This window comes from Microtus oregoni, unplaced genomic scaffold (assembly GCF_018167655.1).
Source record: "Microtus oregoni isolate MIOR12 unplaced genomic scaffold, Mior012 000019F_ref0000042, whole genome shotgun sequence".
NCBI classification, from domain to species: domain Eukaryota; kingdom Metazoa; phylum Chordata; class Mammalia; order Rodentia; family Cricetidae; genus Microtus; species Microtus oregoni.
Window position 1 is genome coordinate 34,021,059 of NW_024543078.1, and position 283,041 is coordinate 34,304,099.

Here is a 283,041-nt window from a genome sequence, read left to right on the forward strand (position 1 = left end):
GAATTTGTCATTGTTTTGAACCTTTGATAGGCAGTTCCCCTTCCTTCCTTTGGAGGCATCATATCCCTTGCCTTATTCATGCTTATTGTGTCCCTGTATTGATGTCTGTGTATCTGGTAGATAAGTTGTCTTTAACAATTCTTTTAACAGTGTTATGGGGGAGTTGTTTTCTTTTGTTTACATTTTTCTGACTGTGTAGCCCTGGCTGGCCTGGCACTCTCTATGTAAACCAGGCTGGCCTCAGACTCATAGAGATCCCCTTGCCTCTGCCTCCCAAGTGCTGGGATTAAAGATGCAACCACCACCACTCCTGGACAACCGTTACCAATTTTATAGTGTGTGTTATATAGTAGACTTTGTTCTGGAGATGTGTCCCAGCTGTTGACTGGATATGCAGTGCTGACTTTGGTTCCAAGGGGGGAATTCTCTTCATGTAAAATCTATGTGGTAGTTTGAATGAGAAATGTCCTCTATAGCCTCAGACATTTGAGTGCTTGGTCCCCAGTTGGTGGCGCTGTTTGGGGAGGCTTAGGAGGCGTGGCTTGCTAAAAAAGTATGTCACTGAAAGTAGGCTTTGAGAGTTTAAAGACTTGTGCGATTTTAAATTCTCTCTCTCTCTGTCTCTCTCTCTCTGTCTCTCTCTCTCTCTCTCTCTCTCTCTCTCTCTCTTCCTTCTCCCCTCGCTGTTCTCACCACCATATCCCTTGTCCGCTGTCTGCTGTCACAATTTCCTGCCGTGGTGGACTAACCCTCTGGAACCGTAAGTCCAAGTAAACTCTTGTATAACTTGCGTGGCCATAATGCTTATCACAGCAGCAGAAAAGTAACTAATACAACTCACACTGGTGATATCGAGGATGCCTCTGTGGCCTAGACTACTGGGATGGTGGGACTTCACCACCACCCATGACATAGCTTCTTCAGGAAGAAGAAGAATGCTGGCAACTTTGGACATGATGCATGCGTTAGTTCCTTCAAGCAGAGCTGGGCATGGGACCACCCAGGTGAGCCCCTGTGGAAATAGCTCAGCAGTCCTCATAGTTCAGTGGGGCCTGTCCGTATCTGAGGCCATGAGAGCACCGACTCTATCAGGGGGTTGAAATGAACGCCTACCGGTTTTGAGAGCTGCATGGGTGACTATGTGCACACTCTGTAACAGACCTGTGGAGAGAGACATGTCCAGCTCTTTCGCACGGCCAGCAGTGGACAACGCTGGACGCCGGCCTCTCGGGGTCTGATGCTTCTCTCAGATTTACTCAGTGAGATTCCTGGGCGGCACTGATCTGTGTCTACGCCAGTGGGTGCAGGGTGGTTCTCACAAGTGTGAGATATCCATGGGAGAGGTGCGTGCGTGTTATGAGTCTGTGATGTGTGTACAGCGCTTGAGCGTGTGTAACAAGAGAATGTGTGCTATGGCAGTGTCCATGATATGGAGTGTGTGTGTGTCACATGGAAGTGTTCAAACAGAACCCATTGGCCCTAGAGGGACAAAATCAGCAATCGCTTTTCCTTTATCTTGACCTCTTTCACTTCTCTGCGCTCTGTGACCTTTAGCTTACTGACCCTGGTCCTGCCGGGTGCCTGGTGTGAGGGGTCAGAGCCTAGGCCCTGAATGGCCCCTCCACTTATCTGATGTCAGCAAACTGAGAGTTAACTGCGATGGTAAGGATATCTTGGGGCAGAAGGTAGAGCCTGTGGTACCGTGTGAGAGGGGAGTCCCTTCCCTGCCCAGGGCTACAAGCAAAGAAAAGGATGCTTCTGGCTTGTTGTGTAGCAATTTTCTCCAAGAATAAAACCTTCCATCGTGGAGGAAAGTTAAAAGGATGTGGAGGGAAACAACAGGCTGTTTCAAGGCAGCTGGTCTCAGCCTCGGGGTTGTGACTCCTTTGGGGGTCCAATGACCCTTTCACAAGGTGCATATCAGATATCCTGCCTAACGTATATTTATATAATGGTTCATAACCGTAGCAAAAGTACAGTTAGGAAGAAGCAATGAAAATAGTTTCGTGGCGGGGAGCGGGGGGAGTCACCCAGCATGAGTCACTGTATGAAAGGGTCCCAGCATTAGGAGGGTTGAGGGCCACTGTTTTAAGGGGAGGTGACACACATTCCTCCCTGCAAGGAAACTCACGAAGCTCAGAAGGTAGACAACTCAAGAGCTTCAGGAAGTCCTAGAAGCTGAACAGATTCGCTAAGCCCCTCCCTCGCTGAGTAGACACGAACGGTGAAGAACCTGAGACACTGGCAGAGGTTCAAACCAACTGAGCCACCTGGGAAGGACAAGGTTCTGAGCCGCCCGCAGGTTGTGCACTGCGCTCCAGGTTTCCAGCTTCTTGTAAGTGGCCTCCCATGCAGGTGGTGATGCAGCCATCTCCGAGTCTTTTCTGCCCCTGTGAGGAACCCTGCGAGAACTCATGGTTCACTCACGATTCATCTTGAGATGGACGTCGGTGGTACTCCCCCTTTCGTCTGTCTGGGGTCCATAGACAGTTGTCCATGTCTCCCCAGGAACAGCCCCGAAGAGAGGACACAGGGGTGGCTCCCTTGACATCCCTCAGAAGAGGGTCATCAGGAAACAGGTATGGCTGAACAAGAAGTGTCAGCAGGGAGAACATGTATCATAGAGAATGCGGTGAGAAGAACCTGGGCTCAGGATTTGGCCTTGGCCTGGAGACAATGGAACCAAGTCCGGCTCTGCCGAAGCTGGCGCTGGAAAGAGGGACCAGAAGCTGTACTGTTAAAGCGGTGGCAGTAACTCATATGGGCCAGTAGAGGGAGCTGCTGGCCGTTTTGTAATTTCGCTCCAGCCCTCTTCTTTTTTTTTTTTAAGATTGTTTGCTTGTCTGTTTTTCTGAGGGCAATGCTCAGCAGCTTTGTCTGAAGTCCGCGTGCAAAAGAGCAACAGAAGCGTGGCTTTGAGGTCACCAGCAGGGCCTGCTGGTCTTTCTTGGCAGAGAAAATGCCTGACAGGAACTATTCGAAGTTGAATCCCACATCACTGAGCCATCCCTCCAGTCCCTCTTTTTCACTTTCTAACATCCACTCAAGATGAAATTATGCTGCCTCTGACCTGTTCTGGTGTTCTAGGGTCATGACCCAGGTCTCCTGCATGCTTTTAAAAAAAATAGATTTAGCCGGGCGGTGGTGGCGCACGCCTTTAATCCCAGCACTCGGGAGGCAGAGGCAGGCGGATCTCTGTGAGTTCGAGACCAGCCTGGTCTGCAAGAGCTAGTTCCAGGACAGGCTCCAAAACCACAGAGAAACCCTGTCTCGAAAAACCAAAAAAAAAAAAAATAGATTTAGTCAAGCGGTGGGGGCACACGCCTTTGATCCCAGCACTAGGGAGGCAGAGGCAGATGGATTTCTGTGAGTTCTAGGCTAGCCTGGTCTACAAAGTTAGTTCAAGGATAGTCAGGGCTACACACACACATGCACAAAAAGATTTGCCTACTTAGTGTGTATGAACAGCGTTTTGCCTACATGTGTGTATATGCACATGAGGGCCAGCATGCAGCACCCTCAGAGACTAGAAGAGCCCATTGCATCCCCAGGAACTGGCGTTACAGATGGATGTGAGCCAGCATGTGGGTGCTGGGAGCCAAACCAGGGTCCTCTGCAAGGGCAGCCGGTGTTCCTGACCAGGAAGCCATCTCTCCAGCCCTTCTGCTGCTTCCTAGTGCCATAATTTCCACTGTCTCCAACTTCCTTTTATTTTTCCTTCGATCTTCTCTTCTTAATGCATTGCTTCATTTTCAGTCTTCACCAAGCCAGTCCTGATCTCTTCATGGGAAGAGCATCCGTGGTCCACTGGGAATCCACAGACTTGTAGGCATGGGGGTGCAGTATGCAGGTGACTAGAGAGACCAGAAGGAGGCACGGGTTCTGGAGCCACCAGATGTGAGTGCTGAGAACCAAACTCTGTCCTCTGGAAGATTAACGAGTGCGCTTAACAACTGAGACATCTTCCCAGCCCCTGAAAATAATTTTCAATGGAATAAGGGGCACTGATAATTTTCTTAAAGATTTTATTTGTATTTTATGCATGAGTATTTTACCTGTATGTAAGTTCACAGTGTGTAGTACCCACAAACGCCAGAAGGAGGCGGCAGATCCCTTAGAACTGGACGTGGGTACCATTGTTAGCTATTGTGTGAGTGTCGATGGCAGTAATCCGGCTAACTCTGTAGAGGATGGTGGAGCCCTTGAAATATTTCAGCAGACTGGAGTGCCTAACTGAGGAAATATTCAGGGGCTTCTCCCAGGCTCCTCATCTCAGACCCCGGGTTGAGCTCCAGTGAACTTCTCCCCCTGTGCCTCAAGAGTGGTATGAGAGGGAATGTTTGGGCCCCTTTTCCAATGTAGGGATCAGATTGGTGTTCTGATCCTGTCTTTCAGTACCCACAGGCCTGAGGGTCTGTCCCAGGTCTCTAAACACAGCAGGATTGGGAGGAATATCCCTACATCCCTCCTAGGCTGTAAAGGGCTTCCTGGGACAGCTGAGAAGCCACTACTTTGTCACCTCACTTCTCCAGGGACCCTGATCTGAGTCACAAAGACCCCAGGCGCAGGTTTCTGAAGGAGGCAGTAGCAGTTAAGACTCCTCTCACCAGAGGAGACCCGACACCCCCCACCTCCCCACCCCCGCTTCTCAGCCCCACTTCTCACCAAAGGGGCTCCCCACCTCAAACCTCAGCAGCCCTACCTTCTTCCTTAAACATGATGAGCCTACCCTGTGCCCGCCAGCACACCCTCCGTGGCCCCTGCGCCCTCTGTCCACCACCTGTCCTCGGGCAGCTGACTCACTTAGTAGTTTTAATTTTTATTTGTTTTATTTTTATTCATTTATTTGTGTATGCGCGTGCACGCAGTCACAAAGGTGCCTTAGTGGGGAGAAGGGGTCAGGGGACGGCCAACCTTCCACCAAGTGGGTCCTGGGAACCAAGCGCAGGTCCTATACCTGTTCCTTCAGAGGCCTCTCCAGCTGAGGAGGAGCTGCAATGGGAGCACCCTGGAGGCTGCACCCCATCCCCTTGTGTCCCCAACACAGATGAGTGCCAGCTAATGAGCCAAGGGAACAAGCTGTTGCCATGGAGTCCAGAAGAGCGGCCTTGCAGCTGTCATCTCCTTGCCATTGCCCAGAGCAGCCAGGGCCAGCTGTGGTGTCTCACACACCCACCCTTGGTACTGCCGAGCAGGGGAGGGGTACAGAGCCTTGAAGAAGGAGAGACACCTCTCTATACGTGGATATGATGGGTGGCGAGGGAGAACCTCAGGATGGGCAGGTAAGGAGTATGCCTAGGGCGTGCACACGGGGCAGTGAACCCAACAACAAGGATGGGCCCCGACACACAGTCATGACTCCATTGACAAGGCAGAGACCCTCGCTCAGGGCCCCGTGACCAGCAATGATGGCAGGATGCACACCCAGCAACCATAACAACCACTATAAGAGAAACAAGCTCAGGGACCAGTCTGGCCTCCTCTCCCCTGACTTGTGCTCAGACTTTTTGAGAAAAGTACTGCCCGATTGACCCCATAGTGCAGAAAGAGCAGAGCAGGTACTACCAACAGCCTGGTGCTGTTTTCCCATCCTGGGTATGCAGGGCTGGCAGGCATAAAAGAGCCTACACATCTTGGAAGAACGTGGGCCCAACATGGGCAAACCAAGGGTCAGTGAACACCCCGGGCACAAGAACTCCATGTCTCTTGCCGCTGGGCCCGGGGAATTCAGAGTAATGTCTTCATTCCTAGAACGCTCTGGCTTCCCCTCCTTGCCTGCAGGCTCTGAGGTTGTTTGTGCAGCTCCTGAACTCCTTGTCCAGCCAGCACTACTCTGTCCTCCCTAACCTTCCCTGACCAGTGTCACCCTGGGTCCAAGGCCAGGTTTCCACGAGTAGTTAAAGCTGTCTTCTGCTTCCCCTCTCTCTACATCCCAACAGTAGTACCCTAAAACTGGTGTGTGTGTGTGTGTGTGTGTGTGTGTGTGTGTGTGTGATATGTATATGGCCCAGGCTGCTGGCCTGGAACCCACAGAGATCCACCTGCCTCTGCCTTCCAAGTGTTGACATTAAGGCGTGCGCCACCACGTCTGGCCAGATACTCCCTTTCTAAGCAGTCTGCTGCCGTCTGTGGAGCCTTCTCTGACTGGAGGCATGCTCACTCTTTATCATTACAGCGGTTCATCCTCACTCCTGTCCAGTGTGGACGACGCTGCTGTCCCCTCCACTTATGGGAGGGAGCGCTCTGGAAGTGCAGGGAAATGTCTTGTCTGAAGTAGAGTGGGGACAAAGGCAAACCCCGGGGCAGCTGGGCTTAGGGAGACATGGGACTGAAGAGAAAGGGGACAGTGGGACTTGTCTACTGTTAATTCCCAATAATGACACGCAGACGTCTTATTAATTATGAAAGCTTGGCGTTACCTTAGGTTCATTCCCAACTAGCTCTTAAAACTTTAATAGACTCGTTTATATTAATCTACATTCTGCAACATGGTTCGTCACCTCTGCTCAGTACAGTATGTCCTTCCTCCATGTCTAGCTTAATCTCAGCACCTCAGATTCTTCCCAAGTTCCTCTCTCTCCCCAGAAGTCCCACCTATCCTCTCCTGCCTAGCTTGGCTATTCAGCTCTTTAGTAAACCAATCAGAAGACACTTTAGGCAGAAACACATCTTTTACAGTGTACAAAAGGATCATCCCACAACAGTTGTCTGTAGGAGGGGTGAGGGGAGACGGACACACCACGACATGACTGAAGAGCTGTGATGATGCAGGGCAGTCCGAGGGAGGGGCAGCACACCTCCTGTGGAGCCATCAGGAGGAAAAGGCTGACCCCATGCCTGGGCCGTTAGCAGCAAGAGCATCGCTGAGTTAATAACACACAGGAGAATCTTATATGTAGGAAATGACCCTCGGTTTCCCAACCCCTACAAAAGTATTTAGGAATAGAATGACAAGATGCTGGAATCTAAAGAATTTTGGCAGCGTAGGCAATGGCACTGTGACTCTGGCGGGAGGTTTCCCATTGTGGATCCAGGCAGGTGTTAGGTGGGTGTTTGTTGAATAATTTCTACTCCTTTGTATATTTAAAATCATCGTAATAAAAGGTAATAGTGGGGCCTGGAGAAATGGCTCAGCCTTTAAGAGCCCTGGCTGTTCTTCCAGTTCCCACTCACACCTGTCTGTAATTCCGGCTCCCGGGTATCTGATACCCTCTTCTGGCCCCCACGGCACTGCGTACGTTTACACAGAAAACATACACAGGTGAAACGCACACATACAGATAAAATTAAAATGGGCTGGTGAGATGGCTCGGCAGGGAGAAGGGTTGTCGTGCAAGCCTGACATGGCTGAGTTTGATCTCTGGAGCCCACAGCGGATGGAGAGAAGCAGCTCCTGAAAGTTGTCCTCTGACCTCCACACAAACACACCTAGTCCACATGTTGTGCCTTCCCCTACCTCTCTCTCTCCCCTATACACACACAATACAGACATACTAATAGTAAATAACAATCAACTAATAGTGGGAACTGCATAGAAGCTGTCAGTCTATCCACATGGGCAGGATGAATTGCTTCATGGTGATGCTACGGAGATGGACCTGTGCCGTCAGCGCCAGCAGGACTCCAGAACTGGGACAGCCTTCTGGGGGAATCCTGGGCAGGAGCTGCCTCATGGGCAAAACCTGAAGCCTGTTCCCCAACAACATGCTCTGTACTTGTACCCTGCAGAGCCCTCTGCTCCTGTGCACATCTGTGGGAAGCAGAGAAGGGGACAGGGGCTGAGGAGACGGCAAAGAGCACTTGCCGCACTCACCGAGGACCAGCTCCAAGCCCTCCATGTTAGATCACAACCGTCTACCACTCCAGTTCTAGAGGATCTGATGCCCTTTCTTGCCTCCGTGGGCACCAGGCACATACGATGTGGTGCACAGAAATACAGGCAGACAGAACACTCATACATTACATGTTATATAAAATAGTTTAAGAAAAAAAAAAAGAAGTCAGGAACAACCTAAATTTCCTGGATAGGCCAGGAAATACATGGCCACACCCATGGTGCAGTGCAGACTCACCTGCCACCCAACAGTCTGAGTGTCAATAGAGGACCCAGTTTCCAAAATACCTCTAAGTGGACAGGATAAGAAAAGGAGAGAAAGCTATCTTCTTAAGAGATGACCCATGCTAGCTGAACTGCTCTGCCCCCTGGATTCTGTTCCCCAAGACCCATTCCACTGCCCGAGCCCTCCCACCTCATCCTCCTCCCCATGGGCAGTCCTTCCCTCCGACTCCAGCCGACTTCTGCTGCTCCAGGGCAGGCCACACCAGTCTGAACAGGTGAGTGACCCACCTGCCGCTGAGCTGTCCCACTCCCTAGATTCTGTTCCCAAAGACCCAGCCCACCATCACCACCCCCATTCCACCTCATCAGCCCTGAGGCCAGGCCCTGTCCAACCCCAAGGGTCTTCCACTGTCCAGCTGCAGGCCACACCAGTTAGAAGAACGAGACCACCCCCCTATGCACCAAAGATCAAGCTAACTGCCAGAAGACCAACTCCCAACTTGGATAGGACTCCCTACTAGATCAGAGGTCCTGCCGGATGCTAGAACTTCAGGCCACTAATACTAGATGATCAAACAGGAAACAGAAACCAAAGAAAAAAGCACCCATCCAACAAAAACAAACTCAGAAATCTAGATCTAGCATATCCTTATCCCAAACCCAAATGTCTAAACCCCAGTGTAAGAATACATCAACAACAGCCAGGACAATGTGGGACCACCAGAGCCCAGCTATAGTACTACAGCAACCCCTGATTATTCCAAAGCAGCTTCCAAAGGAGCACAAGAAAATGACCTCAAACACAACTTTGTGAAGATGATAGAGGTCATGAAAGAGGAAATTTAAAACTCCCTTAAAAAATTTATTAAAAGACAACCAAAACCTTGGAGGAGATTAATAAATCCCTTAAAGAATGCAAAGAAAGTCAAGAAAACAAACAAACAAATAGGTGAAGGGAACTATTCAAAACCTGAAACTCAAAATAGAAGCAACAAAGAAAACACAAACTGGGGGGCTGGAGAGATGGCTCAGAGGTTAAGAGCACTGACTGCTCTTCCTGAGGTCCTGAGTTCAATTCCCAGCAACCACATGGTGGCTCTCAACCATCTGTAATGAGATCTGGTGCCCTCTCTGGCATGGAAATACACAGACAGTATGAACGCTGTATACACAATAAATAAATCTTTAAAAAGAAAAAGAAAACACAAACTGAGGGAATTCTAGAAATGGAAAATCTGGGTAAGTGAACAGAAACTACAGATGCAAGTATCACCAACAGAATACAAGAGATAGAAGAGAGACTCTCGGGCCTTGAGGATAAGACAGAGGAAATAGATTCATCAGTCAAAGAAAATATTAAATCTAAAAACTCTTAACACATCTGAGAAATCTAAGACACTAAGGAAAGACTAAACCTAAGAATAATAAGAATAAGCCTGGCAGTGGTGGTGCATGCCTTTAATTCCAGCACCCAGGAGGCAGATACAGGTGAACCTCTGTGAGTTCACAGCCAGCCTATTCTACAAAGCAAGTTCCAGGACATCCAAGACTACACAGAGAAACAAACAAACAAAAAAAAATAATAGGACTAGAAGAAGAATCCTAGCTCAAAACCCAGAAAATATATGTAACAAAATCACAGGTGAAAATTTTCTTAGCCTAAAGAATAAGATGCCTATAAAGGTACAAGAAGCTTACAGAACACCAAATAGATTGGATCAGAAAAGAAAGCTCCACATAATAATCAAAATACTAAACATACAGAACAAAGAAAGAATATTAAAAGCTGCAAAGGGAAAAGGCCAAGTAAAATAAAAAGATAAATGTATTAGAACTACACCCTGCTTCTCAAAGCCAGAAGGGCCTAGACAGATGTCCTGCAGACTCTAAGAGATCATGCATGCCAGTCCAGACTACTCTACCCAACAAAACTTCCAATAACCATAGGTGGATAAAACAAGATATTTCATGACAAAGTCAACTTTAAAGAATATCTATCCACAAATCCAGCCCTTAAAAGGTATGGAAGGAAAACTCTAACCCAAGGAAGTTGACTACACCTATGAAAACATAAGAAATAGATAATCTCATACCAACAAAACCTAAAGAAGGGACACACATACTACGACCACCACCAACAACAACAACAACAAAATAACAAATTAAATTATTGGTCATTAACATCTCTCAATATCCCAATATTGACTCAACTGCCCAATAAAAAAGACACAAGCTAACAGAGTGGAATAAGAAAACAGGATCCATCTTTCTGATGCATATAAGAAACACACCTCAACATCAAAAATAGACATTACCTCAGAGTGAAGGGTCCAACCAAATGGACCTAAGAAGCAAGCTGGTGTACTTATCCTAACATTTAACAAAATAGTCTTCAAACCAAAATTAATCAAAAGAAATGGAGAAGGACATTTCATATTCATCAAAGGAAAAATCCACCAAGATGTTGTTTCAATTCTTAACAACTAGGCCTCAAATGTGAGGACACCCATATTTGTAAAAGAAACATTATTAAAGCTTAAACCACACATCAAACCCCACACAGTAATAGTTGGAGACTTCAAGACCCCACTCTTACCAACGGATAAGTCATCTAGACGTAAACTAGATAGAGAAATAACAGAGCTAGCAGACATTGTAAGTCAAATGGACCTAGCATATAGCTACAGAACATTCACCCAAACACAAAAGAATACACCTTCTTCTCAACCTCATAGAACACTGTCCAAAAACGACCACATACTCATTCACAAAGCAAGTCTCAACAGATGCAAGAAAACTGAAATAATACCCTGTATCCTATCAGCCCACCACAGACTAAAGCTGCATAAAACAACAGAAAGCCTGCAAATTCGTGGAAACTCTCTACTGAGAGTTACTACTGGGTCAGGGCACAAATAAATAAATTAAAGACTTCCTAGAATTCAGTGAAAATGGGTACACAACATACACAAACCTATGGGACACAATGAAAGCTGTGGTAAGAGCAAAGTTCATAGCACCGAGTGCCTTCATAAAGAAACTGGAGAGATCCCTTACTTGCAACTTACCAGCTCACCTGGAAGCTCTAGAACAAAACAATAGCCACAAATAATATAAAATATCTTGGGGTAGCTCTAGCCAAGCAAGCAGAAGTCCTGTATGATAAAAACTTCAAGTCTTTGAAGAAGATATCAGAAGATGGAAAGATCTCCCATGCTCATGGATCAGTAGGATCAACATAGTAAAAATGGCCATCTTACTGAAAGCAATCTACAGATTCAACACAATCCCCATCAAAATTCAACACAATTCTTCACAGACCTTGAAAAAACAATATTCAACTTCATGTGGAAAAGCAAAAAACTCAGAGTAGCTAAAAATAGTTCTGTACAATAAAAGAACTTCTGGAGGTATCACCATCCCATATTTCAAGCTCTACTACAGACCTGTAGTAATAATAACTGCACGGTATTGGCATAAAAACATGACATTACAGAGATGGATTGATGCAATTGAATCAAAGACCCACACATAAATCCACACACCTATGGACATCTGATTTTTTTATAAAGAAGCCAGAAATATACAATAGAAAAAAGAAACCATCTTCAACAATTGGTGCTGGCATAACTGGATGTCAGCATGGAGAAGAGTGCACATAGACCCATATCTATCACCCTGCACAAAACTCAAGTCCAATTGGATCAAAGACTTCAACATAAAACCAGATACCCTGAATCTGTCTCATAGATGAAAAAGTGGGAAATAGCCTTGAACGCATTGGCATGGGAGACAACTTCCTGGACAGAAAACCAATAGTGCCGACACTCCATTATTATCAACAATAAATGGAGTCTCATGAAACTGAACAGCTTCTGAAAGGCAACAGACATGATAAATAAGACAAAACAGCAGCCTACAGAATGGTAAAATATTTATACCAACTCCACATCTGACAGAGAGATAATATCCACAATCTATAAAGAACTTAAGAAACTAGGCATCAACAAACCAAATAATCCAATTTTAAAATGGGGTACAGATCTAAACAGAATTCTCAACAGAGGAATCTCAAATGGCCAAGAAACACTTAAAGAAATGTTCAACATCCTTATTCATCAGAGAAATGCAAATCAAAAGGACTTTGAGATTCCACCTTACACCTGCCAGAATGGCTAAGATCAAAAACACAAGTGACAGCTTATGCTGTTGAGGATATGGAACAAGGGAAACACCCCACTGCTGGTGGGAGTGCAAACATATACAGCCACTTTGGAAATCAACATGACAGCTTCTCAGAAAATAGGGAGTCACTCTACCTCAAGGTCCAGCTATACCACTCCTAGGCATACACTCAAGGGATGTTCCATCCTACCACAAGAACTCTTGCTCAACTATGTTTATAGCAGCTTTATTCATAATAGCCCATAACTGGAAACAGCCTGGAAGTCCCTCAACCGAAGAATAGATAAAGAGAACGTGGTACATTTACACAATGGAGTATTACTCCGCTGCTAAAAACAATGGCATCATTAAATTTACAAGCATATGGGTGGAACTTGAAAAGGATCATCCTCTGTGAGGTAACCCAGACCCAGAAAGACAAACATGGTTTGTAATCACTTGTAAGTGGTTATTAGCTATAAAGTAAAGATAATCATGCTACATCCACAGACCCAGAGAGGCTAAGGAACAAGGAGGGTTTAAGGGGGACACAAGGATCACCCTGTGAAGGGGAAAGATTTCATGGGTGGACTAGGGGCATGTTGGATAGGGAACAGAAGGGAGCAGATGGGAGAGTATATACTGGGAAGAATGACCATTTGGGGATGGAGGCATTTCAGAGTCAAGGCGGAAAGCTAATGCGAAGGAAACTCCATGGAATCTACAAGAGGAACCCTAGCAAAGACTCCTAGTAATAGGGGACACAGAGCCTGAACTGGCCATCTTCTGTAACCAGGCAAGGCCTTGAGTGGAGGGGTTGGAACACCAACCCAGTCACAAAACCTTTGATGTACAGTGTGTCCTGCCTGCAGAGTATTCTGGAACTGGAGGCTAGCAGAATCCTCATCTAAGAGAACAGAGAGACTTCACCCAGCAACTGATGGGAGCAGATGCAGAGTCCACAGCCACACATTAGGCGGACTTGTAAAGGAGGAGGAGGAAGGATCTGAGGAACCAGAGGGTCGGGGACACCATGAAAACACAGACCACAGAATCAATTGACCTGAACTCATAGGCTTGCAGAGATCAGGAAATCTGTAGGGGTCTGACCTAGGTTCTCTGCAGATATGTGTGTGTGTGTGTGTGTAGCTTGGTATCTTGTGGGATCCCTAATAGTGGGAGTGGAAATGGTCACTGACTTTTTTGCCTACTTATGGGACCCTTTTCCTCCTACTGGGTTGCCTCATTTAGCCTTGATTTGATTGTATGTGCCTAGTCTTATGGTAACATACTATGTTTGATTAATGTCTCTGGAAAGCCTGCTCTTTCCTGAGGGGAGCAGAGGGTAGGTGATCTGGGGGAGAGAGGAGATGTGGGTGAGAGACTGGAGAGAGGGGGGAGGAAAAACTGTGGTTGGGATGCAGTATATGAGAGGAGACTTTTTAAAAAAAAAAACTGAAGCATATATCCATGTCTGAACATGTCTTGATTATCTCCGAAAAGGATAAGGAATAATCCTCCAGGAATGAGGGCTGGAGTCCGAGGCCAGAGGCAAGGCCACTTCCCTTCTGAGTGGCCCAAATTTCCTCCTGACGTCTCTGTGGCTCTGAAGGAGGATGAGAGGAGATGGAGAGACTTGTACACCCGTACCCACACTCACACACATACCCACACACATACACTCAAATACCCACACTCACATACTCACACACATACACTCAAATACCCACACTCACATACATACACTCACACACACTCACACACTCACACACATACACTCAAATACCCACACTCACATACACACACTCACACACATTCACACACTCAAGCACACACAGGCACACTCACCTGCACACACTTGTGTATATTCACAACACATGTCAGCTGAAGCAGGATCATGGGGCTGAGGAGCCCCTGGCCTTCTGCAGGCCACAGGGTGGGCTGGATCTGGCTGCCGACTCCCTGTTCTCTCTGAAGCTGGAATCCCTTTGCTGCTATAGCTGGGTGGGAAGAGACCAGGGCTCCACCAGTGGGTGCGGATCATGGAGACCCCCTCGAGTGAAAGGGGTCATACAACAGAGACTCAGGTCACAGTCACTCATTGCACACAGGATACATATTCAGAGAGGTTCACAGGCCAGTGAGGAGTGAGAAGAAAGGGTCCACACAAGAGTTCCAAGAGGACGAGGACCCAGGCACGAACCAGGAGGGGCTGAACTACCTGGAGAAGCATGGGGTAGCAGCAAAATCTCACCATCAGATTTGAGCCTGGGAAGGAAGGCCAGAGCAGAGGAGGGGCTCTGAGGCCTATGGGAGCCATCAAGAAAGAGCTGAGAGAGAGGACCTGGGGGCCTACTGGCTTCGTACCAGCAACCCCTGCCGTCACCCGTGTCTACAATTGCAGTCACCATCTTGAGATTCTCAATGCTCTTCCCTTTGAGCCTGTGCCTGTAAGTAAGCAGGACAGTGGTGCCCAGGCAGGAATAACAGCCAGCGTGCCTAGGACAGAGTGCACCAGCCTGGCTCCACGTGTGCAGAACCCCAGGGAGATACAGAGAGAACAGAGCTCTGACTCCCAAGGCACAGGCCTTCTGGGAAACTCAAGCAGCCAAGAAACCCTGGCCAGTTCTTTCCTGGTGGCCCTCATTCTGTGCCAGCAGAGGCGGAAGTGGGAACAGGAATAGAAGCAGAGCCGTGACAGAGCCTTGACTTAGGCTTGACTAATGCAAGCGTGCCAGTGATCTGACAGTGGCCTAATTGTGAGGATGACAGTGGAGAGATGGATGACAACGTGTGTGTGTGCCCTCTGGGGAACACTGGCCCGTACACAGGCCTGAGGCCCTGGCACCTGCCACAAGGCCAACAAACCTCAAAAGCATGCTCAGTTATAAAAGTCACATTCGACAGTCTGCATCCTTTCGGGTCCCATGTACGGAACGTGGCCAGAATAGACAAACGCAGAAACAGCGGCGTGGTGGCTGCCAAGGCTCGGGGCTCAGGGCACTAGTGCAAGGCTGTTAGTAGCCACAAGCTTTCCTTTGGGGCTGGTAGAAATGGCCTGGAATGAGAGGTTGTGGTTACAGTCTTAGACAGCTTCCCCTGAGACCTTGAGTTCAAAGCTGAGAGGCCACGGGGCACCGGTGACAGACTCTAGCCCGACAAAGGAGTATGGCCCGCTCCACAGGCTGGTAGTGACAGCCAGTAAGCACACAGTCACACAGTCATTCTGAGGCATTACACTTCCCTGCAGGAGAATCAAGGAAATGTCCCCAAAGCAACAGGGGCACAGTGCCCAGCAGGACATCCCATCCTGGCCCATGACACACTTGGCACAGTATGGGCCCTTCGGGGAACTGGCCTTCCAATGTGCCCTGCACAGGCAGCTCCTTCTTGATGTCATGCTCTCCACTCTCGGCAAGGAGCAAGCATCTCCTCATTCTGACAGAAAATTTTAGAAAACTCCAGAAGAGCACCAGGAGAAGAGTAAGTCACCCAGAGATAACCCAACCCCCGAGGCATGCTCAACACCGCCTGTCTTGTTTCCTGTGTGACTCTGTATGAATCTGGAGCTCAGAATGTCCTTTGTCTGTGAAGGGTTCCAACCCAACCATTCAAAGTGGCACTTTTGTATTTGTCACAGATCCTGGGTCTTCCTCCTCTGCTCCTTGATTTTCTTCATTTTCATAATAAGCATGTAATACCTTTTAAATAAAAAAAAATGATCACCCTTACAAAGAAATTTTTAAAATCTGTGGCCTCCATTGTGACACCTGCTCCTGGCAACCTTGTCCTGCTCTGTTTGTGGGTCCAAGAAGGAAGTGTCTTAGTCCCTCTACGGCTATGGCAGCCTGCCCCTCCACCCCCACCCCTCAAGTCTTCCTCCTGTGGGTCCTTTAAATGCACCCCAGCCACTCCGGCTGCTGTCAGTCGTCTGCCTGACATTGTCACCATGCGCTGCTTCATCAGCCTCGCTCTCGGCCTGCTGGCCCTGGAAGTGGCCCTCGCTCAGAATCCCCGGGAACAAGTCTTTGACTCAGGTAGGCCCCCAGCTATTCACCTTACTGCTGGAAGCAGTTTGGAGCGTCCCCCAGACTGATCTCGGCCCTCTCTGCCCAGGGTGATGAAGAGGCGAGGAACAAGGGCTCCCCTTGGGGAGAATCCATGACTGGCAGGAAATCAGGGCCCTCAGATGGGTTGATGGGAGTTGCCCTCAGGCCCTGACCACTTCTAGTCAGGTCCTCAATGAGCCTGTGACTGTGACATGCTTCTTAATGGTCACAGCGGCCTTCACAGGCTTCTATCCCCCGGGGCCACAATTCTGGCAGTTCTTTGACCTTTCACACCTCCTTCTGAGAGGCCCTAGAAGTGAGGGTGACAGCTAGATCCTCATTTTTCGCCCTATCTTTTGTGCAGTCCAGGTCATGTGCCCTGAAGCCAGTGCCAGTGAGAACCCAGAGTGTATCAACTGTCGCACCAAAGCAGAGTGTGCCCAGAATGCCTTGTGTTGTCGCAGTTCCTGCAATGCTATCTGCAAGACTCCTGTCAACAGTAAGGCTCTGTCCAGTCCTGGTAGCGGGGAGGGGCCCGCAGGGTCAAGAGTCTGCCTGAAGAGGACACACAGGCCTTTGCACCCATGCACCAGCTCTGTGAGACCCACTCACCTGCCAGAGCCTCCCTCCAACCTCCTGGCCAGCCTGGGTCCTGAGATCTCTGGGCTACCAAGGGTGTTGCCTAACACCAGGGGAAGGACCTCAGCAAAAACCCATCCACAGAATGGGGTCTTTTTAGTCAGAGGGTCAGTAAGGTGGATTCAGCAAAGCTGGGGCGTGAAAGGGCTTTGGGTGGTAAGAGAGTGACCATCTCTCCCCAGTTGATGCTCCAAAGGCTGGCCACTGCCCCTGGAATTCAATCAACCTGATCCCCACTGGCCCATGTCTGCTGGAAGATTCATGTTCCAGGGACAGTGATTGTGCTGGCAACAAGAAATGCTGCAAATACGGCTGCGCCATGCGGTGTCAGAGCCCACAAGCAGGTATGCAGCCTTGGGACCCCGGAACCCCATTTCTCCCTAGGCCTCCTCTGCTATCACCTTACCTTCCATCAGACCCAAGAACAGATGCAACGTGAGAACAGCCCCAGGACTAGGTCCCAGAGTAGGAGGAGAATGTCTTGGCCAAACCGCATACAACATGTTCGGGCTTATAGGTACTTGATATTGCTACTCACGGTAGGAATGAGTGTCGATGAGCAGGGCCTGGGAAAACAGACGGTTCTGCCACTCAAAGCTGGTGCTGGTGAGTTTATGAGCCAGACTGGACCTTTCACACTTGACCTGAGGGTGCACTGACGTGTTCAAAGTTAAGAACATGAGCAAGACATCAGCTCAAATCCAACTGTCCATGTCTACCTGTGACCTGGGTATCCCTCTTGTAGGTGAGGGTGTCTCACTCACCTGCATATTTGGTGATATAAAGAATTGTACACGCTCGCCTGAAAAGTAATAAAGGTGCCTTTCCTTCAGGTCCCTGGAATGATGGGTATGACCAGGTTAGAAGCAGAGGTAAACCCCCTCTTCATCCCCACCCTTTTCTCCTACAGAGCAGCAGTTCCTTCAGTGAGCAGCCTGCCCTGGGATCCCTGACTGCCAGGAGTGACCAGTCCTAGCTTGTTCAGCAAGAACCTTCACTCCCGGACCCAGAGAGAATATAATGCCTTCTATCTGCTGCTAATAAAAAATCCATTTGGCTCTATGTCTCTGTCAGTCTGTCTGTCTGTCCTGAAATCCTGAGGGAATGACAAAGCAAACTCAGGGCTGCCTTAGGCTCTCCAGGGTGGTGAGGCAGCCACAGGTGTTCCCCAGTGGTGAAAAGCACGGCGTGGGAGGGTGGGATACTGAGTCAGGGTTGCTGAGCCACAGCCAAACCCCATCAAGACTGTGGTACCACGGTGGATCTCAGGACCAGGAAAGGCCTCCTCACCTGGTGCCAGGGGTGTGAGAAAGGTCCTCTGCATCTGAACCCTTCAAAGGTGTGGTAAATTCCAGTCCTGGGACAAGGCAGAAACTGAGTCTGCAAGGGACTTCAAGCTGGACGGCAGTATACAATGAACAAGGCATAGTCACTGGGTGTGCAATGAACAAGGCATAGTCACTGTGTGTGCAATGAACTAGGCATAGTCACTGAGTGTGCAATGAACAAGGCATAGTCACTGAGTGTGCAATGAACAAGGCATAGTCACGAGTGTGCAATGAACAAGGCATAGTAACTGAGTGTGCAATGAACAAGGCATAGTAACTGAGTGTGCAATGAACAAGGCATAGTAAATGAGTGTCCAAGAAAAGGTCAGCCACACACTGACACCGCTCCAAGCCAGCGTCGTGGGCCCTACTCAGACATAAGCAGCATAACTCCTAGCTCATGCCACTCCTGACACTGTCAGCCTGGGTTCACATCAGACTCCGTGAGTAAGGGGTTCAGCTCCAAGTCTAGAGCCTCCCACACTCCTAACTCAGTCACTCCCACTGTCCTTCTGGAAGTGTGTTGGCAGAAGCAGAGATGTTCTAAAGAGACAGTGGCATCCCTCCCTTTGGCTGTTGAGACAATGGATGTCCAGGACTGGAATTTCTTCAGGAGTCTTACTCTGGAAGAGGAAAAGAACCGAAGCTCTGGTCCAGTCAGAGGAGGAGCCTGCCTCTTGCACTCATTAGTTGCTTTTGCTGTGTTTTGTTGTCAACTAGACCCAAGCCGTGGTCATCTAGAAAGAGGGAAGCACATTTGAGAACCCCTCAGATTGGCCTGTAGAAATGGGGCATTTTTCTGGTTAGTAATTGATGTGGGGGACCCAGCTCTCTGTGGGTGGTGCCATCCACGGTGGCCCTAAGATGTATAAAAAACAGGCTAAACACCTAAGATGAGCGAACCAGGAAGGCCATTCCTCCATGATCTCTGCTTCAATTCCTGCCTTGGATTCCTGCCCTGACTTCCCTTCAAAATGAACTAAAACTGTAAACCGAAATAAGCCCTTTCCTCCCCACAAGCAGTTTCTGATCATGATCTGTTTGGCAGCAACACAAACTTCGCAAGAGGCGATTTCGCAGAGTGCTGACAACTTCCCAGAATGCCTTGCCTTTGGACAAACTGCAACACAGATGATGATGGGCCAGCGATGGGCAAGATCACATCTTGACCAGGGCTGCTCAGCTGTCCATACCTCTTGCCCCCTGTGAAGTCTAAACTTCACTTCAGGACCTCGAAGGTGGACCTGCAGAGTAAGAGGGTCTCTTTATTTGTCCCTTTTCCCAGTGTGGCTGCACTGAACAAATCTCCTTTCTCTGGTTCTCACTACTAATTGACTCTTCAGTTGCTGTGCAGGTGACTAAGCCCAAAAACTGTTGTGGTTAATTTTAATTGTCAATTTGACTAGATTTAGAATGAGCATAGAAACAGACCTCTGGGTGTGCTTATTATGATGTTTCTTAAAAATTTTAACAAAAAGAGAAGACCCATCTGAATTGGGGGAAGGGAGGCGCCATTCTTGGGACTGGACTACCACACTGAATAAAAAGAAGAAAGTTAAGACTGGGCATGGTGACTCACACCTTTGACCCTAGCACTCAGAAGGCAGAGGCAGGAGGATCTCTGTGAGTTTGAGGCCAACCTGGTCTACATGGTGTGCTCCAGGGCAGCCAGGACTACACAGAGAAACCCTGTCTCTAACCCCATCCTCCCCTGCTGTGGGATAATGCTCTTGCACACTATAAAGATTTGTTACTTGTGTTGGTTTAATAAAATGCTGATTGGCCAGTAGCCAGGCAGGAAGGGGCAGCCAGACTAGGAGAATTCTGGGAAGAAGAATGCAGAGAGTCAGTCACTACCCAGACACTGAGGAAGCAAGATGAGAATTCTGCACTGAGAAAAGTTATCAAGCCACATGCATAAACATAAATTAGAATTATGGATTAATTTAAGTTGTAAGAGCTAGTTAATAATAAGCCTAGGCTAATTAGGCCAAACAGTTTATAATTATTGTAAGTCTCTGTATATTTCTTTGGGACTGAATGGCTGTGGGACTAGGCAGGACAGAAACTTCTATCTAAACTCCCCTCAAAAAAGCCAGCTCACTATCAACATTCATGTTTCTCTGCTTCCTGACTGTAGAAGTAATACAGTGACAGCAGAAAGGGGCCATGGTTAGCACAAGGTGTTAGGGAGCCAGCTCAGTGGGTAAGAGCACATCCTGTGGAAGTAAAAGGACCTGAGTTCAAATCTCTGGCACTCACATAAAAGCTGTGCATGGCTACACAGTAACATGGCCTGTGACTCCAGCACCGAGGGGGAGGCACATGCATTCTGGGAACTTGCAGGCCAGTAGGCCTAGCTAAAGTGGCAAGCCTCAGTTTCAGTAATACTCTGATCAACACTCAACATTCTCCTATGGCCCCCACATTTGCATACACAGGTATGTGCATACAGAGAGAGAGAGAGAGAGAGAGAGAGAGAGAGAGAGAGAGAGGAAAAAAGCCAGTTAATAGAAAGACTGGAAACCCCTCCCCACCAGAGCAGCATATAACAAAACTGCAGGCTTGAGACAAAGCTGGGGAGATGTCTTGGAGAAGGAAGCACTTATGCAAATGACCTATAAAGGCCAAGCCACTAGGGAACTCACATTTTACATATGGGCCTGTTCCAGCTTGTTAGCCCACTTCCATTCTCAGAAGTATTTTTCTTTCTCTCTTTTTTAAACACTTATTTTACATACTTCTTTTTTAATATTTATTTACTATTTTTATGTTTGTTTACATAAATTTGCATGCACTAGGAGGCCAATTCCCTTGGAACTGGGGGTACAGGCAATTGTGAGCTGCCATGTAGGTACTGGAAGCCAAATTCCAGTCCTCTGCAAGGGCACTAAGTGTCCTTAACCCCTGAGCCATCTCTCCAGGCTGCTTTTCTTTTTCTCAATAAAACATCTCTATTTCTATCATAATCTAAGAGTCTCTGGTTCAGTTCCTTGTTCTGGGGTCCAGGAAGCTGGAAATCTCAGCAGGTGCTCCTCTAGACACAGATCCACACCTGTAACAATATGACTAGCTGTGTCTGTCTCCTGCTGCCAATCTTCTCCTCTACAATGGACGGCACCCTCAGAATCTGAGCCAAAATACCCCTCTTTTCTTTCTTTCTTTTTTTTGTTTTTGTTCTTACTTTTTATGAAGTACTATATACAAGCAAATATAAAAAGTTATAAAAAGGGGCTGGAGAGATGGCTCAGTGGTTAAAAGCATTGCCTGCCCTTCCAAAGGTCCTGAGTTCAATTCCCAGCAACCACATGGTGGCTCACAACCATCTGTAATGAGGTCTGGTGCCCTCTTCTGGCCTGCAGACATACACACAGACATAATAAATAAATATCTTTTTAAAAAGTTATAAAAAGCTTTTTTTAAAAAAAAAAACACTATCTTTTCTCATTTTATATACCAATCCCAGTTCCCACTCCCTCTCCTCCTCCCGTTCCCTTCCCCTTCCTTCCCCATCCCACACCTCATCCATTCCTCAGAGAAGGTAAGGCTTCCCATGGGGAGTCAACAAAGTCTAGCACATTGCTTTGAGGAAGGACCAAGGCCCTCCCCCCTATAACTAGGCTGATCAAGGTATCCCCCCAAAGAGAATGGGTTCCAAAAGGCCAGTATAAGCAGTAGGGATAAATCCTGGTCTCACTGCCAATGTTCCCGCAGTCTGCCCCAGCCGTACAACTGCTACCCACATTCAGAGGGCCTAGTTTGGTCCTATGCTGATTCATTCCCTGTCAGGCAGAGTTGGTGAGCTCCCATTAGCTCAGGTAAGCTGTTTCAGTTGGTATCCCCATCATGGTCTTGACCTCTTTGCTCATGTTCTCACTCCTCCCACTCTTTGATCAGTCTTTGGGAGCTCAGCCCGGTGGAAAAAATAAAGCATCTTCAACAAATGGTGCTGGCATAACTGGATGTCAACATGTAGAAGAATGCAAATAGATACATACATACCCATGCACAAAATGCAAGTCCAAATGGATTAAAGACTTCAATATAAATCCAACCACACTGAATCTTATAGAAGAGAAGGTGGGAAATAACTTTCAATGAATGGGCACAGGAGACCACTTCCTAAATATAACACCAGTATCACAGACATTGAAAACAACAATAAATAAATGGGACCTCCTGAAACTGAAAAGCTTCTGTAAAGCCAAGGACACAGACAATAAGACAAAAAAAAAAATGTATCCTACTGAATGGGAAAAGATCTTCACCAATCCCACATAAGACAGAGGAATGATTTCCAAAATATATAAAGAACTCAAGAAATTAGACGTCAAAATACCAAATAATCCAATTTAAAAATGGGGCACAGGGGCTGGAGAGATGGCTCAGAGGTTAAGAGCATTGCCTGCTCTACCAAAGGTCCTGAGTTCAATTCCCAGTAACCACATGGTGGCTCACAACCATCTGTAGAGGGGTCTGGTGCCCTCTTCTGGCCTTCAGGCATACACACAGATAGAATATTGTATACATAATAAATAAATAAATAATTTTAAAAAATAAAATAATAAAAAATGGGGTACAGATCTAAACAGAGAATTCTCAACAAAAGAATCTCAAGTGGCCAGAAGACACTTAAGGAAATGTTCAACATCCTTAGCCATCAGGGAAATGCAAATCAAAACAATTCTGAGATACCATCTCACACCTGTCAGAATGGCTAAGATCAAAAACACCAATGACAGCTGATGTTGGAGAGAATGCGGAGTAAGGGGAATGCTCCTCCATTGCTGGTAGGAATGCAAACTTGTGCAACCACTCTGGAAATCAGTATGGCGTTTTCTCAGAAAATTGGGAAGCAACCTACCTCAAGACCAACCAATACTACTCTTGGGCATATACCCAAAGGATGCTCAATCATACTACAAGGACATTTGTTCAAGTATGTAATAGCCAGAACCTGGAAACAACCTAGATACCCTCAACCGAAGAATGGATAAAGAAAATGTGGTACATTTACACAATGGAGTACTATTCAGGGGTAAAAAAAAAATGACATCTTGAAATTTGCAAGCAAATTAATGAAACTAGAAAAAAAACATCCTGAGTGAGGTAACTCAGACCCAGAAAGATGAACATGGTATGTGCTCACTCATAAGTGGACACTAGCTGTAAAGCAAAGGATAGCAAGCCTATAGTCTATGGCCCCAGAGAAGCTAAGTAACAAGGAGAACCCTCAGAGAAACATATAAATAGATACCCCTGGGAAGAGGAAATAGACAAGATCTCCTGCAAAAATTGGACCGTGGGGATGGGGGAAGAAGGGGGGCAGCTGAGGAGGAGGAAAGAAGGGAAGTAGGGAGAAGAACTTGAGGGACCAGGATAGTTGAGATGGGGGAAGGACAGAGATGGAGAGCAAGGAAAGAGATATCTTGGTGAGAGAGCCATTATGGGACTAGCAGGAAACCTGGCAGTAGAGAAATTCCCAGGAATTCACAAGGACCTAAGCTAAGGCCCTAAGCAATAGTGGAGAGGGGGCTCGAACTTGCCTTGCCCTATAATCAGATTGATGACTATCTTAAATGTCACCATAGAGCCTTCATCCAGCAACTGATGGAAGCAAAGGAAGAGACCTACATCCATGCACTGGGCTGAGCCTCTCCTTTTTCTCAAAGCTCTACTCTCCACCAGAAGGTTGCCTGTCATGGTGGCTGACCTGCATCTCCAGCTGTATGGCTCTTGCTCCTCACCACTGGGACACCTGCCACCAAGTGGCTGACCTGCTTGCTGCCCAGCTCAAACTGCACGGCTCTTGTTCCTTCTCCCCTCCTCTCTTCCAGGCAGCTTCAGGATTTATGGCTCATTTGCCCTGGGGTTTTCTTTTATGAACTCTGATAACTGTCCTCAGATTCTGTTTGTGTGTGTTCGTAAATTCTTTTATTAATAAGTAAGAACCCACAGAAGGAATCCTGATTCTCCAGGTGCCATGTGATGGCTCAGGTGGGATTCCCCAAGATTCTTGCTAACATGTCTTTCCTGTCTTTAAATTATTTAGTTGGCAGAGAAAAACGAACCCGTTCCTATACCCAAAGCTGGCATTGGTTCTGCTTGCACCTGGCCTGTCCCTGTGGCTCCAGGGAACTGTGACTTGGTAAGGGCATGAGGTGAGGGTACAGGCCCCTTGAGGAGCCTTGAGTGGAGGTGCTCCATCTACAGAGGTTCCAACCTTTCTCTGAACACACAGGACTCCACTGTCAGCCCTTTCCTAAAGCAACACTGTTCTTAGGTTCACGCTCTGACTTGAGCCTGTGCCTTCGTGGTTCAGAACCCAGTCTGGTTTACCAGATGTGGTGTCAAATGAGAGTGGCCCTTATGAGCTCATGTATTCGAATACTTGGTCTGCAGTTGGAGGAACTGTTTGAGAAAAATTAGGGTATGTGACCTTATTGGAGGAAGTATGTCATGGGGGTTGGTGGGGGCTGTGAGGTTTTAAAAGCCCCCAACACGAGGGGTGCACCCACACACTGAGACAATGGGGATGTTCTATCGGGAACTCACCAAGGCCAGCTGGCCTAGGTCTGAAAAAGCATGGGTTAAATCCGGACTAGCTGAACATAGTGGACAATGAGGACTACTGAGAACTCAAGAACAATCGCAGTTGGTTTTTGATCCTACTGCACGTACTGGCTTTGGGGGAGCCTAGGCAGTTTGGATGCTCACCTTACGAGACCTGGATAGAGGTGGGCGGTCTTTGGGCTTCCCACAGGTCAGGGAACCCTGATTGCTCTTAGAGCAGATGAGGGAGGGGGACTTGATCGGGGGAGGGGGAGGGAAATGGGAAGCGGTTGCGGGGAGGAGGCAGAAATCCTTAATAAATAAATAAATTTAAAAAAAAGAAAAAAAATAAAGCTCTAGGAATTTCCAATAAATAAATAAATAAATAAATAAATAAATAAATAAAAGCCCCCACCATTCCCAGGTAGCCTCTGGCTCTGTCTCTGGCTTGTGGAGCAGATATGAGCTCTCAGCTACGGCTCCTGCCTGCCTGCTGCCAGGCTCTCCGCCATGATGATCCTGGACTCATCCTCTGAAACTGTAAGTAAACCTTCAACTAAATGCCCCAAACTAGAAGCTTGCCTTAGTCATGGTGTTTTGACTCCCAACAGAAAAGTAACTAAACTGCCAGAGGTGACTTCCACCACTGGATGGGCTGGGATGGTTGAACTTCCTGCTCTGAGAAGACCCTTCTCAGAACTTACAAAGAAGGATAACAGTGTATGTAACTCATGGTGAGTCACACTTAAGGGACACCACAGTCACCGGGAACCTACCTTCACAGGAAGTATTCTATCTAAGAAACTACTGTCTAATCAAAGATAATAATTTTTTTCCTTAAGAGTTCTATACCTTTATATCTCCGGTCTATTTTTGTTTTCAGCATGAGACTCTGAAACAAAAACAACCAAGGTAAGCTACCATGGCCCTACAGTCCCAGCTACTGGGAAGGCGGGTAAAGGTACTTGACCTGACAGAATTCAATTTCCAGAACCCACACAATGGAAGGAACCAGTTCCCACAAGTTTCTCTCTCTCTCTCTCTCTCTCTCTCTCTCTCTCTCTCTCACACACACACACACACACACACACACACAATTATATATATTTTAAATACAGTATACAGTACAGGAAGAAAAACTCATAAAGTCAATTGGGGTAGAGTGAATATAATTGGCCTCCATAATCTCATAGGGAGTGACATTATTAAGAGGCATGACTTTGTTAGAATGGATTTGTTGGAGGAAGTGTGACACTGTAGAGGAGGGCTTTGAGGTTTTCTGTGCTCAGGGTACTGCTTAGTGTCTCAGTCAATTTCCTATTGCCTGTAAGATGTAGGACACTTGTCTATTTCTCCAGCACCACATCTGCCTGCATGCTGCCATGCTCCCCATCATGATAATGGACTGAACCTCTGAACTGTAATCAAGGCACTACAATTAAATGTTGTCATTTGTCAGAGTTGCTGTAGTCATGCTGTCTCTTCACAGCAATAGAAACCCAAACTAAGACAAAAGTTAGTACCAGGGACTGGGGGATTGCTGTGACAGGCCTGACCGACCATGCTTTTGTCTGGAATAAATGGACTTTGGGAATTTGGATTAGGAAAACAGTGGATTGCTTTAAGCACTGCTTAACGGGCCACACTAGTAGGAGGACAGAAGACAGTGGTGCTGAGTGTGATTTGATGAACTGTAGGGATCAAGAGGTTTCAGAGGAGAATTTTATTTATTTTTTTTAAATATTTATTTATTTATTATGTATACAATATTCTGTCTGTGTGTATGCCTGCAGGCCAGAAGAGGGCACCAGACCTCATTACAGATGGTTGTAAGCCACCATGTGGTTGCTGGGAATTGAACTCAGGACCTTTGGAAGAGCAGGCAATGCTCTTAACCTCTGAGCCATCTCTTCAGCCCCTCAGAGGAGAATTTTAGTATGTGGCCTAGAGATCGTTCTTGTGATGTTTGGTGAAGAAAGTGGCTGCCTTTTGCCATTGTCCGAAGAGTTTGCCTGAGACTAAAGTAAAGAGTTTTGGATTAATTCGGTTGGCAGAAGAAATCTCAAAACAACCTAGTGTAGACTCTGTCCTGTGGTTATTGGTGTTCATGCTTTTAAATATTTATAGTAAAAAGGAACGTGCTGAGCAGGATAAATTACAAAATGTAAATTTTGAGGAGAAAAAAAAGAGCATCGGGAAGTGGAATGGAGCGAAATCCTATGTTCAGGAGATAGATTAAGAAACGGAATACAGGGAATGGTGATCTTAGGGCACGACCCCACCCAGTTAAATTTCCAACTAGTAAAAAGGAATTAAAGAGAAGTTTAGAGCCAGGTGGGTGGGGCACACCTTTAATTCCAGCACTGAGAAGGCAGAGGCTGGTAGATCTCTGAGTTTGAGGCCAGAGTAAGTTTCTCAGGACAGCCAAGCTTAGGTAACGAAGGACACAAAGCTGGTAAAGACACAACTGAATGAGAGGGTCATGTACTAGCCCCAGTCAGCACCAGAACTTGCCAGCTTCGGGTATGTGGTTCTGCTTTAGTGATAAGGACAGAAAAAAAAAACAGGATATGGAATCGTCTTCTGTGGCTAAAGAAGGCCAAAGAAGCCAGGCATGTGTTGGGGTGTCCCTGAGTGGAGGCTTAGTAAAGAAGCCATTTCCTGAAGCTGTGAAGTTAAAGCCTGCAGTGCCTTGGAGACCCCAAGATGTTGGAGATGCCTGCTGAGGAGAGCTGCTAACATCCCGAGAGAAAAGAAGTGTGCTGCAGTCAACAAAGCTGAAGGGAGCTGGCGATCCAGAGTATTTCAACATCAGACATGGAGATGCATGCAGAGTTTGGAGTTTGCCCAGCTGGTGTTTTAGTCTTTTTCTGGTCCAGTATTTCCTCACTATGTTCCCTTCCCTGCGTTTTGGAATGGTAATGAATCTCCTGTGCCATTATATGTTGGAAGTGTGCAGTTTGCTTTTTGATTTTTACAGGTGATTACAGTTAAGAGATTGCCATGAGTCTCAGAAGAGACTTTGAACTTTGGACTTTAAAATACTGTTGAGATTGTGATAAACTATGAAGACTTCTGAAGTAGGACTAAATGCATTTTGCACTATGATATTGTTACAAGTTTATGGGGCCAAAGGGTGGAATGTGGGCATCCACCCAGAATTCAGTTGTGAGGACAGAGGTCAATGGCAGAAGCCATCTTTAGCCTGAACTCCAGTAGCTTAGACTGGCTACCCAGCAAGTCCCAGAAATCTTGTCTCTGCTTCGCCAGCACTGGGATTACAAGGGAAACTCACCATCTCATTAGCCTATCCAACCTTTTGTAGTTTGTTTTCTTTTGTTCTTAATGTTCTGGGGAACAATTTAGGCGCTCATGCTTGTATAGCAAGACATTTTATGGGCAGAGCTATCTCCCCAGTCCTATTGGATTTTTGGGTTTTGTTTGATTTTTTTTGGGGGGGGGGTAGGAGTTTTCCGAGACAGGGTCTCTCCGTGTGGTTCTGGCTATGCTGGAACTCGTTATGTAGACCAAACTAGCCTCAGCCTCGAACAAAGTTCCTTTTCCCTCTGCCTTCTGAGTGCTGAGATTAAAGGCGTGCTCCCCTCATGCCCCGCTGCTGCTCTGTTTCTTGAATCAGCCTCAATAGTAGCACAGGCTAGCCTCAGACCCCTGCTTCGGCCCCCAGTACTGAAATTACAGGAATTTATAGGTGTGTCATCGTACGTGGTGTGCTTTAACCTAGACAAACAGCTTACATTTCCGAAAGACCTTCAGAGCTATACAACTCGCTTCTCCGTAATTAGTGGCCGTTTGGCAGCGCTCTCCAGCCCCACACCACCTCCGCGGGCCGCACCCCCAGAGACGGACAGGCTTTGGAGTCGCTACCCAAACGCCGCACTGGAAGGATGTTCCAGCCAGACGAATCCTGCCTTCCAGAACTCCCTTCCTCCCCTTCCGTCTGAGTTTCCCATCACCCGCCTCCCACTATGCTTCCTTATACCGGAAGCCTGTACTCAGTGAAGATGGAGAGGGCCGGGAAAAGGAGGAGGGCGTGGCCTGCGGCCGACCTCACCGGCTACGTCGCTTCCGGTGGCGCGCTGGTGACGTATCCGAGCGCGCCGGGCCGCGTGGAGGCCGTTCAGCGAATGGAGGTCAGCGAGGGTGATCGCTGCCCCGGTCTCGCGTCATGGAGAGCCCGGGTTGCTGAGCGTGGGTACCCGGGACGGGAAGGGTGTCTGGGGAGGGCAGCAGTTAGTAAGGGCCAGCGGGGCTATTGTGTGTGGGGGCTAGAGGGGGTGGAAAAGCTTTTGACTCAGTGACCCAAGGGCGCTGGCCGGTTGCAAATTCGGTTCCGGCCTGCTATTGCGCACGCGCCCCTGTGCCCGCCTTGGGCACGAGGCCTCGCCGGCTAGGCAAAGCTACCCACAGTGACCCTTGCGTCTCCTCCCAGTAGGTTGTCGTGGGTCTGCATTTTAGGTTTTAGGGTTGATACTTACTTAAACGCAGATTCTATTTAAATTGCTCTTAGAAGTGTCTTGAGAATCGATTCGGTTGGCCAGCGCTTCCTTGCTGTCTGGGTTCATCAAGTGGTGGCTATTGAACTTGGGCAGATTTCCCCCTTATGAGCCATATTTTATTTCCTCGTGAGTGTAACTTAAGCCGGTCTTTTTACAGCTGCAGTAGTCTGTTCATGTGACAATAAAATAAGCTGGTCATGTACCCGATTCCCGGAAACAAAAAAAAAATTAAGGTGCTTTCTGCTTCAGTCGAATCAAGGTTTAGTAACTTATCTCACCTGGTTTCTGTCTCACTTTAGGGAACAAGACTGGGGCGGAATTGTTGAAAGAAACATGAATATGTAACATGTTCTCGAAGAAGGTCGCGTTTTCCAGGACTTGAAAAAAGGTAGTGTGTTTTGCCATGCCCTGTGGTTAGCCGGGAAGGCAGTTGCAAGTCTTGCACTGTGGGCTGAAAGTTCAGGTTTATCCTGGTTTGCGGGAATTGGCTAACACCCGGGAAGGTGACTCTGGGTGGTGCCAGTGAGTTTTGCTCTTAAAAGTTTAGGGGTGTGGGACTGGAGAGATGGCTCAGAGGTTAAGAGCACTGGCTGCTCTTCCAGAGGTCCTGAGTTCAATTCCCAGCAACCACATGGTGGCTCACAGCCATCTGTAAAGAGATCTGGTGCCCTCTTCTGCTCTGTGGGCATACATGGAGGCAGAATGTTGTATACACAATAAATAAATCTTTGGAAAAAAAAAAAGTTTAGGGGTGTGACTCTATTGCACCTGCTTGCCTGACTCACATAAGACCTCCAGGTAGGCTGCCTGTAATCCTAAGGCTTAGGAATAGAAGGTCAAGGGCCTCCTTGGTGATATAAAATGATTGAGCCAGCCTGGGCTCTATTAAGATTCAGTCATAAAGGGGCTGGAGAGATGGCTCAGCGGTTAAGAGCATTGCCTGTTCTTCCAGAGGTCCTGAGTTCAATTCCCAGCAACCACATGGTGGCTCACAACCATCTGTAATGAGGTCTCGTGCCCTCTTCTGGCCTGCAGGCATACACACAGATAGAACATTGTATACATACTAAATAAATAAATATTTAAAAAAAAGATTCAGTCATAAAAAGGGAGGAAGAAAAGAAAAAGATCCCATTAAAATTGTTTTCTCTGTTTATATGTCTCTGTGTGAGCATGGACACATGTGCAGGTGCCCACAGAAACCCAGGGAGTTAGCTCTCGGGAGATGCAGGCATTTGTGAATCACTTAATGAGGGGACTAGGGACTGGATTTTGGTTATCTGGAAATAACAAAATACTATTAACTACCAAGCCACCTCTTCAGCCCCTGCAAACGCACACACAGTGAGGGGGTGGTGGCTTTTCTCCAGACCTAACACCTTTATCAGCCCCTGCAAATGCACACACAGTGAGGGGGAGGGGCTTTTCTCCAGACCTAACACCTGTATCAGTAGTGTTCGCATGTTTTCCCAGACATTTCAGGAACATGAGTTATATATGAGGTTTCCCAGAATCACTCTGTAGACTGTCCTGTCATATTTCTTTAAGCCAGTAATTTTTGATCCTGGATACCTTTGAAATTAAAAAAAAAAATGCCCAGATTGGCTTCCTGTAAGCATTGAGCGGGACCTGAGGATCTGGGTGCGATTGGAAGTGCAGCTGGGGCTGGCGCCTCCCAGGCTGGAATGTGAGCTGTGGTGTCTGAGCGCTTGTATGCTGAAACAGAAACTCGGGACTTTGGCTTCAGAAAATGCTGTTATATATGTAATGGGTGTTCAGAACAGGGGAGGATTGGGGCCAGGTATATAGGGTGACTGTTTCTTCTAAGTTTATGTAATTCTCCACTCTCTATTCAGGACCTTGGAATCGCTTGCTAGGAGTCTTCCCTCCCTCCCTCTCCCTGCCCCCACCATCATGGCGGTCCGCCTGATGAAGCAGTGCGCATGCCTGTTGAGAGAAGCTACCCGTCTAGTCCCCACCATTGCTCCAGTTGGCCGACTGAGACTTGCCGGGGTGGCCTGTAAGCATTTGACCTCCTCAGTCAGTTCCCCCTCCTCGGGTTCCTTGACGGAGCTGCTGGGAAAAGAGCAAGTGTTTACACCCTACCCAGAGCACCAAGAGGTAGATGACCTCATTGAGAAAGCCACCAGGCCAGAGGAACTGCTACAGCTGCTAGGTGGGGGTCATCGCCTGCACCACAACCACGCGGCCCTCATACTCATCCGGCTCTCTTACCTGCTGTCCGAGAAGCCAAAGGAGAAGGCTTTGCTTTTAGAGGATGCTCGCTTTCAGCAGGTTGTCAGTCGGGTCAACAGTCAGGTGAGCGCTAACATTTCTTTAGGTCTGTGGAATCCTTGCAAGGAGCTTAGCTCCGTCCCTCACCACTAGCACCAGCAGTAGACAGGGCTCCTGGTATTTCTTCTAGATTGCAAAGAACTTGCCCGTGCTTTTTGTTCCTCCTCCTCCCAGGAGCCTGTTAGGTAAACGCTTGAGTCAAGGACAACCCAACATCTGGTATCAAACTAGAGAAGATGAGCCTGGTCCTTTTCAGTTCCTTTGGTGCTTTGTCCTTACATTTCTGCTCCCGCCCCCAGTGTCTTTTGCCCATTGATACCACCTGAAGACAGGAGGTGCCCTGTGACTAGTGGTAGGCCCTGAACCCAGGGCTATTTTCTAGTCACATTCAGATCCTCAGAGCATGAACAGGAGGAAAAGATATGGCCTATTTGCATGGTTCTGCAGCAGCACTCAACTACAGCCAGTTTAGTCCCTGATGAGGATAGGCTCCTTCACAGAGCTGCTTCCCTGGATCCCATCGGCTAATACAATCCTACCCTAGCTAAGCTGGCCTCATTCCCTCATCTCAGTGTGATAAGGAAGGGTTGGGCTAAGTGCATTATAAAACCATTTGCAGTTTGACGGCTCTGGCTGTCCTGAAACTTGCTTTGTAGACCAGGCTGGCCTTGAACTTAGGTAGTGTAGGAAGAACTCTTACGGTCTTGTAATTAAGCATGTTACCTAGCTTGTGCTGTGTGTATTCACATCAGATTCAAGTGTTTCTTCCCAAGTATATAATGTATAAATAAACTTAATAAGCCTCTTAGTCTGTGATTTAATTCTAGATGTGGTGTGTTTGTTTGGTGATTCTTAAGATACAAGACTTAATTCTGGAACAGAATAGTAAGTGGTAGTACTTGGAACAGTAACAGTAGAAACAAAAGGAGGTTGTGTGACGTGGAACTGAGTACACCTTACAGGCGTCAGTTCATCAGACTTAGCTCCAAGCACTCTACCTGCCCAATTATCTTCCCAGCCATTCCCCCTTTCTTTGGAGGCTGCAAGAGCAGACTCAGGAAACAGTTCCTACAAGGCTGGGATGAGACTAGCTGCTCAGAGTAGTTGTATTAAAAACCTTTGGAACTGGCTTCATGTTGTCCTTGTCCTTTTCTGTGTAGATAACTTCGATCTGGCATGGGACCCTTGTGAAGCTGCTGCGGAGCCTGTACACGCTCGTGCTTCCTCAGACCTCCAAGGAGCTGCAGTCGGTGGAACAGGAAGTGCGCTGGCGTCTGCGGAGGCTCAAGTACAAGCACTTGGTCTACCTGGCTGAGTCCTGTGCCTCCTTCATGCAACAGCAGCACTCGCAGGAGCTGCTGGCTGAGCTGCTGATACACCTGGAGAGGCGCTGGACAGAGATCAATGACAGCCGCACAGTAGTGACCATGATGATGAAGGCAGGACACCTTTCAGAGTCACTAATGAACCGCCTGGAAGACAAGGTATGGGGCTGAGAACAGACCCTCTGGGGCTTTGGGCCTAGTCCGTGGGTGACAGTCTCCTGCAGAAAGGGAAGTTTGGAGCCCTAGAAGCCTCTCAGGTGTTATATGGGAAGGGGTCTAGGCACGTAAATCTAACACCTGACGTTAACAACGTGAATCCTGGTTAGACCTGAGCTATCTCGTGTATGGTTCAGCTTCTAGATAAAACTAGAGGTAGCTCTGTCTGCTGCCCCTTCCATGTTGCTATCTCTGCAGTCAAGTCAAATTCAGTTCCTGTCTTCTCATGGTGGGAGCTGGCCCAGATGACTGCCACAGCAAGCTCTGCTGTTCATGGGCCCTATGTGCCCTGCCCTTGGGACCTAGGGATAAATTTGGCTGCAGACATTCTACTCTGGACCCAGGAGTCTCTGGGGCAGGCAAAAAGGCTGATTCTGTGCAGCCAGGCCTGTGTTGAGTCAGCTCAGGCCCAGTTGCTATCTCACAGGGGCTGCACTGGATGGGACCCCTGCCCCCAGCTCGTCCCAACCACCTCAGCTGATCCCTGCGCGGCTGTGGTTGACAGTGCCTGGAGCTGGTGGAGCAGTTCGGCCCTGATGAGCTACGGAAGGTGCTGGTGACGCTGGCAGCACAGAGCCGGAGGTCTGTGCCCCTGCTGCGGGCCATCTCCTACCACCTGGTACAGAAGCCCTTCCCGCTGACGAAAGGCATGCTCCTGGACCTGGCCTATGCCTACGGTGAGAAGAGGGGGTCCTGGCCATGGACACTGCAGCCGTGTCAAATTCAGTGCCTGCCCCAATGATGGCAAGCACTGGCCCAGAAGGCTGCCATAGAAACTGTGACTCCTGAGCCCTGTTCCCCATGCTTGGTTCCGGGATAAAGCTAGTCACAGACACCAAACCCCTAGAGGTCAAGTCTGAGGTGGGGAGGGCAGTGGGTGTGGGGCACTGCCCTACCCACATCTAATCTCTGGTATCTGTTCCATCCCAAAGGTAAACTCAATTTCCACCAAACCCAAGTGTCCCAGCGCCTAGCTGCTGATCTCCTGCCCTTCATTCCCAGCATGACATTTAGCGAGGTGGCCCGTTGCGCCAAGTCCTTTGCCTTCCTCAAGTGGCTCAACCTGCCCTTGTTTGAAGCCTTTACTCAGGTGAGTTAGGACCAGCTCTAGGGTTCTCTGTGTAGAGGCTCTGCAGGCCTTCGCTGGGAACTGCTGCTTTGGTTATGGAAGCAAAGCCAACAACAAATGGGTTGTAAATGCATACTTTCTTACTGAAGCACTTCAGAGCAGTTGCCTGTTGGTTTGTGGGGGGCACCTTTGTACTCCCAGCTGCTGACCATTCCGAGTGGAATTATGTGAAAACATGGTGCCAGCCTGCACTTGTCTAGAGCTGTCAAAGAGTTTCTAAAACACCTGTCTGGAGTTGGGTTCTGGGAAGCTGCTGCTGGGTAGGTCTGGGCTCTCAAGAAGGGAGGGGATAGCTGTGTTGGGATGCTTACTTTGTCACTCTGGCCTAGCACCTGCTGAGCAGAGCCCAGGATGTCTCCCTGTCCCACCTGTCCAGCATTCTTCTCGCCTTTGCCCGTCTGAACTTCCATCCTGAGCAGGAGGATCAGTTCTTCACCTTGGTATGAGCATTGAACTGCCACTAAGAGTAGCAGGGGTGGGGAGGGGCACAATATTTGGCATGGGAGGAAAGGGGGCATTTCTAGGGACCATTGGAGGGCATTGCCTGGTATGATTCTGAGCGCAGCCAGCCAGGGACAACAGCTATATTGCCACCTAAGTGACCAAAAGTTCTTCCTTCATCATAGTGCCTGTTGCAGAGCGTCACAGGGATTTGAGGCCTTGAGTCCCTGCTGGTGGGCAGATATGGGTAAACCTAGCTAAATAGCACCAGGATACTGGGCTCCTTGTACATGAGCCTTGGATTGGTGCCAGCCTTACTTACTCAGTCAGAATGTTGGTCTTGCTTTCCAGTAGCTGCCTCTGGCTCCACTATGACCAGGGCTTGGCTGCGGGCTTTTCTAGGGTATTGCAGTACTTGGGCTGAGCCTGCTTTCTCCACTATACTCTCCTTGCTCAGGTGCATGAGAAGCTGGGCTCCATGCTGGGGAGCCTAGAGCCAGCCCTGCAGGTGGACCTGGTGTGGGCACTGTGTGTGCTGCAGCAGGTTCGAGAATCAGAGCTGCAAACAGTTCTCAATCCTGGACTTCACAAACAATTTCTAGGTGAGGATTCTGCCCCACACACATCCTGTAACATGGAAACTTCCTTGTCTGCCAGCCAGGGAAGAAACTGGAGCAGAGACAGAAGGCCAGAGCACACAAAGCATACCCCCGTGGCTTTTTTCAACAACTCCCTGCAGTTGGCCTACAGATCTTAACTTTGGAGCCCCAGCCTAAGTTCCCCTAAATGGGCACCACTGCCTTCCCAGGTCATATCTCTTGTGATCCTCACTTCTGCACCTGCTGCTGAACGTCACCCCACCTTTTCTCTCATTCTCCCAGAGAGCAAGTCTCCAAAGGAGCAGAGCACCTTCCAGAAGTTGGTCCACATCAACACTACCGCCCTGCTGGAGCACCCTGAATATAAAGGCCCTTTCCTGCCAGCCTCAGCTGTAGCGCTCGGTCCCTCGTCCTCCACCAAGAAGATGACACCGCTACAGAAGGAGCTGCAGGAGACACTGAAGGCACTGCTGGGGGGCACTGACCAGGGCAGCCTGGATGTGATCACCCAGTATGGCTGGGTACTGGGTAAGGGGTCCCTTCTGCTAGGAAAGGGTCTAAACCTTGCAGGCACCTGCCCCGTATGCTTATTTGCGTGTACACTGTGGGGTCTCTAAGGCATCACCTGCAAGTTCTCATCCCATTCCTGCCTCCCCCGCCCCCCAGATGCAGAGGTGCTCCTAGATGCCGATGGCCACTTTCTGCCCCTAAGAGATTTTATTGCTCCTCACCTTGCCCAGCCAGTAGGAAACCGACCACTGCCCCCAGGAGCTAAAAGGTAGGTGGCCAGGGATCCCTGCTAAAGGACACAGCAGTACTGCTCTTGACGTTAACTCCTTGTCTTCATCGGAGAGCCTGCCTTGTAAGCACCCTTGCCTCCTGCTAGGATCGCTTTCCTGCGCTGGGAGTTCCCTAACTTCAACAGCCGAAGCAAGGATTTGTTGGGCCGTTTTGTCCTAGCTCGTCGACATATACTGGCTGCAGGCTTCCTAGTAGTAGATGTGAGTACCTGTTGGGCAAGGGACCACTGCCCATACCTGTTTAAAGAGCTAGAAGGATCCAGAGAGGAGCCCAGCTCTGGACCCTAAACCAGGGTCTTCTCTCCCACAGCCGCACAGAGGCTTAGCTAGCCTCCTGTGGGTGCCCCGAGTGCAGCACAGCCACTGGAGCTATTCCCTCTACTGTGCTGTGTGACTCTGGAGCTGCCGCACAGGAGCGCTCGGTGCTCCGCGCATGTGGAGGGCGGATTTCCTCCAGAGAGAAAGTTCAGAGCTTTCAGGGCTACATAGAATTTCTATCACATTTTCTTCAGATGCCCTGCTGGGATGGATCTCTCTGGTTTGCAATCTCTTTGCCCCTGCCAGAGCCAGGACCTCTCCATGTGCTCTTCCTGAGGACAAAGGCTGGGTGTTTAAATCTGTCAGGCACCAGCACTAACAGAACAGGAGGGGCTACTGGCCATGTGAAGACAGGAAAGGACTCCATGGCCCATGTGACCTATCTCCACCACTTTCTTCCAGGTACCATATTATGAATGGCTGGATCTCAAGTCTGAATGGCAGAAAGGCGCCTACCTCAAGGACAAGATACGAAAAGCAGTGGCTGAGGAGTTAGCCAAATGACCTTTCCCATTGCTTCAGACTGCATCCCAGAGACCTGACTGTTCAGTGTCCCAGCAGTGAGTGCTGGCAAGACAGAGTTGTCACCCTGAAGCATGAACCATCTCTATAGGACCTTGGCCAGAGCAGTGGGGTGGCCAGCAGCTCCAGAACAGGTGGACCTAATAAATCTGTGGTTTTGGTGGATGCCAGGTATCCTCCTGGGCTCTTTATGTGTCTCCTCTATCCCTGCCCCCCTGCATTTTGGACACACAGTCCCTACCTCCTTCCCCAGTGTGCGCTCCTCCCCCAGCTCCCCAATAGTGTCTGTGTGGTGCGGCACAGCAGAGGGCTGACTTGGGAGACAAAACCTGGGTCCTGGACATGTGGACTCCAGGAATGAGGAGCTTCCCTGGAAACCCACTAGACTAGAAGTGTTAGCAGAATTCTGATTATGGACCTGAGAGGTTCCCTCCATGCCCATGTGACTACAGAGTATCTAGTGGTAACTGCTGGTCTGGGAGCATTTGGAAAAGAGAAAAGTTCACTTGGCTGACATTACAAGGTTCGTGGCCAGACCGTCACTCTGATGGTAGCCTTAACCATATAGACAAGTCAGGAACCACCAGTTCAAGATGGCAGCCTAAGCACTTGTTGGATAGCAACAGAGTATCTACCTTTACAGGAGACTCCCATGGACAAGGCTTGCCCAAAGGGGAGTCTGAAGACGGAAGTTATTGTTCTACTCTGTGCATTCCTTCCAAAGCACCAGTCCTCACCCTCTGTGTGGCTTAGCACTTCTGTTGTCCTGCACAAGCCTGCTAGTCACCACAGGTGAAGGGGAAGCAGAAAGGTGGCTGCAGGAAAGGAAGAGCTGGCCACAGCTTGTCTGAGATGGGGCGGCTGGTTGGTGTTGAGAAAATAAAGATCCATGCTGCTCACCACATGGACCACTGGCTTTTCTTCAGAGCTACCTAGACAGCACCAGTTAATACTCAGGTGACTTCCTCCATGGTAGGGCTGTGCTGCAAAATCACTGCAGTCCTGACATGAGCAGAAATCAGCGTGGGGGGAGGGCACTGTTCTTGCCACGGGATCCATAAGACCTGGCCTATCAGAATTCCATTGTTACTGTCTTCAGTCTAAGAATATTACATGGAGGACTCAGGATACAGACTTTGGTATTGGATTTAGGGAAATGAGATTTTTAGATTATCTCATTTAATAACACCTAACATCTTACTGATGGTGTTTGTATTTGTTTTGGGGGTTAATTTTAGTTTTGTGTAGGTGTTGTTTTCATGTGGGTATATGCAGATGAGTGAAGGTACCTGTGGAGACAGAGGCATCCAGTCCTCTGGAGTTAGTGTGGATGCCAAAAACTAAACTTGAGTCCTGGAAATGCAGCAGGTGCTCTGCGCTGCTGAGCTCTGCCTCTGCTGTCTGAGTAGTTCCTGCGTGTCTCTTGTGAGAGAGCTTACGCTGCGTTCGCAGGGTCCCAGTTCTTGGGTTGAGGTGGTCTATCTACAGTGCTGGGGATCAGACCCAGCATCTATGTGTGCTAGGTTGGTGCTCTGCAGAGCTACACTTCCAACCTCTGTTTGTTTTATGGATTCTAGATCTTAGTCCTTTCTTTTTTTTTTTTTTTTTTGATTTTTCGAGACAGGGTTTCTCCGTAGCTTTTTGTCCTGGAACTAGCTCTTGTAGACCAGGCTGGCTTCGAACTCACAGAGATCCTCCTGCCTCCGCCTCCCGAGTGCTGGGATTAAAGGCGTGCGCCACCACTGCCCGGCTTCTTAGTCCTTTCTTGACTGCAATTTGCAAATATTTTCTCCTAATGCATATTGTGGTTTCTTTAGTCCTTTTAACTGGGAGCTTTATGGAGTATAAAATTTCCATTAGATTCAGTTACTCATTAGACTCACTTTTATAGGTTGTACCTCAGTGTCAAGTCTTGAGAATTGTAGTTCCTGCGTGTCTCTTGTGAGAGGGCTTACGCTGCGTTCGCAGGGTCCCAGTTCTTGGGTCTATCTGCAGTGCTGGGGATCAGACCCAGCATCTATGTGTGCTAGGTTGGTGCCTAGGGGGCTGGAGAGATGGCTCAGTGGTTAAGAGCTCTGGTCACTCTTCCAAAGGACCCAGGTTCAATTCCCAACACCCGCATGGCAGTTCACAACTTTCTGTAACTCCAGTTCCAGGGGATCTGGCACCCTTATACAGACATGCATGTCTGCATAACACCAGTGTACATAAAAAATAGACATTTTTTAAAAAAATTGTGCTTAGCCCCAAGAGCCCTGAAATTCTCTTCCTAAAAGTGTTAAATTTAAGGATCATCTTTACCTAGCTTTGTGCACCAGTGTTCATATGTACTTGAGCATGCGGGCCACAGACAAGCCTAGGAGGTGGTCCTTAGGCACTGTCCACTGTTGTATGTTTGTTTGGGGGTTTTGTTATTTTGAGACAGTTTTCTTATGTAGCCCTGGATGTCCTGGAACTTACCCTAGACCAGGCTGGTATCAAATTCAGAGATCCACCTGCCTCTGCTTTCCAAGTGTCAAGTGCTAGGGTTAAAGTTGTGTGCCACTCACCGCCCCAGCTTTGGTTTTGTTTTTTAAGTTTTCTCTCTGGCCTGGATCTTGCCAGGGAGGCCTGGCTAGCTAGCCAGGAAGCCCTGGGGTCCTTCTGTCTCTTCCTTGCTGTAGCTGGAACGCAAGCATGCATGCAGGCATCAGACTTGGGTCTTCAAGTACATCAGCAATCTGCTATCTCCCCAGTCTTTGAGCTTGTGTTTGGACGCATGGCCTCGTGACCAGGAAAACCCTCTGTTGAGAAGCCCTCTTCCCCTGTTGATTTTTATATTTGTACTTCTGCGAGAAGTTCGCATGTTTCCGAGTTCTGCTATTGATAAACTTTCTGTCCGTGTGACAGTGTTACATACAATTACCACGGCTGTAAAATAGCCGAAGCCCAGGCGTGATGCGCCATACCCAACACTTAACAGGGGCTGGGCTGAACAGGAGGATTGCAGTTTGTGCTAGCCTGAGCTATTGCTTTGCCTTAAGTAGCCAAGAATAGTGACTCGGAACTTTATTCGCAGGTGGATCTGTGAGTTCAAGGCTAGCCTAGTTTACAGAGTGAGTTCCAGGGGACAGCCAGAACTATATAGTCAAACTCTTGTCTTGATAACAAATTACTTAATGACTCCTATTTAAGATGGCTCTGGGTGTTGTGGTTCATGTGTCTTTACACTGAGTTTTATTAAGTTTGCATCTACAAAGACATGGGATTTTAGTAGAAATTACACTAAGTCTCTGGGACAATTTGAGGAAACTCATTATTGTGTTTAATTATGCAATCAAACATGTCTCTTACTCTTGTTGGTCTTTGATAGCTTTCATCACTATTGTGGAGTTTTTGTTTCTTTAGTGTATGGCTTAGAATGACTGGTTCCAATGGCACGGGGATTTGAACCTACGTAATGTGCTGGCTTTGTGGGAGCCTAGCCAGTTTGGAAGTTCACCTTCCTAGAAATGCACGGAGGGGGGAGGACCTAGGACTTACCACAGGGCAGGGAAATCTGACTGCTCTTTGGGCTGGAGAGGGAGGGGGAGAGGAGTGGGGGGAGGGGGAGAAGGGTGGGAGGAGGGGGAGGGAAATGGGAGGCTGGGAGGAGGAGGAAATTTGGTTTTTTTTTTTCTCTTAATAAAAAAAAAGTTAAAAAAAAAAAGGTAGGAAAAAAAAAAAAGAATGACTGGTTCCAGTGGCACTGTGCTGTTTGTTCAGTTTGGGGCAGTAGGTGTTGGGGAGAGGAATTGAGACAGGGTCAGCCCTGGATCTTGCTGTGTAAGCCAGGCTGGCCTGGAAATCACAGAGATCCACCTGTGTCCTTAGTGCTGGGATTAAAGGTGTGTGCTGCTACACCAGGCGTATTTTACTTATACAAGAGCATGTGCAGGGTCCTGATCTAGAGCTGGAGTTAGAGGCAGGAATGAGCTGCCTGCCTGATTCTGGGAACCAAGGGGAGCCTCTGAGAGAGCAGCCCTGTGTTGGTTGTTCTTGTCTGTTACTATAGAAACCCAGACTGTCACTTCTGTGTTCTCTTAGTCTCCCGCCCTTGGAAGCTGACCTTGAATTTCTGCTCCTGGTCTTCCTGCTACCTCCTGCCAACAGCACCTATCAATGGGTTTGTTAGATCTACTTACAGTCTAAGTAGTCAACAGCGGATGGATTAGATTGACTCACAGGTTAGATAGTCAGTGGGAGCTGCTTAGCACACAGGCTGGTTTAGAATTGTCTCAATCTGGCGCTCAAGATCTAGAGAATTCCTGAAGAGCCACTTGTCTTCAGTGCAGTTTGGAAGGCTGAAGATGCTGAGTTCCAGTGTTAGTGACAGGCGGCTGCAGCAGCAACAGCAAGGTACAGATGTGGACAGACTGCTGGTTCCTTTCCTGGCTGTCCAGACCCAAATAATCACACAGAAACTATATTAATTATAACACTGTTTGGCTAATACCTTAGGTGTAGTCCTAGTTAGCTTTTACATCTTAAATTAACCCATTTCTATTCTTCTCTATGTCACTATGAGGTCTACTGGTAAGGTTCCCACATCCTCTGGCAGCTGTGTGGTATCTCTCTGACTTTGCCTACTCTCTTCCGGCCTCGCTGTATTTTTCCCTACTATAGGGCCAAAGCAGCTTCTTTATTAACCAATGTAAATAAAACATTCACAGCATACAGAGGGGAATCCCACATCAGCTTTCCCTCTGGCTAGTGTGGGTACATCTGCTCCTTCTGTGGCTGCTTCTTGGTCTAGTGAGCCACCATGCACAGCACAGGTCTTCGTGAGTGGGGCTGTTAGGTATTATCTGTACATCTGGACAGGCCAGAAATGTTCGCAGCCTGTCTAGTGTCTCTTAGTTGGTCCCATGTTCGATCAAGTTGAAAACCAGGATTAACCATCAAATGTAAACACAAATGTCTTTCTATGTGTGTGTGCACAAACTAGACAAACATGTCACTCAGAGTCCTTGTTCCCGTGACTTAGCATGTGGCCTTAGCTGGTGTTCATAATCACCTCCCTCTACTCCCCATTCTGTATTCATCCTCTGCAAGCACTTCAGCGGGTCTTGGTTCTTTCCTTTCACCCCTGAATGCTCTGGGCCCTTTTCATCCTACTTGGATTGGATTGGAACCTCCCATTGGACTTAATTACAGGACACGGCAACACCAGTGCCCCTAAAAGGAAGGATCTCCTGTATTCCATAGACCCATATTTCATACATATATAGGATTGTATATTGGGTAATGATTCAAGGCATATACAAGCTTCTGGAAGATCCTGTCTGAGGCCTTGAATTTTGGTTGAATTTACTCCCTGGTGCACATAAGCTTTACCAACAAGAGTGGCCGCTACTTTCAGCTCGCTTGGTCTAATCAGTGTGGTGTCGTTGATGTAATGGACCAAAAACAGCTAAGAGCTCACATCAAGCCTCGGTCAGAGAACACGCTGGGGATGGCTGAAGGCTTTTGTAGTCTCAAAGCCTGCTCCAGTGACATACTTCCTAATCCTTTCTTAACAGTCCCACCCACTGCCGGTGGGGCCGTTTTCACTCAAACCACATTGCTTCACAAGAGGCGGTAAGTCTCTGATTATATCTGAAACTCCCGCAGAGATGTCCTGGCCTGGGAACTGTTCTAGACACTGCTCTCCTGGGGTTGAGGGAGGAGAAGAAGCGGTTCAAGGGAAAGGTGTTGAATGGAGCCATCCTTCAGTACACAGTCTGAAGATCAGGCCCCGCCACATTGTTCCATTGAACAAGGCAAGGGTTTTACTTATTTTTCCCCAAAGATTTATGTTTGGTGTATTTGTTGGGTTTGGTGCCAAATTATCTGATTTGTAAAACAAATTATGAAATAAACTTTTTTTTTCTGAGAGAAAAATTTCAAAGTTATGTTAATTTCACTTTAAAATTTTGGTAGAAATTTCCAATCTAGTTTTTTGCAGGTTTTGTTGTTTGGAGACAGGGTGTCACTAGGTAGTCCTGGCTGGCCTGGCACTCACTATGTATATTGAACTTCGTGTAATTCTGCTCTGCCTCCCAAAAACTGCAATTATGGCCCCTCAGACCCTGCTTGGTGCATGAAGTTTTCTTTTCCTATTTTCTTTTTATTTCTGTTTTGCATTCATGATGGTATGGGTATTTTGTTGTTGATGATGTTGTTCGTTTTGGATTTTTTTTTTTTATTTGTGTGTTTTGAGACTGGGTTTCTCTTTGTAGCCTTGGCTGTTCTGGAACGAACCCTGTAGACCAGACTGGTCTAGAACTCACCTGCCTCTCTCCCAAGTGCTAGGATTAGAGGTATGCATCACCACTACCTAGTTCCTTTGGGGTTTGTTAGCCAGGGTCTCACTGGTTAGCCCTGGCTGTCCTGGAACGTACTACCAAGCCCTGCTGTTAAATATGTTGGTACTGTTTTATGGACTAGAAAAGTGGTCTCTTTTGAGGAATGATCTAAGGGTGTTTTTAAAATACATATTTTCTGGAACTACCAAGATGGCTCAGCTGGTAAAGGCATTTTCTGCCAAGCCTGACAACCTCAATTCAATCCCTGGGACCAGCACAGTGGCAAGAGATAGCCAACTCATGTGAGCTGTTCTCTGACCTCCACATATTCAGTAATGTGCACGTACACACATTTGGGCCTGGCATGGTGGTACACTCCTTTAATCCCAGCGCTAGGGAGGTAGATCAGATCTCTGTGAGTTTGAGTTCAGCCTGGTCTACAAGAGTGAGTTCCGGGCTGGAGAGATGGCCCAAGCGGTTAAGAGCACTGGCTGCTCTTCCAAAGGTCCTGAGTTCAATTCCCAGCAACCATATGGTGGCTCACAACCATCTGTAATGAAATTTGGCTCCCTCTTCTGGCGTGCGGGCATACATGGAGGCAGAATGTTGTATACATAATAAATAAATCTTTAAAAAAAAAAAAAAGTGAGTTCCAGGGCAGGCTCCAAAGCTACAGAGAAACCCTGTCTCAAAAAATAAATAAAATTTTGAAAAAAAATCCAAACACTTGAAAACTTCAGTCTTTTAAAAGTGCACTCTCAGCTGGGCAGTGGTAATACATGCCATGCCTTTAAACCCAGCACTTGGGGGCAGATCTCTGTGAGTTCGAGGCCAGCCTGGTTTACAGAGTGAGTTCCAGGACAGCCAGGGTGGTTAAACCTGTCTCAAAAAAAAATAAAAACAAAACCCCCCTAAAGTCCAGTCTCTTAACTTTGCGCTCCTGTAAAAATCCAAAATAGAGTACTTCCTCTTCCAAGAGGGCACGGTTACAATGAGATAACCAAACTACAGCAGTGTAAGTAGTTCAGTGGCTAACGTCTAGACTTCCTGTGATCTGGGCTTTGACATCATGAGCTCTGCAATACTTAACAGTTTGTCTCATAGACTCAGGCCACTCCACCCACTGCTGGGTTTTCGTGTGATTTGGTTTATTTTTTGGTTGGTTGGTTGGTTTTTGGTTTTTCAAGACAGGGTTTCTCTATGAAACAGCCTTGGCTGTCCTAGAGCCAAGCATAGACCAGGGTGCCTCAAACTTACAAAACAAAGATCTGCTTACCTCTGCTTCCCAAGTACCGGGATTAAAGGCATGTGCCACCACCACATCCAGCCCCACTGCTGTTCTTCGTGTTCCCACAGACCTGGTGTGTCTCCATACAGTGGGTTCTCAGCTGCTCTCCATAAACCCTTCGTGTCTTCAGTACCAGTAGAAAACTTTCAGAGTCATGTGGGATACTCTTACATATTACTAAGTCAACTGCCAGCCTGAAATTAAGCCTTGACCTACTGGACCATGGCTTCTGTGTGCTGACCCTGAGAAAATACTTCTTGGGAGATTTGACTCAGTGAGATTGGTCTCTTAACCACGCCTTTCCCCCTCCACCCCCAGCCCCAGTTAACCATTGTCAATTGTCCCAGTAAAGCAAAAGTTTCACTTCAGTGGTGCTGATCTCTTGTTAAAATTATGGCTGATTCTTCAGTCCCAGCTGACCAGAAACCACAGATTCTTAATTCAAAACATCACACAGATGGCCCCAGGAAAGTCTTTGGAACCTCACAAGCCAGGCCTCCATCGTCTGTATCTCCCTCGACATTCCTGTCTCCCAAACTTCTGGGACAGGTCATTAAACTCCGGGCATCCAATGACCCTTTTTTTTTTATATTTATTTATTTATTATGTATACAGTAGTCTATCTGTGTGTATGCCTGCAGGCCAGAAGAGGACGCCAGACCCCATTACAGATGGTTGTGAGCCACCATGTGGTTGCTGGGAATTGAACTCAGGACCTTTGGAAGAGCAGGCAATGCTCTTAACCGCTGAGCCATCTCTCCAGCCCCCCAATGACCCTTTTTAACCCAAAGCTCCAGATACCTCCACAATCCTCCCACAAAACAGCACGCTCCGTCCATCACAGCAACAGACCCATTTTCTGGTACCAGCTGTTGGATGAGCTTGCTTCCTGTTGCTGTGATAAACACCATAACCAAAAGCAACTGGGCGGGGCACTCAGGAAGCAGGTAGATCTCTGAATCTGAGGCCAGTCTGGTCTACAGAGCAAGTTCCAGGACAGAGCTATACAGAGAAACCCTGTCTCAAAAAAAAAAAAAAAAAAGAAAAGAAAAGAAAAAAGAAAAAGAAAAGAAAAGAAAAGCAACTTGGGGAGGAACAGACTTGTTTAGCTTACATGTCCTGATCACAGCTGACCACTGAGAAAAGCCAGGCTAAGGATGAGCAGAGACAGAAATGGTGGAGCAAAGCTATGCACTGGCTTGCTTTCTTACACCACCCAGGAACCCAGGACCAGCTGCCAAGGGTGATACTGCCCACAGTGAGCTTGCCCTCCCACATCAGTCACCAACAAAGAGAACCCCTCCTCCCCCTCGCCAACAGACTTGCCCACAAGCAATCTGATAGAGGCAGTCTTTCAAGGTTCCCTCCTTCCAGATGACAAGTTGACAAAAACAAAACAGAACAAAACAAAAACCCACAACTAACCGGCCCGGCCACTATGCATGCCTGGCTTTTCCGCTTCTTGGCTTTGGTTTTTGTTTCAGAGGGGGCAGAATGAGACATGAGGTCCACGCTGGCCTCAAATTCACTATGTAGCTAAGGATAACCTTGAACTCCGATCCTTCATCCACCATTTCCTGAGCGTCTGTCTGACTTTCCTGAGTGGCATTTTCTTTTGCCAGTGTCCCATCAGGGCATCCATAGGGCTGGCAAGGGAACAAATATGGTGTCCAGAAGGTTCCCTTGTCCTACCAGCCTCTGCTGGTGTGACTGGGCCTTGATTCCATATGGAATGGAGAAGGTTTCATGGTCTTCCTGCAGGCAGACTGGGGTAAAGAAACACCAGGCCTGGCCTCCACCCATCGGATGAGGCGCTGCAGGGTGCCTTCCTGTTGACATTCACCTGGTTCCCTGCTACGTCGAGGCTGTTTTCTCATCTTTGAGAGTTCTATTTTAGTTTTCTTCACTTTACGATTGACCTTGGGGGGCGGGGGGGGGGGGGGACACAGAGACAAGACCATACCATCTTTTCTGGGCTGCAGGTATCAGGCCTCACAAAAAAAGACTGGTTTCTGGAAATTCTGTGATGTTGACAACATGGTAAGGAGCAGTCAGCACGATGGCGGTTGGCATACAACTGTCTTTTGTTTGTGTTTTTTAAGTCCACAGGAGGAAACAACTTGGGAGATGAGTTAAGGGTCTTTAAGTGGAGCGTATAAAGGCAAGGTAGGAATATCAGTATCGGGTGGAAAGATGGGTGAGTTGTCAGCAACAGAGAGGGTTGGGGCAGTTCTGCAGGAGATGCTGAGCTGTTCGGACACGGTGGGTAAGGGCAGCAGAGGTACATTCGTGCACAGGGATGCACCTTGAGTCAGGTGCAAGGGAGTGGGGAACAGCACCTGGCCAGCTTCCTAGGCTGACTGTATACCCAGAAGATCCTGTGCACGGGCGCTCCCTCCCTTTTTGACTCCACAACTGCTCATTTCCCCAACTCCAGCTCAAACACAACAATGTGTCATTCATTCATCTCCTAGTGCCTGGCACTGGGAGGGGAGGAGGGATAAACTGGGCAGTGCAACAGCCGATGTGGAAGCAATAGCATATTTCAGGAAGGGAAATGGTGAGCATCGTCTCTGGAGGTGGGCACAGGCCCTGCCGGGAATAGAGTGCGGTGCATTTCTCTTCTGGCCTAGAGATCCGAGGGGTGAAGGAAAGAAAGCCGATCGCCGAGCTAGAGCTCAAAGATCAGCCCAGGAGCTCCTCTGGCGCCGCTTTCCCTGGCGCACCCAGCTCCATCTCCCGTTGCCACAGAGACAGGTGGTTGCTATGGAGACTGACTGCCACGACCAGCCAATCCCGAGCTGCTGTTTCAGCTCATCCTGGCGCCTGGAGGTAATAACTCCTTCCTTGGACTCCCGGCGTCCTCTGCCCAGTCATTGAGCGATAGGTTGGGCCATCACTCATTAAAGTAGCCCTGCCCACTCTGCAAAATACATATCTATCTCCCCAGATTAACCCGCACCCCTGGTTCTGGCAGCACCTTTTGCCTATTCCAACTAAGAGACGATGTCACCTTGGGAGGAGCCCGGACTCCAAGTGGATGCTGGATGCTGCTGGAAAGGCGGGGCAGGGCGCAGCCTTCTGGCCCTAGACTCAGCAGTGTGAGAGAAGTGATGGGATGAACGTGGGGAATGAGCGCCCTCCCTCTGGCACTCCGCAGTGCCTGGCGCGGTGGCGCACGCTCACTCGGCTTGAGAGGCGGGCGGGGCAACGCTGACGTCATCCACGCCCCCCCCCCCCAGCAGAGGGGCGGTGGCCGAGCTGGCTACTCCGAGCACATTGACGGACAGAGGGACAGAGAGAAGGGGGACCGGCAGGCACACGTCCAGGCCATGCCCGGGGAGGCTGCGCGTGCTGAACTGCCGCTGCCTGAGGCAGGAGGGCCAGGATCCCGCACAGGTGAGACCGCAGCGGCTCCCCGTTCTGGCCAAATACCTTTCTCTGGCTTTCTCTCTCTCCATCCCTCAGCCTCCTAACAGTCCCCTCCTCTATCTTTCCAGACAGGTTCTTCCCTCTACATTGCATCCTTCCCCCACCCCCACCCCCAGGATTTCATGAAAGCCTGGAGGCCGCAGGGATCATCCTCCAAACCTGAAGCCATGAAGGGCAATGTCTTTCACTCTGGGCTGGCGCGAGGGGGGTGCTCTTTGGACCAAGTCCCATTTGCTTGTGCGCCACATCGCGTTTCTTTGTCCACAGAGAGCTATGGGGCCACAGGACCCACGGTGGGTGGCCGGTTTGGAAGCAGGAGTCCCAGAGGGTACTGCAGGCTTACCCGGTGACCACCAGAGGGTCCTTTGAAGTACCTTAGGTGTCCAGGGCAGCAAGCGGCTAGACTAAGAAAGGAGGTGTAGGGCTGATGGGAGTCCAGCCAGAGGACACTGGCAGAGCTGAGTCTGGAAGGTGAGGCCTTGGGGAGGTGTCGTGGCCGGCAGTGGTCTTAATATGTAGACGCTGGAGAAGCAGGGGCATTATGTTGGTGGGAGCCAGTCCACTTGCAGGCCTGAGGGTACTCTTAAGCTTGAATGGTCCCTGCTGGAAATGAACTGTGTGGGGCTTGGGCAAAGCCAAGGGCACCTTGCTGTGTGCAAGAAGTCATCTGGGGACAGAATGGGCAAGAATGGGGATGGCACCAGTGCTGGGCCAGAGGCCTGACTGAGAGCTAACACAGATACCACCCTACTCTTCTTGGGGGACTGACAAGTCAGGCGGGGGACTCCCCAGACCCAGTGGCAGGCTGGTTCCTTTCTGGCTTGCTTGGTGACTTTGGATGAGTCATGAAACAGACAACAACAACAAAAATCCCCCACGACTTTGGCCTTTTATTTCCATTTTAACCTTGGCCCAATTCTGCCCTTCTTCTGCCCTGAGGCCACACTAAGAAGTAGAGATGGCAAGAACCTGACTTCAGGACACCCAGTGATGGCTACTAACCACACCCACTTCCAGTGCCAGGTGTCCCTCAAGAGACCTGAAGGATCCCCTTCCCTTTCTGTCAGAACCCCTGGTTGCCCTGGTAGCCCAGCTGCAGGCCGATGAGCCCAGCCAGTGTCGAAAAGCCCAGTGCCCTGACACCGCTGAGAGCAGATATAGGGGGAAGTGGCCGTCTCTTCTTCAGCCTCCCTCTCGTCCTGAGTGAGATCTACCCAGCAGCTGAGAAAGACAAAGCCACGGTGCAGGCCATGTTGCCCTGTCACCAGTGAGCATGGTAGAGCCAGCAGCATTGGCTGTGTGCCTGCCACGGCGGCAGGCCCCTAGGCACTGCCCCTCCCCCGCTCATGCAGGACTCTGGGGACAGTAGGAAGGCTTTAAGTGGATACTTCAAAGCGATGTGTGTTTGGCCATGGTCCAGGTAAGAGAGGAGCTGGGAGCTGTTACAGAGGTCACAAAAAAGGGGGGGGGGCTTACAAAATGATGCTTTCAGCACCCGGAGTACACTGGCGGGGCTGAGCTAAAAGCCACGGGACTCAGTGACTATGCTGTGATCTCAGTGGTGATATACAGGCCAGTAAGACAGCAGCAGCCAGAAAGTTAGGAGGTGGTATGGGTGCTGCCATCTGGAGAGGTTTGTCTGCTACCTTCCTAAGTACTTTCAGATTCACGGGGCATCATGGCATGGGCATGTTTGCAATGTGGCATGTCAGCTGAGGGCATGCCAGCCCATGAGTACCTGTGCCTGAAGAGGCTTGGAGAAGGATCCAAGGCAGGCCAGGAGCTCCCAGAATGGCAGGGGAATCTGTTACCATGAGTGGCTGCCACCATGGAGAGGAAGAGGCCAACCTTCTCTCAGCTGTCCTGTTCCCATGGGCACCTGATCACCATCATTTCCCACCACTGCCCTTTGGAGCAGATGCTACCACTCAGATGCTGGTACATGTCTGTCTCTGTTCTCCAGAAACTTAGCTGCATACAGGGCTTTGTGGGGAGCTCTGGGAAACCTGAGGTTGGCCTCGAGTATAGGCAAGGGTAGGGGAGAGATGGGCTAGAGACAAACCTCCTGCTTTTCAGCAGAGCTGGAATGTTCCAGAGCCGTAGTGTGTGGGACCCTAGCCCTTGCCACAGGGAGGAGCTGGCATTGTCCCATGGATTCTCATAGCCCTGTTCCTGCCAAGCCCAGGTAAATCAAGCTGAAATAGCAAACCGGACTCTGAACAGAGACAATGGCTGATTGTACCTTTGTAGAAGTGTCCCAAGAAAAGCCTGGGTTTCTAGTACACATTCCTCATGGCTCCCCTTCCTATAAAGCCTGTCAGTAGCTGCCTGCTCTGCTGACATCCCTGGAAAGTCTTCCTCAAGTCCACTTAGCCTCCATGCCACCCTCATCTCTGCTACCATCCCTGGCCAGCCCTCCTCTGCAATTTTAGCCATGGAAACCTGCTGTCCCATGTTTCAGCTCTTCACCTGGCGTGGCCTGAGATGTGTCCAGTAGGCATCTCGTGTCCTTTCCTGTCTCCACAGATCTCACATGTGATGCAGCCAATGCCACCATCCTGAAAGGGGACCAACGGGAGCCCCATGCCCTGACCCCAGGGCCCAGCCTTCTGGCTCTCACATTCCTGTCCAGCAAACCAGGTGCCCGGCCCCAGCCTGAGGGAGCCAGCTGGGATGCAGGGCCCAGTGGGGCTGCCTCAACCTGGGTGGACCCAGCAGAGGGTAGCCCAAGTCCAGGGGTCCTCCCCGAGGGCCTACCTCTCCAGCCTTTGTCTGCTGAGGTCCCTCTCCCCACCACCCTGGAGCCCCGCATCGTGATGGGTGAGGAGACATGCCAGGTCATCCCTTCACCCAGGGCAGCCTGGCCAGTGCTCAGGGACCGGGAGGGTGGGCACATGGCCCTGCATCCACCTCCGGAGCTGTGTTCTCAGGGTGATCCTCCTGTGCCTTCCCCTCCCCCCGACCTTGAGTCCTACTTCACACCCCCCTCCACTCCCACCAAGACCATCTATGGCCTGCTCCCTGACCATGGGCCCCACAGCGATGCCTGGGACCTGGAGGCCGAGCTGCTGGATGAGTTACTGGACTCAACGCCAGCTTCACCCTCAGGCTCCTATATTACAGCAGATGGGGACAGCTGGGCCTCATCACCTTCCTGTTCCCTCAGCCTGCTGGCCCCAGCTGAAGGGCTGGACTTTCCCTCCGACTGGGGCCTCTCCCCGTCAGGGTCTGCGGCGGATGAACTAGAGCCACACCCCACAGACCCTCCAGAGCCCCCATCCTCGGAGTCTAGCCTCTCAGCCGACAGCAGCTCTTCCTGGAGCCAAGAGGGCCATTTCTTTGACCCGACCTTCTTGGCCAACGACCCGATGATCCCTGCCGCCCTACTACCCTTCCGGGGTAGCCTCATCTTCCAGGTGGAAGCCGTGGAAGTGACACCCCTGTCCCAAGAGGAGGAGGAGGAGGAGGAGGAAGAGGAGGTGGCTGCTGCTGCTGCCACCCCGGATGAAGACCTGGCCGGAGAGGGCGAGGATGACAGCACATCTGGTTCCTTCCTGCAGTCACTGTCTGATCTGTCCATCATCGAGGGCATGGACGAGGCCTTCGCCTTCCGGGATGATACCTCAGCCCCCTCCTCGGACTCGGACTCCGCTTCCTATGCCGGGGCAGATGACGACAGGCTGTACAGTGGGGAGCCCCATGCCCAGCCCAGTGCCGAGAGTACAGAGCAGGAGCACAGAAGCAGGGTCACATTTCAGGGGACAGAGCACGAAGCCCGTCTCACCAATAGCCAGGAATCGATTGCAGAACTAGCAGAAGAGGCTCCAGTTTTAGGCAGAGAGTCTGAAGCTACCGTGCCCCTCCCTGATCTGCAAGCAGCTCCAGACCCTCGGGAGGAAGCTACCACAGTCACCCCCAGGGGAGGGAACGAAGAAGTTGATGCGGTTGCTCAGCAAGCACCCAGCACACTGCCCCAGCCCTGCCAGCAGGGGCTGAGCACAACTTTAGGCTCTAAGCCTGTCCCTGCACAACCAATTCTAGATCTGCAGGAAGAAGCAAGCCCCACCTGTCCAATCCTTCCTGATAACCTGGGCCTTCCCTCCACACTGGAATATGTGGCTGTGGCTTCAGTGAGACCCCAGAAGGCCGAAGGAGCTGCTGCAATGCCCCAGGACTCCCCTATTACTTTAGCCCCATTATTGCAATGTGCAGATCCCGCCTCAGGCCCAGAGTCTGTGGCTGTAGTCACTCTGAGGCTCCGGCAAGACGAGGGGTGTGTCATAGCAGTGCAGGATGCTCTTGTGGCACCATTGCCTCCACTCCTACAGAGTACAGATGTGACTACATTTGGGTTCCAGCAGGCTGAGGAAGGCATCACAGAACCCCAGGACTCCCCTGTGGCATCATGCCCATCCCTGAAAGGCTTAGACCCAGAACCTGAGGCTCTGGCCACATTGGGGTCCCAGCAGGATGAAGGGATTGCCCCAGTACCCCAGGACTCTGCTATAGCATGTCTACCCCTGCAAGGCTCAGACCCCACCTCAGACCCAGAGCCTGAGGCTCTGGTCACATTGGGGTCCCAACAGGATGAAGGGATTGCCCCAGTATCCCAGGACTCTCCCATAGCATGTCTGTCCAGGCAAGGCTCAGAACCAGAGCCTGAGGCTCTGGTCACACTGGGGTCCCAGCAGGATGAAGTGATTGCTCCAGTACCCCTGGACTCTTTAATGGCATGTCTACCCCTGCAAGGCTCAGAACCTGAGGCTCTGGTCACACTGGGGTCCCAGCAGGATGAAGTGATTGCCCCAGTACCCCAGGACTCTTTAATGGCGTGTCTACCCCTGCAAGGCTCAAATCTCACCTCAGACAGAGAGCCTGTGCTTGCTGCCACACTGGGACCACAGCAGACTGAGGAGAGTGACACCATACCCCAGGTTACCCCAGTAGCATCATCTTCACCCCTGCAAAGCTTAGATTCAACCTCAGAACTACAACCTGTGGCTGCAGCCACACTGGTGTCCCAGCAGGCTGAAGGCAATGCCACAGCAGCCCAGGACACCCCTGAGATGGCACCTCCTTCCCCCCAAGATACAGATTCCATCTCCGACCCAGAGCTGATAGTCCAAGACACCGTTCAGACACTGCAAAGAGAAACAGGCTACACCACAGAGACAAAGCCTTCAGCCTCTGAGGTCCATCAGGAATCAGGCATGGCCTTAGGACCAAAGCCAGTGCCCAGGGAGCAGGATGCAGAACCCCCTCTAGACTCGGCACTCCCAGCTCCAAAGCCAGCCCAACAGAATGGCTCAGAGCCAGCTGTAAAAGCTGATAACTCTGGGGCTCCAGAAGAGCCATGTCCCACCTTGAGCACAAAGACCTCTGAGCCTGCATCTTGTGCGGGAAAGGAAGTAGCGGAGAGCCTATCTGCACTCAAGCAAGGAGCATGTCTTGAAACACGTGATGGGGTCAAGACCCACTCACCTCAAAGAGAAGCCCTGGGGGCCAAGAACAAGCGGGGCAGAGGTCACAAAGCACCAGGGCACGGAAATGGGTCTAAATCGGCATCCCAAGGTATAGGGGAGACTTCCAAGGCACATTCTGCTGCGGGCTCTGAGGTCAGCCAGACACAGCTGACCTCAGCTGTGGAGGGAAGGGCCCTGAGCAGCAAGGACACCTTGGGCCCCAGGCTTCCGGCGGCTCTATCCGTGCAAGCCAGGCTAGGTTCCTGCCCAGGGTCCCCAGCAAGGGCCACATGCACACTGAGCAGAATCTACTCTGAAGACACTGCCAGGTCTGCGCCACCCTTCCTGCAGCTGGAGCCCATGCTAGGCCTGGGTAGCAGAGAACGGTCTCAGAGGACCCCAGGTGCCCTTAATCCTTCCCCGGCAAATTCCGCTAGTGACCTGCCCACTGCATCCCAGAAGAGGTTCCTGGACCCTGACCCTCCTGCTCCCAGTGCCCTCGACAGGGCATCCCAAACACCCCCAGCCTCCTGCCTGTGTCCCACTCCCCAGAAAGCCTCTGTGGAAGAGGAGCCCCCAGCCTCTCGTGGTCTGATGCCTCGGGCAGAAGCCCAGGGACCTGTTGCTGTTACTGCCTCGGGATCCACAAAGCCTCTGGGGGCCCGGCAGCGTGTCAGCCTCTCACCTTACTCCACCCTCAACCCCAAGGTGAACCCCACAGATGCCAAAGACCTGGCTTGCATCATCTCAAGCCCCTGCCAAGTGCCTCCTCCCTCTGGGACCCAGAACCCAGCTGGCCCTCGAGGGTTCCCAGCCCATGAGCAACAAGAGGATGAAGACAGCCTAGAGGAAGGTAAGGGTATGTGGGGGTCAGGGCCTGGCCAGCTAGACTTCTTCTAGGGAGACACTAGAGGATGATGGGACTGGAGGACCCTCTGCAACAGCAAGAGGCCCTCATACCTCACCTCCCCCCTTCCCCCAGACTCACAGAGGGCCCCAGGCTCTGGCCAGCATTCGGACAGCCATGGGGAGTCGTCCGCCGAGCTGGATGAGCAGGACCTCCCATCTCAGAAAGCGCAGTGCCCGACACAGGTGCTGGTCCCAGAAAGGGGTGGGTGTCTGGGCATTTCCCCGGCCCCCGCAGATGCTTAGCCTTCACCTTCCTACAGGGCTCAGCAGGCAGCAATGAGGAGACCATTGCCAAAGCCAAGCAAAGCCGCAGCGAGAAGAAGGCTCGAAAGGTCAGCTGAGGGCTCCCCCAGAGAGCCCTAGGAGAGGACATGTATACAGGGAGGCACCCTTACGAACAGCCCTCATAGCCTGTGGCCAGTGAAATCCTAGCCACGAAAAGGGCTTTGAGTTAAATCTAGTAACCCTCACCCCTAACACTGGGATGTCCTGAGGCCCTTCAGAGGGAGGTCAGCCTGACACGGGGAACGGCAGCCACCTAGATACAGGTAAAATGGTCTGAGTCTCCTGCCCTCCACCTCAGGCAATGTCGAAACTGGGCTTACGGCAGATTCAGGGAGTCACCAGGATCACCATCCAGAAGTCCAAGAACATCTTGTTTGTCATTGCCAAGCCAGATGTCTTCAAGAGCCCCGCTTCTGACACCTATGTGGTCTTTGGTGAGGCCAAGGTCTGTCATGCTGTCATGTTAAGGCTAAGGCTATAGCCATGCTGTGGTTTGGGGAAAGGCCAGCAGGGTCAGTGAGCTCTGTTCACACAGCTGTCCTATACTGCAGATTGAGGACCTGTCCCAGCAAGTACACAAAGCTGCAGCAGAGAAGTTCAAGGTGCCCTCAGAGTCCTCAGCACTGATCCCAGAGTTGGCACCTGGACCCCGGCTGAGGCCAGAGTGCGAGGAGCAGGAGGAGGAAGATGAGGAGGTGAGGCCTAGAGGCTCCCAACACTTGACTGGGGGTAGAATAAGGGCAGGATGGGATTCTGCCTGGGCAGCACCCTGCTCACGGGCCTCAGGCAGCTAAGCCACCCTCCTATCCCCTCCACCAGGTAGAGGAGGCTGGACTGGAACTTCGTGACATCGAGCTGGTGATGGCCCAGGCCAATGTGTCCAGGGCAAAGGCTGTGCGGGCACTGAGGGACAACCACAGCGACATCGTCAATGCCATCATGGTGAGCACTTCCGCAGCCCAGATGCCCCTATGGCGGTCCTGCAGAAAAGGCCTCTTTTAACCTGGCTCTTCTTCTGCAGGAACTGACAATGTAGCTACTGACTGGAAGCTCAGGCCGCTCTGCCTCTCCCCAGCCTGTTGCCCAATAAATGAGTGTCACATCCTCACCCTCTGGAGTCCCCTCAGTTGTGTGGTATAGTCTCTATCATCTGTATGTCATCACCATGCCACCATCACCCTTCAGTGTCCATCAATCTCTGCTGTTACCTGACTGCCCTCTGGTGTCTCCCCAGTACCCACGACATCCCTCATCACCCCCAGGGTTCCTTCACCCCTCTCTGGCTCTCAGATCCAGCTGGAGCAGCATGGCCATGTCCTCCCTGTCCTTCCCTTCCACACACACCCTGCTGGTGTGCACATGGGAACATGAGGGCATAAGTGGGCACAGGGTGGACTACGGCTTGTCTTCAGTCTCTGTACACGTCCAGGAAAGAATTAGCTGCATGTCAATCAAGAGACCACTCCAACTGTCTTGACTGTCTTGCCTTGGCCTAGGCGCCCATGACCAGCCCCAGGATAGCAGATGACAGGAAAATTCTGTCAAATACCGTCCTGAGGCCATGACTGCTGAGACCCCAGGGATACTCTAGCTTACCCAGGAGACAACTGAGGTGTCCACAGAGCCCCTGGAGCTCTACCACAACCACCCAGGGCAGAGACAGTCCTGGTCCTCACACAGCTCTTCTGCCCAGGACACAGCACTTCCTCCCCGAGTGTGGGCAACAGAGGAAGTTGTCCCCTCAGCCCAGCTTCCTAGGGCTGCCTGAACCCAGGTCACTTCCCTCCTTTCAGTGGCTAGGAGAGCTTTAAGGGGTCTGAAGGGTAGAGGCCAAAAGGAACTCAGCAAGGCTTAAGAGAACAGCTGACTGGGGAAGGGAACAGAATGAGGCCCATTGGGCCAAGGCCAAGTCAGCCTTTCAGAAGCCCCAACTCTCAGCTCTTGTACCTTCACTTCTGATCGTCCAGGAGGCCTTCACAAAGGGCCAGAGCTGCTACTGTCCTGGAGATGATCTGTACAGAGAATGCAAAGAAAGGAAACCCTGCCGAGTAAGAGGTTCCCAAAGTGTCTGCTCCTGTCCCTTGTTCAGGGTCAAAGCAGAAGCACCAATCACCTCTTCTACTCAGGCCCTGGACACTGTTGGGCACTAGTGGTCCAGCAGACAAGGGTCAGGATGGAGTGCACCCCCACCCCCACAACAACATGGCTTTCAGCTAACTGGAACAGAAAAAAAAAATGCTTGACAACTGGAGATTAAATTATTCACATTGTAGTAAACTTCTTTTTAAGGTCTCTGAGAGTTAGAAGAGGAAAATCATGTGCAAAATATCAGCTGTCCAGGGCCAGGCCGACAGAACTGGCTCTTCCTGCCAGCTGCAACTGGCCCTCCCCGAGTGGGGATATGCTACAGGCATTGCTGGGCCCCCGAGGAAGAGACACAGAGGCTTCCGCCCTGTGCTGGGGCACATGTCCTGTGGCAGCTCTCCACTCCTTCACAGTAGAGGACCTGGCCACCGGAGCCACCTGTGTCTGCAGCACCTTCCTAGCTCCTAGCCAGGAAGGCCTGGGATGGCTGTATGAGACAAGTGGATGCTGTCACGACCCATCACGCCGAGTCCTGGTCCATGCTGCAGCCTAGCGCTTCAATATCACTACTGATGTCCAAGATCATGCGGTCCCACTCATCTCCCTCCGACGGCGCTGACCGGTCATCAGGGCTGCCTGTGGTCCTGTTCCCGTTGGTGGTGGAGGTGGAGGTGGTGCTCAGGGCCCGGCGATGCCTGCCAAAGCTGTCAGTGATGATGCCACGGCCGTCTTTCACGCCAATGGTCTCCAGGAAGTTTTCAAAGTGCTGACTGTCCTTCTCAGGGATAAAGGGCCTCAAACCTGCCAACACATGACCCAGAGTGACATCTCAGGGGAGCTCGGGACCCTCACACCTTACAAGCTATGCCCTGGGGCCAGGTGTAATTAAATCTGACTCTGACAAGAGCCCCCAGCTATGGATAGCTTGGTATCTGTCAATCTCACCCTCTTTGGCTTTGAGACATGACACAGGTCAGGGGCCTCTGACCTTCAAAGCCCCTATCTTACAGGGCAGAAAGTCAAGGCCACAAAGCCATTTGTAATGAGGTCTGTCCTCAGAGCCAGGACTCGTGCCAAAGCCAGTAACCAAACCCAGGGTAACCTTCCCAACCAGGAAGCTGTCCTACTCAGGAAGACCAGCGTCTCAGAGTCGGGGATCCAGAACCCTGATGAGGGCAGGCAGCCTGGGCCCGCCCAGACGGGGTGAAGAGTCCCCGCACACAACGGGGGAGTTTACAGACAGCAATCCTCTGAGGTGGAGCCTTACAGGAAGGAGGAGGAGGAGAGGAGTTCAAGGTCATCCTCCCCTAAACAGCCAGTCTGAGCTACTTGAGACTTTATATCATAAACCCAAACTAAAATAAACCAAACACATGAAAAAGCGCCCTAAATGGCCTGCGTAGGTGAGGGCCAGGAGGTGGTAGAAAGGCCTAGAGGCTAGCAGATTCTGCCTGCCTGACGCAGGGTTCTAAGCAGCAGATACCCACAGCTCAACTACTTTCTAGCCCACTTTTTCTGAGTCTTCCTAGCCAGCTCAAGCTATCCCCCTGCCTCAGTATCCAGAGTGCTCAGATGATGGCTGGGCCCTTCATGCCTAGCTCTATACCCACAGCTGGCAAAGATGCAGCTGAGAACAAACTGGGGAGGAGCTGGCTTCAGGCTTGTGAAGGACCATTCTGGGCTGGGTGCCAGGGACCTGGAACCTGAGCCTGCTGGCTATTTGAGCTGGGAGTGAGGAGCTCAGACTAGACCATTGTGGGTCTAGTCTCCAGTCCTTCACCTCCCAACAATGGAGAGCCCCAGGCAGGCAGCTGATGCTCACCAGGACAATAGGAGCCAGGTCAGCTGACCTTCCTTGGTTCACTGAGAGCACAGATAAGACCCTCACGGATCTCATTGAGCTATTGCCAGCTCACTGTGTTCTGAGTGCTGGCAGGACGGGAAACCACAGATACCAAGGTCCCTTCCAGGTGTGGGGCCGATGTGTCAGTGACCCTGCCAATACTGGGCTCGGAATGAGCTGGGCTCTGCAGGGGTCTTGGACAACAGCTCATCCTTCTATCTAGATGGTGTCTTTGCTTTTACACTCACCAAATTCCCACATGCTCCCCCAAACCCCCTTCAAGAGTCCCCTGACTCTTCAGCAACCACTCCTGACTTGGAGGGTTTGTTTAGACCCCGTCTCAGGACCCTGTCATGCTTCCTGGCACAGCCAATCCAGCTCAGCTCAAGGGGCTAAGCACAGTGAGAATACAGCTACGCCAATCCTGAAGCCTCAGACAAGCTTTGGCGACAGACATGTCTGATGGAGCTCCTCCCCTCTGGACTGTGCACATTCCCAGAGGGGACCAGGGACCCTCCCGTGCCGCACTCACCAAGCAGCAGGAACTTGCGGCTGTCCCCATAGAGCTGCCGCAGGCTGATGCAGAACTCATGGATGGAGGCCCCATTGCGGTATTCGTGGAGCAGTGCTGCAAACTGCTGGATCTCCTGCGACGACAGCTTAGTACGTAACTGTGAGAGAGAGTGCAGAGCAGTGAGGGCTGGCACCGTGTGTGTGTGTGTGTGTGTGTGTGTGTGTGTGTGCATGTGTGTGTGAGTGTGCGCATGTGTGAGTGTGTGCATGTGTATGTGTGCGTGTGCGCTCGTCTGTGAGGGAAGAGTGCAGAGCAGTGAGGGCTGGCACCGTGTGTGTGTGTGTGTGTGTGCATGTGTGCATGTGTGTGTGCGTGTGTGCATGTGTGTGTGTGAGTGTGTGTATGTGTGCGTGTGCGCTGGTCTGTGAGAGAGTGCAGAGCAGTGAGGGCTGGCACCGGTGTGTGTGTGTGTGTGTGTGTGTGTGTGTGTGTGTACACGCTCGTCTGTGAGGGAAGAGTGCAGAGCAGTGAGGGCTGGCACCGCTAAGTGTGTGTGTGTGTATGTGCGTGTGCGCTCGTCTGTGAGAGAGAGTGCAGAGCAGTGAGGGCTGGCACTGGTGTGTGTGTGTGTGTGTGTGTGTGTGTGTGTGTGTGTGTACACGCTCGTCTGTGAGGGAAGAGTGCAGAGCAGTGAGGGCTGGCACCGATAAGTGTGTGTGTGTGTGTGTATATGTGCGTGTGCGCTCGTCTGTGAGAGAGAGTGCAGAGCAGTGAGGGCTGGCACCGATAAGTGTGTGAGTGTGTGTGCTTGTGTAACAACTGGACCCCACCCTTGCCACACCCCCAGTGGCCAAGGTTCAATACTTGGGTATCAGGCCCTACTGCAGATCAGATACACTGGTCATGTCTGGCTTCATGTGTACCTGCTATGGGGTCAGAATGCCCACCATATGTCCCTGTCATCAGGCCCAGCATACAAACTACCCAGAGAACCAGGAGGAACACAGATCTGCTGCCCCAGCACAGAAAAGTCCTCAGTAGGGCTGAAGGGAAGGAAGCTAGCTAGCTCTGTGTGGAGCAGACCTGGGGGTAAACAGATCTAGAAGGTTGACTTTTCAAATCTAAGATGCAAGGAGGCATCAGGCCTAGGCACCTGAAGAAGCTGTTGTTCTTAATCTACACCAGCCAAACGCCCAGCACCAACTCGGGCCGATAGACCCCCACCCCCACAGAAACCCCCCCACAGATGCCCGTTCCCACAGACTCCTCCCACTCCCACAGGCCCCCTTCCTCCACAGACTGACAGCAGCAAAAGCGGGCAGATGTCAGAGCCGCTGCCTACCGTGAGCATGTAGTCGTGCAGCAGCTCCGTGGCGCTCGTGCTCAGTTCACTCTCGCTGACAGTCTTGCTATGCGGCGAGGCCTGCATGCAGAAGGGCAAGGGCGGCAGGCCTCCCACATCTCCGGAGTCAGAGAAGCAGCTGCAAAGGCAAAAGGTGAGTGGCCCCTGACCACTCAGCTCCTCACTACACAGCCTCATGTGCCCAGTTAGGGCTGAGGCCTGTCAACCTGCTTACAAACATGACCCTAGAAGCAAAGAACATAGACTAAGGAAGAACTGCCTGGGCGTAGCTGACTCCTGGGATCAACCTTACAATGGAGCTGAGATGGGTTCTGGGCAAAGAGAGGGAGTTCAGTGAAAGGGCTAGGACAGAAGGCTTGGCCTGCTTAGGTGGTGGTCCCGGGAGGGACGGCAAAGAGGGGCAGGACGGCTGGGAAGATGAAGGTTGAGCTAAGAGGCTTCAGGAAGATGCAAGTCACCACACTCTGAGCCTTTCCCAGTGGCCCTTCCAGAGGCCACAGAAGATACAGAGAAGAAAGGACTGCCAGGGCTCTAGGGGTGGACATCTGGGGCACTGGACTCAGAGGGGCTGAAGAGAACTTGTGGGGCTGCCGAGACAGAGACTGGACACAGAAGACCATGAATTGGATGAGCCAAACCCAGAGCTCAGGACATGTACTCACAAGGTGCTGGCTTCAGCATCGTAAGTGTCCTTCATGTCCACTTTCGTGGAAGAGTCATCTGTGCAAAAGATACAAGACACAGGGGACTTTTGAGTACTGGGTAGATGCTTCAGTCCCAAGTACCCAGCTGGTCCTAATGCGAGCACTTGCTGCAGGTAACCCCAATGCCACACCTATAGGCAACAGTAGCTGCCCCAGCTTTGGGAACTTCCTATCCTGGCAAGCGCTGAGTGTCCAAGGCAAGGTTCCTAGACTTGAACCCACATCCCTCCTGAGGATTTTGGTCAAACACGCATCCTGTCATAGGCTGGGATAGAGTCCACACAGGACTCACAGATGGCCAAGGAAGTAACAGTTGCTTTTGGAGATGTCAACCATGTGCTCAACTAAACCAGAGGGATAACGTCATTTGTCTCAGGGGACGCAGCAGAGGCCACAATGTTAGACAGTTGAACCTCAGCCTGGACATAGCTGAGGCCTCAGAATCCCGGTCCCCAGTATAGCAGAGGATGAGGCTGTGTAGTTAAGACTGCACTCTGCTTCTCCAAGCCCAAGGAAAGTCACTCCACCACCAGGACAGGCAGTGACGGAGGCGCTCAGAGAGGCAGAGTCTTGAGAAAGACTAACAGGGAGCAGGAGGCTGGTGATGCAAGAGGGGCCAGGCATATGCAATGGCATCTGAAGATGTCACTTTCTCTCCTGGGACCAGGACTGCAACAGTGCAAGGCAAAATAATGCAGGTCACTAATTAGCAGACCCTGGAACAGGAAGATGACCCGTGCTGTGGGGTGGACGCAGTGCACTAAAGGCCTTGTCCTAGCTGAAGCTCTAAGTTCTAGAAACCTGAAGGTATGGGGCCCAGCTATGCAGGTGGGTCACCGGGGCTATGTTCAGGACTATGCCCCCTAGACCTGTGTCACGTCCTGCCCTCCCACCACATGATCTCACCATGGTCTAAGAAACCTCTACAACAGTGGTTCTCAGCCTGTGGGTCGTGACCCTATACACTTTGCATATCAGATATATAAATTACAATTCATAACAATAGCAAAATTACAGTTATGAAGTAGCAAAAAAATAATTTTATGGTGGGGGTCATTACAACATAAAGAACTCTATTAAAGGGTCACAACATTAGGAAGTTGAGAACCACTGTTCTAAAAGCTGGAAAGATCGGGAAAATAGAACCTCTGGAGCATCTAGAAAGGCTTCAGCGTCACAAGGCTTGTGTTGAACACTGAGAGAGCTCTGATAGGGCACGCTTTCTGACAGGACACGCTTTCTGACAGGACATGCTTTCTGACAGGACACGCTTTCTGACAGGACATGCTTTCCGACAGGGGAGCTTTCCGACGGGAAGCTTTCTGTCAGGGGAGCTTTCTGACAGGACACACTTTCTGACAGGGGAGCTTCCTGACAAGACACACTTTCTGACAGGACACGCTTTCTGACAGGGGAGCTTCCTGACAAGATACGGTTTCTGACAGGACACACTTTCTGACAGGGGAGCTTCCTGACGAGACACACTTTCTGACAGGACACAGTTTCTGACAGGGGAGCTTTCTGACAGGACACACTTTCTGACAGGACACACTTTCTGACAGGGGAGCTTTCTGACAGGACACACTTTCTGACAGGGGAGCTTCCTGACAAGACACGCTTTCTGACAGGACACACTTTCTGACAGGACACACTTTCTGACAGGACACACTTTCTGACAGGGGGAGCCTTCTGACAGGGCGAGCTTATACTGTGTAAGACATTACTCACTGGGATCCGTCAGGGCAGGTAGGACCCAGCAAGCAAGCCAGAACTGCTCCTAAAAAGTATGTCTGCAAAGACAGCTACATCACTGATGTCACCAGTCCAGGAAAGAGGCTGTGCTGCAGGCAGAGGAGCTGGGGCACCCACATGAGCCCGAGACACAGGGCTGCGGGATCTGGTACTTCCACTTGGTTTTGGTCCTACAATTATCATGTCTTTCCTTGCTCTGCCTCATCCTTCCTTCTGAAATAAAAATGTTCACCCTCAGCCGGGCAGTGGTAACACATACCTTTAATCCCAGCACTCAGGAGGCAGAGGCAGGTGGATCTCTGTGAGTTTGAGGCCAGCCTGGTCTATAGAGCTAGTTCCAGGACAGGCTCCAAAGCTACAGAGAAACCTTGTCTCGAAAAAACAAAAAAAAAAAAAAAAAAGTTTCACCCTATAACACTGTGCCTTGAAGGTATATTCAAATTATGTAGCCTGGTTTTGGGGGTTTTGGGGAACTGCCTTGTATCTGGGGAGACTGGACTTCTGAACAGTTCTTGACTGTCAAGGACTGCAGGGACCTCAGGGCTTGGAATGAACTCATTTTGCAGCACCTGACTGACATGAGCATACTAGGAGGCGCCAGGGGCACAAAACTGGTTTGCATGTGAAATGTTTCCGTAGGATGTTTCAACACTTGCCATGTGTTTGGATGCTTGACCCCTAGTTAGCAGCACTGTTTGAGAAGGCTGCAGAGCCTTTAAGAGGCAGAGCCTTGCTGAGGAAAGTAGATCACTAGGCTTTGATGTTTTAGCCTGGTCCCGCTTCCTCTTCTTTCTCTCTGCTTCCCGACCGTGGATGCAAGCAGCCTCCAGACTTTTACCCCTGCCACCATGCCCTTCCCTCCAGCTATTATGCTTTCCCCACCAGGAGGGAAAGACAATGAACCATTCTGCCCTCAAACTGCATCTTGTTCAGTATTTGGTTACAGCAATGTAAAAACTAACTTATATTCAAAGTGTGCTATTTTGAAACGGTCTGGTCTCAAACTTGTAGCAATCTTGTCTTCATCTCCTGGGGTCCTGGACTACAGGTATATGTCACCACCCAACTAGAAAGTATCTACGGACTAAGAAGAGGTCCACACAACACCACAGCCAGCGTTCATGGATGATGCAGAAGTGCAGACCCTCCTGGGTGCCTTCCTACCCCTCCCTAACTTCCTGGTCTCAGTCTCTCACAAAGTCAGAGCAACCTCAGGCTGTCTGGTTGTGGTCTTGCAAGGGACTACACACTGAGAGCAGTTCAGGTATATCAAGAGGGAGGCTCCTCGGAACATGCTCAGCTTCCCCAGTTCCACAGCATCCCCTACTGGGAGCCTGTACCTCCAGATGAAGCGCCCACACCCCCACTTTCACTCAACATACCGCTGTGCAGTGACTGGTGGTGGGTGGGTGTGGAGGCCCCATCAAATATTGCTCGGTCCAGAAAGTCGATGGTAGACTCCGTGTAAACAATCTGGAAGACCTGGCTGAGCAGGGAGCACAGCTCTTCCGCGGCAACCTACAGCGAGGAGTGAAGAGCGACAGCTGTCCTCAGTGGCAAAAGGCTGCAGGCAGCACCTTCCCACAGTCTCTAGGGTTCCCATGAGGCCCCTTCCCATGGACCTGGTGCTTTTCACAGCCCTGAGAGGTATCAAAAAAACAAAACAAAAAACAAAACAAAACAAAACAACAGAACCAATGTTTGAAAACAGATTGTGGACTAGATGTGGCCTCACAGGCGTCTAGAGACCATGCTAGACACAGTGTTGGCATCAGTTTTGCCTTCTCTTCATGGCCATCAACATGTTCAAAATTCCTATTCCCAAGTAAGAGAGAAAAGACATCACTGGTCTCACTTCCGACCTTAGAGGCCTTTCCAGAAGCAGTGGAGTCACTGGGTAACAGTGTGCTGTTTAAAACAGGGCTTCTCTAGTGGGCTGATTTTGTCCAGAACCCTAGATGTGACAGAATCTGGGGACATTTTTTATCATTACAAGGAAAAACCAGGAATGTTGTTCAATACTCTACAGTGCATGAGTTAGCTGCCCATACAAAGAAATTATATTTTAAAAACTTTTTTATTGTACATGCATTGGTGTTTTGCCAGCATGTATGTCTACGTGAGGGTGCCAGATCCTCTGAAGTGGAGTTACACAGTTGTGAGCTGCCATGTGGGTGCTGGAATTGAGCTCAGGCCCTCCGGAAGAGCAGCCAATGCTCTCAACTGCTGAGCCATCTCTCCAGCCCACAAAGAAAGTATTAGATTGAAAGCGTCACTAGCACCTAGGCTAAATAAGGTGAACTAGAGGATATTTAGGAAGGCAGTCACCATTAGTCATTGAAAGAAAGAGACAGAAATTAAGAGGAAGGTGCCAAGTGATTCCTGGGGCTTCACAGCCCCCCTGTGTGCCTCCGCGGCTGCCGTGTGCTGAGGAAATGCTAACTCTGTCCACAGCACCAGGCTGGTGTGGAGGCAGGTCACCACGCCTGTAGCCATCACTGTCCATCAGTGTCAGGAAGAGAGAAGCATCCTGAGGAGGAGACGGGTGAGCAAAGGCTCTGTTGGCCACATCTCAGGGATGGTGTGGAGAGTGGCAAGGGACAGCACAGGAGCACAGCTGGCGGAGGAGGGTGAGGCGGGTCTAGACACAAGAGGCACCCTTGGGACCAGCCAGGGACTGCTGTGGCTATAGTTGGGGACGTTGACTAGGTCATAAAGAAACAGTGGGAAGGGACAATGCCTGAAGTAGTACTGGACAGAGCTGGAAGGGCTGGCCAGGGCCAGGAGTGTAGAGGGGTCATGCAGACTTGTGGGTGGCATCTGATCTTGGGAAGGGCTGGGCTAGAGACAGGATCAGGCTGTGAGCTGGGTCATGGGCAAGGCTTGGACTAAAGTCAGGAAGAGGCTGGGGATGGCTCTGGTCCACAACAAGGAGGTCTCACCTTGCTCTCCGTGGCCATGATGACCAGGCAACATGCCTCTACCGGCCCCACGGCGCTTTCTGACAAGGAACCTGCGCTGAGGCCTCTAGAGCTTTCTGCACACAGACTCTGGCTGGGAGAGATGCCTGGGTCCTGAGCTAGAAGTAAACACATCCGGTTAGTGAGGTGCATGGGGGGGCAGGCTTGAGGACAGGGCCTGTGGGATGTCTCATTGGGGCACCAGCAGGCCCCTCACTCCTGGGGCTTGAGAGATGCCTCAGTGGGGAACCAGCAGGCCCCTTACTCCTGGGGCCTGAGAGATGTCTCAGTGGGGAACCAGCAGACCCCTCACTCCCGGGGCCTGAGAGATGTCTCAGTGGGAAGCACTCGCCATGCAAGCCTGACAACCTGAGCTCCATGCTCAGGAACCCACACAATGGTAGAAGGAGAAACCAACCCCCCGTAAGATGTCCTCTGACCTCCACATGCATGCCACGGCACACACATTCACCACGGCACATGTGCGCACCTCCACAGCATCAATGTATATGTGTGTATACATATATATGTGTATGTGTGTGTATATATGCATTGTGTGTATACATATATGTGTGTGTATATACACTGTGTGCATACATATATGTGTGTGTATATACATTGTATGTATACATATATGCATAAAATTAAAATATTTAATTAAATATAAGTCAACAAATAAAATCCAGTTCACCAGGTTTTAAAAAAAAAAAAAAACCTAGCCTGTGAGAGCTCCGGGCACCAAAGCACCATCTTCAGACTCCACTGTGTGTCAAAGCATGCCAGCTGGTATCCAACTGCTTAGATTTACATAAAGACAGGAACTCACACAACTCACATTAACAGACAACAGACCACAAATAATCCAGACCTCCCGCGAGTTCCTGGCCTAAGACACCCTCTTCCTCAAGATGGATAACCTAAGGCAGGGGACTTGAAAGCACGTGAATGGTCCATCTGGGGTATGGCCAGAGGCCAAGGCCACACCCTCACTGTACACATCAGAAAGTGCACTGGGGTTCCAGAGTTGTCCAGGGAGTGGGCCCAGCCTGAGAGCAGCACACAGGGAGACCAGCCTGGGAAGGGTGAGAACTGTAAGCTAAGCTTAGAGGTGGCCTCGCTGTCACTCTCTCCAGGGGTGCTCAGAAGGCACCGCTGGGGAAACACAGGCAGACACCGTGAGAGTGCAGACAATGGCTAGGAACTACCAGTGAGATCTTGGGACAACATGTCCTTACACAGCCACAGACCACAGAGCTACTGAATGTAAGGACCATGACAAGGCTATCCTGAGCTGTGCATGGGTAAACCACACCCAGGGCTTGATTTATTTCTAACTAAATAGTAACAGCTCAGTCATTTTCACATTGTTCACATGCTCTCATAGCAACACATTAGATCCAGGAAACAAAATAAACATGCTATTTATACACTATAAAATATACTATGTCAGCACATATATATCACAGCACATGAGAAGCAGAAGGACCACTGTGAGTTCAAGGCCTGCCTGGGCTAGACAGTGTGTTTAAAATCTACCACTGGGCGGTGATGGTGCACACCTTTCACACCTTTAATCCCAGCACTTGTGAGGTAGAGACAGGCGCATCTATGTAAATTCAAGGCCGCCCTGGTCTACACAGTGAGTTCCAGGACAGCTAGAGTTACACAGAGAAACCCTGTCTCAAAACCAAACAAAACAAAACAAAAAAAACAAAGCCTAGCCGTGGCAGGGCGGTGGTGACACACGCCTTTAATCCCAACACTCAGGGAGGCAGAGGCAGGCGGATCTCTGTGAGTTCAAGGCCAGCCTGGTCTACAAGAGCTAGTTCCAGGACAGGCTCCAAAGCTACAGAGAAACCCTGTCTCAAAACAACAACAACAAAAAAAAAAACATAGCGCCGGGCAGTGGTGGCGCACGCCTTTAATCCCAGCACTTGGGAGGCAGAGGCTGGCGGATCTCTGTGAGTTCGAGACCAACCTGGTCTACAAGAGCTAGTTCCAGGACAGGCTCCAAAACCACAGAGAAACCCTGTCTCAAAAAACCAAAAAAAAAAAAAAAAAAAAAAAAAAAAAAAAAAAAAAACATAGCCAAGATAAAACATTGTCTCAAAAAATTAAATAAATTATTAACTGAATATAAAGCTATAAAAATAGCTGGGCGGTGGTGGCGTACGCCTTTAATCCCAGCACTTGGGAGGCAGAGGCAAGCGGATCTCAGTGAGTTCGAGACCAGCCTTGTCTACAAGAGCTAGTTCCAGGACAGGCTCCAAAACCACAGAGAAACCCTGTCTCGAAAAAGCAAAAAACAAAAAAAAAAAAAACCTATAAAAATATAGAGAAGGCGAGTGGATGTAGCTCAGCTGGTATATATGTGTGTGTACACAACCCCCCACACAGAGACAGACTATGAAGGGCTGGGATGTATGTGTGTGTGTGTGTATATACAACCCCCCCAACAGAGACAGACTATGAAGGGGATGTATCTCAGCTGGGATATGTGTGTGTATATACAACCCCACACACAGAGACAGACATATTATATATGTGTGTGTGTGTGTGTGTGCGCGCGCGCGTGCGCATGTAAACAACCCCAAACACAGAGACAGACATATTATATGTGTGTGTGTGCATGTATACACAACCTCAAACACAGAACAGACTATATGTGTGCATGCAAACACAACCCCACAGAGAGACAGACTATATGTGTGCCTGGATACACAACCCCCCACATAGGACAGACTAAGATAGTATTATCAAAACTAGTCTGACTTGTTTCTATTTCTGTGACACTGTAAACTGGCTTCCTGGCCCTCTGTGGGCAGCTGTGAAGTGTGGGTACCAAGCAGGTGCTGTCTGTGAGGATGCCACTTCTACCGTCTGGGCAGCAGGCCGAGACAAAGCCACACAGGCTGCTCTGTGCCACCAGCTTCAGATCTGCCACCTGTCCCTCCTGCATCATTCAAAACTCTGGCAGATACACAGACTCTCTGCTTCACCCACTTTCCACACTAGACCGCCCCAAACACTAGCACCCTCGGGACCGAAGAGGCACACGGAGGTGACACGTGCAAGGAGGTGCCAAGGGGATGCCATCTCCTGGCTCTGTGTGGGGAAACCACAAGTGTGCTCAGAAGCCTGAATCTGAGGGGCCACACACGCTCCTGCCAAAATGAGACCAGTTGCTGGGACATTCTCTGCTGGTGAGAGGAACAGGATCTCAGTACCTCTTCTCATGTTTTCAGAAAGTTCCCTATGTGGAGGGAATTCTCTATTTTCTCTTCCTTAACAATTTATTCTAACAATTCAAGCAGAGAAACATTCCTGCAGCACAAGAAACACAGGGACCACTTCTCTATCCCAGCCTAAAACAACACAGGAACCTGGTCAGGAACCAGCCTCCTCCCTTCTTGTCTCTGAGGGCTAAGAGCCAGAGGATCACTTTGGTGATGCTAGACAGAGTGTCTGGGGCCTAAGGCCAGAAGGAACTAGTTCAAGACCATCACCCACATGTAACATGAGATTCATGGAATCCTCTTAGGTTTATTATAGATATTAAATGATATTATAATTCATGTCAGATGCTTTTTAGTTTGAGTCATGCTAAACTGACATTTTTAAGATGAAAATGGTCAGTGACAATTTCACACCGTCTAGCATGAAACAGACAATGCTCCCTCAACTCTAAGAAGAAATCTTATGATTTGGATGCTAAATGTGTGGTAAAGATTTGGCCCCAGGATGGCGCGACTGGGGAGTGGGGAAGTTTTCAGGAGGTCCTGTGATCACAGGGCATGCCCTAAAAGGAAACCATGGGGCCCAAGCCTCTTCTTCCTCTTTTGGGGCTTTCTGGCCATGAGCCAAGCCGCTTGGTTCTGCCACGTAATCCCTACTGTTGTCATCTGGCAGGTGCAGCATGAGCCTAGCAGCAATGGGTATACTTGAACCTCAGAGGCCATGAGCCAAAGAAAGCTTTTCCTTTGTAGCTGGGAATGGTGGCTCGTTTGTATAATCCCGTTACTCAGAAAGCTGGGTATGACTGCTACTGAGTTTGTGGCTACCCGGACCTCAGAGTGAATTCCAGGTCAGAGGAGACAATTTATGAGATCTTAACAAAAATAAACCTTCATGCTTTGAGAGCTAAATATCTCAAGGGGACCGCGTTCAGAAGTCCTTGGTAACAGCACTAGTACTAGTGTCTGTGTGACTAACAGTGTGGTTAAATGTGTGTGGGGGTGTGACTGGGCTGGGCAGACAAGGGCATGTTTGGGTGTGTGACTGTGTGACACCAGCTGTATGCGTGTAGTATATGTGGTGTGGGAGGTGTGAGATGTATGAAGGAAAATGTGCTGTGGAAGTGTATTGGGCAAGGAATGAGCTATCTACACAGACAGGGCAGAGCAGATAGAACCTCCTCACAGCCCTCTCAGCTGCCTGGAGTTGGCCACTGCACCAGGATTAGCATCCTAAGACAGGCACGCTCCTCCTACAGCACGCAACAGGCTGGACCAGTTCTCACCCCTTGTGTATTGTTACCAGCACACTCAGGAGCATCCCAACCACTCACAGTGCCCTAGCAAGCCTAGGCCAGTGTGCCTGGGGCAACACAGCTAAGGGAGCTTCTCCCCTCATTGCTCACTGGGTTCCGTGTTAGAATGGAGGCCCAGAATCTGGGAGGAGCTTGTACACTAGCGTCCAGGAAGGCGGGTGCTGTGTGCATGGGAAGAGGAGCACAGCAAATGGAAAAGAATACCTTGCTGTCTCTGAACACGAGGGCAGCGCCATAGCCTTGGGAGAACTGACTTTGTTGTCCCAGCTTTGGGAGCACTGGGGCACAAAATGTGGGCTGGAGGCTGGATGTGGTAGTGTACACCTTTAATTCCAGTATTCAGAAGGCCAAGGCAGGCAGATCTCTTGTGAGTTCTAAGACGGCCAGGGCTATGGAAAGAGACTCTGTCTCAAAATCAGAACAAAATAAATTTGGGCAGGCTCGAGTCCCTGCTATAGCTTTCGGTCACCACCCTTCCCTCTGGGGCTCCACTGTCCCTGAGCAGTGGAGACAACATCAATTATGAGTGCAGGGACTGAGGACTCAACAGGAGAAAGACAAGGTCTCACTATGTAGTCCTGGCTGCCCCGGAACTCATTTTATAGACCAGGCTGCCCTCAAACTCAGAGTTTCATATGCCTTTGACCACACCTGGCCCAAGAAAGACCTTATTTGAACACTGACCCCCAAATACTGCACTCCTCAAGTCTCCAAAGTCCCTGAAAATGACAAGGACCCTGAGGCCACAGAAGCTCACGGCAGGAAAGCCGATCTATAGCCACAACAGGGGCAGCACTCAGTCTGGAGTTGCAGAAGCTATGTCATGAAAGCCAGGGCTCCTCCCCAGGTTTCATGACCTCCAGACCACCTCCCCAAATCCATACCCGTCTTCAGGACCACCAGGTGCGCAGCATCATCTCGGACATAGGAGACAGCAGCGATGTCGTGGATGGGCACCCTGAGGATAATGTCCTCCCCGTCCCTCCAGGCCAGCTTGACATTGTAGGCAGACAGACTGAGCACAGCATCGTGCTCCTGGGTCAGGTGTCCAGGAAGCTGGTGGGCCCGCTGTAAAGAACCACAGGCATCAGAAACGCTGGGCCACTGTATCAGGCTCTCCTCTCCTCAGGGAGCGCTGTGCTGGCTGATGTCCACACATGACTGGTTCTAGCAAAGGGGAGGTAAATGCTGCTCCCCTTGGTACAGTGAAACTCCAAGGATGTCGACATGTTCCAATCACGTGGGAGATTCTCCTGGAACTGCCTTTTAGATTCAGACTTACAGTATGCATTAATCTAGAACAGCTTTAAACTGTGAGCTTGGGAAGCAGCCCAAAACCAGGTCTAGAGATTAAAGGCTCGACTAAGAAACAATCTCTGTCGTCGAGTCAAGAACACCCAGAAACTGATAGAGCTGGGTCACCCCTCAGGCTGAGGTCAAGACTCAGGGGACCAGGGGCTGATGCTGGCTAAAGAGCAGAGCACATGCGGGAGGGGCCGTTACCTTTGCCTTGTCTATGAAATGCAGAATCTCAGTCCTACTGGAGGGGTTCAGGTAGCCAGGTATGGATGTTAACTGACCTAGATACTGCAAGAGAGGGAGAAAGAGGTCTGTGAGACACAGAGCCAGAAAACCGCTGCGATCAGAGTGCAGACCAGCGCCTGTCCCCAGGCTGCAGGCCCACACATCATCCATGCGCATGGAAAAGTGTTTTTGTTTCTTTGGTTTTTCGAGACAGGGTTTTTCTGTGTAACCCTTGCTGTCCTAGAACTAGATCATTTATTTCTTGTATGTGGATTGGTGTTTTGCCTGCATGTATGTCTGTGTAAAGGTATTGGATCCCCTGGAACCAGAGTACAGATAGCTGTGTGCTGCCACCTAGGTACTGGGAATTGAACCTGGGTCCTCTGGGAGAGCAGCCATGTCTCCGGAGAGTCCTGAGTCCTATATTCTTACTGACGTCTCAGCAGTTGTAGGAATCATCCCACATTTCCCACTGCTTTGTGTTCACAACTGTCATCAAAAATCTTTCATAGCTGCCTCAAGACTAGTTTTGATAGAACAGGATGATAGAAGCAGGTGCTTCCTGGTCACTGTTGGGGCACTATGCATAGCCCCACTAAAAATTTAAAAAAAAAAAAAAGAGAAAAGACAGCCCAGCTGACGAACATGCACAAAGAGAAAGGTGAAGCCGTGGCTTGAATGCACCCTCCCAAGACTTAACCCCTAAACAACAGTGTGGAAAGGAGGGGCTGTGGGAGGTAATTAGTTCACAAAGCCTCGGCCCTTAGAAATGAACGAACGACACTGTAGCAGAAGCAGGATCTTGTTTTACATGTATGGATGCTTTGCCTGCATATGCGTCTGTGCACCACTTGTGTGTCTGGTGCCCATGAAGTCAGAAGGCATTGGATCCCCTGAAACCACAATTAAAACAGTTGTGAGCCACCCTGTGGGTGCTGGGAAAGGAACTAAGATCCTCCAAGAGAGCAGTCACTGCTCTTAGCAAGAGCCACGTCTCCAGCCCCTCAGGTTCTCCCCCTCTCCCTTCCATTCATACACACAAGCCTAGAACCCATGAAGACCAAAAGAGAGCACTGAATTCCGTGGGACTGGAGTGATAGACGATTGTGAACCAATCAAACCCGGGTCATCTGGAAAAGCAACAAGTGTTCTTAACTACTGAGCCATCTCCTCCACCCCCTCTTCAACTCTTTCTTGATAGGATCTCACTGTGTTCTGGTTGGTTGGCCTGGGACTCACTACACAATCCAGGCTGGCCTAAACTCCCTCCTTTTTGTTTTGTTTTTTGTTTTGAGAAGGGTCTCGTATAATCCTGTAGGCCTCAAATTCCCCTATGTTGCTAAGTATGACCTTAAACTTCTGATTCTTTTGTCTTTATCTCTTGAGTGCTGGCATCAGAGGCCACCACCCCTGGTTTTCGCAGTGCTGGGGACTGAACACAGGGCTTTGCAAATGGTAGGCCACGAGCTCTATCTACTGAGCCACATCCCCAGCCCCTGGGCAACCCTCCTGCTTCAGCTTCCAGTCTTGCGATTACAGGCACGCGCAGCACCTGTGGACGGAAGTGGAATCGTAGAACAAGTCCCATTCCTTTTGCTCTGTCATCCTCCTGGCGGCAGGTCTGTCTGGAGCTGTAATCTTCAGTCTGGGCTTTTTTTTTTTTCTCATAAAAAACATACATATGCATTTTAAAAGTTCTATTTATGAGTGTTTGCCTGCATATACGTATGTGGATCCTGTACTTGCCTGGTGTCCGCGAAGGCCATAAGAAGCACTGGATCCCTAGAACTGGAGATGTGGATGGTGTGAGCCACCACGTGGGTGCCGGGAAGTGACTCCAGGTCCCATAGCCATATCTTTTACATTTTATTCTATAATTACTGTTTGTGTGTTCAGTGCGTGTGCATAGGTGTATGTAGGATGTCTGCATACACACCATGGTACCTGTGTGCTGATCACAACTTTTGGGAGATAGTTCTCACTCCTTCCACTGCTGGTTCTAGGGATCAATCTCAGACCATCAGTCTGGCAAAGCAAGGGCTTCTATCCCAGAGTTGCCTCACTGGGGGGCTGCCTCACTGGGGGGCTGCCTCACTGGCTTCATAAGCACCCAAGGGGCAGAACTGACTCCCAGAGTTCAGAGTCCACATCTGAACTAACTGGAGCTTATCTAGGTGACTCCTGCAGGGTAAGTTCTCATCTCTGGAGCTCCTTGTTCAGGTGCCCAGAAGTTGGAGGATTCTCTCCATTACGGCACAGAAGAGGCATGGCAGCAGAGCCTGGAGGTGCCTGGTCACAATGCGTGTCTGTAGCACCCAGCAGCAGTTTGAGTCATGGCAAATTTCTACAACCCAGGTAACCCTCCATGTCCAGTTCTTATGAACTGAGAGTCTACCAATACATTCCTCCATAGAAGAGAATTCCTGGACTAAACATTTCTCATTTACTAATACATATATTTAAGATTCTTTATTTAAAGGGGAGTAAAAGTGAACTTACAGTTTCTGGTCCAGCACATAAAAAGCCCGGGAAAGGCGTTCTCTTCATCACAACAAGAAAACCACCAGGGGCTGGGCACTGGTGACATATACCTTTAGTCCCAGCACTTGGGAGGCAGATGTAGGTGGATCTCTGTGAGTTCAAGACCAACCTGGTCTACAGAGTGAGTTCCAGGTCAGCCAAGGCTACACAGAAAAACTTTGTCTTGAAAAACCAAAAAACAAAATAAAAAGAAATGAGAAAAATCTGAAAGTATGAACAGAGCATTCTGTCATTCCTAATACAGGCATTTTCCTCAACGAAAACATTTTTCCCAGGCCTAACCACCTACCTACAAGAGAGCAAATGTGTAACTCCTTCTCCCTCTAGCCTCTGGTTCATCCTACTGACAACAAAAGAAAATCAAGAAGCACACTGAGTTCACAGCCCAGGGGCCTACACAGGACTATCAACACAGCTCTCATCCACCGGCAAAGGCTCCTTCCAACTAGCAAGAACTACACCAAAGGAAATTTTAGCTGCTGGCGCATACACTTACAACCATCAGGATAGCTTACTTACCATCATAGCAGACTACCATAAACCCTCACACATAATCCCTCTGCCCCATACCTAAATTCCTTACACCTAGAGCATCATGCCTAGAGTTCAATGATTTACAAGGCATACAAAAAGGCAGGACCACAGTTGGGAGTGACCACGAATGGTAGCATTTCAGACAAGGCAGAGACACAGTAATTGTCAGACTGGGAATTTCAAACAACCATCGTTAGCATGGTAAAAGATGAAATGGAAAATGGTACAACACAGGAGAAGACAGGCAGTGGAAGCAGGAAGATGACAGTCTAAGAAGGTCAAGAAAGGAATCAATGGGCGTGGACTTGAGAATATATCAAAAGGGAATTCTCAAATTGAAAACAAGGGGAGCCAGAGAAATGGGGACACACCTGTAACTCGGAACTCTAGGGGTACAAGCAGGAGAATCTGGAATTTGAGGGCACCCTCAGCTACAGGGTGACTCTGAGGCCAGACTATTTGAGAGAGTGGGAAGGGAGAACGAGAGAAGAAAGAACTGCAGGACAACTACAGGTGTACTGTGAGAGACAAGAACGCTGGGAGGGGCCGGGTGAAGAGATGGCCCAGTGGCTAGAGCACTGGCTCAGTTTCCATCACCCACCTCAGGGGCCTGCATGCTCATATCCTCACATGGACACACATAAATTAAAGGGAAACTTTTCAGAGAAAAGTAAAAGAAATATTTAAAGTACCAATGCCTAAAACTTTCTCCATTTAAGGAGAACATACCAACCCAGAGCCAAAAAGATTGTAGGACAGAAAGCAAAAAGTCTACACATAAACATATACTCAGTTTCCAGGAAGAGAAAAACAAAGGTTAGACTGTGTAGGAAGCCACAAAGAAAAAACACTCTATAAAAAAAGGCCGAAGTTAAAAATGACACTGAGCTTCTTTTCAGAATACAAGACAAGAGTACAGAATTTAAAGATTCCAGAGGAAAAGCTGCCAGCGTGTAACTGCGAATCCAGAACAATTACTCTTCAGCAGAGGAAGAGCTAAAAATGGAGCGGCAGCCAGGGGTAATCACAGCACTCAAGAGGCTGCAGCAGGAGGAGCAGCACGGGGCAGATCAGCCCAGCTATGCATTGCAGGCCAGTCTGAGCTAGGACTGAGGCTCTGTCTTAAAAACAAAAGCAGGCCAGGTCTGGTGCACAGACCATTAATCCCAGTATTTCAGAGGCAAGGTGAAGGCAGGCAGCTCTGTAGGCACCCAAGGCTACTTAGTGAAACCCCTCTTTAAAAAAAAAAAAAAAAAAAAAAATGAGAGTCTCAGGTAAGAAATGTTAGGTGGCTGGAGAAATGTCTCAGCAGTTAAGGGCACTGACTGTTCTTCTAGAGGTCCTGGGTTCAAATCCCAGCACCCACATGGAGCTCACAACTGTCTGTAACTCCAAGATCTGCCATTCTCACACAAATATACCTGTAGGCAAAACACCAATGCACATAAAATAAAAGTAAACGGGGGGGGGAGAACTTCAGAGGGGCTCAGCAGTTAAGAGCACTGACTACTCTTGCAGAGGACCTAGGTTCAGCTCCCAACACCCACATGGTAATTCACTACCATCTGCAACTCCATTTCCAGGGAATCCAACGCCTCTTCAGGCTTCTCCAGGCACTACACACACACACATATATTCAGTCACATGTACACATAAAATAAGCAAATCTCCTTCAGAGAAAAGGAAAATTACTTGACCAGAATCTGTGATCTACATAGATAAAGAATATGTAAAGAAAAAAATCTTCTATTTTCTTATTTTAATGGCCCCAGCAGCAGCTGACTGGAAATAACAGCAACAGTGCACTAGACGAGGGAGCTTACAGGTAAGAGAAGCAAGCAGCACAAAACTGTTACTGGGATGGGGCAGACTGAGTACAGGACTAGCACCCTCACTGAAAACTGAACACTGAATATCAACACAAAGCTAGAAAGTTCCAAACTATGAAGTGGCTGGGAGTTTCAGGGACGCTCAACCCATAAAACATTATACAAAGATTCCAATGCCAGAAAAACATCAAAATCTGAATCGCTTTTGGTGTTTTCCTGATGAGTGTTACTCAAGCTATCTTCAGTAATAAAATGGCCATAGTGACACACGAAACAGGACAGCACTGTCTGAAAGTGGAATGAGGTTAGTTGTAAATGCTTTCTGCAAATTCTAAGGTGCTGTGAAATAATTCTCTTGTACACTGTAAAGATTTGTCACTCGAATTGGTTTAACAAAACGCTGATTGGCCTGTAGCCAGTATAGGTGGGGCGACCAAACTAAGGATGATGGAAAGGAGAAGGGCATAGTTAGGAGACGCTGGCCAGATGGCAGAGAGAGCAAGATGGGCATGCTGTACTGAGAAAAGGTACCATAACGTAGTAGAGTGTAAATAAGGAATATGGGTTAACTTATACTGTAAGAGCTAGTTAATAATAAGCCTGAGCTATTGGTCAAGTATTTATAAGTAATATTAAGCCTCTGAGTCAATTATCTGGGAAGTGGCTGCTAGGTATTTGGGAACTGGCAGGCATTATGGCAAACTGGAAAGAAATATGTTTATACCAAGGCATTAAATTAAAATAATACATTTGAATTAAGTTAACATATAAATATATATGTGAGATAGTCAGAGAAGAAAAACACTGTACAAAATGCTCAAATAAAACCACAGAAAGCAGAAAAAGGGTGGGGAGAAGAAAACAAAAAACAAGGGAAGGAAAAGGGTTAAATACAGTAAAGTATTAATCTAGCTATATCACTATTTACTTTTGGACATTAGGGATATAGTATGTGTGAGGTCCTAGGTTTAATGCCCAGTAAAATCACACACATACACACATACACAAGCACATGCACACACACTGGGGATGGGAAGATGGCTTAGCAAGTAGAAACACTTAATTTGAAAGCACAAGGACCTGGGTTCAAATCCCCAGAACCAACATAAAAAGCTGGGCATGCCCCACAGAAAAATTGTCAGACTTGCTGACTGCCAGCCAGCCTAGTTCAGTGACAGACCTTGTTTCAAGGGAATATGGTAGAAAGTGACAAAGCAAGACACCTGATGCTCTTTTCTCTGGCCTTTGTGAGACCATAAGTGTATTCACACACACCCACATACACACATCACACAGACACACACTACAGACACACATCACACACATACCACTCACACATATCACACACACCACACCACACACATCACACAGACACACACTACAAGCACACTACAGACACACACCACTGACACACCACACACACACACACACACACACACACACACACCATACACAGCATACATATTAGAAAAAAATGACAAATATTGTCAGGCTGGATTTTATTTATCATCATTGTTGTCGTTGTCTGTTTGTTCTGAGACAGGGTCTCTGTTCCCTGGCTGACCTGAACAGCTGGCCTCTAACACAGAGATCGTTCCTCTCTCTGCCTCCCCAGTGCTGAGATGAAGGCGAGCACCAGCATGCCTGGCTCCGACTGGATTTTAAAGTAAAGTAAGATGGAGTTCTGCTCTCCACAAGAGAACCACTTTGATTATGAAGATGCACACAGATAGAGAAAACAGAAAAGTCATCTTGAGCTAGTGCTCAACGGAAGAAAACCAATGCCTACTTTCAGGAAAAACTCTGGATAAGAAAAGTAGAACTGGAGGGTGGAGCTCAGTGGTGGAGCACTCACTTGGTGCTCGTGAGGTCGCGGGCTCAAGCCCCAGCAGCACAGGAGGGAAATTAGAGATAAAAGAGGCAGACAAGCTGATCAACAAGCCAATTCTTTTTGCTTTGTTTAGGGGATAAGCTCTCACTACGTAGCCCTGAACTCACAGAGATCCGCCTGCCTCTGCCTCCCGAGTGCTGGGATTAAAGGCGTGCGCCACCACCGCCCGGCTCTGTGCCATGTTTCTAACCATGTGCCAAAATACATGAAAGTAAAAACCACTGGAACTATAAGGGAAAGCAGATGACTCTCATACGGCTGAGACTTCAACAACCTCAATCAGAAATGAACAGATGCAGCAGGCAAAAGATCAGAAGGGAGCTGGCGCTCAGTAGCTTGAGGATCTGAGTTCTGTCCCCAGCACCCCTGTGGAAGAATACTCTGGTACTCCGGCTGAGGAGGCAGACACAGGAGGATCACTGAGGCTTGCTGGCCAGTCAGGCGAGCCAGATCAGCTCCAGAACAAGTGAGAGACACTGTTTCAGAGAAGTAACATGGGCAGCAATGAAGGAAGGCATCTGATGTTGACCTCTGGCCTTTCCACAGGTGCACACACATTCACATGTCTTTTGGCCCCCCCAGAAATCAGAAGGACAGAGCTGGACTCAGCATCAGCACTCAACGGACTGTGCCTGCCAGCTACAGTCAACACCACCCAGCAACAGCAGACTGCACATCCTTCAGCTCCTACGCAAGATCCATCAGGGTCGTAAATACACCTTACCTTTAAAAGAGGCCTGTGCCGGGCGATGGTGGTGCACGCCTTTAATCCCAGCACTCGGGAGGCAGAGGCAGGCGGATCTCTGGGAGTTCGAGGCCAGCCTGGTCTACAAGAGCTAGTTCCGGGACAGGAACCAAAAGCTACGGAGAAACCCTGTCTCGAAAAATCAAAAAAAAAAAAAAAAAGAGGCCTGCATACGTCTGCTTGTAGAGACAATCTACCAAAGGAGGAGGAGCTCACAGGAAAACACACAATTTGAACATCCCAATGATCTATTAAAGAAGCAGACTCGGTAACAACTAAGAGCCAGATTCAGAAAGGTTCATCGTAAATTCTACAGAATGTTGGAGAAAGGAATGGGGGCCGAAGGGTGTTTCAGGCAGGACATGGTGGAGTAGACCAGTAATTCCAGCACTCAAGAGGCGAAAGCACGGTCAGTAGTTCAAGGGCTTTCTGGACTATGGGACTGGGAAGATGGTTCAGTAGGCAAAAACATTTGTCATGCAAACATGAGCCTGAGTTACAATCTCCAGAAGCTAAAACTAACAGGGAGTAATAAGTTCAGGGATTCTATGGCAAGATAGGAGGTGAGAACGGAGAATTTCTACAAGCTCACTGGAGTATAGAGGCAAACAATGAGAGACCAACATCTGAGGTCGCTGTCTGACTTCCATACACACGCATACACTCACATGAACACACACATATATGTGAGCACACACTCAAGATTAATTCTGCTAATATCGTATCTAGCCAGGCATGGTGGCATACGCCTTTAATCCCACTTGGGAGGCAGAAGCAGGAAGAATTTCTATGAGTTCCAAGCCAACCAAGATTACATAGTGAGTCCTTGCCTCAAAACAAAGTAAAAAATAGTATTGTATCTACATTTATTTTTTAGGGTTATAGTGGGAGGGACACAAGTAGATCTCAGAGGACAATTTGGAGGAACTCGTCCTCTCAGTCAGCAAGCTTCCGAGAATTCAACTCAAGTCACCGGGATTAATGGTAAGTGTCTTACCCACCGAGTATCTCACCTGTCCTGAGCTGGACTGTAAAGGTGCCTCAAAGGCCCTCTCTGCCTGCTCGCTATGCTCCGTGTGCTTGTGTGTGTACAGAGAGAGTGAAAATTGCTACAACATTTATCAGTGATAAAATGCTGAGAATAAGATGTGGCTGTTGAGCACTCTTGGCTAAAATAAAGACATTTACAACACTCCCTCTAAGGTTCAGGGAACATTGCTGCTGAGGGAAAAAAATGTGAGAGCCAGAAGAAGGTGAAGTGCCTCCTCTGACCTCTGTGCAATCACTGTGAGCATGGACCTACAGCACCTTCAGTATCTGCACGGGGCTGCACAAGATGGGCTCCTGTCAACTGTCAGTCACCCTGTGAGCATGGACCTACAGCACCTTCAGTATCTGCACAGGGCTGCACAAGATAGGCTCTGTCAACTGTCAGTCATGGGTGGAGCAGCGCCCCTTACCCCTGAACTACGGGCTGCCGACAGATTCTGGGAGTGGAACAGTCACTGTCTTCAGCTGTGTTCCCAATGCTGCGCTCACCAGTTTCAACAGATAGCCCCAAACCCATGGTCACGCAGGTGGCCCTGGTTAAACTAAGTGGGTCACAAAACAAAACGAACAAACAAGAATGTGGGAAAGAGATGTTTAATGGGAAGTGGTGGCTTACGCCTTTAATCCCAGCATTTAGGAGGCAGGGCAGGCGGATCTCTGTGAGTTCGAGGCCAGTCTGGTCTATAGAGCAAGTTCCAGGCAGCCAGGACTATGCAGAGAAACCCTGTCTCAAAACAAACAAACAAGAAAAGATGTTTAGTGAAGACAGAGCTGTAGACAAGATAGTCAGAGGAGGACAGGAGAAGATGGGAGTGGTCAGCACACATTACATATATGTATGTAACTGCCAAAGGGAAAATTTAATTAACAAAAATATTCCAGAATAAAGCAGCAAAAATACCTTTGGTTTTTTGTTTGTTTGTTTGAGATGGGGTTTCTCTGTGTAGCCCTGGCTTCCTGGAACTCACTCTGTAGACCATGCTGGCCACGAATTCACAGAGATCTGCCTGCCACTACCTCCCAAATGATGGAATTAAAGGCCTGTGCCACCACCGCCCAGCTGATACAACTCTCACAGATGGCCACAGAGCAAAGAACTCACAATGTGGGCATGTTGAGAAGGACCCACAAACCCCACCGGGAAATGTATCAGGCCTCAGGAGGCCTGAAGGTGCTCTAACTACCATGGCACTGGGGACATTTGGGAAGAGCATGGGTACCCCGAGGCTCTCTGGGAGGGTCAGCCTCTACACGGGAAACTAACTGTGGAGTGTGATCACAGAACTGGGCCCCCAGGACAGAGAAGCCACAGGCCAGGAACTGTACAAGCCAGGCAAGAGCAATTCATCAAGGGCAGGCCAGGCAGGTTGGGCTGGTAACATGCAGCAAAGTCAACATGACAGCGGGACACCTGAGCATCTGGCTCACTGAATGGTGCAGTCCCTCGGAGCAAGAGAGATGGAGCCAACGGTCCACTGTATAATTTATAAGCCATACAGAAACGGGCAAGCAGAGGGCTTCTAGAACAAAGTACCAACCTGACTACTCCTAGTTCTGAAGCAGCTCTTACACCCTATGGTGATCGAGAGGCAAAGCCTGAAGGGGAAGGATTCCAACTTTCTGAAGAGAGTTTTGTAGACCAGGCTGGCCTTGAACTCAGAGATCCGCCTGCCTCTGTCTCCCGAGTACTGGATTAAAGGCATGCGCCACTACTGACTGGCTCTAAAGGTTATTTTGTTGACTTGGGCACATGTAACTGAGAAAATGATAATCTTCAAAGGTTTCTGGAATAAAAGTTATAGGTGATGTTGACACTTAAGAGACAGACACTGCCAACAAGCCCTGTGTGTGGTGTGGACATACAGAAGTTGGGGAGTCACTGTGTGAATGGGTCTACCTTCTAGGGTCCCCTGGATAAAAGAGAGCTGCTGACCCACCACTTACTGAACACAGGACATAATCCTCACATTGGCCCTCTGATTTGTGAGTTACTCAAGCGGAAGAGGCCATGTGGAACTCCTAAAACCCATCTCAGCCCGAAACTGCAGAGCAAAGTGGTGACGCAAAGCCAGTCCCGCTGCCTGTGGGACACGCAGTGAATGAAAGTCCATCGCAGGCCTGGAGTCCACTCAGACACCCATGCCCCATGAGCGAGCAGCACACCAACACAAGCCAGAGGTCAGCATGGGATGGAAAACGCCTCACTTGGTGACGGTTTTGTGAGCGTTATGCAAGAACATCTGTGAAGATGGTAAACACGCTGCTGTATGGACCTAGCACTCACAAAGCTAAATAGTTCCTTAAAGAACCACACTGGTGCTGGGCGGTGGCGGCGCATACCTTTAATCCCAGCACTCAGGAGGCAGAGGCAGGCGGATCTCTGTGAGTTTGAGTCCAGCCTGGTCTACAGAGTGAGTTCCAGGACAGCTTCCAAAGCTACAGAGTGCTGGGATTAAAGGCGTGTGCCACCACCGCCCAGTTCATCTACACATCTTGCTACACTGCTCAGGAATTAGTCTTGCTCATGCACTGCCTGTTTTTTGTTTGTTTTTGTTTTCTTTTTACTTGCCTGTGTTATTTACCATTTTATTTACTGAATAATTTAGTTGGCTTTTGTTTTTTTGAGACAGGGTTTCTCTGTGTAGCCCTGGCTGTCCTGGATCTCACTGTGTAGACCACACTGGTCTCCAACTCAGGGATCCATCCACCTCTGCCTTCCAAGTGCTGGGATTAAAGGTGTGCGCCACGGCGACCAGCTGGCTATTTGCTACTTTAAATTAATATTATCACCAATAATCATTTCTTGCCCCTCTTCCCAGGATAGCCTTGAACTCTTGGGCTCAAGTGATCCTCCCCTCACTCTGTTGAGCAGCTGGAATCACCACCTTACCCGGCTATACATAAGCAAGCTTTCATTTATTTTTGTTTGTTTTGGAGATGAGGTCACTATGTACCCTGAGGTAGCCCGGAACTTCCTCCGTAGATTAGACTGGCTTTGACTCATGGAGAGCCACCTGCTTCTGACTCACACACTTGTGCACAGGCACACATACACACGTGCTTGTAAAAACTACTCTGAATATGCAGATACCATTTTCATACCAATAAAATCATGCAGCTCAGTTTGATAAAAGGCTTAGAAACGCAAGTGTTGAGTAGCTAATAGCTAATATTGAGGTTTTAAGAAAGCGGTAGACTCCCTTGTGACATCAGGATGTGAGCCCCGTGCTCTGCATCCTCAGAGGTACCGGGTGTTGCCACTGTTTTATTTTTGGCATTTTGTTAGCAGTGTGCTAATAGCCACTGTGGCTTTTGTCAGCACCTCCATGATGGTTAGACTTCATCCCTAAATACCACTTCCCGTATGCCCTTCCCTGCAGGATCCAGCTGAACTGCTTTAACACTGAATCTGGAAAGGGGATCTAGATACTAGTCTTAGTCAGATACGTGGTTCCAAATATTTCCTCTCTGTCTGTAGTATGTCTTCTCATCTTTTCTTTTGTGGTATGAGGACAGACCCCAGGGTCCTCTGCAAACTAAGGAGACATTCTACTGCTATTTTATCCTCACATACAGGCTGAAGTATTTGCATTTTGAAAGTCTGGATGACCAGTTTTTCTTTCTGGTGTCATCTAAGAACTCTGCCTAACCTGACACCATGAATTGTTTTCTGTTCCTCTGCAATGCCCTTACCAGTTTTAGAAGTGGACACTTAAGCCCACAGTCCCCTCTAAGTTTACTTTTGTGAAGGTATAAAGTGTTGAGCAAGGTCCCTTTTTGTCTCTATCGTCCCTCACCTCCACTGGCTTCCTTCTTTCCATTCATGGGTTCCCACAGCCCGTCACCCCTCCTGCTCTCTCTGAGCTTACAGCTTCATATATTTTTATTAATTTATTTCCATTCTAGGGGTCATCACACATCCTGACCGGTCTCCCTGAGACATAAGACGTCAAGCAGTCAGGCTAAGGGTCTGGGCCCTGAACACGCAATGGCTCCTGGGCCCAGAACAAGCACAAGCCATCTTCTGCAAATGGGGAAGCCATGGTTTCCCTGTTCTACAAGCCTTTTCAAGAGACAAAGTGGCACACTACCACAAAGGATCAGAAACCAGAGTTAAGGACGGGCTGGTTTGGGGGTTTCCAGTTATTATCCCGAGGCAAGAAAGCGGGTAGGGCACAGGCTAAGGCACCTGTGTGGAGCTGGCAATGGGCTGTTTGGCAGGAGTGCCCTGTGGCCCACGGTGACTTACCTTCACCTCCTTCTCAATATAGTCGCTCAGCAGTCTGTCTGGCTCGACGCGCTCAGGTAATGACAGCACCACAGTGTGCAGAGGGCGCCTCTCTGTCACCTTCTCATGGGCTTTCTTATCTCTACTCTTTTCACCTTTTAGGAATACTCGTTTAAATGGCGACACAATTCCAGGCTGCAGGCAGAAACGGCAATGATTGGAGTTCATTATTCACACATTTGTGCTGTACCTACTAACAAACAGAAGTGCCCAAAACGATTAGCACAGTCGCCATGAAAACGGGGACTGACCACAGCAGCCTGTGAGGGAGGACCAAGAGCCACGAGGCTGCGGCATGGCTCTACGCTAGCTCACACGCCTGGGAGGGTAGTGTCCAAGCAGATACAGCACGGAGGACAGAATAGCCTGTAATGGCTCCCCTAACACTCAGATGGCAACTCTCACTGGAGTGAAGACAGGCAGGGGACAGTCCCCAGAAGACAGCAGCACAGCAGAGCTCCAACACTTCCAGCTCTGTGTGGGCCAGGTCATCACGGCTCTGAGACAGCAAGTGGGCAGGGGCTGCCACCCACAAAGGTGTTTCCACAGTCAGGGGCAAATGAGCTCCAAGAAGTTCACGCGCCAGACTAGGGACTCGCGTGGCTCCTTCACTCTGCTAGAGCTCCAAGCTGGCCACCTACACTCACAGCCCTACATCCTGCTGGATGTGAGGTTAGTACCAGGGCTTTGAAGACAAAACCTACATGTAATCAAAAAGATCTTGTGAGCTAGGGAGCGGGGAAGCAAACCTAGTATTTCCTACCATGACCACAAACAGAAGCTATCCCCAGCTCTGCGGAAAGATGGCACTGCCGGCCATTTCTTCACTCGAGAAACCAAGACACTTCAATGTGTCCTCTGCAGGAGGTCACAGAAACCAAAGCCACGAGCAACGCAAGAAAGAAAAGGACGTCCTAGCTGTTTTCTCTCCAGTGCAGTAGACAGCAGCTGGGAGACCACAAGGGGCTCAGCTCTGACCTCCCCTTACTCCCCAAACAAACAAACAAACAGAAAATGTATAGACTAAATTATCAGACAGGACTCACAGGGTCCAGGGCTCCCTCCCAGGAGACCCTACATGGGGGCTGCTCCCCTGCCTCACTCTCAGGCTCGGCTCTCTGGCACTGGGCAAGAAACCAACAAGCAAACAAGATCCACCCAGCCCCAGCCTCAAAAACTCACCCTGACACCCTTCCCGCTCCTGCTGCCTCCTGCCACGGAAAGCTTCCCTGCCCCTTGGCTTCACATCCTTGACCCTCTGACATCTGGGTTTATTCCACTGGTCCACTGAAATGGACACAGATCCAGGAAGCCCACTCAGCAGTCAAAACAGCCCTGGTGCTAGAGCTGCGCGCTCACTGCCACCGTGCCCGCTCTCCCCACAAGTCCCCGCCAACTCAGGACCTCAGGCTCAACCCTTACCTGCTCTGATGTGGTCTGAGTTACCCTGCTTCCCACACAAGACAGTCAGCTGAGCTCTACTGTCTCTAAATGAGCCTCTGTCAGTCATCAAGAGCAGTTTGTGAGCAAGCTGTAGAAAGCTGAGTGATGATCTGATACATTGTAAATAAGTTTTACTTGACAACCCATCTCTTCTTCAAATGCTCTTTATAGCCTGGCGTCAAAGCTTCAGACTACAGACTGAGTAATAAAGAGGGGCCAGCATCTACCCACCTCTGCATCCGTGCACCCGAGGGAGAGTAAGACTGTGGCCCAGAGCTCTAAAGTATTTCCACTCACGTGGGCTGACTCGCTCATTGACCACACACACACACACACACACACACACACACACACACACACACACACAGTGAAATAAGATGCTAGGAACTATAACAGTTGGAACTCCGTGATGAGCACAGGAATCTCAGCTGCTTTTGAGACAGGGTCTCCTGTAGCTCGGGCTGGCTTCCAACTCACTGTATAGCTGAGAACTCTGAGCTTACATCCTGTCTCCAGCTCCCAAGCGCAAGTGCTAGGATTATAGGTTTGCACCACAACGCCCTTTTTTGTTTTTATGCAGTGCTAAAAACAGAACCCAGGGCTTTGCTCCTGCTGAGCAGGGACTATATCATGTGAGCTATATCCCATGCCCCTCCGTTGAAAAAAAATTATATTTCATAACAGTACATTCTTGAGAAGGATGAAGAACTGCTGCCTACCGCTGCCCACTCCTAAACTATGAAAAGATGTAAATACACACAATGTCATGAGAACTGAGATCCACAGAAGATGACAAACACCAGAGAGGACAGAAAGCACTTCTAGAAGAGTCTTTGAGATACGTTAAGTCAGGCTATCTTTGGGACCCTTCCATTTCATTCTCCTCAAGCTCCCACAGGCTTTCTTTCAGGCCCAGGGTGAGTTTAGACAAGAGGTGGACAGGGCAGGGGCACTTGGACAGGATGACCTCAGTGTGGGGTTCGTACGGGAGAACAGTGGGAAATGGTAATTTGAGACTCATCAGACAACCTGACAGTGAACTGTGGGCTAGAGATGACCCCCAAACGTAGTGACACATTTGAACAACATACAAGTCATGTTTCATCTCCCTGGTGGAGAGAGCTGTGATTTCTTTACCATGGCACCACCTGTGACCAGACGGTACTCCAATTATACTAAATGTGTATTCCTGACTGCTTCTTCTTCCTGAGTTCTTAAACATCCACGTGTTCATGGTCCATAAACCTGACCCTCCAGAAGCACCAAGCACAGGCACAGTACTTCACTCTGGTCAGGACAGAGTGTCCGTCCCCACCCACTCCCCCTGCAGCCTCACAGCGCCTTCTCTCCACAGCAGTTCCGGGTAGCGGACAGTGACCGAAGGCTGGCTCCCATACACAGGCGGCTCAGCTGTCAGTCAGGGCTTCCAGAAGCTGTCTGTTAGTCCAGCTCAGTACTAAATTACACAAGGAAGCAACAGGAAACCAACTGTGAAACCAGAAGTTTGCCAAGATCAATCTCTAACCAAGAAGCTCTCACCAAATCAACAGGCCACTTTCACTGTGACTCTAACAGCGATACGCAGCTCATAAAACAGAATCTGTGTTGGCAAGAACCCCGGGTGTGTCTTGTAATCCCAGCCCAAAAGACAGACTATAATGAGGCGACACTGGCTAGAACTCTTCAAGGCAAAGAAACGAGGCCAGCCCGATGCCCCTAAATATGCCCTTCACTGTCTGAGAGTCCATTCTTTCAGTTCTGCACATGCCCAGCCAAGTGCCCTACCCATGAGCTGTATGCCCATCCCTGCCTCTGGCAGCTTGCGTGACCTCCAGCATCCAGTATGTGGCCTATAAGTAGCCAGTACAGGCTTCAATAAATAATAAATCCCAATGCAGACCCTAGATCAGGAGTCCAAGGCGGCTGTGGACAGAATAGTCTCTGCCCTTGAGAGGGCTATAGTGAAGCAGAAAAATTAGGACAGGAGCAGAGCAAGAGAAACTAAACTCTAGTCAAAACAGCAGCAGCTGAGCAGACGTTGATGCTAAACCACCCTGTTTTTGTGCTACCCTAAGCGGTAAGGAACAAGGAGAGCTGAATGGAAGCAATGTCACCCTTGGTCCACTCACAGACTAGCCAAAGAAAGCGCAATCCCTAAATCCCAAGCCTGAGTCGTGTGGAGGCACCTCCAGTGCCTCTTGGACTTGGGCCTTCGGGTCTAAGGAAGCACAGACACCGCGGATTGCAACGACCGCCCCCCGCTCCCCATCCATGGCCTCACTTTCCTAGATTTCAGTTACCCACAGTCGACTGTGACTGGTAAGGATTAGATGGAGAACTCCAGAAATTAACAATTTGTAAGTTTGGAATACGTTTACTGCAGGACAATGTTACAATTATTATACAGTAATCTCTAGTGCTCATCTCTTATACATAGAACTTCAGCACAGGGAAAGGTCTAGATAGACACCGGGCTTAGTACTGCCATCAGTCTCGAGCATCCACCTTCAATGCAGCCGTGGAGACAGGGACAACACTGTGTGAAGGGAGACCCTGGAGCTGAGCCTGGGTACAAGTTCTGCACGCTCTTCTTTATCTCCAATGCCTCAAATGATTGTAATTTGTTCTTACAATGCAGAACACTGAGGCTGAGACGTTCCTCTGCAGGCATCACTGTGACATCCCGATAGAGTGACTGGCGCTCTAAGAGGGCTGACCAACATGTTAGTGCTGCCTCAGCTCCCAGCTAAGACAGCAGGACGGGAGGACAGCATTCAGACAGCCCAGAAACAAAGATGCTCCTGAACAAGGAGGGGGAGTGCGATGCTGAGGTAGGAAGATCGGGAAGAATGCAAGATCAAGGTCAGACTGGATCTCAAAATAAAACACCGTGCTGAGGGTGCACCAGGCGAGCAGAGCTCCTGCCTAGCACGAGAGAACCACTAGATTCCATCCCCAGTACTACACAGGGAAAGGAGGGGAGGGTGCATCTCAGATCTGAAGCTGTTTTTTTGTTTCACCGGCTTGTTTATTAGCCTATTTTCAGTTGGTTTCTTTTCAAGACGGTTTATGCTGTAGCTCAGGCTGGCTGAGAACAGAATTATGCCAACTTTCCTGCTTCAGACTTCTGAGTGCCGCGATTACAGCTGAGAGCCACCACACCAGCTCTTAACATGAACATGCAAAAGGAAATCCTGTCTAGAAAGTCAATGATCTGGGCCTGGTGGCACAGAGACAGGAGAATCTTTGTGAGTTCAAGGCCAGCCTGGTCTACATGGTAAATTCCAGAACAGATCGGACTACACAGAGGAATCCTGTCTCAAAAAAAAAAAAACCCAAATAAATAAACAGACAAATAATTAATATTTTGATGTATGGAGTCAAGATCCCAAAATGATCATAGAGTCATTAATTTGTTGTGATGTCCTGCAGATCAATACACAGAGATTAAAAGGCAGATTTAGCAACTGCTATTATTCATTCACTGTGTTACTGGAACCAGAAGAGCAGCAAGGTGAGTGGAATCCCAGCATAGGCCAAGACTTCCAGACCAAGTCTTTCCTGTAGAAACTGAGTCCTCGGGGCTGAAGGGGCAAGCCAGGATCCAAGACACACAGCTGGGAAAAGGAACACAGAACACAGGAATCAAGTCCTCGACACACTGTGCAAATTTTTCTAGATTCTCCCTGAAAAGGCCCCTTGGCTCCTGACAATATTTTTTCACTACTGGCCATCTTAGCCAAAAACAGTTCAAGTTGGAAAAGAGAATAGGCTTGTAGCTCAGCAGCACAGTTACTACCTCACCAGCAAACAAGAAACCGCTTTACTCTCTAGTGCCACAGAAAGAAAAAAAGTGTGTGTGTGGAAGGAGGGATGTGGTTAGAAACCTAAGAACCACCACCACAACCCAGGGAACCATGGCGGCACACCCCATGATGTTGGTCCCAGAGAACCATGGCGGCACACCCCATGATGTTGGTACAGCTTGTGACACTGGCACTTGGAAGCAAGAGGATTTTGAGTTTGATGCCTGCCTGGGGTATTTTTGAGATCCTATCTCAAAAATACACAGATCTCTGAAACTAACTCACTCTGATCTTCTCATGTAGTAACTCTGCCCTCCACATGCACCATGGCATGGACACAGACACACAGACAGATAGACAAATACACACACACACACACACACACACACACCCATGAAAAGACTCCTGGGAAGTGAGCTCTTTCTTTGAGGATGGAAGTAAATAATACAGCCACATATTTTAACTGGGTTCAGTATGAAGTCCTAAGCTCAGCACATTATCTGGACAAAGTGCTAGCAAGACCAATCTACAAGGAACAAATGAAGGTACAAAGAGGTGCAACAGTTTTGCAAGCCCTTGTGATTTAATCTTCACTATCAACTATTTGGTAGGTTTCATCTTATCCTAACACTACCTCCTCGGGTGGTGGTGGCGCCCAGCTTTAATTCCAGCACTCAGGACGTTAAGGCAGGTCGATCTCTGTGAGTTTGAGGCCAGCCTGGTCTACAGAGTGAGTTCCAGGATAGCCAGGGCTATAACACAGAGAAACTGTCAGGGGGAGAGGGGAGCAGACTACCTCAATGCCCAAAGCAAAAGGCCCTATGTATGCTTGCCACATGCCACACAACAGGACTGTACCGTGAAAGTGAAGGTACTGTCGTCTCCTCCCCTAATCTAACCAGAAGACAGTCAGAGCAGGCCTGGGAGGGATGGGGGGCCAGAAGAGACAAGAGGCTCAGAGGTCAATGTGAGCATCTGAGAAGGGGCTTCTAGGGAGGCAGGGAGAGCAGCAGGAGCTGATCCCCCTATCACTCCTCCCACATCTCATCCTGCCCAGGCTCCATCTTATACAAACTCCTGCCGGGCAGTGTTGGAGAATGCCCTTAATCCCAGCAGAAGCAGGCAGATCTCTGTGAGCTCAAGGCCAGTCTGGTCTACAGAGCGAGTTCCAGGCTCCAAAACTACACAGAGAAACCTTGTCTTGAAAAAACAAAAAACAAACAAAATTCCTAGTTGGAGCCTGGCACGGGCCTTTAATCCCAGCACTCTGGAGGTAGGAAACCTCTGTGAGTTCCAGGCCAGCCAAGACTACACAGTGAACTCTTGCCCCCAAAACCCCAAAAAACAAACAAAGAGCTCCTTCTACTGACCATGCTGCCTCACAGGTGGTAGCCCGCTTCAAGAGCTGTCTGCAACACCTGGGACAGATTCCCTCCCCTCACCCCTGCCTTGAGAAAATTAAGGCCTGAGGATGTTAACTCAGTCACCCAAAGCCCTTGGTTAAATCCCCAGGACTTCATAAAACCCAGGTGCAGTGGCACAAGTCTACCACCACAGCACTCTGGAGATCAGGGCAGGAAGACCACAAGTTCAAGGTCATCCTCAACTAATACCAGCCTGGGGAAAGGCTGTCTGTGAGACCCTGGGAAACGAAAAAGGGGGGGGGGGAATAAGTACTCCTGCCCCTACGAATGGAAAAAGAACCTTGGCATATGGACCAATGGGCACAACATGCCCGGCATGTTGTCTCAGTCCTGTCTCAGGACTCCCGAGTTCAAGACGAACGGAATCAAAAGGGATCTCTGCCTCCTATACCCTTCTGCTCTACTGATAAACCCGCAGAGGGCTATGCTGGCGTGGGCCTGGGTCCGTGCTGGCGGCCTAGTTCTGTTATGCACTCATGGATAAACTCCAGGCGTTCCAGATATGAGTTCCCGCACCTTCTCAACTTTTCCCCACCACCATTTTTCAACTGTGATCTTAGAATTCAATGGCCTAGAAGTCCACAAGGAAGTATTTTCCCTGGAAGACATAAAACCCATGACCTCTCATCCCTTTAGACGAGTGAGTGCAACAGCCTGGACCTCAGCTGAACGAGCCAGGCCCAAACCTTGCCACCACTCTCCTCCAGCACACGGTCTTCCAGCCTCAGCCTGGGAAAGTTGGTGAATGAACTCCACCCAGCGGCCCAGAGCAGGTCAGGGTCCCAGTGTGCAAGCTCATCTGGAAACGGCACGGATGTTTGCTTTTCACACTGGGTATGAACCTACCTCGTTCTCCATGGGAAATCTCCCGGGACACTCAGAGAAGTCCTTTGGAGGAATCCTGGCTCCTCCCCTTCTGCCGACAGTTGCCGTCTATTTCCTAGCCCTTCTGAGCTGGTTGAAAAATATGGTCAGAAGCTAAGCCCTCCCTCTGAAAAAACACGAGCGCACAGGAAGACCAGAAACCACAGCTTCCTTCTGCAAAGCTTACAGAAGTTGTTTACAGTTTTTAGAAAGCTTAAAGAGCCCCAGCACCCAGAAGCTGTTGGCCAGTTCCAAGAAGACTGCATGCAAAAGAGTCACACAATGTCGGACAACATCGCTCCGCTGCTCAGGGCAGTGGGAGCCCACAGGGAGCCCGCATCCCGTTTCCAGCCAACTCCGGCAATCAATTGATAGACGTTACTTCAGAAGTCTGGCCATTCTGCAGCTTCAAGTGCCAAAGCCACACAGGCAGAAGGCAGACACGCAGGACTACATCCACCAGAGAGGACCCGGGGCCCTCGGTGCTGGTGGCGGGACAAGGACAAGCCTGCTCCGCCATGCTGTTTCAGCACTTGTCCACAGCAGCCAGACCTTTACGGAGGCAGGGGCATGTCCAGGTGTGCCCAGGTGAAGGCTATATCTGTGTCTAAGTGCTCGCTCTAGAGCTGCCCAGGCCAGCAGACTCTCAAACTTAAGTCACCAACTTGCAACAAAGCAATGTGTGTTCATAAACAAGCTTGTCTTAATTGCCTCACAGTTAAACTTCCTCATCCAGGAAAGGAGAAGTTAAAACTGTTATTGATAAATGGTCCTTACAGCCAGGCAATCAAGTGGCAGAGGCAGGCAGATCTCTGAGTTCAAGGCCAGCCTGGTCTACAGAGTGAGTTCCTGGAACTATAGAGTAGTAGCCAGGGCTACACAGAGAAACCCTGTCTCAAAAAAAAACAAAACCATGCTGGGCGGTGATGGCACACGCCTTTAATCCCAACACTCGGGAGGCAGAGGCAGGCAGATCTCTGTGAGTTCGAGACCAGCCTGGTCTACAAGAGCTAGTTCCAGGACAGGCTCCAAAACCACAGAGAAACCCTGTCTCGAAAAACCAAAAAAAATAAATAAATAAAAAAAAACAAAACCAAAATAACATGAAAAAAAGGCCCTTACAACTGAGTATTACAGAATGGCTTGCAAATAGGAATAGCTGTTTAACTGGCTGATTAGTGTGACTCTCTCCTCTCTCTCTCTCTCTCTCTCTATCTATCTATCTATCTATATCAATCTATATCTAAATAGATTGATGAATGTAGATATCCTCAGACCAATAAACGAATGTAATAAAAATGCAGATGTTCCTAGCCCTATGGTGAATTAAGTCCTCAATAAATCCATAATAAATTAAGTCAAAATGCACTTGGCCCACCTAACCCCGTGTGGCTGTGTCTGCCCTGTGTCAGAACACCAATATCAGCCCCACCAGACAGCAGCACCTAACCCTAACCCAGCAGCAGCATTCTGTATAATCTACTGAACTCCACACACTGAAAGTGAAAACTTCTTGGGAACAACTGTGTGGGTATCTTCTGTGCCATCATAAAGCTGAAAATTCACTAAGTTAAACCATCCTACAGGGAGGGGCAGTCACTGTCTTATTAATTCCAGGTTGAACCAAATCAAAAGGCTAACACATGCAATCTCTCTTTGTCCATAAAAGGGGCAATTTTATAAAGTGTTGCTTCACTAGGGGGCTGGAGAGATGGCTCAGCGGTTAAGAACATTGCCTGCTCTTCCAAAGGTCCTAAGTTCAATTTCCAGCAACCACATGGTGGCTCACAACCATCTGTAATGAGGTCTGGTGCCCTCTTCTGGCCTGTAGGAATACACGCAGACAGAATATTGTATACATAATAAATAAATAAATATTAAAAAAAAAAAAGTGTTGCTTCACTGACCTACAACAAAGTTTAATCCTTCCTGGTTTCCAAACCCCTTACTGCAGACTACTTCTTTCACCTGTGTGCCAAAAACTCAGAAAGCATTCGGAGCAGGAGTGCAGTCCCACACACTCGTGACTCAGCACCTGACACCAGCTGGCCTGCCATGACCTTTTCAAGACAGGGTTTCTCTCTGTAGCAGCCCTGGCTGTCCTGGAACTCACTCTTGTAAACCAGGCTGGCCTCAAACTCAGAGATCCACCTGCCTCTGCCTCCTCAGTGCTGAGATTAAAGGCGTAAGCCACCACCACCCGACAACTATAAATAAATGATAGAATAAACAAATAAATAAAGTTTATGCCTATACCACTCTGAACCCGCCTATTCTCATCTGTCACGACCTCTGTAAAACCCAGAGCAATAGCCTTCTCAGGCTCCTCTCTAAATGTTGCCTTTACAGAAAGGAAGCAGGTAACACTGACCGTCAGAACAGATGGGGGGGGGGGGTCCAAGTGAGACACCAGGAGGCCACCTTGTTTTGTTATTCCAGGGGGCCCCTCCCAGGAAAACACCCACGACTAAGAAGGTAATTCTCACTAATTCCTCACACTAATCCGCTAATGAACACTATCCGTCCTGCACAAGCCAGTGGACCAGCATGACAGAGAAAGGCTACAGGGCAGAGAGGTGCCCAGGGCAAGCTGTTTGAGACCGACACCACTCAACAAGAACAGACTGCTACATAAAGAGAACAAGAACACTATCTTAGAAGTCACAAAAACTTCATTAGGATGATAAAAAACAGAACTAGGACCAAAAAGAGAGGCCTGGGATTGGACAGACTAGGTTTGGCTGACATCTGTCTGCTGCTTATATTCCAAAAACACAAATGTTCATTTTTATTTTGTGGTTCTGGGGATTGAAGCCTCAGGGCCCTTGCACCACTAAATATGCATTCCAGCCCTAATCCCACTATGACCGCTTTTACGAGCAAACCTTTGTGCCAGGAACTATGGCAAGACCTGCAATCTCAGCCCTCGAGAGGCAGCCGGAGGAGCAGAAGCTTAAGGCCAGCTTCGGTTACAGTGAGGGACAGCAGCGAAGGGATCCCATTCTCAGTAACAGAATCCTACTCAAAAACTGTGCCCTGGGCTGGAGAGACAGCTCGGCTGCTGAAGGTTAGTCTCATAACCGAAAGTACAAGGAAAACTGTTCTCCACCAGGCATGGTAGTACATACATAGTAGCACAGGAGACAGAGGCTGGCAGATTTCTATGAGTTCAAGACCAGACAACCAGGCTGGCTGAAGATACGCAGCAAGACCCTGTCTCAAAAAATTATAAACAACAACAAACCACTGCTCACTTGGTGATTATGGTCTTCTAGTCTTCTCAATATAAGAAGCTTATAGAAGTTTGTTTTCTCTTTTATTACCTAAGTATCTACTTAATTTTGGTCTGAAATCTAATAAAAAATATCTCTTCCTGGTCTTTACAGGAAGGTTGTTTTTGTTGATTTTTTAAAGAGTTACTTTGTTATGTGTGCAGTGTTCTGTCCGCATGTTTGCCTGTACATCAGAAGAGGGCACCAGATCTCATTGTAGATGGCTGTGAGCCACCATGTGGTTGCTGGGAACTGAACTCAGAACTCCTCAAAGAGCAGCCAGTGCTCTTAACCTTTGAACCATCTCTCCAGCCCCTTGTTGATTTTATTTTATGTGTATTCGTGTTTTGCCTGCATGTATGTCTGTGTACCCAGAACATGTCTGGTGCCTGATACCAGAAAAGGACATGGGATCCTCTGGAATTACAGACAATTGTGAGCTGCCATTGGGTCCTCTGGAAGGGCAGACAACGCTCTTAACACCAAGCTACCTTTCCAGCCTCCTATACGAAGTGTGCTGTGGTGATCAGTCTTAAACAACACTATTCAAAGCGAGTTTCTGGGAGCTTGGGCAAGGGTAAATGAGGTCAGAGTCACTCTGAGGAACAATGGGCAGAACAATGGGCTGGAGAAAAAAACAAGTTTCAGGGTGCTGAGACTTGCTTTGAATAAACAAGGCTAGCAGTCTTTTTTCTTTAAAAGACTTACTTTTATTACTTTTAAGAGTGTGCCCTGGTGGGGCTGGAGAGATGGCTCAGAGGTTAAGAGCACTGACTGCTCTTCCAGAGGTCCTGAGTTCAATTCCCAGCAACCACATGGTGGCTTACAGCCATCTGTAATGAGACCTGGCACCCCCTTCTGGCTTGCAGGCACAAGTGGAAGGAATGCTATACACATAATATAATAAATAAATAAATGAATAAATAAATTAATTAAAGAGTGTGCCCTGGTGACTACAAGCACCCAGAGGCCAGAGGTAGCGGCTCTCCCTGCAACACAGTACTAGGCAGCTGGGAGGCCCCTGTGGTGCTGGGAACTGAATGCACGCAGGTCTCTAGGAGCTGCCTCTCTGGCCAAGGCACTAGAGTGACCTCTTCTGTGAGACTCTCAGAAAATCACCAGTTTTTAAGTGGGAAAGGAGTGGGTGAAAGTCAAGATCAGACGCTCTCCGGCCTCAATCACAGGTGTATTTAGATTCCCATTTGAAATATCTCTACCAAGCCTGATGTGAAGGCTCAAGCCTTTAATCCCAGCACTCGGGAGGCAAAGGCAGAGACAGAGACAGGCAGATTTCTGTGAGTTCTAGGCCAGCCTGGTCTACATAAAAGTTTTAGGCCAGCTAGAGTGACACAGTGGGACCCTGTCTTAAGAAACAAAAAACAAGCCGGGTGGTGGTGGCGCATGCCTTTAATCCCAGCACTCGGGAGGCCCTAGCGGAGAACTACTATCAGTGTGCTAAGAATAATGAGCACAGCATTAAACTAGTGACTTACTGTTAGAGAATCTCCTGTCTGCAGAAGACGGTGACTAACAGAGACAGCAACTGACAATGTGCAGAGAACAGGAGGCTGCAGACCGCTCAGCCCTCAACAGAACATCTGGACTGCACCCCTCCTCCCAAGGCTCCAGGGATCATTGCGCAAGGAGAAGCAAGACTGTGAGAGCCAGAATCGGTGCATGGATACAAAGAGCCCTGTTCTCCAGCACAACAGGGAAGCTGCACACAGGAACTCACAGCGACTGTGACAGCAGGGACAGTCCCTGTGCGAGCTCAAGCCAGACCGAACCCCATCACGGTGAGGGGAGGAGGACTTGAAATGCCACTCGTACCTAGCAAGAGGAGTTACTGGCAAGTTATACCTGCTGGGAGAGGGAGGAACCGTTCTAACAGTGTTACCCCTTGTAGGTCAGCCATGACCCAGGGGAAGGCTACACACACACCCATGGCAGAACAAACTGGACTTGATGTGGGCGGGGAGAGAAAGCTGGAGGATAGGGAAGGAGGTAGAACATGGGAGAAGGGCGAATACAGTCAAACTCACTGTACAAGATTCTCAAAGAAACTATTTTTAAAAAAACAGTTATCTCAAACCACAGGAGGCAGAGGCAGGCGGATCTCTGTGAGATGAGGCCAGCCTGGTCTACCAAGCGAGTTCCAGGACAGGCTCCAAAGCTATAGAGAGATCCTGACTAGAAAAACCAAAACCAAACAAAGGCATCTCTATCACCCCTCTAAGGATCAGGGACCGATGCAGATGAGGAGGCAGAAGGAACGGAGAGCTGGAAGGTAAGGAGCGCTGTGAGAGTGCTGTCTTCTGAACTAACTCACAGCAGCTGTGGTGACCTCATCAACATTCCGTTCCTGGTGAGGAACTCAGGCCCCACCCTAGTGAAGAGTTACTGGGGGTTAGTAGATGTGAGGGGTTGGTACTATAGCTACAGGTAAGAACCCCGTGCTCTGGGAAATAACCCTACAACCACATTCAGGCAAGCAATCCTAATAAACTCTGAATGGAAAGTCAGCCACTCAGCAACTAAGAGCATTGCTCTTCTGAATACCGGAGTTCAGTTCCCAGCACCCACACGGGTGGCTCACAACCACCTGTGACACTCTATTCTAGACTTCACAGTCACTGCCTCAACATACACACACACGTACACATAACTCAAAGTATTCTGTAAACTCAGTGGATCATAACACACATAAACAGAGGTGCGTTAAAGAAGGAAGGGTTCAGAAATGCATTATGTAGATGTAAGAAATCGTCAGAGAATAGTCTTAATTTAAAAAAAAAAGACTCAGAACTACTTCAGATTCAAGCAGCTCAGAGGCATGTGAACCGAATGATCCTCCAACTGTAAGATCTATGTACTGGATCAATGAAGAACAGTCGAGGAAGCAACTAGCATATTGGAGCCGGCAAGCTGGAGCTAACGGAATGATTGCCAACTTCCTGACTGTCGTGGTGTCGGTGATGCAATGACAGGTGTCCCTGTGCCGAGGAACAGCAGTGCCCCTGTGCTGAGGGACAGCGATTAAAGGAAAGGAGGTCGTGCGTGCCTACAGCTCGCTCTCTCTGCTGTGCCCTTGCTTTGTCACTTTGCAGTGTATTTTGTTTTGTTCTGGAGACAGGGTCTCATTACACTCACCTGGTTTCAACCTGTGCTCTCGCTGCCCCTTCTCGGGCGTGCTGGAACTGCGGGCACGTACCACGACCTCTGCCTTACAACTTACTCTTAACTAGCTCTGAAATGGTAACAACGAGGAATCTCGGTAGAAGATAGATGGGTATTCTGTGTGATAGGAAAATGATTCATAAATTTAAAATTTCAACATAAAAGTTGAAAAGTCAATTGTTTAAAGGGAAAATTAAGTCAGTCACAGTGACACATAACTGTAACCCCAACACTTGGGGGAGGTGGAAGCAGAAGGAGCAATTTGGGACTGTCCGGCTTTGGCTGTATAGTGAGTCACTTGTGACGCTGTCTCAAAAAGTAACAGCACTGACATAATGCTGGCATTGCAGCACACATACAAGTCAAACACCCTGGGAACTGCTCCAAGTACTGAATGAGGTTTAACTGACTGATACCACTAACAGTTTCCACACCGCACAAGAAAAGTGACAGAAAAACACCGACTTACGGCAGTCTGTCACAAACTACAGCTGAGTGCCATAGTCCCTAAAGACGACACACATAGCTCAGCAGAACTAGAACACAGTACCTAGTGCTCTAAAGACAGGAAACAAAGATCAACTAAAATACTGGGGAAGGAAGATAAGCAGAAAATCAAATCCAAAAGACTCCAGGAGGGGCTGGAGAGATGGCTCAGTGGTTAAGAGCACTGGCTGCTCTTCCGGAGGTCCTGAGTTCAATTCCCAGCAACCACGTGGTGGCTCACAACCATCTGTAATGAGGTCTGGTGCCCTCTTCTGACCTGCAGGCATACATGGAGGCTGAACACTGTGTACATAATAAATAAATAAATAAATAAATAAATAAATCTTTAAAAAAAAAAAAAGACTCCAGGAAAGTGGGAATGGGAGAGAGGGGAGAGTAAAAGGGGAAGGGAGAGAGGGAGGGAGGAAGGGAGAGAAAGAGAGATCTGAAAGGAGGAAGTGTGATGAGGAAGAACAGAAAAGAGCCCAGCAGGCAAGCCAGTCAACCCAAACCTTTGGTTTAAACACAGCTACAAGGCAGAGTTTTCCTGTTAAGAAGGGAAACTGGGATTGATCTCTACACCCACACATAAAACAGAAGAGCAACACAACTCACATACACACATTAAATGGGAATGGGAATTAAAGGACAACTAGCCTAGGCATTTAAGTCCCAAACTCAGGAAGTTTAGGCTGAAAGAGCTCTAGTTAAAGCCAGTGTGTCTGTATAATGAGAAGCTGGGAAAGAAGAAAAGTGGGGAAGAGGGGAAGGAGGAACAGAAGAAATTCAGTGGGAAACAGTTTGGTATTATCTCATAAAGCTGAATATGGCTAGGTATGGTGGGTCACAACTGTAATCCCCATACTCCGGAGGCCAAGGCAGAACTGTTGGGAGTGGTTCAGGTCTGCCTGAGCCACACAGTGAGACCTCATCTCAAAAACAAATAAGAACAGACGCAACAGTTCACGCCTTTGAGCCCAACACTTGGGAGACAGAGGCAGGCAGATCTCTGTGAGTCCGAGGCCAGCCTGGTCTACAGAATGAGTTCCAGGACAGCCAGAGCTGTATAGAGAAACGCTGCCTCAAAAAAAAAAAAAAAAAAGAAAAGAAAAGAAAAAGAAAAATTAATTAGTTTAAATTCCTATTGGAGGTTGGGGATATAGCTCAGTTGGTAGAATATTTGCCTAGAAGCATGAGACCCTTGATTCGATCCTGGAACATAGCAACAAACACTTGAGTCATGAAACAGGAAGAACAGATACTCAAGGTCCTAGCTATAGCAAGGTTTGAAGCCACCCTTGGCTACATGGTACCTTGTCTCAGAATAACACCACCAATGAAACCTTCAGGGGAATGAAGGAATATTCCCAGGGATGGTGGTGATCTATTTCTCAGTAGAATTTTGGGGTCTGGTATAGTTTAGATGTTCAATCTCTCCCCCAATGGCCTGTGTGGTAAACGTTTGGTCCCCAGCATGGTACTATTAGAAATGGACATTTAGAAGTGGGACTTGTCCAAAGGTCCTGAAGTCATGGGTGGGGTGACAACTTCTTTTGCCCGGCTCCAGATCAGCGAGTGCTCTGGCACATAAGGCTCCTCCATGTGCCACCTCACACAGAACCAACACTACGGGGCAATAAAGCACAGAGCAGAGTTTGGTATCATTATAGAAAGCTAACAAGCTGCACAATGTGTGCACTTGTCAAACAATGTACAATGAAGACTGTGCACATTTCATTGTTTATAAAATGTCTCTCAAAAAAGAAATTTAAAATGCAGGATCTATATTGACCCAGGACACTGGAGGCAGAAGAATCTTTATAAATTCCAATTCTGGGCAGCCTGTTCTACATAGCAAGTTCAAGCCAATCAGGGATACATAGGGAAACCCTACTTCAAAATAAATGAATGAACAACCTGGGCAGTGGTGGTGCACTCGGGAGGCAGAGGCAGGCGGATCGCTGAGCTTGAGGCCAGCCTGGCCTACAGATGGAGTTCCAGGACAGCCAGGGCTACACAGAGAAACCCTGTCTCGAAAACAAAACAAACAAACAAACCAAACAAACAAACAATAAATAAATAAACAAACAAATAAGGGTTAGAGAGCAGGTTAAGAGCACTGGCTACTCTTCCAGAAGACCCGGGTTCAATTCCCAGAACCCAACTCAACTTCACAACAGCCTGTAACTCAAGTTCCAGGGTATCTGACACCCTCACACAGACATATATGCAGGCAAAAACACATAAAATTTAGCAAACTAATTTAAAAAGGAAAAAAGAAGAAAGAAAGAAAGAAAAAGTTGGGTGTGGTGGCACATGCCTTTAATCCCAGCACTTGGGAGGAAGGCAGATCTCCGAGTTCGAGGCCAGCCTGGTCTACAAAGCAAGTTCCAGGATAGTCAGGGCTATGCAGAGAAACCCTGTCTCGAAAACCCAAAAGAGTAAATAGAATAATATTGATGCTAATACATTCTGGAGTAAAGTGGTGTCTGTAAAACCCTTTGAAATTCACCCCAAGAATCAGAGCAGTCAATGATTGCACCCCAAGAATCAGAACAGTCAGTGACTGGGCAGGAAAACTGGACTGGGATAGAAGAATGCAGCCAAGGTCAGTGGTAGAATCTAGACAGTGGATATACATATGTGTACTACAGAGCCTAGGTCATTCCAGCACTTGAAAGATGGAGTCAGGAGGGTCAAGAGTTCAAGGTCGGGGGCTGGAGAGATGGCTCAGAGGTTGAGAGCATTGACTGCTCTTCCAAAGGTCCTGAGTTCAATTCCCAGCAACCACATGGTGGCTAACAACCATCTATAATGAGATCTGGTGCCCTCTTCTGGTATGCAGGCAGGCATGGAAGGAATGTTGTATACATAATAAATAAATAAATATTTAAAAAAGAAAAAAAAAAGAGTTCAAGGTCGTTCTCGCTTAAAGTCAGAGGACAGTCTCAGCTAGAGGTGATCCTGTCCTTCTACCATCACCATCCGCCAAAAGAACAAACCAGGTATGGTGGCACATATCTTCAATCCCAGCACTTGGGAGGCAAAGGCCAGCCTGGTCTACAGTGAGTTCCAGGACAGCAGGGACTACCTAGTGAGACACTGTCTCAAAAAACAAACAAAAACAAAAACCAAGTCAAGTGTAATGGTATATTCTACAACCCCAGAACTTGGGAGGTAGAGGAAGGAGGCTCAGGGTTCAAGACCAGCCTGAACTGTGAGAGACTGTAACTCAACAGGATATGGAGTTGTAGAGACTGGCTCAACTTCTGTACCCACATGGTGCTCACCAGCATCTGTAACTCCAGTGCCCGGGGACTGGATGCCCTCTTCTGGTCTTTGCAAGCAACAGGCACACATGTGGTACACAGATAAAGGCACAGGTAAAACAACCATACACATAAAACTTAAAACTTTCAAGTAAGGGAAGAGCTAGGAATACATAAACATGAGAAGCTGAGTTCAAGTTCGAGGTGCAATTAAGTCCAAGAACACTGGAGGGCTGGAGAGAGACAGCTTAGCAGCTCCAGCACCAGCTGCTCTTGCACAATATGTGGGTTCACTTCCCAACACCCACAAGGCAGCTCACAACTGTCTGCAGCTCAAGTTCAGGGGACCCATTGCCCTCTTCTGGCTTCCACGGGCACTGCATGCACACGGTGAGCAGACATTCAAGAAAAACACTCATACACATGAAATAAAAATAAATAAGTGTGAGTTCGAGGCCAGCCTGGTCTACAAGAGCTAGTTCCAGGACAGGAACCAAAAGCTACGGAGAAACCCTGTCTCGAAAAATCAATAAATAAATAAATAAATAAATAAGTGTTAAAAAATAAAATAAATGCTTCCACGGTGGCTGGGTTGAAGAAATGAAAGCAAATGAGCCACAGGCACCTTGGGGGTTTCGAGATAAAGACAGACAACATTGTGAGAGGAGTCTCAAAAAAGTAGCTGGCCAGGGTCTGACATCAGATGCCCACCAGCCAGGAGCTAGTGAGCTAGCAAACAGCAGACACAACAGTCAGACCGAGGGCATATTCTGACATGTGAGCCTGCCAATCTAGGTCATCTCCTTTTTTCTTTAAATTTTCTTTATTTCTATAAGCCAGGGTAATTTGCTTGCATGTATGTCTGTGTACTACATTCCTGCCTGGTGCCCAAGGCTAGAAAGAGAACATCAGATCCCCTGGAACTGGAGTTACAGACGGCTTCTGCCATGTGGATTGTAAGGAATTGAACCTGGGTCCTCTGGAAGAGCAGCCAGTGTTCTTTCTTTACCAATGGGTCATCTCCAGGCCCTCCCCCTTTTGAGACAGGGTCTCACCAGGTAACCCTGGCTGGCCTAGAACTCACTATGTAGGCCAAGCTGGCCTCCAATCCCCAGAGATATACCTGTTTCTGCCTTCAAGTATCAGGATTAAAGGTGTGCACCACCATGCCCAGCCCCTAGGCCTCCTTAATAACATCTTCACTTCAAGTAAACCAACAAAGAAAACTGAATACTGTAAGTCACAGAAGATACAGGGCCCACGTCACAATACACACAAAGTAGGTTAAAGATTTGTGGAAAAAACTTTCATGGAATTTTAAACTATAGGATGGATACAAACATTTTAATTTTTCTTTTTTGCTGTCCACGCTACAAGTAATCAAGCACATGAAATGTGCTTTGCACCCAAATGCCACCACACATGATGTCACGAGAGGCAGGCTGACCAGTTTGCTCCCTTTCAGCTCCCACCTCCCGGGGTTACGTGATACACCAACTTAAGCCCCAAACAAAAGCCAAAGTCCGGCTTCCTAAGTGTTCATTGAAGAGGATTACTTTCTTTGTATACACTAATGCCAGTAGGCAAATGCCTAAATCTTTACCCGAGCCAAAGAAAAACTGTTACCAATCAAGTACACTTGGGAGGAAAAAAATGTCACATTTTTGGCACCAGCACAGACCTAAGGGAAAAAAATTCTTATTTGTACTAGAAAGAAGGACAAGAAAAAGACTGGGCTGGGGGTGTAGCTCAGTGATAGAGACCCAGCCTTACATTCCTGAGGCACTGGGTTTTCAACCCTCAGTACCAGAAACCCAAAACCAAACCTCTACTGGTTCTCGGGACAATCCAAACACAAACCCTTTCACCTCTGCAGAGTGAGCGATGGAGAGCTGCTGCTCAGCCAAGCAGGCATATTTCAGAGTTGAAGACCAGCCTGGTCTACAGAGCTGGAACCAGGCCAGCCAGGGCTGCTACAGTGAGATCCTCTCTCATCAGCCACAGAACAAACTCTGTTTCTCTCAGACTAAGGGACAAGTATAGCAGTAGCAAACAAACTGAAGGGATCGTCTTCCAATAACAGTGTGACTTATGCAGGTCATAGCTAGCCATTCCTGCTAGAGACCCCTAAAGATAAAACCTGTTCTCCCCAGTCATTCCCAAAATACTCTGTTTCCTTGGTCCTAAAGAAGGAACTGCAGTCATCTATGATGGTTCATGCCTACAACCCCAGCACTCAGGAGGCTGAAGATAGATCTACAAGTTCAAGGCCAGTCTGGGCAACACACAGAGTAAATTCTGGGGCAGCCAGGGCCAGAGTAAAATGCTGTCTCAAGTCTTTCAAATAGATGCAACCTCTGATCTTCACAAAATCCGAGAGCTTGTCCAGAGCAGCCATGCAGATTGGCTCCTCAGAAACCTTCCAGGAACGCAGTCCTCCCAGCCACAAAGTGTCCTCTAGAGTAACCTCGAGACACCCCGCTAAGGGACTGAGGATAATGCTTCAGTGGACAAAATACCTGCTGCACAAGCACAGATCCCGTGAGTTCAGATCCCTGGCAACTCATGAAAAATCCAGGCATGGAGGCGCACATCTGTAACCTAAGAGCTGGAGTCTGGAGTCAGGCAGATCACTGGCCAGCCAGCCTTAACTGAAACAGACGGCTTCAAACTCACTGAGACCTTGCAAATGTACAAGCGATAGAGGACGACAGTGTTCAACTCTCCCACCACATGAACAAGTACCAAGTACACCTCTTATTGAAACAGGCACACCATATCTCTCTCTCTCTCTCTCTCTCTTTTCTCTCTCTCTCTCTCTCTCTCTCTCTCACACACACACACACACACACACATACACACATACACTAAACTGCGTGGTGGTAGTGGTGGTGGTGGTGGTGGTGGTGGTGCCGGCACACACCTTTAATCCCAGCACTCAGGGGGCAGTAGGCAGAGACAAGCAGATTTCTGAGTTCAGGCCAGCCTGGTCTACAGAGCAAGTTCCAGGGCAGCCAGGGCTGTCACACAAAGAAACCATGTTTAAAAAAAGAAAAAAAAACCCTGGTGTTCACTCAGCAGCATAGCACTTGCCTAGTATGGTTAAAGTCCTAGGCTCAATACCCAGTACTGCCAAAAACAAAGTTAATTTAAAAAAAGGGGGGGGGGGGATTGGAGAGATGGCTCAGTGGTTAAGAGCAACAATGGCTGCTCTTCAAGAGGTCGTGAGTTCAATTCCCATCAATCACATGGTGGCTCACAATCATGCATAAAGATCTGGTGCCCCCTTCTGTTATACAAGAGGAACTCTGTATACATAATAAATAAATCTTGAAAAAATAAAAATGGCTTGCTTGATCAGCTGAAGCTTATTTTCTCCCAGCTCCGGGAGGGAGTAGGAGACTCAAGATCAAGGTGTAGGCAGAGGCGCTGCCCCTGGGCTTCTCCTGTGCTTGTAGATGGATGGTATCTTCGTCCTGGATCCCAGACTGTCCTAAATGTTCTCATAAAAACACCAATCAAGGGAGCTGGAGAGATGGCTCAGAGGTTAAGAACATTGCCTGCTCTTCCAAAGGTCCTGAGTTCAATTCCCAGCAACCACATGGTGGCTCACAACCATCTGTAACGGGGTCTGGTGCCCTCTTCTAGCCTGCAGTCATACACACAGACAGAATATTGTATACAAAATAAATAAATATTAAAAAAAAAACACCAATCAAATCAGGTACCCCATTTACACTTAAGCATCTCTTGCCAGGAACGGTGGGGCATGGCTGTAATTTCAGCTCTTTGGGAGGCTAAGGGAGAAGTCTCCACAGCTTCCAGGCCTTCAAGGACAACAAAGTTCAAGGCAGCCTAAGCTAGAGATCCTGCCTCAAAAACAAGTAACAAGAAACAGCAGTCAAGAGGTGGTGGCGCACACCTTTAATCCCAGCACTCGGGAGGCAGAGGCAGGCGGATCTCTATGAGTTCGAGGCCAGCCTGGTCTACAAGAGCTAGTTCCAGGACAGGCTCCAAAGATACAGAGAAATCCCGTCTCGAAAAACCAAAAAGAAAAGAAACATTTAGGCATCTCTTTAAACACTTCTTCCCCCTTATACAGTCACCTCGAGAGATTGTGGGGGGTTGAACTAAGGTGGGAGCAGAATTCAGCCTACACCTGTACAAGCAGGAATGAGAATAAATTAATTTAAAAAAAAAAGGCTGCCTACTCATCAATCCTGTTTGAAGTCAGGCAAGGGGGTTGCCTTTGTACTTGAAGTTTTTATAACAGGAAGGCTTTTCTGATCATTTGTATCAGAACTTCTCCCACTAGCCCTTGGCTCCGTTTCCTACCCAGAGGCCGCTCTGTGCAGCGTCTGTGCCTGCCGCTGGTGGTGCTGACCAACACTCATGTAGTGGATAAATAGGCAGACTAGTACAGAACAGCAGCTTGAGTGTACACAGACCCGACGCCAAGCTCCTGTGGCCTAGTGAGCCTCAGCACAGTATGGTTATCTATCCCTTCCCTGCTTCTGACTTTGGTAGTAGCCCCAAGCCCCCACCTAGAACTTGCTGGTGCCATCTTCCTAATACACTGCAGCACCTCTCATAGTCTCTGATTTGACATCCAGGTGGCCAACTTCCCAAAACTGCATGGTCTCACTATGGGAAGCATGGCACGGGCACTCCAGTAAATAAAGCCGACATAAACACTGCGCAGTAGCTAGGCGGGCAGTAGCTAGGCATGGTGTCATGCACGGCTACCACCCCAGCATCTGAGAGTGGCAGGACAAGAGTCAACAGTTCAAGGTTATCCTCAGGTGCACAGCAGATTCGGGTGAGACTAAATACAGGAGACTCTGTTCAAGAAAAAAAAAAAAAAGACCTGGCATAGTGGTGCATGCCTTGAAGCCATCTGACAACCTGAGTTCAAACAGGTGCCAGGACCCACGTGGTGGCAGAGGGCCATCTTTTACATTTATTTTTAGCTAGGTGGTGGTGAAAGCAGAGGCAAGGGGATCTCTGTGAGTTCAAGGTCAGCCTGGTATACAGAGCGAGTTCCAGGACAGGCTCCAAAGCTACACAGAAAAACTCTCTCGACCTTTAATCCCAGCATTCGGGAGGCAGAGGCAGGCGGATCTCTGTGAGTTCAAGACCAGCCTGGTCTACAAGAGCTAGTTCCAGGACAGGCTCCAAAGCCACAGAGAAACCCTGTTTTGAAAAACCAAAAAAGAAAAAAAAAAGAAAAACTGTCTCGAAAAACAAAAACAAGTATTTTGACTAAGTATGGTGGCCCACTCCTTTAATCCCAGAAGCAGGTGAATCTCTGAGTTTGAGGCCAGCCCAGTCTACAGAGTGTCCAGGAGAGCCAGGGTTATGCAGAAGAGACACTGTCTCAAAAACAAACAAAACAAAAAGTAAGAAAAAATTTTATTCTGACTAGCCATGGCTCTACATACCTTTAATTCTAGGACTTGGGAGGCAGAGAAAGATGAATCTCTGTGAATTCAATGCTAGCCTGGGCTAGGCCAGACAGGAACATATGGTCAGATTCTCTCAAGGGGAAAAAAAATACACACACACACATGTGTGTGTGTGTCCATGGAGGCCAACTGAAGGCGTCACAGCCCCTGGAACTGGAGTTACAGGCACTTTCAAGTCACCCAAAGAGGGTCTTGGGGCTCTTACTCCCTGCTGCAGGTTGTTCTTTGACCTCCATATACCCATTAGTGGACACACACAACTAAGTAAGGGCTGGAGTTGGTTCAGCCATTGGGTTCCATTCCCAGCACCTCCATGGGAACTCACTACTGTAACTTCAGATCAAGAGGGTCCAAAGCCCTCTTCTGACTTCCTTGGGCACAGGTACACACACATGCAGTGTCCATTAGGCAAAAAAACACACAATAATAAACCTAAAAACAGTAATTTAAAAAAGTAATTACTAGCCAGGTGTTACATGCCTGAAATCCCAACACCTACGTAGAGGGAGACTATCACAGATTCGAAGCCATAAGTTTCAGAATGACAAGTCTACAGAGCCAGACCCTGCTTCAAGAAGAGGATCAAAGAGTAGAGTTTCTGGCATGCACAAAGTCGTGGGACGGATCCCCGACACTGCATGAATGGGATGAATGGGGTAAGGAAGTTCTAAACCCATCTGGAACATGAGGCCATCTCCAAAACCAAATCAAACCAAACCAAACCAAACCAGAGAGAGAGAGAGAGAGAGAGAGAGAGAGTTACAGGGTCAAGGAAATAGCTTAGTTAGCAGAGGATCTGCTTGGCATGCACAAAGGAGTGCACGTTCAATCTGACACTCCATAAATCCAGACATGGGGGGGTGTGCCTGTAGTTCCAATACTGAAGAGGTAAAGGCAGGAGGATCAGAAGTTGAATGGGCTAAAGTCATTCTGAGCTTCAAAATGAGTTTCAGTCCAGCCTATGGCCTAATAAGAGCCTGTTTTGAAAAAGGTGGAAAAACAGAATATAGCTCAATTGATAGTGATTAACTGTTTATCTCACACAAAGCCCTGGATCTAATCCCCAAGTAACACTTAAAATCCCAGTCCTCAGAAGTGAAGACAGGAATATCGGAGTTCAAGATCGTCCTGCAATGGTGGTACACACCTTTAATCCTAGCACTCAGGAGGCAGGCAGATCTGAGTTCAAGGCTAGCCGGTCTACAGGGTGAGTTCCAAGATAGCCAGGGCTATATGACAGGGAAACCCTAAAAACCAAAAGAAGTGGTACAGGGTTTACATTCATCACGACAGAATAGTACTATAATATACACATCTGAGACTATTCTGTAAATAATGTAAATAAGAGCCGTAGCCAAGGCTGGGGAAACGGCTCAGGGGATAAACGCACTTACTGCTACTGCACAGACTCCAGTTAACTCCCACCACCCTGTCTGCTGGCTCACAACTGCTTCTAAGTCCAGCCCCAGAGGGTACCTGCATACATGTGAGCCTACCCAGATAAGCACACATATACAAAACTAAAGGGGCTGGAGAGATAGTCCTGGGTTCAACTCCCAACACCCACAAGGCAGCTCACAGCTGTCTGTATCTTCTGTTACATGGGGTCTGACACCCTCACACACAAAGCACCAATGTACATAAAATAAAATCATTAAAAACTTTTTTTAACTAAAAGTAAACTTTACTATAAAAACAAGAGTCTCAATCACCAAATCCAAATCAGGTACTTTGAGAAAAGTCCCAGCCACTGCAGATGTTCCTTCACAGGGCCCACAGTTTAAGCAGCCAGTTTCTCTGGAGCACTCAATCCTCTGGATTGGTGGGACAGATCCAGCTCTACCAGCTAGCGCTAAAGCTCTCTAGCGTTTCTGGAATCTCCATTACTATGGGCTCGTGGGACAGAGCAGGGATTCAGCAGACTGCTTGAACTATATCCTGCTAGCACCATACTTCTGTGTGCTACAGCAGCTTGAAGGGCAGACAACACCTGGACCACTTCCGTGACATCTACCTGGTCTTCTGGATCACTAGCAGGTCACTGATGTTTGTCTGAAGAACACGCCAGAGTAAAATGAACATCAATCATTGCTTGATAAGACATCAAAACAAATTATCTGAGACCTGGGAAAGGCCTGACAGTCCAGTTTTGGTTGTTTTGAGACAAGTTCTTATATCGCGGGTTGGCCACCATCCATTGTAAGCTGCCAAATATGTCCTTGAACTTTTGAGCCTCCTACCTCCCCATCCCAAGTGCCAGGATTACAATGCACCATCATGCCTCTTTATGAAGCACTGGGATCCAAACCTGGGCTGCAGGTCTGGCAGGCAAGCACTCTACCAATTCAGCTACATCGTCAGGCCCCATTCATGTTTTCATAGGCTCAAATCTGTACCTTACTGAAGGAGTAAACTGCATGTCCAAACTTCAAGAAAATTTATTAAGACTGAACTTTGTAGCGGAACAGTGGTGGTACACACTTTTAATCCTAGCACTCAGCAGAGGCAAGTGAATCTCTGAGCTCCAAGCCAGCCTGGTCTACAGAGTTCCAGGACAGCCAAGTCTACACAAAGAAACCATCTGGGATGGGGAGTGGGAGGCGGAGGGGGGATGTAAATTTAAAACAAGTTATCTCTGGTCTCTGGTTAAACAAACTCCTAAACTGGAGGAGATATCACATATTAAAAAGCACACAAGGAAGCCAAGTGCAGTGGCACTTGCCTGTAACTCAAGAGGTTGTGAGGCTAGCCTGGTCCAGACAGCAAGTTCCAGGATAGCCAGGGATACATAGTAGAGAAACCCTGTCTCCAAAAAAAAAAAAAAAAAAAGCACAAGAGGAAGGTTCTGCCAGCTCCCTGATCGGAAGACCTGGTAAACTGTGTTAAGTCATGGCCTACATAGAAATCCATGTCCCAAAGGCTGTCTCTCTTGCTTACAGGGGACAAACTACAGTGGCAAAAAGCATACAACTGCTAGTGTAGACCCTGACACAACTCATTACTCCTTAAGAGACAATGAGATTAACCAGACTGTCTATGCCCAAAGTTCTTTTCACTACCCACAACTCTTAACATCTTCTTACTACTGATCCAAAAGCTCAGGGAAGTCCTAATGCATCTCTCTGCTCCTCAGCTTTCCATCCAAACTGGTACGATACACAAAGCAGCAAAAGTCAGCCAGCCAATTTGTCCAGACAAGAATGTGGGCCAGGTGTCCTATGGGCACTTAAGCGTGTGGTGCAAATACAGTAGGTGACTAGTTCCCAGGGTTCTAGGCTACTGGCAGTGCAAAGATGAGCTGGCACCAATTTTAGCACATCCACACTTAAACCAGGTCCTTCCTAAACAGCATCCCTCTTTCCTAGCTAAATCCTTTTACACTACTCAGCTCCCCCTTTTCTGTAGAGCACTTGTAGACTGAATCACTTTGTTGGGCTCTTTCCCAGCCTTAAGCTATCTTCGGAGGGAGCAAACTCATAGGGCATCCGAACGGCAAGTGCACGTTTCTGTCTTAAAACAATAAGACAGTGGGGGCAGTGCCGCTGGCCTGGACTCCCTGAAGGCCACCTGGCTACACTCCATTCCAAGGAAGACTTTCTAATAAATGGGGCACCTCCTAAAACAAGGTGATGAGTAGTGCGGCCGGTTAAAGACAGAGCTAGGACTTCAAAGTCTGTTTTAAACTTGTCCATAAAGTACACACATTAACCAAAATGAAAATGACAGGCCAAACATTAAGATTGCAAAACATTTATTTGAAAGAGATACATTTTATCAAACCCCACTTTCCACTTTAATGGCAGTTCATCCCCACATGGTCTTCTCAGGCTCCTTTAAACGTTCTTTATCAACTACTCAAGCCTGTAATTAAAGCCACATTTTAAAACTACATAAACGAAGGAGTCTCTTGAACCATGTCCTAAATCTTACTGCCAAACATAACGTCACTAAAATCACTCAATGGCATTAAGTACGAGCGACAGTAGACGAGCAAACCGGCCGAGAAGCTGAGCCCATCTCTGCTTTTACTGGACATCCAAAAACAAAGCCAAGTGGGCAGTAAATAGCCTCGCCGGTCACCGCACAGTCCTGGCCACCTTCTGGCCCCTCACTGGGCCCACTTCCTCTGCGGCCCCAGCCCGTCGCGCGGAGAAGGCGGGCCCCCTGGCTGGCCGTCTGAGCCGGCCCCGGGCGAGCAGCTAAAGGGACCCCCTCCCCCGGAAAGGCGCGGCACTTCCTCCGCGAGCCGCAGGCCCACCTGACCACGGTCCCAGCCCGCTCCGCCGCCCGCCCTCCCGGAGGGACCCCCCACCCCATGCCCCGGTCCCGCGGCAGGACGCGCCGGTGAGCGCTCACCTTCTTGCCCTTCTTGCCCTCCTCCTCCATGTCGCCGCATGCGGCCCCCGCGGCCCGCCCCGGGAGCCCCACCGCCAGCGGCCGCTACATGCTCACTCTGGGCCCGCCACCCCCGCGCTCACCGCGCCGCCCGCCCGCCCGCAGTCTCCGCCCCGGCCGCGCCCCACCCGCACTTCCGGACCTGGGGAGCCGGCCCACCGCAGAGACCCCGCCCCCTCTTGCCCCGCCCACAGCCTCGGCGCGCCCGCACTTCCGGCCCGAGGGAGGCGCGAGGCCCGCGGAGGGTGCCGTCCCGCCCGACCAAGTCGACTCCCCTGAGTGCTCCCGGAGAGGCTCAGGGTCACGGCCTCGTCGGAGCCGGGGGAGCACGCCTCCCTTCCCTCCGCCCCGTCCCGTCCCCTCTGGAAGGGCGTCGCCCTCCACTCCAGCTCGCCCGAACCCTTCACGGCCGCGAGAGCACGCGCGGGAGCGGCTCCAACTTTTCAATTCTGCCGCCATCTTTAGAGAGGCCGACTTCCCAGCCTGCCTCGCGGCCGGGGGGCGGGCCTCGAGCCCCTGGGAAGGGGCAGGGCCGTTCTTCAACCCTGGTTCTGGGCACGCTGCCACTTGCCTTTTCTTGCTTGTTACTGTGAGCCACAAGGAAACCCTTTTCTAGTAACTTTCTGTTCTGGCTGGGTGTGGCGACACACTCCTGTGTAATCCTAGCCCTTGACTGCTAGAGACTGGAAGATGAGGAGTTCAAGGTCATCCGTAGCTACAAGAGACTTAGAAGAAAAAAAACTGAATCCAGAAATGTACAATGACTGCCAACAGCAGCCTCCTAGGTAGTGTGTGCAACCTGTTGTCTGCATGGGTCGTCCTAAGGGACCTTGAAGATAGTACTCTAATGGATATTAATGTTTCCGAGCTTATGTTGTTTCCAGTCTAAGCTCCAGCCACGCACGTATGCAGGATGCATTTGGGAAGCCGGAAAGTGTAATGTGGCCACGGTACCCACTGGCCAGGTCATTATGTCCATTTGCAATAAGGCGCGTGTGAGCTTAGGTACCTCAGGAAAATAAGAGTTACAACAGCAAGGGCACTCAGAAATAAGTTGCCATCGTATATAGTTAACCAAATCCATAGAACAGTTTCAGAGAACGGCGGGGGTGGGGGCGAGTCTGAAAAGCATGCTGCACCCCAACAGGTCTCTACTTCTTGCTGTTACACCAACCCACAGTAAGGACTTGGCTAACGGTAAGCTAATGCTAAGTGAAACCAATATCTATTTTAAAATACTAAGTAGCCTGCTAATTGTAATCGATTCTGTCAGGGCCTCATGCACTTTTCTTTTGCAATAGGGAGTCACACCCTCAAATACGGCTCCTCCTGTTCTGTTCAATAGTTCCACTATGGGTGGGGAGAGGCTCATAACTGTTTTGGTCTGGTGCAGGTCTTACTCAAACATCCACAGCTGCTTGAGTTCGTCGAGTGCAGGAATCCTGCTTTTTTTTTTTTTTTTTTTTTTTTTTTTTTTTTTTTTTTTTTTGAGACTGATTCTCTATCTGTAACTCTGGCTATCTTAGCACATGCTGTGTAGAGCAGGGTGGCCTGGAAATCTCAGCGATCTGCTTGTCTCTGCCTCCTGAGTGCTGGGATTAGAGGCGTGCGCACCACCATTACTAACACCCTGCACGTCTGGCTTTTATAATCTTTGTGCTCCCTCTTTGCTGATGCTTCCTGAGCCTCAAGGAGGGTGTGATGTAGATGTCCCCTTTGTGACTGAGCACTCCACGGTTGCTTATTCTATGTAGCGTTCTCATCTTAACCACTGAACCATCTCTTTGGCACCTATCTCATCTTTTCACAAATTGTAGAGGAGACTCTGAATGGATGTGATTTTTCTCTTCCCAGTTCTGACCAAAGCTATAAACAGAACTGAGGCAAGCAAACTTAGGAAATGCTTTCATAGCCCGAGATTCCATCTGGTTCTGCACAACCCTCTTCTAATAAGGCAACCTCGATCCTTTTCTGCACACGCTATGTACAAAAATCCTCTCTGAATAATTGCTTCTGCCAATCTTGGACCCAAACCTGCATCGGACACACATACTGCCTCTGCCTCCCAAGTGCTGGGATTAAAGGCGTATGCCACAACCGCCCAGCTGGTCGACCCTATCTCAAAGGAAACAAATGAAGAGTGATATATGTGGAAAGTCCATTGATGGCAGATTGTAGAATGTCTTCAGTACCAGGCACCTTCTGTTAAAGGGTTAAAGACTAAACAGACTCTTTCATCTGTGTCTATGGATTAGCACAGGAGGAGGACTAGAAGGGTACTTCCCATACCCGTGCTTGATCTGCCACACAGTGGAAATATGCATGCTTCTGAGATGTGCTAAAGGCCGGAGGATTTCTTTGACATTGTAAGCAGAATCTGACATCCCCTGCCCCCACTAGCAAAACACAGAGAGACAGAAATCTGTAAAAGGAAATGAGTCTATTACTACTGGTCAGGGTCCTGGATTTCCAGGTTCTTGGCCTCCTTTCCCTAAAATATGGTGCTGGTTGTAATATTTACTTTTCTGTTGCATATCATCATAGAACCTTCATCTGGTGATGGATGGAGACAGAGACAGAGACCCACACTGGAGCACTGGACTGAGCTCCCAAGGTCCCAATGAGGAGCAGAAGGAGGGAGAACATGAGCAAAGAAGTCGGGACCACGAGGCGTGCACCCACCCACTGAGACAGTGGAGCTGATCTACTGGGAGCTCACCAAGGCCAGCTGGACTGTGACTGAAAAAGCATGGGATAAAGCCAGACTCTCTGAACATGGCGAACAATGAGGGCTGATGAGACGCCAAGGACAATGGCACGGGGTTTTGATCCTACTTAATGTGCTGGCTTTGTGGAAGCCTAGCCAGTTTGGATGTTCACCTTCCTAGATATGGACGGAGGGGGGAGGACCTAGGACTTGCCACAGGGCAGGGAACCTGGACTGCTCTGTGGACTGGAGAGGGAGGGGGAGAGGAGTGGGGGGAGGGGTAGAAGGTGGGAGGAGGGGGAGAAGGGTGGGAGGAGGGGGAGGGAGATGGGAGGCTGGGAGGAGGTGGAAACTTGTTTTTTGTTTATGTTTTTTTTCTTCTTTTCTTAATAAAAAAATTATTAAAAAAAAAAAAAAACACTGACCAAAACCATCTTGGGACTCAAGTTTTATTTCACGTTGTAGGTTACAGATCATTGAGGTAAGTCAGGGCAGGAACCTGGAGGAGTACCCAAAGCTGTGGCCATGGGGTAATGCTACTTCCTGGCTTGCTCTCCAGAGCTTGCCAGCCTGCTTTTTTATGCCACCCAGATCCACCTGCTCGTAGGTGGCACTGTCCACAGCAAGCTGGGCCCTCCCGTATCATCACTGATCAAGAAGGTTTGAGCTGGAGAGGTGGCTCAGGAGTTAAGAGCACATTCTGCTTTTCCAGTCAACCAGAGTTCAGTTGCAAGCACCCACATGGCAGCCCACCGCCATTTGCAGGGGATCTGATGTCTCTTTCTGTCTTCCATAAGCACCAGGCACATGGTACATACAGTTACAGACATGCGAACAAAATACTCATGAGAGTCAGGACCAGAGATTAAACTCAAGGTACATGTCACTTCTTCTAAGAAGATGGGTTTTGAAAATAGGCTACCTGTACTAGTTTAATGGCCTAAGGAAGGATCTGGCCTGGTCTTGGTCTTACAAATAGTGTAGCGGTCAATTTGGACATTAGCCACCTTTGGTCCTGGTTGTGAGAGCTTGGGGCAGTCCCTGGCTGTACAGGTAATGTAATGGTCATTTAGACTATTAGGTATCTCTGCGCTTGGCTGTGGGAGCTTGGGGAGGCCTTGGCTGTAAGAGTCATTTAGACTACTAGGTATCTCCAGTCCTGGCTGTTTGAGTTTGATGTGGCCTGGCCCAATAGATAACAAAGATCACCAATCCCAAGCTTTCTGGAGGGAAGAGCAGGCTTTGTATCCTTTCCTTTGAGAAGGCAATCCTGTGTGCTCAACATTACTGGTTTTCCTGAATTCTGGACACCTGTGAGCCTTAGGGGACGTGTGCTGTGCTCACAACAGCCTTGGTGTACCCAGGGTTTTTTTTATTTATTTGTTTGTTTTGACCAGCTACCAGTTCTGAAATCATGACATGGAAACTTATTATTTATTGTAAATGCTCAGCCTAGCTTAGGCTCTTTTCTGGCTAGCTCTTTTAACTTAAATTAACCTGTCTCTCTCTCTCTTTTTTTTTTTTTTTTTTTTTTGGTTTTTTGAGACAGGGTTTCTCTGTGGTTTTGGTGCCTGTCCTGGAACTGGTTCCTGTAGACCAGGCTGGTCTCGAACTCACAGACCACCTGCCTCTGCCTCCCGAGTGCTGGAATTAAAGGCGTGCGCCACCACCGCCCAGCTAACCTGTTTCTCTTTATCTACCTTTGCCTTACGGCTTTTTACTTTTCTTTCCTTCTGTACATCTTACTTTCACTACTTTTCCTGTCTGACTGGCAGTTGCCTGGCTTCTTGTCCCAGGCGTGACCCTCTCTTTCTCCCTTGCTCTCTCTTCCTCCTTCTTCCCTTGTTCTTCTCTTGAAGCTAGATTTCTCCCTATTATTCTCTCTGCCTACCAGTCCTGCCTATGCCTCTCCTGCTTCGCTATTGGCCATTCAGCTTTTTATTAGATGATTTCAATCAGGTGCCTTAGGTAGGCAAGGTGAAACAAATGAAATACATCATTACATAATTAAACACACATTCTTACATGGTTAAACAAATACAGCATAAACAATGTCACCCACCTTCACATATGTAAAGTCATATTCTGCAGCATAAACAAGTGTAACACATCTTTCCATAGCTAAAATAATATTCCACAACACCTTGATGGTTTACACCTATAACCCCAGAACTCAGAAGACTGAAGAGAAGGATTGCCCTGAGTTTGAGGTTTGAGGCCAGCCGGGGTTACATAACAGGTCTACAAATAAATATGTAAATAATAAAGCAAGAACAAGGCAAAGAGGGAGGAAGAGAAAGCCCTGATTAGAAACTTAGAATCTGTCGAGCACTGGTGGCACGTGCCTTTAATCCCAACACTTGGGAGGCAGAGGGAGGTGAATTTCTGTGAGTTCAACCTGGTCTACAGAGCTAGTTTCAGGACAGCCAGGACTACACAGAGAAATCCTGTCTCAGAAAAAAAAAAGAAAGAAACTTAGGATCTGTCCTTTATGGGTGCCTCACACATAGGGTCTGTCTGCTATGTACGTCTCACACATCTGGTTAGGGTCTGTCCACTGTGGCCACCTGTTCACACATCTGGTTAGGGTCTGTCCACTGTGGCCACCTGTTCACACATCTGGTTAGGGTCTGTCTAGTGTGGCCACCTGTTCACTCATCTGTTTAGGGTCTGTCCACTGTGGCCACCTGTTCAACATCTGGTTAAGGTCTGTCTACTGTGGTTACCTTACACATTAGATTAGGAGAGCATATTGATCTTCTTGTAGTTGGTCTTAAATTAAGTTGAAAGACAGGCCACAAATTTGGGAAGCTACCAGTTATTAATCAGGTTCTGCATATTTGGAGTTGGCACAGAACTTGTAGATTTTTTTGTTACAGGCTTTTTTGACTGTTACCAGAGAGCCCTTGGCTTTCCATAAGTCTGACTTACAACAAACTGGCTTCCTGTGCCAATGACTGTAACTGAGGGTTGGTTTCTTGTGCAATCTACTGCAGGTTGTGGGTCAGGTTCTCAAACGTATAAATGGTCTGATTGTTTAAGGGATTGGTGTCATAACACACCAATGAAAACAGCTAGAATTATAACACAGTCTCATTTCTCCCAAGGTGTCGCTGCAAAATAACCTCGTTTTCAGCGATTTTCTTTTTCCTTTTTGAGCCAGGGCGAATCTCAGGCCTGACAGATGGCCACAGCTGACACTGAATTGTTGATCCTTTCGCCTCTCTCTCCCAAATACTGGCATTATCACCCTGGCTGATTATCCATTTTTCTTTTCCTTCCTTCTAACACACTTACTTAGTTAATGTGTGCGCACACATGCACACATGCTTTGCCACAGAACACGCGTTACTTCCTGGTTGGAGGACAGTTTGCAGAGTCGGTTCTCTCCTTCCACCATATGGTTTCTAGGGATGCAGTTTAGGTCTTCAGGATTGGCAGCGAGCTCCTTTCCCCTCCAAGCTACCTCTCCATCCACTGGATCCTGCTTTCTTACCAATAAATACCCTACCCCGTTTTGTTGTTTAAACCTCTTGAAGAAAAATGGCCAAGTTATCCAATTACCAGACTGCCCCTTGATGAAGGCAAGTCCTTCTCTTCCTTTCAGAAGCCCAAGCTTTTCAAACATCTGCTCCACTTCCCCACAGCAAGAGCCCCCCTGTCCTCTTTGAGGTGCTCTTCTTGGCTGTAGCAGGTTAACCACGCCAATTTGATGTACCCCTGGTAAATGTGGCTGTTGGACTTTGTCACCCAACTCTGCCACCTTTTCCACTAACTCTCTGGATGTGGCTTCTCCATCCTCCGGTTCCTGGAGTATTCATTCCTAGTTCTGTCATACTATATTTAACCATGTTGGAAACATTCCTTCATAAGCATCTCTGCAGGTAAGGCAAAATAAAAGGGTCCTATGGGCAAGGCTCGGGGTCAGCAAGAGCTAATGACTACGGCCTGGCTTCTCATCCCTCCACTGCAGCCATATGTGGAAATGCAGCTGAGAGGAGCTTCTCTGCCCTGGTCTGGTCAAACCACCACTACGAAAGTCTCAGAGGTCCTAAATGCCTCACCGCCATCTTGAGAGACTTTGTTCCAGTCACAGCTTCATCAGATACCCCACCACCGCCAAGGAAGATTTGCTTTGGCTGTGGTCCTTTAGAGAGCCTTTTGCTTTTTCAGGTGACTCTGCCCCTCTGCAACCACTTTAGATGCCCCCATAGCAGTCCATGAGGGAACACCACCAGACCCATAATGGTCTGGACAAGAGGTTGAGTACACTTGTACAAACTGGCAGGCACGGTTGTAGGCCGAGTTTTCCTGTCCCGACTGCCTGCTCCCAAATAACCAGCAGCTGCTTCCCAAATAACTGACTTGGAGGGTTAATATTAATTATAAATGCTTGGTTGATAGCTCAGGCCCATTACTAGCTAACACTTACATTTAAATTAACCCATATTTCTTATCTACATTTTGCCATGTGGCTCATGGGTTGGTACCTCATTTTCTGCATGTCTTGCTTCTTTGGTGGCTGGCTGGCATCTCCCTAACTCCACCCTTCCTCATCCCATCATTCTCAGTTTGGCTTTCCCACCTAACTTTATCCTGTTCAGCAAGTGGCCAGTCAGCTTGTTCATTAAAGCAATCAGAGGGACATATATTCTCAGTGTTCATAGGTACTCCTACTGGGTCTGCTGGACCCACACCTATGATCCCACCACTTAAGAGACTGAGGCAGGAGGACTGATGAAGGTTGTGTTGTTCATTTTTTTCTTCTTGTTTGCTTACTTGCTTGCTTGAGACAGGGTCTCAAGCCTGGCTGTCCTGGAACACATTCTGTAGACCAGGCTGGTCTTGAACTCAGAGATCCACCTGCCTCTACCTCCCAGTGCTGAGATTAAAGGTGTGTGCCACCACACACAGCCTTTGATTTAAGTTTGAGGCCAAGGATTTGTGAGTTTCATTCCTTCCAGTACTACAAAGTGATAACACGTCTCAAAATACCAGAGCGAGCGAGTGACCAAACACACATAGTATCCTCTCACTGTCGTTGTCAGGACAACCCAGGGCCACCTCCATTCTACACACTGAAGCATCGATCACGGTTAAGCCTCCTTGGGATGGCTTTACTTTGCCTGTTTGTGATTTCTATCTCAGGTAGAGCAGGTTGCTCTCATTAAGATTAAGGAGTTGATAACATCCAAGACTATTATTAGCCCTGAGTAGTTGCCAGCTAGCCTCCAATAGCTGAAACAGAAGCTCCCAGAAGAGCCTATTAGAAAACTGCAGGAAGAGCTGCTGGCCCCAGCTGCCAGGAAGGCTGCAGATTCAAGCTCTGGATGCTGGAAGAGCGCAGAGAGCCACTCAGAGCTGAGAGCTGCTGCCGCTCAGAGCCCAGAGCTGCTAACACTAAGGAAGCTACACTTAGCCTACTTTTTAATTTCTATCTACACTGAACAAAAGGGGCCAGGCATTGAGAGTACACTCAGGTAATCCACTTAGGAGCAGAGAGGCAGGAGCATCAGTAATTCAAGGTCACAGCAAGTTCAAGGCCAGCCTGGTCTACAGAGAGACCACTAGGACAGTGGTGTCAGGACAATTAGGGCTACACAGAGAAACCCTATCTCCAAAAATCAAATCAAATAAATAAAGATAGCCCCAGCTAAGTTGGCAATGTGAGCTGAACATTGCTGGCCAGCCAATGTGTTAATCTTCATTACAGTGTAGCATCAGGGTTCTTCAGTTCCCCATTGCTTTTTCTGGACCATATAGAGTGGCTGTGCTTCAGAGAGGGCATTGTGATCTAGAGATACTCTCTCTCTTTTCTTGGCTTTTTGAGACAGGCTTTCTCTGTGTAGCCCTGGCTGTTCTGGAACCAGCTCTTATATACCAAGCTGGCCTCAGACTCACAGAGATTCACCTGCCTCTGCCTCCTGAGTGCTGGGATTAAAGGCGTGCGCCACCACCACCCTGCTCTTTCATTATTTTTGTAGGTCTTGAAATCAGAAAACACAAACTCATTGAACCTTTACTCTAATTGGCTCTGAAGGGACTGAGCCTTCATTAAGTAAATGTGAACTTATCGCATGTACAGAGCATCTATTTTTGAGACAAGATCTCATGTGTCCCAGGCTGGCCTCAAACTTACTATGTGGATGAGGATAGTCTGAACTTAAAGGGATAGATTACTATACCTGGCTTATGAGGACCCGAGGGCTAAACATACATATGGCTTTGAGCATGCTAGGTAAATACTCTAGGCTATATCCCTTCCTTACGAGAAGCGACTACCAGGGGCTGGATAGATGGCTTGGTGGTTAAGATGGCAGCTCTTCCAGAGGACCAGAACTTGATTCCTAGCACCTACATGACAGCTCACAACCAGCTGTAACTCTGGTTGTAAGGGATCCAGTGCAGTCTTCTGGCCTTGGGAAACACACACATCATACACAGACAACATACAGGCAAAACACTCAGACTGTGCTGGCTAATGTCAACTTGATACATGCCAGAGTTATCTAAAAGGAGGGAACCTCAATTGAGAAAATGTCTCCTTGAGATCTGACTGTAGCACTGGGTGGTGGTGGTGCACTCAGGAGGCAGAGGCAGGTGAATCTCTGTGAATTTGAGGCCAGCCTGGTCTACATACTTAGTTCCAGGACAGCCAGGGCTGTTACACAGAGAAACCTTGTTTCGAAAAACAAAAACAAAATAAAACATGATCTGGCTGTAGGGTATTTTCTTTTTTCTTCTTTTTTTTTTAATTTATTTATTTATTATGTATACAATATTCTGTCTGTGTGTATGCCTGCAGGCCAGAAGAGGGCACCAAACCCTATTACAGATGGTTGTGAGCCACCATGTGGTTGCCGGGAATTGAACTCAGGACCTTTGGAAGAGCAGGCAATGCTCTTAACCTCTGTGCCATCTCTCCAGCCCCTGTTTTTTTTTTTTTTTTTTGTTTTTTCAAGACAGGGTTTCTCTGTGACTTTGGAGCCTGTTCTGGAACTAGCTCTTGTAGACCAGGCTGGCCTCGAACTCACAGAGATCTGCTTGCCTCTGCCTTCCAAGTGCTGGAAGTAAAAGCATGTGCCGTCACCACCACCTGGCTTGTAGGGTATTTTCTTAATTATTGATGGGGAAGGGCCCAGACCATTGTGGGTGGTGCCATCGCTGGACTGATGGACCTGAGTTCTATAAAAAAAAAAAAAAAAAAACAGGTTGAGCAAGTCTCTGTGGCCTCTGCATCAGCTCCTGCCTCCAGGTTCCTGTCCTTTTTTGATTCCTGTCCTGGAACTAGCTCTTGTAGACCAGGCTGGCCTCGAACTCACAGAGATCCTCCTGCCTCTGCCTCCCGAGTGCTGGGATTAAAGGTGTGCGCCACCACCGCCCGGCTTCTTGCTGCTTTTGATAATAAACTATTATATGAGTATAAAATAAACTGTTTGAAATAAACCTTTTCCTCCCTAAGATGCTTTTGATCATGGTGTTTTGACAGCAATCGGAATATTGAATATGAATATTGAATATGAAATAAACAGTTATATGAATATGATATACATTTTTATATGAATATGAAATAAACCCTTTTCTCCCCAAGATGCTTTTGATCATGGTGTTTTATGACAGCAATTGTAACCTTAAGATACACACATAAAATACACCAGGCTGGCCTTGAACTCACAGATTCGCTTGCCTCTGTCTCTCAAGTGCTGGGATTAAAAGCATGCACCACAAAATTATATTTAATGTGTGTGTGCATTAATGTCACACTGGACACGGGAAGTCAGAGAACATGTGGGTGTTGGTCCTCTCCTTCTTCCACATATATATATGCCAAGGATCAAACTTTGGTCATCAGACTTGGTGACAAGTGCCTTTACCCAGTGAGTCATCTTGTTGGCCTACAACAGGCAGGTTTAGCAATTTGGAGTCAAGGAACAAGCTCTCGTCACCAAGACATTGAAGGATGGAACTTCTAGTCCCTTGACAGCTACATTTCCAAGAGATGACTTCCAGTTGGGCCTGGTTTGTAATCCCAGCCTCTTGGGTGTATAGATCTCCTGGAACTGAAGTTGAAGATAGTTGTGAGCCACCATGTGGGTATTGGGAATTGAACCTGGGTCCTCTATAAGAGAGGCAAGCGCTCTTTTCTCTGTTTCGCCCTGATTGTCCTGGAACTCGCTCTGTAGATCTTGAACTCACAGATGTGCCTCCCTAGAGCTGGGTTTAAAGACGTGAGTCACCAACTAGCTGGCAAGCGCTCTTAATTACTGAGCCATCCTTACAGTTCCAAGAATTTTTACATGTATTTATTGTGTGTGTATGTGCATGCACGCGTATGTAATATGTGGGTGGGGTTGCAGAGTTCACAGCCCACAAGCGGAGATTGAAAGGAAAAGGTTCAGGACCCTCAAAACAAAGATTTACTTGCCCCAGAGGGACAGAGGCAGGGAATAAGGGACAAACACAGGAAAGAGGGAGAAGGAAAAGGGAAAGTGGGTAGGGGTATTTGTCCCAGAGGGACAAAGGACTGCCTCTGGATAGAGAGGAAACAGACATGACACAGGAAAATGGCAGTACAAGGGAAACCCCATATTAGGATAAGATGTTTAATTTTAATTGGGCATGTTAATTAAGGGGCTTATCAAAGGGGGCTTCTGATCGCTGAACTTCAATCAATACTCTGTTTGCTGGAACTTCATAGTCAACCTCAGGAGGAGGAAGTGGCCAAATAAGGGAACAGACCTGGGAGCTAGCTTTAGGACTGGAATCTAACAAACTTAGCAAAGCAGAGGGAATGGGAAAGGCCTGTCAGACCCATGCTCAAGCTGGGGAGAGTCCTTTCAGAGATGGGGGAACAACTTGCTGGAGTTGGTTTTCCTTTCACCATATGGATTCTGGGGTTCAAACTCAGTGGCAAGGGCCTCTGGCTGCTGATCCACATTCCTGGGCCAAGAATAAAGTCTTTTTTTTTTTTTTTTTTTTTTTCCCGAGACAGGGTTTCTCTGTAGCTTTGGAGCCTGTCCTGGAACTAGCTCTTGTAGACCAGGCTGGACACGAACTCACAACTGAGATCCATCTGCCTCTGCCTCCAGATTGCTGGGATTAAAGGTGTGCGCCACCACTACTCAGCTCCTTTTTCTTTCATTCAACTAGCAAATTCATGAAACAGTCCGTGTTTGAAGAAAAAAAAAGGCAGGCGTATATTTTAAAAGGAGAGAAAGCGAAAATTCTGTAAGACAGGCTTTTCTTTCCTGCCCCTCTCATTTGTATTTGCTGGTCCATGCACATCAGCTGCCCAAACGTTGGTCTTTCGAGGGCCCGGCGTCCACGTGTTGCCCAGCCGGGGCACCCGCCCCTACGGCACAGGCGGGGCTTCCTGGGCTCCGTCCGGTTCCAGTCCCTCGCTGTGGCACCGGGATTGGAAAGCGGAGAAGATAAAGAAGTTGGCCTAATGGCTTGAAGATCACCAACGACCTCCCGCCACCACGAGGGCGGGCCCTACGCTCAAAACCGCGCTCGAGGCCACGCCCTGGGTCCGCCGACGTCGTCACCATCCTGGAGCCCGCGCACCCGGCTTCGGGGAGGGGCTGCGCGATGACGTTTGGCGCGTGCGTGGCTCGCTGCTCTGTCGATGACGCTAAATACGAGCGCGCGTGCGCGGTTGGCAGCCATGTGTGTTGTGTTCTCACTGTTGTGTGCTGTGCTCCTTCCCTTTTCTGCATCTGCCGCCATCAAGGACCAGGGGCCATGCCGGGCTATCCTGAGGCCAGGTAAGGACCGCAGGGCTCGGTGGCGGGAGGCGGGAGGTCAGGGCTGCGGGTAGGGACGGTTTCCCCGGGAAGACACGTGCCACTGGGTAAGTTAGGCCTACTTCGGGGGTACGCTTTCCAGACCTTAGCGACTTCTGCTGCCCTCGAGAGAGTCTGTCCCCGGAGAAAGTTTCGAGGGGCTAGAATTGGGTGATAGACACAGGCCGGGGCTGAACGTGCCTTGTCCCCCTCTTCTTAGGTGGAAATCGAGGCCAGGAGGATGGACCCACAGCGTGGAAGGGCTGACCGAGCTCTTCTGGAAGATGTCCTGGTAAGTCAGTTGTGAAAGCTGGGCTCTGTCTGGAAGTGAACCCTTATTTCTCTGAACCCTGACCGGATTAACTTAACGTGTCGCATTTTTCTCCAGCCTCAAAAATACATCTTGAGAAGAGTAAGGAAGAAAAGGCCATTTTTCCTGTTTGGGTATGTATGTTACATAGATTATTTCCGTGGTCATGACAGTTTAGGAACAGTGTTCTAAAATTAGTGTCGCATAGACTGATGTAGCAGCTTAGATCGTCTAATCTTGTAAATAAGATACCCACTTCCCGATAGCCTTCCGTGCTCCCTCAGTCAACACAGGAAATCCGGGGCCTCTGGAGCCAAACTATCTAATTCACCTTCAGGACTAATTCTCCCCTGCAGACTTGGGTCTTGGAGACTGCAGCGCGGGCTGTGTGGGTTGTGCAAGCCTCCAGCGTGCTTGGGTCTGCAGTGACCCTGTGCATTCCTACAGTGCTTGCCAGAGCAGCTTGAAGTGGTTTGAGGCCTTGCCCTGCTCTCTCCAGAGCAAGGTTATAGAAATTTCAGACAATATGGCAGACTCCTGCCACGTGGGTAAATTCCACGTGAATAGAATTGACAAATGCTGCACTTCCTTGTTTTGACTGTGGTGGGAAGGTTTTGCACAATTCTGGTGTAGAGGCAAATAAGTCGTTGAATATTTTTCTGTGCTCCAGGGTTAGTACAAACTTTTAAATTCTTAAAACAATTACAAAGTAGACAGCATGGAGACCAAGAGTTTGGTCCCCGTACTCTAGTGAAACTCCAGACGTGGCACGTGGTTCTGCTTTCCAGGGAGAGGCAGGCATGTGGGTCCTGGGCTTGTTCTTAGAAGGCAAGGAAGTCAAGGGGCTGAGTGTCTGCAGATGGTGGAGATCTGGCCAGTACGCCTTCCTGGAGAGGAGGGCATTGGTACTGGGGGGTTTTGTTTGTGGGAAGGCCTGAAACTTAGGTGAGGATGACCTTCAATTCCCGGTCCTGCTGCCTCACCCTCAATGGTTCAGAGTTCTGGAGTTAACAAGTGTGTGCCTGGGCTGGAGAGATGGCTCAGTGGTTAAGAGCATTGCCTGCTCTTCAAAGGTCCTGAGTTCAATTCCCAGCAACCACATGGTGGCTCACAACCATCTGTAATGAGGTCTGGTGCCCTCTTCTGGCCTGTAGGAATACACGCAGACAGAATATTGTATACATAATAAATAAATAAATATTTTAAAAAAAATAAATAAATAAAGACAAGTGTGTGCCCTTATGGCAGGGGTCTCACTGGCCCTGGATTACCCTGAACACCGATCCTCTGCCTCCTCCCACGTGCTGGGATTAAAAGTATATACCACCATACCAGGCCCTGATTCCAAGTCTTTAGTTTATTGTCACCCCACCTCCCAAGACAGTGTTTGTGTAGTCTTGGCTGTGCTATGACAGCTCAGTGGAACGGGCTGGCCTCCAGCTCAGCTCCGCCTGCCTCTCAAGTGCTGGGATTAAAGGTGTGTTCTACCACTGCCTGAGCCAGGTCTTCCATTCTATTTTATGTGCAATGTGTGAGCCGCGGGTGGCACATGTAGGTCAGAAGGCAGCTGGCAGGAGTTGACTTTCTCCTTCCACCATGTAAGTCCTGTGTGTCCAGGGGCTTCCCCGCAGGAACTGTCAGGTTGAGGTTTGGTATTTCTAGCCCCACGGCCTGTGCTGTTTTCCAGAGTTCCTGTTGGAGAAGATGGGAAGTTGGGGGGTGGAGTTGAAGGGAAGTGTGGAGCTGTTGGGTAAATGATGTCGACAGTCCTTAGTTTACGATCGAGGCTTCCGGCTCACTGACTCTTCTTCATCCTAGGGAACCCAAGGTGCCAGCGCTAGAGGAGACCTGAGATGACACATGGCTGTTACCAGGCTGTTTCATGGAACTTCGGAAGAGGTGAGGATGCAAGAAGACACTACCAGGTCACTTCTGGATTTTTGTTTGTTTTGAGGAAGTATCTCCTGTAAGTTAGGCTGTCCTCAACTCTCCATGGCCGAGGATGATTCTGAGGTCTTTGTCCCATACTTCCCTTTCCCGGGAGTTTGGATTATGGGCCTGTACCAGCAGGCCTGGGCTTCACTTCTGTTTGTGGCAGATGTCCATCAGCTAGTCACGTGGCTTTAAAACAGCCAGGCAGGGTGCACGCCTTAACCCCAGCACTTAGGAGGCAGAGGCAGGCAGATCTGAGTTTGAAGCCAGCCTGGTCTACAAAGAATTAGAGTTAGAGAACAGCTGTAACAGAAACAGCAACAAAAAAGGGCACCCCCCCCCCAAATAAAAACCCTGTGGCCTTTCCATAAGCCATGTGATTGAATCTCAGAAAGTTCAACTGTGTTAAAGTTTACAAGACTATTTCAAAACTTCTGTATCTGGACTTGGGCCCTGACATTTGGTTGCCTCTGTGGTTTGAATTTAGCATGGTGCATATGAGGTCATGATTATGTCTAGCTGGAATGGGTGTGGGCTGCTGCAAAATGTGGGCCACAGGCCTTTTGGCTCACTGGATGCAGTAAGGATCTGAAACTTGGGTCAGGTTTTGTTATTGCCCCTCACGGCAGTGGGCACTTAGAGCAGCCCTTGGTTTTGTGATATTGCCTGATTTTCACTGCGTGGTGTTTCTGATCTCTGCAGATGGAACATCTGAGTTTAATAAACCATGGATACTGGAGGCAGCTAGAGGAAAGCACACCTGCTATCCAAGCTCTTGGAGGTGGAGGCAAGAAGATTGTGAATTCGAGGCCTACCTGGCTGGGCTACAAGAGGCCCAGTCTCCAGAAACAATAAATGCAGTTTTATCTATGATCCATCTTTCCATGTTTGTTTGTTAAACTGACTCAGTTTGAGTGAGCCAAGGTGCCTTGCCCTTCCAAACACTGAAGCACTTTGTGATTTTGAGGAAGGGTCTCACGGCCCAGGTGCCCTCTCAGTGCAGTGATAACATGTACTGCCCCATCCCTGGATATACTTAGAGTGGCCATTTGGGACTGGACTTGGTTGAGTGAATGAATCATGCTGGAGTGGTGGTCACCTCAGGGCTAAGTGGGAGGGGTGAGGTGCAGAGGAACTGTGCCCTGAGACCTAAGGATCTGAAACTTAGTTATGGCTCAGCAGTCAAGGGTATATGATATGCTTCTAGTACCAACATCAGGCAGCTCACAGCTGTAACTCCAGTTCTAGAGGGTGTGATAACCCTCTAATGGTGTTCCTGTGTCTTCCCACCCTGGCTCTTCCAGAGGGCTTGGGTTCAATTCCCAGCACCTATATGATCTCACAACCTCTTGAAACTTGTTCCAGGGGATCCAGCACCATTTAAAAGTTTTTAAAACCCATTCATGTTGCCTCTTGGAATACCAGTAGTTACCTAAGAAGCCAGGAAGAGATTCCCTGAGGGTGATCTATTCAGCAGGAAAGTAGTGTAGTCTACCCATAGGTGTGCACACAGGGCTAGTTCACACAAGGATGTCAAAATGTGGGCAAAGCCTGGCAACATCTGCCATTGAGGGCACAGTGAATAAATTAGGTTTCAGGGCTGGAGAGATAGCTCAGTGGTTAAGAGCACTGACTGCTCTTCCAAAGGACTTGGTTCAATTCCCAGCACCCACATGGCAGCTCACAACTTTAACTCCAAGATCTGACACCCTCACACATACATGCAGGCAAAACCAAGGCACACAAAATCTGGTTTTGTGACTTGTCATAATGAATAGAACAGTGTCCATAGATACCAGACCCTGTGTGCAACAAAAACTACGCAAACCCAAGTAGAAGATAGGAAACACTACTGCCATACATGCAGGCAGAAGGCAAGATTCATCCCCTTTCCCATGTTGTTTCCCGCTCCCCCACCCCATACAAACTTTAAAACTAGATTAAAAGAACTAGTTCAGGAGCTGGAGAGATGGCTCAGTGGTTCAGAGCACTGACTGCTCTTCCAGAGGACTGGGGTTCAATTCCCAGCACCCACATGACAGCTCACACAGATGCTGTAACTCCAGGATCCAATACCCTCACGCAGACAAACAGGCACAAAAGCTGTGGTTCAGCTTCATAGGGGAAGCAGGTACCTGGGTAAGATTGCTGCAAAGACCAGAAGCAAACACCATCACAGATGGCCAATTTGACCCTGAGCTAGATAACAGGAAAACTACCAGGCTTTCCTCAGTCGCCAGCAGTCTTGAGTGGTGTCTTTTCTCCGTGTTAGCTGGGTTCGGCTAGTCTGCCTTTATAAGGACTATGCCATGAGGAAACTGGCTACAACCTGTCCTGAGTGACCAGCCGTTCTGTTAAAGCTGGAGCCTCTGGATTCGGTGACAAAAGAGCCCAGAGTTGGTTCAATCCAGGAAGGAATTAAATGTGATGTCATCTCCTTGGCTTCAATAATGTGAAATGAGATCCTGTGTGGGTCATGGCAGTCAGTGCAAACATGGTTGTGAAAGCCACCTGGGTGGGAAGGGCTGAGTCATGCACTGATAGCGGAAACAGCCAGAGTCTAATACTACACCCACAGGTCAATCTCTGACCTATGAACAGTCTTGGGATTTTTAAGTGGTTAGGAGAAAAACCCGAAAATATACTATATCATGACAGGTGAAATTTTTATCGATTACAGAGTTCTGTGTCTCATATTTTACTGGAACTCAGCCATGTCAGTTCTTCATTGAATTAGCACAAGTTCCAGATCTTTTTAAGGCCTGGGGTTTTGGGAAATGAAACCCAAGGGTGGGAGTCCCCAGGTTGGGAAAACCCTATCAAAGACTACCCCAGGAGGCTGGGAATGAAGCTCTTCCATGCCAGGCTTACAAGGATGCAGCCTGGCTGTCTAAGAGTCCTATACCAGCCCAAGGTGAAGCCAGAGCCCTGCTATTGGATCTGGGGTATTTTTGGCCAGTGGCTCATTTTATCACTAATGGTATTTGCTTTTACTACATGGTGGACAAAAACTTATAATTTCATTAGATATGTTGCATTATCAAATAATTTTAAAAATCAAATTAAATGATTGAAATAAAATTATCTGCCGGACGGTGGTGGCACATGTCTTTAATCCCAGCACTCAGGAGGCAGAGGCAGGCGGATCTCTGAATTCGAGACCAAGCTGGTCTACCGAGAATTCCAGGACAGCCAGGAATACACAGAGAGGCTGTCTTGAAAAACAAAAAGGAAAGGAAGACAGAGAGAGAGAAAGGGGGGGAGGGGAGAAAAAGGAAATACAGTGATCAGGGATTTGTGAACACAAGAACTCTCAAAGTTGACCCACAAATAACTCATATTTGGGAACATGGGGGCCTGCCATCTGACCTCCCAGCATGAGGGAAGAGAGAGAGCTGGCCGCCTGGGGCAGACCTTGCAATCAGGAGAACTATTCAGAGAAAGCTGAGTGTCCAGCCAACCATTTCTAAATGCACTGTCCATCTATAAACTCAACGATGAGTAGCAAGTCTTTCGCTGTGCTGCTAGCTCCGAAATAACAACACAGAGACTATGATTAACTATGCAAGGTCAGTCTTAGCTTAGGCTTGTCCCACTAGCTCTTATAGCAAATTAACCCATTAATTATCTACATTCTCTCACACGGCTCATTACCTCATCTCCCCACTCTACCCCTGTTGCTTTCTCTGCATCAAGCTAGTGGCTCCACCTTTCTTCCTCTCTGAGTCCTCTCTGTCCCCACAAGTCCCATCTAACCTCTTCCTGCCTAGCTATTGACCATTCAGCTCTTTATTAAATCAGTCCCAGTGACACATCTTCACACGGTGTAAAGGAATATTCTGCAGTGACTAAGGGTTGAGACCTGTGACAGCTAAGATCAGGCCCCAGAGCTCCAAGAGGTGTGGTCTTATCTCAGAGGCTGAATGGAAAACAAAGCTGAGCATATGCAAGAGGGTTCTACTAAAGGCTAGCCTGCTAGAAGGCTGCCCCCCCCCCCCCCCCCCCCCGCCATTGTTACGGCAGTGAGGAATAGCGTGGTGCTGAGTCACCACCTGTAACAAATCTTTAAATCTTTCTCTGTCCTGCCAGTCAGCTTCCAAATAATGACACGGAGAGTTCTTATTAATTACGAAAGCTCAGCCTATAGCTTAGACTTATTCCTTACTAGCTCTTACAACTTAACCCATATGTTTATCAATCTATGTTCTACCACGTGCCTTTTACCTCTATCCCATTCTGTGTGTCCAATGCATTCCAGGTCTGGCTGGCTTCTCTATGGCCAATTCTGGTCAGCTAGTCACTGGCTCTGCCCCCTGATCCAAGGTATAACTTTATTGGACAATCTTGGGAGTGTTAGAGTGGAATCAAAACAGCCCACAGTACCAACCATTGGCTCATCTGCAGAGTCAGGCAGGAAGTCTTTATTGCTTAAACTCTATTGTGGCCACCCTTGGCTAATGTCGAACTGTGGGGTGACATACAGCTGGGTAACCAGGACCATGTGAAGAAACTTCTCTTGGGCTGGAGAGATGGCTCAGCAGTCAAAAGCCCTGACTGCTCCAGAGGACTGCGGCTTACAGCTGTCTACCTCCCTAGCCTTCTGCAGACACCGGGCATGCACACAGTGCACTTGTATACAAACAGACAAAACTCTCATACACAGAAAAGAGGGGATTTTAATAAAATGAAAAGAATCATCCCTTCTGCTGGGGCTAGTGTAGTCCTAACTGCATTGGGGAGCTGAGGCAGAAGGCCAGCTTGGGCTCCAGAGTTAAAGGAGGAAAGAAGAAATAGAGGGGGAGACGCTGGGAGGGGCAGGGCGAGGATCTCTATTATGTGCTACCCAAGGGTGAAAACCAACCCTCAAAACTCTTGTGTAAAGCAAAGGTTTCTGTTGTTTTGAGACCAGGTCTTGCTATATCAGGCCTTCAACTCATTGTGTTGACTATTTTGGCCTTGATTTTATGGCAACCCTCAAGCCTCAGTCCCTTCCACCCCCCTACTTTTTTGTTTGTTTGTTTTTTCTTTTTCTTTTTTGAGACAGGGTTTCTCTGTGCAGCCCTGGCTGTCCTAGAACTCTTTCTGTAGACCAGACTCACCTCAAACTCAGAGATCTGCCTGCCTCTGCCTCCTGAGTGCTAGAACTAAAAGCATGCGCCAACACACCCTGTTTCCCAGTAGCACCCCGTGATACAAGGTGTCATAGCCCAGACTGATCTTAGACTTGCTATATAGTAAGATATGACCTTGAACTTCTGATCCTTCTCCAAGTGTTGGGACTGTGGGCATGTACTACTATGCCCTGTTATTATAGGGTGCTGAGGGTTCAACCCAGGGCTTCGTGAATGTTGGGCAAGCCCTCTACCTACTGAGCTACACCTCCAGCCTGCCCTTAACCTTTGGAGCGCTTGAGGTTACAAGCCTGTACTACCTTGAAAAGTTTTGAGGAGCACAAGAACCCCATCGGAACAGAGGACCAGACCGTTAGGCACAGACTTTGTGGGCCGGGGAGCAGGAAGCAGCATTTGAAGCACCCGGGCAAAGGAGCTGTGAGTGGGCAGGGCCAAGCTCCCCCGGCAAAACCCACTTCCTACTTTACCGCAGCACTGTAGGAGTTAGGCAGGGCTGGGCCTCCCCTTTCTGTCTGCCCCTTCACCTCCGTACAGAAAGCTCTGGCGCCCTGACCTGGGTGCTCCCAGTGGGCAGGATGGAGGACGAGGAAGGCCCTGAGTACGGGAAGGCTGACTTTGTGCTTTTGGACCAACTGACAATGGAGGATTTCATGAAGAACCTACAGCTCAGGTAGATGGGGCGTGGGTGCTGGGCTCCTTTCCCTCCTCTCCTCCCCTCTCATCCATGCAGACCTGAAGGGAGTAAGGAAGGTACACTGGTCCCATCGTCAGGGCCGGGAACAGGGTCACACACGCCTAGACAATACAGGCTGAAATAATGGTGTCTCCTGGAGGTAACAGTCACCCAGAAAACAACCAATTTTCAGAGTTGGAGCTGCGCACTGGCTGTCACCACACCCTAATTGACAAGACCAAAATGTGGTGCCCCCTTGAGACCGATGAGCAAAGGCAAGGGGACCAGAAACTCTAGCGCCCTTTTCTCTGTACCTGCAGTATTTCTTCCCTAGGTCTCATGTGGGACCTGCCTCCAGCCTCCTTGGGAACTTCAGAATAAAACGGACTCCATCCTAGGGTCCCGAAAATCGCAGCAAGTTGATGCAATGCTCTGGGTTGTTCATGAGCAGGGTCCAGGCTACCACGGATGGGTAGAACCGATGCTGGAGCCCGCTTTCCTGCTGAGGAAGGCTGGGAGGGGTCCAGGAGCTAAAAACACGGCATTACAAATGGCCTTGTTGCAGCTGAACTTCATGCCTTCCTCCTAGGGGGGTCTGCGGTGTGCTGGGAAGCTCCCTGGAAAGCACCTGAAGGCAAGGAATCTCCCTAGGCACAGAGGTGGAGGCCGCAGGCTGACTCATGGAGAGGGCTCTCCAGGAAATGAGCCAATGCTTTGTTAGCAGTCGGCCTCATTCTTGTGGAAAGCAAGCTCACGACCATGCCACCTCTGCTTTGTACACGGAGCCACAGAGGACAGTGGCGGCAGGTCACACAGCTTGTAGTCCCTGGGAGTACCCATGTCACAGTGGCAGAAAGAGGAACCCTGAGGAGGCCTGCCTGGGGTTGGGCGGGTCCCACACACTGAGGGCAGATGGGACCTCAAGGAGCAAGCAGGCCGGGACTCCTCTCAAAGGACAAAATCCCAGAGAGGGACAGCCCCAGGCTCCTGCTGGTGACTTGGTTTGTGAACGGAAGGGTGGGGAAGTCTGAAGATGGGCTGGAGAGGGGTGGTGGCCATGACTAGGGGGTGAAAAGCAAATCACCACCCTATGATTTGGGTGGGGCAGGGCGAGTCCCCTTCCGTCTCTGGTCCCGCCTAGACTCTGAGACAGGAAACAACCAAGGCCCCCTCCCTGGAAGAGTCCCCTTTTCTCAGTCTTGTTAACCCAGCTGCCCTGCAGGGGTTACCTGGGGCCAGCCCTGATGCTTGAGAAAAACCAGGTTCTTTCATAAGTCAGTCCCCTTTGTGGAATGGATAAGTCCCTGATTCCTGGAACCTGAGCATCCTGCAGATAGCAGTGTGGACCACTCTGCACAGTGCTAAGGACTGCTCTGGGTGACTCAGTTTACTCAGGATAGCACCAGGGTGTCTTAAGTCAATGAGGCCCCCTCTTTTCTCCTCTCTATGATCTTTCCTGGGAGGGGCTGATGACTGCTTGAGGCCTCCCATGTGGACGTGAATGCTAAGACCTTGCTCTGCTGTACCTAGGTTTGAGAAGGGCCGTATCTATACCTACATCGGTGAGGTGCTGGTATCCGTGAACCCCTACCAGGAGCTGCCACTGTATGGACCAGAGGCCATTGCCAAGTACCAGGGCCGTGAGCTCTACGAGCGACCACCCCATCTTTATGCTGTCGCCAATGCTGCCTACAAGGCAATGAAGCGTAGATCCAGGGACACCTGCATCGTCATCTCAGGTACCTGTGCCTGTGAACCGGATGCCAGAGTCATGCCTCACTAATAAATGAGGGGGGTGGCGCTTCCACCTGTAAGCATGGGTGCTGCGATGTAGCTGATGCTCGTTCCCTCTCCTCTTGGCAGGGGAGAGTGGGGCAGGGAAGACAGAAGCCAGCAAGCATATCATGCAGTACATCGCTGCTGTCACCAACCCAAGCCAGAGGGCTGAGGTGGAGAGGTGAGCACTTAGTGGCCCAGCTGCGCTGAGGCTTCTTTGCTAGGGGAAGGGCCTTGGGCTAGGAAACAAAAGATGAAAGGCAGAAGCCAGCTCAATCAAACATCTATCAGGAAGGCTCCAGGTCGCTCCCCCGTACCCTAAAACCACACCAAGCACCTTTCAGTTGAAAGGGCTGAGACCAAGAGAAGGTGTGCACACTGCCAGCTGGGGAGGAGGTGGCATCAACAGGTCTCAAAGCAGGAAAGGAAACATCTTGTGGAGTCTACCGAAGCCTGGAGAAATTGACAGCCTGGTGAGGAGGGCCAGGCAAGCATCTGAGTTCCAGTTGCCTTATCCAGGATATGGGCTGGAAGCCCAGCCCTCTACTCTGCATTCAGACCCTGAAGAAGTACCCGGGTCTTAGCCTGTCTTTTCCAGTGGTAATGTTGTTGTGGGGGCTTGCAGGACACCTGGAAGAATATCAGTCTCCCAGCAGGTGACCATCCCTGCTACCTAACTGTAGCTAAAGGCCTGCTGCAAAAGAGATGGGACCCGGGGGTGGCCACAAGAAACGGTACATGGCATTGGCTGAGCACTTGTCCTGGGCTCAGAGCTGCGTGGACAATGTGGGTGACACAAACAAGCTGAACAAGAGCACTTCCAGTTCTCAGAAGGAAGTTGACAGTTATGCGCAGCGCAGGGGAGGGACACTCTGAACATGGTGGACCACTCCCTCCTCAGCCAGCTCAGCTTCCTGGCCCATCCTGAGACGCCATGGTTATTCTCTAGATGGCCTTCTTTGCACTGAGCCCCTAGTCCCTCTGTCCACAGGGTGAAGGATGTACTGCTGAAGTCCACCTGTGTGCTGGAAGCCTTTGGCAATGCCCGAACCAACCGCAACCACAACTCTAGCCGCTTCGGCAAGTACATGGACATCAACTTCGACTTCAAGGGGGATCCTGTTGGAGGACACATCCACAGCTATCTGCTAGAGAAGGTGGGCGGTTGGGCCGACGTGACCCTTCCCTGACGCGAAGGTCCCAGGGGCTGGGAACATACATGGGGAAAGCAGAGCCCTCAGTGGCCCTTCTCTGGGCCTCAGTGTCCCTATGTCACAGCATCCCTACTCCTGGGCTGCTTTCCTCCTGGTAATACATAGATTGGGTCCTTGGTGCGGACCCACTCCCGGACTGGAACCCAACTACCCCTCTTGCCTCAGTCTAGGGTCCTCAAGCAGCATGTGGGTGAGAGGAACTTCCACGCCTTCTACCAGGTGAGTCTGTGAGTGGAGAGGGGATGAGAGCAAGCTAGCAAACAAAAGGAGGGAAGGGCAGTAGGCTGGACCTGTCTTCCTTCCCTTCCTCACTGCCCCCGATTTCCCCTCTCTGCCCAACACTAACCAGCCCCCAACCACTGTCTTTATTCCCCTTACCTCTATCCCAAAGATCATACTTCACCCCAGGCACCAAAGGGCAGGAGATTCTCGAGAATGGAGTTGTCTCCAACATCTGAGACCCAGAGACTCTAAGTACCCTGGGACACAGGCAGTTTTTCTTATGGGTTCTGTGTTGAAATCATCCTGTTTCTGTTGGGGGATGGGGTAAAGGAGGGTCCTTGAAACTCAGTGCCTAACGAAAGGACTTATGTGCCTTCCAGTTGCTTAGGGGCAGTGACGACCAAGAGCTGCAAGGACTGCATCTGGAGAGGAATCCTGCTGTGTATAATTTCACACGCCAGGGAGCCGGGCTCAGCATGGGTGTGCACAATGTGAGGGCAAGGGGTACGGGTCTCAGTCAGACTTAGGGAGTAGACAGCGATTGGCTTAGGCCAGAGGGTGGAGCCGTTCAAGTAAGTGGGAGAGAAAATCATGTGGGATCTCCTCCTGCTTATGTGTTGTTGCTTTATTGTTGATGAATAAAGCTACTTCGGCCTATGACAGGGAAGGGTAAAGCCGGGTGGGAAACCTGAAGAGATATAGAAAGGAATAGGTAGAGTCACAGAGACGCCGAAGGAGAAAGATGCCCGCCTGCTGGAACCTTACCGGTAAACCACAAGCCTCGTGGTAAAAATATAAAATAACAGAAATAGGTCAATTTAAGATATAAGAGTTAGTTAATAAAAAGCCTGAGCTAATAGGCCGAGCAGTGGTTTTAATTAATATATTTTCTGTGTAATTATTTTGTGTCTGGGTGGCTAGGAAATGAACAAGTAGCCCCTGCCTACAAGAAAATAGTTCAGGGAGGAGACAGGATACTGGATGAGCACATATGGATGGAGGAATAGGGACTCATGGAGGAGGAGAGGGGATGAGAAGATGCTCTGAGATGGAGGAACTGAGGTCTAATAAGGGCAGGGGTCCTGGGCCCATGTTACATGGGTGGTAAACACCTTCTCCCCTAGGCTTTGGATAGTGATGAGAAGAGCCACCAAGCTGTGATGGAGGCTATGAGGATCATTGGCTTCAGTCCTGAGGAGGTAGAGTCCATCCATCGGATCCTAGCTGCCATACTGCACCTGGTGAGCTTGGCCTGGAAACTGGGAGGGCGACCTCTCCTCCTGGGAGCATCCATGAAGGAAGGATTGGACTTAGTGGGGGATATTCCCACAGAGTCATTGAGCCACCTTCCTCCCCTGCTGAGTCTGAGTGGGCTGTGCGTAGTAGGGTCTGATACAGAGTGGGGAGCCTAGGCTCTTTGACAGCTGAGCCTTGACTCTCACGCCTCTGGCACTGTGGCCTCTTCCTCAGCACCTCTCTGCTTTGGTTCTTCTTGAGAGGCCTCAGTTGCAGGTTTTAGACCTCTGCTGTGTCCGTGGCCCACAGTGGTCAGTTGACAGCGCTGGCTGGGTGAAAGCTGTGTTCTCCCACTCCCACATCCTCTGTCTCCATCTGTGTCCATCTGTCCTCTGTCCTTTCCATCCGAAGGCAGCCAGCCTGCTCATGATTCCTTCGTCACCAGGGCAACATCGAGTTTGTGGAGACAGAGGAAAATGGACCACAGAAAGGAGGCCTGGCAGTGGCGGAGGAGGCCCTGGTGGACTACGTGGCCAAGCTAACAGCCACACCCAGGGACCTTGTTCTTCGAACCTTGCTGGCTCGTACAGTGGCTTCCGGAGGCCGAGAACTCATAGAGAAAGGCCATACTGCGGCGGAGGCCAGCTATGCCCGGGACGCCTGTGCCAAGGTATTCAGCTCTTCTCAGAGCAGCTGGAGGGAGAAACTATGGGACCTTGATAGGGATGGTGGGCTGGTCACACAGAAAACACGTCCTACTTCAGGCAGTGTACCAGCGGTTGTTTGAGTGGGTCGTGGACAGGATCAATGGCATCATGGAACCCCGGGGCCGTGACCCTCGGCGTGATGGCAAGGACACAGTCATTGGTGTGCTGGACATCTATGGCTTTGAAGTCTTCCCCGTCAACAGGTAGGCAACCCAGCCAACCCCAACTGTACATTTGACCCTGTAACCACTGTGGCCCTCGTAATCCAGAAACTTTGGTTGGGCCAGGAGGAAGGAATGTTTAGATTCTCCTGCTGGCCCTTGAGTCTAAGCTTGCCTTGGCTCTACCCCCAGCCAGTTATGGTAACCTGATGGCAGGCAAAATTTGGGGGCTCCCTTCTCTTGATGGTGGCTCCCAAGTTCATTCTGAGACATGGGGTGGTAGGGTGGAGAGCTCATACCTCACAGTGCAGAGCTGTTAGGAGACAGGCAGCTGTCCATCACTACATAACCCCCAAGGAGCCAGAGCCCCCCTGAAGGTCCCACCCCACCCCCAGCTTTGAGCAGTTCTGCATCAACTATTGCAACGAGAAGCTCCAGCAGCTCTTCATCCAGCTTATCCTGAAGCAAGAGCAAGAGGAGTATGAGCGCGAGGGCATTGCCTGGCAGAGCGTGAGCACAGCAGCTGGGCTGGGGGGGGGGGCAGAGGGGGCGGTGGTGACCCGGGGGCGGGGGCGGGGGCGGGGAGGGCAGCTGGTGGCTATCAGAGAGGAGCATGCGTTAGGAGCCTCAAGGGACCTGGAGGGCAACAAGCAGGCCCTGAGCAAGGGGAGGCGACTGGTCAGTGTCGGGAGTTTTTCTAGAGCCTCCCTTCTGGTGTCCTCCACTCCAGATTGAATACTTCAACAACGCCACCATCGTGGAACTAGTCGAGCGGCCCCACCGAGGCATCCTGGCCGTGCTAGACGAGGCCTGCAGCACAGCAGGCCCGATCACTGACCGCATCTTTCTGCAGACCCTGGACACACATCACCGCCACCACCCGCACTATTCTAGCCGCCAGGTGCGTTAGCTGTCCCCTTGCAGTGACAGCACCGAGGGTGGGGATGCGTAGAGAGGTGTTACGACGCTCAAACTAGCCTGATGCTACTGTCATAGTTACCTCTGTCCAGCAAAGGTGCCTGTGGGATTGTCCCCTCACATAGACTACAAGCTGCCCCCATTGCCCATGTCTTACCATTGCCTGTACCACAGCTTTGCCCTACAGATAAAACCATGGAGTTTGGCAGAGACTTCCGGATCAAACACTATGCAGGGGATGTCACGTGAGTAGGACCTTCCAATTGTTAGGATTGTGCGTATGTACCCCCACGTCCTGGCTAATACCTTGCGCTTATAGTTAGCCCCTGGTGGGGGCTCACTTCAGTCCTGACAGCTGTCCTGGCTTGCTTTCTATTGCTGTGATAAGGGCCACGACCAAAAGCTACTTGGGGAGGAAAAGGTTTATTTCAGAAACATAATCCAGCTGGGCGGTGGTGGCGCACGCCTTTAATCCCAGCACTCGGGAGGCAGAGGCAGGCAGATCTCTGTGAGTTCGAGGCCAGCCTGGTCTAGAAAAGCTTGTTCCAGGACAGGAACCACAAGCTATGGAGAAACCCTATCTCGAAAATACAAACAAACAAACAAAAAGAAAGAAACATAATCCAACTATAGCTCCCCGTTGAGGGAAGCAGGGGCAGGAGCTCAAGGCAGGAACTGAAGCAGAGGCCCTGGAGAAGCGATGCTTGCTGGTTTGCTTTCCTTGGCTCTCTCAACCTGCTTTCTTACACAACCCAGGACCACGTTCCCAGGGATAGTTCTGCTCACACTGGTCTGGGCTCTCTCATATGGATCAAGAAAATGTCCCAGGGCTGGAGAGATGGCTCAGTGCTTAGGGACACTGGTTACTCTTCTAGAGAACTTTGGTTTGATACCTAGCACCTACATGACAGCTTACAACTGTCTGTAACTACAGTCCTAGGGATCTGATGCCTTCTCTGGTCTCCATGGACACCAAAGACACAAGTCATGAACTAAAATAAATTCAGGCAAAACACCCATACACATAAAACAAAAATAAATGAATAAACCTATAAAAATATACATAAAAACATATCCTCCAGACTTGCCTACAGCCCAGTCTGATGGAAGCATCTCCCAGTCAAGGTTCCCACTTCTCAGATGTCTCTAGCTTGTGTCAAGTTGACAAAAAAACTAACTAGCACCACACTTCTGAGCTTCAAAGTCTAGGTTTTCTTTCTGGGCTTGTCATTATGACCGACAATTTACCTCTCATTCCTCTCTGAAGTGCAGTATTTGATGGGAGCTTCTCAAGGAGAGGAAATTGATGATCACACCTGTTACAGTAATCCACACTTGTATCTTCATCAATGCTATAAGCAGAGCCAATATTAACTTTCCAGTGGTCCAAGAACCAAGAATTATTCTGAGGTTCTATGTCACAAGGCTGGAGCTGTTCGTCATGACTGTAATTGCTGGTATTCACAGAAACCCAGTAGACCTGGCTCAAGTATTTAGTGTACCTCGAGAAGCGGAGCCATGAGACAGCGTTTCCAAAGCCACCCAGTGCACTCGAGGAAGAGCTAGGATCTGGTGCTGGGATGTTTGGCTTTAGTCCTGGGATCTCCACCACTGAGTCCTTTCCGGGAGGGGAGTTTATCCTAAGGAGAACAGGTGTAGGGGACAAAAGAGAACGCAGACCCAAGGGAGACTAGGCAGCAAAGGGTAGCAGCTGGGAGATACTAACCCAGGAAATTAGAGATAGGTGCCAGAAGGTGGCACTCTAGGTGGCTGTCTGCTGGGCCCTTGATCTACTCACCCACTCTTGTCTTGGTCAGGTACTCTGTGGAGGGCTTCATTGACAAGAATAGAGATTCCCTTTTCCAGGACTTCAAACGGCTGCTGTACAATAGGTAAGGGCGGCTTTTGCCAGGCCAGGCAGGGGGCCAGGGACTCTGAGGTCTAATCCCTACTTAATTCACAAACAGCCTGAGAGGTTCAAAAATAAAACTATGTAGTTTGGAGCCATCCTAGGTCACGCGGGCTACGCCTTGCCAGGGCATCTGGGTAAACGCAGCTTGTGTCTACAGTGCAGATCCCACCTTGCGGGCCATGTGGCCAGATGGGCAACAGGACATTACAGAAGTAACCAAGCGCCCCCTGACAGCTGGCACACTTTTTAAGAACTCCATGGTTGCGCTAGTGGAGAACTTGGCTTCCAAGGTATTGCCTTTCACATCCTTCTCTATCATGGAGGGGTGGGCATTCTTATTCTGTCTGCTTGGGTCCCGCTTGCCCCACTAGGGACCAGATCTGTAGTAGAGGTTAGATATGGTGCTCAGAGGTCAGACTTGTACAACCACTGAACACAGGGCAGGCTTTGAAAGCAGTAAACCCCTAGCCTACTGCCTCCTGGGTAAGAGTGTCTGAAAGCCACAGGGACCGGAAATCGGCACTAGCTCTCTTGGGGAGCTTCAGATGGAAAGTCAGAGGAGCAACTGAGAGGAGGGTATGGAAGGGTGCGTTAGCAGAACATCCAGAAATGGTAGCCTCTCTGGGGCAGAGGGAGAAGGCAGGGAGAAGAGCTCCTTCCTCCTTCCTGCACTGGAACCTAGCTCTGGGCTCTGGTTAGTGAGGCTCTAGGACCCTTGTTCTGCTGTGATTTCCCTTGTCCCAGCTCTGCTAATCCATCTCTTTGGGGCCTGAGAAGCCCTGTCTTCTTGGGGCAGGACACAGAGAAACCACAAGCTTAGGCCCCTAAGTGTCCTCTGTCCCTACAGGAGCCCTTCTATGTCCGCTGCATCAAGCCCAATGAAGACAAGGTGGCTGGGCGGCTCGATGAAGCCCACTGTCGCCACCAGGTGGCATACCTGGGGCTCCTGGAGAATGTGAGAGTCCGCAGGGCTGGCTTTGCTTCCCGCCAGCCCTACCCGCGATTCCTGCTCAGGTACAGGCTCCCACACCCACCACAAACGTGGGCGATGACTCCATGTGGAATCTGGCAGGTAGAAGCAGAGGGACCCTAAATAATGTCTTAAATGACGATGAAGTTGGAGCCAGTGTACCTCTGGCCCCAAGGCACCCACCGAAATGTCAGTGAGAAAGTGTGGGGAAGATGTGTGTATGTGAACATGTGTATATGTGCAAGGCCGTATGTGGGGACACATGTAATAGGTATGGGAAGAAATTGGTGGTGAGGGCAATGCCCAAGGTCATAACTGTCAGTCCCGTGGATTCCTGGTACCCCTACATTCTTCCCAGTGCTGGTCACGGAGCGGGGATCGATGTGTACTGTCTGACACCAAACTCCCACCTTCCTGTTCTGTGGTGACAGGTACAAGATGACCTGTGAGTACACATGGCCCAACCACCTGCTGGGCTCCGACAAGGAGGCTGTGAGCGCCTTGCTGGAGCAGCATGGGCTGCAAGGGGATGTGGCCTTTGGCCACAGCAAGCTCTTCATCCGATCCCCAAGGACGCTGGTCACTCTGGAACAGAGCCGAGCTCGCCTCATTCCCATCATTGTGTTATTGCTGCAGAAGGTAGGAGGAGGGGTGCCGGTTGGACACCCTCTTTGAGGGGGATGGGTGTCCACAGAGAGCTGCAGACTATGCCTTGCCCATTGCACTCTTGATGGTGTTCCTGATATTTTGAAGTCATGTGTGGGTCCCTGGCTGCCTTCCTTGTCGAGGTGCAGTCTGAGTTCTGACGGTCACATTCTGGGGATGCCCCTCTGTCTCTGGGAGCCGTGGAGACATCCATCTCCTGTCTCCTCTGTCCCACACAGCTTTCTGCCTAGGGAGCCAACAGGGCCAGCTTACAAGGTCTGGTCCAGAAGAGCTGCTCTTTCCTGAGAGCCCGCAGAGCCTTAAGCAGGGTTTGCCCATCCTCAAGGGCCACATGCCTACCCAAGAACAAGCCTCCAGATGGAAGTGGCTCCAAAGAGCAGGAGGCATGGTCAGCCTTCTTGGAGACAAGCCAGGGGTGCTCAGGAAAGACTAAAGGCCATCTTAGAGTAGGACATTAGTGCCTTGCTTGGGAATGACCCCTTGTTCTATCCCATGGGTTCCATCTAGGCATGGCGTGGTACCCTGGCTAGGAGGCGCTGCCGGCGGCTAAGGGCCATCTATACTATCATGCGCTGGTTCCGGAGGCACAAGGTGCGTGCTCACCTGGTTGAACTGCAGCGACGGTTCCAGGCTGCACGGCAGCCCCCTCTCTACGGCCGTGACCTTGTGTGGCCACCACCTCCCGCTGTGTTGCAGCCCTTCCAGGACACTTGCCATGTTCTCTTCAGCAGGTACCATCTCAGCCCTCCATATGATTTCCCATGCAGTCAATGTCCTCTGAATCCTCGAGCCTGACTGGGAGACCCACCCCCTGAATAAGCAGGAAGATAGGGTTGAGTAGTAGTAACTGGCCATCGAAGGTATCATGACTGTACTGGTCCAGTGCCATGGCCTTCACAGAGGAAGCTAGTTAGGGAGGCTGGGAAATGGGGACTCTGTGTTGGTATGGACCTGGAAGTCTGAGTAGTTCTCCGGAAGGAGAACCCAAAGCAAGTGTCAGGCTGAACGACTGTGGGTTTGGAGATTGTCTCCTAAGGACACACATTGGGTACAAAAGGTCAAGGCCAGAAAGATAGGCAGGGATGGGGACCCAAAGGGCAGTCAACATCAGATGAAGAAATGGCTCTTTGGGGGAGGAGCTGGAGAAGCCATGAACACAGATAGGTGTCTTCTGACCCTTGTCCTCTTCAAGGTGGCGGGCACGGCAGTTAGTGAAGAACATTCCTCCTTCAGACATGACCCAGATCAAGGCCAAGGTGGCCGCTATGGGGGCCTTGCAAGGATTGCGTCAGGATTGGGGTTGCCAGCGGGCCTGGGCCCGAGACTACCTGTCCTCTGTGAGTATCGTCCAGTCCAGGGCAATGAGTGTTCAGAACTGAACTAACACTGGCATGGGTCTTACCAGCTATTCTGTCCATCCTGGTGGTGCCTGGCCTGTTGAACCCTCTTCTTGGCCCTGCTCCAAAGGTTCTTGCTTTAGGTTTTGGGATTTTTCAACCATACCCAATCCTGGATTCTTTTAAACAACCCCTGCCACCTGAGAGTCCTGTGTTCTCAGGCACAGGTGCCCTTCATATTCTCAGTTACAATACCCATTCAGACACAAGCACACACATGGGCATGCGTACACATTCTCTCGCATGTCACATTTACCAGTATTCCTGTTGCCATGGCTCCCTTTACCTTCTCCCGGCTATTGTCAGTTTGCCATCTCTCTAGCTTGCCTTCTGTTGCTGTGATAAACACTGTGGCCAAAAACAACCTGGGTAGAAAAGAGTTCATTTCAGTGCATAGAGTATAGTCAACCATCCAGGGAAGCCCAGGCAGGGACTCAGGGCAGGAACTGATGCAGAAACCACAGGGGAGTGCTGCCAACTGGCCCACTCTCCTTGTCTTGCTCAGCCATCATTTAGGTAGCCCAGGCCCACCTGCCTAGGGACACCACCCACAGTGGGCGGAGCCCTCTTGCATCAATAAGCAATCAAGAAAATATCACGTAGGCACTTCTCAGGTGTGTCAAGTTGGCAACTAACATTAGCTATGACACCATCCCTGGGCCTGGTCTCCAGAGTATTTCTGTGTGGTTGGGTGAGACATGCAACCAAGTCATGCCTTCTGGAGCCTTTCTCTAGAATTTCCAAATAAAATCCGGTCCAGCCAGGCTAGTTTGCAGGAAGAGGAGGCCATTCAACTGTCAAAACAGTGAAGTTCTGTGTCCTCCGCTCTCAAAGAACCCGTATGCTCAGTTGTGGAAGTACAGGACTTTGACTAAGATTCACCAAGGCAGAGAATATTTTGCTGAGAGTTTCTGTCAATCCAGCATGATTCCAGACCCCACCCCAAGCACCCTCTTCCCATCATTTGTCCTCAGGACACTGACAACCCCACAGCTTCTCACCTGTTTGCTGAGCAACTGAAAGCTCTTCGGGAGAAGGATGGTTTTGGGTCCGTGCTTTTTTCCAGTCACGTGCGCAAGGTTGGTACTTGGATGGAGGTCATGGGGCACGAAGATGAGAGACACTCAGAGGAGACCCGAGACTGCCCCAGACAGTTCTGGTGGCTTCTGATACCCTAGAAAGCGTCATCCCCGGTCAGTGAGGAAAGGACATAGAGAGGGAGGAAGTTGGGGTTGCTGGGCCTGGAGGAGAATGGGCAGTACCAGCCTGGGCCCAGCCAGCTCCTCTGCAGGTGAATCGCTTCCGCAAGAGCCGGGACCGGGCCCTCCTGCTCACCGACCGGCATCTCTACAAGCTGGAGCCTGGCCGACAGTACCGGGTGATGCGGGCTGTGCCCCTGGATGCGGTGAGCATGGTAGACATTCTCCACCACCTGCAGAGTGTCAGTGAGGACCCTGGGCTGGGAGCCTTACCTCGTCTTCTCCATTGTCTGTCTGTCCAGGTCACCCTCACTCAACGGATGGTACCACTCCTCTGAAAACCCTATAGTAACTTTCTTTCTCAAGTACCTCGACGCCCCTACCTCATGCTTTCACGCTCTAGCCAAGTCAAATAGCCCCCCTCTCTGCCTTTGTTGTCTTAGAAGATCTCCTGTCTGTGTTGATCTGAGCCCTCACCATAACTTTCAGTCACCTCTTCGGGGACACTGTCCCTTCCTCTGCCCGGCCCTATGACTATTTGGTTCTTTGCATGCCAGCTTCATTCCCAAGAATTTTCTTTCTCATAGGACAAGGAGCAGCCTGAGACAGGGATGGGGCTATGTTACCTCTGAGTCTCCCACCCCTGGTGACTCCATTGCTATGAGAGCCAAAAGACCAGTGGTATCACTCTATCTATGTGATACAGTAGCTATAGCCTGTTGCACGATGTCATGCCCGTCTTCCCCTCTGTCAGCAGGGATCAGAGAGGGGAGGCAGGGATGGCAGAGGGTGGCTGGACACTGGAGTGGACACTCTGCCAAAGATAGGGCTCCCCAAGTGGGACTCAGGGAAGTCTTGTTGGAAGGAAGTGGTTTGTTTGATGTGACTCTGACCCCAAGCTCTCTGTTCAGGTGACAGGGCTGAGTGTAACCAGTGGACGAGACCAGCTGGTGGTTCTACACGCCCAAGGCTATGATGACCTTGTAGTGTGTCTACACCGTTCCCAGCCACCACTCGACAATCGCATTGGGGAGCTGGTGGGCATGCTAGCTGCACACTGCCAAGGGTGAGTCTGGGGTCCTTTTGGGAAGTGGGCATACAGAGCTCTGCCACCCTGACCCTCTGCTCTTCCTGCTGCAGGGAGGGGAGAACCCTGGAGGTCCGTGTTTCTGACTGTATCCCACTGAGTCAACGTGGTGCCCGGCGCCTCATCTCTGTGGAGCCAAGGCCAGAGCTGCCTGAGCCAGATTTTAAATGTAGCCGCGGTGCCTTTACCCTGCTCTGGCCAAGCCACTGAGCCAGCCCAAGCCAGTCTAGCTTGGTTTCCACACAGTTCTAAAAACACCTGGCTTTGCCTTGGCCACGCCAAAGGCCAGGACTTGTCCACCCCTGCCTGAAACATCACACAATAAAGATGCTATATTTGTGTCTAGTGTGGCTGCTGCTGCCTTGGCCAGTGTTTACCCAGCATTCCCTGCTCATCCACTGCAGGCCTACATAAATTGAAGACCCAGTCTGAAGTGTGTGAGAAGACCCCAGACGTAAGAGCACCAACCCACGGCCAGGCTACATTCAGAGCCCATGGTTGGAGGGAAGTGTTTTCCATAAACATGCTTCCCTGGACACCCAAGGCAGCTCTCGTACTCTGCCTGCCCCTGCCTCCTAAGTGCTGGAATTAAAGGTGTGCACCACCACTCCCAACAAAAGATTTTATTTTTAAAATTATGTGTATGTGTATATTGGTGTGTCCCTATGAATAAAGGTCATCTTATTTTTTTCCCAAACAAATAGGTTTCTTTCCTCTCTTTTTTTAAAAATATTTATTTATTTATTATGTATACAATATTCTGTCTGTGTGTATGCCTGCAGGCCAGAAGAGGGCGCCAGACCTCATTACAGATGGTTGTGAGCCACCATGTGGTTGCCGGAAATTGAACTCAGGACCTTTGGAAGAGCAGGCAGTGCTCTTAACCTCTGAGCCATCTCTCCAGCCCCTCTTTCCTCTCTTTTAACAATGTTTGTGTGTGTTTATGTGTATGCCTGGTGTCTCTGAAGGCCAGAAGAGGGTGTCAGACCCCTAGAGCTGAAATGTTAGGTTCCTGTGCGCGGCCTGAAGTGGGTGCTGGGATCCGAGCTCACCTCTCAGCTGAGCCATCTTCCAGCCCCGAGATTGTCCTTTGTGATGGTCTCACGTTGTGCAGGCTAGCCTTGAACTCCTGAGGTAACTGAAAACGAACGCAAACTTCTGGTTCTCCTGCTCATACCCCCGGAGTGCTAGGATTATAGGCGAGCAGCACACACCTAGTTTGTACAGTGTGAGGCACAGGCGGAGACCAGCATCTATTACCAAGCAAACCCAGGTCTTCCTGCAGGTCAGGTGAGCATTCTGCCATGTGCACTGTATTGCTATTCCCAAAGGGGACCTTTCAATCACCAGGTCCTACACAATCCCAGACATAAAGTGTCTCCTGGTCTTCGGGAATTACCTCATCAGAGAGTGGGCAATATCTGCTCACTTTGATCTAAATCCCCAGTTGTTGTTTTTTTTTTTAAAGATTTATTTATTTATTATGTATACATCATTCTGCCTGCATGTATGCCCACACGCCCGCCGGAAGAGGGCGCCAGATCTCATTACAGATGGCTGTGAGCCACCATATGGTTGCTGGGAATTGAACTTAGGACCTCTGGAAGAGCAGCCGGTGCTCTTAACCATTGAGCCATCTCTTCAGCCCTAAATCCCCAGTTTTTAAGCTCTGGGAGAGTCTAGAGCAGCCAACCTTAACCTGTGGGTCCCAACCCCTTTGAGTCTCATAGCAGATATCTTGTGTATCAGCTATTTACATTACCACTCACAACAGTAGCAAGATTATACTTATGAGGGAGCAACGAAATAATTTTATGGTTTCAAAGGCCAAAGCCAGTTCCAGTGTCTCTCTTTTCCTGCTGCCTTCAGATCCAGATGTAAAACTCTCAGCTGTTTCTCCAGCACCATGTCTACTTTCTTGCCACCATGCTCCCTGCCATGACCATAATGCACTAAACCTCTGAAACCAAGAGCAAGGCCCAGTTAAATGTTTTCCTTTCTAAGAGTTGCTATGTTCACAGCATCTCTTCACAGCAAGAGAAGACTAAGGACAGCCATTCAGAGACCCAGAGCCAGAAACCCCACAAGTACTGTATAGCATAATACCTCCCAGAAGTGTGCTTGCCAGACTTTGAGACGTGAGAAGATTGACTAGACAATGTGGAGGGTGCCTACAAGAGAGGTCGTACAGCCAGGTGGTGGCGCACACCTTTACTCCCAGCACTCGGGAGGCAGAGGCAGGTGGATCTCTGTGAGTTCGAGACCAGCCTGGTCTATAGAGGGAGTTCCAGGACAGGCTCCAAAGCTACAGAGAAACCCTGTCTCAAAAAAACAAAAACTGATGAAGGTGGGTCTTGTATCTTATCTGTTGCTTTCATTGGTTAACTAATAAAGAAAATTGCTTGGCCTGATAGGACAGAAAATTAGGTAGGTGGAGTAAACAGAACAGAATGCTGGGAGAAAGAAGCCGAGTCAGGCAGTCACCATGATTCCCCCACTCCAGACAGATGCAGGTTAAGATCTTTTCTGGTAAGCCACACCTGGTGGGGCTACACAGCCCCTCCGCTCCATATTACGACAGAGTTGTATTACTACAAAAAACAAAACAAAACAACAAGAGAGGTGGTACAAATGGGATAGTCAGAACAAAATGTACCATAGAACCCAAGTGTGGCAAGAGGGTTACCTGGGAAACAGGTAGAAAGAAACAAGGAACTCTGAGAACTTTTGTCTGACTTATGTGATTACACACACACTCGCTCCCTCTCTCCCTTTTTGAATTTTTTGAGACAGAGTTTCTATATGTAGCCCCGGCTTCCTGGAACTCACAGAGATCCTCCTGCTTCTCCCTCCCGAGTGCTGGGGTTAGAGGCGTGCGCCACTGCTGCCAGGTCACCCATCTTAGTTTTGCAGGTGTTTGCCTGTTTTCTCTCAACTCCTATAACACCGCGTGGGCTCCTGGGTGGCAGTGCACAACACAGGCTATGAGTTCCCTATGAAGTCAGGGGCCCATGGGTAGCTCTCTAGCCAAGCCCACTTCAAGGGCAGAGCTCTCAGGAGACTCCCAGCATTCCACTGGGTAGGGCCAGTCAAGTCCTGTCTGCATCAAACCCCTCTGACCCCCAGCATCCACCACCTGGGCTCACCAGTCAGAACCAATGCTTTCGCTCTGTCTATCCATCTGCGGATGGCAGTGGCTATCTATTGTCCCCTGACAGATGGGAATTTTCCAGGTTGGATATGTGGAGTTTGACCTTCCTATGGTGCATGTACAGGTAGAATTTACCTCATCTGTGATCTGGGAGGCAGTAATAGAGAAGACTTCCACGGGGCGTCTCAACCCCCAGCTCCTGTTAGGGATGTCCTCAGGTACCCACTCTTACAGGGCGGGGGCCGAGAGAAACCTGAGACTCAACACGTAGAACCTAGCAAACACAACACCACTGGGGTGTGCTCTTGCTCTCACTGTGTCTTGGAGGAAGAAAAGGTTAGAACATTCCAGAAACAACTTTAGACAAGCGGAACCATCTGTTCAGTTTAAATCCTCACTAAGAATAATCCCGCAGATGGAGACAGCCCAAATTGCAAGGTCCCTGTGGCAGGGCTGGGGGATTATTAGTTCTGTGACTCCATTTCCCATGCACCACCTGTCACTCTGTCCTACTTATCGGGAATGAAAATGTGCCACCAAGAGCACCCCATACACTTTCCAGGGGACCAAGCAGCAGCACAGGAACCGCACAGCCTTGCAACTCTGCCCCCACTGGGAGCCAGCCCGTATGTCCTTTCCCAAAGCAAGGCTGACCTCCCTATATATCTCCACAGCACAAAGCCAAGCACAGGCGGATACATGGGGGAGGGGGTGACCGTGCACAGTTACTGCCCATCACGTTGGGGATAGAGGTAACAGCACAGGACCGCCAGCAGCGCTGGGCTATGAACGCCTCATCACCCTTTGAAATAAAGCTGCCGATAGCAGCATGTGTGGATGAGTAACAGGGGAGTGTGGAGCAAGAGGGTGAGCTCCAGAGAGTTCCTGGAGGCGTAGGAGTCCAGGGCAGGTAGTGATGGCCACTAAGTAGGTGGTCTTGGTGGTCAAACGATTGGATTGAGAGATGTCAAGGACGGGACTCAGGAGGGAAAGGTGGAGGAAGAAGCTAGAGAATGTGAGTGTGTCTGTCACTGTTGGCGTCACTGGAGGGCACTGGAGGTCAGCATCTTCAGCTTTTCAATGTGGACATCAAACCAGTGACTCTCCAGGGAGAATTCAGGTCTTCAGCATTGGACCAGAACTGTGGAGGCTTTTCAGCGTCATGCACTGAGAAGCGACTGAGTTCTCTGCTTCTCTGGTCATGGCATAGTCCAAGGAGGTTAAAGGGACCTTGTTGAGACTCAGAAGCATGAGGTAACCGAGATACAGAGAGAATCGCTGGCGACCAGCTGCTCAAGCCATGTCACAGGGTCAGAACTGAGCAGAGCGTTGGGGTCAAGTGGAGCTGCCATGCAAGATGCAGGACCACAGCCGGGCGATGGTGGCGCACGCCTTTAATCCCAGCACTTGGGAGGCAGAGGCAGGCAGATCTCTGTGAGTTCGAGACCAGCCTGGTCTACAGAGCTAGTTCCAGGACAGGCTCCAAAACCACAGAGAAACCCTGTCTCGAAAAACAAAAACAAAAAAAAAGATGCAGGACCACGTCCAGACAAATAGGGTAACCAGCTGGATGGTTGGGCAGTAATTCAAGTGGACAACATCACTGTGGGAGCCAAGAGGAGCAGCAGATTCTGTGGTTGGGAGTGGTCTGTCTGTCAGTCCTTTGACGAATGCACTTGGGAGTCAGATGACAGGTTGTTGGTGTTAGGTGTCTCCCACTTTAAGGGGTCCAGGTGAGTGCACTTCACTCTCGAGTCTGGTGTAGTTGATACGTTCTTGTGGGCCTGGTTTCCTGATATGATTTTTTTTTTTTTTGGTTTTTTCAAGACAGGGTTTCTCTGTGGTTTTGGAGCCTGTCCTGGAACTAGCTCTTGTAGACTCCTGATATGATTTTAACGTGCCTATATGGCTCCAATTTATTTTGAAAACCTTATGCCACCATTTATATTTGTAGGAAGAAGTTACTTCTCAATCTGTGTCTTGTGGGAAGGGCAGGACAGAGGACTGTGTATGTGTCTAACAAGGTTCAGAGTCATGTCCGTGTTCACTTACAACAGTCAAGGGGTGCTTGTAAAATGGAATCTCTCGGGGCAAGACATGGCCTGAAAACCACGATTTATACTAAATACAGAGGAAGGCACAGATCTTTGACTGCCCAGCTTATATCCTTTTTGTTTATATATTTATATTGTCCGTTTGCATCTTTTCGGTTATGCTACTCTACAGAACCCTAAATAATAACAGGGTTTGATACCAAAAGTAGTTCTATAGAAACTGTAAGGTTGAACATCCTTAATGACCTGATGTGTCTCAAGCTGACTCTAAATCTGACTACAACTAAAGCTATTTCACTGCTTAAAGAATACGCAAGGGGGCTGGAGAGATGGCTCAGTGGTTAAGAGCATTGCCTGCTCTTCCAAAGGTCCTGAGTTCAATTCCCAGCAACCACATGGTGGCTCACAACCATCTGTAATGAGGTCTGGTGCCCTCTTCTGGCCTGCAGGCATAGACACAGAACATTGTACACATAATAAATAAATATTAAAAAAATTAAAAAAAAAGAATACGCAAAAATAGGACTGGAGAGATGGAACAGCAGTTAAGAGCACTGAATGCTCTTCCAGAGGACCTGGGTTCAATTCCTAGGACCCGCATGGTGGCTCAACCCTGTCTATAACTCTAGTTCCAGGCCTTTTGACACCTCCAAACAGGCATGCATTTAGGCAAAACACTAATGAATATAAAATAAAATAAATTATATATATATATGTACATATATATATATATAAACAAATAAGAGCATTTAAGATTCTTGATTTAAGTCAGTTGGTGGTATATGACATATTCCTTTAATCCAAGCTCCCAGGAAGCAGAGGCTGGCAGATCTCTGAATTTGAGGTCAGTCTGGTCTACAAAGGGAGTTCCAGAACAGCAAGGGCTACACAGAGAAACCTTATCTCAAAACACAAAAGCAAAGCAAAACGAAAAAGTCACCATTTCCCATTTGCGAGCGGTGAAGAATCTAGCAGCTCTGTAATAGTGCTTTGGCGCATTTCTGGAAAGCCGAGGAACATCTTGCTGCTGCCTTCTGGTTTCTAGACTCTCTGGACGAAGTAACAGAGGGAACGGCTGATCCAAGAGATCCAGTTTCCCAGCTGTGATGTGCATACACTCCAAAGGCTTCGGGGGCCGGGCAATGGTGGTACATGCCTTTAATCCCAGCACTCGGGAGGAAGAGGCAGGCGGATCTCTGTGAGTTCAAGACCAGCCCGCTCTACAGAGCGAGTTCCAGGACAGGTTCCAAAGCCACAGAGAAACCCTGTCTCGAAAAACCAAAAAAAAAAAAAAAAAAAAAAAAAAAAAGGCTTCGGGGGCGTCCTGAACTCCTCTCCAGCGGCCATGGGGCTGAAGCTGTGGTGACCGCTGCTTTACAGTGCGCATTTAAGGCATTTCAGTCCCGGCCTCCACAGGCCTTTGTAATTGACATAAGAGCACTGACTCAAGAGGGGTGGGATGCTGATGCTGTAACCGGGGTGGAGATGTGTGTAAAGACCCCAGAGAGACAGTGGATGCTGAACTCCCTTTACCTGAGGCTGTGGTGTCCCTGCTCTTAGCAGCAGCTAAAGCTCCCTCTGTTGTTGGCTTCTCCATCTCTGTCTGAGGGAACGAGTCCTGCGTTGTCTGCATTGTCTATGAAAGCAGCAATGGCCTTTCCTGAAGGAGGATAAGCAAGACATTCTACTGCCCCTTAGCGCTCACCATCCCCACGCATTCTTGCTTCAAGTCAGAGCAGGTCCATAGAGAGGAGGTCCCCAGAGTGACTCTCGGGGAGGTGTGCTATGATCCTAGAAAACGTCATGAGTTTTTAAATTCATGTATGAATAGGCCTGGAGAATCTGTGTGATTCAGGAATAGGTTTTAAAGGGTGTAAGAAACAAAATCAGATCGAGCTGAGTTTATCAATATGGGTCAGTTGAGCAGAGATTCTGGGTTTGTATTGCAGCAGAAAGATGCTAAAGTAGAAGTCAAAGATAACTCACTGAGAATAAGTTGGAGATGTCGGTCTTTGGTCTAATGTTGATGAAAAAAATCCAAAGGCTCAAAAATTTGGAATGCTGGAGTATAAAACCTGTTCTTCCACAATGGGAGGACCCAGAAGATGTACCCTTTACTAATACTGTAACAAACAGGGCAGGCAAGGCGGCTCAGTGGATAGGGATTTTTGTTGCCAAGGAGACCCTGAGTTTTGTTTCCCAGAACCCACAAATAGATGGAGAAAACTGACCCCTTCAAGTTCTCCTACATTCACACATACACAATAAACAAACAAACAAACAAATAAGTCTTTTTTATTTGTAGGGTGTGTGTGTGTGTGTGTGTGTGTGTGTGTGTGTGTGTGCGTGTGTAAGTGTGTGTATCTGTGAAGACCAGAAAAGGATGTTAGATCATCCCTGGGAGATAGAGTTACAGGGGTTAGGAGCTGCCCAACATGGATACTGGGAATGGAAATGTCCGCTGTAAGGGCAGCAAGCTTCCTAAACCACTGAGCCATCTCTCCAGCCCCTGAATGTAAAAAACAAAACTAAAGAAGCAGATTTGACAGGAGCAGGAGCATATCTGAAGAGTTCAGACATTGCTCTTCTTTACCCAGCAGTGGGAACTGCTGCGGATCAGTTGGATAACCTAAATACAGTGGGTCTAATTGAATGCCAGAGTGGCAAGGGCCAAGTGACAGCACCAAATTGTCAAAGGCGAGGTGAGGATACTTACCTAACGGAGAGCAGGGGCAAAGCAGTGATCATAAAGGTCTCTCTCTTGTAGACCTAGGGAGTTGATTAATCATGGTGTTCTCCAGAGGGAAATAAGTTCTTGCTTGATCTTTATAAGCAGAAAATGCCAGGGCAAACAAATGAAAGGCTACCTTGAATCCTAACAACAAAAAAGGCCCAGCCTCTCAACCAATTTCCAGACTTGAGACTGTCTACAGTCCCTGAACCCCTTGGATGAAGGGAAGGTCATACCCCACTGAGGACAGACCTTGCTACAATACTGAAGACTTTTGCTGTTAGTCTTTCTTTTATTAAAGAAACTGTGCATTAGGGGAAAGAAAAAAAAGACTATTTGTGTCCCTCTAGACACTGGCTCTGAGTGGACATTGTTCTGGGAGATCCTAAACAATACTGACACCCTCCAGCCAAAGTAGGAGGTTAGGTTGGGAGTGGTTGTGGTTGCTGCATGCCTTTTATCCTAGCACTCAGAGGCAAAGGCAGGTTGGTCTCTATAAGTTCAAAGCCAGCCTGGTCTACATAGTGAGTTCCAGGACAGGGTAGGCTACATAGTGAGACACTGTCTCAAAAACAACAATAAAAAGCAAACAGAGGCTTATGAAGAGACCTATAGAGTTTTATCCACAGTCTGAGCCTGTTCTGTGGTTTCTTCCCTAGGCCTAGCATGTATCACTGGGACACTTGGAAGAGCTCTACATTAGTTCCTTGACCTGTGGAATAAGGGTCATGCTGCCCTCCAAGTATGGAGGCTCTTCTGGGGAGAGTAGCAAACCAGAAGCAGTATTATGCCCTGGAGGAATTGCTCACTATTGCTACCATGAAGAATTTAAACTCTACAAAGGCAGTATGAGTGTGCCAGTCCTGTGTCATAACTCTGTCTGAAGGGTCTTAATTGTCCAGCTCTTTCACAAGGTATTGTAGGAGGCCACTTGTTCGTTTCCCGGCCACCTAAACATCCTAAATAATCACACAGATACTATGTAATTTAAGTCACTGCTTGGCCAATCACTTAAACATATTGCTAGCTAACTCTTTTATCTTTGGTTAACCCATTTCTATTATTTTATATTTTACCATAAGGCTTGTGGCCTACCTGCAAGGTTCCGGCTACCAGCTTGCGTCTTTCTCCTCTGGAGGCTCCATGGGGGCTCTCTGACTCTGCCTTCTTTCTCCCAGCATTCAGTTTAGTTTTCCCCTCCTACCTCTGTTCTGCCCTGCATTAGGCTCAAAGCAGTTTATTAATCAGTAGTAATCACAACATACAGAGGGAATCCTACATCAACAAGGTATCACGCTGGCCCATAATACTGATGGCATCACGCTGAATGGGTCAAGTGAGAAGGGAGTAGTGATAAGTCTAGACTTGTTGATAAAGCACACATACATCAGAGGACAGGGCAGGCTTCTTCAGAAGGCTTTACTTTTTTTTCAGATTTTCTTTTAAAGATTTACTTATTTGATATTTATACAGTGTTCTGCCTACATATATCCCTGCAGGCCAGAAGAGAGCACGAGATCTCATTACAGATAGTTGTGAACCACCATGTGGTTGCTGGGAACTGAACTCCGGACCTCTGGAAACGGCACAGAGTGCTCTTAACCCCTGAGCCATCTCTCCAATCCGAAGATTTTATTTATGTGCTTGTTTGTTTGTTTATTATGTATACATTTGTGTTGTATGATGTTTTACTCTTTTGTTTTTTTGAGGGGCCCACCACCCAGCTCCCAAATAAATCACACAAGAAGGCTTACTCTTAGTTATGAATGCCTGGCCTTAGCTTGGCTTGTTTCTTGCCAGCTTTCCTTATCTTATGTTATCCCATCTACCTTTAGTCTCTAGGCTTTTATCTTTCTTTTCTGTAAATCTGACTTTCAATCTCACTCTGTGGCTGCTGGGGGACTGAGGGGCTGGCTCCTTGAGTCCTCCTCTCTTTGTCTAATGGGGTCCTCAAGAGTCTAGCTCTTAAGAAACCCCTCTCAGGGTTTGATTAAAGAAACAACAATAAGCGAATGGGGCTAGAATCTGGGGGTTAAGAAATCTACTCACTGAGAGAGGTAACCAAGACACAGAAAGACAATTATCACATGTACTCACTCATAGGTGGTTTTTAAACATAAAGCAAAGAAAGCCAGCCTAAAAACCACAATCCCAGAGAACTTAGACAACAATACACACACTAAGAGAGACTTACATAGATCTAATCTACATGGGAAGTAGAAAGTATAAAAAGACAAGATCACCTGAGTAAATCGAGAGCATGGGGACCTTGGGGGAGGATTGAAGGGGGAGAGGAGAGGCAGGGAGGGGAGCAGAGAAAAATGTAGAGCTCAATAAATATCAATAAAAAAAGAAGTCTACTCACAACAAGTTCTTTCTATTCATGTCTCTTTAGTCTTCTTCTCCTTCTTATTCCTTATTCTTCCTTTTTCTCCTCTCATTACAAGCGTTCTCAGTCATATATGCCCTTATAGCCAGCAATTCCGCAGCTAGAGCAGTTCCAGGGCTGGAATTCTTTTGCCCCATAAAAATCAGATAAAAGTTTACACACACACACACACACACACACACACACACACACACACACAGAGAGAGAGAGAGAGAGAGACAGAGAGAGAGAGACAGAGAGAGAGACAAGAGAGACAGAGAGAGAGACAGAGAGAGAGAGAGAGACAAGAGAGAGAGAGAGAGACAGAGAGAGAGACAAGAGAGACAGAGAGAGAGACAGAGAGAGAGACAGAGAGAGAGACAGAGAGAGAGAGAGAATGGAGTGGCTGTCAACTCAAAGGTGGGAGTGGCTAGTGCATGTCCAGTGGAGAAAGTTAAGAAAGGAATTAAATCATCAGGGATTTCGAGAGGGGAAGGCTAGTGCACTACACTACATTTTTAGGTGGTTAAAGACCTAAAGGGTTTATTTTCCATAAAATTATGAATAGAGCACGGATTGTTTTTTAGATCAGTGTACTGCTTTTTTTCTCCCAGCATGCAGAGCGGATACCAGGTAACCAGGCAACAGTTGTAAACAGTCAGGGGAAGCTAATGGCTCCTGATCTGATTAGCACATTCACCAGACACTGCAATTACTGTGGGCCTCGATCTGGAGTTTACACTTATTGCTCTAAGTGGTAGAAACAAAGAGGAGCCCCGGGTCTCTAGATTATCAGTTCCGGGGCATGCTGTTATCAGTCATTCTGCTCGTTGTGGGCTGTGCCACCAGCAGGAAGGGAGTCCTCTTTGGGGTGTGGTTAGTTATCTCTTCTGCTGGCCTTGAGAAAACTGTAAAGTTCCTGAACTAAAATCATCAGTAAACTGAGGTGAAGGTGAGCGTGAGGAGTTAGGAATATTTTAAATGAGGTAAAACTAGGGCAGCTTACTCTATCTCAGCAGCTGTGAGTCAGCAGCTTGGGCAAGTAGTAATTCTGTGTCCTTGGATAGCTGTGAATAACTTTTTTTTTTTTTTTTTTTTTTTTTTGAGACAGGGTTTCTCTGTAGCTTTGGAGCCTGTCCTGGAACTGCCTCTTGTAGACCAGGCTGGCCTCAAACTCACAGAGATCCACCTGCCCCTGCCTCCGGAGTGCTGGGATTAAAGGCTTGTGCCACTACCGCCCAACGATATCTGTGAATATCTTAAATGAGGTGCTTTTTCCTGGACCCTAAGCACTGACCAAATGCCCGTCAAGAAGGATACCTGCAGGAAGGCAGGCCTCTGCGTTTACCTAAGGGAGAGAAATGAAGGCCTGGCGGTGGGAAACTATTTTCACATGTATTTATGTAGCAGAATGTGATCAGTAAGCCCTAAAGGCATAGGAGACAGTTCTGAACTGTGGGAATTAATTCCCAAATATGTAACAGAAGGGGAGTTAGCTACAGCGAAAATCTACAGCAAAAAAAAATCCACTTTATTCACAAAGTGCTAACACCAAAAAGCCTTGCCTGTGGTTTAACCTTTATCAAAGCCCTTGGTTCTGATAAGTCCCTCATGAAAAGATGGCTGAGCAATGACTGGATAATGTTGCAGCTTGTAGCACTTGTTTTGTGCTCCTCATTCTCCTCCCAGATTTCTCCTCCTGTTTATACTCTCTGTCTGCCAGCCGGTCCCACCTGTTCTTGCTCCTGTCTTGCTATTGGCCGTTCATCTCTTTATTAGGTCCATCAAGTGTTTTAGACAGGCAAAGAATCACAGCTTCACAGTTAGTCAAATGCAAAATAAACAAAAGTAGCACACTTGAAAATAATATTCCCCAACATAGTGGTCTGGCTACAAGTATGCCTGCAGGCCAGAAGAGGGCGCCAGATCTTATAAATGGTTGTGAGCCACCATGTGGTTGCTGGGAACCGAACTCAGGACCTCTGGAAGAGCAGCCTCCAGAGAGCGTTTATATGGTCTGAATCACTGTGTGATAACGTGGACTGTTTCTCCCATAACCAGGATCCACACGTCCAGGAATCGAGGGGGGGAAATGAAAAGGGCACCACATACCAACACCCTATGAGCAAAAGCTGAGCCTCGGGTTCCCAGGACCTGTGCTCTGCAGGCATAGAAGTCTAGAACTATTGATCCAGTGCCCACATGGTGGCTCAATACTATCTGTAACTCCAGTTCTAGGGTCTTTTGGAAAGAGGGAACCTCATCTGAGAAAATGCCCCCACTGGGTTGGCCTATGGGCAAATCTGTGGAACATTTTCTTGATTAATGAATGATTGATGTGGGAGGGCCCAGCTTACTGTAGGCAATGCCACCCCTGGGCTAGTGGTCCCCAGTGCTATAAGGAAGCAAATGGAGCAAGCCACGGGGAACAAGTTAGTAAGCAGCACCCCTCCAAGGCTTCTGTAGCACTTCCTGCCTCAAGATTCCGGCCTTGAGTTCCTGTCCTGACTTCCCTGTACGGGTGAAATAATCCATTTCCTCCTCAAGTTGCTTTTGGCCATGATGTTTATCACAGCAACAGAAACTCTAAAACAGCAGGTGTTGAGCACACATCTGTCATCCTAGTAGCCAGGAGGAGGGGTATTAGACCCTATCTTAAAAATAAAACACGAGCCGGGTGGTGGCGCACGCCTTTAACCCAGCATTTGGGAGGCAGAGGCAGGTGGATCTCTGTGAGTTTGAGGCCAGCCTGGTCTATAAGAGCTAGTTTCAGGACAGGCTCTAAACCCACAAAGAAACCCTGTCTCTCTTTTTTTTTTTTTTTTTTTGGTTTTTCGAGACAGGGTTTCTCTGTGGTTTTGGAGCCTGTCCTGGAACTAGCTCTTGTAGACCAGGCTGGCCTCGAACTCACAGAGATCCGCCTGCCTCTGCCTCCCGAGTGCTGGGATTAAAGGCGTGCGCCACCACCGCCCAGCGAAACCCTGTCTTGAAAAAGAAAAGCAAAGAAAAGAAAAGAAAAACAAACAAATAAAAAAAAAACAAGAAAGCAGAAAGCCGGGAATTGGGACAAACACCTGTAATTGTATAATTGTAGCCTTTCTTGGAAAGAGTCTGGAGGACTAGGAGTTTAACATCAGTTTCAGCAGCATAAGAAATTTGCCGCCAGCCTGAGCTACAACAGAGCCTGTTTCTCTCTGTCTCTCTGTATATATATGTGTGTGTATGTATGTATGTATGTATGTATATATATATATGTATATATGTGTGTGCATGTATATGTGTATATGTATGTATATATGTATATATGTGTATGTATATATGTATATATATGTATATATATATATATATTACAAAAACAAAGAAATAAAGATTGGGGCAGTGAGACAGTTCAGTGAGAAAAGTGATTACTGCCAAGGCTGACAGCTTGAGTAGATGCCAGAACCCAAAGTGAGAGAAGCAACCCTCACGAGCTGTCTGCTGGACCCACATGGTCCAGCACACACACACACACACACACATACTGAGTATATAAATATAATGTAAAATACAAGGTGTTATAAATACCAGCTATGGGCTAGTGAACAGCTGAGCAGGAAGGATTACAGCTGTCACGAGTTTTCTGTCCTATTGGCTGAGAACATGTTTGTACATATATATACACATATGAGCTACCATGTGGTTGCTGGGAATTGAACTCATGACCTCTGGAACAGCAGCCAGTGCTTTTAACCTCTGAGCCATCTCTCCAGCCCCTCTATATACACATATGAGGCACAAATTCCTTGCTTCCCTATTCTTTTATCATGTAACATAATGCTGACTGAGTTAATATCGATACTAAATATTGTTAAGCTACATTATCACATATATTAAATTACAGGATGTCTGGAAAATGTATTCCTGAAGGGTCTTTACAGTCTATCTGGGAGAAAGAATTAGCGAGTTTTTGGTGGCACACAGGTTAGCTGTACCATGCTAGGCAGAATTATGATCTTTTATGGTCTTTATGTGAAGATTAAGCACGGATAAAGGAAAGGATAGTGGACAAAAAGTGGACGGTGATGGCGGGCTTCCTTATCAGCGTGACTTGGCTGGGTGGTGGTAAAGCGTGCATCTGGGTGTGTCCGAGAGGTATTTCTCCTGTGAGGCAGTGACTGGGGAGACAGTAGCAGAGCGGCACCATCTGATGAGCTGGGGACCAGAGGGGAAGACGCTGGGAGAAGAGGAAGCCAGCAGGAACGCTCCACTCTTCCTGAGTGAGTGCAGCCTCTGCTGCTGTGCTTGTCTGCGGCCAGCAGATTCCAGCCTCAGCCTTTCAATGTGGGCTCCACACCTAGGACTCTTGGGGAGCTTCTGGGTCTTCGGCGCTGGACTGGGACCGCTGAAGCTTTCAGCCTTTTTGGCTCAAATAACTACTGGTTCCTGTCTCTGTAGTGTACAGCTAACCGAATAACTCCCATATATTCAAATATATATGTATAATAAACATATGTGTAGTATACATGCCTAGGCACAGATAAAATATATATTACAGATATACATGCCTAGGAATATATAATATATGGACAGGAGGAGGAAGCAAGAGAATTCTGTGAATTCAAGGCTACACATAGAACATATGAATATATCTATTGGCCCTGTTCTTTTTTTAGAGCTCATAAATATATATTTTTTAAATTACCAAGCTTGCATGATTTGATAAGCCATTTCTTTTTTTCCTCTTTTTTTTTGTTTTTATTGAAGTACACATTTTTCTTCACTCCTCTCCCTTCCTCCCCTCTCTCCAGCTCTGTTCCTCTTAATAACCCTGACTAGCACACAATCATCTAGGACTTGTTAAAAGTATGTTCTAGGAGAGACATGGCACTGTGGTTTGGACGTGTCCCCTTTAGAATATCCGTGTATAGGGCGGGTGGGAAGACTCAGCAGGTAAAGTACTTGCTATCAAGCCTGATGATTGCGTTGGGTTCATGAAAACCACATGATGGAAGAGAAGTGTTTTCTGCAAGTTGTCCTTTGACCTCCACACTTGGACCATCACACACACACACACACACACACACACACATACACACACATACACATGTACATAAAAACACAATACACACATACACACACATAAAAACACACATGCACACACCTACATACACATACACACACACACACACTTTTTAAAAATTCACATCTAAGAGTTACATAAATAATAGAATACTGAATTCACTCTCCAGAACCAAAAGACAAAATAATGAAAATTCAGGTCTTACCTGTGTAGCGGCATAAAGAGATGTGACTTTGGGGGCGCCGGAGAGATAGTTCAGAAGTTAAGAGCACTGGCTGCTCTTCCAGAGGTCCTGAGTTCAATCCCCAGCAACCACATGGTGGCTCACAACTATTTGTAATGAGATCTGGCGCCCTCTTCTAGGATGCAGACAGACATGGAGACAGAACACTGTTTACATAACAAATAAATAAATCTTTTAGAGAGAGAGAGAGAGAGAGAGAGAGAGAGATATGGGATTTTTTTAAAGAGATGATGTGGGCAGCACTAATTGGATTCAGGACATTATTAATTACAGAAATAAAAAGTGGATGTGAAGTCAGGGTATGGTGGTGCACACCTTTAATCCCAGCACTCGGGAGGCAGAGGCAGGCAGATCTCTGTGAGTTCAAGGCCAGCCTGGTCTAGAGAGTGAGTTCCAGGACAGCCAAGGCTAAAAAGTGAGAGCCTGTTTCAAAAAAAACCAAAAAAAACAAAAACAAAAAAATTAAAAAGTGGACGTGAAGTTGGGGGGCAGAGTTGGGACACTAAGGGGAGCTGGAAAGAGGTGGTGCTGGACAAATATAATCTATACATATATTGCATATATGTGAAAATCTTCAAAGATTAAAATATTGTTTTTTATTTTTTTATTTTTTTTAATTTTTTTTATTTAACTTTATTATGTTCATTGGTGTGAAGGTAAAATATTGTTTTTTAAAGGAAGTGATTAAGCTTGTCATCTAAATTATAGGTATCTCATGCCTATAATCCTAGTACTCAGAAGGATGAAGCAGGAGGACCACTATGAGTTCAAGGTGAACTTGGCTACATAGCTAGACCCTCTCTCAAGCTAAGAAGCAATTAGATCATAAGGGCTCCTTCCTAATTAATGGTAATAAGGCTTTTCTTTTTTTAATAAAGAGACTTCCCCAAACTTTGGCTGTTCCCGCTTTCTTGCCCCCTTGCCCATGAAGAAGTTTCTGGAGATATGGTGCTTTGACTGCGTGTACTCTGTCTCCTAACACTGAGGAACAAGTTCTGATGCTTTTTGTAAACAAAGATTTTATTTATTTTTGTTTTATGTATATGAGTCTTTGCCTACATTTGTGTATGTGCAACCATGTGTATGCCTGGTGCTGACAGAGGCCACAGGATGGTGCTGTATCCTTAAAACTGGAGTTCTAGATAATTATGAGCCATCATTTGGATGTGGGAACTGGACCTGGGTCTTCTGCAAAAGTAGTATCCACTCTTAACCACTGGATCAGCTCTCCAAACTTCTGTTTGTTTGTTTGTTTGTTTGTTACTTTACCTGTGGCATTTTGTTATGTCAGCACAAATAGATGACAGCAAATCTTCCTGGAGCCTAGAGAGAGAAATCAAGAGACAAAAAGTTGGTGCTAACTAACAGGAAGCAGGATAGCAATTGCTCAAAACGATTTTTTTAAGTACCACCCAGTCCAACAATTTCACTCCTCAGGGTATGTGCAAAGTCACGGGCAAGATCTTAAAGATCTGTTTGCAGTGCTGAGAATCAAAGCCAGGGTTTCATGGACCCAGGGCGAGTGATCTACCGAGCTACACCCCACGGAAGAGAGAGCTGCACAACCATGGTGTTTGCAGCAGCCTTATCTGTAGTGCGTAAAAACCAGGAGCAGAGCCAGTGTGTGAATGAGAAGCACCTCTGCACAAGGGAATTGATTCTTCAGAGAAAGACGCCGGGCATGCGGAACACGGTTACAGTGTGAGCCGTTCAGGAAGCTTATCAGGCATGACTCGCGTTGCCTGAGCTCTCAAGTTCAGAACAAGGAAATTCTGACGGACCTGTTAGAACATAGATGAGCGCGAGGACAGAATGCCGCATGAACGTCCATCACAGGAGGACAAACGTTGTGATTCCACTCCACCTCTGTTCTTAGCCAAATTCACAGCGGCAAACTTCTAATGAGGGTTTCCAGGGCTGAGAGGCAGGGGGCGAGAGTTGTTCAACGGGAATGGAATTTCAGTCAGAATTCCAACAGGAATGGGGAAGTCCAGAGGTGACGCCTGCACAATAGTGTGAGTACCATAAACTGTACCCTTAAGATGTCTAGGTTTAGTCGGTACTGTGGCTCTTGCTTGTGACCCCCAGTGCTCAGGCAGAAGGAGTAAACTCAAGAGGAACGATAAGCAGGTGAGGCCTGATGGCGCATGTCTGTGACTCCAGTGCTGAGGAGTGTTAGGCTAGAAGCTTACACATTTGAGGCTACATAAGGAGACTGTCTCAAAACAACCAACTGGTTGGGTGGGGTAGCACATGCCTGTGATTCCAGTGTTCAGGGTAGGGGGTAGAAGCTACAGGACCTTCATTTGAGACCAGTCTTGCCGACCTAGTGAGTCTGAGCTCATCTGTACTACAGAGTGAGACACTGTCTGAAAAGGCGGGGAGGATCTGGAGAGAGGGCTCAGCAGTTAAAAGCACTGGTTGCTCTCCCAGAGGACCCGGGTTCAATTCCCAGCTCACATGGCTGCTCACAACTGTCTGTAACCCCACAGAGACAAATGCGCAGGCAAAATACCAAAGAATATAAAATTAGCTGGGCGGTGGTGGCACGCGCCTTTAATCCCAGCACTTGGGAGGCAGAGTCAGGCGGATCTCTGTGAGTTCGAGGCCAGCCTGGTCTACAAGAGCTAGTTCTAGGGCAGGCTCCAAAACTACAGAGAAACCCTGTCTCAAAAAAGCAAAATATATATTATATTATATTTATATATATATATATATATATATATATATATATAATTTTAAAGTAGGGGCTGGAGAGATGGCTCAGTGGTTAAGAGCACTGACAGCTCTTCCAGAGGACCTGAGTTCAGTTCCCAGTGCCCACATGGCAGCTCGTAACTGTCTGTAACTCCAGTTTCAGGGGACCTGACACCTTCATACAGACATACATGCAGGCAAAACATTAATACACATAAATAAAGTAAATAAGATGTAAAAAATATTTAAAAGTAAATTTTTTAAAAATAAAGAAAAGAGGCCGGGCGGTGGTGGCGCATGCCTTTAATCCCAGCACTCGGGAGGCAAAGGCAGGCAGATCTCTGTGAGTTCAAGACCAGCCTGGTCTACAAGAGCTAGTTCCAGGACAGGCTCCAAAACCACAGAGAAATCTGTCTCAAAAAAATAAAATAAAATAAAAATAAAGAAAAGAAAAAAAAAAGCCTGGGTAGGGGCATGCTGTAAGTCCAGCACTCAGCCAGAGAAGCGTCGTGAGGCCTTGTCTCAAAAGTGAGCCCAGGGGGCTGGAGAGATGGCTCAGAGGGTAAGAGCACTGGTTGCTCTTCCAGAGGTCCTGAGTTCAATTCCCAGCAACCACATGGTGGCTCACAACCATCTGTAATGAGACCTGGTGCCTTCCTTGCCAGCAGTACATTGTATGCTTAATAAATAAATAAATCTTAAAAAAAAAAGTGAGCCCAGCACGATACATACTCTGTTGATCCAGCACTCAGTAGCAGATCTCTGTGAGTTCCAGGCTACCTAGGAATCCATGTGAGAACTCATCACCAAGTCAGATATGGGGCATGCCACCTGAGAGGTGAAGTCAGGAAGACCACGAGGCCAAGGCCAGCCTAGGCAACATGAGACCCTGTCTGGAAAAAAAAAGGCCAATAAATAAAGGAAAGATACAAAAACTGGGAAATTTGCCTCAGTTTTTGAAAATACTATTTATTAAAAAGAAAAAGCAAGCAAGGCATGGTAGCTCACATCTATAATCCCAGCACTCGGGAGGCAGAGACAGGAGGATCTCTGAGTTTCAGGCCAGCCTGGTCTACAGAGTGGGTTCCAGGACAACCAGGGCTACACAGTAAGACTCACTCTCAAAGAAACAAAAACAAACAAATAAACCACAAAAATAATCAGTCAAAAGCATTGACACTTTCCTCTGTCTAGCAATGACTCTACTGGACAGGAGTTTTAGTACTGGCTCAGAGAGTCTGGCTACAGAGCAAAGAAGACTGACCACAACATACGGGGCCTAGAGCTGACTGTGAGGGCTATGCCAATCACACCCAAGAGGGTTGTCACTAACTGCCTTACCTCTGTGGGCGCAGGCTGATGTACTGTGTGCTTCAAGGGCCAAGACCTCTCAAACTCACAGAGATCCGCCTGCCTCTGCCTCCCAAGTGCTGGGATCAAAGGCATGCCCCGCTTTTGGATTTTTCCCCCCAAGGGGCTTGTTTTTCTCTCTCCCTTCCTTCCTTTCTTTTTATTTTTTTGCTGTTGTTTTATTTATTTTATATCCTGGCTGCAGTTTCTCCTCCCTCCTCTCTCCCCAGCTCCCCTCCACCTCCTTCCTGTTCCCACCCCTTCTTTTGGATTTTTGAGATGGGGTCTTATGTAGCCCAGGCTGGCCTTGATCTTACTATGCAGCTGAGAATAAAACTCAGATCCTTCTGTTCCACTTCCCATGATCTGGGATTATAGGCATATAAACAATCCTTGGCTCCTTTATCCATCCATCCATTCTTCCTTTCTCCTCTCTCCTGGTTTTTTTTTTTCCTTCCTTAAGACCAGGTCTTCCTAAGTGGCCAGACCAGTCTTGTGGGCTTGAGTGATCCTCCTGCTCCTGTCTCTGGGTTTACAGGCACACCTATTATACTGGGTTACTCTACTAGATTTCAGACACTAATCTCCCAGAGTCCGGTGACTGATTATATATTAGTGGGACTACAGCACCCTGCAGCTGACCATCTTCTTCCTAATCAGAAGCTCGTTAAACCAGTGACTGGGATCGTGGGGCTCTAATTACTGGCCAGAAGAATGGGACCTGAGTCACAGCTCTGGCCTCTGGCCGGGACAGGACTCTCAAGATCCTTAACTGATAACCACCCAGGTCAGCTCCAGGACCCTAAACCTCATTATCTGCCGGAAGCTTTTCTGACAAAGGACAGACAGGTACCTCAGGCCATCCTGCCAGGATCAAGTAGAATAGACTTGCTGCCACTTGGACAGGACAAAGTCCCTCGGGAAGGGCGTTTGTCCCAGAGACTTGAGAAAAGGTATAAGGCCTGCCTGACACAGGCACAGAACAGTGTCCCCCTTAGCTGTGGCCCACCCGCCCAGCTCCAGGGTGAGCTCACTACTGTGCTGTCACCTCTGCTTGTCCCCTACTCTCACCCTGCGTCCCATCAGAATTCCTTCCACCAGAGATCACAAGCACCCTCAAGCTAGGGATATCCAGAGCGAGATCCAGTGACACCAGAACTCTCCAGCCAGGCTGACAGCTAAGGCCATCACGGACACGGAAAGCCACACACACACACACACACACACACACACACACTATCTGGCTCACATAAACAGAGACCATCCAAGCTGCCACAGCAAGGGGCAGCTGCCTCCCTGGCAGGGAGGGGCCTGAGGCAAAGCAGCAGCAGGGAAGGCAGCTCTGCAGATGTAAAGGCCGTAAGAGCTCTGCTTTCTCAATGGCCCCAGGAAGCCATGGCTCCGACTAGCGGCCAGGCTTGAGTTAGGTGACTGAATATGGCTTTCTGTGGTTGAACCCCGTGTTAAAGCTGGAGACAAACAGTAAGGGAGCAGGCAGATGATTAGCGAGTTCTAGCCATCCGGCTCTGTTACGGAAACCATTCTCAGGCTTCCTGGAATATCACTGGATACAGCCGCCGGCACCCCCCGTCTCCAGAGAAAACAAGATGAAATAGACTGCGAAGCTACAGCAGGAAGTTAGGGACTCGCTGAGTCTAGAGTGTGGATTGGATGCTGGTCTGCTAGGTTTGGGGTGGTATGAGTCAGGCTCCCAAAGTCTGGCCAGCACTGCAGGCACAATGGGTGTGACTAGAGGAAAGACAAGGGTCAGACCCAGTCTGGGAAAGAGACCAGGATGTCAGATAAGGGATCTTCCTGAATGGGGTCATGTAGCTCCTCAGAGACTCAGTCAACAATTGCAGATGAGAAAAAAAAAAAAAAGCTCACTATGTAGCTCTGGCGGGCCTGGAACTACTGTGTAGACCAGGCTGGTCTTGGACTCACAGAGATCCAGCCCTCTTTGCCCCCACCCCCACCCCGAGTGCTGGAAGTGAAGGTGTGAGCCACCACACCCCATCATATTTCTTTAGTTTTCAGTGCTGCAGATAGAGTCAGAGCCTTCTGCGTGCTGAGGGAGGCCTGCACTGTAGTACAGCGCACCGCCAAAGGCTTCTTAATGTTTATGGAACATTGGCCTATGAGACACAACAGAACCCATACTCTCAGAGAGCCCAGTCACTCACGGTGGGTGCAGGATCCCAAAACAGTCTCTCAGCAGCAGGCCTGAGTATGAGCTAGTTTGAAATAAAAGGCTGTGGAGAATGCCTGTAGTCACCCCAATTCCTGCTATCCCTGCCACACCCCAGTGAAGATACGGAAGGACTGTGGTGGTGATGCTATGCTTCACAAGGCTTCATGGGGTACACCAGGCCAATGAGAAGACCTTCACTGCTGAGAATGTGAACGGAGGGGTGCCCAGCTGCCTGTGAGAGACAGCTGCTTTAGCAATGAACCTGAGAATTCCACAGCACAGACATTATTCTTGGGACTACAAGGGGGGGTAGGACTTCTGGAAATTATTTCAGTCCAAATTAATGGGATTTAATAGATGTACCCAAAGCATCTATTTCCAAAGAATTACCTTGAGAGCCAAGCAAGGTAGCACATGCCTACAACCCTAGCCCTTGGGAGGTAGATGCAGAGGGATCAAGAGTTGAAGGCCAGTGTCAGCTATATACCAAGTTTAAGCCCAGTTTGGGCTACGTGAGGCCCTGTCTAAAGTGCATAAATCACGTAGAGAGCATAAAGTCATAGGATCAAAAATACTATTATCATGTATGCCCCCTGAGTCTGTGAATATTACATGTGAGACACCGATAATGGCAAAATGTAATTACTATTTTAGGGGACCCTTGCTAGGTTGATACCTGGCCCAGATGCAGACAGAGAGATAGCTGCTTATAAGTGTCTGTGACTACTCCGTCAGAGACAGGAGGCCATCATATCTGCTCAGGGCCTTATTCTTGGACTTCCCAACATCCAGAGTTGTGAGCGATCATTCCCTGCTCTTCATAAGCCACCTGGCTTATATTTTGGAATAGCAGACTAAACATATCAAGGCATGAAGCACATGTGTTTTGTTTTTGAAACAGGCAGGCCTGGAACTCCTAATCTTCCTGTGTCTATCTCCTGAGTACCGGGCTTGTCGCGTAGGCTAGCCCCTCCGTTTACATTGCGGGCTTGTCGAGTATGCTACCCCCTTCATTTACATTGCTTTAGGTATTGATCTTGGGGCTGTGCTTGAGAGGTAAATACTCTACCAACTGAGCTACTACCCCAGCATCCAATTGCTTTAAATCTAAGACTTTGGGCAACATAAAAATGTTTAAAAATCAGTACAACACCATGGCTAATCATAAAAAGGAGTCCAACGTATCATTGAGACTATGAAACAGAGCTGGGCAGAGCAGCTCACATCTACAATCCCAGACTGGGCGCCTGAGGCAGAAGAATCATGTGAGTTCCAGGCCAGCCTGTGCCACAGAGTGAGACTCTATCCCTAAAAGTCAAACAAACAAACAAAAAACCCTGTTGAAATAATATTTAGTGACCTGGAAATATATTTATGCAAGAAAGATGAAGCAAATAATTCTAAAATGCTAATATTTGGTTATAGTTACTTGTTCTGTGGTACTAGGGTACTCAATCTAAGGCACTGAGCCTACTAAGCAAGGGCTCTGACTCTGAGCCATATCATAAGCTCCTAATTGTAGCTTTGGAAAAATGCAGATACAGATGTAACTTGGAGAGATAAAGGACCAAAAGAAAATGCCTCCAATTGTTATCGGCAACTTCTTTATTGGTACAATGCTGTTTGTCTTCAGTTCTTTTTTCAGTTCTTTTCCTAAAAGGCTTATTTTACTATGTATTATTTATGTGCATGTGTGTGCATGCTTGCATGAGTTTACGTGCACCATGTGAGTACAGAGACCAGAGGGTGTCCGATCTCCTGGAACTGGAGTTGTGAGCTGCCCAATGTGGATGCTGGGAACCTGCTGTCAGCAAGAGCAGTAAGGGCTCCTAATGACTGAGACTTCTCTCTCCACCCATATTTCTCTCTCTTTATATTGATTTTCATCTTCTGAAGTTTGTATTCTGTAGCATATTTTATGTTACAGGAAGAGAGAACTATTTGTAAGTTGGGGGGTGGCTCTGCAGTACCACGCGTGTTTCTTGTGCACAAAGCCCTGGGGTCAATTCTTTGCATGAAGAAAGGAAAGAAGGAAGAGAAGAAGGAGGGAAGGAGGGAGAGAGGGAATTGAGCCCACATCACTGAATCGGTGCATGTGTATACATGAAGAAACAGGCAGATCTTGATTAGCCTTGCCAACCTGATGTAATCTAGGGTCATCTGAAAAGAGGGACCATCAATTGAGAAAATGTTCCCATCAGCTTGGCCTATAGGCAAAGTCAATGGGGCATATTTGTGACTTGTGATTGATGAGACAGGGCCTGGCCCACCATGGGTGGTGCCCTCCTGGGTGGGAGTATAAATAAACAGGCTGAGCAACACAAGGAACTGAGCCAGGAAGTAGCACTCTTCCAAGATCTCTGCTTCAGTTCCTACCATCAGGTTCCTGCCACCAGGTTCCTGTCTTGAGCTCCTTCCCTGACTTCCATTTGTGACTTGGGATTGTAAAAGCTGAAATAAACCCTTTCCTTCCCAAGCTGCTTTTGGTTGTGGCATTTTATTCTCAGCAACAGAAACCCCAAACTCAGATAAGGCTCAGAGCCAACTGGCAAGTCTTCAGCTGGTAGCTGTCCAGAGCTTCTCTGTTTGCACTCACAGAAGAGGAGATGGAGGAGATGTCTCCTGGTGGCGCTATTCCTGCTATTCCTTTGGAAGTCAACGGGTCGGGGGGGGGGGGGGGGCGCTTTCTAGTGTTCACACTGACAATGAGTGAGGAACAGGTAACCGAGGGGTCTCTGGATGAACCTGAAGGAAGTGTACTTGTTTTCTTTTGGTTTGAAATGAACAAACATTTCTCCGATGTGATGTGAGTGGGGAAGCCTGCCCTCTGAAACATGGAGGTGTATCAGTTGAGTTAGAGTTTTTTTTTTGTTTTTTGTTTTTTTTTTTAAATCATTTTTGATTGTTTACAAAAACCCTCTTTTTCTTTCTCTTTCTTTTTGGTTTTTCTAGACAGGGTTTCCCTGTGTAACAGTCCTAGCTGTCCTGGAACTAGCTCTTGTAGACCAGGCTGGCCTTGAACTCACAGGGATTCACCTACCTCTGCCTCCCAAGTGCTGGGATTAAAGGTGTGTGCCACCACGGCCCGGCTTCTTTTATTTATTTATTATATATACACTTTCCAGGACACAGTTCAGGATCCCATTACAGATGGTCGTGAGTCACCATGTGGTTGCTGGGAATTGAACTCAGGACCTCTGGCAGAACTGTCAGTGCTCTTAACCTCTGAGCCATCTCTCCAGGCCGAGTTAAAGAGTTTTTCTAAAGATAACTGATAACATCTGTAAAAACAAATAAGTAAAACCAAAAATTTCCATAGTGTGATAGATATTCTTGGTTGTCAACTTGACTATGTCTATCATTAACTAAAACCCAAATGGCTGGGCACACCTGTGAGGGATTTTTTTCTTAATTAAATCATCCAAAGTGGGAAGACCCACTTCTAATCCAAATATTTATGAGGAGATACACCTTTAATCCAGATCTTTGCTTTGTTTGGTTTTTCAAAACAGGGTTTCTGTGTGTAGCTTTGGATGTCCTGGAACTCACTCTGTAGACCAGGCTGGCCTTGAAATCACAGAGATCCACCTGCCTCTGCCTCCCAAGTGCTGGGATTAAAGTCACCACTATCACACGCAACCACATTGGCCAGTCTGCAGTGCGTGAGACCTTGAATCAAAAAATAAAAATGGGAGGCTGAAGAGATGGCTCAGTGGTTAAGAGCACTGGTTGTTCTTCCAAAGGTCCTGAGTTCAATTCCTGGCAATCACATGGAGACTCACAACCATCCATAATGAGATCTGACATCTTCTTCTGGCTTACAGGCAGATACTGCATATATAATAAATAAGTAAATCCTTTTTTTTAATCTTCTGTGTAGGGTGGTGGGACATTGTGCTCCCTCCCCTCTTTTTTTTAATTTATTTATTTATTAAAGATTTCTGTCTCTTCCCCGCCACGGCCTCCCACTTCCCTCCCCCTCCCCCAATCAAGTCCCCCTCCCTCGTCAGCCCAAAGAGCAATCAGGGTTCCCTGACCTGTGGGAAGTCCAAGGACCACCCACCTCCATCCAGGTCTAGTAAGGTGAGCATCCAAACTGCCTAGGCTCCCACAAAGCCAGTACGTGCAGTAGGATCAAAAACCCATTGCCATTGTTCTTGAGTTCTCTGTAGTCCTCATTGTCCACTATGTTCAGCGAGTCCAGTTTTATCCCAGGCTTTTTCAGACCCAGGCCAGCTGGCCTTGGTGAGTTCCCGATAGAACATCCCCATTGTCTCAGTGTGTGGGTGCACCCCTCGCAGTCCAGAGTTCCTTGCTCATGCTCTCTCTCCTTCTGCTCCAGATTTGGACCTTGAGATTTCTGTCCCGTGCTCCAATGTGGGTCTCTGTCTCTGTCTCCTTTCATTACCTGATGAAGATTAATATTCAGGAGGATGCCTATATGTTTTTCTTTGGGTTCTCCTTCTTATTTAGCTTCTCTAGGATTATGAATTATAGGCTCAATGTCCTTTATTTATGGCTAGAAACCAAATATGAGTGAGTACATCCCATGTTCCTCTTTTTGGGTCTGGCTTACCTCACTCAGGATAGTGTTTTCTATTTCCATTCATTTGTATGCAAAATTCAAGAAGTCCTTGTTTTTTACTGCTGAGTAGTACTCTAATATGTATATATTCCATACTTTCTTCATTCATTCTTCCATTGAAGGGCATCTAGGTTGTTTCCATGTTCTGGCTATTACAAACAATGCTGCTATGAACATAGTAGAGCATATACTTTTGTTGTATGATAAGGCCTCTCTTGGGTATATTCCCAAGAGTGGTATTGCTGGGTCCAGGGGTAGGTTGATCCTGAATTTCCTAAGAAACCGCCACACTGCTTTCCAAAGTGGTTGCACAAGTTTGCATTCCCACCAGCAATGGATGAGTGTACCCCTTTCTCCACAACCTCTCCAGCAAAGGCTATCATTGGTGTTTTTGATTTTAGCCATTCTGACAGGTGTAAGATGGTATCTTAAAGTTGTCTTGATTTGCATTTCCCTGATCGCTAAGGAAGTTGAGCATGACCTTAAGTGTCTTTTGGCCATTTGAACTTCTTCTGTTAAGAGTTCTCTGTTCAGCTCAGTGCCCCATTTTATAATTGCGTTGATTAGCCTTTTACTGTCTAGTTTCTTGAGTTCTTTATATATTTTGGAGATCAGCCATTTGTCAGTTGCGGGATTGGTGAAGATGTTCTCCCAGTCAGTGGGTTGCCTTTTTGTCTTAGTGACAGTGTCCTTTGCTTTACAGAAGCTTCTCAGTCTCAGGAGGTCCCATTTATTCAATGAGGCCCTTAATGACTGTGCTGCTGGGGTTATACGTAGGAAGTGGTCTCCTGTGCCCATGTGTTGTAGAGTACTTCCCACTTTCTTTTCTATCAGGTTCAGTGTGTTCGGACTGATATTGAGGTCTTTAGTCCATTTGGACTTGAGTTTTGTGCGTGGTGATATATATGGATCTATTTTCATTCTTCTACAGATTGACATCCAGTTTTGTTGAAGATGCTCTCTTTTTTCCATTGTATACTTTTAGCTCCTTTATCGAAAATCAGGTGTTCGTAGGTTTGTGGATTAAAGTCAGGGTCTTCTATTCGATTCCATTGGTCGACTTCTCTGTTTTTATGCCAATACCAAGCTGTTTTCAATACTGTAGCTAGAGTTTCAATACTGTAATAGAGTTTGAAGTCAGGGATGGTAATGCCTCCAGACAATCCTTTATTGTATAAGATTGTTTTGGCTATCCTGGGTTTTTTGTTTTTCCATATAAAGTTGATTATTGTCTTCTCCAGATCTGTGAAGAATTTTGATGGGATTTTGATGGGGATTGCATTGAATCTATAGATTGCTTTTGGTAGAATTGCCATTTTTACTATGTTGATCCTCCCAATCCAAGAGCAAGGGAGGTCCTTCCATTTTCTGGTGTCTTCTTCAATTTCTTTCTTCAATTTTGTCAAATAGATCTTTCACTTCCTTGGTCAGAGTTACCCCAAGATATTTTATGCTATTTGTGGCTATCGTGAAAGGTGATACTTCTCTGATTTCCCTCTCTGTTTCCTTATCCTTGGTGTATAGGAAGGCAACTGATTTTTTGGAGTTGATCTTGTATCCTGCCACATTACTAAAGGTGTTTATCAGCTGTAGGAGTTCTTTGGTAGAGTTTTTGGGGTCGCTTATGTATACTATCATATCATCTGCAAATAACAAAAGCTTAACTTCTTCCTTTCCAATACGAATCCCCTTGATCCCCTTATGTTGTCTTATTGCTATTGCTAGAACTTCAAGCACTATATTGAAAAGGTATGGAGAGAGTGGACATCCTTGTCGTGTTCCTGATTTTAGTGGGATGGCTTTGAGTTTTTCTTCGTTTAATTTAATGTTAGCTGTCGGCTTGCTGTAAATAGCTTTTATTATATTTAGGTATGACCCTTGTATCCCTAATCTCTCCAAGACCTTTATCATAAAGGGGTGGTGAATTTTGTCGAATGCTTTTTCAGCATCTAATGAAATGATCATATGTTTTTTTTTCCTTTCAGTTTATTAATATGGTGGATTACATTGATAGATTTGCGTATGTTGAACCAGCCCTGCATCTCTGGGATGAAGCCTACTTGATCATAATGGATAATTTTTCTAATGTGTTCTTGAATTCGGTTTGCCAGTATTTTATTGGGAATTTTTGCATCGAGGTTCATGAGTGAAATAGGTCTGTAATTCTCTTTCTTGGTTGGGTCTTTGTGTGGTTTTGGTATCAGGGTAACTGTAGCTTCATAAAAGGAATTTGGCAATGACTCTTCTGTTTCTATATTGTGAAATACATTAAGGAGTATAGGTATTAGCTCTTCTTGGAAGTTCTGGTAGAATTCTGCATTGAAACCATCTGGTCCTGGGCTTTTTTTGGAAGGGAGATTTTTGATAACAGTTTCTAGTTCTTCGCGACTAACAGGTCTATTTAGATCGTTCACCTGGTCTTGGTTTAGCTTTGGTATATGGTACTTATCTAAAAAAAATGTCCATTTCTTTTGCATTTTCCCGTTTTGTGGCATACAGGCTTTTGTAGTAAGATCTAACGATTCTCTGAATTTCCTCTGTGTCTGTGGTTATGTCCCCCTTTTCATTTCTGATCTTATTTATTTGTGTGTTCTCTCTATGTCGTTTAATTAGTTTGAATAGGGGTTTGTCGATCTTGTTGATTTTCTCCAAGAACCAAGTTTTTGTTTCATTGATTCTTTGGACTGTTTTCTGTGTTTCTGTTTTGTTGATTTCAGCCCTCAGTTTGATTATTTCCAGTCTTCTACTCCTCCTGGGCACGTCTGCTTCTTTTTTTTCCTAAAGCTTTCAGGTGTGCTGTTAAGTCCTCAATGTATGCTTTCTCCATTTTCTTTAAGTGGGCACTTAGTGCTATGAAATTTCCTCTTAGCACTGCTTTCATCATGTCCCATAGGTTTGAGTATGTTGTCTCTTTATTTTCATTAAATTCAAGGAAGACTTTAATTTCTTTCTTAATTTCTTCCTTGACCCAGGTGTGGTTCAGTAGTTGACTGTTCAGTTTCCATGAGTATGTCGGCTTTCTGGGGGTAGCATTGTTGTTGCCTTCTAACTTTAACCCGTGGTGATCTGATAAGACACAGGTGGACACTGATATTTTTTTGTATCTGTGGAGGTTTCCTTTGTTTCCGAGTACATGGTCAATTTTCGAGAAGGTTCCATGAGCTACAGAGATGAGGGTATATTCTTTCCTATTTGGGTGGAGTGTTCTATAGATGTCTGTTAAGTTTATTTGCTTCATTACCTTCAATAATTCTCTTAATTCTCTCTTAGGTTTCTGATTGACCTGTCCATTGGAGAGAGAGAGGTGTACTGAAGTCTCCTACTACTAGTGTGTGTGGTTTGATGTCTGCCTTGAGTTCTAGTAATATTTCTTTTACATAAGTGGGTGCTTTTATATTAGGGGCATAGATATTCAGGATTGAGACGTCATCCTCATGAATTGTTCCTGTTATGAGTATAAAGTGTCCATCTCGATCTCTTCTGATTGATTTTAGTTTGAAGTCAGTTTTGTTAGAAATTAGTATAGCCACTCCTGCTTTTTTCTTAGGACCATTTGCTTGAAACACCTTTTCCCAACCCTTTACTCTGAGTAGATGCCTGTCTTTGTGGTTGAGATGTGTTTCTTGCAAACAGCAGAATGTTGGATCCTGTTTCCGTATCCAATCTCTTAGCCTGTGCCTTTTTATAGGTGAATTGAGACCATTAATATTAAGTGATATTAATGACCAGTGGTTGTTTACTCCGGTTATTCTTATTGTTTTTGGTAGTAGAGTTTGTGTGTCTCTCTTTTTTGAGTTGTGCTGGTGAAGGGTCACTAGATGCCTGAGTTATTGTAGGCAGTGTTGGCAATGTTGGATTCCTTGGGTTGCGATTTTTCTTCTATTCCTTTCTGTATGGCTGTATTTGTGGCTACGTATTGTTTAAATTTGTTCTTATCCTGGAATGTCTTGTTTTCTCCATTGATAGTGAACAGTAGCTTGGCTGGGTATAGTAGTTTGGGTTTGCATCCATGGTCTCTTAGTTTCTACAGTACCTCTATCCAGCACCTTCTGGCTTTCATGGTTTCCATAGAGAAGTCAGGTGTAAGTCTGATCGGTTTACCTTTATAAGTTACTTGGCCTTTTTCCTTTGCAGCTCTTAATATTCTTTCTTTAACCTGTATATTTTGTGTTTTAATTATTATATGGCGAAGGGGATGTTTTTCTTTGATCCAGTCTCTTTGGTGTTCTGTATGCTTCTTGAATATTCAAAGGAATATCTTTCTTTATGTTGGGAAAGTTTTCTTCGATAATTTTGTTAAAAATATTTTCTGGGCCTTTGAGCTGTGACTCTTCTCCTTCTTCTATTCCTATTATTCTTAGGTTTGGTCTTTTTATTGTGTCCCATATTTCCTGAATGTTTTGTGATGAGAATTTGTTGGCTTTGCTGTTTTCTTTGATCAGTGTGCTTATTTTCTCTATGGTGTCCTCAGAATCTGAGATTCTTTCTTCTATCTCTTCTATTCTATTGATTATGCTTGTTTCTGTAGGTTCTGCTCGTTGACCTAGATTTTCCATATCCAGCTGGTCCTGTTTGTGTTTTCTTCCTTGTTTCCATTTCACTTTTCAATTCTTGAACTGTTTTCGTTACCTGTTTGATCATTTTTTCTTGGTTTCCCAGGGTATCATGTACATATTTACTCATTTCTTCAAACTTTTGGTTATACTTCTTATCCATTTCTATAAGGGCGTTTTTCACATGTTGTTTAAGGGACTTTATTGCTTTCATAAAGTCAATATTTTGCACTTCTTCTGTGTTAGGGTATTCAAGTCCTTCTGTTGTAAGATCATTGGGTTCTGGTGTTTTCATGTTGTATTTCAGATTATTGGGTGAATTTTTGCCTTGGCACCTGCCCATCTCCTCCTATCGATGCTATCTAATGGGTCTTTTAAAACCGGATCAGGTTTCCCTGCTGGCCAGGGGCTCCTCTTACAAAATGCCCTTGCTCTGTTTCCTGGCTCCTGCTGGGGGCCAAGATCCCTCTCACCCCTCAGAAGGGTCTTCAGGGACAGGACCAGGCTCCCCGTTTGCCAGGGACCTCACCAACCGAAGGCCTACCTCTTTGATTTAATTGTAGTGGGGCGATCTGCTCTCGGTGTTGCGCGCCGGTCCCTGCCGCCTGCGTCTGCCGCCGCACCGGTCCCCGCTGGTCCCCCTAAATCCTTTTAAAAAAATTAAAATGTTGTAGAGCTGAGGAACACTGACTGCTCTTCCACAGGAACCAGGTTTGATTCCCAACACCTACATAGCAGTTCACAACTGTCTGTGACTCCAATTACAGGGGATCCAGCATTCTCTTCTGACTTCAGCAGGCACCAAGCACACAATTGGTGCACAGACAGATAAAACACCCATGCTCATAAAATAAAAAACAGTCCAGCAAGGTGGTTCTGTGAGTAAATGGAGCTGCCACTCAGCCTGACCACCTGACTGCAGTTCCAGAAGTACATGTGGATCATGTGGATTTGAATCTTTACTGCACTCTGGTCATATTGCCCTCCAAACATTCCCATACAGAAATTTTAATGCAGAGGGAAGATATTATCTTAGAATAAATCTTTTTACTATATAAACTGAGTAAAAAATTTAAAACTTATGTGGAAAAGGTCCAGAGTTAATTATAAAAGAAAAATTGAGACTTTATCAATTAGCATAAATAGACCCAGCAGAAAGTAAAATATATTTTAATAATGATGAAATTAACAAATTATGGGAATAAATTGAACCCTGGCAAAGAGCTTGTATTAATTTTTTGGGAGCGATTAACAGCAACTATCCCAAAAGCAAGAAAATTCAACTTATGAAGAGAACTTACTGGATCCTTCCTTGCATTGTATGGGACATACCAGTAACTGGAGTGCTACATTTTATATTGATGCAAATTAATCAGGAAAGGCAGGTTACAAATCAGAAAATTCAAGTGAAGTGGATCAAAGTCTTTATAACTCTGTACAAAAGTCAGAATTATATGCTATTTTCATGGTACTAAGGGAATTTAAAGAACCTCTCAACATAGTTACAAATTTACAATGTGCAGAAAGAGTTGTTTTGCATATTAAAACCATTGAATTTATACCATATAATACAGAATTGACTTTATTATTTATTCAGTTACAAGATGGAATAGGAATTATCTTATAATCATAACACACATCTGATCCCTACAGGTCTACCAGGTCCTCTAGCACAAGGTAGTATAGAAATTGATCAATTATTGATTGAAAATGTGCTGAAAGCCTCAGAATTTCATTAAAAACATCATGTCAATAGCAAAGGTTTAAAAAAAGACTTTCCCCCTGGCGGTGGTGGCGCACGCCTGTAATCCCAGCACTCGGGAGGCAGAGGCAGGTGGATCTCTGTGAGTTCGAGGCCAGCCTGGTCTACAAAGGGAGTTCCAGGACAGGCTCCAAAGCTACAGAGACACCCTGTCTCGAAAACAAAAAAAAAAAAAAAAAAAAAAAGACTTTCCATCATATGGCAATAAGCCAAGGAAATTATAAGGAAATGTTCTTTTTTTTTGGTTTTTCGAGACAGGGTTTCTCTGTGGCTTTGGAGGGAAATGTTCTCCTTGGGGTTTTTTTTTAAAGATTTTATTTATTGACTTTGTATACAGTATTCTCAGTATTCTGTCTGAATGCATGCCTGCAGGCCAGAAGAGGACACCAGATCTCATTACAGATGGTTGTGAGCCACCATGTGGTTGCTGGGAATTGAACTCAGGACCTTTGGAAGAACAGGCAGTGCTCTTAACCACTGAGCCATCTCTCCGCCCCTTTCTACTTGTTTTTTTATATAACCAAATGTCACTAACTGCAGGAAGTAACCCAGAGGGTACTCAAAGGAATGAAATCTGGCTGATGGTTATGTTCCATTTTGTAGAATCTGGAATACTAAAATATGTACACCACCACCATTGATACCTGTTCAGGTTTTCAATGGGCAACTGCTTTGAGTTTGGAAAAGGCTGATTTGGTAATCACACATTTGCTAGAAGTTATGACCATCATGGGTATACCTGCACAAATAAAGACAGACAATGCTCAGCGTATGTCTCTAAGGAAATAAAACAGGTTTTTGCTTTTTACAATATAAAGCATATGAAGCTTATAAAGAATACCACACAATCCTACAGGCCAGGCAGTTATAGAAAGATCAAATCGAACTCTAAGGATATATTAAAGAAACGGAAGGGATGATAAATACCCTCAGAAATAGATTGCATAATGCTTTATTGAGTTTGGAATTTTTAAATGCTAATGAGAAAGGAACAACATCAGCTTAGAGACACTGGATAGCAGAAAACCTACAGTTAAATCAGCTGATATACATTAAAGATGTACTGACCTCAGAATGGAAACCAGGACATGTGTTCCATTTGGGAAGGGGTTTTGCTTTTGTTTCCACAGGAGATGAAAGCTATGGATACCATCAATATTGATAAAGACTCAATTTAAACAAGAGACACCTCTTAATTAGAAGAGATGATAGTTCATCAAACAGCATGTCAGTTTAATCTAAACTAACCTATAAAACTAGCAAATGCTTTTCATTTGCTCAGATATCACTAGACAAAAGAGATCTCCCCAAAGTTAGGGTTGGAGAAGGGTTTGGTTTTGACTTTTCAGGAGAATAAAGATACCCAGCTAAGGAATCTGAAAAACACTGAACAAATGAGACATCTGAAGAAAAGAGGCAAATCATCCAGAAAAATAAATGTCTCAAGAAAAAGAGTAAACTGGCCTGTTGTTTTTTTTTTTTGTTTGTTTGTTTGTTTTTTGGGTTTTTTTTTTTTTGGTTTTTCGAGACAGGGTTTCTCTGTGGCTTTGGAGCCTGTCCTGGAACTAGCTCTTGTAGACCAGACTGGTCTTGAACTCACAGAGATCCGCCTGCCTCTGCCTCCCAAGTGCTGGGATTAAAGGCGTGCGCCACCACCGCCTGGCTGGCCTATTGTTTTGTTGTTGTTGTTTTTGTTTTTGTTTTGAGACAGGGTTTCTCTGTGGTTTTATGCCTGTCCTGGAACTAGCTCTTGTAGACCAGGATGGCCTTGAACTCACAGAGATCTGCCCTTCTCTGCCTCCTGAGTGTTGGGATTAAAGACTTGCACCACCACTGTACGGCATTTTTTAAATAACTTTTTATTTTTACTTTATGTGCATTGGTGTTTGGCTGCACGTAAGTCTGCATGAGATCTTAGAGTTACAGACCATCATTAGCTGCCACGGGAGAGGTGGGAATTGAACCTGGGTCCTCTGGTAGAGCAGTCACTACTCTTAAACACTGAGTCATCATTCCAGCCCCCAAAATCTGTTTCATGTCAGAAGAGCCACCTGGTATGTGTTAGAAGAAAAACAAATATTTAAGGACTATTATATTGCCACTAATCTTATAATCCTTTGGTTTTATATTGACCTTTTTTGGTGGTTTTTCGAGACAGGGTTTCTTTGTAGCTTTGGTGCCTGTCCCGGAACTAGCTCTTGTAGACCAGACTGGCCTCGAACTCATAGAGATCTGAGTTCTGCCTCTGCCTCCCGAGTGCTGGGATTAAAGGCAAGTGCCACCTTTTAATATATATATTGACCTTTTAACAGCTTTTCTTAAGGTATAAAGTTTATAAGATATATATATATATGTGTGTATATATATACATATATATATTAAACTTTTTATTATGATACTAATGGTCATAAAGAGTACTAATTAATTATAGAAAAAAGTTTTATCTACCTTTCTGTACATGATTTCAGATTTGAGGCTCTATCAGTTTTCTGCAGTGAATCATAAGTGCACCTAACAGAGACCTTTAAAGTCTCCATAAGAAGGAAGGAGCCCCACAACGATGATTCCTCCAGTATGATAACACCACTAAGCTGACAAACACCACCTAAAGATGAACTTTGAACTACAGTCTGCTCAGAAGAATTTCGAGGTGATTAGCTGAGACAAGCCCTTCATTTTCCCATTATGCAGAGACTGGACAAAACAAAGACACAGCTGCATCTCCCAGGACCTGATAATTAACCCAAATTTTTCTTTTCAGGATCCCTAAAGATACCATCACCACTCACATAGCAGGAAGTAAATTTAAGAATATAGTGCCCACATTCCCAAGAGGTCGGGTGGGTGATTTTTGGTTGTTCAATGGGTTGTGGATGTTTGTCATTGTTTGGGGGGGGTAGTTACCAGATGTTATTGGTTACAACCAGGAGGAAAACTGAACAAAGAACAAAGGAGATTAGATCCAGAGTTCTTGGTTTGAAAAGAAAAAAGGGGATATAGATGTGATGGGATAAAAGGGTAGATTTTTGAATCTACTTTTAAAAAGCAACTACTAATTTCAAATGTTTTACATTGGATTGGACTTTTGTAGATTGTATACAAATTTTGTATATTGATACAAATTTGATATTAATTTTGTTAGAAATACTGTACATACATTTCTACTCTTGTTCAGGGTATTGTCCTATACAACTTGTTTAACAATGTAATGCAAAATTTTAGAACTTGAAAATTATTATTACCAACTGTTTAGGATAATAAGGAAATGCAGGTTAGTAGTTAATCAAATATTATAATTGGACTTATAGTCATACTTGGTATGTTTTTAAGATCAAAGATATATTATAGATAAACAGGTCACCTTCAAACACTTCAGAGATCTACAGAATTTAAGATATTTTAATAACATAGGTTCCTCTTTTTACAACAATGAGACATGTCTACTCTTGGCAGCACCAGTTTACTTTAGAGAAGATAATGGGCATTGAAGAAACTCCACATAGAGTTTATATTCTTTTTTTTAAATATTTATTTATTTACTTATTTATTATGTATACAATATTCTGTCTGTGTGTATGCCTGCAGGCCAGAGGAGGGCACTAGACCCCATTACAGATGGTTGTGAGCCACCATGTGGTTGCTGGGAATTGAACTCAGGACCTTTGGAAGAGCAGGCAATGCTCTTAACCTCTGAGCCATCTCTCCAGCCCCCAGAGTTTATATTCTTTATGGCAAAAGTAAGTCATTGGGCAAGAAAATGGCCTTGCCTTGACTGCTGATAGTATGCTGTCCTAATTGGACAAGCAGGACACAAAAGAAAATTAATGCCAAATATTGTCAAGACAAGTAGCGATCGCCCTTCAGAATATCCTGCTTCACAGAAAAGTCTGTAGGATATGCTAGGTGTGTAGTTCAAAGATGGATGCCCCGGGGCTGGAGAGATGGCTCAGTGGTTAAGAGCATTGCCTGCTCTTCCGAAGGTCCTGAGTTCAATTCCCGGCAACCACATGGTGGCTCACAACCATCTGTAAAGAGGTCTGGTGCCATCTTCCGGCCTGCAGGCATACACACAGACAGAATATTGTATACATAATAAATAAATAAAATAAATATTAAAAAAAAAAAGATGGATGCCCCAATGTTGCAGAGGAACTTTGGGTCACTGTCCAAGTAGCCAAATGTTTCTGTCATTACTCACATTTTTGGAAGTCACTTGCTTTCACTTCCTGCTTGGGTCTCTGAGGGAGTTGAAGACTAGAGAGTTACAGTTTTCCTTGTTTACTTGACGCAGAAAGCAAGTTATGATAGAAAGTAAATTAGGTACAAGATTTTGAATTCATCAAGATAGAATAAATATGGGGTATTTTCTCTGAATTTGTCAAATGCAAGTGAACTAGACATTGTCGATGTATTTACTGGGTATATGTAATTATTGTAGTTATCATATATAGTTTTTCTTTTATTAGTTAAAGGGTTCTTTTTTTTATTTGAGACAAAAAGGGGGGAAATATAGTGGTGTTTCATTTGTATTTTAATAAGTAGAGCTTGCCTGATGATCAGAACCCAAAACATCCACACTAGTCAGCTATACAGGCCAGGCAGTGGTGGTGCAAATCTTTAATCCCAGAGAAAGGAATATATAGGGAGGATGAGACAGGAGCTCACTCTCTTTCAGTCTGAAGATTTCATAGAGATAAGAGCTCTCTAGTATCTTGGTTGCTTTGCTTTTCTGATCTCTGATTTCTGATTATTTGTATAATAATATACAAAAATTATTTTATATATAATACTAGATGTGCAGTAAAAAAAAAACCCTGCAGTTTGTAGTTTATGATAGTTTCGAGTCTGAGAGAGATGTCTCAGAGTTCCGGTGGTGTTGCGTGGTCTAAGGACTCCCCTTTTTCTTTTTTGTTTAAACAAAAAAGGAAGGCGCCATTCTGTTGTAATTGGAGCAGCGGGGCTGCGTCCCCAGCACCCGGGCCGCCTGGCTAGCTTATGCCCTAAAATAACAACACACAAATTGTATTCTTTTAAACACTGCTTGGCCCATTAACTCTAGCCCTTACAGGCTAATTCTCATATCCCGATCAACCCATCTCTAAAAATCTGTGTAGCATCAGTCTTACCGGGAAAGATTCTAGCCTACGTCCATCCTGGGTCTGAGCTTCATGCGTCTGCCTCAGAGAGCAGAGCTATCGTGTTTGCCCGGGAGAGGGGAGCATGGCGTCTCTGAGCTCACTTGCTCTTCCTCCCAGCTTTCTCTTCTGTTTACTCCACCCACCTATGTTCTAACCTATCAGGGCAAGCAGTTTCTTTATTTAATTAACCAATGACCTTCCTCCATCAGAGGACATACATAGTTTAGAACGCCCTGTTTTGTGCTCAGAACCAGGGCTGCAGTGAAGTCATGTGATGCAAGAGACACAGCCAGAAATATAAGGTGTCATTTGGCATTTGATTTTGTTGGAGGTTTTGTTGCATACACTCAGAAATCTTTTATTGTTAACAACTCTCACATATTGGGAAGCCAGACGCGGTGGTCCACCACTTTAATCCCAGCATTTGATAGGCAGAAGTAGGTGGATCTCTTTGGGTTCCAAACCAGTCTGGTCTACACAATGAGATCCTGTTACCCCACCTCCACCAAAAAAAAAAAAAAAAGAACAAAATGAAATGAAACAACTCCCATTCTTTGGAGTCCCAATCCACAATCTAGGAGGCAGTATTTGGGGCTGGAGAGATGCCCAGAGGTCAAGAGTACTGACTGCTCTTGCAGAAGGCCCAGGTTTGGTTCCCAGTACCTACCTGGTGGCTCAGAAACATCCATTACTCCAGATCCAAGGGATCTGAAGTCTTCTGCCCTTGTAGAAGTTCTGTAGAGTTCAAGATGACCGGGAAAAGGCCACCAGATTTCATCCTGATTATAATTAGCAGAATTTGCTAAAACTGTTGGCAAGGCCACAGTCTCTAATTCCAATCAGAGTCATGTCGTGCAGAAGTGGGTATGAAAAGTGTTTTTAAAGGCGAAAACCACAGGAGCTGTCCTGCTCTGGCAAGGTGACCTCAAAAGAGTCCTTGAATATCTGCATAAGCAGGTTATAAAGGCCAAATCAGTTAGACACTGATGTGGGATGTCTCTCTGTATGTTGTGAATATGTTTTATTACCATTGACTAATAAAGAAGCTGGCCTATAGCAGGACAGATTATAGCTAGGTGGGAAATCCAAACAGAAATGCAGGGAGAAGAAGGGCAGAGCCAGGGAGACACCAGCAGCTACCAGGGGAGCAAGATGTGAGGTAATAAGCCATAAGCCTCATGGTAAAATATAGACCGATAAAATGGGTTAATTTAGTTGTAAGAGCTAGTTAGTAATAAACCTAGCCGAATAGGCCAAACAGTGTGTTATTAATATTAAGCCTCAGAGTGGTTATTAAGGAACTGGCTAGGAGAGAATCCTCCAACTACAAGACACAGCATAACAAGTTGATGGTCATGTTTGTCCATTTCTGAGTGGGGGGTCAAGGAGTTGGGGTTGCCAGGAAATTATTGTCCAGGAACTTGAGTCAGAGATAAATCGCTATTTGGTGCCCAGATGAATGCCTAGCACAAAATGGAGTTTCTTCAGTCACACTCTCTAGTGGGCGCTAAGCATACATGTGGTACACTAACACACAAACAGGCAAAGCACCTCTCCACCTGAAATAAATACACACAAAAGTTGAAAGCAAGTACATCTTGGAAAACCCTCCTTGCCCTCAAGGGCACCAGCACCTGCTCCGTGGTCTTTGGGGGAAGTATCATTGGCCTCTGGTTTCTGACTGTGTCTTTCTATGCTTCTGGGGTACAAATGACCGTCCTTTTCTGGAAGATACGAGGTGGTGGGACTTTATGAAGAGAAAACACAGGATTTTCCTTTTTCTAGGACTGGGGGTTGAACCTAGGGCCTTGCACACATCAGGCCAGCTCTCCACTGCTGACCTGTATCCCCAGCCCTGCTTGCATTTTTTTTTTTTATTTTGAGACAGAATCTCACTAAGTTGCCTCATCTGGCCTTGAAGTAGCAGCAGGTAGGTCAGGAAGGACTTGGACTTCTCATCTGGCTTCCTCATCCTGAGAGCTGGGCTTCCGGTCTGCACCATCACGGCAGTCTGAGTGGTGCTTCTCAAAGCACCAAACAGCGAGGTGTGGGAGACGTCTCCTGTCTTTGCAATCCACCTGGTGATCTAGAAGAGCAGAACTCAACCTTTAAGCAACTGAAAAGCTTTCTGGCAGACACATTAGGAACAAAGAGAAACCAATGAGCTAGATTTTAATCACATTTATTTGCCATAACTTATCCAAATCATTAGCAGTTCAGTGTACAGTCAATATCAAAATGATTACTATATTTTACTTTTAAAAACAAACATATTTATTTTTTGAGCACGAGTGTTTGGGCTGCATGTATGTGTGTGCCCCGTGTGTGTGCAGGTGCCCAAGGAGGCCAGAAGAGGGTGTTGGATGTGCCGGAACTGGAATTAGACATTCTCATGAGCTGCCATGTGGGTTCTGGGAACTGAATCTGGGTTTTCTACAAGAGCAACCATTGCTCTTAACCGCTGAGCCATTCCTACTGGCACCTTCTAACCCCACCCCAATTTTTTTTGTTGTTGTTGTTTGTTTTCTGAGACAGGGTTTCTCCGTGCAGACCTGCCTGTTCTGGAACTTGCTCTGTAGACCAGGCTGGCCTCGAATTTAGAGCTCTGCCTGCCTCTGCCTCCTAAGTGCTGGGATTAAAGGCATGCGCCGCCACCACCACCACCCAGCACCCTCCCCGCATTTTACTTTTTTAAAATACTAAGTCTCTGACACAAAATGTGCATTGCACCAACCGTAGGTCTCTGTCTGCATTCGTTACCCTTCAAGTGGCAGGGTGTGTGTCCGCCATATGGACAGCACTGCTCTAGAACTCAGGACGGCTGAGGCTCTGCAAATATTTCAGGCGCTCGGGAAGGAAGGAACGCCAAGGTCTGACTACGAAAATGGGTCGGGTCTTGTGCCACTAAGATGGGTGGCCACCAGGGGGCGGGAGAGCACAGGTCGACCTACTTCTTGTGCCATCTTTGCCTGGGACTCTGGGTGAGGATAGAATGCCACATAGAGTTCCCAGACAGCTCCTAGGCGGTCCATCTGCCGCAGACTTCGTTCCCTTTCCGGGTTCAGCCCCGCCCTAGCAAGGAAGGGAAGAGGGGTGACCCTAGCTGGGGAGGTACAGATGTGAGATCTTTCTGAGCGGTCAGAGTGCCCGAGGCCCTTGACCCACAAGCCCAGGGCCTGGTTTTCACTGAGTCAAAGGGGACAGCTGGGACTACAGGGGCCCATAGCAAAGCCCACCCACCCCCAAAGTCTGGCTGGGAATGGGAAAGATGCACCAGTCCCTTCGCTGGGCACTCTTGGGTGTGCAGAGGACACAGGCCACCTTGGCCTCACAGCTGCTGTCCCCTCGTCAGCCAGGCTTGCAGCTGTCTTATGCCATCTCTTTTCCAGAACATCACCCTTCAATTCTCCCGAACACTTCATCCGGCTCTTCCCTCCAGAGATGCCTGCTGCTCTTTCCAGGCACCCCTGCAGCCTGACCCTCCCTTAGAGAAGTCTGGGTGGTGTTGGCACACTTCCTGGCTGCACTGGTTTCTCTGTTTTCTGAGGCACGTCACTGAAGGAATGGGGTGGGGGGGGGGGCTCCAGAAATCTGTCCTGGGCATCTCCATGAGGATAAAACTGGGCTTCAGGAAGTGGCCAGCCCTCCAGCTCTCGGGTTATGTGAACTTGTCTGTTGGTCCTACTAAAGGTTGGTCACTTTTTCAGAAAGCCACTCTTAGCAGGTGGTCTAAAGGAGCGGCATACTCAGTGGGAGGCCAGGACATTCTTAGAATGGGTGAATGGGTTCTCCGTGGTTTTCTTGCTTTCCCTTCTGAGTATGTGAGCTCAAAAGCAGAGTTTACCCAAAGCCAAATTTAGGAGAACTTCCAGACATGCCAAAATCACACTATACAACGTAGTCCAGTTTATCGGCACAAGTAGCCTGCTAGGTAGGAGCTATGTCTCATCCCTCAAGGGAAGGGATCTAGGCCTGAGATGCAAGGATTAGGGGTGGGGACTTCAGATCTCCCCAACACAGGCCTCTCAGGAGAGTCTACTCTTTATTTAGAGTTTAATTCCATATTATGAATCATGTTTTTAATTGCATCATTAAAAGCTTGTTTGTTTTTTGTTTTGTTTTGTTTTTTTGAGACAAGGTGTCACTATAAAGCTCTGGCAGTTTCGGAACTCAATATGTAGACCAGGCTGGCCTCGAACTCACAGAAATCCATCTTCCTCTGCCTCCCAAGAGCTGGCATTAAAGGCATGTGCCACCATGCCCAGTTCTTTCTTGGTAGTATCTTTCCATGTATAAAAGCTAATTTTTTTTATTTTGCTTTTGTCTTTTAAGACAGGATCTCATGAAGCCCAGGCTAGTCACAATTTACTATGTAGCTAATCCTTCCCCTATCTTCCAAATGCTGGGATTACAATGCTAGGATTATACACCACACCTGACAAAAGTTTAATATTTTAGTGAAAGCCCAATGTGTTTGTTTTTCCCTCTTGTTTGGGGCTTGGACACTCCTTGATCCTGCCAGCATGTTATCTCTTTGGGGATAATAGATTTTGAGAAATTCAGTTCTCTCTGTCTCTGTCTGTCTGTCTCTTTCTCTCTCTCTCTTGGATTAAAACTAGAACTAGGGCCTTGCCAGGCAGCGGTGGCTCACACCTTTAATCTCAGCTCTTGGGAGGCAGAGGCAGGTGGATCTCTGCGACTTCAAGGCTAGCCTGGTCTACAGAGTGAGTTCCAGGATAGCCAGGACTGTTTCACAGAGAAACCCTGTTTCAAGAGAACTAAGCCTTGCCAATACTAGGCAAGTCTTCCCCAAAGGCTACGGGAAGTCCCATACTGCCTTCTTCTGGGCTGCTGTCAAGCCACTTCTCCGACCTCCTCCACTCTCTTGTTTTATCTGAGCCCAAACTGGCCTCAGACCTGTGATTCCGGTTAATTAACGTGCACACCGGCCCAGCCTCCTTTTCTCCTTATCTCAGAGACTTCCTTTATCAGCACTAGTTACAAAGCTTGGGAAAAGTTGGTGAGGTTTTTGTTTGTTTTAAAGACAAATGCTCCCAGACCTGGCGGTGGCGGTGGTGGCGCATGCCTTTAATCCCAGCACTCGGGAGGCAGAGGCAGGCGGATCTCTGTGAGTTCGAGACCAGCCTGGTCTACAAGAGCTAGTTCCAGGACAGGCTCCAAAACCACAGAGAAACCCTGTCTCGAAAAACCAAAAAAAAAAAAGACAACTGCTCCCTGCTCTGGCGGGCCTGGAACTTGCTTGGTAGACCAGGCTGACCTTGAGCTCACAGAGCTCCACCTGCTTCTGCGTCCCCATTCCTGGGATTAAAGGCAAATGCCACCGTGCCGAGATGTCTGTAAAAATTTGAAATCAAGTAGACTTTTACCACACTGGCAGTTAAAACTGTTCAGTTTCTCTGCTGCCATCTAGCCCTCCCTGGGTCCACAGGTGGACTGTCATGGGGTACCACCGACATTGGGTACCACCAAACCCAGCACAAAGGCCTTTGCTACAGTCTTTTCAAGCACTGGCTTATCTTCAAACACTGGTTCTAAGCTCATCTGCACATTTTAGAATGGTGTCAGCTCCACCCCCGCACCACCCACACCGAGATGCTAAGCAGGACAACAGGTGGGGAGAGCTGGATGGATGGAACTTTTCTAGCAGCAGGACTTCCGTGATGCGGCCCTGGGTCATACAGAAGGTAACTGGAGTTCGACCTGGGGGTGGTATGAGGAGCCGGGCAGGCAGGGAGGTCTCCGCTACAGCGCGGCATGCCACAGGGGCAATTGCAAAGTTCATGCTTTACGAGGAATCGATCATATTGGAGCCTACACACAGAGTGCCCAACCTTCAGCCACACGCGTCCCAGGAGAGCTGTGGATACCACCTAACTCCTTTGTAAATGCAGATGTCATCGGATGTCATATCAAGATGTCGAAAGGCTGGACGCTTCTGAACACAGCAGCGCATGTCTGCAGCCCCGGAAATTTTGTAGGCCAATGCCGGAGGATCGCTGTGAATTTTTTTTTAATATTTATTTATTTATTATGTATACAATGTTCTGTCTGTGTGTATGTCTGCAGGCCAGAAGAGGGCACCAGACCTCATTACAGATGGTTATGAGCCACCCTGTGGTTGCTGGGAATTGAACTCAGGACCTTTGGAAGAGCAGGCAATGCTCTTAACCACTGAGCCATCTCTCCAGCCCCATCGCTGTGAATTTAAGGTCAGTCTGGACCAAAAAATAAATAAAATCAAATTCAAGACCAGCCCCAGACACATAGCAGACCTTGTCTTAACATAATAACAAGGGAAGGATGGAAGAAAATAGGCAGAGACTTGCAACGCCTGAGGAAGATGTGTCACGTGGGGAAGAGACCCGCATCTACCACACCTGTGACCTGTTGGTGGCCCTGAAGATTTACTGAGTAGAGTTGATTTGGGGACTGGAGCCGCAGAGACTGAGCTGTCTTAGCACCCATGCTGCATAGCTTACAGCTGCCTGTAACTCCACCTCCAGGGGATTCAATGCCCTCTTCTGCTTCCCTGGACTCCCCTACACACAAGGCATATGCTCCTGTAGATGAAGACACATAAATGAAAATAAAAAATAAGTCTTAATAAAAAAGAGAGCTACTCATATGAGTTTGCTTACTAACCAACCCACAGAACACCTAACTATCAGCTCATTTAAATTGCTAATCCCTAGCCGGGCGGTGGTGGCGCACGCCTTTAATCCCAGCACTTGGGAGGCAGAGGCAGGCGGATCTCTGTGAGTTCGAGACCAGCCTGGTCTACAAGAGCTAGTGCCAGGACAGGCTTCAAAGCCACAGAGAAACCCTGTCTCGAAAGACCAAAAATAAATAAATAAATAAATAAATAAATTGCTAATCCCTAAGACAGCAGGAAAACGTGGCAGCACGTTTGTGCAATAATGCAAGCAGGGAGGAGGAACTGTTGGTTTCAGTGTCTTATATCTAATGAGATCCCATATAATTACAGCACAGAAATAGAATTATATATTGGGAGAAAACAGAAAAATAGCAAGCCAGAAAAAAAGAAACAAACCAACAGGGTACAGGTGCACCTGGGTGATAGGACCTTGCATGAAAGATTTTCATTTTAAATTCTGTTTATTATCTTAGCAGGTTTTTAATAAGATATCGTTTAAAAATAAACAATTCAATTGGAGAATGAAGAGGGGGAGGGGTTCCAGGGTTTTTCTGACCCAATAAGCAGGGGCATTTATCAAAATGGATGCTCGCTCCCAAAATCAGTTAACCTTTTTGTACACTGAAGACAGGAAGAGCCGCAGGCAGCACTTTGGATTTAAGGTGTACTCGAGGCTTTGGTGGATGGCTTAGAGGGGAGGGTTTTTTTCTGATGCTGGGTAAATCCAGATACAGCTGGTGACTCCAGAACAGATGGTGAGGCTGGACCTCTGACAGTGGGGACAGAGGGGCCAGGGACTAGAGGGAGTTCAGTGGACCGAGCTCAGCCACATGTAGTCCAGGGCAGAGCCAACACACTCAGCATTCCACCCTGCACACAAACACAGAGGGGACAATGGGTATAGAAAAAGCTGGACTAGAGAGCTTGAAATGGCCCTGCAGCAAATCAATTAAAGCTAAAAGAACCTCTGTCAAGCTCCAGGCCAGCACTGGCTGGGGGGGCAGTCCTGGGGGCAGCAGGGCAGAGCTGGCTGTGGGAGGTGATTACAAGATGCACTTGGTGGTGCTGGGCACGGGGTCAGCAAAGCCAAGAATCCAAGCAGTGTAAGCTGAGCTCAGCAAGAGAGCATGGGAGGGTGGCAAGGTGGGCATTACAAAGTGACATGAATATATGCTGCTTGTGTAACCGAGCAGATGACCCTCACACCTGAGTCTGACAGCTGAGAAGGAGAAATACATGAGACACGTAACAGACATTTGCTAAAAGGCAGGTGTGGCCCTAGACTGTCTCGACAGCAAGCGGTGGCATAGCAGAGAGCCTGGGATCAGCAGCGGGCAGCAGTGACACTTGGCTTCCCACACACTTCCCTCCAGCCACCCACACCTAGCTGAAACTGCTTCGGTCCAGTCAGGACAGACGATGTGTGCCCTATTTCCTGTTAAGGTGGGGTGGTCTCCACAGGGCAGGTCATGTCTCCCAGTGGCCCAAGAATCTACGGGGAACTGTAGCACCGTCTCAATAACAAGGACCATCCGACTAAATCATGGTGTCCCACACGTCGTAGGTCATTGATTTGAGAGCCAGGGATTCTGTGGCTCCCGTACACTGTTTGAAATATGTTGGTAATTAAACAGAACAAGTTATTGATAAAAATACCTTGAGTTGACCATGGCACATGCCTGAAATCCCAGTAAAGGGAAGGGAAGGCAGGGGGATCCCAAGATACCAGATCTACAAAATGAGATCCTAATTCTTTTTCTTCCCCCTCAAGACAGGGTTTCTCTGCGTAATCCTGGCTGTCCTGGAACTTGCTCTGTAGATCACGTTGTCCTTGAACTCAGAGATCTGCCTGCCTCTGCCTTCTGAGTGCTGGGATTAAAGGTTTGCACCAACACTGCCCAGCAGTTTTTTTTTAAATCAATTCTTTAACAATTTCATACAATGTATTTTGATCATTCCACCCAGTTCCTCCCTCTAACTCCTGACCAAATCTGTCCCCAACTTCCTGTCTTTTTTTTTTTTTTTTTTTTTAGTAACTCATCAAGTCCAGTTGCTGTTGCCTATATTGTCCTGGTTATGGATGGTGTCCTGCACAGGAGCACGGTATATGGCCACACCCTTAAAGAAAACAGAGTCTCCCTCCCCCAGAAGCCAGTTGCTGTCAGCAGCTGCTGAATTAGGGGTAGGAACTGCTGCGCCCTTCCCCTTCGAGCTGGAATGTTGACTGCATTCATCTGCAGCAATTTCACGAGCGTGGTGACCTTTCTACGTCCAGAAGACACGGTTTTGTGAGGTCCTTCCCAAGCTCTGACTTTTACAATCTTTCAGAGGAGCCTAGAGGGCTGGGAGGACGGGAATTGTAGCCTCCACTGACTCTGCCCTTTGATCAGCTGTGAGCTTCTGCTTTAACCGCCTTCTGCTTGAGATTCTTACCTGATAAGGTCTGAGAATTGTACTAATTTATGGGATTAAAGGCGTGTGCCACCACCGCCCGGCTATTTTCAACTTTTTTATAAAAAAGGTTTAAAATAATAAAAATTTTAAATAATAATATTTTCCTAAAAAATAATTCCATGAAAAGATGGACTGAAGAATAAGGAGAAATGGCAGTTCAGGAAGGTTTTTGTCAATAAAAGGCTGTGGTCAGGCTATGCCCAGAATCACTACCCTAACAGAAACAAGCAATGGACATGAGCAAGCATCTCACCCACGAGGACATACACAGTAAAACACCTGGAGAGATGCCTGGCCTCCTCGGTCAGGAGCCAGCTGCGAGGCCTGCCGCTAGCCAGTAAGAACGCAAAGGGACACACTAGGGCAAAAGCACTGACGAAATGTCCTCGATGTCTTGAAAATCTCAAGTTTGTTATTCCAGTATTTGAGAGGCGGAGGAGGAGAGAATAGCCGTGAGTTCTGAGCCACCCTGAGCTACACAGAAAGGTCAGATACAGCCTGGGCTACAGAGTAAGACTGTCTCCGAAACACAAAAATTTAGAAGTAGCTAAGTGTGGCAGGACAAGCCTGAAATCCCAGAATTTGGAAAACCAAAATGGGAGAATCAGGAATTCAAGGCCAGGCTACAGCATGAGACCCTGCCTCGAAATGAATGAATGAATGAATGTATAAAATTTGGGTGTTTTTTTTTTATTTCTACCTAATTTCTTTTTTTTTTGTTTGTTTGTTTTTTTGTTTTTTTTGTTTGTTTGTTTTTCGAGACAGGGTTTCTCTGTGGTTTTGGAGCCTGTCCTGTATTTCTACCTAATTTCAACCTCAGAGAAGAACTACAAGAACATTCTGAAAAATTCTATGTCTCCCTGTGAAAAGGAGACCTTTAGACTCAGTCAACTGCACAAAGTTCAAGCTAGGGATGACTCACGAACAGACAGTGCTTGTAACCTGAGGGGCTCGGAGCACTCTGACCACAGAGGAGCAGGCGCTGTCACGGGCCACACCCAGATGTTCATACATGTGACTGGCTCCTTCTGCAGCAGCTTCCTTCTGGCATGACATAGGAGGCATTTGCCTTTCCTGGGCATGGCATGGTAACTTGGCTGCCTGTGGTTGGATGAAACTAGCCTGTTTGTCATTGGCTGAAGTCCAGCCATTCACACACACACACACACACACACACACACACACACACACACATACCACCCCTCACATAGAAACCAGGGTGCTCATTCCTACCAGGGGATTATAACTTCTAGGAAATGTGTATATATATAAATGCATTTTCCCATAACCTGTGTGTTTCCATATTTATCTGTGTGTGGATATGCATATACAAGTTTCTGTATCTGCATATATTTGAATATGCACACGTCTGCATATTTTAACATCTATCTACATGTATGCAAATGTGTGTGTGTACAATTCTTTTTTAAATTGTTACTCTTCTGTGGATGAGTGTTTTGCCTGCATGTATGTCTCTGTACCCAATGCATGCAGCACCCATAGAGGACAGAAGAGGACATCAGATCCCCTGGAACTGGAGTTACAGACAGTTGTGAGCTGCCATGTGGTTGCTGGGAATTGAACCTGGTTCTCTAGAAAAGCAGTCAGTGCTCTTAATCTCTGAACCATCTCTCCAGCTCACAATTCTCTTCTTTTTAAAAGAGGGACTTGTTTGTGCCTCTGGCTGTTCTGAAACTCGCTCTATAGACCAGGCTGGTTTCAAAATCAAAGAGATTCACCTGCCTGCCTCTGCCTCCCAAGTGCTGAGATCAAAGGCATGTGCCACCGCCACCACCCAGCAAATTTTCAATTTTTCAATGTCTTTACTCAGGGTCTGTGTGCGTGCGTGCGTGCGTGTGCATGTGTGTGTGTTCAAGTCATGCTGCACATTAGGAGATCAGACGACCTGAGGAAGCCCTCTCTTTTCACTACACAGGTCCCTGGGACAGACCTCAGCTGGTCAAGTTTAAGAGGAGGTGTCTTTACCCATTGAGCCATTTCTCTGACCTAGGCTCTATCTTTTTAACAGTGTGTGTGCGGGGGAAGGGGGTGTGCATTTGTGTACAATGTATGGGTGACATGCCATGTCACATATGTGGCAGAGAGAGGCTAGCGGTGGAATTCAGTCTCTCCTTTCAACTTTATGTGGGTTCTAGATGCTGACCCCTGGTTGTCAGGTTTGCATGGTAAGCCCTTACCCGTTAAGTCACCTCCCCAGCCTGGGGACTGGTTCAAATACTCCGCTTTTCAATTAAAGACAGTTTTAAAGACTGTGGATACTGTTCAGGCCATCATCCTTACCGGTGACCCTAAAAACCCTCTCCCTTGCCACATGGCTTTCCTTGTGCTCAGTACAGACTTGGACACCATCCAGCCTGCGGGAGACCCTTGCTCTAATCAGGCAGAAGGGCAGACGGAATAACCAGGCAGGGGCCTGATTCTAAGCCAGTAGGCCTTCTGGAAGGTTTAGGGGAGACAGCATCCCCCAGAAAACGGGGGGTGCCAGTGAACAAGGGAAGCACTGGGTTTCTCTGGGTGAGAGAGAAGACAGAGCAGATGGGCTGTTGGCCGGCTCTGCAGAAAACCCACAAGTGACCTAGAGTGTGTCTGGAAAGGGCAAACCTGTTCCCCACAACAGCTGGGATAAGAATCCTAACTGGAGGCTTTGTGGACACAACAGCTGGCTTCAGCCAAGGCTGGGGCAGTTGCGAGTCTACATGAGGCTCTGCACCATCAGCTGTTGGCTGAAGAAGCCCATGTGAGAAGAGGATGCCCCACCAGGGCCCTGTGTATGCTTCCTTCCTGTTGCTTTGGGGTATAAATGAGGGGAATCGTGACCCCCCCAGACCTGCTTATCCATTACCACCTGTTCCATTTGAAAGTTTCAGCTTTTTTTTCCAACTAACACACTTCCCAAAGAAGGACAAACGTGTATTCATTTGTGTGTTCTCAACATTATCTGAAAACAAAACAAAAAAATGTCTTTATAGGAGTCAGATTAATGGAGGAAGCTCAGTAACTTCCATGAATAACACCAATAGCAGAAACAATGGCTTTTGTCTTTGGCTAAGTCAGGCCTATCCACCAAACCATAGGGCATGTGGGTAGCTTTGTGAGGGGCACGTGAGCATCAAGAATGACCTACAGAGTGGGAAGTCAGGTTGTAGGACGGCCCTAGGTGTGTGCAACCTGCAGATGGAGGCACCCCGGCCTAATGCGGCATCTGCCTCTCATGTGCCACACCAGTCATACGACATGAGGTGCCACAGCTGACTGCTAAGCCCAGAAGCTGAGAAACTATGTTTCCTAAAACCCAGCACTCGTGCAAAGAATTGATTTTCCACCTCACAGAGGACAAGAATGCCCAGAATAAATAGCAGCACAGCTGCTGCACAGAGTCAGGGTGAGGCAAAAACTTTGGACTGTGTGTGAGCCATAAACTTGCTTCCAGCCACACAAATCCAAGATAGCAATAGAGACCTGGACAGTACATTTGGCCCACATTTGTCAAACTACCATGTGTCTGCAACATGGGAGGCCTGGCCTGGGACATGGACTGCCCTGTTTCTTGGCAGCTCATATACAGGTTCCTCTGGAAGGCCTCCCTGCTTCCCCCTAGTCTGCTTTTATCTGGAATGGGAAAGGACAAAAAAGACCAGGGAACTGCGGCTTGCAACAACCCAGAACAGGAAGACCCTGGAGTTAAACATGGTTCCCTTTTAGATACAGCCACAAACCCATTTGTGCAACCTCACATCCTTCCGCCAACCCCCGCTTTGCTGACCCTGGCCTGCAACCACCTCTTCTCCCCCTTCCTAGCTTTAGGCACAGGCTGGTTGGCACATGGGCAACCTTGAATGCACTGTGGGGAGTTGGAAAGGCCAGGGACAGCAGACGGTTCCAGAGTGTAGCCAAGAAGCACCTTTAAACCCAGAGTAGTGTGATCTATCTACAAAATAACCAGCTTGCATACTTCAAAATGCTGCTGTTGTGGACAGCGGGGGCCAAGAACTGGCCAAAGACTAGGAGAGAAGACACCATGACCTGAATGCTGCACGGTTTCCCATGTAGCAGAGGGTTCAGTCTGGACACTTGGCACAGTGTCCTTGGATCTGCAGATGGGCTAACGGCAGGCGTGGCTGAGCTAATTTCTTGAGTTTAACCATGGTGCTCCAGTTAGCTAAGAGTGCCCTTGTTCCGGTGAACAGACACAGAAATGTTGCAGGGTGAATAGGCATATTGGTTTACTCCTAAACAGCTCAAAAGGAAATCTAGCCAAAGAGCAAGACACAGAGAGATACGGAGACATAGAGAAATAGAAAGAGACGTAGAAAGATGGAGACCAAGACAGAGAGAGATGAGTGAGAAAGCAGTGTGGAGATCAAAGGTAAATGTAGTACCATGTTAATATTCGAGTGAAGCTGTGTGAAAAACACTACTCTTACATCGTGTGTGTGTGTGTGTGTGTGCATGTGTGTTATGGTGTCCTATATATGTAATCATGTGTGGTGTAGGTGCGGGTGTGCTCACCCCTGCCTGCAGATGTGGAAGCCAGAAGCTGGTATTGGAATGTCTTTGTCAAGCACTCTTCCATCATAGTTTTGAGTCTCTCCTTGCATAAGACCTCACCATTTCAGTTCAACTGGCTAGTCAGAGAGCTCCAGGCGCCAGCTGTCTCTGATCTAAGAATTTGGGTTACAGGCACACACCACCACACCCAGAGTTTGTACATGGCAGCCAGGAATCCCAATCTGGTCCTTGTGCTGCCTGCAGCAGGCATTTTACCCACTGAGTCACATTCTCAAGCCCTTTAAATTTCAAGTTTACGAGAGAAAATGGGGTGAAGGGGAGGCCAAACCCATGCCCTCTCTAAAGATGAACCCTCTGTGTCCTGGCCCAGCTCCCTCCAAAGCTCAGCCCTTTCAAACTAGCCACACTAGGCCATCGTCTCCTGGCTCTGCCACCTCGGCCTGGTAAGGTTCATTCCCATCTGGTTCCCAGAGTCCAGCCTCCACTGAAGAGTGTATACATGCAAAACACCTGCCTCAACCTTCTCAGTCTCCTCCCTGGATGCCAACGGATGCTCTGTCAGCTTCTATCAGTTCCTCCCTCAATTCTAGCCAACTCAGCAGGTGCCCTTGGGCAGGCTGCTTCAACCTCTTCCTCTTCCACCAGAGGCTCCAGTGTCTTCTCTCCTTACTCTCAGAAGGCAATGGATGCTTCTTGTCTTCTACCCCATCCCTTTCCCAAGTGCCAATCGCCTGTGATTGCTGCAGGCCTCACATGAGTGATTCCAAGTGAGTCTGCGCTCTGCCCTTCTTCAACCTTCATGCCACTTACATCTCTCTAGAAAGAGAGCCTGCGCCCTTTGCCCATTCCCTTCCTTTCCTGCCCTGCACAGGGTGGCTCCTCAAACCACACTTCCTGCTTTGACAGCTGCCTTCCATCCCCTCCCCCAGTGACAATGTGAAACAGGGCTTAAGAAACAGCATTTAGAACTGGAAGAGCTGAGCGGTGTGACTTGTGACGCAACTTGAAGATGTGGGAGAAGCTCATGCTCAATCATGACTGTCACATGACCTGCCGTCATCGCCAGCTTGACTCTCTCTCCATTCTGCTCAGCTGTCCCTTGCTGTAAGTGGCCCCCAAGGAGAATGATGTCAGTCTGTCTGTCTCTGGCAGTCTCTGAGCTGCATGCCTCACCCACCCCAGTGCTGGACTCTCCACTGGCACACTTGCCCAAGGGCATCAGCCAGCCAGCTTCTCAGTCAACAGATCTGTCTCAGAAACCCTTAGTTTACTGAAAGGCAGGGCTTTAAGCCCACCAAGAAGGAAGAAAGGAGGAAACAATTGACATTCCAAAGACAATGCATTAAAAAGCAGCCCCTTCCATAGATTCCCTGTGCACGGGGACCGGGGAACAGCTAACATCTGCAGCATCTGAGGTCTTGTGAAGTCTAACACGATAACTTGGTTCTGAGTTATCATCTTCATCCAAAGACCTTATGCCCCCAGTCGAGCTGACCTGCTAGTATTATTCTCATTCTCTGGCCACCAGAACCCTCATCTCAAATTACCACTTACTTGTCTTCTCTTGACCCCATACAGTTTTTAAATCCTGACCAAAGAACCACAGTCTCCCTCCTCCCCAGCCAGCACTGCCCAGTCACTCAAAGTCTAGGTGGGCCTATTTTAGAACACAGATACTGCTTTTAATCAAGGGCTTGTGCTGGGTCCCACTGTAGCCCACCCAAGCTCTCCTTTGCCCTGGGTCACTTCCTTGAGACACAAGGCTAAAGAACCACTCCTGTTTATATGGTTATGGTGGCCCCTGTCCACCGAGTCAAGGGTCTCCCTACTCACAGAGCAGCTAGCTGCCTCCACTTACATTGTTCCCCATCCACTCCCCACAGACTCTGGGCCCCAGCCAAACTGCACTGTTCACCATCTGGGAACATATGTTCCTTCTGCCCAAAATAACCTACCCCTGTCTCCACCTGTTAACATTTATCCTTGAAGGATTACTCAATAAGTAGTATTGGGACAATTGGCTAGTTATTTGAAGGAAATTCCTTAGATTCTTAACTTCATGCTAGACATCAGGATATGCTTTAGATAAACTAGAGTTTAATATATTTAAAACATCAAACAAAAAAACTCTCAAAAATATGCCCTTATTTTAAAAATTTGAAAGAGCAGAAGATCCTAGGCTTGAAAACAAATGGAATCTTGAAGGAAACAAACAACAAATCTGATCTCAGACAGAACCCAGACTGGAGAGAGTTAAGTGCTTAGCACACAAGCAGGAAGAGCTAAGCTTGAATCTCTAAGGTAGCAGTGTGCCTCTGTGCTCTCAGCATTGGGCCGGATCCCCAGAGCTCACTGCTAGCCAGCCTGGCTCAACTCAGTGAGCTCCAGGTTCAGTGAGAGACCCTGCCGCAAAAAAATAAGGTGGAGAATACCAGAGAAAGACACCCATGTTCACCTCTGGCTTCTACACACATGTACACCCATGTTCACCTCTGGCTTCTACACACATGTACGTATGTACCCACATGTACACACAAGCAAAATTAAAACACTTAACACTTGATTAACGAGGATTAAACTGATGCTAGAACTCAGGTTCAAGTTAGTCTAGCTGAGGTAGTGAGATCCTGTCCTAAAGACACCCTATTAGCTGGGCGGTGGTGGTGCACGCCTTTAATCCCAGCACTCGGGAGGCAGAGGCAGGCGGATCTCTGAGTTCGAGGCCAGCCTGGTCTACAGAGCTAGTTCCAGGACAGGCTCCAAAGCCACAGAGAAACCCTGTCTTGAAAAGAAAAAAAAAAGACACCCTATTATAAATGAACAAAAAGGGCTGGACAGTGGTAGCGCTCTTTAATCCCAGCACTCGGGAGGCAGAGGCAGAGAGATCTCCAGAAGTTTAAGACTAGCCTGGTCTACAAGAGCTAGTTCCAGGAACGGCTCCAAAGCTACACAGAGAAACCCTGTCTCGAAAAACAAAAGAGGTGGGGGGCGCGGGGCGGGGAGCAGCTTAAGTATTGAAGGCTTCATCCTTGGCTGGTGGCAAAAGTGACTGGATCCTTAAGACTCTGACCTAATCAGTGTATTTGTAGTCCCTTAGGATTAATACTCTAGTGGCAATACTGAAAGATAGGATCGCGTTGGAGAAAACAGGTTATTCGGGTCTGCTCTAGAAAGATCACTTGTCCTTTGCCGTTTCCTGTCTCTGCTTCCCAGGCATCATGAGGTAAGCAACTCCACTCCTGAGTAATTCAGACGCTTCTCAGCATGTTCTGCTTTACCACTGCCCAAAAGCGACAGAGCCATCTGATCAAGGACGAAAGCCTCTGAAACCACGAATATCAATAAAGCAGAAAGCAAGCACTCCAAGGCCAGCAGACAGAAGCAGCGACGCACAATCACCCGGAGAGCCGCAAGGCGCTTCCCCGGCGCGGCCAGTGACGTCACCTCTGCGCCCCGCCGCCTCTCCGGGTCTTCCGGCCGGGAGACGGCGGGCGGGCGGGGCGGAGTGACGTCACGAGAGCCGCGCGCCGGAAGCGGGCCGTGCAGCGCGGAAGCCGCGGGGGCGGGGCGCGGAGGCGATGGGGGGCGGCGGCGGCCGGCGATGAGCGGCGGGCGCGCGTGAGGAGCCGGCGGGCGAGGCTGGGGGGCCCCGGAGCGCGAGCCGCAGGGCGGAGGGCGGGGGCGCGAGCGCAGCGGGCGGCGGCGAGGCGGCGGCCGAGAAGATGGCGGACGGCGACAGCGGCAGCGAGCGCGGCGGCGGTGGCGGCAGCAGCGGCGGGCCCGGCGGCTTCCAGCCCGCGCCCCGCGGCGGCGGCGGCGGCGGTGGGCCCGGCGGCGAGCAGGAGACGCAGGAGCTGGCCTCGAAGCGCCTGGACATCCAGAACAAGCGCTTCTACCTGGACGTGAAGCAGAACGCCAAGGGCCGCTTCCTCAAGATCGCCGAGGTGGGCGCGGGCGGCTCCAAGAGCCGTCTCACGCTGTCCATGGCGGTGGCCGCCGAGTTCCGTGACTCGCTGGGCGACTTCATCGAGCACTACGCGCAGCTGGGGCCCAGCAGCCCCGAGCAGCTGGCGGCGGGAGCCGAGGAGGGCGGCGGGCCGCGCCGCGCGCTCAAGAGCGAGTTCCTGGTGCGCGAGAACCGCAAGTACTACCTGGACCTCAAGGAGAACCAGCGCGGCCGCTTCCTGCGCATCCGCCAGACGGTGAACCGCGGCGGCTTCGGCGGGGGGCCCGGGCCCGGCGGCCTGCAGAGCGGCCAGACCATCGCGCTGCCAGCGCAGGGCCTCATCGAGTTCCGCGACGCGCTGGCCAAGCTCATCGACGACTACGGGGGCGAGGATGACGAGCTGGCGGGCGGCCCGGGAGGCGGCGCCGGCGGCCCGGGGGGCGGCCTGTACGGAGAGCTCCCGGAGGGCACCTCCATCACGGTGGACTCCAAACGCTTCTTCTTCGACGTCGGCTGCAACAAGTACGGGGTGTTCCTGCGCGTGAGCGAGGTGAAGCCGTCCTACCGCAACGCCATCACCGTGCCCTTCAAGGCCTGGGGCAAGTTTGGAGGCGCCTTCTGCCGGTATGCGGATGAGATGAAAGAGATCCAGGAGCGACAGAGGGATAAGCTCTACGAGCGACGCGGTGGGGGCAGCGGCGGCGGCGACGAGTCCGAGGGTGAGGAAGTGGATGAGGATTGAAACGGGCAGCTTCCCGCACTGGCCTCCCCCCAACCCCACCACAATCCCCCCCCCCCCCCCAACTAGAGAGTTCCCTTTCCTCCTCGTCCCCAGTGAGCTAGTGGAGAGGGATCAGGGGAGGCCGCCGACGGAGAAAACAAAATTTAAAATAATATAGTTAAGAGAAATAACCATAAGAAAACAGTCACAGACAATTAGAGAAAAGCAGTAAAGTTCCAAGGAACTGCCAGCAACCTGCAAAGAGGACAGACAGCAGCATCTCCTCACCTGCGCAAGCGTCTCAGCTTCTGTTTGAAACCAAGGTTCGTAAATTCATCAGGATAACACTGGAGGGGATAGGTCTTTGAAAGTCTGGGACAAAACCCGCATCCGAGTTCCCCAGACTTGTCCATTGGTAATAGGTGAATTTGTGTTGTACCTGGGTAACCTGGTCTTAGCATCCCTCCAGGCCTCGCTGTTTTACCATCTATCCCGTCACCTCCATCGAAATCAGCATTTTGGATCTAGGTCTTAATGGAATCTTTGAGAAGAAAGAGGCCTTTGCAGTTACCCAGTTCTGAGGGTACAGGTTTATGAAAAGGAGTGCAATTTTACACAGTCATGGACAGGGCAAGCTAAGAATTCAAGAAGCTATTGAAGAATTCAAAAACCAATTGGATCCATTTTTTTAAAAAAAAATGGTTTTGCATGGAACCTGGACCAAGGCCCCTGTCTTTTCTTTGCAGAATTGTTTTCCGGGATGCAGATGAATTCAGATATCAAAGCTTGAACTAGAATCCATTACTAAAATAATTTAAAAGTTGGCTTTTTTTTTTAAGCGAAAGCAATTTTACAATGGGGATTGCTGAGGTAGGCACAAGAAGTCAGGCATAAAGCACAAGATGGATTTGTTTGAGTGGGTTGGTTGCTGCTCACTAAAGTTCTTCCCTTGATCTCTTCAGTGTGGAGGTCATTACCAAGAAATGGCTTACCATGAGTGAGAGCTGAATTCCTAGGGCTCCACCATATGAGCTAGTGAATTATGGCTAATTCGGCTGTTACAGCCACTGGCTGGCTGCATTTTAAACCTTAAAACTTGACTATCTGCGAAAAGGAACAGTGTGGCTACAAGCCTGAGCTTTAAAGGCATACACATCCTCACAGAGAAGTTGGAGACAACCGGAACTGAAGGCTTCATTTACCTTCAGTTTAATCTGTGGATTTATTGAAATACTGATGATCCTCAGGTCCAGAATTCCAGCATCATTTATTCTTTTAAAATAAATTTTTAAGAACTTGATCCATTGTATTCAGTACCTCACAATCAAAGTTGGCAAATGATGGATGAGTGATTCAAGCACTGCACCCGGTGGAAGCTGAACTCCATCTGTGAATGGAACTGAAGTGAACGTGAATGCTGACTCTATCCTGGAAGCATTTTTATACCATCTTGAGATTTCAACAAACTGGCGTTTGCCAGTTTATCCAGCTGTCTTTCAAGAATAAAAGTTGGGGTTTTCAAGGATCGCCTCTTCTATATTTTAAATGGATTTTCAGTATAAATGATTTTTCTAATCAAGTTAACCCCACCCCATCAAAAGGTATTCCTAGAAATGTCATAGGCAACTTTGAATTGAATGGGAGCTAATGTTCTTTCCAAAGTTTTTCAGGTATTTGTGTGACACCTTCTCAAGAACCAGGAGGCAAGTAACCCCACCTCCACAATCTTAGTATTTCTTTTTAACTGCATGCCTGCCCTTTATTTGAGCTGCCTTTTTAATTTATTGCATATCCTTTTTATTAGCTTATTTTGGTATTCAATCTATACAATCTTTTTGTATTTATTGGGAAATAAGTAATATACAAAAAGGTCATTTTTGTGTCTGTGGCTGAGAGGGAGGGAAATACTTGTGTATATAAAATCAGGCTTTGAAAAACAATTAGACTGAGAATATTGTTGATCTTAGACTTAAAAATGGGAGAGCCACAAACATTGGTGCCCTTACAGACTATTTCTCTACTCATCATCCACAGTAGAATTTTTAAACGGATTTTTTTAAAAGCTTTTCTTTTAAATTTTTCTCCGTTGCAAAGAATGTTTCCTAAATTGTATGGGAGCAATAGTATTTTTGATGTTCTAATGACATCCGTATACTTGTACTGTATTTTGTACTACAAGGCAGCTGTTTTCAATAATGTCCTGCTGTATTTACCTATGTGTTTTGAGTGTTTGTTTCTTTGCTGCGGAGAACAAATTCCTACTTTTAGTAAAGGAGCTGAGAAGCTAGCATTAGGTTTGCAGAAACTGATTATAGTTTCAAACTCTGAGGCAGCAATGAAAATTAAGGTTGCAGCCATTCGTTGATTTGCTGTAACGTTTTCATTTTCAAATCATGTACAATTCCTGTATAGACCAACTTCTTGTGTTCTTGCTTCAGTGGTGGTTCTGTTGCTCAGCTGCAGTGAGCCAGTTCAATTTTGCAAAGGTGCAGTACCTCTCCTTTTCAAGGGGTTGGTTTTTGTTTTTTGTTTGTTTTTTCTTTTTATTTGGCTGAATTGCAGTAACTAGCCTTGCCTTTCTATTCTGTAGAAATGACAGGGTCTTCACAATCCTTCACCAGTGGCTACTAAGCTATAATTAGCTGAATAGAAAGAATGTGGAAGTGGTCTGAGGCATATAGAGTATATGCCAAGAACACTACCATATATGGCATCAGCTTTGGTTACCAGAGAAATTTTCTTAGTCATTAGACCATATAACAGTAATATATCATATGTAAATTTTTAGATATCAATTTGAGAATCCTCCAAAAAAAGGAGCAAAGAATGCATAAGCTATGTGTTGGCAAAAGTAATTTATATTAAAATTTTGACCTGCCTTTGTAAGATTAAGTGGTAAATGTCATAGTGGTGGGTTTTTAAGTCTTAACCAATCTCTAAGGTTTATTTCTCCTGCAGTGGATGGGTGGTCCATGGCCTCCCCTCCCACTGTAGGAAGATAGCAGAAGGGTGGGGATTAACTGTGCCATTTCACTGATCCCCATTCTAGGGACTAGGGACAATAGAAGTCTGCAAATGTGGAGAGTCGGCTCATAAATAGTAGGTTTTGAAGGCGTTGGTCTTTGGTAGCTCCTGTCAGAAAATGGCATTGTACAAATTATGGGAAGTTACCAACTTTTCTGTTGTATTTTTGAAATGCTACTATGATTTAGAGTTGTATTTTTTCTTCTGAATTTGGCAGATATCCCAGCTAATGAAAATAGTTACATTTCTGAGAAGTTGGAGCAAAATCTCCATTTCAAATTATTGTTGAAATGTTTGTTTCTCACGCTACTGTATACAAAATCACGTCTTTAAGAATATCAAAGAGAAGGGGAAAAAAATCTATGCAGAGACCCTACTACTTCTTAGTGTTTTCTATTGTCCCTCCACATCATTTCAGCAAGTCTAGCGGCAGTTCTTGTCAGCAAATTCTTCAGTGCATATGCTGCACGAAACAAAACATAAATCTGCACGGCACCAAAAAGCAAACGAAAGCAAACCAAAAACCCAGACACCCTATGTATCTGTTGGAGGCATGTAGGTGGTACAAATGACTGTAGCTGTGAGCACATGGCTACTTGTCGTGTCACTTCCCATAATCATTTACTGCAGAATGATTGAGAGGCTTTTGGTTCAGGCAGCCATTAGCCTCCTGCTTCCTTTGTTACCTCTGGATCACTTTGCAGTAAATTGCAGGTCTTTTAAAAGATTCAAACTTCGGTTTTCTCAAAACAAAACAATTATTCTGTTTTACCTGAAAATGCAGGGTTGTGGGCAAAAGAGGCTGGTTATAATAATGCCCTCATATTGAGTGGTCTGTAAATGACTGCACACTTCAGGCACTAGAGTTGCTGAGGATGCTTTGTTAATGTGACCTTGGCTGGCTTTACAGGGGTGTAGGACAGTCACATAGGCGACTATTTGCATCCACCTTGCTCTTGAGGTGGATGGAAGTAAAGAGGCTGGAGTGTGCAAGTCATGCACATAAGTATTCTTCACTGTAAATTTTGTTTTCATTTTTAACCCAATTATGGTACTTTGTCCAATGCACAACTGATCTCTCAGTAGATATTCATTTGAAAATAGTGTGGCCTTGACCAGTGAGAAGGGGAAGAAGTGACTTATGCTTGTGTTGAAATGACCTGTTTGCTGAGTGGTCGTTCTGCAGCACTCTTACTATCACGTTTTTGATTGAGGAGAGTTAATGTTCTTTGACCCTGAATTTGAGTTTTCTTCTATTTTTAGGAAGTATCAGAATTGCTCTGATGAGTAAGTTGACTGCTTTGATGTCCAATCTCAGGTTTTAAAATACAGTGGCATAAAAGCCCACTGTTACTAATTCTTAAGACAATTTTGATTTCTATACCCGAAAAGTCACATGCAGAAGGCCTGTTCAGAGAGCAGAGCCTCCATCTTTTTACTCCTTTTCCACTTTGTACTTCACTTGAAAAGGTGTCAAGTGACTTGCATTGTATATTTCCATTTTTAACCCTGATGTAGTTCTCAAAGATAAAGCACTTTCTGAACATGAAATACATGGATCGTGTGTGATGATGGATCATGGTTTCTCAGGCCCCTAGATAATCCACTTCTGAGTATTGTTCTATGTAAGGAGAATAGAGATCTTTGCTAATGTTAGGAAGTTTGTATTCTTGACTAGAATGCATTTGCTAGTTTCCAATGGATGGGAGAGTAAACAATGCTGCATTCACAATTTAATAAGTTGCTTTCCCTTGAGCCTTAAGGTAGCTTTTTCTTTTCTGTCAACAACAGCACTGAAGTTGTAGTACGTGAATGAGATTATCTGTTTTCAGGGTTGGTTTTAGAGTACTGTAAATCAATTAGCTGTCTTCCTAAAGAGTCAACTCCCTTCCATAGACAGGATGGTGGGTGTGGGGAGGGGGGCTGGGGAAGGGAGAGAGGTAGTTTATAGAAAAGAAAAAAGAAAAAAAGAGCCACGTTTACCTTAAAATATAGAGAAAAAAGAAAAAAAGTTCATGTCCTGTCCTGTTGGAAATTTCAGATGTAAGGTGGAAATGGCAAAGTATAATTCGTTTCCCCCGCTTTTAATTTAGAAAACCTAAGTTATTTTCAAATATTGGCCCCCAGAAGTTTCAAGAGATAACTAGACTTGTGAACGATGAATTCTATAGCAGAACTTTCAGAAGGTAGCTAGACTCATAAATGGTAAATTCTATAGGTATCTCTGACTTTGCTACTTAAAGTTACCTTCTTCAATCCTCACAATTTGAACCTAGTTTCATTATTGGAAGAATGTAATAAGTTTTTGTGTGAACAAATGGAATAGTAGTCAATTTTGAAAATTAAATTTGGAAAATGGAAAAAGAATAAGATTGTACCGTTAAGATTTATTGCCCTAGTAGTTCCCATTTGCTGTGTGTACTCCTGACCCAAAAATTAAGGCCTTTATGAATGTACTTCATATTTCCTAATAAATAGGAAGTAGCCACCAATGTAATCATGTAACCACCTGTTTTACTTTCATTTAAAAATCCAATGCCTCTTGAATTGGACATTCCAATTGGGATAGGTAGAGAGAGCCATGTTAAAACAGTAAATGCCATATTTGTAGTTTCAGTAGGAGTTCTAATAAAGAGAATAGAACTTTGTTAGAAGTTAAAGCCTTTTCATGATTCTTAACACTTTGGAGAAAGATTTTTAACTATAAACATGAGGTTCTATGATCAAATTTCATGTCCACTACATTACTACCCACTGGCGTGGATAAGAAGAATGGGTTTGTGCTCTGGAATATGGTCCAGAGCTCTGGAGAGAAAGCAGCAGGCCTGTTCTGTGTCCACTAGTGAAGTGCAGAAGGCACAGGTGTGTCCATTTTCCCATCTTCAGGAACTCTTCAGTGCTAACTTTTTCAACAAAATTATTATTTCTTAAAGGCAAAATATTTTGTGCCCTGTGTTGCAAGATCACAATGGTTAGTAAATCTTAGTGTTTGGAAATAGAGTGACAGGAAGTTTGTTTCTTCCCTTTTAAATGTCTGTCTTAGAGAAATACAGATGCAGGAAAGTCCAGGATTATGAGCAGAATTGTATCCCTGAGCACAGAGTGTTGGGGAGGTTTTATAATAAACCCTTTTCTCCAAGCCCACATCACTATCTGTTGAACCAAAGCGCTCAGGAGTCTGAAAAGTCTAGAGACTTGGCTGTAGGTCACATGACTTACTCCACAAAGAGCCTGTGGTTTTTGGCGTTTCAGTGGCAGGCAAATATTTTAGTTACTTTAACATGACCTTGATATCTGAAATCGAGATTGTCAGTGTATTTGAACTTTATTTTTTTCTGAAGTTAGCAGTCGTATTAGGCGTTTACTCTTGTGAATCTTCATGCAGATGTCTTTCCAGTCTCGTGAGTACAGTGCGGATGGCACACTTGGTGTCCTGTCTCCCGGTGGCTCTGTTAAGCTAGGCTCTTTACTCCGAAGCTGGGACTCATGTCCTAGTTGGGATCCACAGAAGTCATTTGAATGAGTTAAAGCCAAATCTTGAGAGCAGGAAACAGCTTCCTGCTCTAGATGTACAATTAGCTTAGGTTGGAAATTACTCTAAAGAGGGTTTGGAATGTCTGTAGTCTGTGTAAATACCAACATGCTTATTATGCATCATGAACCAGTGTGTATGCCTGTGTATGGATTTGTAGAGCTGGTTTCTGCTTCAATTGAAGCTGCACCTTTGATTTTATAAGGTCCCCTCCACCCAGAACCCTATAAACATTTGTAAATAGAACACTAAAATTTGTAGCGGTAGGATCAATTTGGGAAATATCTGCTGAGAGACCAAAAAGTTCATTTTTTTAAGTACCTTGGTTAAAGAGTAAAGATTATTCCTCTTATTTTTTAAAAGAAGAATGCACTTTAACAAACACAGCTGCATGGGCAATTCAACAATCCATGAAGTGCAGTACCCATCCAGAAACCACACTTCCTGAAAACCGTTCAAAGCAGAGTCCAGACGGGCTGGTGATCTCACCGCCTGTAGGTTGAAGCTCAGATTCTGATGAATTGTGAGACAAGCAGGGCTGCTTCAAAGAGCAATGTGAATACAGCCAGAAGCTTCAGACAGGTCTGTAAAATGGCGGGTCCCGTATTTACCACTAACTAGCAAAACTGACAGAAAAACTCATAGAAATAAAAAGTTTAAGAATCCTTCCTGCTGGTGTGCACTCCTTCCAATAGCAGACTTTTGCAAATGGAGTTTTACAGTCTATATTTAAAAAATTGTATGTTTGTAACAAATAAAGTATGCGGAAAAGTGAATGACAGTCTTGTGCCATTGTCTCTTATTTAAGGGATTGCATGATGTTTGGGGAGGGAGCTATCATTCGTCGTGGTTCACAGATGGGTGTGGGTTTGAGGGGGGTCCCCACTTGAAGTGGCCTGGGATCATCTGAGTTTCTATGATCCTTCCTAGTAGGGCATCTGTGGAGTAAGTCAGAGCAGATAATTTTATGCTTTGGTTCATAACCACTTCCTCTTTTTTTGTTGTGTTGTTTAGAAGGGCTCACAAAAGCTTGCTGCCCAGATGTTCCCAACAGTTGAATGACTGATTAAGCAATAAATTAGGCCAATCTTCTCTTGCCCAAATGATAGAGGAAAAACAAAATGATTGTGTTCAGTGGTCCTGGCCAGAGATTCTCAAGCTCTTTGTCTCTGGAACTGCTTTGCACTTCATTGTATCGGCGTAAATAAATGCAATGCAGATACTAAAGAATATTCACACTTCAATGATAAACTTACAGAACCGAAGTTCCCGTGTGGCACAGGAGGTAGGAAGGAAAAGGGCCGGAGCCGCCTCCTGCGCGCCCATTTATCTGTAGGCATTCGCCCGAGGCAAACCCCACCCCCTAAAGGGGCTGTCTTAACCCTACACTTCATATCCAAGGGAGTATTTCTGGGCTATAAACATGGATACCTATCAGAGTAGAAATGAGAGGTTTCTTAAGATTAATAGGCACACTTGTGATCCACTGTCAGAGTGACGACACCATTTCACTTAGCTTCTGGAGCACACCTTAGACTCGGAGTGAGAATGGTAAGCGTTAGCAGGTTTTGTTAGCCAGACTCCTTGAGAAGGATCACACTTGGTCACCATGGAAAACCGTTGCACTAGCCATCAGTTCATGCTAAGTGACATCTCTGGAAATGAAGGATGGAATTGGTGAAGATGGAAGCTTAGCTAGGTATGACAGTATAGGTTTTTAATCTGAGCAAGTTCATTCCAGGCCAGCCTGATCTACATACTAAGACCTCAAAATATAAAAGTCAGGCAGTAGTGGCACGGGACTTTAATCCCAACACTCAGGAGGCGGAGGCAGGCAGCTCTCTGAGTTCAAGGTCAGCCTGGTACCAAGGGAGTTGAGGATAGACTACTCAGACAATCACTTAGTTCTTTATATGAAGTAATCCTACATGCATAGAGACAGCACTTGACTGCATACATGTAATTTTCCTGTGATTCTGCGTTTGTACAGTCTGGCACTGGTTATTAGTGCTGGGAACAGAACAACTTGGAGTTAGGGGTACTCAGCGTCCAGGCCAACTGGACCGGAACTCAGGGACGTAAGTACTGGTGTGGACCATTTTAAGCTCCCCCAAGGTATTTTTTTGTGTAGTCAGGTCTGAGAACCAGGCCTGGCTTGTGGGATCCTAAGGTACAAGGAAGGGAAGATGGTTGAAGCCTTAGGGATCCTGCCAAAGCATTCCTCAATGTACAGCTTATCCTTGCAACTCCCTGCCCCATGCCTGAATGATCCCTGCTACTGTGGAAGCTAACAAAGAGGATGTTGTGAAAGGTTAGAAAAAAATCCCCCAGCATTGTCCTCAGTCCCTTGGCTAAGAAAACCTGGGGAGGGTTTTACAAACTCTTGCTTGCACTGGAGTTGTCCTAAGCCTTGAGCCATGATTCCTGAGTTTGGGTCTAGGAAAGAAGCTGTACTCAAGTAACATGCCTGGCAGCGTTGATACTGTTGGTTCGAAGACTGAACTTAAAAGGTGAGCTGCCGGACCAATGGGATGACTCAGCAGATTGCTGCCAATTCTCATGACTAAGGTTCGATTCCTGGGTACCACATGATGAGAGAAGTGACTTCCAAAAGTCGTCCTCATTTCCACTTACACACCATGGTTTGTACCCGCACACATACGCAAAAAATAATAAAGATAACTAAAGCAAGGTGTGGTGGTACACTTCTGTAATCCCAGCACTCTGGGAGGCCGAAACAGGAAGATTATGTGATTTTTTTTTTAAACGGTTTCTCTGGGGCTGGAGAGGTGGCTCAGTGGTTAAGAGCACTGACTGCTCTTCCAGAGGTCCTGAGTTCAATTCCCAGCAACCACATGGTGGCTCACAGCCATCTATAATGAGACCTGGCGCCCCCTTCTGGCTTGCGGGCACACATGGAAGGAATGCTGTACACATAATAAATAAATCTAAAAAAAAAAAAAGGTTTCTCTGGGTAACAGCCCTGGAACTGTTCTGGAACTCAGTTTATAGACCCTGCTGTCCTAGAACTCAGAGATCCTCCTGTCTCTGCCTCCTGCGTGCTAGGATTAAAGATGTGCACCATTGCTTGGGTTGCATAGCAAGACTATATAAAAAAAAAAAAAAAGGGCTTTCGGCCATCTTCCCGTGCCGCCACCATGGTGCGCATGAACGTCCTGGCCGATGCTCTCAAGAGCATCAACAATGCAGAGAAGAGAGGCAAACGCCAGGTCCTCATCAGGCCCTGCTCCAAAGTTCGGTTCCTAACCGTGATGATGAAGCATGGTTATATCGGTGAATTTGAAATCATTGACGACCACAGAGCTGGGAAGATCGTCGTGAACCTCACCGGCAGGTTGAACAAGTGTGGAGTAATAAGCCCTAGATTTGATGTGCAACTCAAAGACCTAGAAAAATGGCAGAACAATCTGCTCCCATCCCGTCAGTTTGGCTTCATTGTACTGACCACCTCAGCTGGCATCATGGACCATGAAGAGGCAAGACGAAAGCACACAGGAGGGAAAATCCTGGGATTCTTTTTCTAGAGATGTAAAACATAAATAAAGAGCCTTTATGGACTGTGAAAAAAAAATGGGAGGAGGGGCTGGAAGGATGGCTCAGTGGTTAAGAGCACTTGCTATTCTTCAGAGGACATGGATTGATTCCCAGCACCAACAAGGCAGTATCTGTAACTCAAGTTTCAGGGGAACTACATAGAGAAACCCTGTCTAGAAAAACAAACAAAAAATCATGTTCTTTTTATGAAGTAATTCTACACACAGAGACAAAACTTAGATGCATATACGTTAATTTTCCTGTGATTTTTTTCCATAAATTTCCTGCCTCCAGCCTTTAAGAACATTGCATACATGTGGTGCACAGACATATATGCAGGCAAAACACCCATACACATAAAATAAAAACCTTAAATTTTTTTTTAAAGCAGAAATTACAATTGTGGGGGCTGGAGAGATGGCTCAGTGGTTAAGAGCACCGACTTCTCTTCCAGAGGTCCTGAGTTCAATTCCCAGCACCCACATGGCAGCTCATAACTGTCTACAACTGTAGTCCCTTGCAAGCCAATGTCCTCTTCTGGTGTGCAGACATACATGCAGACAAATACTATGTACATAAATATATAAATAAATCTTTTTTAAAAAAGAAATTATAATTGTGTATACATGTAATTCCAGCATTCAGAAAACAGAGGTAGTGGATCTCTGAGTTTGAAGTCAGCCTCGTCTATACAGTGAGTTCCTGAACAGCCAGCCTATGTAGAGAGAGATGTTTAAAAGAATAAACGAGTGTGCATTGAGAGGAGGATCCTTAGGCACATTAAAGCTTCTTAGGGCCCCCAAGTCAATTTCACTTCCAAGGGAATTGCTGAGATTTTGGAAATGAGAGCCACCTGGTGGTCATGGTCAAAATCCCAGTAACTGTATTTAGATTAGATCATTTATAAATTAATTGTTAATTATTGGGTAGCTATTATATGCTGTACTAGTTGCAGAAGACATGATCCATGGTTTGGATTGAATTCACAGTTTCGCCAGGAGAAAGAGTTTACGAAGCAATAAGAACGATGGATGATTTTATTGAATACTCCATCCCTAAGTCAAGCATTTGGTCCTTACAAGAGACAGCTGCAGGGAAACTGGAAGCTTCACGTGATCCCCACACCTGTCACCCCTGCACTTGGGAGTATCTAGATCTTATAGTGAACATGAGGCCAGCCAGGCTACATGAGACCAAACAAATCCCAACAAATGAATACGCCTCTTCTCTCCATCCAGTATGTAAAGCTAGCTGAAGGCAGCTGCTGCTGAAGAGTTTGGCATGCATCCTTTTGAACATTTTAATAGGATGCTTTTAAATCCCAACACTGATAAGTGGCCATTGCATTTATATATGCACTGATTTCTATCAAGGAAATAGGGACTGAAGAGATGGCTCAGTGGTTGAGTACTTATTGCTCTTGCAGAGGACCTGAGTGCACTTCTCAGTGCCAACTCAGGACAACTCTTACCTGCATCCATATGCTCAGATCCACACATACACATCATTAAAAATAAAAGCTTGAGCCGGGTGGTGGTGGCGCACACCTTTAATCCCAGCACTCGGGAGGCAGAGGCTGGAGGATCTCTGTGAGTTCTAGGCCAGCCTGGTCTACAAGAGCTAGGTCCCTTAAAGGACAATCAGAGCTACAGAGTGAAACCCTGCCTCAAAAAACAAAATGAAGTCAGACATGGTGGGATTCAAGGCCTGAGCCACCATGTACCACCATACCCGACTCTGAGATACTTTCTGATAAACATGCTTTATCATTAAAATGTACCACCGACATTTATGTGGAAATTAAATTGAAAATTAGTTTAATGCTTCCTCGTGTTAAGTTCCACTTAGACAGATGAAATGAACTTTCTTGTGTCTCCAGCACTGACAGAAAAATGTCTTGATTACTCCAGCTCTGATAGAGAGAGCATTAGATGCTTGCACCCCACATATCTGCTCCACTCTCTGACGGTACACATTTCCTTTTCAGACAAATTGTTAACTTTAAGAGAGAAGACAATTTGTGGCACATGCCAGTCATCCCAGCACTCCAGAGACAGGAGACAGGGAGTTCCTGAAAGTCTGCAACCACTCTGGTTTACTGTTGGAAGAAGGGCCGCTTGTTGGTTCCCAGCTGCCCTGGCTACCTTAGACCCAAAATAATCACACAGAAACTGTATTAATTAAGTCACTGCTTGGCCCATTAGTTCTAACTTCTTATTAGCTAACTCTTACATATTAATTTAACCCATTTCTATTAATTTGTGTATCGCCACGTGGCTGTGGCTTACTGGCAAGATTCCCAGCAGCATCTGTCTCTGGTGGGGCTACATGGCTTCTCCCTGACTCTGCCTTCTTTCTCCCAGGATTCTGTTTAGTTTTTCCCCACCTAGCTAAATTCTGCCTTGATATAGGCCAAGGCAGTTTTCTTTATTCATTAAACAATAAAAGCAACACACAGATAGAAGGATCTCCCACACCAGTCTACACAGTGAGTTCTAGGCCAGCCAGAGTGGCACAGTAATGCCCTCTTTCACCCCCTCCACCCTCCACCGAACAGCAACGATTGGAAGTGAGATGTTGTGGCACACACCTGTGATCCCAGCGCTTAGGAGGCAGACACAAGAGGATCAGCACAGCTCAAGATCATTCTCAGAGGGCTGGAGAGATGGCTCAGTGGTTTAAGAGCATTGCCTGCTTCTTCCAAAGGTCCTGAGTTCAATTCCCAGCAACGACATGGTGGCTCACAACCATCTGTAATGAGGCCTGGTGCCCTCTTCTGGCCTGCAGACATACACACAGACAGAATATTGTATCTATAATGAATAAATAAATATTTTTAAAAAAAGATCATTCTCAGAGGTATAATTTATTTGAGAGTAGCCTGAGACTGTCTCAAACAAACAGAAGGAAGGGCTGGTATGTAGTGCAGTTGGAGGAATGCTGGCCTAGCATGTACAATGCCCTGAGTTGGATCTCTATAGCCACGTAAATCAGGTAGAGTGGTGCTCATCTGTAATCCTAGAACTCATGATCAGAAGTTCGAGGTCATCCTCTGTAGGAAGCTCAAGGCCAGCCTGAACTACACGAGGCCCTAGTTCAAGAACAAGAAATGGGGGTGGGGACCTGAACAGATGGCTCATCAGTAAGAGCACTGACTGATCTTCCAGAGGACCTGGGTTCGACTCCCAGCATCTGTACGGTGACTCACAACCATCTGTAATTCCAATTCCAAAAGATCCAATGCCCCATCTTACCTCCATCTATACTAAGCACACATGGGGTGCACAGATATAAATGCAGGCAAAACACCCATACACATAAAACAAAATAATATTAATAAAACAATTTTAAGTGGGCAGTGAGATGAAACAAAAAGAGCTAAAAAAGAAATTATTGTTGGATTTATCAGTTTATTTCTTTAACCTTTAGTGAGGTTTTTGTTTTGTTTTGTTTTACTCTATAAAATGCTGCACCTGTCTATAGCTAGTTTCTGCTCCTGGATCTGAAACTGTGCCATACAATTCAGAAAAAAATCATTTCTGTTCACTGACATTAGGTATGGGGTGTAGCTCAGGGGCAGAGCACTTGCTAGCATATGTAAAGCCCTAAATTCATCCCTGGCACCATCACCCTAAACACATATGCTAAGAACATGCTACACATACGGTATACTTTTGTTATTGATGGTGATTCTTTTCTTTTATATGTAATATACTTTCTTAAAAGGCTTGCATGTTTTCAATTATGTGTGTGTTGCATCTGTGTGTGGGAATGCGCAGACATCTGCCGGTGTCCTTAGCGATCAGAGACATCGGTTGCTGCTGGAGTTATAGGTGGTTGTGAGCCACCAGACATGAGGGCTGTGAACTAACTCAGGTTCTCTGCAAAAGCAATATGACTCGTAACCTCCACGCTAGCTTCTCAGACCAACTCTATGCTTGTTTAAGGGAATTTTTTATTACATTTATGTGTGTGCAAAGTTATGGTACACATGTGGAAGTCAGAAGACAACTTATAGAAGTCGGTTTTCTTTCTCCACCATGTGGATCCTGGGAATCAAACTCAGGTCGTCAGGCTTTCCCTTGCTAAATTAATCTCAGCAGCCAAACCTCTATTACCTGTATAACACATGACTCAGAGCAGAAAGCTTATTCTTTAATGCACATGGTACGAAAAGAGTGTGTTGAGTGTGCTGGAGGGATACTGAGAGTGATCTCCTCAGGGAAGGTAGTGGGAATACAGAACAGCAGCTGCCCAGCTCCTGAGTGGATACCCAGAGGGCGACATCACGGGGTGGTGTAGGAGGGTCTTCTGTCTATGTGTTACTTTTATTGGTTAAATAAAGAAGCTACCTTGGGCGGGGCAGTGGTGGCGCACACCTTTAATCCCAGCACTTGGGAGGCAGAGGCAGGCGGATCTCTGTGAGATCGAGACCAGCCTGGTCTACAAGAGCTAGTTCCAGGACAGGCTCCAAAACCACAGAAAAACCCTGTCTCGAAAAAAACCAAAAGAAGAAGAAGAAGAAGAAGAAGAAGAAGAAGAAGAAGAAGAAGAAGAAGAAGAAGAAGAAGAAGAAGCAGCTACCTCGGCCTTTTAATAAGTCAGCCCTTAGGTGGGTGGAGTAGACAGAACAGATTTCTAGGAGGAAGAAGGCAGTGAGGCAGACGCCATGGTTCTCCTCTATGAGATGGATGCTGGTTAGACTCATGCCAGTAAGCCACAGTCAAGTGGCAATACAGATGATTAGAAATGGGTTAGATCAATATGTGAGAGTTAGCCAATAAGGGACTGGAGATAATGGGCCAGGCAGCAATTTAATTAATACAATTTCCGTGTTGTTATTTCGGGGTATAAGCTAGCCAGATGGCGGGACACAGCCCGCTGCCCTTCTACTACAGAGTGGCTGCCCAACGTGGTCTACTGACTCCACATAAAACCTGAGAGGGCTTAAAAAGGAGAGAGAGAGAGTTTAACACACCACCTGGCTCCTAGCTAGCTCTTTAAGCTTAAATTAACCTGCTTCTCTTTATCCACCTTTTGCCTCGGGGCTTTTTACTTTCTTTCTGTATACCTTACTTTCACAGCTTCTTGTGTCTACTGGCTGGCGACTACCTGGCTGATGCCGGGGCATCTTCCTCCTTCTCACATCTCCCTTTCTCTCATTCTCTCCCTAGCTCTCTATTCTTGGTATATGTGTTTAGGGTGGTGTCCCTCACATATGCCAAGCAAGAGCTCTAGCACTGAGCTACAACCTACATCTAAATTCAGTGATTTTAAGAATGATTTTTCTGAATTATCTGCCAGGTAATTCCCCCGCTGAAGTTTAGTGGTAAACTGTAAGGTGGGGCGCATTAGCTTCAGGTAGAGAGCTCCAAATGTGCGTGCTTCAGTGCTTGTGTTACTTACGGTGTGGCAGAAGGGTTATCGGTTACATGATAATACTTAAACGTTTGTGCAATAATGTCAAGAGTGAGTTTCAGAAGTATGTATCTAATAAAAAGTGAGCAAACTCTAAATTTATTCCCACATAGACTCCCACACAACTTCTGTGGATGCTTATAAACCAGCAGGGCCTCAAGCTCAATGGCCCCAGGAACACCAAGAGTCACAATCTACTGTGTAAGTTTTAAGTGTCCACTTCAAAACTTGGGGGTTTTGAGCACTGGCTGCTCTTGCAGAGGACTTCAGTTCTGTTTCCAACCCCCATGTGGTGGCTCACAACTGTTATGCCCAGGACATGAGCCCCTCAGAGACCACCAAGAGTTTGAGTTCAAACGCAAAAGCAAAGAGTTTTTATTATAAGCTCGAGCTTGGGCCCTCCGTTGTGTCCATTCCAACACAGCGGTTGAATTAGGAAGAGCCTTGAGCTCAGCTATGGCAGGCTTTTAAGAAGTAAAGTAAAGGGTAGGGGAATTCTGGATTCAGGTGGGGTTTGAACACTCCTGATTGGGCAGGAATGGGACAGCAGGGGTCTTTATTTTTTCTGGGTTTTCTAGACAGGGTTTCTCTGTAGCTTTGGTGTCTGTCCTGGAACTAGCGTTTGTATATCAGGCTGGCCTTGAACTCACAGATATCTGCCTACCTTTGCCTCCTGAGTGTTGGGATAAAAGGCGTGCACCACCACCTCTTCACAACCTTCTTGAGATCCACAGGATCTATTTGCCTCTTGCATGCACATGATGCACAGATATATATGCAGGCAAAATACTCATACACAGAAAATTTTAAAACAAACAAATAAAAAACCAAGCCAGGTGGTAGTGGCACATACCTTTAATCCCAGCACTTGGGAGGCAGAGGCAGGCATATCTCTATGAGTTTATAGGCAGCCTGGTCTACAGAGTTCCAAGACTTTAGTAAAAAGGGGCTGCTTTTTACAGTATCAGAGACCACACCTAAATGGGCTTGTATCTTAAAGACTATTGGCTGAAGGGGCAGAATGTGTTCCCACAGCACCTCCCCCCTTTGTTTAACTAAGAGAGTTCCAAACCCAATACAAAATTATATACACTGGGAACAGATATCAAGTATAATTAGAATTACAAGCAACATAAACAATATTAAGCAAGGAATGTATGCAAAAATTTTTTTAAAGACTTTATTTTTTATTTTTTTATTTTTTTTAGTTTTTCGAGACAGGGTTTCTCTGTGGTTTTGGAGCCTGTCCTGGAACTAGCTCTTGTAGACCAGGCAAAATGTTTTAATAAACATTCTATCCTAAGGAGTCTAAGTCTTGTATAGGAAATGGCCCAACTAGCTCAGTCAGTAGAGCCTGAGACTCTCAATCTCAGGGTCATCTCAGGGTCATGAGTTCGAGTCCCACATTGGGCGCCAAATGTAGGAGGAGCTGCTTGTTCGTCCCAGCTGCCCAGAACCAAAATAATCACACAGAAACTGTATTAATTAAAATACTGCTTGGCCCATTAGCTCTAGCTTCTTATTGGCTAACTTTTACATCTTAATTTAACCCATTTCTAGTAATCTGTGCATCACCATGAGGTCGTGGCCTTCCAGCAAAGTTTCAGCACATTTATCTCTGGTGGTGGATTCATGGTGTCTCCCTGACTCCGCCCTTGAGCACCATTATGTTAACTGAGGTTTTCTGTCTCACCAGGTCCCACAGCCATTTAGACCCAAAGAAATCACACAGAGGTCTACATTAGTTATAAACTGATTGGCCTAGTAGCTCAGACTTCTTATTAGCTCTTATAACTTTTATTAGCTCATTATTCTTGTCTATGTTAGCAGCGTGGCTCAGTACCTGTTTTGTCGAGGCAGTCATATCTTGCTTCCTCTGAGGCTGGGTCATGACTGCAGACTGCTTTCCTTATCGTAGAATTCTCCTGTTGTCATTGCTCCAACTCTACTTCCTACATGGTTTCCCCACCTATGCTTCCTGTCTGGATACTGGCCAATCAGAATTTTATTAAACAAGTACAAGAAATAAATGTTTACAGGGTAAAGCCATTGTCCCACAGCAATTCCCCCTCTTTTTTTTAAAGAACAAGAACTCTGAATCTAATATCCTTTGTTTAGCTCTTTTCTTTACCATTAGCCATAACAACTTGTAACCCACATTCTAAACAAAGGAAAATATCCATAGTCCATTTTTTTGGGAATGTTGTCATAGTTTATCAGGCTACTTCCTGCTGAATTGGGGCGCTGATAATATTTTGGGAACCCAATAGAAATTTTAGCGCTGTTGCTCCTTCCTCAGCTGTCAAGCAATTCAAAGAGATCATAATAATATGCATAATCCAGACTCTCTGTAAATTTTCCATTTTTACATGGCTTATTTTTCTTTACGCCTTTTAATCTATGACTATCTGTACTCTATTTCATTAAAGACTTTACCCTTTTTTAAAGCATCATCTTTATTTTATGACTCACTATACCCTTTTTCTTCTTTCTTCCAAACCTATGTACATTTATCCAACACTATGACTCATCTGGATTTGTCTTTATTGCATATCTGTAATTCTTTACTGTTTTGAAGAGCTTTCAAAATGGTAAGCAGCTTGGTTGCAGCTGCTCTGGATGCTGGCTCCGCCTCTCTCCAATTTCAAATGGTGAAAGTACCATTACTGCTAGCTCTGGGGTCTCCAGGTAGGAGCCCAGGTAGGAGCAGCGCTCAGCACTTTAGCTCTGAGAATGAGTGTGCAGCACATAAACATTTTTTGTCTGAGTAATAGCTAAATCTGCCATGCAGAGCACTGCACAGCCTGGAAATATCTCTGTATATGGTGGCAGAAATTCGCCATGCTCTCTGCTTGTGCACTCCTAGCAGCGCTGAGCCCTGGCCATGGTCTCAGCTACTTTCCACCCAACCCCAAGTGAGCCCACAAATGCCATTGAAAAGCTCTATAGCCAGTGTTTGTGCTGGCGGCACAGCCCAGGAAGCTGCATTTTAAAACAGCGCAACTTTTTTTCCTGCTAAGGCAGAATCAGAAAAAAACCTCTCTATAAGGAGCTTCAAGCAAACAAAGCCCATCCAAGAAAATTCCGCTAGCAAACCATGCTTAACTCTGTTCTTTTGTCTAGAATTAATTATTAAGCTTTCTTGGGTTTTCATGGATTTAGTCCACCATGTTGTGTACCAAATGTAGAAGGAGGAGCTGCTTGTTCATCCTGGCTACCCAGAACCAAAATAATCACAAAGAAACTGTATTAGGGCTGGAGAGATGGCTCAGTGGTTAAGAGCATTGTCTGCTCTTCCAAAGGTCCTGAGTTCAATTCCCAGCAACCACATGGTGGCTCACAACCATCTGTAAAGAAGTCTGGCGCTCTCTTCTGGCCTGCAGGCATACAGACAGAATATTGTATACATAATAATAAATAAATAAATAATTAAAAAAAAGAAACTGTATTAATTAAACACTGCTTGGCCCATTAGCTTTAACTTCTTATTGGCTAACTCTTACATCTTAATTTAACCCATTTCGAGAAATCTGTGCATCACTACGAGGTAGTGGCTTACCAGCAAAGTTTCAGCACCTCTATCTCCAGTGGTGGATCCATGGTGTCTCCCTGACTCCGCCCTACTTTCTCCCAGCATTCAGTCCAGTCCTCCCAACCTAGTTCTGCTCTGCCCTTCTCTGCTCTGCTATAGGCTGAAAGCAGCTCCTTTATTCTTTAATAGTAATCATAACAGACAGAGGGGACTCCCACATCACAAGACAGCCAGGGAAACATAGAGAGAGCCTTTCTTAAAGAAAAAAAGCCTTGGTAATGACTTTGAAGAATCTTTGCCCATAGACCATGTTTTAATTAATAAGAATGTGCACTTACAAATCACTTCATAAACTAAGGTTTTTTTATTTAAGATTTATTTTTATTTTATGTGCATGAATAATTTGCCTCCATGTATGTATGCATGCCACCTGTGTGCCTGGTACCCAACAGGGTCAGAAGAGGGTGCGAGATACTCTGGAGCTGGAAGTGGGTGCACTGCACATGATTTACAACATGTGTGCATGAGCTTCAATATTCTAACAAGATGGGGGAGCTATCAAATTTTAACATGCTTTAGAATTTAACTCTTCTACTCATTGTGATAAAGTAGATGTGAACCACAAGTGTGCAGGTGGCCATTTGTTATTCTTCGCTGCCCATCACTCTACCTAGGATTGTTTTGAGTCTTTGAAAATAAGTCTACACAGCATTGAATGACTAGTTTCTTATTTACATGCATGTATGTTTTGCCATCATGTATGTGCAGTGCATCATGTGTGTGCAGTGCCCATAAATGCCAGAACCACTCTCTAGAACTAGAATTACAGTTATAAGCTGCCATGTAGATGCAAGAAATTGAACCTGGGTCCTCTAACCACTGAGCCATCTCTCCAGCCCCTTTTAACACTTTTTGTTGTTGTTTGGTTTTTTGAAACAGGGTTTCTCTGTGAAACAGCCCTGGCTATTCTGGAAATCTCTCTCTGTATACCAGGCAGACCTCAAACTCACAGAGATCTGCCTGCCTTTGCCTCCCAAGAGCTGGGATTAAAGGTGTGCGCCACCACCACCCAGTAACAAATAGGTTTAGAGACTCAGACTGTTCTTACATTAATTGCAAAAAAATTTAAGGGAGAAGTTCCTTTGAGATCACAACCATGAAGTCACATGGTTATACAAACCCTGCTGCATTGGTGTGTGAAACATGAAACACATTTACCTTTCTCCTAGCACCATTACATGTATATTTGTGTCTATGTATCTATTTTATTTTTGAAGCAAGTTGCTACCACCAAACCTGAAGCTCACTCATTGGTCAGACCAACTAGCCAGAGACTGCCTGGAATCCTGCCTCAGCTTCTCAGTGTTTGTTTTACAAATGTGTGCTTATGTGCTCCATGTCTGCCTCTGTTGGGGGGGAGGGGGGCGGTATTTGTTTTTGCTTTTTGAGACAGGGTTTCTTTAACCCTGGCTGTCCTGAAACATGCTTTCTGGACCAGACTTGTAGTAATAAGGGGGCGGCGGGGCTGCGTCCCCAGCACCCCGGCTGCCTGGCTAGCTTATGCTCAAAATAACAACACACAAACTGTATTCATTTAATCACTGCTTGGCCCATTTCTATCTAGCCTCTTCTAGGCTAATTCTCACATATTAATTTAGCCCATTTCTAATCATCTGTGTTGCGCCCCTAGGTGCGCTTACCGGGAAGATTCTAGCCTATGTCCATCCTGGGTCGGAGCTTCATCACGTGCGTCTGCCTGGGAGCTGGGAGCATGGTGTCTCTCTGAGGCGTCGGCTCCCGAGAGGAGAGCTGTGGAGTCTGAGCTCACTTCCTCTTCCTCCCAGCGTTCTGTTCTCTTTACTCCTCCCACCTATCTTCTAACCAATGAGGGCCAAGCAGTTTCTTTTTATTTAACCAATGACCTTCCTCTATCACAGACTGACCTCTATCTCACAGAGATCCACTTGCCTCTGCCTCCCAGTTGCTGGGATTAAAGGTGAGAACCATGTCTGTCTGGCTCATGTCTGACTTTTTGAGTAGAGGAATCTAAATGCAAGATATCATGCTTGCAAAGCATGTTACTCACTAAGCCATTTCCCCAGCCACTGTGTATTCATGTTTTTGTAAGTTGCTTACTGTCAGCTGGGCAGCGGTGGTGCACACCTTTAATCCCAGTACTTGGGAGTCAGAGACAGGAAGATTTCTGTGAGTTCGAGACCAGCCTGGTCTACAGAGTGAGTTCCAGAACAGCCAGGACTGTTTCACAGAGAAACACTGTCTCAAAAAATAAAAACAGAAACAAAAAAAAAATAGTTGCTTAATGGTGCACAACACAAATATATCAAAAACTTACCCTATTGTCCTTTAGAGCTAACCTGAAACTCAAGAATAAATGAGTTTGGTTACCTATCCTTTTACATTGGCTTTGTGTTTTTCTCACTTAAAATTATATTTTTCATTTTATGTGTAGGAATGTTTTGCCTGCATGTATGTATATATTTGTGGTGATATTTTGTTTGTGCTCTAACAAATAAAGCTTACCTGATGATCAAAATGCAGAGCTAGCCACTAGTTAGCTATAGAGGCCATGCAGTGGTGGCACACACTTTAACCCCAGCACTTAGGGGGCAGAGGCAGACAGATCTCTGTGAGTTCAAAGCCATCTCTGTGAGTTCAAAGCCACCCTGGGCTATGCAAGATCGATCCAGTCTAAAGGAGGATCAGAGTCAGGTGGTGGTGGCTCACACCTTTAACCCCAGCACTAGGGAAGTGAAGACAGGAAGGGATATGCCTAGGTGGAGAGAGGAATGAAAGGTGGGAAGAGACAGGAGCCCATGGATTCAGTCTGAGGTTTCAGAGAAAGGCATTCAGTCTGAGAATTTGTAAAAATAGGATATCCCATTTGGTCTGAGGATTTCGTAGAGTTAAGAACTAGTAGCTGGCTACTCTGCTTCTCTGATCTTTCAACTTTCACCCCCTAATATCTGACTGCAGGTTTTTATTATTAAGACCAAATAGAGATCGCGCTACACACATTTTACTTAGAGGTTCAGGTATCATCTACTAAAGACTGCCTTCTCCCCTGCTGAACTCTGTTGGCACGCTTGCCAAATGATCAACCTACATGAACATGTGGGTTCATTTTCAAACTCTGGCCCACTGGTTTATCATTTTGCTAGACATACTTGGTTACTATAGCTTTGTAGTCTGTTTTGGAATTAAGAAAGGTAAATCCTCCAACTTGGTTCTTTCTCAAGATAATTTTAGTTATTCTAATTCTCTTGCATTTGCGCATGAATTTTAAGATTTCCTCACCAGTAACTTCAATAAGTGAGGATTTTGATGTTATCTTACTAATTTTTCACCCATATTGTATGATTTTTATTACTTTGAGGTCAACTAGGGCTACCCAGCAAGTTCCTGGCCAGCCTCAGCTATATACTTAAAGACTTTATCTCAAAGGAGAGTGGAGAGAGAAGGGGAGAGGGGAGCAGAGCAGTTTAGCAGGGAGAGGCTAATCTAAACAAGGCTGCCATCTGTTTGGCAACCAAAGCAGCAGTAAACAGCCCAGGAGAGGCCATGGCAGGAAGGACAGAGGAGAGACAGGGCAGAGAGCTGAGACTGAAAGGGGTATAAAGGCTGCAAGGAGCCACAGAAGAGAAACTGCAAGCCCTGAGCACTGGAAGAGTCCAGGGAAGCAAGAGTTCAGGGCCAAGGATTTCAGTTACAAAACCAAAAGGTGAAACACTGGCCACATATGCCTGTAACCCCAGAACTGAATCCAGAGATAGGTGGGTCCTGGGAGCTTGTTGGCTAGCCACAATGACAAGCTTCGGGTTCAGTAAGAGACCCTGTCTCAAGGGAATAAAGTGGAGGGAGACAGAGCTGGACACCTAACAGCATCCTCTGACCACCACGTGTGTGCACACTCATACGGACGGACCATGCACGAGGACACACGCAGGCGGACACACGCAGGCAGACACACACACAATCCTTGAAAAAAGGTAGGTGCTATTTTCAGTTTTACTAACAGCAAAAATAAGCTTGGTGACATGAAATACTGTACATAAACCACATGGCTGCAAGTCAGTCAGATCTTTCCATAGGTGACACTATCTTAGTGATTGATTTAAATGTTATTTTTCTATTTAATTATTTGCCAACTAACATTTCTAGAATACTAGGCAAAAAAAAAAAACTAAAAAAAAATACTATGCTCCGAGGGAGACCCTTACAGTATATACTGTGTGCCACAACCATGCAGAAGGACACTCACCTCAGATTAGGAGGTCAATGGAAAATATTCTAGAAAATGTCTTCAATGAGCCCTGTCTTTGCACATAGCCCAAGCTGGCCTTGAACTTGTGATATTTGCCTCAGCCTACCAGCGAATACTAAGATTACAGGTGTGTCCCACCACGTCTGGTTGTGTTTACTCTTAAAAGATGAATAAAAGAGGCAAGACAGAGGATTGCTTTAAGAAAAGGCAAAAACACATACAAAAGCAATATGAAGTTAGGGTGTTGGGGAAGTGGTAAGAGACAGGGTGAGCAGGGGTCAGGGCCTTCGATACCGTGCTAATGATTTGGATTCTGTCTTTGTACAAAGATAACTGGCTGATGTCTTGGTACACTGGTAACACCATTTCCTAGTAGACCAATATTATCATTCAATTATGCCCTGAAACACAAAGGATTAGGAGTTAACAGGGTACTGTCTACTGACTAACTCCGAACTCGAGCCTAGTTCTATTATCTCAGCACATTTGCATTTATTCTGATTTCATTGGCCCCCTTCTCCTCACTTTTGTCTTTATCTTCATCTGGATTTCCCAAAGTCATTTAGAAGCTCATCCCTTCCTCGTCTAGAATTCAAATTATTTTTTCCGGAAAGACTCACTTCTCCCAGGTTACTGTTTCTGATGGAGGTTAATTGTCAAAAGAAACGTAATTCAAGGGCTGGAGAGATGGCTCAGAGGTTAAGAGCATTGCCTGCTCTTCCAAAGGTCCTGAGTTCAATTCCCAGCAACCACATCGTGGCTCACAACCATCTGTAGTGACGTCTGGGGCCCTCATCTGGTCGGCAGACACACAGACAGAATATTGTATACTTAATAAATAAATAAATATTAAAAAAAGAAGAAACGTAATTCAAACTTGGGGACAGATACCATCTATCTAGAGGAAATTTTCTAAATACACTGGCTTGGGAAAACCGAACCGTAAGGGCAAAGTCTCAAAATAAAACAAAAGAGTAGAGAATTATTTCGTTCGCAATTAATTCCTAGGACTAGTCTGGGCTTCCCACGGCGAAAAGAATAAACCTTTGGAAGCTGGAACCAGAACGAAGTCCTAAGAATTCTGATGGGGTGTATGAAAATGACTACGTTCTCCTAAGCTCACTTCTTCAGCTGAGAAACGGACGGACGCAGCTCTCCCAAATCGCCCAGGTTCTATGATCATCACAGAAACAAAGAAGCGTTTTAAAGTTGTATGAACGGGTGGACGATAGCTAGAGAATTTTACTACCGTGCCGGTGGGTCACACATATTCCTAAGTTTTCCCAATAGCTTCCGCACGAAGGTAATTCCACTTAAGACTTTTCCTTCCGTGCTACTTGGACATTTCCCCTAAACTTCTAGTAATAGAAGAAAAACAAAGCAAACTAAGAAGGCCTAGCGGGCTCGTGCACGGGCGGGAAAGGCACAGGGGCCCCGAATCACTCCGGTCCGTTGGCTCACCCCGCTGTTGTTCCCAGACTCCCGCCTCCGGCGCGGCCGGCAATGTTTTCATTGGCTTTTCTCCTCTCCCATTGGTTCGTTCTTCTGTTCGTCAGACTCCGCGCCAGGAGAGAGGCGGAGAGCGCGTCAATGTTGGGGTTGGAGGCCCCGCCTCCAAGTGCCGTGTGCAAAAACAAACAGCCGTTGGGGAGGCGGTGCCGAGAGGGCGGAGTTCCGGCTAGAAGGAAGCGTCCCATTGGTCCGCCACCGAGGTTCAAATGAACAACACGAGCGGCTATTGGTGGCGGCGGCGCGAGGCGGGCCGGGGGCATTGTCCGGCTCCGGCAGCGGTGGTCCAGCTGCAAGAGCGGCGGCGGCGGCGCGGGGCGGCAGTGGGCGTCGCGCGGCCAAGACCATGGTGAGTGCGGGGCGGCGCGGGGAGCAGGCGCGCGGAAGCCCCGGGCGGCGCCTCCACCTGTGGCGCTGGGAGTGGGCGGTGTCGCGCAGCCGAGCGGGAGCGCCCGCCGGGGCCGGACTCCGCCTGGGGGGCCGCGCCGGACGCGGGAGGCAGAAGCAGGGGCGGGTTCAGCGGCTCCCGGAGGAGGACCCGCCGCCGCCGGGCCAGTGCGGAGTCTCCGGCGCCGGGTTACGTAATGCCCCTGCTGAGGATCGGAGGAGTTCTGACCCTGCCCACCGGTACCGCTCTGTCGGTGCGCGGTTTGCACCGGCTTGAGGCGGTCACCGGATTATGCCCCCACTTCTGTAAAGGCAACGGTTTATTTACAGGGCTTCATCTGAAAGTATCTTTTCATTCTGCAGTTCGGATCTAGTTGAAAGCGGACTTTTAGAAATGAAAGTGAATAAAACTTTAGCACCATTCTAAATTCAGGGGAAGGAGAAAGTGCTAAAAGCAACGGAAACCTGTGCGTTGCGTCAAAATTGTTAGAGGGAATGACGCTCACAGTTATGGAATTGTATTGATGTTGGTATTCCTGTTCTAAGTATCCTTTCACTGTTAAAGAAATAACATGCCTTCCCAATAGTCTGTCCACACACGTAAGAGATTAATTAAGGAAAAACTATTTAGTAGCGCATGTCCGGCTGGGTTAACACCTTAGCAAGAGCCAGCTTTCGTCGGGAGCTCTAATTTATGTACATTTTAGGCTTGTGCATTCCACAGACACTGTCATCCTGAAATCTCTTTTCGGTTTCGGGTCCCAGGTTACACTTCGAACAATTAAAACAGAGGCAGGAGATTGCAAGTCTGGCCACTTAGGCAGATAGGAGATTTACACAGCAAAAAATACTACATATTACCAGGATTATTGTAAGTATGCCATTGTTGTTCTTCTTTTTCGAATAGTCGTTTCCGGGTCATCTTTCCCACCTGACAGAATTATGTTTTCCCTGATAAGAGCTCCGGGGAGTAAATGGCAGACTACGACTTAATGGTGCTTGTGACCCTGTGCTGCCTGCCGCCTTGATTTGTGTTTGGGTGTGGGAATCTGGGCGTAACTGCTGGTCTTAAATCGGTGCTGTCTCCTTTGCTGTGGGAATGGAGTCTTAACTGGCTGGGTCAGTCCCGGTGAATAAACTACTGTATCCTAGCATCCTAAATTCCCCTTATCAGGAACAGGCACGGTTAGCCTAACTGCACTGCCTATCTTTGGGTTCTTTTGGAGGCAGTGCTCCTTTAGCTAAATCTGATTTGTGTCAGTGTCTCCTAAGCAAACCTATTAGGAAGTGCATTATCACATCAGTCTTAGTACTTTGAGTTTCTCCTACATCTTCACGAGACAGGTACCTTCAACAGGTGCGGCTGCCTTCAAAGTTAAAGCCAACCCCAGGCTATCATTTCTCAATGACAAATAGTGTAATGTGTCTCATGTTGATGACATGTGAGGTGTTTAGTAGATGACTATAAACAGATTGGCCAGTGGAAAGTAGCCAAGTTTGGACTTGTAAAATTCTCAGACCTCAAACTAGAAAAGTTCTGTCAGCTGTCATTGTGTGGTGACTGCAGGAGTTACTTGTTCGTACAGAAGTTAATCTGCTCAGGCAGTTAGGAGTTTCTGTTTGTTTCTTTGTGTTTCTAGACAGGGTTTCTCTGTGTAGCTTTGGTGCCTTGGATCCTGTCCTAGAACTAGCTCTTGTAGACCAGGCTGGCCTCGAACTCACAGAGATTAACCTGTCTGCCTCCGGAGTGCTGGGATTAAAGGTGTGGGCCACCACCGCCCGGCCTCAGGTGGTTGGTTTTTATGATCCCGGTTAGTTTTTCTTTCTCACATTGTAGTGATAGGTTTTCAATATCTACCCACAAATACATAAGCATTAAGAGAAAAAAATATACTGATGGTGTTGATTGTCCTTGGTTAAAAAAAAAAAGAAAAAAATTGACGGGAAATAAAAGTGGTCTATTAGAGTAATAGCAAAGTATCCAATTTTCAAGGCGAAAATCTATTTCAGTATGTTCCTTTCCCATGAATAAACTTTTTTTTATTTATGTATGTATATTTTGGAATAAACTTTTTAAACCCAGACAAAGTTTGTATTCATTGTGTATATGTAAGGGTGGGCTTATGAGGTCAGAGGACAGCTTGCCCAAGTCTGTCCTCATTCCACCAGTGAGTCTCAGGCTCAAGCCGAGGTGGTAAGGTTAATGCCAGTGACCTGTACCTGCTGAGCCAGCTCCATAGCCTAGCTTTTACATATTTTCTCTTTTTCAGTCATCAACGATTTCTTATTTAAAGTTGATTATATGTGTAAGTAGCAGCTTATTGTTTTTTTTAAAGTTTTTTTTTTCTTTTTGGTTTTTGTTTGGTTTTTTTTTTTTTAATTTATTTATTGTGTATACAATATTCTTTCTGCGTGTATGCCTGAAGGCCAGAAGAGGGCACCAGACCTCATTTCAGATGGTTGTGAGCCACCATGTGTTTGCTGGGAATTGAACTCAGGACCTTTGGAAGAGCAGACAATGCTCTTAACCGCTGAGCCATCTCTCCAGCCCTTGGTTTGGTTTTTCAAGGCAGGGTTTCCCTGTGTAGCCCTGACTGTCCTGGAACTCACTCTGTAAACCAGGCTGGCCTCTAACTCATATAGATCTATCTGCCTTTGCCTCCTGAGGGCTAGAATTAGAGGTGTGTGCTGCCACCACCCAGCTACAATATTTATTGTAAAAAATGCTAAGCTTTGCTCACAGCAGCTAGAAATGGTAACGCCAAAGCTTGGGTGCTCCACAGTCTTGAACTCCCCCCCCCCCCAAATTCGCTGCTGTGATCAGCTTCCCGCAAAATACAGACAAATAGAATAACGAGTGGCCCTTACTCCACTTCCCAATAGTCTTTGTTCTATCTGAATCTCTGTATCATCTGTGTTCTGTATTTTTAAATGCAGAATTGCTAGTTGAGTTCTTATAGCATCCCAGAGCTGCTATAGCCCACATCTCCAACTCTTCTACATTTCTCCTGTAAATCAGCTCCAGAAGCCTAAGAGCCATAGATCAAGTTTAGTCATGACAACAACCCCACTCTTGGTACTAAGTTTCTTTATTATTTTCCTCATCACCTTGACCAGATACTTGACAAAAAGGTTTAAAAAAGGAAAAACTGCTAAGCTATAATGGCGTCCAGCATTTGGACGTAGAGCCAGGCAGATCTCCATGAGTTGAGGCCAGCGTAGCCTACAGAGAGAGTTCCAGCAGGATAACCAGGACAACACAGAGAAACCCTGTCTCGAAAAACCAAAAGAAAATGTGGGAGGGACTTTGGATCATGATTTCAGATGATTTTGGGCCTCAGTTGCCCCCATACTCTTGGGCAAAGCATTATGGTAGCAAGAGTGTGTACTTCATGGCTTGCCAGGAAACAGCCAGTTATAGTGCACTCTGTAAGGACATACACCAGTGACCAACAACCTTCATTTCTGTCTCACCACCTAAAGAGTGCTAATATTTGAGAATGAAGCCTTCAACTCAGTCCATTACATGTGGCTGATTCTGTTTATTTGGCTGCTGTAATAATGTTGTCGTGAACAGAGCTGTACAAGTACCCATTTGAGTCATGACTTGTTTGGGGTCTGTAACTAGAAATGGACTGGCTGGGTCCTGAGGAACTTCATTCTCTTTTTTCAGTGTTTAGTTAGCCTAATTTTTGATAACATGGTTGTTCTTCCTCCCAGAAAAGATAAATTCTCAATTTTCTATGGAAATAATGTTATGCTGATCTTTTTGAAAAGTTAAAAGTTGCTGGGCAATGGTGGCATGCACCTTTAATCCCAGCACTCGTAAGACAGGCGGATCTCTGTGAGTTCAAGGCCAGCCTGGTCTACAAGAGCTAGTTCCAGGACAGGCTCCAAAGCTACGGAGAACCCCTGTCTTGAAAACAAAGGAAAAAAAGAAAAGTTAAATGTTTCTGAAATGCATGAAACTTAATGTCAATCAAAAATTTGTCAGATTTATAGATAACTGAAACTTTAAATATGTGTTAGTGATTGGTTTTTTAATGTGTTAATAGAAGGTTTTATATATATATATATATTTACAGTGAGGCAGCAAATCACCTAAATATCTTAAGTTTTGTTTTGTTTTTTGTTTTGTTTTGTTTTGTTTTGTTTTCGAGACAGGGTTTCTCTGTGGTTTTGGAGCCTGTCCTGGAACTAGCTCTTGTAGACCAGGCTGGTCTCGAACTCACAGAGATCCGCCTGCCTCTAATATCTTAAATTTTTATAAGAAATTTTTACGTAGTTAGGCAGTAGGTGTGCACGCTTTTAATCCCAGCACTCGAGAGGCAGAGGCAGAACGATCTCAGAGTTCGAGGCCAGCCTGGTCTGTAGAGCGAGTTTCAGGACAGGCTCCATAGCTACTGAGAAACCCTGTCTCAAAAAAACTAAAAAAGAAAGGAGAAAGAAATAAAGAAAGAAATTAAGAAATTTTTACCTAAAGTATTGTTTTGTGACTTTTTTGCATTAACATTTTCAACTCCAAATTGTTTTCCTCTAGGCTGGAGGCAAAGCTGGGAAAGACAGTGGGAAAGCCAAGGCTAAGGCAGTGTCCCGCTCACAGAGAGCTGGGCTGCAGGTAATGAATGAATCCATTCTGTCAGTTTTTTGTTTTCTTTACATTTGTAATTCATGACCCAGAGATGGTTTATTGATTGCAGAAATGTCCTTTTTTATAATACACCTTTGAATGTGAGAGTAACTAGTTAAGGCATAAATTATAAAGTAAGCCATTAGTTTGTATTTTATAAGAGAATAGGATGTCTTAACAAATTTGTTAATTTTTTTCCCCCTCTATTAATGTCTGTTCTTGGGCCTGGAAAGCAGAATTAACAGTTAAGAATGTGTGCTGCTCTTGTAGAACAGCCTCCTATGACACCTAATCGGGGATCTCACACAACTCATACCCACACAGACCCGCGTACGCTTAACAGTGAAATAAACCTCTTTTTAAATGCCTGGTTTCTCAAGATTATAACTATGTTCTTCATTCTTACAAATTTAGAGTGCGTATACTCTGGTTTTCCTTTTGAGAATGTTTGTAGTGGCTCATTGACTTTCAGGACAGGATAGAACTAGAGACCAGTATTGGATTTTTGCACTATTCTCTAAATATTTCCCAAAAGACTTCCATTGTAGTCTGAGAAGTATGTTCTAAACTCCTAAGTATTCTCAAATTTCATGTATGTGAATTATTACGACGTCAACCTACAGACAGAGTTTTCTAGGTGAGTAAAAATTATTCCCTGCACATAAGAAATGCTTCAAAAGGGGCTGGAGGAGCCAGGGGTGGCGGCACACACCTTTAATCCCGGCACTCGCGAGGGCGGATCTCTGTGAGTTCCAGGACAGCCAGGGCTGTTATACAGAGAAACCCTGTTTCAAAAAAGAGGGGTGAAATGGGGAGCTGGAGTGTTGGCTCAGTGATGAAGAGTGTTTGCTCTTCTAGAGGACCAGAGTTGATTCTCATAACCTACATGGTAACTCAAAATCATCTGTAACTCCATTTCCAAGAGGGTTAAGCCTTCTGGCCTCTTTGGGCACCAGGCACACATGTGGTAAATAGACATCAATGCAGGCAAAACATTCATATACACAAAAATAAGGGTGTGTAATTTTTTGTTTTTTTGTTTTTTTTATTTTTGTTTTTCAAGACAGGGTTTCTCTGTGTAGCCCTGACTGTCCTGAAACTCACTCTGTAGACCAGGCTGGCCTCAAACTCCCAGAGATCCGCCTGTCTCTTCCTCTCGAGTGCTGGGATTAAAGGCATGTGCCACCACTACCCGGCTCTTAAATAGTTTTTAAGTGGGAAATTGGAAGTCCATACTATGTGATGTTGTGTGTGTGTTGTTTTTTCATAGCTTCCCTTTGTAGCCGTGTCAGCCTCCTGCCTCAGGTGTGCTCACCACAACAGCAAATCATGTTTCTTATGGCAGTTTCAACAAGTGGGTTACAGAATCTCTGTGACACAGAAGGAAAGGGAAGAGGAACTTCAGTTCATTTTGTTTTCTTTGTTTTGGGGGGTGTTGCTTGCTTGTTTGAGACAGGATTTCTCTGTGTAGCCGTGGCTGGCCTGGATCTCACTCTATAGACCAGGCTGGACCCAAACTGAGAGATCTACTTGCCTCTGCTTTCTGAGTGCTGGGATAAAAGATGTGTGCCACCACCGCTTAGCTGTTTTTATTTTAATTTTATGTGTATGATTGTTTTACCTGCTTGCATTTGCATCATGTGTGGAGGTCCAAAGAAAGCATGGAACTCCTGGAACTGAAGTGAACTACCATGAGGGTGCTGGAAACCAAATCCAGATCCTCTGTAAGGGTAGTGTGTGCTCCAACTGCTGAGCCATCTTTACAGTTCAGGAACTTAGCTTTTAAAGTATTGTGTATTTTAGGGCACTGCTTAAATTCTCATAATTTATTTCAGGTATATTTGAGCAGTGGAGACTGTTGTATTGGTTTAATAAATAAAGGGATTGGTGCGGGGGAGGGGCACGGGAGAGAAGAAGAAAAGGGTTGGTGAGATGGACCAGCATATAAAGGCATTTACCTCCAAATGCCTCCAGACCCAAATGATGGAAGGAGATATCCAACTTTGGCAAGTTGTCCTCTGACTTACACACAAATAAGTAGTGGAGCCTGGAGAGATGGCTCAGCAATTAAGAGCACTGGCTCCTCTTCTAGAGGACTAAAGAGGTTCCCTGCTCTCGTTTGGGCATCTCTTACCTTAGTCTGTAGCTCCAGCTCCTGGGGATTCAGTGCCCTCTTCTGGTCTCCCTAGTACATAGACACAAATAAATGTAATAAAGTATTGTAAGATAAATATGCCGGGGGGGGGGGGGGTGCATGCCTTTAATCCCAGTACTCAGGAGGCAGAGGCAGGCAGATCTCAGTGAGTTCGAGGCCAGCCTGGTCTACAAAGCAAGTTCTAGGACAGCCAGGACTGTTACACAGAGAAACCCTGTCTTGAAAAAACAAACAAAAAAAAAAGCAAGATAAATATTTTAGTGATTTAAAGGATTAAAAGTCATGCATGTAGCTGGTGGTGATGGTAGACGTCTTTAATCCTAGCACTTGGGAGGCAAAGTGAGTGAATCTCTGAGCTTAAGGCCAGCCTAGTCTACAGGAAAAGTTCCAGGACAGCCAGGGCCAAACAAAGAAACCCTGTTTTGGTGGTGGGGGTGGGGCGAGTTCATATAGGAGTTAGAGAGAGAACTCGGTAGTTAAGAGCACTGAGTGTTCTTCCAGAGATCATGAGATCAATTCTCCACACTCGAATGGCAACTACAATGTCTGTAACTCTAGCTCAGGGGATTGGGCATGCAAATGGTGTGCAGACATACATACAAGGCAAAATGCCTGGACACACAAACTTTTAAAAATAAAATGAGCATGGCTTTGTTTTTTGTTCTTTTAGGTTTTTTTTTTGTTTTGTTTTGGTTTTTTTGTTTGTTTGTTTGTTTGTTTGTTTTTTCAAGACAGGGTTTCTCTGTGGTTTTGGAGCCTGTCCTGGAACTAGCTCTGTGGACCAGGCTGGTCTCGAACTCACAGAGATCCGCCTGCCTCTGCCTCCCGAAATGTGTAGCCCAGGCTGGCCTCGAACTCGTGAACCCCCTGCCTCTGCCTCCTTCAGCAAATCCTACCGGCGTGCGCCACCACAACCGGCTGTCTTTGTTTTAAAAATAATCCATGTAACTGAGGAAGTCTAGCGTTGCCTGTGATAGTAGCTGCTTTGGAGGCTGAGGCAGTAGGATCACAAATTCAAGGTCAATCTGGGCTACATAGTGTGTTAAAGACTATGCTAAGTGTGGGCAGCTTAGCCATACTCTGCCTCAGAAAATAGAGAGCAAGTCTTAGGTATTGTACAAAGCTTCTAAGCTCAGATTTCTGCAAATTGGAGGCCAACCCACACACTGCACACTCTGTATAGCAAAATCAAAGAAAAAGTACAAAGAAAGGATATCGCTTTAGCAGTAAAGCACATGCCCAGGATGTTGTCAGACTCCAGGTTCAGTCTCTAGAGCTACAAAAAAGAAGTATGAGCGGTCGATGGGAAGAGGTAGAGAGTTGAAGCCCCTCCCCTGTCCCACAAAAAAAAAGGTTTTCTCTAAGATTGTAACTTTCTTTTAATCCCAGCACTCGAGAGGCAGAGGCAGGTGGATCTCTATGAGTTCAAGACCAGCCTGGTCTACAAGACAAGCTCCAAAGCTACAGAGAAACTCTGTCTTGAAAAATTAGGGGTGTTGAAGGGACTTAGAACTTTCTAATCTAAGGCCGGGCAGTGGTGACGCACACCTTTAATGGCAGCACTTGGGAGGCAGAGGCAGGCGGATCTCTGTGAGTTCGAGGCCAGCCTGGTCTACAAGAGCTAGTTCCAGGACAGGAACCAAAAAAAGCTACGGAGAAACCCTGTCTCGAAAATCAAAAAAAAAAAAAAAACTTTCTAATCTAATAGAGGATTGTAGTATGAGTGCTCTGTAAGGTAGATGTGATACACTAGTTACTGCAGAGTTGCAGAGTTTATTGAAATGCATATTAAATAGTTAAAAGCAGAAATAAGGCCAGTTTTGTAAAGGTTGTCCTACACAAAATTAACTAGTTTCAGATCATTTATGAAAAATTAGTGCTGTGAGGGCTGGAGAGATGGCTCAGAGGTTAAGAGCATTGCCTGCTCTTCCAAAGGCCCTGAGTTCAACTACCAACAACCACAAGGTGGCTCACAACCATCTGTAATGGGGTCTGGTGCCCTCTTCTGGCCTGCAGGCATACAGACAGATAGAATAATGTATACATAATAAATATTTTTTTAAAAATTAGTGCTGTGGATGAGATTCATAGTCTAAAAGAATAAGAAACACAAGAACATTGATGATCCCTTTCAGAATTTTTTTTGTATTTTTCTTTTTTTTTAATTAATTTTTATTGAGCTCTACATTTTTCTCTACTCCCCTCCCTGCCTCTCTCCTCCCCTTCAACCCTTTCCCAAAGTCCCCATGCTCCCAGTTTACTCACAAGATCTTGTCTTTTTATACTTCCCATATAGATTAGATCTATGTATGTATCTCTTAGGGTTCTCATTGTTGTCTAGGTTCTCTGGGATTGTGATTTGTGGGTTGGTTTTCTTTGCTTTATGTTTAAAAACCACTTATGAGTGAGTACATGTGATAATTGTCTTTCTGGGTTTGGGTTACCTCACTCATAATGCTGTTTTCTAGCTCCATCCATTTTCCTGCAAAATTCAAGATGTCATTTTTTTCTGCTGTGTAGTACTCTGTTGTGTAAATGTACCACATTTTCCTTATCCATTCTTCGGTCGAGGGGCATTTAGGTTGTTTCCAGGTTCTGGCTATGACAAACAATGCTGCTATAGACATAGTTGAGCACATGTCCTTGTGGCATGATTGAGCATCCTTTGGATATATACCCAAAAGTGGTATTATTGGGCCATGAGGAAGGTTGTTTCCTAGTTTTCTGCGAAATCGCCACACTGACATCCAAAGGGGTCAAAATATTTTTTATTTGTTTTGTTTAGGAACCAGTGTTTGTAGACAGGGGACAGGGTCCTGTAACCCAAGTTGTCCTCAAGCTTGTGATTTTCAGTGCTTCTCTCCCCAGTGCTAGATTCCAGTTGTATGCCAGCCACTAAGTTGTTTTAAGAGGTATGCGTGGTCCTGTACAAAGAATCACTGGGCATCTGCCTGAAAACTTAGCAAGGCCCTGTCTCCTCTTTTTTGTTTTTTTGACACAGTGTTTCACTGTGCAGTAGTGGCTGTCCTGGAACTTGCACTGTAGACTAGGCTGGCCTCAAACTCCGAAGTCTGCCTGCCTCTGCCTCCCAGGGATGAGATCGAAGGTGTGCTCCATGCACAACCCACCCTTCCTAAGACATTGTCTTAAAGGCCTCATTGTCGGGCAGGAGAAAGGCTCAACTATTAAGAGAACTGACTTCTTCCAGAAGATCCTGGTTTGATTCCAAGCACCCATATGGGAGATCACAACTGTCTTCCGGTTTTAGGGGATCCAGTGGCCTTTGAAGGAACTAGGCTCACATGTTGTACACCCATACACATAATATAAGTTTAAAATACAGTTCTTTGTGGTCTCTAAAGCTCAGTAAGAGATGGTTTGGCTGTCTTGCTACATGCCAGAAAGCACACCTTACTAACATTACGAAACAGAAATAAGGCATTGATTGTGCTCTTAAAATTATAATTGCTTCTGGTGACATTCCTTAAGAATGAGATCTTGGCCGGGTAGTGGTGGCACACGCCTTTAATCCCAGCACTCAGGAGGCAGAGGCAGGTGGATCTCTGTGAGTTCGAGGCTAGCCTGGTCTACAAGAGCTAGTTCCAGGACAGGCTCCAAAGCTACAGAGAAACTCTATCTCGAAAAACCAAAAGAAATAAATAAAATAAAATTGAGGAAGAACAGAGTTAGGGTCAGAGGAGAATGGTGGGTGAAGGTTGAAAATCATGTGACTTTTATGTGAAAATTGATCAGATACAATTGTGATATTGGGCCAGGCAGTGATGGCGCACGCCTTTAATCCCAGCACTCTGGGATTAAATCCCTGCTTCTGGGAGGCAGAAGCAGGTAGATCTCTGTGAGTTCGAGGCCAGCCTGGTCTACAGAGTTAGTTCCAGGACAGGAACCAAAATAAAAAATTTTTTAAAAAAATGTGATTATTGGGCTTTATTGAACATGTAATTGATAACAGCATGGTATACTCATTTTTACAGTGAACTGCATTGCTCAAAAATTGAAGATTTGGTCCATATAGGTGCTAGGACCATTAACTACTGAGTAAATTTGCCCGTAACAGGGGTAAGCCTTCAGTTATACTCAAGCACTGCAGTGCCTCCCAACAAGAAAGACGTCTCTTTTTCAGTTTCCTGTGGGCCGGATCCACAGACACTTGAAGACTCGCACCACAAGCCATGGACGGGTGGGAGCCACTGCTGCTGTGTACAGTGCCGCCATTCTGGAGTACCTCACGGCTGAGGTTTGTGGAGACGTCACGTGGGGATCCAAAGGGTTGCTCTAAACTAAATGGCTGCAGCTGCCATGGAGAACACATTTTTGATTTGTATTTTATGTACATTGGTGTTTTGCCTGTATGTATGTCTGTTTGAGGTTGTCAGATCCCCTGGAACAGGAACCATAGATAGTTGCGAGCTGCCGTGTGGGTGCTGTGAATTGAAGGTGGGGGTCCTCTGGAAGAGCAGTCAGTGCTCCCAGCCGCGCCACACACACACACTTTTTTGGGGTGGGGGTGTTTTCAAGACAAGATTTCTCTGTGTAACTGTCTTAGCTGTCCTGGAACTTACTTTGTAGACCAGGCTTCAAACTCACTGAGATCCGACTCCCAAATGCTGGGACTAAAGGCGTGTGCCACCACCCAGCCTGAGAATACTTCTAAAGAGATTAGTGCACTCTTTTTTTGTTTTGTTTTTGTTTTTGTTTTTTTGAGCCTCATATTGTCTAGTCTTGTTCCAAACTCCAGCATGCCAGAGGGTGACCATGAACTTTTGTTCCTTTTGTCTGACCCCATCCTCCTGCCCCTCGCCCCACCCCCATCTTCCCTCAGTGCTGGGTAGCAGAAGTAAACCACCACACTGGCTGCTTCCTTTTCTTCTGTTTTGCTTTTTTTGAGACAGCAACTCGTGCTGGCCTAGAACTTACTCTGTGTTCTGCTTAGCGTGTGGAGTTTGTTGATTTGGCTTGGTAGAGACAGGTGACTGGCTGATTGGAATTCTGTGTAGACTAGGCCAAACTTCATCACTTTGCCAATTTTTTGTTTGTTTTTTGCTTTTTTTTTTTTTCTCCTGAGATAAGATTTCTCTGTAGCTTTGGAGCCTGCCCTAGAACTCCCTCTGTAGACCAGGCTGGCCTCGAACTCACAGAGATCTGCCTGCCTCTGCCTCCTGAGTGCTGGGATTAGAGGCGTGCTCTACCAATTGGAGTCCTGGTGTGCTTGGTTTCTGTTTGTTTATATTTAAGTGAGGGCAAGCAAACCACATTTTTCAGAGCCAGGATAAAGAAGTACTTTGTAGTAAGTGAACTGTGAGGTACATATGTTAGTCATTTGGCAGTGTTTGAGGCTCCTTGCCTTGCACACATGAAGCCCTGGGATTGTTTCCCAGCACCCCCGTAAACTGGGGATAGTGGAGTCAGGAGGATCAAGAACTCAAGTCATCTTAGCTACATAGTGAATTCAAGGCCATCCAGGGGTATATGATAACTCTTTCTTTAAAAAGTAAACCAGGGACACTACTCAAGAAGTTACAACATGCCTTCTTAGTTTATGAAGATTTGTAATAGAATATGGCCAGGTATGGTGGCATATGCTTGTGGTCTTAGATAGGAAGGTTGTGAGTTTGGGGCCATCCTCAGCTATCTAGAGAGTCCCTGCCCCAAAACTAACAAAGAACTTGCTCTGTTAAAATCAAAAACTTTTGGATCTAGTAGGTAGCAGAGTCAACAGCCCTTCCCTTGTGCTCATAAGTGAGCTTCACATTTCAGTTAGATAAGTTATTTTGGTAAGACTGGTTTGTTGGTTGGTTGATTTTTTTTTTTTCAAGACAGGATTTCTTTTTTTTTTTTTAATTTAATTTTTTTTTATTTTTTTATTTATTATGTACACAGCATTCTGTCTGCGTGTATCTCTGCAGGCCAGAAGAGGGCGCCAGACCTCATTACAGGTGGTTGTGAGCCATCATGTGGTTGCTGGGAATTGAACTCAGGAGCTCTAGAAGAGCAGCCAGTGCTCTTAACCACTGAGCCATCTCTCCAGCCCAAGCAGAACATTCATAATGGGGACGATGTGCTAGGGAACAAAGCTGAGAAATGTGACTGTAATGTGCACTAGTGATCGCATTGCCATAGTTTCATCACCCTCCTGTTCAAGATTTAACTGCTTTATCGATAGTTTGAGCTTTGCTATGTTACAAGTCAAAGGTTTCATGGGGGCATTTTGCTGTTAATTGAGATACTTTCTTCTTTGATCCTATTCCAGATTTTTACTACTGGCTTTAGGAGGATATGCATTTTCCTTTACTAGTGCTGTGGCATGTAGAGTTACACTCACCCGTGGAGGTCTTTCTACATTCCTATTTGGATTCAGCTACGTTTTCTTTGTGGTACTTGGGATTGAACCCACGACCTTATGAGTTAGGGAACTCTCTATACTCATCTACGTCTCTAGCCCTTTGGATGTTTTGTTTTATTATTTTATGTATTTGAGTATTTTACCTGCTTGTATGTCTGCTTACCACCTGCGTTCAGTGCTCACAGAAGCCAGAAGAGGGTGTCAGGTACTCTGGGTCTGGAGTTAATGGTTATGATGGGGGGGTTGGAGAGATGGCTCAGAGGTTAAGAGCACTGGCCACTGAAGCTACATGGTGGTTCACAACCATCTGTAATGAGATCTGGTGCCCTCTTCTGGCTTACAGCCATACATGCAGGCAGAACACAGTATACATAAATAAATTAAAAAAAAAGAATGGTTATGATCCACCATGTAGGTGTTAGGAATTGAACCAGGGTCCTGTGGAAGAGCAGCCAGTGTTCTTAGCCACTGAGACACCTCTCCAGTCCTGTCCTTTGTTTCTTTGACACAGCCTTGTAGGCAGCCTCAGCTGGCATTAGACTTGTGGTCCTACCCAGCGACAAGTGACTGAGCTACATGTTTCGCTCACAGCTGGCCAGGGTTTCTAGGGTAGACCGCCTCCCAGTACAGCTCAGTGAGAGGGTAGGTGCGTAGCTTGTGGGAATCCCTGCAGCTTTAGTTTCTTTATGCTTTTAACTTGTCACCCTTTATTCTTAGATCCAGCCTCATGATTAGTGCAATGCCATTGTCGTTCTGTCATAAGTATCATGTCTTACGAGTATCAAAACTCAGAATAAACAATAAATTCTGGGTTGTAACGGGATTTAGTTTTGCACCTGTCTTTTATTTCTTTGTCTACCAGTTTGCCAAAAGCACAGGTGTTATATAAATACATTTTAAAACAAGTCAGCATATTCTAGGTATTTAACCTTGGAGTTTTGACCAACCAGTGATGATTCGCGCCTTTAATCCCAGCACTCTGGAGGCAGAGGCAGGTGAATCTCTGAGTACAAGGCCAGCCTGGTCTACAGACTGAGTTCCAGGACAGCCAAGGCTACACAGAGAAGCCCTGTCTTAAGGGGTGGGGAGGTGTACGTGTGTCTCTGTGCAAGGAGGGGAGTCAATGGGAGGTACTGAGTGTCATAAAAACAAACAGTGACAGAGAGGTTGTTTTCCTACAGTTTGAAACCTACTGTTTACTTAATTGTGTTATTTCACGGATGCTTTAAAGGTGCTGGAGTTGGCAGGTAATGCTTCCAAGGATCTCAAAGTGAAGCGCATCACTCCACGTCACTTGCAGCTTGCAATCCGAGGTGATGAAGAGCTGGATTCACTCATCAAGGCTACCATAGCTGGGGGCGGTATGTGTTATTAAGTCTACAGTATTTCTAATTAACATCCTTCAGATCAGTGATCCTCAACGTCAGTAGTTAAATAGGAACCGTATGACTTTTAGGTCCACAAGTGTTAAGTGTACTACAGTTCTGTTGGTGCGGTGAACCTGGGTCCCCATAAATGCTACAGTTGAGCCACAACTCAGGACCCTCTAGGCCTCTTCTCATAGTGGTCTGAGTAAATATTTGTCCCCTTGCCATGGGCAGTGCTATTTTTATTTTAGCTTGTTGTTTACTTTTGTGATACTTCGAGCCTAAGGTTTAAAGTACTGCCCCATACATTTTGAACTATGCTAGAGAAATAACATGTCCTGAGACGTTGCTTGTTAGGATAGTCTTGGCAGGACCAAAGTGTTCTGTACGGTCTGTAAAGATGGAGTTACCAGGTGCTTCCAGAACCTTGTAGTGGCTGCAGTTAGCTACACTTACTATTCCTATAGAGTGGCTTCCGGGCTCCTATAGGTTTAATAGGATCCAAATATGAAAGGTGATTTAAATAAATTCTATCCTTTGTATAATTGCTTGTTTACTTTAGCACTAAAGCACTAAAATATTCAGAATGTTATCATAGTGTACTAACAAAACTTTTTGAATTTCATTCTAGGTGTGATTCCGCACATCCACAAATCTCTGATTGGAAAGAAGGGGCAGCAGAAAACTGCTTAGGAAGTGATTTAACCACCTGCTCCCCGTTACTGTCTGTAGCTGGACAGTGGACACCTGTGGGATTGTGTGGAAACTTTAAGAACAGTTCAGTGGAAAAGCATAGACAATTGCTGTAGACAAGCTAAAAGAAACACTTGTATGTTTTTAGACTTGTGAAGTTTGATAAGTCCCTTTCCCTGTGGTCATGGTCATGTGTTGATTGGCCAAGTTTCTCCCTTGTGTTTTATACAAAAATAGAATTGATAAAACATTTTTTACAAAACTAATTTGTCTCGGAATTTCTTCATGATGTGTTGGAAATACTTTGCTCATACCTGGGCATGGCTTTGTCTACATCAACCCTAGCATCTGGGAGGTGTGGGCAGGACCTTCAGAGTTCACAGTGACCCTTGCCTACCTACTGAGTTCTAGGGCAACCTGGATTACAAGAGACTCGGTCAAAAGAAAAAAAAAATTGCTCAGACATTGAAATTTTTAAGTTGCAAATTAGTCTTTTAGTGGTGGCCCACGCCTTTAATCCCAGCACTTGGGAGGCGGGGGCAGGTAGATCTCTTGAGTTCAAGGGCAGCCTGGTCTACAAAGTGAGTTCCAGGACAGGTTCCAAAGCTACAAAGAAATTCTGTCACGGAAAGCCAAAAAAAAAAAAAAAAAAAAAAGAGAGAGAGAAGAAAAATTTAGTCTTTCAGAATAATCTTAAAACAAAAATTGGAAAGTAGTATACCATGTTGAATCTTGGATACAATCTAATATACCATTATTTTTATTACATGCAACCAAGAAAGAAAATCTTTGTGAACTAATGCCAGCAATTAGGAGATAAATCTTCATTGCAAAGATAGAGGACAAAGGGGGAATTATATGTTCAGGATCAAAACTGGGAATGGAATGAGTTGAATCCTTGCCTGCGCACTTACCTTGTGTGGTGCCTCTGCTTCACTGGCCAAGGAGCATTATTGCCCCAGGAACCAAATGACCTGCTGAAAAGGTGACTGAGCTCGTGGAGGGGGCAGTTAGAAGCCAAGCCGCGACCTTTCTGCCCCAGAGTTCACACCATAACTTAGAAATGCCGCTGTTTTATCGGTTTTCTGCTGTTGTCTGGGAAGTCTGACTTTCTGTGGTCTCATAGATCCCACAAACCTGCAGTAACTTACAGTCTTTAAAGATGATGTCTAAGTAATAACGCACACAATTTAACTTAATTCACTAGTCAATGTATTACAGCCAAAATATTATTTTTCTTCCATGGAACTCTTTGTAAGAAAGGAGTTGATATAACAGTATCAAAACAATTCTTATTTTGAAGAAATAATTTTATCATGGAAATTGTGACAAATACACAGAAATAAAGAGAATAATGCTGATCTGATAGAGCCATATATCCTGTCCTCTGACTTTAGTCTTGTGCCAGTGGGTTACAGTCTTCACGTCTATGTGTTGTAGAGACTTACTCTGTTTCCACTAAATATTCCACTAGAGATGGGACACCTCGAAGATAGCTAACAGTTTTAATATGAAGTAACAGCATTCAGGTTTTCCTGGGTTTTGTTTTTAACGGTTTGTTTGAATCAAGATCTAGACAGGAGGCTGAAGAGATGGCTCAGCAGTTAAAAGCTCTGGCTGCTCTTCCAGAGGGCCAGGGTTTGAAAATTCCCAGCACCCGCATGGCAGCTCATAACTGTCTGTAACTTTGGTTCCATGTGACCCAACACACATGGCAAAACACTGATGCACATAAAACACTAAACAGATGATAGATAGATAGATAATAGATAGATAGATGATAGATAGATAGATAGATAGATAGATAGATAGATAGATAGATAGATAGGAGATCTAGAAAAGTTGGGACTGGAGTGATGGCTCAGTGACTGAGCACTGGCTGCTCTTCCAGAGGTCCTGAGTTCAATTCCTAGCAACCACATGGTGGCTCACAACCATCTGTAATTAGATCTGAAATAAATAAATAAATTTTTAAAAAAAGAAAAAAAGGTTGGGCAGTTGTGGCCTACACCTTTAATTCCAGCACTCAGAAGGCAAAGGTAGGTGGGTCTCTGTGACTTCGAGGCCAGCCTGGTCTATAGATAGAGCAATTTCCAGGACAGACTCAAAAGCTACACAGAAAAACCCTGTCTCCAAAAGACAAAAAAATCTGAATGAAAAAGAACAAAAACAACAAAAATCTCTTCCTACTCCATTTTTCTTGCCTCTCCAACACTTCTCTATTAGTCCTGCTGGCTTTGGGAGCCCCTGTGTGTCATATACATCATCTTTATCATTTATGCCCTGGCAACGCTTAAGCACGCATGGGCAGCCCGGGTATGGCGGTTCTCCAGCTGTTCCTGTGCTGAGCGGTCCTAGATGCTTGTGTTATTGTCATATCCAAGGTTCCACAGCCTTCCTTTATGCTGTCTAGCATTCTTTGGGCCTTCCTCTTCGCCTTATGCTGCGCACTCCTCCAAGCAGTGCATATCTGCCATCATTCATTCTTGTAACATGGCCCAAGTATCTCACGGGCCATTGTTGTATCCTGTAGTTTACTTCCTTCTGTAGATGGAGATGTTTCTTTTTATCTTTTTCTTTCTTTTTTTTTTTTTTTTTTTTTTTTTTTTTTTTTTTTTTTTTTTTTAAAAATATTTATTTATTTATTTATTATGTATACAATATTCTATCTGTGTGTATGTCTACAGGTCAGAAGAGGGCACCAGACCTCATTACAGATGGTTGTGAGCCACCATGTGGTTGCTGGGAATCGAACTCAGGACCCCTGGAAGAGCAGGCAATGCTCTTAACCACTGAGCCATCTCTCCAGCCCCCTCTTTTTTTTTTTTTCTGGTATTTTGAGACAGGGTTTCTCCATAGCTTTAGAGGCTGTCCTGGAACTAGCTCTTGTAGAACTCAGAGATGCACCGACCTCTGCCTCCCAAGTGCTGGGATTAAAGGCGTGCGCCACCACGGCCCAGCGATGGAGATGTTTCTTAATGTCCTTGTTGTACAGTCTCTCTTTGTGTGACTGCCTATACCCTTTTATCCAATTAGCTTTACTTGTAAATGTTCATAACAATGAGTCATTGGTCTGGCTCAAGGCCTCTGGTTGCTGGTCCACCGTCATCGCTGGATTCACACCGAACCTCCTGCCCTGAGACATGGAAATCCTACAGGCATTGGTCCACAGGACCAGTCACTTCACAAACTCTAGCGGGTCTAGATGTGGTAGATGTTAGGGTGGGCCACCCCAGGCCTGGTTGTGGGCCTGGGTGGTAGTTGAGTTGGTCAGTCTGGGCCACCGGGACCACCCACCTAAAGTGATATGCAGAGCCAATTCCCCTATGCCATTGGGGTCCATTCTCTCTCCCAAGTGCAGAATGGGGACAGCTCTCCCATGAGGGTGGGCCTCCCCTCTCTTGCTGCAGTGTCCAGCAAGGGCCAAGGCCAACATCTTTAACTGATGTCAAAATAAAACCATCAGAGGAAAAGTCATAGGAGAAGGTGTTAGCCCCTCAGACTACTTGCTGCACAAAATCAATCAATCAATAAATAAATGGTATCTTTCCAAGCCAGACATGGGCTCACGCTGTTAATCCCAGCACTTGGAGAATGTCTGAGTCAGGATTGCTACAAATTTGAGGCCAGCCTGTATTACATAGTTTGTTCCAGGCCAGGCTGAGCTAGATGAGAGCCTGCCCCACCCCCCACAGCTCCCCATCTCTCTCTTGCTCTCACACACACGGTTTCCAGTGAGTGATCGGCCAGACACCACTTGAACCTGACACTGAATTTAGCCTTAGTGCTGAGTCAGCTTTTACTTTTGTGCTGCACATAGCAGCACCTCTGAAAGTTTTCCAAAAATGAGCTTGAAGTTGAGCACAGTGGCCTGTGCCCATATCCCAGCACTGGAGGATCTGACTGAGTTACACAGTGAGACCCTCTCAAAAAATAAATAAATGCAAGCCTGGCCTTGGTGGCACACATTTAATCCCAGCACTCAGGAGGAAAAGGCAAGAGGCTCTCTGAGGCCAGCAAGCTCCAACACAGCTAAGACTACACAGAGAAACCTTGTCTTGAGAACAAAAAAATAATTTAAAAAAAAGAATAATGAACTTGAATTCAATCAAACTTCTAGGCCTAACTTCCATTTATTTTCCAGAAAATAAACTGGTAGGAACTGGTAGGACAAGTAAAGAATACAAACAAAATGATTAGGCAATCCAGAGTTAGGGCTACTAGACAAAGCCTGAACTTCTTTCTTAAGGTATTTTTTTATATATTTTAAAAATTTCAGGCCAGGCGGTGGTGGTGCACGCTTTTAATCCCAGCACTAGGGAGGCAGAGACAGGCCAGCCTCTGTGAGTTCGAGGCCAGCCTGGTCTACAAGAGCTAGTTCCAGGACAGGCTCCAAAGTTACAGGGAAACCCTGTCTCGAAAAAAAAAAAAAAAATCATACATGTATGCAATCTACTCCTTATTTCCTTCCTTCCAACTCCTTCATGAATTCTCCTTAACACCCCATCCAATTTCATGTCCTATGCATGTATGTTTGTATTTGGTTTTTCATGACAGGGTTTCTCTGTGTAGCCCTGACTGTCCTGGGACTCCCTCTGTAGACCAGGCTGGCCTCTGCCTCCCAAGTGCTGCAATTAAAGGCATGTGCCACCACAACCCGGCCCCACTGAACATAACTAGTATTGCTTGTATGTGTATGAATGATCCACTGGAGAATGGACAAAACATTGTCACTTAGAAAGTGGAAAGACATGAAAGCGGCAGAGGCAGGAGTATCTCTGTGAGTTCAAGGCCTTCCTAGTACAGAGCCTGCCAGCGTCATCGTGAGACTAAGAGCAGCAAGTGCTGTAACAAGAGCATCATCTCTCCAGCCACCTAAAGTTGCTTTAAGTGGGGAAAAAAGGTATTCCTGCGGGGGGGCATAGTTCAGTGGTAGGACCTTCACATTGGATGTGTGAGGCTCTGGTTTGTTTGTAACAAAGTCTCATTTAGCTTAGGCTGATCTGAAACTCAGAATGAAGCTAGCCTTCAATTTCTGATCCCATTTGTCTCTATTTTCTAAAGTGCTGAAAGATAGGCCTGGACTGACATGCCTGGCTCGAGGCTCTGGGTTTCAATCCTCAGCATGCTTTTGGTTTTATTTAGACTGTATCATGTATGAGGCCAAGCATTCCTGCTTCAGGTAAACTTAAGAAACATTGTTTTTTGTTTTTGTTTCAGACAGGCTGTTGCCCTGGCTGACTTGAAACTTGTTCTGTAGACCAGGCTGTCTGCCTCTGCCTCCCAAGTGCTGGGGTTAAAGGTTATGTGCCACCATAGTGGGCTAGCATTACCTTCAAAAAAATTTTTTTTTTTTTTTTGGTTTTTCGAGACAGGGTTTCTCTGTGGCTTTGGAGCCTGTCCTGGAACTAGCTCTGTAGACCAGGCTGGTCTCGAACTCACAGAGATCCGCCTGCCTCTGCCTCCCGAGTGCTGGGATTAAAGGCGTGCGCCACCATCGCCCGGCCAAAATTATTTCTAAAGTTAAAACTATTCCTGCATATATGTATATGCATCATATATACTTAGTGCAATGGAGGTCAGAAGTGGGTACTGGATCCCCTGGAACTGGAGTTACAGATAATTGTAAACCACCATGCTGGTGGCTAGGACTTGAATCCAGGTCTTCTACAAAAGTATGTGATCTTAACCCAGAGTTAGCCCTTCAGTCCGTTTGCATCCTTCTTAAAAGGATGCTGATCCAGGCAGAGGTGGGAGGCAAAGTCAGAGTTGGAGGTCTACGCTAGTTCCAGGGCAGGTTCCAAAGCTACAGAGAAACCCTATCTCAGCAAATAAAGGCCTGGAGAGACAGTTCAGTGGTTAAGAGTTTATATTGCCTCAAAATAACCTAAATATATATAGTTCTTGCAGAGGATCAAAGGCTGGTTTCCAACATCAGGTAGCTCACAACTCCAGCTCCAAGGGACCCAACACCCTCTTCTGGCCTCCTAGGGCACCATGGAGTTACATGTACACTCAAAAACTCATGAAGAATCTGAACTAAGGGCTGGAGAGATGGCTTAGTGGTTAAGAGCATTGCCTGCTCTTCCAAAGGTCCAAAGTTCAATTCCCAGCAACCACATGGTGGCTCACAACCATCTGTAATAAGGTCTGATGCCCTCTTCTGGCCTGCAGACATACAGACAGAACATTGTATACATAATAAATATTAAAAAAAAAATCTGAACTAAGAAAAATAAATTTTGGATTGCTTTCTGTGCTGTGAGCACCATGACCAAAAGAAACTTGAAGAGCAAAGGGTCTACATCTTACATGGAGGCACTCTGCTTACTGGTTTGATTCCCCTGGCTTGCATGCCTGCCTGCACTGTGCTGAGCCCTCCATGAGTATGCCCAACCGATGTGCCAGGTCTCTGTAGACTGGTGTCAAGCTGACAAAATTATGACATTTGATTCTAGTAATGTGAGTCTGTTGTTAAAAGGAACATGTTTAACAAACTCCAATTCCAACTAATTATAAATTACATCTAAACAAAGCTAACCTTAAAAACATTAAGAACAACGTAAATAATATGAAATACTGGGGCTCGTTGTAAGTCAGTGCATAAAAATTGCTTGCCACAAAGCCTGAGGACCTGAGGTCAAGTGCTGAGAAACAGTGGAAGAACCAAACCCTGAAAAGTTGTCCTAAAACCTACACAGAATGAAAACAAGCTGGAAAGCATTTAGGATCTGGGTGGCTCAGCAGTTAGTACTTGCAGGACTAGAGTTCAATTCTCAATACACACATCAGATGGCTCACAGCCCAATGTCTGAAGCCTCCAGACCAAACACAAACACACACATAACCAAGAATAACTTCTGAACTTGAGTGTTTTACCTATATGTATGCATGTTTGTGCACTAGGTTCTCCTGAAACCAGAAAAGGCTTCATTGTTCACATGGGTTGCAAGACTAACTCAGAGGTTACTCAGGCTTGTACTCCATTCTACTTTTCATCCTTCTGTCACCTCTGGGAGAAACAAATCTGGGGTTCAAAGATGGCTTAGTTGGTAAAGGTTAGGACCCACAGACCCCAAACTTACACTCACACAGCAGCCCCCACAAAACCATAAATCTACAAACCTACATGCTTAAATATACTAAGTGGGATCAGTGACAGTTAAGACCTCTTGAGTTAGAGAAGACAAGAGTACTGCCTGCTATCTTCAAAGGTACCTAACCAGCTGCTTAGAGACCTGTACCAACACCTCAATACAAACAATGACAACAATTCTTACTTAGTTTTTATTCATAATCATAAACTTAACTCTGCAATCCAGCTAGACTTGAAGGGGAATGAGGAAAATATGGAACCCAAAGAACTTCAGTGAGAGCAGAGATTACAGGGTACTGCGAGCAGATGGGGCTGGGGTGCTCTCCTGAGCTACAGAAGGAATGGTCTGGTGGGTAAGAAGCCCGCAAGTCAAAAGAATTAGAGTTGTCCACAGTCGGAAATGGTGATCTTCTTGCTGGTCTTGCCATTCCTGGACCCAAAACGCTCCATGGCTTCCACAATGTTCATGCCTTCTTTCACCTTCCCAAAGACCACATGTTTGCCATCCAGCCTGTAGAAGAATGATCACCATGAGCAACTAGCAGAAGATGGCACACTGAGATAAAGACTGCTACAAGACAAATGCATGCACACATAATCAGCACTCTTACAGCCTTGATTTCCACTAAGAGATGGAATAAAAGAAACACTGAAGAAACAAAAGTCTCTCAGCAGGATTGTACTTTTCCAAATAGATACATTCATTGTGTTTCTTACCACTCAGTCTTGGTGGTGCAGATAAAAAACTGGGAGCCGTTTGTGTTTGGTCCAGCATTTGCCATGGACAAGATGCCAGGACCTGTATGCTTCAGGATGAAGTTCTCATCCTCAAATTTTTCTCCGTAGATGGATCTGCCGCCAGTGCCATTATGGCGTGTGAAGTCACCACCCTGTAACATCAGAGAGAAATCTGTCATTTCAGCAATGTAACTGAAAGTTCACAAGGTAAAGCCTTAACAGATTTCTAATTCTTGTCTCTGTATGCACATTAAGCTATTCTGCAAGGGCCATCTTTTGTTTCAGACAATTACAAGTCTACTATTGGCCTGGGGCCTAAAGTTTTGGCTAGGCTGGTTGACAGCATCAGAGCATTTGTCACCATACTCAGCTTTTACAGGAGCTCTGGGGACTCAGGTCCTCAGTAGCAGGCACTTCAGAGGGCTCACCCCAGAACAAGGTACGTATAGATTCTAGAAGGTCGGTGTGGAGGACATGTGGAATCCCAGTATACAGGAGGAAGAAAAGGAAAGGAATTTAAGGGGCCAATGAGATGGTTCAGTGGATAAAATAATCAGCCACCAAGACCCGAAACCAATCCCAGGACACACAAGATGGAGAACTGACCTGCATATGTGCACTATGTTATGAATACACATAAGAAAAAAAACAGTATACTACTAGCTCAGGTAAAGTACAACTGAAGCATTCATTCTGGCTCAATCTGAAGCTAAAGGAACTAAAAATTCAGCCAATTCATACCTGGCACATGAATCCTGGAATAATCCTGTGAAAGGAAGAACCCTTATATCCAAATCCTTTCTCTCCAGTGCTCAGAGCACGAAAGTTTTCTGTTAGAAACAAAAAAAAAAATAGTTGTTAGAAACAAAAATACAGTATATACACATATGGTTTCTCTTTAAAATTGTTCTATCCATGAAACTTGTTAAATTTAGAAAATTGAACCTACCTGCTGTCTTTGGAACTTTGTCTGCAAACAGCTGTAAGGAGAAAAAGGACAGCTAGTTAATACATAGGTGATTTTCACGACTAATGCCCTTAGATTAGGGATTTGTACATCATAAATTCATTTTCTTAGTAGGAGAACACTACTTCAGTAATAATCTTCAAATCCCAGTAGGAATTACTCCTAAGTTTTAAGGGCTGGGTTGTGAAACATGAGAACCAAAAACATGCCAGAAATCTGGAGCTGGTCATGACTTAGAAATAGCGACAGACTCCTTAAATGTGACTCAAGGGCTTTTAATACATCACACCTACTTCTGAACAGACTTCAGGCTTCTCAAATATACATCACCTCCCCTAACTTCATGTCAGGATCTAAAATCAAAGCTTCTGAAAGAAAATACTGTCACACAATGCACAATCAGGTAAATAAGCTGTGTTAGTCACTGGCAAGGGAAATGCCACCTTCACCCTGTCACAGCACAGCTCTGAAGCATCAGGTAAGTAAGTGGTCTTGGTACCTAGGTCCCTTACCTACTAGTATGTGCTTTGAACCTTTCCTCAATATTTACAAGCCCTTTCATAGTCCAAAACCACGAATTATTTTTCAACTTTCCAAGATAATAGTAAATCAGTTATAGCATCTCTATTCTCTTAGAGGGATATACCTATGGCTTAAAAGGTTAGATATATGGGTTCTCTTAAACCGATTAAACTCCCTCTCTCTCAGAGCGTGGCAAGCCCACTTTCTTTTACTGCAGGTACTTCTTCGAAGCCCTTCCTGGCGGGTCCATCTCTATTCTCACCTACGGACCTGCAAGTCTTGTCTCACTTCAAGCTCTGGCTAACCTGATACTGACCTGCTGCCCAGCACTAAGCTTGGGCCAAGTTTCCACAAGAGCCCTTGTCAATTATCAGCTCTGACTACAGAGAAACTCTGGCTTTAGACTATGTGCCAAGCACTGTGGTGGGCGGACAACAGGGAAATCTAGGATTGTAGGTAAGAGCATCCAAACCTAACCACTGGTAGTTCTAGAGTAGTTTAACAAGACAGAGACTAAGCAACATTCAATTTCACTATGACCTAAGGCATGATGCTGGGGTTAACGAGAATATTTAATTTTGTAAAAGAAACACGCTTAGGATACTAATTACTATCTGATCTTTAAGCAGCCATTTAACACCTCCCAAACCAATTAGGTAACTAACCACTGGCAATCCGCTTGGGTCAAATGCGAGACTGCAGCGTGGCCAGCCCTAACAAGCCTGTTCCACAGAGCGCCTCCCCCGCTGCGCCATCACTGCGACGGGAGGCGGTCCTTGGGCACTAGCGAAGGCCGGGCCTTTCCCGTTTCCGCTCGTGGGGTGGGGGAGGTAGAGGGATATTCTGGGCCTCTCTCTACACAAACGTTACTGCTTCAAACCAAATGGAGCAGCGCTCCGGCCACACTCAAGCACACCCGAATTACCGGGCACTAACGCGCAGGGACCGGCTCATCGAGCCTTCGTCTTGGAGACCCTAAGTGGGGTCCCTGCCCAGATCCCGCGGAAAGGCAGCGGCTCAGGGGAGATGGCTGGGAAGATGCCCGCGGGTCGGCGGCGCCGTAGCCCAGCAGGGCAGGGCCCAACGGCTCCGAAACGGGAGAGGCGCGCCGAGCACGTGCGCCCGGCCGCGCAGGGCCCCACAGGGCGCAGCCACGTGCGCCTGCGGGCAGGCCGAGGCGGGCGGGCGGGGGAGGGGGCCGCCCCCTCCCCCCAACGGCCGCGCCCCGCCCGGCTTTGTCCGCCGCCCGCCCAGCCTCCCCGCGCCTCGCCGGCCTCCCAAAATGGCCCCTCGTCAGGAAATGGCGCCGCCGCCCGTGCTCGATCCCCAGGAGGGTGGGCCCACGCCCCGGGGGCGCCTCCCACTCCACCGTCCCCAGGACCCCACCCCGGAGCGCCAGCGTCCACCCGACCTCGAAGGAGACGCGGCCCAAGGGCTCGCCATCGGCCGCGATGTCGAAGAACACGGTGGGGTTGACCATGGCTGCAGCAAGCGGTGAAAGGGGACAGCGGCGTCTGCAAAGCGGCACGAGCCTGGCCGCCCCGCTTCTTTTATACACGGCCTGGGCCCCGCCCACCGCCCGGTCGCGCGCCTGGACCTTGATCAATCGCAATTGCTTCCCAGACGGAGTGACGGCGCGGGCGGCCTATGGGCGCACGCGGGCGCGAGATGGGGCGGGGAGTGAGGTGCGCGTGCGCCGTCGCGCGCGGAGGCTGGTTCCCGCCCGCGGGCTCCTACGGTGTGGCTGCGGCGCGGTCGGTGGGGGGGCGGGGGGCTAGGGTCTGAGGGCAGTTGGGGAGGGTGTCCACGCTTTCTGGCTGCCCTTAGGAGCGCGTCGGGGCCGCTGGCCCTCCCCTGTGAAGGCGCGCATCTCCCCATTGCACAGAGAGGGTAACTGAGGTACACACGGACCTCAAGGTCGAGCGGCCTTTCAAGGTCGGGCAGGGTCCTGCGGCGCGGCCTCTGCGGAAACGCGAACCGGCATCCCTGGGCAGAGATCCAGGACCCGCTTCGTCATCCTGCACTGGCAACCGCTTTCTGCTAGGTTCCTTTGAGCGCCTCCGTTTTCTTCAACTTTCGGAAGGGACACAAGCAGCCCCCTCATTTGAAAGATTATGAAATACTTTTTAAATGCCCTACTTTCCAAAAATATCCCGCCTGTTCTCCAGGAGGAAGCTTTTTAAACAGGATCCTGGCCAGATCCTACCTGTAATTATTCCCCCCCCCCCCCGCCCCCAGCAAGGTCTGGGTCTTTCTCATTTCATCATGAGGCCTAAGGTGTACACTCAGTCCAAGTACTTTGAAGCAGGGTGGCACATACCTGAAATCCCACCTCCAGGTAGAGTTCCTGACAGCCTGAGCTCTGAGTGTGAGACCCTGCCTCAAAAACGGGAAAGTCTGTGCTGCTCTCACGCAGCTGTGGGAGCTGGCCTCAAGCTCTGAGGCCTTAGATACGGAGCCTCAGGAATGTGGGTCTGGCCGTGCCTTATTTGGATGAATCAGACCAAGAGCACATTCGGTTGAACCACAGAATCTTGATCTGCCAAGCTGGAAACTTCGGTACCAGTGTAGCTTTTATTCATATACCATCCTATAAACGTGCTGTTCGCAAAAATGTCCTTATGCAAGCACAAGGACCTGCGTTTGGATCCCCAGAACCCATGCAAAAGCCAGGCCATGGGAAGGGGTCTGTAAGCCCGGACCTGGAGGGAGTAGAGACTGGCTGACCAGCTAGTCTAGCCAAAACTGAACTCCGAGTGCAGTGAGACCCTTCCCCAAAGGGCGGATGGAGGGGCTGGGGAGGTGGTTCAGCAGTAAATGCACTTGTGCCCCCCCACCCCACCCCGCAGGCTCGTTGCCTCCATTTTAATTAATTGATTGCTTTTGCTACAGTTCTGTTTTAGTTCTTTCCCTAGTCTGGGTTCAATTTCTTCTTCTTTTTTTTTTTTTTAACTGAGGCCCTTTGCATGACATGTCTGAAGTCTTTTTTTTTTTTAATTTATTTATTTTTACTTTGTGCACATTGGTGTTTTGCCATGGGTGTTGGGTCCCCCAGAACTGGAATTACAGACAGTTGTGAGCTGCTGTGTGGGTGCTGGGAATTCAACCCGGGTACTCTGGAAGAACAACCAGTTTTCTTTTTTTAAAAAAAAAAAATATTTATTTATTTATTTATTTATTATGTATACAATATTCTGTCTGTATGTCTGAAGGCCAGAAGAGGACGCCAGATCTCTTTACAGATGGTTGTGAGCCACCATGTGGTTGCTGGGAATTGAACTCAGGACCTTTGGAAGAGCAGGCAATGCTCTTAACCTCTGAGCCATCTCTCCGGCCCCACAACCAGTGTTCTTAACCACTGAGCCATCTCTCCAGCCCTGGGTTCAATTTCTTAGCAGACACATTTTCTGCTGATTGCATGTTTTCTCTTTGAGGAAACTGTCTCAGGCCCCTGCCAGCTGTCAGCCCTGCTACAGTGGATCATATCCTCAAGCTGTGGGCCAGGATAAATCCTGCCTTTCCTTATGTTGCTCTTTAAAAAATTATTTTAAAGTTTTTTATTTGGTGGGCGTGGGGCACACACCTTTAATCGCAGCACGTGGGAGGCAGAGGCTAGCTTGGTCTACCTAGTGAGTTCCAGGACAGCCAGGGCTGTGTAGAAAAACCCTGTCTTAATAAGCCTAAATGAGGGGCTGGAGAGATGACTCAGAGGTTAAGAGCATTGCCTGCTCTTTCAAAGGTCCTGAGTTCAGTTCCCAGCAACCACATGGTGGCTCACAACCATCTGTAATGGGGTCTGGTGCCCTCTTCTGGCCTGCAGGCATATACACAGACAGAATACTGTATACATAATAAATAAATATTAAAAAAAATAAGCCTAAATGAAAACATAAATAAATAAACAAACAAATCAGTAAAAATTGAAGAGTACACAGGTTGGAACTGGAATGTGGCTCAGTTGGTAGTGATGTGGGAGGGTCTTCTGTTTTGTGTTGATTTCATTGGTTAATAAAGAAACTGCCTTGACCATTTGATAGGCCAGCCCTTAGGTGGGTGGAGTAGACAGAACAGAATGCTGGGAGGAAGAGGGAAGTGAGGCAATCACTATGCCTCTCCTCTCTGGCGCAGATGCCATGGAGCCAGCCGCCAGGTCAGACTTACTGAATCTTTCCCAGTAAGCTACCACCTCGTGGTGCTACACACATTAATAGAAATGGGTTAATCAAGATGTGAGAGTTAGCCAGAAGAAGCTGGAACTAATGGGCCAGGCAGTGTTTAAATTAATACAGTTTGTGTGCTGTTATTTCGGGGCATAAGCTAGCCAGGCGACCAGACAGCCAGGCGGCAGGAACATAGCCCGCAGCTCTCACTACATGGTAGAACACATGCTGTACAAAGCCCTGGGTTTCATCACAACTGCTCATAAAGGAAACATGAACAAACACATCTGCTATTCTGTGGAGGCAGGAGGATCAGGGGTTTAAGGTGGTCCTTGCCTATAGTGCTTAGACTATAAGACTGTCTTAAGGAAAAAAGGGGGGGGGGGGCTGGAGAGGTGGCTCAGAGGTTAAGAGCACTGGCAGCTCTTCCCAGCAACCACATGGTGGCTCTCAACCATCTGTAATGAGATTTGGTGCCCTCTACTGGCCTATAGAATATATGTAGCCGGTGTGCTTGCTGGTCATTAGCACAGGAACACTGAGCCCCAGTCCTCACTCACTGGGTCTTCCAGTTTCCTTTCTGTTGTTGTGATAGAACACTGAGACCAAAAGCAACTTAGGAGAGGAAAGGGTTAATTTCATCTTTCATTACCAAGTCCCTGAGGAAAGTCCCTAAAGTCACGCCCTGAGGAAAGTCAGGGCGTGAATTTAATCAGGAAACATGCAGGGATACTGTGCACCGGTCCGTGCTCAGGTAGCTTTCTTATACAGCTGAGGACGGCCTGCCCAGGGATGACAGCCCACAGCTGGCTGGGCCTTCCTACATCAGCAGTTAAGACAACAGACTGGCAAACACCTCCTCCTCTGAGCCTGCAAATATTCACTCCACATGTGAGCACCCTGGGCTGTCACCAGGTCACACCAACGCAGGAGGACAAACCAGAAAGCTGGCAGGGGCCAGGGCTGGGCCAATCTCCAAGTGTAATTGCAGCAAGGCAGCAACCTTTCAGGGTTCATCTCTTTGACAAATGTTACCAGCGCCATGGCAATCAGCCTGATGGTAACCCCCAAAGAGTTCACAGTTTAGCTGGAAAAGTTAAGGAGCAGGATGTGGTACTGGGGATGGAACCCAGGGCTTTGCATTTGTTGAGTGGTCTGACAGTGAGCTGCACCCTGTGCCCCTGAGAGTGTTTAATCACACTCTGATAGACAGGGGGACTCTGGCGGGACACCCAGGGGACAGTCTACACAGAAACATGCCTGAACTGTGGGGAAAATGTAGTAATTTTTTTTTTTTTTTTGGTTTTATGAGACAGGGTTTCTCTGTGGTTTTGGAGCCTGTCCTGGAACTAGCTCTGTAGACCAGGCTGGGCTCGAACTCACAGAGATCCGCCTGCCTCTGCCTCCCAAGTGCTGGGATTAAAGGCGTGCGCCATCACCGCCCAGCAGATGTAGTAATTTTTAAAGAGATTATTCTAGACTAAAAGAGACTAAAAGATTATATCCGACAACCAGATGCAAAGTGAGCCTTGGCTGGAATTCGGGTCGAGACGGGACATTTCGTTGGCTCCATCAGTTATGCTGTAGAACCATCGGTAGGTAACTTTCGCAGGCACAAGGGCTCTCGGGCTAGATGAGAGCAATCTCTTTTTTAAAAAATATGTATTGTTGTGTGTGTGACGTTGTGTATGATGTGTGTGCGGGGTGAAGGCTGCATGTGGAGCACACGTGTCGGGGTCAGAGGTTCTGTCCTTTCGCTGTGTGCTCTGGCTGGCCCATAGCAAATCATTCTTGTTTCTCTAGGATGCGTTCTGAAGTATCTAAAGATATCTGCAGCTTACAGAAGTCCAAAAACACAGACACACCGAGCGTGAACTGAACCACACAGTCACGTGGCAAAGCAGTGTTGGTGGCCGAATCTCAAGGTCATGTAGATGCCTGTACTATTTTATGTTTGTAGTTTTGTGAAAGTGATGTCTTTTTAAAATAAAAAAATTGGGGTTCAGGCATGGTGGTGTGGCCTTTAATTCCTGTAAAAAACTGGGGGCCAGGCATGGTGGTGCAGCCTTTAATCTCAACACCTAGAAGGCAGAAGCAGACAGATCTTGAGTTCAAGGTCAGCCTGGTCTGTCTAAATAGCAAGTTTTAGGTCAACCAGGGCTACACAGTGAGACCTTGTCTTTTTTTTTTTATTTATTACTTATATAGTGTTCTGTCTGCATGTGTCCTTGCAGTCCAGAAGAGGGCACCAGATCTCATCACAGGTGGTTGTGAGCCACGACGTGGTTGCTGGGAATTGAAGAGCAGTCAGTGCTCTTAACTGTTGAACCATCTCTCCAGCATTCCCTCCCCCCCCCCCGCCCCTTTTTTTAAGACCTTTAAAAAAAAAAAAAGTGGCAGTGGTGGCTAAAGCCTTTAATCCCAGCACTTGGGAGGCAGAGTCAGCAGATCTCTGTGAGTTCGAGGCCAGCCTGGTCTACATAACAGAGTAAGTTCCAGGAAAACCTGGTCTACACGGAGAAACCCTGTCTCCAAAAACAGAAGAAAAAAAAAAAAGAGGGAAAATAATTACATTTAATTGTTTACCTGAGCTCAGGATTAGGAAATCCAGGCTGCAGTAGGAGATCCCATTTGTTCTAGAGCTAGTCGCCCCCAGGACCTGGGTCAGACGATAGCAGTCTAGGCTAAGAATCTGAGAAATGCAGGCATAGGGTGTGTAGAGGTTTGTGCAAGCAGGGAGCAGGGATTAGGACTGAGGGTTCTGGGAGGCCACAGACGCTTCCTCTTTGGCTGTCCTGAGTTGGAGAGGGCCTGTGCCATTAAGCCCTGTATGTGATAAGTGGGCAGGGGAGCTGCAGGCATAACTGCACAGATGCAGCTGTCTGAGACAAAGTTTGCAAGGAGCCCAGCCCCCCACCCCATCACACACACACTATCCCTCAGCTGTGCCTGAGGCCCTGGGGCTCTTTGAATGCTATTTTGAGTTCTTCCCTTCTTAAAATGGTTCAGATTGGTCCCTGAAATGTTCTGGCTAACGCATACCTTCAGCAGGGGCAGGGAGATGCCCAGCCAGGGAAGAGCTAGGGTATGGAAGTGAGGGGAGAGGCTCATTAATTCTCTTGGGCCACAGCTGAGACATCTTGCAAGAGAATGAAAATAAAAATTTAAACTTTAGTTTTTGGCATTGTTTTGTCTTTGAGACCCTGACTCATGTATCCCAGGGTAATCGGGCTCTTCATTCTCCTGCTTCCTCTCCTAAATGCTAGGATTCCAGGCATGAACCACCACACACAGCCAAGCAGTGGTGGCGCACGCCTGTAACTCCAGCACTTGGGAGGCAGAGGCAGGCAGATTTCTGTGAGTTCAAGGCCAACCTGGTTTTACAAAGAGCAGGACAGCCAGAGCAACACAGAGAAACCCTGTCTTGAAAAGGCTCCATCCACACCGAAAAAAGGTCAAGAGAATGTGGAGAGATGGCTCAGAGGTTAAGGGTGTTGTGCCCAGATTACGACCCCACGAGAGGCCCAGACTGTAATAAGCAAGGTTTAATCAGCATAATACAAACATGATTGGAACTCATCTCCATCCCCATTACAACGAGGTAGAGAGGAGTTGTATCTCCTCTGTGGGGTAAGCTTTTAAAGGCATAACTACAAAGAGAATCTTTGAAGCTGCTTTGTCACGGGTACAAGGACTTTTGCTCCCTCCCATTCTGCTAAGTCAGCTTTTTCCTTGTTCTTAGAGCAAGACCACTGTCTCTGAGTTAGGCCATCTTTATCAGCCTGTACCAGGTGGCTGGCTGGGCTGAGCTAGGTGACCTTGTGCTTGGAATCCCCCGGGTGGGAGAGGGAAAGACCACTATCTTCCTGGGAAAACATTCTGCTAGAAAATTTCTTCTCGCCCCTTTGAGAATAAGGGGTGAGGGTTCCACAAAGGGCACTGACTGATCTTTCTAGAGGACCTGGGTTCAGTTCTCAACACTGACATGGTGGCCCATAACCATCTATAACTTGAGTTTTAGGGAAATCCAATGCCCTCTTCTGACCTGCAGGGGCACCAGGTGCACAACACACACGGTACATAAAATGTATAGAGGTGAAAGACTCATACACATTTCAAAAAAAAAAAAATCTTTGTTCGAAAAGTCAATTAACAGAGAGGTTCAGACCTAAGATTCACTACATGAAGCTCAAAAATGGGCACATTTAAGGGTCCCGGGCATCTTTCTGGGCTGGGCACATCAAAGTGCACCCATCATACTTTTTTTTTTTTTTTTTTTTTTTTGGTTTTTCGAGACAGGGTTTCTCTGTGGCTTTGGAGCCTGTCCTGGAACTAGCTCTGTAGACCAGGCTGGTCTCGAACTCACAGAGATCCGCCTGCCTCTGCCTCCCAAGTGCTGGGATTAAAGGCGTGCGCCACCACCGCCCGGCCCCATCATACTTTTGTACATCACTTCTGTGTTGTGATATTTAAAAACCATGGGGCAAGTGACCAATAACCTTTGAGACAAAAGGTGAATGGGGCAGGAGGCACGACAGAAAATGACGAACCTCTGATGGTGCTGATGTCTTGGCTTCTGTGAACCAAGGAGACCTAGAATGGATTTGGGGGCAGAGAGGGTTCCATTGGGAAGGAAACAGTGGCAGTGGGACGGGCCTCTGCCTGCCACGCACATTGAGGATCTGCAGTCTCAGGAGGCTTCGTGTCTCCTCTTTAATGTCTGATATAATTCAACATGTGACACTGGGCTTTTCCTCAAGGGAAGATTTATAGCCTGGCGGTGATGGCACACGCCTTTAATCCCAGCTACAGAGAAACCCTGTCTAGAAAAAAAAAAAAAAAGGAAGACTTTTAATGACTATCCCATAACTTTCGTGTAGGTTCTGTCTTGGTCATCTCTATTTTTACCTGACAATTGGTCCATTTTATCTAAATTATCTGATTTGTTAACATAATTACCCTTAGTTTTTATTGTCTTTTCATTTCTTTTTTTTAAAAGATTTATTTATTTATTATGTATACAACATTCTACCTCCATGTATGTCCACATGCCAGAGGGTGCCAGGCCTCATTACAGATGGTTGTGAGCCACCATGTGGTTGCTGGGAATTGAACTCAGGACCTCTGGAAGAGCAGCCGGTGCTCTTAACCACTGAGCCATCTCTCCAGCCCCTTGTCTTTTCATTTCTAGAAGATGGGTCTGAGCATTTTTCTCTCTCCCTTCTTCCACTCTGTCTTCTATCCTGGCAGCCTGTGGTGCTGGAGCCTGGGGCATCTAAGCTGCACACCTAGCTCTCCCAATTCACTTGTTTTCCTAGTCAGCTTTTAAAGGCCTATCAAATTTGCTGGCAAAGAACCAACTTTGATGTTTTAAGGTGTGTGCGCATGCAGTACCTGCAAAAGGCAGCTGCTGACATGGGATCCCCTGGAACTGGAATTAGCAGGTGGTTGGTGAGACCTTTTTATTTTGAGACAGCGTTTCTCTGTAGCTTTAGAACTAGCTCTTGTAGACCAGGCTGGCCTCGAACTCACAGAGATCTGCTTGCCTCTGCCTCCAGAGTGCTGGGATTAAAAACGGGCATGCACACCACCTGGCTGGGAGCTGCAGGCACACTTCACTTTAGTCATCTCTCCAGCTCCCTTACCCATTTCCTCTTTCCTCCACTTCTCTGCCCTAATATTCCCTTCCTTGCTTGTGCTCTCTCGAGGCCGAATCTAGCTTACTTCGCTTACTTCTAGTCCCTTTAAATATAAAGCTAGTACTGACTTGAGAACACTTATTGAGACAGGGTTTCTCAGTGTAGCTCTGGCTATTTATTATGGAACTCACTGTATGGACTAGGCTGGCCTTAAACTCACAAAGATCTGCTTCTGCTTCTACTTTTTATTTGTGTGTATGTGTGTGAATGTTTTGCTTTTATGTATACATATATATGTCTGTACACCTCGTATACCTGGTGCCAAGGAGGCCAAGAGAGAGTATTGAATGGATCCCTTGGAACTGATGTTACAAATGGTCATGAGCTGCCATGTGAGTACTGGGGCTCAAACACAGGACCTCTGGAAGAACAGCCAGTGCTCTTACCTTCTGAGCCATCTCTCCAGCACTGAGAATTCCACCTTTTTTTTTTAAATATTTATTTATTTATTTAGTATATTATGTGTATAGCATTCCTTCCATGTGTGCCTGCAAGCCAGAAGGGGGCGCCAGGTCACATTATAGATGGCTGTAAGCCACCATGTGGTTGCTGGGAATTGAACTCAGGACCTCTGGAAGAGCAGTCAGTGCTCTTAACCTCTGAGCCATCTCTCCAGCCCCAGAATTCCACCTTTTGAAAGTAGGCTTTTGGCTGGGTTTGGTGGCCCACGCCTTTAATCCCAACATTTAGGAGGCAGAGGCAGGTGGATCTCTGGGAGTTCAAGACCAGTCTGTTATTCTACATAGTAAGGAGACCTGGTCTTAAGACAAAACATACAAAAGTAGGCTATTGCACTCCCTTTATTCTGCTCTTGCTGTGTTGAGTTTCAGTGTTTTCATTCACCTGTACTTCCTAACTCCTTTTTAACCCATTAGTAGTTAAGGTAAGAGCCGGGTGTGCACACAACTCTAGCACTCAGGCAAGGCAGGAAGATGAGGCTTGCCTGGGCTACATGGGGAGCCTGACTCAAAACAGGAAGTGGTATTTCCACATTTTCCTGAGCTTTCTGCTAGTTGTCCACTGTGATTCATTCCACTGTGAAGAGATGACAGGGTCCAGTCTGAGACAGGCTGCACTGAGAATGTGTATTCCGTAGGTCAGGTCTAGCCAACTCTCTGAAGGTTATGTAATACTTGGCACACACACAAGATTATAATGACAAAGCCAGTGCAGTGGAAAGCCGTGAAGCCCCCAGCCCTTACTGGGTCTCCACAGGAGCAAGTCCATGCCCTCGCTTTGTTTACAGGCATGCATGCATAAATCCCGGGAGGCTCAGATTAGCTTTGAGCTTTTCCAATCTTTTGGTTTGGTTCTGACACCCAATCACAGCAGTGCACAGGCACTTGTCGGCTCTTCCTCAATCACATATCCATTCTCTGAGGTCGCACTTCTGGATGGTTGTCAGGTCTACAAGAAACTCGGGACCATCACTAGCTATGGCGTTTATTAGCATAACAAAGCACAGGCTGGTTTCCAGGCTCTCAGTGTTGCAAGTCCACACCGGCATTCTGACTCTTACAGCCCTGCCCCCTACTCTAAATTTCTTGTTTTCTGTCCCTGCTCTTGGCTCTTCCCCCCATATCTACACTACAATAAAGACCTCTTCAGTCTTACTACCCTGGAGTGATCATGTCCCCAGCTGTAGACTTTGTTCCCCCTCATCTTCCCATGTAGATCAGGCTGGTTCAGAACTTGCAGCAACCCTGCCTTTTCTTTTAAAAATATTTTTTATGGTTTTATTATTTAACTTTATTTTATGTGCATTGGTGTGAAGGTGTCAGATCCCCTGCAACTGGATCTTCAGACAGTTGTGAACTGCCATGTGGGCGCTGGGAATTGAACCTGGATCCTCTGGAAGAGCAGTCAGTACTCTTAAAACCACTGAGCCATCTTTCCAGCCCCAACCCTGCCTTTTCTATAGAGTACTGGGATTACATGTGTGTGGCACCAGAACACCAGACTTGCCAACAGGCTGCGTAAACGTGTTGTCAGCATTCCGATCCAATCCAAGGAGGGCCAGCTCTTCCTCCTCTTCCCCAGCAGAGGCTGCAGACAGGCCTGCTGTGCTGCCTTACATTCCCTTGGCCCTGGCCTGCTGTTCTATGCCCCTCTCCCACCTTAGCAATAGGACAGAAAAGCTGGAAATGGGCTCCTTAGGGTAAGGAGAGGACCACCAGTGTGTTCTCAAATGCAGGCAATCCTTCCCTGCGGTCTCACAGACAGGCAGCCTCCTCCATACTGCAGGGCAGGTGCTGGCAGCCCGCCGAGGATTCCCCTCACCCCTCCCCTGGGTCTCACCTTTCCGGTTGCACAGGAAGGCTGCCTGGGCAGGGCCTCAGGGACCAGGCCAAAGATGAGGAGCAGTGAGCGTGGGCAGGCCAGGGCTGCTCAGGCCTCTGGCTGTACTGCAGTCACTTGACAGATAGCTGGCTCCCCGCCCTAGGGCACACCCAGGGAAGGTGACATGGTGGCAAGTGTCTCCAGGGCAAGCCTGAGACACTTTACAAAATAGCTCTGCAACTGAAGCCAACATGGAAAATTCCAGGGCAAAGGAAAATTACCACAGCTCGGGGATAGCCTGAGTGTGGATGAAAACATCTAGACTTTCATTTGGGAACAGGAAGACCACAGCCCCTCAGCACAAAGGAAGGACTCAGGCAGGCCCACGAGGGAGTCCTTTAATAGATCGCACAGACAAGAGACACAACAGGCCAGCGCCCTGCTTGCGGGCCCAGGCGCTTTGCCAGCAGATGCAATGGCCTCCCCCACCTGGGTGTGGGCAGCAGGGTGGAGATGAGGTGGTTTAAAAAACACAGCTGTACTAATTCTTCACTTTCACAGAAAAGAGGAACTCGGGGGGAGCAGCTCACTGGAGAATTTACACAGAGCTGAGTCTGAAAGCCCACCCCTAAAGGGGCTGAACCTCCGACCTCCCCCTGAGCTGTCTGCATTCAGTAAGGGGCAGACAGCACATGGAAGGCCCAGGCCAGTCCACAGAGGAACATGCTGGCTTACACAGCTGCCCTTCCTCTCCCAGCTGTGAGCATTTCTACACTATGTACATTGTTGTGCTTTATTGCCCCCACCCCAGCCTCTGCCTGAAGCTCAGGGTGGAGGGGGGAATCCCCGGACCACATTCAGCTGGGTGAGAGCACCAGGCCCCCACAGGCTGGTGCTCTGTATCATTCTGAGCCCGCCAGGCTCAAGCCACTGGAGCTGCAGACCAAGAGTACGGAGCCAACCTTGCCAGCCAGCTCTTCTGAGGAGAAGCAGAAACAGAGGGTCAGTGCTGGACAAGATGCAGGCCAGGTGGGAGCAGGCAGGGCGGAAGGACAAGTGCAAGGCCGTGAGTCTGGGGTGTAGGGTTGTGTGCACACGCAGTTGATGGGGCCTGCAGGGCACCTGACAAGACCCATTCTGTAGCAGTGAGCTTGATGGAGGGTGGGTGTGAGGACCACTGTCCTGAGGCCCCTTGGAGCACAGGGCTGCTTCCAGTTCATCAGGGGCTGGCCCCAGCTCAGGGTGTGTGCATGAGGAGATTCAGGGAGAACCACCAGGCATCCTGTGGGGCTGGGTGAGAAGGGAAGGCTGTGGTGATATCTGTGTGTCCTTGCCAGGCCAGGGGCTAACACACGATCAGTTGTTCTCAAAGAGCGAGAGCAGGTCATCGCTGCTGTTTGTGGGGAGGTCGGGTGGACCCAGGTAGGAGAGCAGTTCATCAGGATTGGTCAGTTCTGGGAGCAGCTGAGGACAAAGCAAACACATTAGCAGTGTTGGTCTCAGACCCTTCAGATCCAGTGGCCATGCTGTCCTGGCCCTAGGCCCAGTGTGGATGCTAAACTGCCCTTCCCCTGCCAAATACTAGGCGCCTGAGTAAAGCCACCTGCCTGTATGAGCTGCCTGTATCTCCCCATGGACGGCCGCTACATGATAAGAATAGCTCAAGACACGTTTCTCAACGCCAGGAGCCAGGGTGCACAATTGGAGGAGGCCCAGCTGTGCACCAAAGATGCACGGGCCCAAAAAGGGATCTCTAGTGTTGTTCCCAGGGGCTTTCTGCTCCGGGCTGCTCCTCATCTTCCTTACGTGGAACCTCAGTAGTTTCTCTTATGGCCTAGGTACAGAGAGCCCACTGTCTTTCATGCCTGTGCTCACATCCTGCCTGTGTTGTCAAGATGCAGAACCGAGCAAATGGCCAGGTGAAGCTGGACTGTGAAGACAGTGTTGTGGGCTTTCTTGGAGGCCTCACATACCTAGGTTCCAAAGTCTCTAATCTACGGGCAAGTCAGTCATTAACCACACGTGGGTACTTGGCACCCTATAGCTATTCCAGGTATCCAACCTGTGTGGAACAGCTGCTCTTGGGTGACATTATCTGACAATCTCTCTTGAAGATTCACTGTCTTCCTTTCTATGAAGCAAGGTGGGTAGACCCAGGGACTGATGCAAACAGCCCCCAATGGCTCCCACCCCCAACACAGGACGGGCTACTCACATCCAGAGCTGGTTCTGGGGCCTCCCCTGCCCCAGTCATGCTGGGAGGTCCCATCATGCCCGTGGCAGGATTGAAGGCCAATTCACTGATGGGCCCTGTATTTGGTTGACCCAGGGACTGTCGGGATGGAGGGGGAGGATTTGGATGGTGTAGCTGGGAGCCTGGGGTGGGCCCGAGGTTGGGGGTGTGCAATCCTGGTGGTCCAGGATTATGGGCTGGGTCCAGGTGGCCTGCTGGTGCCATCTGAGGATGGAGAAAAAGAACTTGTTAAAATAGCTCAAGGACCCTCTGGGGAGACTCTTACTGAGTCTCTGGGCACAGCACTGACCTGGCTTGGGAGGCAAGGAGCAGACTTGTCTGCAGTCAGGAGGCTGCCGGGAATGTCAGATTGGTAGGACATGGGAGGTGGCCCCTGGGTGAACTCGGCAAGGTTTGGGGTGGTGGGTGTTGCAGATGGGAAGGATTCTGGGAAGGTTCCAGGCCCCAGGAAGTTGGAACCTGCAAGAAGATGATCAGGGATGAGACCTGCCACAACAAAGTGCAGTATGTATATAGTGCGGGTCTTCAGGGGACACCGCAAACAGGACCAGTTCATTTCAAAAAAGTCCACGCAAGTTTTCCATGGAAAGCCTCACTCCAAATCAGAGGAACAGGGTGGAAAACTGAGTACCCTATCAGTCGGGATACGAAGGATGGGCATCCTCAGCATGGATTCTGAGCTATAGAGGATAAGCCATCTTCCCAGGGTCACCTGAGGCTCAAGTCTGGGTGTACTGTACTCACCCTGGCTGGGGTAGTCGCTGGGGGCAGGGGCCGAAGGGGGCTGCAAAGGGGCAAAGGGGGCAGCGCCCGGGCCCAGAGCTGCGATCATCTCCATCACACTGGGCATGAGCACATGGGCGGGGCTCACAGTGCGGCAGCGTTTCAGCACTGGCCCGTCTGGCTCCTCCTTGATGTGCAGGTCAGGCTTCACAGGTACTGGCTTCCAGCTGCACGTGGGGTCGATGGTTATCTCCTCATAGTCTGAGCTAAGCAGAGACGGATGGGCACTGGTCACTCACCACCCCAGAGGTCAGGTTTCCAACCAGACCTTGTACTCAAACCCCCTGCTACCCAGAACCTTCAGGACACTCGGCAGGTGTGTGTGTGGCCCTGGCCTGGAGTGGAGCTCCTTCACCGTGGGAAGAGGCTCCGAAGACTGCTCTTACTCCAGGACTACCTTCTGGTGGCCACAGACGAGGGGTGGCAGGCAGGAAGAGCCACTTACTTCTGAATGTAAATCAGGATACCCAGCATGTACTGGTCCACCTCCAGACCCTCCAGCAAGGCCGTCTTACTGTAGAATGCAAAGGAGACTGACTGGTCAGGAGGCCTAGCCCAGCTGGGTATAAGCACTACCATTTCTCCAGCTCTGTCACCTGTGTGATGATTCTGTAAGGGACCCTTGTGAGTTCATGGCATGTATTAGATGACCACTATGATAGTCCAGTGTAAGGGGATACTGTGCAAGGTCACCTAGTAGGGTTCTGCTATTCTGGTCTGTGCTATGGACCACTTCTGACACTAATTCAAGTTCCACCCTTTAAGGAAGCGGCAGACACAAGACTGACTTACTTGCACACAGGGCACCTCCAGGTCCCCCGCTCACAGTTGAGCTGCAAGTATGACTCCAGGTCAAAGCACTGCAGAGAGACAGGGAGACAGGCCATTCCTTACCATGGGTCAGTGAAAGGGGCTGTTCCGAATGTCTTCTGGAAATTGTGACTTATCTGGGTTTATATTTAAGGTGTCAGGTTTCTACTGCAGCTGCATCCTAATAGGCCTAATTTGGGATATCCCCAAGCAGCCCTCCCCAGCACTGCTATGCCCCAGGATCAGGAAGTTGTATCCACAGGGAATCTCTTGGTTCAGGGCAGTAGTTAAAAGGCTAAGGCTGTAGCTCAGTGGCAGAGTCCTTGCCTAGCATGCATAAAGCCCTAGGTTCAACCCCTAGCACAACCTCCAAAAAAGGAAGTTTATAGGACAGAACACCACTATGCAACCATATGTAGCATGCAGTTACTTGGCTAACACTGGTTATTTCTGCAGACGGGAACTCTAAAGGTGGGCAGGAAGAAGGCTGCACCCATATCCTTATACCTTTTAAAATGGAACCCCATGAATATAGTAACTAGCAAAAATATAGGGAAAACTGTATGGTATGGTGGTACACATCTTTAATCCCAGAACTTGGGAAGAAGAGGTAGGCAAATCTCTGTGTTCCAGGCCAGCCTAGTCTACATAAAGAGTTTTCCAGGACAGTCAGGGCTACATGTCACAAACATACTTTTATAGGAAAAAACTGATTACATTTCAAAGGAGCAAGAGGGTCACGCTCCCATGGTAAGGTCTGCCTTTTTGGTCTGACAGTTGAGCTCAGATTCCATCTGCCAAAGAGGAGGAGGCTCAAGTGTCAGCACAAAATATTGTTTTCTCCAGTGCATGAGTACAGGGATGTCTGTCTGTAAGCCCAACACTGGCAGCCTGGTAGGTTAAGGCAGGAAGATCAGGAATTCAGGTTTATCCCCAGTTACAAAGTGAGTCTGAGGCCAGGCTGGGACACATGAGGCCATGTCTCAAGGGGGGAAAAAATCTGAGACAGATTCTTACTATGTACCCAGACTGGCTTCACTTTAAGCTCCTACTGCTTCAGTCCTGTGGGTGCTGGGATTACAGGTGTGTACTGGGATACAGGCACAAAACCTTTCTCTAAGTTGCTGATAAACATGTTTTTATCAGGAGCTCTTACTAGTTACAGCTATGGACAGTACTGTGCATGTTTTAGGTGGGTAAAAGCCAGAAGCAGACCCCTCCTGTAGCTCACGGGTTTTCTTTCTAATGCTAATGCAGCTTTCTCGGTTTCTAGTTTGTTTGTTTGTTTACTTATTTATTTATTTATTGGTTTTTTTGAGACAGGGTTTCTCTGTGGTTTTTGGAGCCTGTCCTGGAACTAGCTCTTGTAGACCAGGCTGGTCTCGAACTCACAGAGATCCGCCTGCCTCTGCCTCCCGAGTGCTGGGATTAAAGGCATGCGCCACCACCGCCCGGTGGTCAGTTTCTAGTTTAGATGCCATTCAGTACCGAGTCAGTCTTCTGTGTTTCTCCACAAACTCAAGACAAATCCAACAGAGGGCTACAGACCACGCACCTGTATGTGGCGACAGTCGTGACCACGGGCTGGGAGCTGGATCCTGCGGAAGGTGATGGGGCACTTCAGGGACACCTTGATAGCCGTCTGCTCCACCCCATCCTCTCCATTGGGCCCAGGGGTGCCAGGGATGGTGCCGCTACTGAAGTTCCGCTTTACTGACATTGACAGGGGAAAGGACTTGAGTAAAAGTCTCCAACACTCTGAGGCTGTGAGCTGGTGTGCTAACCAGAGACCCAGTCATTCCTCAGTCAGTGCCTCTAAGGAGTTGCCTGGAGGTAACCAGTGCTCCTTGGGCAGAGCCACCAGTCTGAAGGAGGAAATGGTCTCTGTGCCACACCGCAGGGTTCAGCCTGGGACAGCCCAGATGGCTGAGGAGTAGGGACCACTCACTCTTGGTGATGCAGTGCTCAGCTGGCAGGAGGCGCTTCTTGAGGAGGCCCTGCAGCACAGAGCGGACAGACGGACGGTGCACCAGTTGCAGCACAAAGAGGTGAGACTGCAACAGAGTGAGGGACATTACATGTAGAGCGGGAGCCTGGGAGGCAGATGGTTCAGGGGGATGTCTTTTTAGAAGTTAATTCAAGGGGTGTCAGGCAGGGAGGGATGGGGCCTAGCATGGACAGAAGCCAGGCCAGCTACTTTCCCGACAGCGAGGCCCTCCTAAGTGCTGCCACACAGGTAGGGACTTTCCTACTTCTCTGAGCTTCAGCCACACTGCACTATCTCATGCTCTGCAGGGCACTTGGCTCCAACCACTGTCTAGTTTTCTCCTCTGTCAAAACACAATCACCTCAAGTCCCTGGCACAGTCTCCTGCTTGTCACACCCACTCTCCTGACATGACATGGTATCTGAGCCACCCTATCTTCAGGCCCTCCATTGGGGTGGCTCCTGGTAGCCTGCAGCTCAAGGTTACTGAGGATCCTGTCCACTGGAACCTGGTGAGGCCCAGGCCAGGGCAGGCAGCAGGCACATCTCCCATGAGCTACCTGTGCTTGGATTTTTGATATAACTAACATGAGCATTAAATCTGTCCAATGCAATCTAACTGGGAAATGGGGTGGATTTCCTGGCTCCCTTTTCTGAAAGGGCAGACTTGAGAAGCAACATCTGTTCTTCAAGGACAAAGACCCTCCCCCACAAGCTCCCAAGCCCACAGGAGAGCTGATGGTCTGGGTGGTCTCTGAAGGCCCCAGCCTGAACCCTGACAGACCCAACCCACAGCCCCGCAGGCTACCCACGCAGCAGCAGGCGGTAACAGTGATCTGGATCGTGTTGCGGCCTGGCTGGCACACGTGCTTCAGGTATAGGGGCTTGTGCGAAGTCTTGTTGTCTCCACGCTCGATGCTGAGGGGTGTGGCATTGACGCTGACCTGCACAGACGCTGGCCAGTTGGTGTTCATCTGTCGGTCCTCATGGTGGTAGCACTTGAACTGCAGCTCCAGGTCAGGCCTAGAGGGAAGAGGATGATAGGAGCCCGCACGGTACAGCCGGGGCCCAGGGGCAGGATGGTAGCGGGACTCACCTCAGCATCAGAGTCTTGTAGACAGAGTCTCGGAGCTGGAAGACATGGTTGCTCACAGCCAGGTTGTGCTGCAGGCGGAAGGGTTCCAGGACCACCCCATCTCGAACTGGGAAGGTCAGGCGCAACTCATCACAAGGACCACTTCCTGCAGGCAGAGGTATGCTGGCCATGAGTCTGGTACCCTTCTCCAAGACCCCAAAGAATACTTCTGTACCTAGAGCCCCAAATCCTAACCTAACCCCTGCCAGAAACTCTCAAGAGGGCTCTGAGATGCCCCCACACTGGGCTCCTAGTGTCCCTACTTAAAGTGGGCCCCCAGTGAGCATGTTCTGTCCTGCCTCAGCCATCTAGCAGTCTGGATCACATTCTGAACAGACACAGGACATGCGCCCAACCTAGAAAGCATATTCAGTCTGGGCCACCTGCCATCGCCCTATGGTTCAATGCAAAGTTTTAGGAGCTAGCTATTTATTTATTTATTTGTTTGTTTGTTTGTTCTTCGAGACAGGGTTTCTCTGTGTAGCCCTGACCTGTGTAGTTCTGCAGACCAGGCTGGCCTCGAACTCACAGAGATCTGCCTGCCTCTGGGATTAAAGGTGTGTGCCACCATTGCCCGGCAGGATGTTAGCTTTTGCAGGGGCCCGATATATAACCATTCTGCTTTGTATGAAGCTGGGCCTTGGGCTTTCCCTGTAGGACTCTCTGAGTCCTGATTACCCCAGCCACCCAAGTATCATGTTGGCTGTTGTCCTTAAACACTCACCAGAGGGTGAAGGGTGCAAAGAGCTGAGGCCTGGCTTGAGGTCAGGCAGGAAAGGAGACTTGACTTCCTGGCTTGGGGACATGTAGGGAACATTGCTGCTGGGCGTCATGGGTGGTGTGGGATTCCCCGGCAGTGGGGAGCTGGGGTAACCAGGGATGGAACGGGAAGGCTGTAGAGGTTGAGCATAAACAGTCAAAGCAGAATGGCAGAGTGGGAGGGCAGTCTGCTCACGGAGCACCCCTCTTTCCACACGCCCGCCTCGTGTGCCTCCCAGCCCATCCGCCCTGCCAAGCCCCGTACCCCACTCAAGCCAGGCTGGCTGTAGCCGATGCTGCCCCCGTTGAAGCTGGCGCCCTGCCCGTTGAACTGCTCTGTGGGCTGTGGAAAAGAAAACTGAGTGTGCCTGGGGCTCCAGCCTGCCCCCCACTGACCCCCTAGGCCCGATCCTAGAGTCTGAACCACACACAGGAGCTGATCTGTGCATTGTCTACACTCCCTATAATCTGTAAGAGACGTCACTGATTTCATAAAGTAATACTAAGGAAACAGGAGTGGCCCATAAGTCGGAAGAGCTCCATCTTTCTTTCCCTTCTCCACCTCATCATGCTACTCTGCCTACCCAGGCTCCCAGTGAGGTGTGCTCACCCTCCCTATGCCCAGACAGGAGTCAGGATGTGGGGGTAGATGGGTAAGGAAGGAGTGAATGCAGAGGTTGTCACAATGGCTTGGAAGTCTGCTTGCTGCTCCCTACACCAAATATCCACAGAGAGACCTATAGATGTATGGACCACAGAATCAGACTGGACACCCTGAGAGCTGTTCTTACACTGACTAAATTCCCTGGCCAGTCTACCGAAAGGTCCCCACTGAGTCCCATGACACTCAAGCCAGCACAGGCTCATGGGAGCCAGTCCTACCTTGTAGTGCAGTCCTGTGGAGCCAGGTGCAGACAGGGAAGGGGCCATGCCCTGCTGCAGGGGTAGCCTGTGTCCGGGGTAAGAGGAGGCAGGGCCAGGGGGTTGCCCAGGACCAGGAGCATACTGGGCAGTGCTGGCTGCATACTGGCCTCCTTGTAGATACTGCTGCCCAGGGTACACCTGAGAAGAAGCGATGCCCAAGGAAAGAAAGAGTTATTGGGGGAAGCTGTTTGGTGTGTGTGTGTTGGCAGATGGGGAGGGGGGTATCTTCGTGATCCTGCCGGGCACAGTAGTTCTCTCTCACAGCAGAAGCCACCCTTATCATAACTCTGGGACTACTTGGTAGGGACTCATCATCTAGGACCCCACACTGAGCAATCAAGACACTCACCTCTGAATAGGCTCTCTTGACGCCCTGTCGGGGCAATGGCTGGGCCTGAGGAGGCCCAGGGTACCCATGTTGAGGCAGTCGCTGTCCTGCATACAAGGGTGTCATGCCTGCTGCCCGGGCAGGGTTCATGGCCATGGAAGAGAGGCCAGAGGGGCCCATCATTCCTCCCATGCCAGAAGGGTTCATGCCAGGGGGTACACTGGGTCCTCGGGGACCACCATGCTGCAGAAACTGGCTGTTAAAAGACTGTCCAGTTCCCATCTGAGAGGAGAAAGAAGAGGGACGGTCCAGACCCGCTCTCAGCGGTTCCCAGCCCTCTCTCCTTTCCCGCGCTTCTTCCACTGGCTTCATGAAGTCCCACAACAGTCCACACTTGTCCCCACAACCCACTGTGGCAAGTCCTACAAGCCCACCCATACTTGCTATCGCATAGAAGGAACTTGAGGGGCCTCACCGCTCCATATTGGCTTAGCTCCTGGCTCTGTTTCTCCTGCAGGGCAGCCACAGTGGCTGTGGCCGTGGCTGTGGCGGTGGCTGCGGCAGCAGCCATAGCAGCTGCAGCTGCTGCTTGTGTGAAGTCTGTCGAGGGCCGCGCAGCATGTGAGGGGAGGGCCAGGCCTCCAGGGCCACCTGCATACCTGCAGGTGATATAGGATTGTCTCACTCTCTACGACAGCTTGCTCTGAGACACACAGCACTCCGGAGCCCATTCTTCCATTCTTTTTCAACCTTCCACTGTGGCTACTGGAGTTAGTGGGGAAGCAACAGGCAATATCCAACCCTTTGGCAGCACCTGCCAGGCTGACAGCTTCAAGCCACTGGCCAGGTGAGCGGCCCTGCTTACCCAGTGGTGAAGCTGGATCCCCCAGGGTAGCCCCCGCGGCCATACACGCCTTGCTGGACGTAGCCCTTGCTAGCACCACCTTCAGCAAACGCCTGCTGTCCCAGGCACTGCGGGGAGGTCAAGGCAGAGCTGCCACCTGCCACACCAGGCATCATAGAGCCACCAGGGGGGCTTCCTGAAGGGCCCATGGGGTTCCCCAAAACCTACAAGGAAGTGGGAGTCACCAAAGAGAACCAGCCAAACCACTGTCTTCAAGACATAGCTCTGAAGTGTTAGATGCCAAGAGAAGCCTAACAAGTGGGGGAGGACCTGGGATGGGAAGAGTAGCTGTCTACAGTTCTGACTAGGGTGGTCTATGGAGCCAGCCAGGGGAAGGCATCCCATGACAACACAGAAGAAAGGCACCTAGCGATTTGAGACCCTCAGGAAGCCCCAGCCTGAGCTCCAGTCAGTCCCCGTAGCCCTAAGATGGCAGAGGCACCAACTACCAAGGCTCTAGATCCTGAGGGCTAGAGTAGCTGGGCCCAGGTGCATACTCACCTGACTTTGAGTTGCGTTGCCAACTCCCCACACAGTAGTAACCACAGACAGTGACCCGGCTGGCTGAGTGGCACTTTGTTGCCAAGGCACAGACTCATATGCAAATGAACCATCACTACAGAGAGAGTAGCTTGTAAGGTGGGGTCAGAAGGCCCAGGGCTTGCTAGAGGCAGGCCACAGAGCCCACACTCACCCGTGTGGTGCAGGGGGCAGGGCAGGTTTCATGGGGTTCATGGGGTTCATTGGTGACAGAGCAGCCTACAGGCCCGATGTGCCAAAACTTCTCTGGGAGTTGCTGCTCCGGCTGCTGGACAGGAGGGATAGGACAAGAGCTTAGACGAGCAAGAGTCCTTTGCAGTAGCAATGGACAGAGCAAAGGAAGGGCTGGTCGATGTCAGCCTAGAATACGGTGCGAAGTAACTCTAACAAGGGCCCTCCCATCTTTTTTTCCTTTTTCCTTTAATGTAGGAGAAATATACAACTACTCAACCTCTATTCTAAGGTGGTAGCCCTGAGAACTCCTTGACAATGTAGCATGTTATGAATACATTCCTACTCGCAAACGAAAGAGGGGCAGATATGTCTGCATGCGAGGGCCCTGCCATTTTAAGCCACTGAACCAACCCTGAAAGAGGGCTCTGATCTCAAATACTCTATACATCCTTTCCCATACTCTGTCCACATAAAGTCAGGAACCCCTCTGCAGGTTCCTGGAGTGGAGGGCTGAGGGCCAAACAGGGTAGCACCTACTCAAAGTCTTACCCACCCTGGGCAGCCCAGAGACCTGAGAGGGAGCAGAGCCAAAGTGTCCTTTGAGGCGGGGACTGGCAAGGTCAGGAAGCAGATGTGGAAAGGCAATCCATCCACCAGCTTGGCCTTGGGGAGACTGTACCAACACGGCTGAGACAGGACACAGGCACCAGCCCAGCTCCTGGCTGGCAGGCTTTTCCTATCAAGAGGGCAGCAAAAGGGCTTCAGGCTATAGGATCCTCAAACTGACCCAGATGACATAGGGGAGTAGGTGACTGTGGAGTATCGGGCCAAGCAGGCAGTCCTGTCCCCCGCAGACCCATCTGTGACACTAGTGAGTTCCCAACAGGGCAATGACACACACAGTACAACAGGTGTGTGTGTGGGGGTATCCGCAGACACAAAGGCCCCTGATGTAACTAAGTTTCTCAGCGATAGTGAGAGCATGTTAAACCACATCTACAAGACGGGACCAACCGGACTTCATCTGCAGAAAACCGCCGCAGTGGCTGGTGGACAGGGGACCTGTGGCCAACACCGGAAGTCTACTGCTTTGGTGCTAGGTCTGTGCTCCCATGTAGTTCCTGAGTCGGAGTGGCCACAGCTCCAGGAGGCTTCCAAAGTCATGTCTCCCACACTGCCACAACCAAGCACCTTCTTAAAACAGGCTCAGACATTCCCCAGGATCAGACTGTTGTCCTTCCCAGAGTCTCATTTCCTCAGGTCCTCGCATACCCTGAACCACTTGCATGCCTACCTCTGCCTGGTCTTACTAGAGGGACACAGCAGTCATATGCCAGGCACTTCTCAGGGGACCCTGAGGTAAGGCTGGGTGCTTCTGTCTGGAACCCCTCTGCCATAGTAAGGCTGTATGTCTGACATGTGTACCTTCTGAAACCTGCTGAAATCTGCTGAGTTCCCTCTTGCAGCTCAGCACTCACAAGCCTCCTGTCCAGGGGAACAAGAGATACCCCAGCACCCACTCAGCCTTGGGACAGACATTCCTATGTGCTTACCAGGATCTCACTCAGAGCTCACCACAGACCTGGAGGCTCTGCAGAGCCAAGCTACACACACAGCCCCAGAGCAGGCAAGAGAAAGTAAGGACAGGGATTGTGGACTTGGCCCCGCTTCCGGAGATCCTTCCCACATCCAGCAACAGGGGCATAAAAGCCCCACTTATGGCAGTCTGACCCCTAACCCCCAGGGGCAACCAGATTTGATTCTGGACTTTCCCAAACCAAGTCCTGCCTAGGCAGCAGAGGCCAGGATGTACCAGCTTGGCAGCAGAGGTTGGCATCCCTGCAGCTACTGCCTGATCCTGGGAAGAGGAACTTGTCAACGACAAGTCCTCCTCCCAAGACCTGACATATGGGGCCTGAAACAACCAGGTGGATGTCAGGAATTGGGATCTATTTTTTTAATAGAAAGCAGCATAGTTAGCTGGGTGGTGGTGGCGCACGCCTTTAATCCCAGCAGAGGCAGGCGGATCTCTGAGTTCGAGGCCAGCCTGGTCTACAAAGGGAGTTCCAGGATAGGCTCCAAAGCTACAGAGAAACCCTGTCTCGAAAAACAAAAACAAAAAAAACAAAAAAAAAAAAAAAGAACACAAGCACTCCCAGGGCACCAGAGTAACCCATGGGGGGAAGGACATCTAGAAAAAGTGTGCAGGAACAACTGGAGTTCCATCGGTAAACAAGACAACGGGCAACTCCGCATGCAGGTCGGTGGCAGAGCAACTACAGGAACATGTACCAGAGTCTGGGTCTGAATCCTTGTACTGCAAAGACGACCAATTCATACCTATATCAAAATGAACTAGGTCCTGGGTTTAAATGTAAAATAGAAAACTATAAGATATTTAGAGAAAGGTAAAAGGAACTACAGGATCTAAGCTAGGAAAAAGTTCTTAGATTTGACACCAAAAGGCATGATCCATTAAGATAAACTTGGCTTTATCAAAATTAAAAACTTTTCTGTGGAAGATTTGCTAAAAGCAAGCCACCTGTTCCAAATGAGGGGGCATCTAGAATATATAAAAAAGTTTTAATTAGCAAAACAAAATCCAAATAGAAAAATCAGCAAAACACATGAATAAACGTCTCCAAGGAGAACACAGATGCTAATTAACCCAAGAACAAGCACTCGGCAACTTGTCAGGAACACAGGTTAAAGCACGAGGAGGCATCACTGTACATGCAGAACAGCTGAGACAAAATGTGACATCACAAAATGCTGGCAAGGAGAAACTAGACCTCACAGACATTACCCAAGGACCATAAATAGCATAGCTACTCTGGAAAAGTTGGCCATTTCTGTAAATCCAAGCTTACAGCTATCACAGTACAACAGAGCAACTCTAGGGCAATGTCAACTCAGAGAAATGTCAACTTAAGTGGAAAAATTTGTATGTGAATATTTATTTGTTATATCCAAAGACTGGAAACTGCCAAGGTGTCCTTCAATGAAGGAAAGTCACATCAGTGTAGGACACCCACAACCCAGATGTCAGAAGCAACACACCACTGCTAACACACTACAACCTATTCGAGATGAATCTCCTAGAAACTGTGCTGAGTGCAAAAAGCAAATCACTGGTGCTATATTGTCCGTTTTCTGCCAAAATTAGGGAAATTGTAAACGGGTTAACAGTGGCCAGGGGTTAAAGGGAGGGCAGGGAGGATGATCTTCCACGACTGTAACTTCAGTAGAAGGAAGCCGGGTGTGAATATAAACACACAACAGGAAGGTTCCTCCCAACTGTAGCAATGAGCTGTCCCAGACTGATGTTGTACTACAGTTTTGCAAAATGTTACCATTTGGGGGAAACTGGGTAGAGATACAAAGACTCTCTGCAATATTTCTTACAACTGGATACAGCTACAATTATCGCTATCTAAACAAAACCTTTAGCTAAACAAGGGTATGGTGGCCCAGGCCTATAACCCTAGCACTGAGGAGGTGGGAGCAAGAGGACCAGAAGGTCAAGGTCAGTCTAGAAAATGAGTTCTAGATTAGCCTAGTGTGGTGGTGCCTACATAAAATCACAGCAACTGGGAGACCAAGGCAAATGATCACAAATCCAAGGCTTGCCTAGGTTACACAGTGAGATCCTGCCTCAATAAATAAATAAATTAAAAAAAAAAGGCCAAGTGGTATACACATCTTTAATCTCAGCACTTGGAAGGCACAGGCAGGCAGACCTTTATGAGTTCGAGGCCAGCCAGGGCAGCTAAGTCTGTTACACTGAAAAACCCTGTCTCAAAAAACAAGCAAAAACAAAACAAAAAAAACAACTTTAATTACAAAAACATTACCACAAAACCACACCACCAGAAACAGCCAAACCTCCCCTCAAATCCAAACCTGGTTAGGTTGGCCAGAGCCACTCTGTTGTCCCAAGCACTGGGAGGGCACCAGGCTGGCTGGGAAGCAGGCAAGTGAGCCCTTGCCTCATTTCAAGTCACCTAAACCAGTAACACTCACCATCAGAACATCCCAGTTAGCTGGTGTGACAGGCTGCTGGCCCCACCCAGGGTCATTAGAGCAGGCTCTGGGTCCTGAGCCTTGTATCTTTAACACAACTGACCACAGTTTGAGAGATCTCATCTAGGAAGTGCACAGAATTGGGGGAGAAGAGAGAAGGACAGGTGTGGGGTGGGAAGGCACCCACAGGAGCCTTTTACATCATAGGAGCCTGGGGAATTCCACCCACAATGCTTCTCTGCTGTGGACAGAGACCACAGACACTTCCAGTTCCCCCTAAGCATGTCTCTGCTCAAAGGACTTCCTGTTAAACTCCTGAATTCACACCTTCAACTTGTAGGTCTTGCAGGAGGACCCTAGGACTCCAGATCTGGTATCCAGTGGACCCTCTGCTCCTGACTACAGGGAGACTATGAATGTAGACCCCACCTCCTACCTCCAAGACAGGACTGGGAAAGAGGCCTGAACTCTCAGAGTGCCACCTGCAGCTGGAAGCAGGTCCCCCAAAGCTGCTCTGACTTCAAGTCAGTTTAGGAGCAGTCTTCTGGAGGTCAAGTCATGTCTCCCTTCAGGCAGAGCTCCAGAGAACTTGCTTTCCAGGTGTCCCAGAGTCACATCCCAAGTGTCCCTTCTCAGCAGCTTAAGAACAAGACCTAGAGCCAGGCGGTGGTGGCGCACGCCTTTAATCCCAGCACTTGGGAGGCAGAGGCAGGCGGATCTCTGGGAGTTCGAGACCAGCCTGGTCTACAAGAGCTAGTTCCAGGACAGGCTCCAAAACCACAGAGAAACCCTGTCTCAGAAAAAAAAAAAAAAAAAAAAAAGAACAAGACCTAGAGCCGGGCGGTGGTGGTGCACACCTGTAATCCCAGCATTCGGGAGGGTGGTGCACACCTTTAATCCCAGCACTCGGGAGGCAGAGGCAGGCGGATCTCTGGGAGTTCGAGACCAGCCTGGTCTACAAGAGCTAGTTCCAGGACAGGCACCAAAGCTACAGAGAAACCCTGTCTCGAAAAACAAAACAAAACAACAACAAAAAAAAAAGAACAAGACCTAGTAATGGGGCCCAAACTCAGGCAACATTCCTGCACCTTCTCAACAGCCCACAAATCGTGACTCAGTGCCTCCAAAGTTTCAGGGTTAGGCTCACACTCAAGAAATTCAACTCAACTCAAATCCCAAGAGGGATCTGCCTTGCAGTGGTGCATCCCAGTACTCAGGAGGCAGGGGCGGGTGGGACCTCAGAGTTCAAGGTCAGCCCAGTCTAACAGGAGTTCCAGGACAGCCAGGCTACCCTGTCTCAAAACAAATAAACAAAAAAGGAAACTGGGATCTAAAGACTCCAGAGAAATGAAAGTCCCAGGAAAGGGTGAGGTGTGTAAACTGTGGTCCTAGCCACTCAGGAGGTTGGGGCAGGAAGATCATTTAAGACTAGAGGAGTTCAAGGCGATGCAATAAAATCACATGACATGGGGTGGGTGGGGGAGGAGGTCTCAAGTGTGGCAGAAGCAGTCCCTAGTTATCAAAGAAGCATAGTTAAGTGCCCAGAAGGCTTGGAGGTCCTGCCTGCTCTGTTTGTAAGGCAACAATACTTCCTCAGTGTGCGGACTTCAAGAATGAGCATATGCCGATAGATAAATAGTCCAACCAAAACCTGACTTCAGTTTCCAATATTTAGAACAGGGATCAGGAAGCCATTCTAGGAGATATGGCCACCTTTATGTTCTCAGCCCTTAGAAACCAATCTTGGTAACCAGGATGCTCCCTCAACATGCTGGGCCTGTCTCTCCGAAGTCTACCTGTTTATCCTCTTTATCCCTCCAGCCTGTAACTACTCCCCTGGGAGCACATCAGGACCCTTGAGGTCAGTCCTGGGGAGTAAGGTTAAGCTTCCCTGCCGTTACCACTCTCAAGTGTCAAGGGATGCCCTTGGTGCTGGCTTTGCCAGGACTTGGTGGCGAGTACGTGTTCACCCTACCCATATTCACCGTGGTCTCAGATCAGGTCACATTTGTGACGGTGCTATTTGTGTTATTTTCTGCAATAACACAAACGAGTTATAGACATCACCAAAGACTGTCTCTAACTACTAAAAAGAACCCGAGGATGGAGGCAAGGGGGGGGGGGGGTCGAGCGGGGCAGGTGATGGATTCAGAAAGGGACTGCGTGCTGAGAACAGGATACCCTGAGGGAACGGGATACTTGCGGGGGGGGGGGGGGGGGCATTGGACACCTGGGAATGGTGTTCAGGGTACAAGGAGAACAAAAAAATCTAGGGGAGAGTAGGGAACCTTCGTTTCTGAGCTTCAGTTTGGAAAAGGGTGTTCCCGTCAAAAACCTAGCCAGGGACTGACAGGTCAGCGTCCTCAGTCTAGGAGCCGCGCAGCTTCTCCTGGGGCCACTAACGGCTTCCAACCGCCCCCCCCCCACATCACCCAGATGGAGAGCACCTAAGAGGGAACCGAGGGGCGCACTGTGAAGGTGAGCCTGCCCGGCTCCAGAGCTGGAACGACAGGTTGTGATGAGGGCCCACCAGCCTCCTCCGCTCAGGAGGCCCCCCAAAGGCCACTCGCACCCCTGGGCCATTCCCAACAAAGGCTTAGCGGATGGGTAAGAGAGCCGACGGCTCGGCACAGGGGACAGGTACCCGCAGGTGGGCGGCAGAGCCGGGCCGAGGCGAAACCTCGTCCGGCGCCTGGGACCGGCCGCACCTGCCACCGCACCTGCCGCACCTGCGCGCCCGCCGCCCGCACTTGCCTGCGGTGCCCCGCGCCGCCCCGCGCCATCCAGCCCGCTCACCTCCGCCTGGCCCGGCCCGGCCCGTTGCCGCGGCCCCCGGCCCGCGCAGCTCCATGCGCTCAGCCCGCCCTCGGCGCCGCCCGCCGCCCCCGGGCCGCCGCCGCCCGCGCCATCGCGCCGCCGCCGCTCGGAGGGCACAATGGAGCCGCCGCCGCGCTCTTCATGCATATGCATGACGCCGCGCCGCCGGCCCCGCCCCCCAGGCCAGAGCAGCGGAGCCCCGAGCGGCGTTCCGTAGGCTCCGGCAGGAACGAGTGCGGGCCTGCATGGCCGGGCCGGGCCCGGGCTGGGGCCTGGCGGCGACCGGCTGCCGCGCAGCAAGCTCCGTGCGCCGGGCATGCACCCCGCACCCCTTCCACACCTTTGCAATCGCGGCGTCAGAGGAGCCCCGTGCGCTTCCTGCTGCTGTCCACCGGGGCGGGGCCGGCGGGGGCGGGGCCGAGGAGGGGGCGGGGTCACGGCAGGGCAGGCTGGGCCTGGGCCTGGCCCTAGCCTGGCAGTCTGGCTGGTTCATGACTGAGTACTGACTAGGTCCCTCCGGAACCAGAGATCTTCATGGCGGCCGACAGCGTCTTAAAGACAGGGACCCCAGAGGCCCATCGTGGAAAATGAAAACCACGTATACCTGTCCAGACAGCCTTCTCCACAGCCGAATAGTCTCTTCCTGGGGTGTTGCCTCCTTCACCTCTGTTGCAGTCACTGTTACGATGTTCCAGGGGCTGGAGAGATGGCTCAGTGGCTAAAAGCTTGACTACTGTTCCAGAGGCCTCAGGTTAGAGTCCCAGCTCACAGTCATCCATAATTTGAATTCCGAAAATTGTGTGTTCTCTTCTGCTCTCCATGGGCATGTACGTAGTGCAAAGACATAACAAGCTAGCAAAACATGCGTGCACATAAAATTTAAATTTTTGTTTGGCCAAACAAAACAGACCTGTAGATAGTTTTGTCGTTCTGTAAACCTGGTAGGTGTGATGAATCTTTTGACATTGCAACATGAGGTTGTAACAAAGTTCATACTAGAGAACTGGGCAGTAGACTTACCAACAACAAATGTCCCATAAAAATTTATACATATATATATATATATATATATATAG

The 283,041-nt window shown here is 47.7% G+C and overlaps 10 protein-coding genes, 1 long non-coding RNA gene, 4 other non-coding genes and 1 pseudogene across 24 annotated transcripts; 12 read left to right on the plus strand and 4 right to left on the minus strand.

Annotated features, from left to right (window-relative positions):
• The first annotated feature begins 16,172 nt into the window (after positions 1–16,172).
• On the plus strand, positions 16,173–17,570 carry LOC121459269 (whey acidic protein-like). Its single transcript, XM_041668802.1, has 4 exons — positions 16,173–16,260; positions 16,637–16,771; positions 17,094–17,255; positions 17,455–17,570. The coding sequence occupies exons 1-4, from the start codon at positions 16,173–16,175 to the stop codon at positions 17,568–17,570; spliced, it is 501 nt and encodes a 166-aa protein (XP_041524736.1).
• Positions 17,571–28,892: 11,322 nt separating this feature from the next.
• Positions 28,893–37,118, plus strand: Tbrg4 (transforming growth factor beta regulator 4). 3 transcript variants are annotated; one of them, XM_041669714.1, is made up of 12 exons: positions 28,893–28,942; positions 29,608–29,696; positions 31,165–31,627; positions 32,764–33,087; positions 33,650–33,821; positions 34,077–34,234; positions 34,603–34,713; positions 35,172–35,316; positions 35,596–35,841; positions 35,980–36,091; positions 36,200–36,314; positions 36,834–37,118. In XM_041669714.1, the coding sequence occupies exons 3-12, from the start codon at positions 31,223–31,225 to the stop codon at positions 36,933–36,935; spliced, it is 1,890 nt and encodes a 629-aa protein (XP_041525648.1). In that variant the 5' UTR covers positions 28,893–28,942; positions 29,608–29,696; positions 31,165–31,222; the 3' UTR covers positions 36,936–37,118. The 3 variants fall into 3 exon arrangements, with proteins under 3 accessions (XP_041525648.1, XP_041525647.1, XP_041525649.1); XM_041669713.1 differs by having other exon boundaries at positions 28,897–29,000; XM_041669715.1 differs by lacking the exon at positions 28,893–28,942 and adding an exon at positions 29,222–29,240.
• Positions 33,338–33,474, plus strand: LOC121459953. Its single transcript, XR_005976014.1, has one exon. It is a non-coding gene; the product is annotated as a small nucleolar RNA SNORA5 (small nucleolar RNA).
• Positions 33,852–33,982, plus strand: LOC121459952. The gene has a single exon (XR_005976013.1). It is a non-coding gene; the product is annotated as a small nucleolar RNA SNORA5 (small nucleolar RNA).
• Positions 37,119–47,685: 10,567 nt separating the features above from the next.
• On the plus strand, positions 47,686–56,177 carry Nacad (NAC alpha domain containing). Its single transcript, XM_041669591.1, has 8 exons — positions 47,686–47,945; positions 50,505–54,293; positions 54,423–54,532; positions 54,610–54,681; positions 54,933–55,079; positions 55,186–55,329; positions 55,454–55,576; positions 55,656–56,177. Exons 1-8 carry the CDS (start codon positions 47,879–47,881, stop codon positions 55,668–55,670), a joined length of 4,467 nt encoding a protein of 1,488 aa, XP_041525525.1. The 5' UTR covers positions 47,686–47,878; the 3' UTR covers positions 55,671–56,177.
• A 710-nt stretch (positions 56,178–56,887) lies between these two features.
• Ccm2 (CCM2 scaffold protein) lies at positions 56,888–112,496 on the minus strand. 2 transcript variants are annotated; one of them, XM_041669260.1, is made up of 10 exons: positions 112,369–112,496; positions 84,768–84,941; positions 71,908–71,991; positions 71,289–71,472; positions 65,838–65,974; positions 64,278–64,413; positions 61,102–61,159; positions 60,419–60,557; positions 59,095–59,233; positions 56,888–57,520 (listed from the first exon to the last, which is right to left on the minus strand). In XM_041669260.1, the coding sequence occupies exons 1-10, from the start codon at positions 112,396–112,398 to the stop codon at positions 57,240–57,242; spliced, it is 1,362 nt and encodes a 453-aa protein (XP_041525194.1). In that variant the 5' UTR covers positions 112,399–112,496; the 3' UTR covers positions 56,888–57,239. The 2 variants fall into 2 exon arrangements, with proteins under 2 accessions (XP_041525194.1, XP_041525195.1); XM_041669261.1 differs by lacking the exon at positions 84,768–84,941 and having other exon boundaries at positions 112,369–112,485.
• A 652-nt stretch (positions 112,497–113,148) lies between these two features.
• On the plus strand, positions 113,149–113,249 carry LOC121459950 (annotated as a pseudogene).
• An 11,505-nt stretch (positions 113,250–124,754) lies between these two features.
• On the plus strand, positions 124,755–128,014 carry LOC121459874. The gene is made up of 5 exons (XR_005975990.1): positions 124,755–124,881; positions 125,120–125,191; positions 125,288–125,343; positions 127,028–127,108; positions 127,844–128,014. It is a non-coding gene; the product is annotated as an uncharacterized LOC121459874 (long non-coding RNA).
• On the plus strand, positions 125,605–125,736 carry LOC121459957. Its single transcript, XR_005976018.1, has one exon. It is a non-coding gene; the product is annotated as a small nucleolar RNA SNORA9 (small nucleolar RNA).
• Positions 128,015–132,812: 4,798 nt separating the features above from the next.
• Positions 132,813–147,096, plus strand: Myo1g (myosin IG). The gene is made up of 22 exons (XM_041669326.1): positions 132,813–132,943; positions 134,477–134,685; positions 134,810–134,903; positions 135,714–135,879; positions 136,102–136,155; positions 136,539–136,649; positions 137,283–137,399; positions 137,840–138,064; positions 138,159–138,304; positions 138,658–138,772; positions 138,993–139,163; positions 139,355–139,425; positions 140,998–141,072; positions 141,250–141,382; positions 141,940–142,106; positions 142,494–142,701; positions 143,236–143,459; positions 143,921–144,065; positions 145,100–145,204; positions 145,417–145,530; positions 146,236–146,390; positions 146,465–147,096. The coding sequence occupies exons 1-22, from the start codon at positions 132,849–132,851 to the stop codon at positions 146,619–146,621; spliced, it is 3,057 nt and encodes a 1,018-aa protein (XP_041525260.1). The 5' UTR covers positions 132,813–132,848; the 3' UTR covers positions 146,622–147,096.
• Positions 147,097–201,542: 54,446 nt separating this feature from the next.
• Positions 201,543–209,958, plus strand: Purb (purine rich element binding protein B). Its single transcript, XM_041669087.1, has one exon. It carries the CDS (start codon positions 201,677–201,679, stop codon positions 202,640–202,642), a length of 966 nt encoding a protein of 321 aa, XP_041525021.1. The 5' UTR covers positions 201,543–201,676; the 3' UTR covers positions 202,643–209,958.
• Positions 209,959–212,319: 2,361 nt separating this feature from the next.
• On the plus strand, positions 212,320–212,756 carry LOC121459385 (40S ribosomal protein S15a-like). The gene has a single exon (XM_041669089.1). The coding sequence runs from the start codon at positions 212,336–212,338 to the stop codon at positions 212,720–212,722; it is 387 nt and encodes a 128-aa protein (XP_041525023.1). The 5' UTR covers positions 212,320–212,335; the 3' UTR covers positions 212,723–212,756.
• A 14,688-nt stretch (positions 212,757–227,444) lies between these two features.
• LOC121459386 (histone H2A.V) lies at positions 227,445–243,449 on the plus strand. The gene is made up of 5 exons (XM_041669090.1): positions 227,445–227,822; positions 232,401–232,478; positions 238,787–238,900; positions 242,238–242,367; positions 243,005–243,449. Exons 1-5 carry the CDS (start codon positions 227,820–227,822, stop codon positions 243,064–243,066), a joined length of 387 nt encoding a protein of 128 aa, XP_041525024.1. The 5' UTR covers positions 227,445–227,819; the 3' UTR covers positions 243,067–243,449.
• Positions 243,450–250,494: 7,045 nt separating this feature from the next.
• Positions 250,495–253,931, minus strand: Ppia (peptidylprolyl isomerase A). The gene is made up of 5 exons (XM_041669255.1): positions 253,801–253,931; positions 251,850–251,880; positions 251,642–251,730; positions 250,880–251,052; positions 250,495–250,673 (listed from the first exon to the last, which is right to left on the minus strand). Exons 1-5 carry the CDS (start codon positions 253,867–253,869, stop codon positions 250,541–250,543), a joined length of 495 nt encoding a protein of 164 aa, XP_041525189.1. The 5' UTR covers positions 253,870–253,931; the 3' UTR covers positions 250,495–250,540.
• Positions 253,932–264,910: 10,979 nt separating this feature from the next.
• Zmiz2 (zinc finger MIZ-type containing 2) lies at positions 264,911–282,372 on the minus strand. Of its 7 annotated transcripts, none has more exons than XM_041669347.1 (20): positions 282,306–282,372; positions 275,679–275,861; positions 275,106–275,219; positions 274,913–275,027; positions 274,373–274,575; positions 273,983–274,166; positions 273,529–273,789; positions 273,138–273,317; positions 272,521–272,598; positions 272,221–272,389; positions 271,458–271,602; positions 271,174–271,384; positions 270,324–270,429; positions 269,931–270,088; positions 268,358–268,425; positions 268,011–268,079; positions 267,527–267,771; positions 267,072–267,241; positions 266,744–266,986; positions 264,911–265,992 (listed from the first exon to the last, which is right to left on the minus strand). In XM_041669347.1, the coding sequence occupies exons 3-20, from the start codon at positions 275,153–275,155 to the stop codon at positions 265,885–265,887; spliced, it is 2,763 nt and encodes a 920-aa protein (XP_041525281.1). In that variant the 5' UTR covers positions 275,156–275,219; positions 275,679–275,861; positions 282,306–282,372; the 3' UTR covers positions 264,911–265,884. The 7 variants fall into 7 exon arrangements, with proteins under 7 accessions (XP_041525281.1, XP_041525277.1, XP_041525279.1 ...); XM_041669343.1 differs by lacking the exon at positions 282,306–282,372 and adding an exon at positions 281,945–282,280 and having other exon boundaries at positions 275,697–275,861; XM_041669345.1 differs by lacking the exon at positions 282,306–282,372 and adding an exon at positions 281,945–282,280 and having other exon boundaries at positions 275,106–275,216.
• LOC121459961 lies at positions 275,373–275,505 on the minus strand. The gene has a single exon (XR_005976022.1). It is a non-coding gene; the product is annotated as a small nucleolar RNA U109 (small nucleolar RNA).
• Positions 282,373–283,041: the final 669 nt, after the last annotated feature.

Coding starts and splice junctions, on each gene's coding strand:
- LOC121459269 (XM_041668802.1), top strand. CDS start 16,173: ATGCGCTGCTTCATCAGCCTCGCTCTCGGCCTGCTGGCCCTGGAAGTG. Junction 16,261..16,636: donor GGAACAAGTCTTTGACTCAG/GTAGGCCCCCAG, acceptor TCTTTTGTGCAG/TCCAGGTCATGTGCCCTGAA. Junction 16,772..17,093: donor CTGCAAGACTCCTGTCAACA/GTAAGGCTCTGT, acceptor ATCTCTCCCCAG/TTGATGCTCCAAAGGCTGGC.
- Tbrg4 (XM_041669714.1), top strand. CDS start 31,223: ATGGCGGTCCGCCTGATGAAGCAGTGCGCATGCCTGTTGAGAGAAGCT. Junction 33,822..34,076: donor GGACCTGGCCTATGCCTACG/GTGAGAAGAGGG, acceptor TCCATCCCAAAG/GTAAACTCAATTTCCACCAA. Junction 34,235..34,602: donor TGTTTGAAGCCTTTACTCAG/GTGAGTTAGGAC, acceptor ACTCTGGCCTAG/CACCTGCTGAGCAGAGCCCA.
- Nacad (XM_041669591.1), top strand. CDS start 47,879: ATGCCCGGGGAGGCTGCGCGTGCTGAACTGCCGCTGCCTGAGGCAGGA. Junction 47,946..50,504: donor AGGGCCAGGATCCCGCACAG/GTGAGACCGCAG, acceptor CTGTCTCCACAG/ATCTCACATGTGATGCAGCC. Junction 55,330..55,453: donor AGGAGGAGGAAGATGAGGAG/GTGAGGCCTAGA, acceptor CCCCTCCACCAG/GTAGAGGAGGCTGGACTGGA.
- Ccm2 (XM_041669260.1), bottom strand. CDS start 112,398: ATGGAGGAGGAGGGCAAGAAGGGCAAGAAG. Junction 71,473..71,907: donor ATTTCATAGACAAGGCAAAG/GTAACGGCCCCT, acceptor GGTTCTTTACAG/CGGGCCCACCAGCTTCCTGG. Junction 64,414..65,837: donor TCATGGCCACGGAGAGCAAG/GTGAGACCTCCT, acceptor TCCTCGCTGTAG/GTTGCCGCGGAAGAGCTGTG.
- Myo1g (XM_041669326.1), top strand. CDS start 132,849: ATGGAGGACGAGGAAGGCCCTGAGTACGGGAAGGCTGACTTTGTGCTT. Junction 136,156..136,538: donor ACTTCCACGCCTTCTACCAG/GTGAGTCTGTGA, acceptor TGTGCCTTCCAG/TTGCTTAGGGGCAGTGACGA. Junction 137,400..137,839: donor TAGCTGCCATACTGCACCTG/GTGAGCTTGGCC, acceptor CTTCGTCACCAG/GGCAACATCGAGTTTGTGGA.
- Purb (XM_041669087.1), top strand. CDS start 201,677: ATGGCGGACGGCGACAGCGGCAGCGAGCGCGGCGGCGGTGGCGGCAGC.
- LOC121459385 (XM_041669089.1), top strand. CDS start 212,336: ATGGTGCGCATGAACGTCCTGGCCGATGCTCTCAAGAGCATCAACAAT.
- LOC121459386 (XM_041669090.1), top strand. Junction 232,479..238,786: donor CACAGAGAGCTGGGCTGCAG/GTAATGAATGAA, acceptor TCTCTTTTTCAG/TTTCCTGTGGGCCGGATCCA. Junction 242,368..243,004: donor GGCTACCATAGCTGGGGGCG/GTATGTGTTATT, acceptor ATTTCATTCTAG/GTGTGATTCCGCACATCCAC.
- Ppia (XM_041669255.1), bottom strand. CDS start 253,869: ATGGTCAACCCCACCGTGTTCTTCGACATCGCGGCCGATGGCGAGCCC. Junction 251,053..251,641: donor TTCCAGGATTCATGTGCCAG/GTATGAATTGGC, acceptor CTGATGTTACAG/GGTGGTGACTTCACACGCCA. Junction 250,674..250,879: donor TGCACCACCAAGACTGAGTG/GTAAGAAACACA, acceptor ATTCTTCTACAG/GCTGGATGGCAAACATGTGG.
- Zmiz2 (XM_041669347.1), bottom strand. CDS start 275,155: ATGAACCCCATGAACCCCATGAAACCTGCCCTGCCCCCTGCACCACAC. Junction 274,576..274,912: donor GCAACGCAACTCAAAGTCAG/GTGAGTATGCAC, acceptor ACTTCCTTGTAG/GTTTTGGGGAACCCCATGGG. Junction 271,603..272,220: donor TTTGCACCCTTCACCCTCTG/GTGAGTGTTTAA, acceptor CTCTGCCTGCAG/GAAGTGGTCCTTGTGATGAG.